This window comes from Drosophila teissieri, chromosome 3L (genome assembly GCF_016746235.2).
Source record: "Drosophila teissieri strain GT53w chromosome 3L, Prin_Dtei_1.1, whole genome shotgun sequence".
NCBI classification, from domain to species: Eukaryota; Metazoa; Arthropoda; class Insecta; order Diptera; family Drosophilidae; genus Drosophila; species Drosophila teissieri.
The window spans coordinates 16,496,934-16,733,261 of record NC_053031.1 but is presented as its reverse complement, the minus strand read 5'-3'; the positions used below and the strand labels follow the sequence as shown (position 1 = coordinate 16,733,261).

The following is a 236,328-nucleotide window of genomic DNA, read 5'->3' as shown; positions in this document are numbered from 1 at the left end:
TTAAATGCAACCGAAAACAGCACCCTCATAAAAAATTGGAAAAAATAAAAAAAGAAAACATAATAAGTGTAACTGTTTCCGGCTTTGGGTCAGGCCTTGACCAACCCCCTGATTAGAATGTTTGCATTAAAAAATACATCTGTATGAATGGCTATATTCCGTTGGAAAAAACCGAACACCGAACACTGAACACCGAAAAGTACGATAACAAAAACCCAGCATGGTCATGTGAGGGTCAAGTTTGAGGGTCGGGTCAGCAGCTGCAGTTGTTTGAGTTTTCAAAAAAAAAGAAAAAGTTCCTAAGCCGGAATCCAAATCGATATTGCCATGGTTATTGATTTAATGCAGCCACCCTGAGGGACGCGAATCTCGCCAGTTTGGGCAGTTAATTATTTGTCACGTGTCCATGCAAATTTCTATCCATTGATTACTGCCAGATATTCGATACTTTTCCGACTGCCGACTGCCGAGTTTCCTGCAGTGCAATTAAAGATTGACTCGGGCAACAACCCCCCGGTTGGCCAGGGGATGGTAGGCAAATTTCATAAATATATAGATTTTTCCGCGATTTTCCCCGAAATGTTTTCTATTGAATTTTTATGGCAATTTGGGAAAATCTGCCGCCCGGAATTTTTGAAGGGCGCAAACAATTGTGCAAATGACCAAAGGCAGCGCCACCCCATGGTGCATTTGCATCGATTTAAGGGTGACCGCCGCTATTTGCATGTTTAAAAGTGAACTGGAAAAATTGCAATTTATATAAAAATAAAATGAAAAGAAAAGAAGAGGAGAGGAGAGAAAAAATGGCAAGTGCCAAGGGTGATTTGGCAGCCACCCCATGAAAATTCTTTGTTTCCGTTGGACTCGGGTTTTTGGCATTGGTTCACCATTATTTTTATTTCCTTACATTTCGGCATGACTGCAACCCCCACTCGGCAGAGCGCACAAACCAAAAACAAAAAATGACAAGGAAATGTTTTCTTAATCTAAAGCTAAATAAATTTTACAACACAAAACCCAAAAACAACTTGCAACGTACCTTGAGCATAAATCAAAATTTTGTATGACCTTCGGTAGGGTCACGCTGCAAAATGCAAAAACCACAAGAAAATCAAAAATACAATTTTAATAGCGCTAAGAAAACAAGAAAAAAAGCAAAAATTAAAAATTACTTTCTTTATAAATATTTTAGTTGTAGGCTTAAGTCAAAGCAACCAAAATGCATTGAAAAATTATTAATTAATTGATGTTGAAGTTGAAGTTGGAACAAGAGAAGAAAATGGAGATACATGCAACACAAAGACGTGAGAGCGCAAATCAAAAGCCACGAGCAAAAAATCAAACAAAATTAAATTTAAAGTTAATATAAAAAGAAAACAAAAGAATATGACATTTATTTAGCAATTGGCAAATGTATGAGATATATACACTTATATATCGATATATATATATATTACTTAAACCTAAACAATTTTACTTTGTTATTATGTAAAACTATGTGTGAGTAAAATTACAGAAGATATGAAGGAAAATTGAACAAAATAATTTATATTATATGTGAAGTATGAAATGTGAAAGAGCAAAGAATCAAAAACGGTGGAGAAGCAAACATTTTTCATTTCATTGTAAGTGAGCATTTATCAAAATTGTATGTGTTTTAAATTGATTATATTGAATATATATACAAATACATATAAATAAATTTAAAACTGTGTTATTCGCTTGGCGAGGGGCTCCACTTTACTCTCCTGTGACTTTCCTCCTTTAGTTCCTTTCCATTTTCCCGAGGCAAAAACGCACTCAGGTACAAGTGTCATCATCTCGAGCTTAAAAAGTGCTTAGGTCGCCCAGTGATTCCCATTCAAAGTCGACGAGGGACTTGCCTAAGCTGATTTTCCGACTCTCGAGACGGAAATCCCGGACAAGTCCACCACGAAACCCCTCAGTGTGCCCGGAAAATACGGGGAAATTCCAACTTTTCCGAGCTCTGACATTTGCTTTCAGCTTTTCAATTTTTCCAATGGACACAGGGATGAGCGGATGGCACTCAGAAGAAAGAGTTTCCTTCTTTAATACTCGAATATTTTTATTTATGCCACAAAAACTCACACTTTATTATTTTCTAATACTTATCTGAGCCACAATTAATATTTGATATAAATATAATACTTGAACTACTCAAGGATAGTTTTTCTCTGTGCAAAACCAAAGCGGGGACCTCAATCCTGCATCCCCAGAGAACCGGAGAAGTTGCTGCCCTTCGCTGGCTGCTACCCTGGCCAGGGCATTGCGAAATCAAAGTATGTCAATATTTGTATTACATGGAGCACTCACTGGCAGGAGCGACTGTAACTGTAGCTGTAATGGGCGCACACAATGCCCGTGGAAATGTCTTATCAATAATTTTAGAAAAGAATGCGACGAAATCAATTCCGATCGGGGAATGAAGATGGGCGTCTGACGCGTGTTCCTGACAGCTCCATGCTTCGCTTGTCCTGTCGTCGTGTCCTTTGTCCTTTGTCCAAACTTCCCGTTGGCAAAAAGGCGAGGAAACAAACTTGTTCATAATTTCCAAGCGGAAGAGGGCAGAACACTTTCCGCATACTTTTCGGCGATTGAATAAGTTCTGGTGGCTATTATAAACGAATAGTGCCACATAAGTTGCTTAACTTTTGGGTACAGTTGTCGCGGATTCTCGGCATTGCTACTTATGCAATAAGCTTTTATTTAACGTTGGTGGTTTATGGATCAAATCGTTGTAAACAAATTACATTCTATCGCTCGGTGCCCATTATTAAAGCAGATCCACATGTGACAACTACCCCTTCTTCCTAATGCATTTTGGATCGAAGCCATCCATCAAAGGATTCTATAGTTCGAAAATGCGACTATTAAATTATAGTTTGTGTTGTTTTTTGAGTGCATTGTGTGTGGAAATTAGTTTTTAATCGATTTGACAGAGCTTCACACGCAGGCCAACAAATTACAGGTCTGAAATACTCATTGAACACCAGTCAGGGCCAAACCGAGGACTTCCTCCACTTACTCCACATGTGAATGTGGGTAGCCGTACATATTTACGAGTAATTTCAACTCTCAATTAAATTGTTTAGGCGGCGCCAGGCGCAAACAACCATTTTTGTTGTCACCATATGCCATATTGAAACGCTTTCTGTTTTTAGTACCCTTGAATTGGTAGAGCGAGAGCATGTCGCTTCTGAGCAAAGCACAGGCTTAAATTATAGAAAGATAAATTATTGGCTACATATTTAAACTAAAACTTAGTTTACTAAGTGTTTAAGTTGCTTGCTAAATAAAAGAAGATTTTTAGAGAGAGGGTACTTTTTACTTGAGACGGATCCCTTCATCCAAGTGCTTTTATGGGACTTCGTTTCATTGACCGCTGGCTGAGTCCTTGGAATGTGTCAAAAGCCCCCAACTTTGGGTCAGCAACAACAGCTACAAACTTTAATAATTTAACTTATGGATTTTTCGGGCCCTTTGGAGTGGCGGTAAGTATTTGTTATTTCGTTTTCTCATTTTCCAAATGTATATTAAGACGCGGGATGGAGGGAGCGAGGGAGCGAGGGAGAGAGGGGATCTGGGGTGGGTTTTTCATTTGTTTTCCCTCTGGCATATGCACATTAGTCCTGGAAATGCGGCAATTTAAATAAATGACGCAAAAGGACACGCACCAGAGCCGAGTGGACAGGAGTGCGAGGGGCTAGGGCAGGCAGTGGGTTTCCCTAATGACTTTTCAGAACGCGACCAAAATGAGAACGGCTTTTCTTTTGCATACGTTATCGAAGGTATTTAGCATTTTTAAAAAGGATTTTTTTTTTAAATTTGAGTTGGAGTGGAAATGGCTTGCATTTCCATGTAGTTAATTTATATTTCGTTGTAAACATACTTCATATGGAAAATACATAATACAAAATAATATATATATTTTCTATAAAAATTATTATTATTATTTATTTATAATATTATGGCTGTTATCAGTTAATCTGATAGATTCAGTCTTTAAAGCTAGATAATTAAAAATATAATAATTAAACATTTCTACCACATTAGTTGGCAAAGTTGACATTAATTGCACAACCACCAATAATACCTGTTAATGATCATAAATTAAATCTTAACGAGTTCATTGCGTAATACCCGAGCCAATCAAAATTCTTGGCACATGCGATACTGCAACCCTCTTTATAGATCCGGATCTCTTATCGAACGTCGCGAAAAGGCTGCATCCCTTTAAGCATTTCTCATTTGCAGCCAAGTGAAGCCAGAGAAAGTAGAAAGTAAAGCATCGACAGCCGAAACACGGATTTATTTCCGTTTCGGCTGCGTTTTGAGACTGCTCGGCTCGTCCTGCTCCTTGGCCTTTCAATTGGATACACACAGCCTCTGAGGCATGTGCGTGAGTTACAGAAAGGACTGCCAGGACTCTGAGTCTCGGAGTCTCGGTTCGAGTTTGAGTTTGAGTTTCAGTTTGGCTGGTGAGGGGGAATAGGTTGAACGGGCGTTGATGAGGAATAAAACTTGCCAGAAGAAGGGACACCAAAACACACACACTTGTGCCTGTGTGTGTGTGTGTGTGTGTGTGCGTATTTGTATGGTTACGAGGGGGAAAGGACATCAGCAAAGGACGAGCGGACGAACGGAAGCAACAAGAGGGCAAACAATTTCTTCCTTTTGGCATGAAAGTTGAGAGAAAAGTAAGACGAAAATTGTAATTTTCATCAAACGAAAGAAAGTTTTTTGTATTTCATTTCAGCTTGACCTTAAAAGAAAATTACATGCTCGTGTGTGGGTGTGTACCACAAATGTATATGTATGTGTATTTATGTACATCCACATATGTATGTACATGTACCTCCGTTTGTGTGCGAGACTATCGAACGCAATTCCAAAATAAAAAGAAAAATTTAACGCAAAAGGCAAAGTTTTTTTTGGGGGAGTGCCGGAGCAAGGATAAGGTTGCGGGAAAAATGGGCGGGCGAGGGGTTCGGAAAATTCTATAAGCATGTGTGGGATGGGATGCTGAGGCTTTTGGCTTCTGGATTCTGGATTCTCGGGCTTCTCCGATTTCCAGCTGGCCAGTCGAAGCGAGGGTGTCCTTTGAATTCCTGCGAGCGTGTGTGAGTGTGTGGCAGTGTGTGCCCTTGGGTGGGTGGAATGTATGCTAAAGTGAAAAGTAGTAAATTGAACTTTCTTCCTTCTGCTCCCCCCTCCTCCCCTCCTGCTTCATCTGGCATCGTTTTTGTATTTCTGTGGGCAATTTGTACTTTGTCTGCGTTCAGCACTTTTTGCAGTTGTTGCTCCGGCTACTTTTCCACTTTTCTTTTCACTTTCATTTTACGGCTGTTCACGGATCCCTGTCCGGAATCCGGATCTGGATTCCGGAATTTGCCAAGGGAGTGGAGTTTGGCTTGGGTCGGGGGCCATTTGATATTTATCGCTTTGCAAATTAAAGTTGAGCCGCATAAAACTTGCGAAATTATTTATGGCAATAAATATTAAGCGACTTGCTATCCCTAATTTCAAATGCAAGCAAAAAGAAGGTACAACGACTGACAAGCTGATAATAAATTGAAAAACCTATCAACGGTAGCAGCCGCCACTTTTGGGGGGCTGGCTGCTGATGGAGTAGAAATCATAATGTCAGGATTGACCTGACAGCTGCAAAAACCATACCAACATCCTGCGACGTCCTTGTGCGAGAGCAAAAAATGCTACAGAAAGTACAGTGATAGTTAAGTATATCAACTAGTTCGACTGCACTTTAAAGAAACTGAATATAATAAATATAATTAATAATTTTTGTATTTGTTTTAAACCAAGTTTGTTACTAAGTTTGTTTACTATCATTAACAAAAAAAAAAACCATAAAAAATATATTAACAGGTAATAAATATGATGCGGGCTTGACAGAAAGAATACTTTATAGCGATGCCCCACTTTATGTATAAATGATGACAATAAAATAGCTCCGCTCGTATGTGTGTATGTGTGTGGATGTGGATGTGTGTCTGTTTCTGTGGCAATCAGCCATGACAGCCAGGAATTCTTATTCCCGAACGAAGTCTACGCCTCGCCAAACCGCCACCCACCACACCCACCGCCACCCACAAGCCGTCCAGCAGCCGCCCCCCCCTTGGCCATCACTTTCCCTGCAGTGATTTTGCAATGAAATTCGATGGCTCCAGCAGGGGAGTTGGGCGTATATAAGCCTCATTATGGAAAATCAATAGAGACGAACGTAACTTTAGACTTTGCCAACTACGGAAAGGCAAAACACAGAAGTGGAAGAGAGTGCACAGAAAACTAGCAGATTTAATTTCCAGTACAAAAATGTTCACCAAATTATATGAGCAATTTACAATAATTAAAAATCAATATATGCAATTGAAAATCTTTAAATAATTAAAAATTGTAATAGAGAAAGTTTCCTAACTTTAGCCTAGAACACGAACTCGATAATGGAAAGCCAGATTTTTAGGACCTTTAAATTATTACCTACCTCTTTCTCAACGCGGCCTCTCTCATTTTAGACCCATGATTTTTGCAAGTGTAGTTCAATGTTATGGACTACGCATTAAACAAAATTTCGATAGACCCACTACCATAGAACCCCCTACCCCCCACCGCCAACATGAGACACAGAAAACAAAAAAAAGAGGCAAAAACAAAATTAATTAATTTATGTGCCAGTCGGAATTTTCCATGGCAATGGGAGTCACCCACACCACGACCGATACACACATACGCAGACAAGCGTCTATTGATACAATTTTTCCAATTTCAACGCCATCCTATAACAACCGCCTTGTTGTTGTTGCTGTTTTCGCTGTTGTTGCTGTTATCCTGTTGACAACAAGAGCGGCAACAACAAGTCGCACTCATTACAAAAACATAATAGCAAAATAAATATTGAAAGAAATGGCATAAAATTATAAAAGCCTTGTCCACAGCGAGGAAAACTGCCATTCGCAGACTGAAGTGAAAGTGGACTTTTCTCTCTCCCCCCTCTTCCCGCGGAAAGCCCAGTTGCCCCGCCTCCCCCCAAAGCGCCAATAAATTTTATGCACTATCACACGCACACACACACACCCACACAACCGCTTGCTGAGTGCGTAAGCTGCTTAAGGGAAATGGAAGTGGAAAGTGGAAAGGCAAAAGAAAAGCGCGGCGAAATTGCGGTCAGTGTGTGTGTGTGAGTGTGTGTATGTTTGGTCGGACTTTGAAAGCGTATCCGTAGTGGAGTTTGCATTATTCACGTAAAAAAGGCTGGCAAAAAAATAAAGAACCATACATACGCACTTCCAAAAGCCATTGACTTTTATACTTTTATCTCGCAAAATGTTTGGCAACAGAAGGGCAAAAGTGGTCAAGCAGAGCAAAAGTACATCAATAACTGCAGAGCCATTGATAAGGTAAGTGCCGGTAATAATTCCTTCAAATCCTCTTGAGCCCTTTTTCAATCGGAGGTCTTTGTAGGAGCTTAAGAGCAACTATACATTATATGTTACTTGCTTTAAATATTTAAATATTTTATATAAAGTAATTGTTTAAAAGCTGATTGGAATAATTGACACCATTTTAAACGACCTTTTTGTTGAACTGCTTCCACATTTCCTATTGCCTATACCCATTTCCTATGACATATTGCAGATTTCATTAATAACCTCTATTTGTAGTTCATGTGCGTTCCCCTTTGTTCTTTAACTATCCCTATAATCATCGCAGTGCAACAGTAGGCCCTCAAGTAGTGGCCAGCATGGGAAGACATTACAAATTTGCCGGGACGCGTGTCTTGATTTAAAACCCCGAACTCGACCCAAAATCACACGCCATTTAGAGTCAGTTTTTACACAAAAAACGCGGCAGTTTCCTTATCTCCAACACCCCGGGAAAACCCTAAGCCGTGGGCAAACACAGACGCGTGCGCCAATAGTATCGATATCGAATAGGTAAACGAGATCCATAAAAAAGCGTAAGATACTGCGGGGTATGATGTGCTTGTATGCGTATTTGCGGCGCGGGTAGTTTGGGTTTTAAACACCATTTGGACCCTATATGTGTAGGGTATACGTACCCCAGAATTGTGGCAGCTGCTTGTCGAATGGAAAACGTGAAATGCAGACGCGTGCGAAGCGAGTGGTGCCCCCAAAAGTTGTCAAAGTAAACGACATAAATTTCATTAGAGTTTACAATGCGCTGCATTGTTGCACATGGAATCCTCGAATATAAAGGGTTGCCCGGCTGGACAGTTTTTCGAAAATGTGTAAAATTTAACCCAAAAGTGGAGGGGTCACCCAAATTACTTTCGAGCGCAAATGAAGCGAACTGAATGCGAAATTGAAATCCTCGCAGCACACTGGAAATGATAAGGGAAATGGAAAGGGGTAAGGGTTAGGGGCTATAGGGTAAGGGGTAAGTGCTCTGCTGATCTGCTGCCTGAACCCTTGCCCGCTGAAAAGTTGCAATTTTCCATGGATAATGCGAATTTTGCAACAAACATTTTCTTGACGTTTTCCGCATAAAAATCTAGCTGGGTCGTGGATTAGGGGCGCCGGGGGTAAAAAGGGTCACCCAGTGCGCCGCTCTTTGTGTAAATAAAGGATCAGTCGAATGCAACCAACTGTCACACGTCCATGCGAAATTAATAAATTACATTTTCTCTATTTTTTTTTCGTGCAAAAATACTTGCCAATTTTTTAACCCAAAACGATAGGGGAGGGGGAATTTAATTTTCGGGTGCACGAAGGGGTTGTGCGACACATTAACTGAGCCCATTAATAAGCGTAGCCAACCCCGGATGACACGTGGGTCAATGTCGCCCGACCTGGAAAAAGGACAAGGACGACAGGCGGTGCGAAAATGGGTGAAAAATAACAAAAGGAGCACCCAAAAAAAAACAGAGGAAACTGGCAAAAAAAAAGGAAGCCCGTTAAATTTCTCACTCGATTTGAAATCGGGATTTTTCAATAAATTGGCACAAACCTTGGCAATTCCTTCTTTGTTCGCCAGGCAATAATCCTCTTAACTGCAGCGAAAACTGTCGCAAAATTGGAACAAAGCCGTGGCGAAAATGAACACGTTGCATAGGGGCATCAGTAGCTGGGTCCTTGCCTCCCTTTGCTCCTTGTTAAGTAAATGGGATTTCAGGGGAAACAAAGGCGGAAGCCTCCTTGGATAAGCCTATCCTATATAAGGCAACTAGGACGAACTAGGATCCTTCCTGATTAGGCGAACAATAACTGCAGTACTCTTCGGAGTTAATCAGCGCACTCCTCACTTAGCTTAATTAATCTCTAACATTTTTAGAGAATAAGTGGATTTGAAAGTGCAGTTTGTGCTCACACTTTGATAAGCTTGATTGATTAACATCAAACAAATACTCACTAAATTTTTTTCATTTTTTAACCAAGGATGGAACATAGTTTGTCTGAGTGAATAAAAAAAAACAGTCCTTTCAATACCACTTCTATTCCACTCCTGAAAAAATTTACGACACTTTTTTTCATTTAAGTACGTTTATGATATTTTTATTTATTATTTAATGGTATAAAATGTATTCCTACCCTCTTGAACATAAGAATTCGCGATTCAGTGAGTCAAGAACGTAATAGGAGTAGCCATTAAGTTGGTTGATCGACGTTTTAATAGGTTTATATGTTATACTAAAATAAAGTAAATTCAGTCAATCGTCTGAATTTTTAGCCTATCTATGTTGAATATATAACAATCATTATTTGTTATGACAAATATAATTGTTTGCGTCCTTCCCATTAAGGGTGGAAAATCATACCCAACATTCTACTAAAATATTTTAAATAATGTTTAGTCTAAATCTATCAAGTCAACCAAAAAGTCAATCAAACCGATAAAGATTTAAATTAAAAAGGAATAAGGCTTAAACTTAGGTGGGTCATGGCTCAAATCAAAAGTGAAATCTAAATGCAAAAGCCCAAGTCATAAGCAAAGGAAATAATGCAAACACCAAGAATACATTAAAAAATGCGTAAACATCAAAGCAATGAAGATCAAAGCAAAAGTGCAATAACTGAAAGGACCAAGCGCAAAAATTCAAACTCATTCACGAATATGACCTGCATATATATGTTAATGCTCCTGTTAAAATAATATATAATTATATAAAATTATAAACAGTAATATAATGTAATAAAATCAGTGAATATTAGTTTTAATGTTATATAAATAATTTACGATGCTCACGAATCTCAACTTTCTAGCTTTTATAGTTCCTGAGATATCGACGTTCATACGGACGACGTTCATGGCCAGTTCGACTCGGCTTTTGACCCTGATATAGGGATATAGGAATATAGGGACACGCTTCCTTCTGCCTGTTACATACTTTTCAACGAATCTAGTATACCCTTTTACTCTACGAATAACGGGTATAATAATATAAGTGCAATGTTTATAATAATGCGCATAACTTACAAAAGATATACCTACTTGATTTTTATTAAATAATTGTTTTACCCTAAAATTGAAACCATATATTAATTATTATTATTAATAATTAATACCCGGTACACAATATTTTCAAGGTAGGTACATTTTCAATTCGTGTTTTAAAGTGGTGTGAAGCTGTGCTAGGTGGGTAGCCATGCTAAATGTAATGGTTTGGGACCTCGCTCAAGTGTGACACTTATAATAAACTGGTCACACTACACCAGCAGATTTCAGCGGCTGGGGAGACACGGTCACTTCGACAATAATATGAAGTAGAAAAACAAGGAATTTTCCAAAAGTTCTGAACGAAAACGACCAGACTGCTATTGTTTGGATACACCTAAAGACCGCAACTGACTATCACTCTCTCTTCCCCAAAACAACCGAATCAACATGGTTCTTGGGTAAGTCCGGATGCGTTTGCTTGCGGCTTACGTAAGCCTGACACTCTTGGAATCCTTTTCAGACTTCTGGTGCGCGGCGGTCTGGTGGCCGGAACCGTCTACTACACACAAAAGGTGGGCATCTGGGGCGACTCTGCCCAGTCGGACAAGCTGTACAACGATATCAAGTCGGAGCTGCGTCCGCATGTCCAGAAGCTGGAGAAGCAGCTGCCCTTCGACGTGCCCCAGCTGCCCAGAACCGGCGAGATGCGCTTCCTGGCCAAGCACTACTACAACGAGGGCGTGAAGAACACCTTCCGCTTCATCCACATGCTGCCCTGCTACGCGGGCAGGGGCCTCAAGAAGGTCAAGGACACGTTCCAGGACTTTGCCCAATCCCCAGCCATCGCCGGCGGTGCGGAGTCCAGTCCGGCGAAGTAACTTAACCCACTGCTCTTCAATGGCAGGCTGTTTTCATGTTAGCTCATAGTTAGCCTATTGAATAATGTCGTTGTAATGTGTCGTTATTCCTCGATCCGCTCGCCAGTGGACAAGCGACTATAGATCTGTTCTCGACGTACTGAAACGCATCGAACTGGAAAGTCCAGTTTAGAAATAAACAACTCTACGTGGTAGGCGGTAAGATCGCCCTTAAAACGATGATGTATTCATTTGGGTGCACGGAGAGAAACTGCAGTCTGCACTACATGAGAGGTGAAATAGAAAATGCAATATTCAATATATAAAAATATTAATAAGATATTGAGAATTACTTCCTAATAAGGTTGACAGGTCATAGTATTTCTTCTTACCGGTTATAAATATTTATCAACCATATTTACTCGTCTAACTAGGTAAAAGTTCTTTGATAGGAGAGGTTTAAAAGGTTTCTATCCTGTAGGAGTCCAATATAAATCAATGTATGGTCGACATCCCACACAAATAATCATAGATATGGAAAAAAAGAGCATGGGACTCCAATCTTCAACGTTATCGAAGGAAAGTATGACAGCTAAATGTTGTTTTCTGATTTTTCGGTGTAGTTAAAAACTTTCAAGAAAATACCCCGGTTACTTTAGTGATATGTGCTTCTATAAATATCCAACTGAGACGCTTTTTGCGCTCTACTAATTAAGATCTTTTCGTGTCCACGTAAGTCATCTGTCAGAGCACACTCCCCAAACAAAGCGGTGCAAAGAAAACTGATTTATTATCCCACTACCGGTCCGGTTTTTGCGCCAGCTCAGCTTACTACGAGTAGATCTTGTATTTGGATCTAATATTTGGTCAGCTAAAGAACCGGGAAACCTGTCACGACGATGAGTCGCTGCCAAGCACGTGAGAAGGGTTCCTTTCTGTATTTATGATATGTCAGATATGCGAAAATTCTCCCACACAACTGTTTTGATATCACTAGTACTTCTTTTCTCCGCGCTGATAACACCAAATTATTTCTCTAAACATTGTGATGGTTAAGATCGTTGATTGTTATAGAAAAGATGGCCGACTCTTGTTCAACAGCACGGCGATAAAAATCTCAGCCAGCGTTGCTTTTGCTCAACTGACTCAGCGCGCCATGGTTGACATTTTACAGCAGCTTCCGCTATGACGGCACGTTACGCATACGCCCCAGTGGCAAGAGCAAATATTAAAGCTCACTTTGGACGGCGCAGCGAATGAGAATCCAAAGACGTCACTGAAGGCGAACGTACGCCGGCAGCTGATAACAGTTTAGTGCCACAATTTGGCTACCAGGAGTCAGATAGCCCAGTCCAACTTATTAACAAGTGAAGTAGCGAAAAAGTGAAAAAGTACCACGAGATAGAGCCTCCTGACCATCTCGGTTCATTTGGCTGTCATCGCTTTAAATTTAGACACCCACTTAAGACCACTTGCCACTGCGCTGTGCTGTGCTGTGATTATCTCCGCGGTAATACTACACGTTTTTAATTTCGATTATTTGATTATTTGCCTTTCTATTTATGATATTTGCCCAGTGCCACTGACGCTGGCTGCTATTTACATAGCCCCACCATGTTTTTAATTAATTAAACTTTTCGCTTGTTTATTGGCCAAGACGACCCAAACACAAGCAACTGTCTACCGCCTGCCAGGGAGCAGATGTTGTTGTCTCCAGATAAAGAACCTTCCACCTCAGTCCACCACCCCCAAGTCAGCCGAGGTGCAGATGACTCATAATCATATGAGATAAGGCCGCAGATCGGAGATCTCAAGGAACCTCAAAGATCGAACCGCATCACGCCATCGCCATCACGTGCGCACCAGGACCACAGTGCCTCGTGGATGTGCCATATTTGGGGCAAACACACAAAACCCATTGCCAGCGACCCACAAACTCGGCGCAAATATCAATATAACCTCTAAATGGCCCGAGCAACACAAGCAACACCTCCAACGGATTCACATACTCGTATTCCATGTTCCGTGGCAATGACTCCGGTAAACAGGCGCAAATGGGTGATAAGCTGGGGCCAAGTTCTGCTCTTTCCGCGCTTTTCCAAATTGGCTAAATAGAGCGCAAGTGCCTGTTTGCCTTGGCAATGCGAACAATAATTAAATATGCCTTCTTGTTAAATATTCGCAGTTCAAATTTGCTCAGCCACGAGCATTTCATTTAATTAAAGTTCCTAAAATAACCGCGATAAGAGGTGAGAAGCGGGAGAAGTCCCGCGAGGAGTCGACGCAAGTAAATGGACCACATGCAATATACAAAAAATATTTATTTTACTTAGCAACTTCAAATTAAATAAATATACGCACAAAGTGTTGTAATATTTACATTTGAGCGTAATATGAAAGTTGGGTACTTTGGACAATATAACATAAGAGCTCGCAAATAAAGCAATTTAAAAAAGTGTATTTGATATTCCATCGAAAGCCGTTGTCTAGCCTTTAGATCTCTGGGACATAACGAATAAATCATTCAAACATAACCAGCGTCAATCACGAACCACTCAAGTTTCAGACTACCAACTAATTGTGTTTGACAAAACGATATTAACTCATTCCGCTATTGGCCATTTGTCATATATTCAATTATTGTCACACTCTCAATTCTGTGTCACGTCGCAGCTTTAGCGTCGCCTTTGCCTTCGTCAGCTCATTATTATTAACGATATTATGGGCTTTCGGGGTGTGGAGCCGTTCAATCCGACCTCTGAGCATAATCCCTTGGCCCGATCGTTCAACCAGGAGGATCGCTTGTTCCGCTTGTTCGCCGATAAGAGCTGAATAGATTTCGTTTTGGGGACAATGGGGGGTTTGTTGAACCTGCACCACCCGAGTTTCGAGTGCCCAGTGGGTGCCAAGTGGGACTCGATCATTCGCCGATCTAGCGATGGATCGCAAACAAGGCCAAAAGCGTGGGCAAACATTACAGGCTTAATTAGAAGCGCGGGTGGCTGCTAGACACTTGATCAAACAGCCGAACCATATGACTTATCATCCATCCATCCATCCATCCATTTAACCACTGGTTACACACATATCCGAGATAGGTATGCTAATGCCTGGAAACAAGACGAGAAATGCGACTGCCTGCGGATTCATAAATGCTGCCATTACTTATTCTGAATCGGTACATTTTCCGAAGTGCGACTTCGATACCGGTTTGCTGACAGACGTAACTGCGATGCTTCCGATTTGTACACCGCGTGAAATTTTCACCTAATCATTGTTATTACCCTCATAAAAACCGACGTTGAAAGCTAAACTTAGAACGGGTTCCCTTCCAGTCCCAAAACCACTTATTTTATCCTTCTTATCATCTAGCACGAATGTATTCCTAGTGTATTTAGAATTAAGATGTGCCTGCAAATGGCATTTAACTTTGTTTTAATATGTGTGCTGCGGGTCTAATAAAAGGATAACTACTAATTAGAACGATTTTGTTAGGTGAACAACCAAACTCTTCTTTAATTGCCTGCATTCATTATATAGTATAGTACGGCTTAAAGATCATACTTTTATTAATTACTAGTAACTTAGTTATATCTACGGAAACTAATACTAAATATTCAGAGAATATTTGTTGTAATATTAGATATTATTACTTAGGAATAGATAAGAACTACAAAAGTTTAGCTTTCCCGAGTAAGTTCGAGTTTTTCAAATGAAGCCAGCCACCAGTGAGAAATATCGCCTTACATCCAGACGAGAAGTGTATCTGTATCTTTAATAGCTTTTTCTCCGAGTGGCAAACGCACGCGGGTGAGTACGTCTAGTATATGGTCTATAGAATGCTTATAAGTGAGGCGATCCCCAATCGACCCTGCGCTATTGCCTTCCAGCTCTTGACCAGCTAACAATATCTACTGCTGCTGCAATCGCTTTTGCCGCTGCTGCTGCTGTTTTTATTGAGTGGTTCGGTTGGGAGTTGCGGTTTGGGAGCAAGACCGTAGTATCGTAGTAGTATCTCCGGTCTTATCAGGCCCGAAAAAAGCAAAAGCCGCGAGCCTCTCCGCCCACAAGTCAGTGTGTTTTGGGGCGTCGGCAGAGGCAGAAGTGGAGGCAGAAGCAGAGCGGTACCTGGTATTTCTCTACTACTAGGGGGCGCAAACGCGGCGCGATCTCAAACCTCCGACGAACGCCGACAGACTCAGACTCAGACTCGTCCTCGAGAGAACTGCGGGAAATTCGTAAATAAAGTCGCCGATCGACGTGGATTTGCATTAATTGCAAAGTGAATGTGTGAAGTGAATGTGCGAGGAGATCGTGTGAAACATGAGCATATAATTTGACAAGCCAACGAAATCGAATCATTTCGCTTGCGGCCAGCAAAGGCAAAAGTTGTAAACCTCCCACCAAATCAAGTAAAACAGTTTCATTTGTGAACCAAAAACCAGAAACCAGCCAGCCACATTATGTATCTGTATCTGAAACCAGCCTTTTGGACAACGCTGATCTTGGTCTCCAGCATATGGACTTCAGTTGGGTAAGTTCTGACCGGGAAACACCCAGCACGGAATTCAAGTTATAAATCATTCAAATGAACTTGTCCGTGTACCTCAAGCAAAGCTCCGATAAAGATACATTTTGGTAGAACCGTCTAAATTTAGACTATAAGTAGAAGTAACTTTCCCAAAAATTATCAAACATTGCACCTTCGATTGATGAGACCTTCGCTCTCCGCAGAACAAGACTATACATATTTCTGATAATTACTGTATCTTGCCAAATTTCCATCTCGTATACTATATGTGTATTAAGCCACAGGCAAAGGCTTAAAACTAAACACGCAATTAAACACAAACATAAGATGTCAACAAGTATAGTCGAATTGAGTAAACAAAGTATCGTCGAAACTTCCCATCTAGATCATTTTGATAGGAGTACTTTAAGGTTGTCTGATAACGTTGCCCAAAAATATTCAAGAGAAAATGTTTACATGGAGGCTGATAAAAAGGGTTACGCATAAAGAATGTGGTAACTTTGCTTGCTAACATTTCCTGTAACCCGTTCCCTTGGGAAATTTCACTGCATGGGTTTTTCCAGGTCTTTCGATTTATGCTCTAGGAATTCCCCCAAAGCCTCTGATAAATCTTTACCTATTTGCGTAAACAAATCTTTAGATTAGAATTTAATTAAGATTTTCTCGAAGGCGCAGAAGGAAACGCACCGAAACTTATTTACAGCCGGCGTTCCCCCTTTGATGTGCGAAAAAGGTCGCGGAACGATGAAGTTTTCTTATCGGATAAGTTCAAGATCTAAGCGCTTTATCAACAGGGCTATAATTAGTTTCCTGCTCAAAAGCAGGGACCAGGTCAACTCGATTAATTGAATTAAACATTTTGTTGTTGCGCAAGCACGCAAATACAAGCCGAAGTAACGAAATAAAATGCAAGTTAAATAACGAGCGCCATATGAGGAGACAAATATTTTGCTATTATTTATTTTTATTCAGCCATTTATTCTGCCGCCTGACATTTTAAGGTAGCTGCAAATGAGCTTGCACAGCTGCTTAAAGGTGCTCACTGCTCACTGCTCACTGCTCAGTCAGGCTAACTCGCCCATGAAAAGGCGAAGCCGAGTGAAATCGCTTTGAGTGCTATCGGAAAACTCATTCATTTTCTAAGAGCTAATCGAAGTTAATCCCTATAAGTCAGCATACTTTAATTGCTGTGTACTGATTAGTGATTGGAAATTGAATTGCTCAGAAGGGCGGAGATTTCACGAGTTTGTCATGTCTTCAGCTTTCTTTTTGTGCTACTGTAAGTTGCAAAAAAAACTCCCTTTTTATAAAATAATAATTGTGCAAGCTGCTTTTACGAGGTAAAAAGTGTATGCTATACCATTTTAAATTGAAATGTTGTGGCGTTTTTTAAGTCCACCAAGTACTGTCGTTTAAGATCGCCTTCAGAGCAAACCTCTTATTAAGAGCACAATTAAATCTTTCTGAAACTAACCGTATTGTTGTCTTTAGAAGTCTACTGTTTTATATTTTCCACAATGGCAATCTTTAAGTGTTGTTCTGCTCAGTACCTTCATGAAGTAGTATTTCTTTGAAAGGGGTTTATCTAAGGAATTACAATGAACTTAATCCTTTCTTTTAGGGTCAACGCTGAGGAAGAGGAGTGTCCTTCTATGGCGGACGCGGGGAGCTTGCAACAGACGCAACTCATCCAGCGGTTAACTCACGTCTGCCGCTACGATCGACTGGAAAGACCATTTGGTACACATTTACTGATGAATAATCGAATGTATTGAAGGTACTTAATACAAGATTCTTCTCACAGAATACGACTCGGACGGAAAACGCCTGCCCATTGTGGTGAAGACGCGGATCTACGTGTACTTCCTGCAGAACCTCAACTCCGACCTGCTGCAGTTCAAGATGCACGCCCTCCTGCAGCTGCGATTCCAGGACAAGCGGCTGGCCTACAAGGCCTTCAATCGCAGCGACAACATTCTGGGGCAGAAGCACCTGAGCGAACGCCTCTGGCTGCCGCACATCTTCTTCGCCAACGAACGCGAGTCCAGTATCCTGGGCACGGACGAGAAGGACGTGCTGACCTCGCTTTCGCCCGAGGGAAACGTGATCATCTCCACGCGCATGCAGGCCAGTCTCTACTGCTGGATGAACTTCCAGAAGTTCCCCTTCGACCAGCAGTTCTGCTCCACGGTCCTGGAGAGCTGTAAGTGCTGCTGGCTTCTTCATAGCATCTTAAAGGATATAACCTACTTCCCCTACTTCTATCAGGGATGTACAACACTTCCGATTTGATTCTGGAGTGGGAGCCCCACACGCCCATCTCCTTCGATCCGGAAATGAGGCTCACTGAGTACAACATGGCCCAGTTCTGGCACAACACTACGATAGTGGAGTCGGATGGCAACAATCTGCGACACGGAGCTTTTGGTTAGCATATGGGGTGTTTCTTTGAGAACTCTTTTTAAATACTTTCCAAATGCAGCTGGTAACTACAGTTCGCTGAGCTTCACGGTCAATCTGAAGCGAGAAATCGGCTTCTATCTGCTCGACTACTACTTGCCCTCCATGATGATCGTGGCCATCTCTTGGGTGTCCTTTTGGCTGCAGGCGGACGCATCTCCTCCGAGGATTATGCTGGGTAATTAGATCAAAATATTAATAGCTTAAGTTACAAGTTGACCAGCAACACACTGCGTATGTGTAATATTTATAGAGAACATTGCCCATACGTCGTCTTCAGTCACAGATAATAAAAGATTAAAGGATTATTCTTCATTTTGATAGAGAGTTGATTTATTTCATAGATATACAATGATTTCACTATTTTACTAATATTCCCTACCTTTAGGAACCAGCACCATGTTGTCGTTCATCACGCTCTCCTCCTCGCAGAGCAAGAACCTGCCCAAGGTGAGCTACATAAAGGTGTCGGAGGTGTGGTTCCTGGGCTGCACCTTCTTCATCTTCGGCAGCCTGGTGGAGTTCGCCTTCGTGAACACCATTTGGCGCCGCAAGGAGAACATCGAGCTGAAGAAGGTCAACAGCAAGTACATCATAAAGTCCACTTTGACTCCACGCCCGGCCCGCCGTCAGATTGGCGGAAGTTTGAGCAACGAATCCAGAGCGAGGTCGTGTTCCAGTTTGGACAACATCGTTTCCAGCACGGAAAGCGTGCGCAATGGCACTGGCAATGGCACCGTGAATCAGGGCTTCAACAACTACCTGACGGTGCATGTAAGTACTCAAGATCGGTATGGATATTACCAGGATATGTATTTCATCACTTCGAATGTCCTTAGCCCAACTTACCCATCATCAGGACGGAGTGCGCCGAGGCCGATACCGTGTCTATCTGCAGTGCGCGCACGAGCAACGATCACATCGTGGACGTGGACAAGGATAAGAAGGACACGCCGCCCACCTTCACCACCATGACTCCGCAGGAAATCGCCATGTGGATAGACCGGCGGTCCCGCTTCCTCTTCCCGGCCATGTTCCTGGCCTTCAACGCCCTGTACTGGACCTTCGTCTATGTTTTGTAGGCGGATGCAAGCAGACGCCGCCGCTTATGTGAAATCTTGTCTATTTGTGTAGTCCTGCTCGCGCAAATAATTGTTAAATTGTAAGATGCATCATCTCATAGCTGTATAAATGTTAACCATTAATAAAGGAATAAAGTAACTTAATCTCAATATCTAAACACATATATTAAGGCTAATTTAGCAGGAATTCTATTCTTGCTTGAAAACTCATTTAAATATATGGCATTTTAAATACTTAAAAAGTATTTATAAAATAGTTTACCTATATTAAGATAAACGTCGCATCTTTAAAGGCAAAAGTTTGAATACTTGTATGCATAATCACACACAAAACAGAAAATGAAATGAGAGAGTTAAGTAGCCATAGATTTTACAATAACATATGCCTTTCGTCTAAAAGTATTGAATAAATACATTCGTTTCGTTCACGAAATTTAAGTTTGAATACCACGGACATATTGTATTACGGCAAAGGTAAGATTTTATGCTTGTCCAAAGTATTGAATAAGCTATTATACAAAGTATATTATTATTATACATTTTTATAAAGCATTGCAATGAGAATTCTCTAATATTTAAAATACCCATAAATTGAGGATAGAAAAACACAACTTAGGTTTATACCCACGCTGAAAGTCTACAAAAGTAACGCTTGCCGGTTGTGGTCTGCACTATGCTTCTGTCCAAGACATTAACCTTAAGTATAGGCACATTTACGACATTTTTTAAAAATATAGCCTAACCTCTTGGTATGTTCAAGCGGTCCGTCCACGGTCACACTGGTTGAGACGAGTCGAGACGAAATTGCAGCGTAAAAGTTAAATTTCAAGGTAAAAATTTGGCATCATATTCGGTGCAATGACAGGTGCTGGCTCTAAAAATATGCACAATTATGGGCTGCCAAAAGTGCAGAGATCGCGCCCAGTGTTAGTCGTACTCGGCCGCCTTCTTCCGCGGAGCAGTGCGAAAATTACATAACCTCCGGGTGCAGCAAATATAGGAACACCACCACATAATGTTTATAATAACGATCTGTGTCTTCATACAAATTCTGGTGCACTTCCTCTGCGGTTGCTAATCTAAGCTTTCCCCACTCGCAGCCCCACAACCATGCGTCTATCCTCGATCCTGAATGGCCAGCACTTTGGCAACCTCGCCAAGGTGCACGGCATCGTCACCTACAAGCTGTCGCCCTTCGAGCAGCGCGCCTTCGCCGGAGCGATCAGCAAAGGATTGCCCAACATGGTGCGTCGCTTCCGCTCCAACGTCTTCATCGTGACTCCCCGTAAGTACAATCCATAAGAATTCCATCCAAGCGTATAATAATATCTATTCTTTTAGCCTTCATCCTGGGATACCTGATCTACGATCTGACCGAACGCAAGCACACCGCCCTGCTGCGCAAGAACCCCGCTGACTACGCGAACGACGAATAAGCGTCCCAACTAGCAGATAGTTATGTTAAACTAATTAATAAAACTAGACCCACAGTTCAAAAGAGTTGTGTGTTTCGTTTGCTGGAAGGCTAAACAAAAACGGCTTTGTACTCGGACATTACAAGTGGTATAAGCATAAGTTTCTGTTCAGTTGTATTAGTTCTGTTGCTCTGTTTGTCAAACAATTGTAAAAAGAATTTATTCTTGCGAAGCAACATCAGCTGTTCTCCAGTATGGGTTCGAGCCCATGACGACGTCTCCAAATAGAATTTGGGCCAGCATATAAATTTGTTGGAACTACCGCCTTTTAAAATAATATGATATGCTTTAACATTATATTCAAAATATTTTATGTTAAATTAATATTTCTTAACGGCTGACATAACCAGCTACATTTATTAGCAAAGACACTCACCCACTAGAGTTGCCGATGCCCGGAGCAGGGAAACATCGAGTTTCAGCCGAAGTAATCGATGACTGAGAAAAATAAATAGTCCCACCTCTAGCCCCGACCAGCTGTTTGCAAACAAAATATTGGCGTTCTAATTAGTTATTACTCGATATTAGTTCATTAATGGACTGCTGCGGCAACGAAGTGCGCAGCGAGAGTATCTACAACATGCTGCAGGCCCTGGTGGACTCGAAGGTGGTCAACGTGCAGCTTCTGTCGATTGCCGTGGGCATTTTCTTCGTGGTCCTGCTGCTGAAAAACAATTTCCGCAGCTTTTCTGGCACGTAGATGGATCTAATTTAGTGTTTAATCTATCTCATAATGTAATGTACGCTAAGGACTAATAATAACTACTTCAAGCCACCTTGCCTTTTGTTTCAGTTCTATGGTTTTTGGAGCACCCCACGAGGCAGTGACGTCACGCACATTATATGTGTAATATTTTGGGTGCTAGTACTGCTCGTGCTTTTTTCAGTCTCAGGGTCGTCGGTTTATTTCGGAGGTGTTTGCACAACAACACGCCCAACCCCAAATATAATTGTTTTCGAAGGCCAGGTGAACTGGTTTGACTGTCCCCGTCTTCCCCATCTTCCACGGAACATGCGAAAAAAAAATCCAGCCCAGAATTGGTTAATTTCATCATTAGGCGACTGTGATTCATGGCAACCCGTCTTCCGATAAGATAGCTTATTCAAATACTCGAAGTAAGTGCTACTTGGAACCGGCTTTCTCATCCAAGAACTGCTGAACTTTTGCCCCAATTGCCGGAGGAGAAGCCATATACAATCACACTCAATTGCTATCCACAAACGATTCCAATTGACCGCCGATTGATTGCCCAATGTCTGCACGCACTTCCTGGTGCAGCATTAGAATTCAATAGACGCCCGACTTCAGCTGGCTCCGTTCTGCAATCCCGTACTGACTCATTGCCCGGCAGTTTCAGAATTTATGCAATACTGCGGTACGTGCTCTTATGCTAAAATATTGCATTAGAACACCCAGCGAACGTGACTTGATTGCAGGGCTACAAATAGCAGCACTACCTTTAAGACCGGGCTATAATACCATCTAAGCCAAGTCTATCTCTTCCACTCATTAGTGTTGTCTATACGAATCCCATAAATATCCTTAAACGTTGACTGATATTCCTGGAACTGCCTCAGTCTTCGCATACTCCGATAATCTGCCTTTCAGGATTCACTACATACTCATTTCAACTTTACCTCTGGAATCGTGTATTTTTTATTTCTAACAATTATTAAAAATAAACTTGTTTAGAAGACGTCCGATTCGAGCAAAAGAGTTACATCTTAGTTCGAAATAATCCATAATAGCTGAAAGTGAACATATGCATTTCGTAGAGATCTTCGTAAATAAATTAATTAACATTATTACAAGCACTACTACGCAATAAACAAGAGTAATAGGATTAATTAAACATATTTTTGTATATTCATTACATCATCGGATCATTTAAGCTTCCCCAATACCGAAGCAGTGAAGCAATTGCTTAGCACACAAAATAAATCAAAATAAACCCATCCATTAAGCCGGATCGTTAACCCGGTTCCATACTGCTGAATGGATAATCCAGCAGCTTGTCAATGAACTTGTAAATCGGGAGTTCTAGGAACTCCGACGCCCGTCGAAATCGAAGTGCTGACAGAAGTTCCGTTTGGTTAGTTCATCCATTTACTTTTTATGGTGGTATATATACTTTTATATTTGTATGTACGTACAAATTTTTTACAACGATATTCAGTTACAGAAGAGATTTTGGTAAAAGCTGTTCTAAAAACAATAAATTTGAATATCCATCAGATTGTAGGCACTACTTAAGATCATTGATCGTCAGTTGGCTGTTCCTGGTTACTTAACTTATTTCTCAGCGCAGAGGACAGACTGACTAAGTTGAGGGAGGCGCTTTTTGAAGACTCGTCATCTGGTGGCTTATCAGGACCTGTCGAGGTGGAATCTTCCTTATCACCCTCGCAATCTTTCAGGTGCTTGCGATGTTTCTGTTGATCCCTCGCTTTCTGTAGACACGGCTTAAGAAGAGGTGGCTGTTCAGAGGGGATCGAACTGGAATCAGCTTTATCGTCATGGGCGATATTGATCTTCTGATGCCGCTTAATTTTGTCTTTCTTCTTCTGGAGACTAGCCATGATACTTATGATTTCATCCTGCTGGGCTTCGTACTTGGAGATGATGGCGTTCCGGCGGTCCAGCTTGGCGATGAGAAAACCCACTTGTTGCTGCAGGCTGTCCACTTTTCCAGCCTGCTCGGTAATGTCCTTAATCTCGCGGCGCACCCGCTTTAGCTCCTTTTCCACCAGTTCGGCGTTCTGGCGGACATCGGTCATCCGTTGCTGGTACTTGTTGCGCGTGTGATTGATCTGATCCTCCAGGAAGGCAATGTACTTCTCCTGCTTGACCACGTGCTCGTCCAGTTTCTCCACCTGTTGGCTCAAACGGGAACACTGTTCGGCTCCACCGCACTCCCGTTCATTGCGAATTACTTGAGCTTCGGCTAGTTCGCTCTGTAGAAGCTGGATCTCCTGCTCCAAACGCGCCTGTAGAACCGCCTGATCCTGGCGATACTTGCGATGCTTGATATGCTTGGAGCGCAGTGAGGCCACCTCGCGTCGAAGGAGAACCACCTCGTTTTCCAGTCGGGCTTTGGCCCGATCGTGGTACGGCATTGGGCTGGATGAGTCAAATTTTGGTAGTCCAAAACACACTGCTTGTCTATTGAAAGATAGCTTCAGGATTTGGGTGTCTATTGGGATTTTGAAGGTATTCAGTAGAGACCTGACTTTTAAAAATGAAATAAAAGGTTGTTACGATTCAAGCTTTGTTTAGAAAATGATGGCTTTTCACCAGGACATGCGTTTATTTTCACATACATATGTACATATGTATATGGTATACGCTATAGCAGGTTATTCCCAAATATTGTAAAAAATCATAAAATATACCCTTAATAATCTGCATTATTATATATATTATATTTTATACATTAAATATCTTTCCTAGATTAAATTACATTTTAAAGATACAAATGGTTCTCTTATTGATAATTTAAACTGACCAGAAAACCCATTGAAAACACAATGTACACACAGCAATACGATTCACAACATATTCCTGCAGTTACTTGTGTTTCCATTAGAGTTCCTGGTCGAATGCGAAATTGCCTTGGAGTGGAGATACTGGATCAGCAGTCGGCTGGCCACAGACTGCGGCTGGGACTGCTTCACTTGGATGTCGCTCTTCTGCAGCTTCTCCACGGCACCCAACATGTCCTGGCAGTGGTGGCCCATCCGCTTGGCCCGATCCCTTTCGACACTCGCCAGCACCTTTTGCAGATGGGATTCCAGCATGATGGCATTGTTCTTGATGGTGGACACCTGGCGCTCGTAGTGCGCCTTTATCCTGTGCATTTCCCGCTGCTGCTTCTCGATGCGACGGGCCTGCATCAGGATGATGTCCGCCAAGTTCTGGCGATCGGTGTGATGCTTCTCCGCCCTGCAATCCTGCTGCACCAGCACACCCAGTTCCTCCTCGGACAGCGGACTTCCTTTGTACTTCGGGCTGTAGGAGCTACTGTTCCGACCGGCAGTTTGCAGCGATTGCAGTGGTTTCCTAGATGCCCTGGAGGTCACTTTCTGAGCCTTCTGACGCGAATCGTTTGTTTCTCGAGAATGTTGCCTTTCATTCGGCAAGCCAGGCCATCCATCGTTGGGAAACCTCACGCCCTTGGTCATTCTAAACAATAATTTAGTAACTCTTGAACGTCTTACTGATTCCTAATTTTACTCGAATTACTTCAAATTTTGTCGATTTAGTGAGGGCAAACGCTGTTTCAAATCTAAAAATAATTTACAGTGGATTGTATTCTTAAGCCCACTCTGTATTATAAATTCAGTTTACGAACTGATCCCCTTTTTATGCTTTAAACATTTCATACAAAGTGCTATGAATCATAAAATACATACATAGAATCTCTTCAAATATCCTCAAATTGGCTGAAAGTGAAAAACTCGATCACTTTTACCCTTTTTTTTTAACAGATACTGACCAAGTAATCTCAGTTATTTGAAAGTTTGTATAAAAACCACGCACATAATCACTGCAATTTGATAAACTCAGGTTCAAGGTGGGCTAATTTTTTAGCAAGAGCTTGTGAGTTCCTGATTGGATGGATGGGTTGCACCAGACATGAAAGTGCCACGCCCACCACGCCTTTGGGGATTGGGGCGACCAACCGCACACATACTGAGGCCATAACCATATAGTATATATGGTACATATGAATATTAAAGTAAGTTCCACAAATTTGCACTTCTTGTACACTTATTAAGAGCAGATTTGATAAAATTACTAAAGCAAAAACATTATAGATTTTTGGAAAAAAGAAATACTTTCTTAAGATGTTTAAAGGAGACCTTTTGAGGTTCATTTGGTGGTAAGCATACCTTGCTGTTTTCCCACTTCAGTGTAAGTTAGAGTATTCCAACGCCATTGATTTATATTTGAGTGCTTATGCTGTGTTCTTTTTGTTAAGCATAATTTGTATTTTTGGCTCGCGATGCCGCACACTTGATAAGGGTTATCGATATGCCCATGGATATATGCATGCATTATGTGCGACTGATCATTATTTGTTTCTTCCCATAGCCTGTGCATCGCATTCGCAAGTTGTAAATTATTTGGCAGCAGGAAGCGGATTTCGGATGGTTTTCGGGGTGTGGAAGATGGATGTGGCCGGCGAAAAAAAAGACAATCTTAATATCCTGAATACTCATAAATTCAAAGTACCCCCTTGAGCCATAATTCAAGCTACTTCCTCGAATAATTTGATTCACAGTCCTTCAACACAATGCCAAGGTCTGGTCGTTTATGTCACCATCACCGCCTTTGCCTTGGGTTTCTATGGCTCTCTTCGTTCCAGTATATGTATTTCTTAATATGACAAAGTTGTTCCCACTTATGCAATTTCCATAAATTCAAGGTCAGCCATACAATAAAAGTCCAGACATCAGATACTATATACTACATGCCCAACACATGTGGACATTCGTCTGGCCACTTTTTCGGCAGTCAAAGATTGCGAGCTAGAGGAAGAGTGATTTCTCGCCAGAGATGCGCGAAAGTATCTACACGTAATGCACGGATGTAATATTTCTGCATAAGAACCAAAGAGTATTATATATAGTATAATAATTAAATACAAAAAACTAATGAAAATACTTCACAGTAATTACGTTTCTGATGACAAGAAAAGAAGTCTGATAGATACAATATAATGGTATGAGTTAATTAACCTAGTTAGCTGCGAATTGTAATTGAAGAGCTGGAATTCTCAGTACAATAACAAGTTTCTTCTTAGGAATGCCAAATACTCAAAATAAATATCAATTTAAACTAAAACTATTTTTAACAGAAAACTGATTTTTACGATGGGTAGTACTTAAAATAAGAGATTAATACAAGTACAAACCATTGTTATCAATGATATGATTAATAACTAGTCTTTCAACTACAATGTAATTGGGGTACTTTAAATGATAGGCCCATTGAAAATGTTGATTAATTATATTCTCATTTAACCATAAAGAAAAATCGATATAAAAAACAACTTAGCAAATAAACATTATATTTAAAACATTACACCTTAAAAATATAAATAAATTATTCCTATGAAACACGACTCTGCCTTAGAAAATCAGAACAGAAAATAAAACTTTCAAAACCAGTTTCATTTTTGCCAACTCAACTTAGCATATAAATTATTAATAATAATAAGTCGATACCTATTACTGCATTTAAATTATTTATTTAATTTGAATTGCGTAAATCAGACCCGCTACTTATTGCCAGCTCTATAAATTCCGCTGATTTTATATGTATACAAAATCCAGCTCGGAGAGCGACATTCCCTCACACTCCGACCCCTTTGCACATGCCGAAAAATGATATCAAATGCGAAATCAAAACAAAGACCCAGAATTTCGGCAGACTAACCCAAACAACATAAAAAAAGGTCCAAACCTGACTAGCATCTAACCCGAGCACCCGAGCACAAAGGAACCACCAAAGCAGACAGGGAGCAGACAGGCGAACCCCAAATCCGAATCCGAAACAGAAGCCCAGGGGCTTTTTTCCGTCTCGGTCTGTTTATAAGCCCCTCAGAGGCGTAGACTTCAGCTAGACGAAATTCGAGAAGTCCAAAGGACGACGAAAGGTAAGGTAATCAGCAGGCGGAGAAGCTGTCAAGTGCCATCAGAAAAACCGAGGAGAGGAGCAGACGGAGCTGGCTGGATTCGCTTGAATTTGTCTATCAATTTCAGTTTGATTGCATTTAATTTGAATTGCAGACATCAAAATCAGGTTATATTTCTTGTTCTGCCGTGCAGCTTGATTTAATTTGCTCGCTAGACGGCCAAAAATCGACGTAGATGTTGCGCAATTTGCTCACCCTGAGAGCAAAAATCAAATGCACTCGCAAAGTCCAATAAAAGTGAATTGATTTATGGGGTTTTTGTTTGTTTGCACTAAATATTCTTAGAAAAAACATGGTTTTGCCGCATAAATCAGAAATAATTATTTGAAACGACTCTCATTTATTTTTATAAATCATTTATCACATTCAGTCTTCTAAATCTAGAATTCTTGCCGTCTTAGATTTTATGGGAGTTTTCAAATGAAAAGTGCTGTTTTTGGCACAGTTGTTGATATACAGATATATATTGTATATCCTAGCCTCGATTAAGCACTTGCGCATAAATCTGCAGGCGAATCGCCAAAAAGCCAAAGCTTTAGACAAGAAGCAAAACATATGAAATATGCAACAGGCCAGACACTTCGGTCGGAAATTTGTGTTGCAAATTCTGCTGCTTTTTGGCGACAAATTTCAATTAACAATCGAGCACAGACATCCGTTCTGCGGCCGGCTAAGTGCAAATCGCAGATATCTATATATCGTAAGATACTGAGAGATACGAACCCGCACCGAGTCGGATGAAGAGAACCCTATGTGGGGTATATGCACCATAACTCAGCAAAGCAAACTCAGATTTCCGACAAGGGTGGGGTTCCCTTCTTCTTCTTCTTCTCCTTCTCCTTGCCGTTTCCAAATTTCTGACTTCGAGTCCAAGTTATTAAAAACTGCTCACTGGCATTGAGTAGGGGAAACAAACACAAAGTTTGTTATGTTGCGCAGGCGCAGCCCAGCAACGCCCTCGAATCCAGGGACTCGGAATCGGGAGGAATCCATGTGAGGACTTTGGGGAAAATCAGAAGGAGGCATCCGCACAATGTTATTGACCCGTTCACGGCAACGATCCGTTAGCCATCCTCCGCCCGAATGCTCCGCCCTGCCGCACAAATTCTTATTAAGATCAATCAGCTAAATGTCGGTTTTATGCTTAATGCTCATGACTCACACGGGCAGAGAAGTCCAGGAATCGAAACTGCAAATGGCAGGAGTACGAACTTTGGCCCATCATAACACACCCACTGCTACTCTAATCTGTGGTTGGAACTTTCAATTACAAATGAACTTTCCTAAAACCAAGTCTTTATTGCCAAGGCCATAAAAAAACACTTATTTACTTTTAATCTTTTTGTTTTTCGCACTCAATTAGGTTTTAGGTATATTATTAAATATTTTTATTTGTAGTTGCTTGAGAAAATGACAAATTCTTATTATTACTTAAAAATTACTATCACTTAAATATAATATATTAAATAATAAAAAAATATTGTATACAAAAGATGTGTCCAAGGTGGTAATTATATATATAAATGCTGTTCGCTTTAGTAGAAAATAACGTTGCATCTCACAAAAAACTAACAAATGAAATTAAATAAAAGTAGTAAAATAAAAAGCTTCACACTAAAGTTAACTGCATAAATTGTATACTACGCTGTCAAGATATTTGTTATTTCCCACTTATCCCCAATGCCACTTGCAAATCTACGTGTAAGCTAAGTTACCCTTCGAATCGATTCCAACTCCAAAGCATGTCCCAACAACTTGTATGGGAATATAAATAAAAATGTGCATTTTTGGCAGCCTTTACAAAGTTGTCGGCACGTTTTAATGCTGAGAATTTGAGCAGCCTTTTGCCTTCTTTTCATACTTTTTGGTTACTTAATTAGTCATGGCAGGCACACTCTGAGGAGTGGGCAACGCGGAGTGGGGGACGCCAGTACCCCTATAACGAATGCAAACTGTATTCAATCGAGCAGAATCGACCGAGTCCGTTGAGATCTTATACTCGTACAATAGTTTTCCCACCCCGCATTCGCTTATCACCATTGACACACATTCTAGGCCAGCTCCGACTTTTGATCCGTTCTGTTCGCTTCGAACTCTTCCAATTCACAAGCGTGCTTCCTGTTTTCAGTCAAGATTAATGGAGGAGTGTCCCCACCCAATTCCCATTCAGCAATAAAAAATCCAGCTCATTAAAAGTTAGAAACCATTAGGGGAAGCGTAAATAAAAAGTAGGAAATAATGATAATAATGTGATGGCAAGGAAATAAGACTCTTTCCATTAAGTTACAAAACTAATAATCATGAAAGCAATAGTCTAGCTAATATTTGTAAGATTATAACGAAAAGTTCATCATAAGCAAGCCCCACTGCACATACATCACCACATTGTGTGCACCACATATAAATGTGAATGTTTATTCGATCTGACAACGGTTAGCGATAAGCCCAGCGATGCAGTCAATACAGCAAACAATAAGGAACATTTTTGGAGTTTCGTCTCCGTCGCCGACTTTGTCATTATTTGCTTGCCGTTTGTTTACAAGCTGCAACACTTACACACACATCAGCTGCGTCAGCTGCTCGTGCCCCCATCCACCCAACCAGCCCACTCAGAATGCGTAACCCCCCGCCAAAGTGTAAGCCCCAACGCCCATGGGTTCATCTGCGGGTTATCACAGCGGCGGAGTGCAACTAGAATTGGTTACAAACAAAAAAAAAGCGAGCCACTAAAAAGGGAAAACAACATTTATCCGGCGGCGAGAAAAGCAACCGCAAAAGTTCAATGCACATTTCGAGGTGAATTTGTTTTTGAGCTCTCGCTCGTCGCAGTCTCAGCCTGCAATTAATTACACAAATCGAACGAGCGTGTTTAACTTGTTTTCGCGTCTAACATGTCACGTAATTAGCCGTCTAGCTGCGAATCGCGCCAATATCGATGGGAGTTTGCCAAAAGAGTATCCAATAGATACGGCTGCGCCAGCGTCTGCGTTGCACTCAATTTGCTTGATTGTTGCGCACAGACTTCGCATGAGTCCGAGTATCTGACAGTTTGCCTATCTGTCTATGTACGAGTATCTATCTATCTGTCCGCTTGGCAGACGACCTTGCGCCGAATATGCAATTGATACGTACTTTGCACATATGAATATTAATAGGCGACCAGAAAGTTACTCGAGGAATTTCGCAAACTGAATTCCATTAGCCTCCAAACCGTAGACTACTTTGCAAGCTGAGCTGCACCAACGGGCCGCAGATGCATAACCTAAGAGATAACCCTTAATCGCAAAGATCGCTTGGTAAACACACAAAGCGACTTATGGAAACTTATATGCACAATGTGCAAAAATTATTCCTATTTAATAATTCGGTTAGACTAACTAAGAACTTGAAGTTTAACAAACATTACACCACCGAATTTGCTCGGAGGAACGTGAGAATTTCCAAATGAGAAATCAATCAATTGTATCGCAGTCTGAAAATATATCTCACTTTTGTTAAATTTTTTATAACACCACCCCCACACTCTAAAAATCTTGATTGCGTCTTGCGCAGGAAATGTCTTTTATTGTATATTGGTATATATGCAACTTGTGGCTCTGAAAAACGTGTAGATTATCACACCATACAGCACAGTTCTGTGATTAAAAACAGCACAACTTGTCATAAGATGGTTTCATTGCTGAGGGAATTTCATTGCTAAACAAATAGAAAGTTGCACTTGTTGTACTTGCCAAAATTTCAGCAAATGAAGTTGACTTTCGATGAGTCCATGTCAAAACCAGCCCCTACATTGGTGTATCTATAAAAACCTTTTGAACTGCACCCTACTTAAGATACATTAGTGCAATATTCCAGTGTCCTGCTAGTCAGATGCAGTTGGATCAGCCCGATCTCCCGAATCCCCTTTCACTCTGATAAAAGAGCGCGCGCCACTGATAACAAACAGAGAGAGCACTCGAGCCACATAACAGAGCCCTAACAGCGTGGGGGCCTAACAGAGCCAGAGCCAGAGCCCCAACAGCTCCAAACAGCTGCGCTGCCGACGGCGACGGCGACGCAGGCGAAAAGTTTTGGCTGTTTTCAGTTCGCCTGGCCGTTTTGCGTATTCGTATTCGAATTGTTACCGTGTGCGGACTGTGCCGACGGGCAGCGGAACTCAGGCGGTGCAACTGTATGTGTGCGGTGCGTGAGAGTGTGTGTGTGTGAGTGCGACTGCGAGTGCGAGTGCGAGTGGGGGGCGAGAGAGATAATATGTACATTCTGTGCATATATACACATATACACATGTGAATACTTATTATTTCTATACGCCGCGATCGGAAGCAACAACAACAACAATGTGGGTCGTGCATATTGAACGTATGCAAATAAAACAAAAACAGATAAATGCCAAAAATCTACTACACTTTTATAACCAAAACACACAGAGCGCGGAGAAACAGAAACAGAAACCGAAACAGAAACAGCGGCGATAACAGTAACAGCGGAGAAAGACCACCCCCACAGCGAAAGCGAAGAGAGCGTAAGAGAGTGGCGGTTAGAAGTATCTTCGAGATACACCAACACTAAGAGCACGCGTATCTGTTTCTGCATCTGTAAATGTATCTTCTTGTCTGCGTTTTTCGACTCCTCGTATAAATTGAGCCGCACTTTGCTTATTCTCGAGTTTTTGCTGCTCAGACGTCGCTGTAAGTGCACGCGTCGCTCGACTTTTCGGTTCCGCTCCGCTCCGAATCGGTTTCGTTTTCGGCTCCCAACACCTTCAATATTCCCTGAAAGATACCTGTGTCCAAGAACCCAGTTGAAACCATATATTTTCGTGCTTTATTTATTTACTAATTTCAAACGCTCAAGACAAATAATTCCGCACACAATACAGAATATGTATGTTAAAAAAAACGAGTTGACATATTGATCCGATCAAATATCTAGAGAAACATATAAAATCCCTTATAGAATACTATATAATACAATTTTTTGAGATTTATAAAACAATAAGATTTTAAGACCATTTTGGTTAAAAATTAAAGTGCCAAATCCCTTTTCAGTGAGTGCTCGAAAAATTTGTTTTATTGGAACCCAGCCGCAAATACAGTTTTCAATTGGCTGTGTGCGTGTCTTCAACGCACAAACGTACAAATATAGCATTTAATTTTGTTCATTATGTGTGCAATTAAATAAAAAAAAATTGTGTGTGAAATAACAGAAAAAAACAGTGCGGCGAACAGAGGCAGCAACAAATTAAACGCGTAAATTGCGTAGCAAATTCTGAATGAAAAAATTCAACAAAACCAGAAAGCGAAACAGGAGCGATAAGCGTAAGTACAGCTTTAATAAATAAATTTTATTCGATCATGAAATTACAATTTGTTCGGAAAACTTAAAAATTTGGGTATTTACTGCATTTTAAGTTTGTCACAAAAAACATTTTTAGAGTTTAAGAGCTCTGCTTAAGTGAATTTTACCTAGAACCTCAATTATCAATTATTTAAGCTGGCATACATATGTGTAGAAATTGTTTATTTGAAAATGTATTTTCCCGAAAACAATCCGAGTAAATTGCAATTAAATTTTGTGGCGAAATAAAATTTCAAAGAGAACGATCGAACGATCAGTGGCAAACAAACATGCAGAAATAAGCCCAAAATTCATGGAATAACCTGATTTGGTTTCGTTTCATTTAATTGGGCTAAAGAAATTTCCCTTTTCAATGCTGCCACAAGAGAAATGGAAAGAACGAAGCATTCATTCTCTGATTGATGTGGGGAAAAACAAAAACAGAAACCCCGAAAAGATATTTCGAAATATAATAGAGAGGGGCAGACGATGTCTAAGCATTTATCTCTCTGTTCTTCAACGCGGTTCTTGTTATTTTTTCCAAGGGGGGACGACTATTCAGGCGCCAGAGAAAGTGAAACATGTAATTTTTTGTTGGACGGCCTACAAAAATCATACGCCGTATTGAGTGAAATCGTAATGGGCTAAGAAATTTCTTAAATGCGAAGGTTAAAAGGGGGCAGAGCAATCAGAAAGCGCACAATACACACTCGGAAATAATGATAAGACGCACAGAGATGAAGAAACCAGCCAAAGAATACGAACACACTCCACTTCTCTGCCTTTTCTGCCTTCTCGGTTCCCGGGTAATTACATACATGCCGTAAAACCAAAATAAATACGCACAGATAAAGATGCACAGATGCAGATACAGATACCGGCGATTTGGGTTGGGTTCGGTTCGGTTGGGCTTTTTCCCTGCATTCTTTTTGTGTCCTCGCAAAACGAAAGCCGAATATCGGCGAAATGCATTAAGGCCGAACAAAAGCAAAAACGAAAACAGTCAATAAACGCTGTTTAATCAAATGTAAATGTTTATACCGCAACTATCGACTCAGAATTACCGACAACAGAATTTCAGAGTGTCAGAGTTTCACTTTTGTACCTCAATCATACGAGTGTTTGTTCTGGCCAGAAACCAGTGAGAAACACTCTTTTCTGTCTGACCCACATCGGGTTCATTATCACCGATTTTTATTATCCATTTATATATATTTGGTTGATCTCATTGAATGCGTACACATTTACAGAGCATTTTATTTTCGGGTTTCAAAATTAAACACTTAAAGTGACGTTAACAAACAGCAGGAAACGCACCTGAAAGTAACTGAGAAATCACTTTATTGTTTTAAAAATTAATGTTTTTATCGCAATATAAATAAAAATTCAAGATGTTACATTATTTTGCACATGTGCTTAGAGAAAGTCAGATAAGTGCTTCAATTTGAGAAAAAAGAAACCCATTTCATAGTTGCCTTTTTTTTATAGTTCACTTAAAACATACAGTCCTAAACAGTCTTATACAGTAATAAGAATTGAATAAAACGTGCAAAATGTGAACTTAAGGCTAATGATTAGGTAAACATAAGATTAACATAAATGTTCAATTAAATGGTATTTAAGCCTCAAAAGTTGTTTCCCATAACCAAAGTTTCCGAGCTAAAATTGTCTACCTCGCCGGTACCATATTTTTCCATTGTTTCCTTTTAACTTCATCGCCTCCGCCGGCCAATAAATGATCAATGGCCTAAAGCATTTCGATTTCAGCCAAACTCTTTTAATTTGTTTTTTGATTCCGCTCTCTTTTCGCCATGCGTCCTAAGTCCAGAAAAATACGGCAAGATACAAAAAAAAACTGGGAAAGAACTACAAAATTCACCTGTAATAACGTCGCAGAAAATGAAGAAATCGGCTGAGAACCGGCAGACAAAAACAAGAATCGAGTAGAAGTGAGAAGACGAGCTACAGATGGAGATGGAAAAAAGTTGGGGAGCTTGAGAGAACAGACCCGAAATCACAAACCAGATTTTCTACTAATTTAAATTCCTGGCATACAAAATATTCTAAAAAAAATATAACAAAAATCAACAAAGGCGGAAAAAAGACAATAACAAAATAAGTTTTCTGTATTGATTAACGAAACGAAGCGAAAATGGTTTTATTGTACAAATATTGGCAGACTGTCTCACATCGTATTTTACAGTATATTAGCCCTTTAGAACTTCCGTTTCCTCTGAACTCTTTTCGTATCTGATGGATTGACATTTGTTTTATCTGCCTGACGTTTAAAATCACATTTCTTGGCCCAGAGAGAGAGAGGGAAGCAGAACATTTACTCATCGTTGACACAAAGGAAAGGAAATTTTCAAGAAGTTTAGTCACTGCGTATCGATTTGTACTGGCTCGATATTCCTTTATTCGTTCGCTAGAGCACGTGTAAAGTTGTACACAAATAAGTCAGCTTACTCACAAGTCGGAGCTGATAATTTGATATGGTGTTGTATGTATTTGGCAGTATGCTAATCAACTGGAGAAACAAATACGTACAGCCAAATCGTCATTAATTATGCATTTATTTTGAGCGTCTCAGGCCGCTGGCTGTGGCCACATTTGATATGAAAACCTCGATTCGCATTTCGAGAAACTGAAAGTTGGCCTAAAAACACAGTTAGGAATTGCCCCTGGCCGTGCATTGTCGTTGGGCTGGGCTGAGCTGAACTGAGCTGAACTGAACTGAGCTGGGGTCGTGTTTACCGCCTTAGTCGTCCGACTTCGGTCGCCACTATCAGCCAGATGTTGGCTTTACTCCATGAATACATATCTCGAACGGATTTAGTCCCCAGAGGTTTGGCTGCAATACAAGTTGTTCTTTCGCATTTGCTCACTTTAAGAACGGAAATAAGGGAAAGTACTCATCGTACGACTACAAGATACATTCTAACAAATAAAACACTTCATCTAGAGCAGGCATATGCAGACATATGTATGTTTTCAAACGCCGAACTTGTCTTTGAAATCATGTGCCTGACACTCCCCAGACCACTCGAACAGCCCCAATTCCCCATGCCAATCACGAATATATGAGATGAATTCCCACATTCTCCAGCGACACGCCCTCTCTTTGGACAGACAAAAGCAGCCCCACTCGAGATGTATTTGTATATCGGGGACTGGATGCTGCTTGATGGTTGCTGCTTGCTGGCTGCTGGCTGCTGGATGGCAACCGTTTGCGAGCGATTAAGGAACCAGAAGTCGCACTTGACTTGCTCGAAGCCTCAAAGTCTCAAAGCCGGGATGACATACAAAAGAGCCATTCAAGAGCAGCCTAGAAGATAGCAGCCCATGGAAGCGGCCGAGAGGAAGACGAATCACGATCATCAGCGGCAATTACCGCACTGTAACTACGCAGCATCCGCAGCAACAACTACAACTACAACAAAAACTACAGAAACAGCAACAATGTAAGCGGGCTGCGTGCAAAGTCAAGCAAAGAGTGAGAGATCCACATAGATACACAAGAAGCGGCTCCCCAGTTGGAGCCCGTGCTCCCCCGCCACCCCGAAACGCGGACCCTGCCCATCTGGAAGCTTGTTGCGACGCGTCTTTAGCAAGTGATTTCAATTTAATTGACAGTCCTTGAACTTGACTTAAACGCAACGCACAACACAACACAACACAGCACAGCAACCATAATAATAAAAACACCACAAGCATCCCCATCTCCGCACTTCACTTCACTCTCGATTCGCCATTCTCCGAAGCATCCAAAGTATCCGAAGTCCCTCCTCTTGGCGGGTCTTTCGATTTTAGATTTCATTAAATGGAAATTAATGGTTTCGTTTTCGGTATTTTGCAGTTTAATCACTTGTACATTTTTTATGATAATGCATTTAGGTATCTGAATGGGTAATCAAACTAGTATTAAATGTTTTGCAGCCCAGACGTATTAATAGTATAACAAATGCTAAGCATATCAAAAGTCTACAAATTCCGTAATACTTTTGCATTTGGTGGGTCTTAAACTGTAAGAAATTAATCCATTTTCAGACATAGTTATACATACTCAACTCATGAATAAAACACTAATTTGTGTGTCAGATAAGCAAGCTATTTTTAAGCAACTTTTTATATTATTTGCGAACTATTTATAAAATCATAAGGCTTTGATGTTTAAATATTTTATTGACTAGCCACGTACTTTGGAAGTATTGAATCACTTGATATTTTTGTTGAATTCCCTGTGGAATTGGGTCGATGGCTTTCTTGGGAAATTTCTTGAATTTAACCAAAGGAGGGACTTTGGAGTTCGCCATAGCCAAGTGATGTTTCCGCCCTTGTCGTTCCTCTTATTCATTGTAATCTGCATTTTCCTCCTTCCTTTGTTGACAAAGCCGAAGAGCAAAACCACACAAAAAGGGGCAGCCGCAAAAAGTTGCCCATTTGCGATTTCAGCACACAGTATTTTACGGCGCTGCTCGTCGTCATATTTTTTGGCAAATAAATCTCTTTAAAAACAACAAGCGAAACACAGTCACATATAGTACGAAAACCGGCGGATATACAATATATATTTACTTATATATATGTAAGCGCATTTGTCTATATAAAATCGTATCATCGCCGCATATATAATTTATTTTGAAAGCGTGCGTACGCCACGCATTTTTTGCCGTCTGTTTTTTTCAGTTTTTTTTTCAGTTTTTTGTGCCTAGACAAATGGCTGTTCAAGGGGCAGACACAGCGATATATTCCGTATAGACTTTCATTCAATGAATTTTTATATTTTTGGGCTTAATTGTTTTTCTAGCTGAGAGCCCTAGCAGCTCAAGATCCCCGAATTCTCGGGGAGATCTATAAAATTTTACAATTATGACTCGGCAACTTCTCGGATCGGATATCGACACGTGTCTGTAAAGTTTTGTATCTTTTCCTCCGTGCTTCTCTGCCCCTTTCTTTGCCCATTTGCCCATTTCAGTTTCTACTCCGCATTGTGTATACGCCCCGTGGGCGACGGCGACGGAGTGAGTTTTGTGAGCTGTGAGATAAATGGCCACAGGTGACAAAAGATGTAAATGCACAACTTGATATTCAATAGATAAGGCCGCAGTCCAGTGAGGCAAACGAAAGAAACACGGTGCCGCAGTATCGCTACGTAGTACGTACCCATGCAAAAACTTTCACCCGCAAGTGATCTACGGGCCAAGAGAAAGACTTTCGCATCGGGAGCGCGAGCCAGCGGTACGCACATCTAATTACCGCACTCGCACTCGAAAATGTGATTAGAAATCAGTTCTGGTCGCCGAAAAGAATTGAGAGAGTGCCGCAGCACTCGGCTGAATTTCGTAGTACTCGTATAATACTTTCACAATCACTCGAATTCAAGTTCACGGCGAGGTTTGCAAGGGTTTCGGCTGCGATTAGAGCTTGATATGTACATATGTACATCTACTCATGTATATATGTGTATATGTATCCCCCGATGTCAGTACTCGGGTTTTGGGGTACTAATCGGTGACGCCGCGCTGATAACTAATACAAAAAGCGTACGATCTATTGAGTCCATAGTGAATCGTGCGTGGATCGCACGCACGGGAAAACTAAATTTTGATTTCTTCGTTTCTGTGTCAATGAACCCATTTGAACTAAATTCTCTTTTATGATTTTTCTGCTTTTTTTCTTGTGTTTTTTGTTTTATTGGGAGCTTTCGGCCACGCCGGTGCGTGCGGCCTTATCTCCAAAAGTCTGTTGCGTAGGCCGATTGAAATGCGTTTAGAAAAGAAAAGTTATGGCCGAACGCGCCCCTCTTTCGGCCTGATTAGAAACCCGTCGAAATCAGACCTAATCAGCTGGGAATTAGCATATAATTAGATATATTTATATTTATATTTGTGTAGATATATTGGATATGGAATCTATCTATATATTCCCAGATGCAATTTTAATAGAATATAATTGATAGTTTAGTTTGCGAGCAAGCGTTTCATCTTAAGTTTAAGGTTAAATCTGATAAATCTGACATGTACATTAGCAGAATGCTAATATTTGTTTGCTTTGATACAGAATTTCCTAGTTTATTTGGTTAGAATTGATTTATATGTATTTCTGTTTTTAAGGGTATAAACTTAGCTTAAGTTGTTATTTATCAACTACTTAGCCGGCTTTTCAAAGTTAGACAACTCTGTGTCATCTGTGACCGTATGTACCCTCCTCTCTTTTTGTTATAAGTCGCTGATAAGGATCCCCGACTGGGATGAACCTGTAAATAAAAGCACCGTTTCGAATTGATAAGAAACAATGGGCTGCCAAGTAGAAATCCCCGCTGAGGTGAATCCCTGTGAAATGCACTTTGCTACTATAAAACCGCAGAGCTCTTCTAGGCTGCTCATCAGTTTCATTTCAACAAGTAGCCAACAAAGATGTTCTCCCATAAGTGCGGATCACTGTTGCTCCTTGTAGCCTGCTGCTTAGTGACCCTGGGCGCCTCCTATCGTCAGCCACATCCCGAGGCATTCCAGGCCAATCCGGAGGATCTGCTCGAAGTGGTGCCCCTGGTTCGCCGGGCTCGATCGCCCGAGGGAGGATCCGTGGTTGTGACCGCCAGCAAGGACAACCAAGTGGGTCGGGAGGCCAGTGTGCAGTACAACTACAATCTGTACAGCAGTGGCGATGGGCGTGGCAGCATCGACGCCTACGCCCAGGCCAGCCGGAATTTCGACTTCAATCGGAACGACTACGGTGGCGGCATTCGGGGCACCTGGCGATTCTGAGCGGGAGCAGCAGTATTAAATTGGTTACAACCTGAGTCACGTGAATAAATAAATGTGTTTACCCAAGCGTGCTTTTGTTGTTTTCCCATTAGTGACGGATCCTCCTCCGCGGAGCCCACTGAAGCCGGCGAAGCCCAAAGATCTTTGCGCCTGACCAAAACAAACAGTAGCCGATGCATCGGCTATTTACTCAAAGTAACTCAACTGAAGAAACAACATTCGGGGGCAGGCAATCCATCAGACTGCAGTGAAACATACTCTTCATATTTATAAGGGCACCCAACATCTTTTGATATGAAAGAAAAAATAATTACTCAATGAGTCAGAAGCTCGAATATCCTTTCCCAATCAGTTAGGTTTGGAAATAGATCCATGGCTTTCGATCTCTACTTTCCTTTGACCCAGAAAACAGTTCGTTTTGATCTTCAAAAGAATATTGCATTTATGGCTATAAATTTCCCTATCTGTTACAAGATGAATGGATGGGCGCGGCATACTCCTTATGAAGAGTGTGCCAAGAAGTACGGAAAGTCATGAGTCGTCGTCGGGGTCAATGGACTTTTCCTTCGCTGCTGGCGTCGTCGTTGTGTAACCAATAAAAATTGATTCTGTTGCGTGTGTGCCCTGTGGCAGAGGGGGCGGGGCAGGAAGGGGCGGCGAATTACGCACACTGCAACAAGCTCACTCACACACCTACACACCTCTACACACACACAGGCACAGAGTGGAGGGTCTGTGAATGCAATTGGGGTTGCTGCATTTATCGCTCGATTTCTTGGGGAACTTTTGTGTATGAGAACCAAGCACCCGTACTATATCTATGTATATCTGCCCGGTATTTGGGTGTGTACAAATACATATTTGTACACTTATATGGCTATCTGTGTGTGGGTATGGGCATGACTAAGGGTAATTACTTTCGCTTTCCGTTTGCTCAGCTGGCAAATCAATAAAAACGCGCAACGCAACGCCAGTCAAGTCAAGAATACGTTAAATGCTTGACCCCCTTGCACAATTTTCGGGAAAGCCTCTGCTGCCTTGGGTGGCTCGGCTGCCTTTGCTGTGGCAACAAAGGCGTCGTTAATGAAAAGCCACGAAAAAGGAAAAGCAATGCCTGGAAATTGACTTTCCATTTTCATTTAACAATAAGCAATCAATTGCAAGTTCATGGCACAGCTAACGATCTATTAGAAGAAAGTAAAAACAAGCAACGAAACCCATGCGAGGCAGAAACAAAAGACGAAAACCGACGAAAAGCGACGCCTACACAGGTAGGCCAGGTGAGTTGAGTCCAGGTGAGTTTCCAGGTGAGTGCAGCTGTCAGCTGTTGCAGTTGCAGTTGCTGTCGCCGCTGCTGCTGCTGCTGCCAATCAGTGCGAGTGGGATGGCGATGAAGAGACAGAGAGGGAGAGGGAGACGCAGCCTCTCGACTCTCGACTGGTTTTCATTTTGGCTTGGAAAAACCACACATTGGCATTGCCCCGTTGCCATTTTTAGTGGCAAAAACTGACTGCATCATAATGAAAGTGAAATGCATTGCGCAGATGGCAATGGCGATGGCGATGTCAGTTACCAGATGCAACACCGCCAGGCAAGTAAGTCAAGTGCAGCAGTGCTGCAGCGGCAACTGCCGTTGTTGCAACATGAAGTGCCAACTGAAAACGCGCAGCGGATTGGATCGGATCGGATTGGATTGGATCGTATCGCTGCGGATTGGAATGTGCGCGCGTCACCGACATCTCCATCTCCATTTCCATCTGAATCGCCAACTGAATTCGGCACCACTCAGTTAATTGGCTAAATGCGAAAAGCGCTAAGCAAAGCACGCACTTTGCATGCACCGCTAGAAATTAATAAAAATGCACCGGGAAGAAACCAAAGCCTTTCGAAATAAGTTACACAAAATGAAGATGATTCGAAATGATCCTTCTTTAATAAATTATTTTTTTAAGTTACTGTTCCACTGTCGTGCTGGTAATTGGTATAGAAGATAGCAACACAAAATGCTTCTCTATATTCAAAAAGTTATATCTCTGAGCTAAAAAGTAGAAAATATATCTAAGAATATTCAACTAAAACTAAAACTGAACGTTGCGGGAAATAGTAATCTGTGGCACATCCAATTGACCCTATTTTTGAAGGTGCACTATTTCTCTCGGTGTATGCTCTGGTTAAATTATGTCAACAGCATGTACAGCAACAAAAGGCGCGAAGGTATGTACAATGTACAGTGTGCAGTGTGCAGTGTGCAACGTACATGAGTATGCCTCCATTTATAGCCAGTGTTCAATGTCAGATCGGCGCCGAAGGTCGTTGGTGGATGCAGCGCGCGGTTTTCATCTGGTTTCTTCGCTTGGATGTTTATCTGCATCCGAAGCATGCATATGCATCAGTAAATGTATCCGTTTGTATCTGTATCTGCATCTGTATTTCCATCTTTAACTCGTTCCCATGTGTGAGTGGAGTTCTGGAGCAGTGTAATTGATTCCAATAGCCTGGCAAACTTGACATTGAGACAAACAATTCGCATTGTGGTAGGACCACGACAACTTGACATTAAGCACGCATGCAGACAGCAGGCGAACTACAGATATTACAAATCAGCGAACAAGAATGCAGATACATTCGTAGTTTCTTATTTCTTGGAAGTTCACATCAATGGTGATTTCTTAGGATTTTCACAACATCAGTTTCCAACAGTGAGAATCGTTTCAAATTAAGAAATGTTGTACTTATATTTAATATTTAATTATATTTAAATATAATCTTATTAGTTAGCTATACAATTGATCAATAAGAAGTTAAAGATGGGGGCTTACTACCTTCATAAGTAATTAGGTAATATAAAGTTTCTAAAAAATATAAAAATATTGCATGTGAAACATGGGCATGCAATATTTTTATTTTTATATGGCATACTCAAGAAATCCCAACAATAATGGTTTAATTGACTGACTCCTCACCTTCCGCAGTTGCAGTTGCAGTTGCAGTTGCAGATGCAGTTTCTCTGGCATAATTTAGGCGCATGCTCGACTCAATCAAGTCACAATAAATTAACCTCTATTTGTAAGCCAAGTGAATAATGCGAATAGCTAACAAACAGACAGCTGAACACAATGCAACATCAATTCACTTTTTTTTGGTCACATTTCACTGATTTTGAAAGTGAACGTTGTGGCAGGCGGCGGTGGCGGTGGCAACTGGCGGAATCACGATTTTGTGGGCAGCGCAAATCTCTCCATCTCCCTCAGCGGTACAGTGGACACGGGGTATGGTGGATGGTGGATGGGTGTTTGTAATTTAATGTTGCCTTTAAATGGATTGAGTAGATAATAGAGCTTAGGTATTCTTAAAAGTGTGAATTGTTGATAGTGCAGCGTTTTATTGCGAATGCGTATCATATGAAGGGACTTTTGATTGTACACAAAATAGAAGTTGGAAGTGTGGTAGCTTGATGTTGGATTTTCCTGCCGTTAATGGTGCTGCTGCTTTTTTATTGGCAACTGCGTGGGTGAAATCCAGCAGACATAAAATTGGCGTCGTGTAGCTGCCGTTTTTACTTTTCCAGTGCGAGCAAATGAAGCGAAACGTGGGTTACACTTTTTACCATTTGCCTCTGCCTTTATTTATTTTATTTGTGCATTTTTTTGCAATTTTTTGGCATGCATCTGCAGCTGCATATCTTTTTTGAGTTACATATTTGTAACGTCTGCGGCCGGATAGACAACGAACTAGATGTGGATGTGGATGTGGATGTGGCTGTAGATGTGGCTGTGGATGTGGCTGTGAATGTGAATGTTGCTGAATGGAGCTGCGTAGGCCGCTCTGCATCAGGTTGACCCAGTTTTCGCTTTCTGTCTCCGTTTTGGCCTGGGTTTTTGTGATTTTTTTGTGGAAATTATACGATATGCAACCCGCTGCAGACTCATTCCATGTTTGTCCGTTAATTTATGGCACTCCAGTTGCAGCTCAATCAATTTAGCACACATTCGTCTCGATCCAAGCCGCTGGTCAAGCTGGAAAAGCTGACCAAGCTGACCAAGCTGACCAAGCTGGCCAGGGCACTTATTCAATTAAGCGCCACGTAACTTTGCCAGCACAATGCAAATGATCCCTCGGATTCCTACTAAACTAGTTTTGCACCCATCCACTTTCTTATTCTTGTCACTTTGCGGATTTCGCACATTTGATACAATGAAACGGATGCGACCAAGTTGGAAAGGGCAGTAAAGTGCACTGCTTTTGATTGTACTTATGTACACATGACGATTGTATGCGCCGTACAAATGGGCGTATGCGCGACGTGATTACACTAATGTACTAAAGTACCATACGCCGTGTGTGACATGGCGTTGTGAGGTGGTAAAACTTGCACTTTTATTTCCCTTGCAATAACAAATAGTTGTGAAGAGCGTACGCTAGATGAAAGTGAAGAAATAATATTTGCCTACGATGTACTACCTAAAAAAACATTGTTAACAAGCCATTTTAAATTTCTTGAACAGGAGTTTTATTTGATTTTAAAGTAGTGCATTCCTCAGCATTCCAGAAATAGACCGTTGACTCACTTTTAGCACACACCCAACTTTGGCAGGATATTAAAGCCACCTAGGTCAACAAATAAACACCCCAACAGCTTGCTAAATACCGCAAGTTATGATATTTTCCTCGTGGCCATAAAAAGGGGAGTACCGAACTGTATCAGACAAATTACAAATTGGAATTGGCCATTGCAATCTTGGCCACATGCCATTCCCCCACACACACACCGACCAGTAAACACACACACACCAGCAAACAGATAAGTCAATGCACTTTCCGCCAGCACACACACATACACACATGCACCGGGAAAACCAGAGAGGAAGAGCGAGAGAGCCACCGTTAGTCGAATGTGTGTGTGCGTGCCTAGATTTTGCAATAATTTCGTTTTCATTTCGAATTTGAATTCGTTTTCGTTTCGCCTACGACGCCCGAGTGCTTCTGAAACTCAATTGTTTTCCAATTTGCATTCACTAATAATTATGTCATCCTGAACCCGAAGGCCGCTCTTATTTCTAAGAGTTGAAGTTTTCCATCTGTTTATCTGAATTTTTCACAATCCTTTAATTGCCCGTCTAGACGAAGGAAAGCCCATTTTTTCGTCTGCTGCGCAATAAGTTGTGTGTTGTCTGTACTCCTGGGGTGCCATGTCCTGCCCCTTTTTCCCTAAGATCTTTTCTTCGATTTGCCAAAAATACAGCTTTTTCAGGGGGTGGTCGTTTGGTTTGGGTGTTCCCCGCTGAGTCTCCCTGCCTCAGACACTCGCATTCTTGTTGTCCTAGGTCCGGAAAATGAGGAAATCGGGGGATGTAACTAAGAGCAATGGATGAGAGAGAGATTGCTCGGTGTGCGCACAGACTTTGAACTACAGAAGCTTTATAGTAAATTACCTCTCCAGTCATTTTATTTCGTCAAACTCTTTGTTCAAATGGAAGGCGTGTTTTAGAAGGTACATTTGAGTCAGAGCACTCTTTGGCACTCTTTTAGTATTTGTGTCTAATATATTTGCCTTTATTTTAAGTCAGCTAGCTCTCTATTTCTTAGTATAAGTAATTTGGCCAAATCGGAACAATTTATGATGTCTGTTCATCTACTACTATTTCCTTTGCAAAAGTGCAGCAGAAAGTGCAAGTAGCCGAAGAGACTGCCAGTGCTCTTTTGCTCCGAGATGCACTTGCTCTCTTCTGCGAAGAGCTTTAGGCACAGCGCTCTCTGCCTCTCGCCAAATTATTGAAATTGCACAAAGAAAAGTGAATCGAGAGAGCGGCACTGCGGTTGTGTAAGTTTTACATGGATGCAAGAAACTTGTTTTCTTTTTATGGCCTGCAATTTGAGTTCTTACTGCCGCTGCCGCGGAGGGGACTGCTATTGTGCCAAGAAATACCACCCCTAGGTGGCGTAATTAGAGCAGTTATCAAACACAAACACAATCACACTTAAACTTACACTCACTTACATTGATTGCAATCGATTGCAGAAGAGAGTGCGCTGCACTTGGCCGATTGCGTGTGTGTGAGTGTGTGACTGACCTATCTCAATGCAATTTTGCTTGCCCGCTGCACCACTCACACACACACACACACACGCACACTCACAGCAGGCCGTTGTGCTCATTTATCTTTTATTTTTATACAATTTTCTGCTGCCGCTGTTGTTGTTGTTGCCGAGGCGTCAGCAACTATTTTTGCCGCAGACAAGATTTGCATTTTACATTTATTGTATACTTTGCCCCCATTTAATAGCTTTTCCTGTCGCTCGCCGTTTCGCTTTCGTTAATAAACAATAATGTCCGCTGCACTTTTTCACACGCACTGCATCGCGCTCGAAATTGTTGTTAATCGGTCTGGCTGTAATTATTATGACCCAACTAAACGCCATGCCCATTTATATACGTACTTTTAATTACGGCTGATTGCATATGGGTACAATTTTATGACACCAATTTTATGGACATTAAATTCTCAGTTGCTTGGCAGCTACATTGTTCAACAAGAAGTTTGCCAAAAGTAATTTTACACAGAGAAAAGACAAACAAGGCATTAATTTGTATAATATTCATGTAAGCTTTTACGACCCTAAAACTAATGGAATACTCTTTAGTTTGCTATGCTCCATATTCAATTTAAACATGTGTATTTTTTTTACTTTCAACCAAGTAAAAAACAGAGGTGAATAACTTATTTACAATATTAAATTAAAAATGTGTCGCCAACTTCAATGGTATATTTAATTTTCCCTGTTCTTCTTTATACTTTCAGTTACCAACTAAAGAAACTCACGCCTAACAAAAATGTAAGTTGACAACAAAAAAACCCATTTCAACGTTCTTTAAAAGTAAACAACTAATTTAAAATGGATCGCCATAAAAAGTCAGGCGCTAAAAGAGTTGAGAAAGAAGTCCCAAAAAAAAGACAAGTGGAATTTTACAAACGCCAAAAAGTTGAATAAATAAAAAATTACAAACACGCACTCGGTGGAAATTATGCAGGGATTTTTTGTTCGTTAAACAATTGAAATCTTTTTTTTATTTGGCGAGCAAAAGAACCTGAGAGGCAAAAAGAACCTGCTAAGTACTTTCATAAACAAATACTCATGGGCACTGAATGGGTTCGGCATCTATGCGAATTGCGTTGGTTCTATATCTATTTGGGCAACTATTTTTTTTATTTCTCGGCAAGCCACTTGACACTTCGAGTCAACTAACTCCGAGACCCAAAACACTTGAGCAGTCCATTGAATGACTCTTCATCTGTCTGACACTGGGCGAAAAACCCAAACTTTGCGCGCATGACGAAGCCTTACCGCATAATTGCTCGCTAATTGGAAATATCCATGCAGAACCTACAATAAATTATGCCAAATTAGCCGGTCTCGAAGGGAGCAGCCTCTCCCAATGACAGTTAACAATTTATAAAAGTTCAATTAGCCGCATAACGGTACTAATCGGACCGAGGAGCGTTTAAGGCAAGTTAACACCTCATCCACCAGTTCACCATGGTCCATGGTCCAGCAGTCGCATCCTGGCCACCGAAAACGGCTTAAATCAGCGGGTCAATCAATCAGACGAAGGGTTCTGTTCCGTTCTGTTCTGTTTTAAATTAAGATTTTTTGCGCTTTTAAACAAGCTTTCTTTTCTGCGACCATCAGAGGCACAGTGGGTCAAAGGCCAAGTAAATCATAACAAGTAACAACCATCTTAAGACATCCATAAGATACATTAATGCTCAGTTATAAAAGGGGTTTAAAAATACAATTTCTTGATCTAATATCTGGTGTTATTTCACTTGAAGTAGTTAGAACTTAATGCAAAAAGTTCCACTGTCCGCGCAAAATGACAAATGTAAGCTGTTCTCCTCCGCCGAAAGCAAAAAGCAATCCAATCCACTCGCATTTATTCAGTACCCACCTATATACATATATGCGAATATGCGTACCTATATAGGCGGCGTATCCAGAAGTGAAATAAATGTATTTGTTCGGTTTTTGCGTCGAGAACGTCACGTCAGCGCCATGTACTGATCTTCACGCGAGATATTCGGGGGAATTTCGAGGAGGATTGGAGCCGAGCGGCTACCAGGTAACACTCCACGTCCAGTCCAAGTCCAAGTCCGGGCTGGACTTAATGCAGTCGCAGGCCTCTGCGAATACCTTTTTGATTGCATTTCATTAGGTTCTTTTTTTTTGCGGATTTTTGCCGATTTTTCGCTGATTTTTTCTGTTTATTTTGAATTGGTTTCGGCGTGGACTTTTGCGGGCATTTCAAAAATTTATGCACACTTGGCTGCCATTTTGAGGTTGTTAATTTTTCTTCTTTTTTTTTTTTTTTTGGTTTGTTTCGTTCTCTGACTGGCTTTCGTGTTTTTACCTTTCTCAGATTTTTAACAAGCGCCGTCAAAAAGGAAGTTTGGTTTTCCGCCAAACAAAAGCGCGAATAAAGAAAAGTAACTGCTGTCCAAATAAGAAGTGATGTATGCACACTCAATTCAATCATGACCAATGCCAAAAAGTATTCGTTCGAAAACTCAACTTAGTTTTGACGTATTAAAATCCCACTTTTATTATTAATTCATTAAATACATAATAAGGTGTTAGCTTCACCAAATACACCTACCTTCAATCACCTTTTCTCGGTTGCTTAAAGTGTTTTAAGTAATTTCCGTCATTGTTTTTGGCAGGAAAACCACACCCTCTGAGTTGCCCTGAATCATGTACCTCATATCGCATATATGCACCAAACTCAGACGCTTTACATGGCTGTTCCAGTTTGAAATGCCTAAAAAGTATATGAGTGGGGGAATGTGGGATTTTATGATACCTCGATCGCATTGAAATACAATTTTTATAAGCCGAGATTTGCCGCTTGAAAAGTTTTATGGCTCTTTTATTTGCTATGCGGCGATTAAAAATTAAATTAACTTTTCATAATAGGATTAAACAAAGTCATAAATAAAAACCAAATTCACTCATGCCTTTTGCCAAGCCAAAAATTAATGGAATAATTTCGCCCGCGAATTGGGCTCAAAAACAAAAATTATAATGACTATAAAGCTTTGTGAATAAGTGGACATATGTACGTACTTATACTATAATCGCTTGTCACAGCCAAGTTGTGCACTTTTTGTTATTGTTTTTGTCTGTCCAACAGTTTGTTTACACAACTCGAGCTTGTGGTTCAAATTTCAGTTCTCAATGTGAAGGTCAAAGCCAAAAGACAATAAGCGCCTCTATCTGATTGGTCAGCGAATTGGAGACCCCAGAGAATTAAGCCCGGAAAATGACTCGATGTCTGGGGGGAAATGGAAATAAGCATAAACAAACAAATGTGTTGAGTCTCGAACTTTGTAGAAACGTAAACAAACAACGAATTCTCGATATTAATGAGCCATTCTCCATTCTCCTGAGCGTCTTGTTGCAACATAGATGATGCCTGCGATTGCACCACGCCACAGGTTCTAAATCGTTTCTATGCTAAAAGTGAAATGTGGAAAAACCACTTTTCCGAGCGCTTTTCCAGCAGGCCCCAACTGCACGCTGGCTCGACTTCAACTTGGACTTCCAACTGGCATCTGTTGCTATTGCTGTTGCAGTGTGCAATTTACTTTCAATGCCGCTTCTAGCCATTGTTGGGGCTTTCTTCGCTGGCTTTGGCTGTGCATCTGCCACTTGTTGCCATGTTGCTGTTGCAGTTGCTGCTGCTGCCAGTCAGCACGTTGCCCGCGTGTCTGGTTTTGTTGCATGTTGGCATGCAGCAGCAGCAGCGGCGGCGGCGGCGCAGCAGCCACTGAGCTGCTTGGTATGCAATTTGCAATACTTGCGCTTGCGCAATTCAAATGCCCACCAATACTCGTGCGCAGCCACACACACACATGCACACACACACGCACACGTGCATACATAACTCAGTTACGTAGTGGGAAAAGCGAAGACCAAAGACGGAAGTGGGAAGACGTGTTGCAAGTGGCCAGGAAAACCTGAAAATCCACACGTTATGAGCAGAGAAAAGGTGCAACTCCCCGTTGTCCCCGCAAACTCAACCATTCTTATTACACTAGACAGCATTAGATTAATTCGCAAGAGTGCAAGCTAAGTTCAGCTAATTATTTGCCCCTTATTAAATTCACAATGAAATTGGTTACAATGACCCAAATTGTGTACAATGACTGCAATTCATCAATTAGTTTCTGACCTGTTCTCTAACATTTTAAAAAGTAGATACTGGTGTAGAAATAAACACAATTAGCATTTTGTGCCGCGGTGTAAAATCAAGCGTTGATTTTCCCACTTTGTATCTGCGATGATGGGCTGCGGGCCCAATTGAAATGGAAACCACGGCTACAATCTACATATCGATCTGCTCCCAACCAGAATGACCCGCTCGAATGGGCCTATCCTGGAGAGATAGTTTCGTAAACTGGTGGCTTAATTGCATTTATTATGATTGACACTGATAAATCGGTAATATCTGACTGTCAGTCGGACACTTGCAGCAAATTGAACAATTAACCATCCATCAGGCCAAATTAAAGGCAATAGATGGCCGGCCGGGCTCTTACATAAACATCTGGCGATAGTTCGCAACCTGGTCAGTTGCTGCCAGCCGGGTTCAATGAGCCCTGCCCGCAGCTCGAACCCAAAACCCAGGCCCGAACCCAGACCGAAACCCAAGCCAAACGCCAAACGCCAAACAGGTAACCGCAGGAGTTCAGGTTCGGGCCAGGGCTCAGCAAGTGCATCGGAGTAGCTCCAAAGTTGAAACTCTATTTCTCTGCCGCCTGGCCAGGGGGGGGTAAAATAAGGAGCGGGGAGGATTACGCAGCGATGGCAGCGATGGAAGTGAAGTACTAAAGTACTGGCTTTGTTGGCCCATCTACGTCACCAGTTAGATTCTCCAGCGTGTGCGGCGCACTGTGGGAAAGTGTGAAGGAGATAAGGCGGGAAATAAAGATACAGCGAAAGACTTATCTTGAGCTGTTATATTTTCTATACAACGTTGAAAACTCATTCCGAGTTGAAATGCCACCAATCACTGCTTCAAAACACACCTTTATTAGTTGACAACCTCCTAATGCAAGCGGAAAGAAAATACAAAATCCACATTACTATATACAGAAAATATAATCATTCTTAAATGATTATTGATCGTATTTACTGAAGTTTTTATATTTTCAAACTCCATTTTACGGAACTATTGTTTCGTAATCTCTTGTGTTTTGTTTTTATGCTGTAACCTCATTCGCGGCATCACATTTCTAAACATAAAAAGTAAATTAAAAATGCTAATTGAGCACGTGCTACTTCCATTCATCTCGAATTATGCATAAATAAATAAGCGCTTGATTCACACGCATTCCGATGGAACCACAGCGAAGTATTTCAAACAGAAATCAAAAGCGCAAAATGCGCAATAAATAAAATCGAAGGAAAAAGAAAGAAACCCACAGCAGAAACAACAACAATTTCAAGGCCAGTCCATGACGCTTGAGGGGAGTGGAAAGAAAACATCAAGCGCCTCCACATTTCCTTCCCCTTTTCCACTGCACACACAAATAGTTAATTACACAATGAAAAATTCCATACTGTTTCTGGTTCGATTACCTTTAAATATCTCATTTCAATTCGGAATGTAGTTTGTTCCCAATTGTGAAAACCTAAACAGAACTCTGTGCCAATTTAAAATCTTCTAGAGCTGCGTCAAAAAGTATGCAACAACATATTTTATCCATATATCTGATACTATCTGAGTATTCCACATAGTGCTTCTAACTTTGTAGGTAACTAAGACAAAGTTTCCGTGTTTTCAAAAATAATTTATAATAAATTTCTCTAAGCTTACTTGATAATATTTTAGTAGTGAGAAATGTTTATTAAAAACATACAATATATATTTTTGTGCATTTGGGAGTGAGGGCTGCCAAGTCCAATTTCTCTTCACCGACGAGCAAGAATTTCACTTTCCTTATCAGCGAGGTCGGGCACATTGATAAGATTTGCGACTGCAGCCAGTCCGTAATGATTGCACTGAAAGTGAAATTAAATTCAGGCATGTTTTTATAAGCCAACGCCAACGCAATTGGTTGACTCTCAACGAAAACAACAAATGCTTAGAGCAAATTTTGCGAGTATTTGACATTGAATTTTTTTGCAAAAAAAATATACACGCCGAAAGTGAGATATGAGTAGAGTAGAATTTGGACAAACTGTTTTAATATTTGCTTGGCATATATACATTTGTGTTGTATGCAAGTGTAGCAATATACATATTTACATTTGGTTCGTTTTTAAAAATAGCCAAATCATCAGTTGGGAAATTTTAAAGTTTCTATATTAGGTTTAGATGGCCGTAAATCAGCCAAGTACGCTCCTCGTGCGATTAAAGTTTCATATCAGCCCAACCTTGAACTTTTTCACTGCCCTTATCAATGTGCCGAAATATGGTGCAATCTAAAATACTTGCAGCTTTGCTAGAATTTTGCCGCATGCTGTTCGCACGACTGCGTTGCAAGTGCATGTGTGTGTGTGCGGCGCTGATAAGGTGTGTGTGTGCAAGTTGTTTCCCGATTCTCTTCAGTCTTCGTTGGGGTTTCAGCGCCTTAGTTCCATTATAATCGGATGGTGAAGAGTGACTTAACAAAAGAAGGGAAATCATAAGTGGAAAATGTGCCAGTAGTGAGTTTTAGATGAAGAGTTCTCCCAAATATTAAAATTTAATATAATTATGACGTAATTATGATTTAAGAATTATATATTATTTAAGTATGTTTCTGATAAGTCGGAATATATACATAGGTACATTGTGCAAATGCGTACTTTGATATGCCAAAAATATCAATGGCTGTTGCAAAAGCATTTCCTTCTCGAAAAAGTACTTACTTAATAATTCAGCTGTGTGATATAAATATAGGTATATGAGTAACACATAATAGATATGAGTAAAAGTTTGTATTTGCACATGAAGCTTATAAATATACATAAACGAAAAGGGGAAGAAGTTGGAATAAAGCGACAGTCAATATGCTCAAAATTGGAGAACATTTATAAAGACTGCAAATAATAATTTAAATATTCGTAAAGACTTTTCCCTGAAACAATTTTTGTTTTCTAATACTAATCTTAGTTTATAATTTTATATATTTTCAGACACAACACTGCCATATTAAAACAGAGAAAACAGAACTGTTTTGAAGACCAGATCAACCCATCTACCTCGACTTCTGGGCCAACAAGCAAATCAAAACTAAACTCAATGCCACAGCCCAATTTCCCCCCAATAGGAAAATGGAACAGGCAATAAGCAAGACCACATAGAGGAGATTCACTAAACCGATCCGTTGAGATTACACAGCTAAGATCAAGAAAACCCTAGAAGATCGATCAAATCACCTAGTTTTTTAGAGTTCCGCCAGAAGCCAAAATGACGAAGAGCAATGGCGACGTGGAGGCGGCAGCCCAGGTGCAATCCCTGGGCGGAAAGCCCAGCAATGGACATGGCCAGCTGAATGGGAATGGCTATCATCAGAATGGCGGACGCAGGGATTCCAGTCAGGCCTTTACACCACTGCTGCCGCAGCACAACAATGGCACCACCAACGGCGAGGTGACCACTCCGCCTCCAAGCACAGTGCTTTACGAGAGCACCCCGAGCAATAACAACGAGTGGAAGGCCCCGGAGGATCTGGGCCACCTGAAGAACGGCCTGGGCAACATTCTGAGCAGCAACAATAATGGCACCGGCAATGGGCACAGTCTCAGCGAAAAGTATGCCCACGAACAGGCTCCGTTGACCGGAGGATACAAGTTGCCACCTCGCTCCAGTGAGTCCGAGGAGTCCGATTTCGATTCGGACCTCAATGGCGGCTCCTCCGCGGAATCCAGCTCCAGTTGCGGCCTTTTCGGCTGCCGGCCCAGGTGGGCCAGGAGATTCGCCTCCACGCACGTCTTCATGGTGGTCTTCCTGCTGGCCTACATCCTGCAGGGCATGTACATGACCTACTTCGTCTCAGTGATCACCACCATCGAGAAGCTATTCCAGATCAAGTCGAAGACCACGGGAATTCTGCTGAGCGCCAGTGAGATGGGTCAGATATGCACGGCCATGTTGTTGACCTACTTCGCCGGCAGAGGTCACCGTCCCAGATGGATTGCCTGCGGCATGGTCCTGTTCTCTATCGCCGCCTTCTCCTGCGCCCTGCCCCATTTCATCTTCGGCGAGCAGCTGATGCACTCCAGTGTGATCCTGCAGCAGACGCAGCTCGCTCCCGCCAATGATTCCTTCCCCTCACACTGGCTGAATGCCAGCAGGGAGCAGCTTAATCCCAATCTGTGCATTCTGGGGGGCAACCAAACGCTTTCGGGCAGCGAGTGCAACGAGGAGCGCCAGCTGGAGCAGGCCTCCCACTCCAAGATCACCGTCATCGTGCTCTGCATCTTCTTTGGCAGCCTGCTGAGCTCGGGCATTGGCCAGACCGCCGTGGCCACGCTGGGCATACCCTACATCGATGACAACGTGGGCAGCAAGCAGTCGCCCATGTACATGGCCGTCACCATAGGCATGAGGATCCTGGGACCGGCGTCCGGTTTCATTTTCGGCAGCTTCTGCACGCGCTGGTACGTTAACTTCTCGAATCCCGGCTTCGACGCCACCGATCCGCGCTGGATCGGCGCCTGGTGGCTGGGACCGGTGGCCATTGGTAGCCTCATGCTGCTGGCCTCCATTGCCATGTTCTCGTTCCCCAAGCAGTTGCGCGGCAAGCAGAAGCCGCCTGGGCAGACGGCCACTCCAGCAGCTCCAGTTGAGCCGGAGGAGAAGCCCAAGCTGAAAGGTGAGAAAGTCAATCAATTCTTGTGCGTGCAACTGAAACATACTTTTTCCAATACAGACTTTCCCAAGACAGTCCGTCGCCAGCTGAGCAACGACATCCTGATGTTCCGCACCGCCTCGTGCGTGTTCCACCTGCTGCCCATCGCCGGCCTCTATACGTTCCTGCCCAAGTATCTGGAGACCCAGTTCCGGCTGGCCACCTATGATGCCAACATGATCGCCGCCTTCTGTGGTATCCTCGTCATGGGCATCGGAATCGTCATTTCCGGGCTCTTCATCCTCAAGCGGAAGCCCACTGCCAGGGGCGTGGCCGCCTGGATCGCCTTCACAGCCCTCGTCTACTCGGCGGGCATGATCATCCTGATGTTCATCGGCTGCAGCATGAACGACTTTGCCGGCTACAAGCCAAGCGATGGCAACAGGTGGGTCTTCAAATTAGGTTCTGGGATAATTACCGTGATTAAATACTAGTTAATTATGAAGTGGTTAAATGTTGATCAGTCAGAGAAAGGCAGTTTTATTAGGCAAGAAGATAATTAGTAACTAGAACTAAACAACCTGATCTTGTATATGGGTGGGTTTTGACACAGTGAACACTGTGAATACTTGTGAATGTTTCGTTTTACGCTTTTTAAACGTGTGTTATATTGTCAAAACTATGGCTAATGCCCTCATAAGTAGGCAAGGTTTTTGCGCGGCAAGAGGATCCTTAAAAGTGTTGCCATAAGCTAGCTATTGCATCTAGCAATTAATTTGTGGAACATTTATTCCAGTCCCGCTTTGATCGAGCCCACGTGCAGTGCCGCTCTCAACTGTACCTGTGATAAGGAGAACTTCGCGCCCATCTGTGCCGATGGCAAGATGTACATCTCGGCCTGCCACGCCGGATGCAGCAGCTCCTCGCTGCGTCCCAGCGACAATCGCACACTCTACTCCGATTGCGCTTGCATTCCAGATGGTGAGACCCTCCCACTTAGCCCGAAATCCCCAGTATCTCAATCCCTGTGCTCCTTTCAGCTCCGGAGGCGGTCAACGGTTACTGTGATAATAACTGCAAGAACTTCATCTACTTTATACTGATCTTTGCCATTTGCGTATTTATGCATTCCACCTCCGAGGTGGGCAGCATGCTGCTCGTCATGCGCTGTACACATCCCAAAGGTAATGACCAGACCTGGAAAACATATGTTACACTAACGATAACCAAACCCAAATCCCCACAGATAAGGCCATGGCCATGGGTGTGATACAGTCGGCCATCGGCCTGTTCGGCAACGTTCCCTGTCCCATCATTTACGGCGCAGTGGTGGACTCCGCCTGCCTCATCTGGAAGTCGGTGTGCGGCAAGCACGGTGCCTGTTCGCTCTACGATGCGGACACTTTCCGGCAATATTTCCTAGGTGAGTTGGGAGTGATGGGGAAATGGAAAAACATTTCCAAATCACTTATCATCACAGAGGGATTATGTACTTATATAGATCCTTCGTTCACTTTCTAACAAAAATACCTTATAACCTACTTTTCTTGCCAGGAATCACGGCTGGCATTATGTTCCTGGCATTCCTGATGGACCTGGTGGTGTGGCGCAAGGCGCACCGCATCGACATCGCGCCGGAGGATCCGCAGGAGGGCGGGCCCGCGTCCAACGGCAGGACCTTGGAGGTGTCCGAGTCCAAGCAGCCCATCTCTCCGGCGCCGGACACGACGGTCTAGGAGGAGCGGGTCGGAGACGAGCCTTGCACTTGCTGCAGGATTTCCAATAAACGTTTACCTTAATTGTTAATTAGTTATCATTTGTCTAGTTTGTTAGCCTAGTGCAAGAGTTATGTATTTAGTTAAGAGGCATCTTCGAGCGTCGGGAGACCTCATTAAAATCCACATTAGAACGCGCTCGTCCAGCTCCCGATCCCGCTCCAAATCCCAGCACCATATTCTACATGAAACCCATGGATTACGATTTAAATCCTTGTAAATCTCAACGCGAAACAATGAAATGAAATTCTAGACATTATCAAACGTCATGCATGAGCGTAGTTAATCGACAAACAAATAATAAACACTGATCGACAATTGTGCAAAATGCAAGAAAATTGATAAATCCTTATGTGTAAACTATATGTAACAGTTATATCGCGATGAATGTAATCTATAATTAATATATTAGACATACACTTACATGTATGTATGTAATTGCAACCTATCTGTGGTAGTTAAATTTTAGTTAAAATTCAAATTAATTGTCTAAGTTTGTCATACAACAAATATATACGAAAAGAAATTAAATGGAAAACTATATACAAGTAATGAAAACCGATTTTTAATTCTGAGGTTGCGCTGAAGTTCTGAACTGGATTATATTCTTAAGCTATAATAACTTGGGATAAAATTAGTTATTGGACCAGTTAAAATCATCGTCCTTTCAAGGAATCCATTAAAACCCGATTAAAACTCAATTCTCTACCAAAAATGTATTTTTTATTAACAATTTCAATAAAAAATTCTTAAATTTACGAAATGCAACATCGCTGCATCTGCCTTTCGCCTAACAAAAACAACAAATTGTGTTATACAAAACGAAAACTTGAAATGTTTGCATGAACTGTCTTGGGCTATTGTCTCTGAAATAACAAAAACAGTTGATGAGTAAGTCGTGCCCAGCGGGCAGATCGCAAGTGGAGATTGTCTGCGTACGTCCACAGGTGAGTACAATAAAGTAATGGTATCAAAATCAGCTATCCGGCGACCACAGCTTAAATGTGCGGTCAAAAGAGGTCGTGGCTATATACTGCGAGTTGGGCGCGATGTCCACCGATATGACCTTGTTGTCGTGGCCCTGCAGCGTCTTTAACGGCTGCCACGTCTTGTTGGACCAGATCTTGGTGGTCGAGTCGTAGGAGCAGGTGACCAGAAAGCTGCCGCACTCCTGCTGGTACTTTACGTCCGAAATTAGGTTGGTGTGCGCAGGAATGGTGTAAACCGGCTGGCGTCGCCTCAGGTCCCAGATTTTACAAGTGTTGTCCTGGGACCCTGTTGCTATGTGGAATCCATTTGGAGAGAAGTCCACTCCGAAAACGGCGCCCAAGTGTCCCTCGAGAAACATGATGCACCGACCAGTGCGCAGATCCCACACCCGTCCAAAGGCATCCAGTCCGCCGGTGACCAGGACACTGCCATCGGAATGATAGCTTAGGCAGTGCACCGGCTTTGCGTGCCCTTCCTGGTGAAGCACCTCGGTTTTTTGCTCCAGATCCCAAAGACGCCAGCTGGAATCGTAGCAGGCGGTGGCCAGGAAGCGGCCGGACGGATGAAAGGCTACTTTGGAGACGCGATGCGGCATGTGACCGGTGATGTCGGCAATCGACTCCTCGTTGTTGAAGCCCCACAGCTTAACGGCGCCATCGTGGCCACCAGAAGCCATGGCAACCACGTTCTCCTCGTCCGCCTTGACTCCTGGCCGCAGAGCAACTCCGCCCACATAGCTGGCATGCCCGCGCAGCGTCTGCTTCAGCTCGCAATCAGGCACGCTCCACAGCTTGCAGAGACCCGACCACGAGGAGGTCAGAAGGAGTGAGGAGTCTTCGCTAAAGGCAGCACTACTCACGGGTCGCGTGTCACCCACCTGGGAGCACAGCGGAGCTAGTGACTGCAGCTTCTTTTGCATCTCCACCATGCGACCGGCACGTGTGGCGCTGGGCACTTCAAGGGCATCACGTGCTCGAACCAAGCGATCCTTGGCGCGCGGTAGGGAATAATCCGCCAGCCAGAGTCGAGCAATTCGCAGGGTATCAGGTCCCTCGTGATACCAGGTGGCCTGATCCTGGTCCCGCTGTTGCTGCTTGCGCTCCTCCTCCTCGTACTGCTTCTTGTTGATCGCGTTCTCGCCCAATCCAGCCAAGAGTTCCTTAAGACGTCTTCTTCGCTCTGCTGGTCCTTCGCCAAAATAGCAAATGGGTTCGTTTAGCTGGCGCAGATTGCTCTTGATCTCCGTGTCGTCGGTGGAGACATTAATCTGTCGTGCCCGCTTTTTCCGCTCAAATTCCTCAAGGAGAGCCACCTTGTCTCGCTCCATTTCCATCTCCAGATCGAAGTAGTCATCGTCTATTTTATTGGCCAGAGTAGCGGCTGTGGGTGGTGGCGCTGCTGCCTGCTTGGAGTTGCTAGTCTTTTTCGTGGACTCCTCGTAATCCTCATCGGAATCGATGTCTTCCAGTTGGCCGCCTGTTCCAGTTGTTGTTGTTCCTGCCCCAGACGATGCCGGCGTTCCCGTTGTTGTTGTTGCTGCCCCAGACGCCGCGGCATTTTGCCGCTTGCGCTCCGATTCCTCGAGGGATCCATAATGCAGCGTACGCTGCCGCTTGATGTACTGTATATCGTCGTCATCGGACATCGTTGCGGCCAGCAAACGAGTGCAAAATAATTAATTTTAAAACAAAATTTCGCCGAAACAACGAAGAAACAACAAAAAATATTGCCGTAAAGAAAACGTTTTGCTGCCTAGTGTTGAACAACGCTGAGAGGGGTGGTTTGGCGATGGGATAATCTAGACAACGATATTTAGAGCAGTATGCAGCGAATAAGCAATAGATTTTAGATCAATGTGTGGTAATAAAAATATATAAACGAGCTTTTCAACTCATAATTCTATTAAAAACACTAACACAAATTCATACAACATAGCTTTTTCATATTTATTTCTTGTGTTTAATAAAACTTTTTATTGATATTATATGTGATAAACACCCAACTTACGGTTATTACCAAAAACTATAATTGTTTAGGCAAATTAAACAATGTGGCTGTTTGCTTTTTTATTATTCCCACAATAAACTGAATAATTACAACTGAACAAAAGCAGTTACTTCAAAAACCGTGACTGTGCACCGATATATCGCACCACTGGTACTTCACAGCACTGTTTTGCAGCACTAGCCCATTTTAGAACATCCGCACGCACACACACACACAGAATTTTCCTAGGTGATAAAAAAGTGAGTGAAAATTGAGGATTTCTACACGCATCGCACGCTATCGGTCACAAAGTCACCGAGATAGCTGTCACTGCCACCGCCGCAGCACTTTTCACGCGCTCCTGGCCAGAAGGAAATGAGCGCGCCGAGTAACAAAATGTCGGCCACCGATCAGATGCGAGCAATGCTGGACCAGCTAATGGGCACCACACGGAATGGGGACGAGCGCCAGCTAAAATTCTCGGACACCAGAGTCTGCAAATCCTTCCTGCTCGACTGCTGCCCGCACGACATCCTGGCGTCCACGCGCATGGATCTCGGTGAGTGTCCCAAAGTGCATGACCTGGCTTTCCGCGCAGATTACGAAAGTGCCGCCAAGTCGCGCGACTACTACTACGACATCGAGGCCATGGAGCACCTGCAGGCCTTTATCGCAGACTGCGATCGACGCACCGACTCCGCTAAGCAACGGTTGAAAGAGACCCAGGAAGAACTTACCGCCGAGGTGGCCGAGAAGGCCAATGCTGTCCATGGCCTTGCCGAGGAGATTGGCAAGAAGTTGGCCAAGGCCGAGGCGCTCGGCGAGGCCGGTGAAGTGGAGGACAGCATGGAGCTGATGAAGGAGATCGAGGAGCTGCGTGCTAAGAAGATCAAGGCCGAGCACGAATACCGAACCTCTATGCCCGCATCCACCTACCAGCAGCAGAAGTTGCGCGTCTGCGAGGTCTGCTCCGCCTATCTCGGTATTCACGACAACGACATCCGGCTGGCGGACCACTTTGGTGGTAAGTTACATCTCGGATTCCTCACCATCAGAGAGAAGCTGATCGAACTGGAGAAGACGGCGGCGCCGCGCAAAGCGGAGCTCAAGCGGACGGGTAAGATGACGGACCGCGACGATGAGGGCCGTGGACGCAATCGCTACTTTGTAGGTGGTCGTGAACTAGACCGCCGCTCTCGCGTACATCGTTCTCGCTCCAGAGAACGACAGCGCAACCGGGATGGGGAGCGCGAACGACCCAACAACGGACGCGCAACTGAGGAGAAGAGCAGTGAGCGACCCAAGGAAGCGGCGGATGTTCCAGAGCGTGCTGAAAGAGCTGCAGATCGTGGAGGCCGGCGTGATGATAGAGACAACCACGGCAGAGATCATCGCGAACGGGAACGCGATGGCAGACGAGATCGGGAGCGCCATGGACGCAACGACAGAGGACGCTTTGGTGACAGAGGCGGCGGGGGAGGAGGCGCTGGCCATCACCGGGACGACAGGCGCCGCTCAAGGTCCAGGGAACGCTCGCCAAGGGAACGCCGCAACTTCAACCACTTTAGGGATGGCGGTAGCGGCGGAAATGGCCAGCGCAGACGCTCCTACTCCCGTGAGCGCTACTCCCGCCGCTAAGCTAGAATCCCGCCCAGCGCACGTACGTAGCATTAATCACATGAACTATAATGCCACCACAAATTGAACTACTGAAAACAACAGGAACCGAATATTCTTAGCGTAACCAATAAAGCAACCTAGAGCCACACTCTCGACGCTCCAATGTGAAGATACAACTACCTTTGTAAATTGTTAATACTTTAATTGATTTCCATTTTGATCTTGCGTTCCAACCTCTAATGACCGAATAAAGCAGACCAATTTCTGTTGCTTCCCCAAAGTTAACCGAGCCCAGCCTGAGACCCCAACCTCAATGAAAAATGTAAGAGATACGATATACTCGATAAAAGGCGATTGAAATTATATAGTCCCCGTCCAGTCCAGTGTACTTGGCACGTAGAGAAACCAAACCGGAAATAGAAATCCCAACGAATCCGAAGTGTTGTCAATTGTAGTTCAGTTCATAGTAATTCGGTTAGGACACGGCGGCTGTTAAGCTAAAGAAAACTAAATTATTCAGATTGAGAGCAGGAGAAACGTTTAATATTTGATATTTTGTGTGTTGTATAGCTAGCTACAGGTTGGTAACACTGACTGAAACCCAACCAAACCAGACCACATTCGACCATGTACTCTTCTCAGCTAACGATCACGTTCACCCAGTCGAAGTCAACGTGTGTTGTGCATCGCTGTCGTCCGGCTTTGGGGTAAGCCTCCACCATATTTAACTCTGACACTGCATCACTGCTCTGATCTGATTTCATTTGATATGATTTGATTTGATTTGTAACCCCAAAGCGTTCTCTACTTGAAGTTCCACACTTTCGCAGCCGCTAAAACTCTCGCACAGCTTCGGTACGTATTGAGTATGGCGAGGTGATTATATCCATTATACCAGACCAATGTTAGTTGTTTTGGCAGATATGCGTATTACATAGATAATCCAGATAATATAGCTTGGGTACGTATCCATTCCGGCCGACGTTTCCTTTCGAATCGTCGAATGAGTGTGTCCTTTATTTATTCGGTTCTGGGTACGTATAATGTTAGAAGATCACGACTGTGGTACGTATGCATATAACGACTATAATGGTGCCCCATAAGCAAACCAGCAAACCAGGCTTTGTAGGGTTCTCGGCGATCCAGATCCCAACGTACGTATTCCTCCTCCTCTCTCTCTCTCTTGAAATATAATGAAAAATAATTAAAAATACAATCACAACAAACCCAAATAAATTTTAATCTCGTAGTTGTTTAGAGGCAATTGAAATACGTTTCTTACTAAATCTCTATTTATCTTGCAAAATGGTACTTAAGCCACAGAATCGATGCCGCTGCGGGGGCTCAGATCAGTACAGTACATGCCTATATGTGAGTATTCGGGCCACTAATCTCTGATTACAATCAAGCAAATACCAAATTAATCACCGATGACGGCTGTTCTTGGTTTGTTTTTTCGGCAGCCAAGGATTTAGAGTGGGAATTATGAGAGCAGTGTAAAGAGTTGTTTGTGTTTGGCCCTGACAGTGGGTAAGAATCGATCGATAATGCCATCTGATTTTTAACTACCATATATCTATTAACAATACCTATTGTTTTATCTACGCCTAAGTCAACACACTGTTCTACACACTTTTAAGTTATACACCACACAAGACACACTCAAATAAGATAAAAACTAAAACTAATCTTTATGGATCTAAGCGGAATGTAATAAAATTGCACTTGAATTATAGCCGACTATATATTTATGACTGGAAATCTCATTATGGTGTTATACGTAATGATAAGGGCAAGTATGCTTTCAAAACTATTTGCTACTAGAGCTACCTGCAATATCTGTTTACCCGATGCTCGATTTCTGTAACAAGATAATGGAAACCATAATATGAAACATAAGTTTCAAATAGATAAACGTCTATGGTAATCAATTCTACAACTAGGTAGGCTACGTGAAGCGTCAATACCGGGTCATCTGTACCTGACTTCTACAGAACATTCCACTGCCCGGGATGCCATATCAGGGAATGAAGCCAATTCGTAATCTTATAGTGTTTTGGGAAGTTAAGGCTACCTTCGTCTTTATCGGTTTGTTATATAAGCCGTCTATACCGTATAAAAACATATTTACCAATAATTTATACAAGCAACATTCTATATAAGCCCCCAAATAAAACACATTTGGAAAGTTTGTTTTCTTCCATGAGAAGGCTTCTCGGTGTTGTTTTGTATTTTTTAATATTGCTGTTACGTTGGAAAGGACTCTCTTTTTTATCCGTTTTTTATGCCTGATTTCTTGTTCCAAAAAAGAATTTCCGTACAATTTTGTCTTTTAAGTATAAATTTAAAATTAGGTTTTCATTCCTTGTTTAACAATTTCAATTGGCCCAAAAATAGATGTTTTTACAATTTTAAAGCGTTACCAAAATCTGGTTGTTTGTGGTTTCTCCTTGTATTGGTGCTAATTCGTTTGGCTGTGAAATCTGTTGTTACTGTGGTATTGGAAAAACCTTCTCATCCGCTCTCACCACCAACATCCCTTTAAGGTCTGGTCATCATTTCTACTCCTAACGCAAAACAGTCACTGCGGGATCCGCCTGGCGGCCGATTGATCCGCATTCAACTCTCTTTTACAATATAATTTGATGGGTTTGGAAATTGAATTTGCAGATGATCATCAACATGATTGGAGTTTACAATTACAATTATAGTTATTATTTATACAACAAGTAGTTTCAATTTGGGTTGTTTGTTTTGAGTTTTTGGTTGCCTTGCTGAGTCGCAACCTTCTAAAATTTTGCACTATTTGATTGGATTTAAACTTATATAAAATTCATCGTTCTACGGTTTATAGTATAAGTATTGTGTTGTGGTTTCTTTTTAGTATTCGATGGGTAAAAAATTATGCTCTCGACTTTGTTTAGTTTTGCTTAAAGACACATCTTAATTACTTCTATACATAATATAAAGTGTTTCTCATTTTATAAGTTTTGTTTTGTTTGTTTGTTATGGTCTGTTAAATGTTTAAACACTGTATGCTTACGAAACTAACTTAACTATCTGATTTGATTTATACTTGGATTTGTATTCCATATTACATCGTACAATAGTTGTTGCTTTTGCTGTTGATTTTATGCTTAAAATTAGACATTGAATTTGGCATTTATTGCGCATACTTGATAATAATTAACATGATCTTATCTTTCCCCATAGAATTGTATAGTTATTTACAAACAATTTATCGCCTGATTTGTTGTTTACGTTTATGAAGACCACTTGCAGGAAGGACAGTGAATGTAAATTAAACTAAAGCCTTAGGAAATTTGGGATTGAATGTTTGAAAAATTCCTTACAGCGTGTGCCTAAACTAAAGCTTTATAAACTTGTAAATGCTGGACTAGCTTTCAAAACAGAGGGCTGTACAAGAAGTGTCGTTGCTAAAAATGAAAATAAAAAAATCTATAGAGTACAATTGGGAACTAATCATAGTTTGGCACTTGGCCGGGGCAGCTTTTTTTTAATTAATTTAGAAAATATAGGTATAATAACTAGGCGTATCTAAAGGGATGATGCGTGAAGTAACCTAAAAACTATATGTGTACGCGCCGTAGAACAAAATGTTTAACTTGAGTAATATATGAGAGAAGACTACTAAGAGCTAGATTCACAGGAAACTGGACTTGATGATCATCACAAGTGTGCGGGTGTGTCATTGTTATTGTTTTTCTTGTGTGTGCTTATTTTTGTTTTAATGGATTGCAGTTGTTGCTGATGCTGCAGTTTGTTTGATTGCTGTTGTAAATGTTGGTGTTTGTGTTGTCGTTGTTTCAGTCCTTTGAGTGAATCGGTATCACATATTTATGTCCATACGGACTTTTGTACTTAATGCCACAATCACGATAGAATTTATCCGGTATACCTAGATTACATAAATACAATTTGCCACAATTGTTCGTTGATGTTGCTGCTGCTGATTTGGTTGCCGCTGCTGCTGCCGAAGTGCTAGCAATGGGCGTTGGTGTGGCGGCAGCCGAAGAGGATGATGATGTTGCGGTTGATATGCCATTTAATGGTAGTATGGGTAGTATTGAGTACTTGATAGCCACCTCATTAATGCCACACGGCGGCGGGTCTACGGCAAGCACCGACGCGCTAAAAAAAATTCATTATTTTAAGTTGCTTTCGAGGTTAAATGGGGTTCACTAACCGATTTACACTGAGCCATTTCTTGATCGCATCGGATAAATTAGCGGTGTTAGTTGATAATATCACAAGATCTGGCGTGGGTAAGGCTAAAGAATGTAGAAAGTTAAGATTTCGATCAATTATATTTTATATATAATCAGTAACTAACCGTCTACTGTGTAAACTATGACATTGTCGGTTGCCTTAAACAGGGAAATCTCAGCGCTGCTGCTGTGCTGCTCCAGTAGTTTGGCCTGCTCCACGTACAGAAGGACAGTAAGCCCATGCGAAGCCAGCTGGCGACCTGTGGCTGCTCCAATGTTAATTGTTCTGAAAGGAATTATGTTAGTCTCCGTCTTGAAGTCATATATACGTTTGATTAATTTACCTCATATTTTTGACGCCATCACAGATGATGACAATCTTTGGCCACTGATGGTTATTGGCCGGCGTCAATCGTCTGGCACCGCCCAGCAGTGTAATGGCCAGATCACTGGCCCCGCGCGCCAAAATGTCGATCTGCCTCTGCAGGGAGAGGCCCGCCTTATCGGCACATATCTCGATTTTATTACGAACGTAAGCCGGAATCGTCGGTATAATGAGACCGTCGTCTGTCACAAAGTCCTGGCTGCCGTCGAACATGCTTTCGATCTGGCGCAATTGCAGTGGTTTGCTGGCCAGAATGTTCTCATCGTGCCGGTACTTCTGTTCTGGCTTATGATGATGACTGTTCACTATGTGACGCACCACATCTGGTTTTTGGGTCGTCGACTCAATGTCGTCCCAAATTGCCTGCTTGTCGAACAGCGCCAGATTGCCCTCGAAATCGAAATCCTCATGGATCAGTGGATCGTCCGCCTCTCCGCCAAAAGTCTGCTGCACCTGTTGCTGCCGCATGCTGCTCTCCCTTCGCACCCTGTTCCGCTTGTTCTTTCCGTTGCCGTTCCCATTTCCATTGGTATAAGAACCATTTCCGTTGCCATTTCCATTGTTATTGGCGTTGCCATTCCTTCTTCCATTTCCATTTGCATTCCCATAGCTGGAGGCTGCGGTCTGCTTGTAAAAGCCATCTCCGTTGCTGACGATATCTATGGGTTTGCTGCTGCCCAACGACAAGCCAGTCGCCTCGCCACTGTCCCCGCTGCTGCTGCAGTAACTTTCCCGGGTGTCGCTCACGTAGGCGCCCAGTTTTACCTCAACTTTCGGCGGTATCATGTTGCCAAAAAAGGCGGCCACGCTGTTTGGAGTCGTTGACATCTGCGGCTGTTGCTGGGCACTGGACGCACGGGATGTTTGCGGTGTTCTGGATGACGAAACAAATATAAAAGTTAGATGGAACGTTTTCAAATAGTACTCTAAGTTAGCACAACACCTATCAGAAACGGCTGTTGCCTTTTATTCTATGTAATAAAGGTTATTTATCTGGGTAGTAAATTTAAACATAAAGATGGCTTAAAAATGGACTGGATAGCTAAACCAGTAGTAGTGCATGGTGATGAAAAGGCACATTTAGCCTATCTTTTAAAGTTTTCTAATGGAGCTAAATATGTTACGATTAAATCGTGTTGATTGAGGATTTTTACATTATATTACGGAAAACAGTAAAAGTATTATTGGCACTGTATACAGCTCCTCTCAAATGAATTATTCTTATTCTATCAATCGTTTAGAGGGCTATCGTTTAGAGGGCTATATTACCTTCGGGTGCCATTTGAGCCGTTGGTCTCGATAAGCTTCAGCTGATGCATCTTATCGCTTAGCGCCGAGTTGAAGTTGCCACGTGAGCCCGAAGAACTCGAAGCTCCCCCAACCGGTGCCCGTCCATTGTCGTTGGCCCGTGACCGCGGCGTCGATGGCAGATCCTGTTCTCGTTCCTGCTCCTGAAACTGCTGTTTCTGTTGCTGCTGCTGCTGAAGCTGGAGTTGCTGCTGCTTGCCCAGGATGTTTGAGAAGTGGGGTAGCTTGACGGGCGTGGGCTTGTTTATCACTGGCGGAGGTGCCGTGTGCCCATCCAGATCTTGCTTTACGGGCTCGATGAGATCAATGCTGCGGATGTCCGTGCACTTGAGGACCACCTCGGCGTTCTGCTTGCGCAGCGGCACGCCATTGCGGAATGCCCGTACAATGGTGATCTCCTCGGCAGAGATCTGCTTGATCAGGCCCTGGAAGACGCCCAGGACGTCGTCGCAGGCTATAGACACCGCACAGCCGATCCAGTCTTGATCCGTCGGACCCATGTAACCAGTTTTCGGTACTCCCGCTGCGAATGCGACAACGCGTTGGATCGGCTCCTTCTCCCCTGGCTAATGTTCGTTCGAAATGTTTGGTGGCCCGCGAAGAGCTGCTTGTTGTTGTTTTCTTTTCTAATACGCAATTTCGCACTAACTACGCACCACGCACCTCTCTTCCTCTTCTTCCTGCTGCTGCACAGCCGTTGATTCAAGTGTTGTGATGGCTTAAAGTCAGGTGTTTTTGGGTTTTTTGGCTTTGCGGTCAAGGGTTATGATATTCTGTCTCTTTAAATCGATAAATGCACCAACAGTTGCAACACTTTGAGGCTAAAACTTATTGGATTCCTCGTTTCATTGGGATTTTCACTGCTTGCGTGTGGCCGTTCGTCGGTGTTCGGATAATACCCAACAATACCCAAACTCGATGCGTGGCAAATTCGTTTATTTACGAGATTTGTAATCAAAAAATTGCTAAAAAGTTCATGGTTTTAGGAAACCTTGCTCCTTTTGATAAACATTTCGTTTAATAAAAGCCTGCGAGATATTTTATGAATTTAACAAGTTTTTCGCTTAACTGTAAAGGCCTCTAGGTGCTTTGGTATGTTCTCAGTTTGCATACACGGTCACTCTGGCAGTTTTGTTCTGGATTTTGTCGCCGTTTTGTGTATTTCTCCTGTCCGGTGTTTAAATTTTATTTTATACTTCGCGTGCAACATATATACAGGCAGCTATAGCCGACCGATATTGGCGATTGAGGCATGTGCGCCGCTGAAGCGGTCAAAGTGTTAATCGCTTGTATAGTGAGCAGTGTATAATTTGCCCTGTGATAGAATACGTGATGATTTTCCGCAAATAGTGTATAAAGGCGAGCCCACACGCATACCAGCGCAAAATATATACATAAATCGGGCGAAAATATAGTGCCCCGTGTTTGTGCGTGTGTAAACGTAAGTGAAAAACTTGGGCGAAACTTTATGCTAACCATAAACGGTCTACAAAGACATGGCTTCGCGCTTGGCTAATTATCAAGAAAATGTTTGGCTTTTGTGCTCTATCACCCACACCTCGCTCACACAACACACACACACAAATTGACACACACGCATGCACGGGGGCAGGGCGGCAGACAGAGATGGCATCTAGCACAAGTACCGTTGTGCACTTTGTTTGCCGTCTTTGTTGTCTGTTCGCTTTTCTTTGCCTTGTTTCTCCACTCCCTTCCGCCTCTTGACACATTGTGGCAGCTTCCTCTTGTTCTTCTTCGTGTCATTTATCGCTTAATTTGCACTTCCGCTTTGCACATACTCACCTTCTCTCCTTCCCTATATCTTTCATTGCAGAAGCTTCTCTAAAAAGAAAATAAACCAACAACAACACAACAATGTCGGCACGTTCCAGCGGCTTGGTGGCCGCGGCGGCCATTCCCGCCCCCTCATCTTCTTCCGCGGCGGCTGGCGGTGACGTGCCACGCCCACCGCCTCGCCGACGGGCGGCCTCTGTTGCAGGACAACAGCAAACGCGGCAGGAATTTGGAAACGGACACACTCCTCGCAGATCGTTGGCAGCAGTGGTAAGTTTGCATAAGTGCAAGTGACGTCGAAAAAAGATAGCTCTACCTTATAGAACATATTAAATGGACAGTTTAGGCACTTCTTACAACAGAGGAGTATAGTGGAACCACCTAAAGGTTGCAACTTTATTTCACAACCCATCGAAATCGTAGAAATGTGGGTGCATGTGGGTCCACTCCGATTGAGAAATTAAGCTTTTTCGATTAATTCAGCTGAGTCAACACATTATGGGTTATACAACCGCATAAGTATTAAAAAAAAGGTACCATAACTCCAAATAGTGACCCTGCACTTAGTATATGTATGTTGATCAATTTTGAATAGATAGTAAGGGATTACTTTCTATGACATCTTATAAGATACTCTTATCAATTGTTTTGGTTTCTTGCAAAGTGACTAATCAATAAATGTATCTCTCTTTAAGGCCATACCTAAATGTTGTCTTATCAGAACTAAGCCAACCAATTCCTATTTCTATTCCTACTACCCATAATGTATCCACCATTTTTTGGTGTGAAAAATTGAAAAAGTATTTATCAACGCGTGCTGCAAGGGGATTTTGTCGTGTTTATCAGTGACTCCGCTGTATTTTTGTTTCCTTTTTTACGATGTTTTCACTATTAATCTAATCTGCAGCTTGCCAAACAGTTGAGTCGTGTAGATGGGCCATGTAGATTCCACTCCACTCATGTTTGATAAAATATGGTATACTATATGGTGTGAAAAGTAGAAGAAGTAGTAGAATCTACAATGTCTTCAGATGGCGCAAAGTATGAAATCTTTACTTACTGTTATCCAATCACTAGCTAAGACGGTGTAAAGACTATTGCAAACCATTAAGTAAAATGTTGTATATAAGAAGTGCATTAGACTTGGCCTTAATAAATGGCGATAATACTGAATATTAATTTTTTTTGGTTTAGTCATTGTTTACTTTAACCAATTACTCTATAATATTAAAGAAAAAGTTGCCTTCTTGCGGATTTTATGAAAGCTAAACGCAACTCTTGTTTTGCACTTTTCGCAGAAGAGTGCCAAGAAAAGTATTATAAAGCCGCCAGAAAATAAACCGGCATCATTGTTGTTTACTTAGTGTCTGGAATGGGCTATTCCATTGTTTTGCTCACTTGTATAAACAAATAATTCGCTCGCCATCTCAGACCGAACGGAAACTAAACTAATTTATTTATCTTAATTCGCCAAAAGATGCTAGCCACTTGAGCAGTCATCGGCATCTTCGAAGCTAATTTAATTTATCAACACAATTCTTGGCCGCCGCCTCTTGAATGTTGTGTGCGTACACTTTATGGCTTTCTGGCTGCACAGAGAAAAACATATTGTAAATAGATGTTTTTACATATGATATCTATCTATGTTCAACTGTTTATCAATTTATATAGTTCTAACAGATTATAATATATTATATTATAATTTATGGTTTTAGTTTTTCTAAATTTTGTATGGCCTCAATTTTTGTTCTGTGGTTCTATACTTTCTTTTTTTAGTATTTCAGTTTTGTTGTCGGATTCTCCGTTTGCTTTCACTCAATGAGCGATAATTTGACGGCACTCGAATTCTGTTTACCCAGCTCATTGACGCGTTGTCAGAAATGTTCGAAATTCCTGGCCACAAAAAAAGGGAAGGTGCATGAATGAATGGCTTATCTTCATTAGGGCGTTAGTGCCGGCAAAGGTTGTATGCCCCCGCTAATTGAGCTCTGTTATTTGGGTTATTTAATCCAATTTGCACGTAAGCGGGCAAGTGGTGACGTCGGCCAATCGACGCACTTGTCAGTCCACTCGACGTCACGATTTCCTTAGCAAATTGCCCTAATGGGCCGCTTATCATTCAACAGTTGGTCACTGGCTACAGCGCTCATTTTCATTTGAATCCCTTGCGTCATACTGGAGCAGTCTATTGTCCATAATGTCAATTATAAGTGATAATGCGCTATTAAGCTGAAAAACATTAATGGAAATGGGGGATTCCGAATCCAAAGTGCGGACTTCACACAGATACGCACTCACACATATGTAGATACTCACCGCGACTCACGGCGCAGCCGATCAGCTGTTTTTGTTTTGTTTTGCTTTAGGACACTTGTTCGACTGTTGCTGGCAGCTGTCAAAAGTGGGAGTGAGAAAACGCGAGAGCGAGTGGAGGAGAAAAAAAGAGTACATGGGCTTAGCTGTCACTTTGAAAAGCTTTCAGCCAACAGCTAGAAGCTGGTGCTTCAGTGTTAAAAAAGGTTTTCAGTTCTGTTTTGGTATTTTTTGCTTATAAAATAAGAACTTTACTTTTTACGACGCACTTAAATAACTTTTGTGAATTCTTATAAATGTCATCTATGTATGTACGTACATTGCAAGTCATCTAGTTACTTTGCAATGCGATATTTACAAAATATTATTTGTACCGGTGGAGCCTACCATCAGGTGAACAATTTCCTCTGATACTACGGTCACACTAGGCTCGATGAAAGCTCTGCATTGGGGCAGTCTTTTAGGCCCCGCGCTGGCCACACTTTTCGAGGGAGCTGCCTTCATTTTAGCTTAGAACGCGAAAGCGCCAAGTTCCGTGTTTTGCGCTGCGGCTGCCGACCAGTGTTGCTGTTGCTGTTCCGCTCGCACCCACGACCGCACACACACTCGCTGCGGGAGCGAGCGAGAGAGGCAGACATTTACTCAGAACATGTTTTCGCAATAGTGTTGGTGTGCCGTTTGTTATTGTTGTTATTGTTTCCATCGCTTAGGGCCGTTAATAAAAGATAAATAAGTGAATAATTGAATTATAAATATTGTAGAGTGTACCACCACACACGCACAAATCGGTAAATCGGTGGATTATATAGATAAATTTATTGCACAGTACCCCTGAAATGTGTTAATTATATAAAAAAAGCAGTAAATAAGCGTACGTATCGTAGAGCAACAGTTCACGCTCGACACAATCGAGAAATCTTAATTCAAATCAAATGCAGAAAAATTTCCCCATTTCTCTCGTCTTTCGCGCGGCCCTATTAGTCATACAGAGCAAAAAAAATTGGAATGTGAGCCTAATGCTGCCCTGCCCCCTTTGGCCCTAGCCAACGTTGCGTATACGCAATAAACATAATAAAAACAAAACGGCAATTGTTGTGGAACCTGTTCCCTTTTTGTCGCCGTATGCAGCTTGCAGCTTAGTAAAAAGCAAAATCGAAAAGCTCGTCGAGATACCAAAATAAATCTTGTGTGCGCCAAAACCGTGAAAACCAAGTAAAAAGAACGCAAAAAAGGCTGCAAGAATATGAAATTCCTTTCTGACCAACTCGTTTTGGGCAGTTGAAACCGCCAAACACGGCCAACATTCGTATGCTCTGTGTGTTTGTTTATTTTATAACTCTCGCAATTTATTGTTCAATTTAGTTTGAGAGGCGTGCACGAAAATTAACACAAACGCGAAACGTAAACAGCGGAAGAAAAATCGGCAGTGAATAAAGTCCAAATCGGAGGCAAAATCCACATCCAAATCGAAATCGAAATCAAAATCCCCATCAAAATAAAGTAAAAATGGCCGAGTCAACAACCACATCGCCATCGGTGACGAGCGAAGATGGCCAAATCCATGGCTACAATAACAGTGATGTAAGTAACTGGCGAGAGCAGCGCCGCTCTTCTCTCTCGTCACTACGTGAAAATGGTACATATGCAAATGTTCGAGGCTCTGTGTAAGTGTGTGAGTGTGCTCATTTTCTTCGACCGCTAATTGAGCCGCCTTTGATGTGCCTCACGTTCAGTCCGTCCCTCCGCCCGCGCCCGCCGTCCCCCACTCAGTAATCTCCTTCGCATTCTCCTCTAAATCTCTAGAGATTTTCCGGCTAATGAGATTTTTCGAACAGATATTGGAATACATCCAATAAGATCGGTTAAACGCCTAGTACAATATATAGGATATGAGGATATATGCCTGATCGGAAATAAATATTTAGGTGGCCTAGAATGCCTGGCACACTTTTCAATTCATACAAAAAAAATTTATTGTAAGGGCTCATTCAACAGCTTTAATATATAATATTTAAATAATTGGTAAATTTTTACTGATAATACACAGAAATATTTATAATTAATTTTCGATGGCCCTGATATGTTAATAATTGACCCTTAGAGATTGCTCAATTTGTATTTTAGCCATTAACATTTTTTTACGAATAATTTATCTGCCCGATAACAGAAGCTTATATTTTGAACTTACAGACGTCATAGACATACATATATTTATGTACATATATATCGCCGTCACATTAGAAAAATATATTTATAGCCCTACATTTATTTGACATATGTGTGTGCTATACCTTATAAAGTGACAATTTGTCTATATTATTGTGGCTAGTTCTTTCTGGTTATTGCCACTAAAAATAGTTCTTTTTTGAGAACTTATCTTGTAAACTGGCATCTAACCCAGATGCACGGCAGAATGTCGATTTTAGTAATGAATTTGCATTGACCTCTGGAAATAGTGGCAAGTGATGGGTGGCAACCAATCAATTAGGTTAATGGCAGCGACTACGCTTAAGGCCACATTCTGTTTTGGCCCGAAGAGTTTTCACTCTGCCCTATGTGCGCATTAAAAAACGTAACAATTGATATTCGAGCTTGTTTAATTTCGCTGTTGACTGGTATTTACTATCTCCCATCAGCCTTGCGCTTAAGCCGTCTGTTTGAACAGCAGAGGAAACGCTAAGAGCAACAGAAATAGGCTTCTGTCGAGCGCCTTGACTTCTTTTGGCCACCAAAACGCTTCCTCTCTTCTTCGGCTTTGCTTATCAGCGCACAGCTGAATGATTATTCACATATATATTTTTATAATTCATTATTCATTCGGTGGGCACGGAAATAAAAGTTGATGCAGACGCAGACTATGGCAAATGCGAAATAGTTTGAGCAGGGCGGAAAACTGGCGATTGGATGGACTGATGTGATGATGGCAAGGAAACGGAGAAAGGGCACCCCGTTGCTTGTACACATGTCACATGGTCGAGCGAATGGTAAAGTCAACGGCTTGCCAACTCCGATAATGGGCGTTTGGCTATGTGCCCATTGATAACCGATTTCGGCCGCGATTTCAGCTTTCCAATAGCCAAGAAAATTGAAAGCGTATCAGTGGGATTCGTGATTAAAAAGTGCACACAAAGCACGGTTAAAAACAATAAGTGGGCGGGTTTGGCTGAGGTCAACTATAGGTTCTTAAAAGGAAATGTTTTGGGAAAATTCATATTAACAAACGCCCACTGCTCCACAGATTTACATACAGTTATTTATTATTATTTAATAACCATTAAGAGGTCAAACGCAATTAGTTTCCAAAAGATTATTTAAAGAAACGTTTAGCTTTTATGACTCATACTTGTTTTTTCACTCTCTAGCAATTGATTAGAACTAAAGATTTATATAGATGATATTGCCAATTTTAGTTCCCCAAAATTTTTTAATAAATCAATTTGTAAACCCGAAAAAAGGCTTTGATTAAGAGTTTTTCCACTGTAGGCCAGACAATTAAAGGAGGATGAAATGACAGTGCAGCGAATGCGGATCATTACGTCGGACTTCCCTTTTAATTAACGCTTTTCCTGCCATGCCCGTCTCTTTGACAAAACCAACTGTCAATCCAGCGCCAAACAGGCTTAAACCGCAAGAACCGTTTTAAGCTAATTTCCCTCGGTCCCAGATTTAATGGCTAAAAATCAATTTAATGCCAGCTACGACGTGGCTCTGTCAGAGTCTTTGAGTCAAGACAGTTCAAGGGAACTGTAGCAGCTGCACGGGTGAAGGCAGTGAAGGCGTGCGAAAGGATCCTGGAAGGACCTTGGGGGATTACTCGACTCCAGGGTCGCCAGCTTAGGCTGATTGATTGGTCCTTTTGCCCAGGCAATAATCGAGTCTGGACAACGGGGCATCTGGCATTTAATAGTGCGCATTAGCTTATTTTGCTCATCAATATACTGTGTGTACTTAATGGCATTACCCCATTATTGTGATATAGTTCGTGGTAGAGCACTTATAATTTATCAAACAATTTTGATGAAATCCGACGAAGAACTGCGGTACTAGAAACTTTCATCATTCTCAAAATACTCATAATAATTTAATAGCTTAAAGATAAAGAGTTGCAATTGTGATCTTTGGACCACATTTATTATTTTCAATGAATATTCCTACGAGTTTTAAGTACTTTACAGTAACGTGCGATTTTGCTCACAGCTTTTTCTCTCTGTACATTTAATTATTGCACAAGTGGGAAAAGCCGCGGCTATTTTAAAGAGCTAGCCCCACGCGGTGAAAATCAATAGCACAAGTTCATGGAAAATGCGGAACTCGCAGCAACTGGCATAAATAAAAATACAACCCGTCACAGAAACGGAACAAAAACAGAACCAGAACGGGAACGGAAGCGGGAGCGGGAGCGGAATAGTTCCCCAGAGCGTGTACGAAATGGCACATGTAATATAGGGTCTAGAAACCAACTCAGTCAGGGTCATCAGGCGCCCGACAAGCCGCAACATGCGAGCCTCTGATATCTGATACAAGGGGGTCGGATATACGTAGATATGGCGCCGTCTGGTCAGCCACCAAAGAGGGCAGCGGGGCACTCGGGTCTGCTCCGCACTTTATAAACAATGTGGGCAAATTGAATATTTAATGGGAAAGCCTTTTAATGGCCCCAAGTGCTAGCTCTCAGCCGAGATGAGTGGATAAAATGGGTTATGTTTGCCTTGGAAGAATGCACAAAGTTGGCTGCTCCCCAATCCAGAATTGTGGGTGGTTACGGGCTAGAGGTGCTGCAAAGTGGTCTGCTTCATGCGTTTGAAGCATTTAAAGAATAATTCACATATGACTTAAGAAGAAAAACCTCTTTATTTATATATTTATTAATAGAGACATATTTACAATAAGCTAGTCACAGCAGTCACCAGTTTTCGACGTACAAAACACGGTTCTGCCATTAAAACCAACTACAATTAGTGCTAAAATTTATTTACAAAGCTTTAATAATCCTACAATTTAATTTATGGCATGAAAAGCCCCTAAGTTTTGAGGTCTGCCATCAAACTCTCGCTCAATTAACCCAATTCTGTGCTCTCAAGCCGCTCTAATATCGCCACAAAGTACGTTTGGATGCGAGGAAATGTATTTTTGAGGGATGCCTAAAATTGTGTTTCGCATTTCAACGAGAAATGCCAACTGCAAACTGGGCCGCAACCGCAATTCTAGACCCGAGAGCCCCCGAGGCCCGTAGTGAATCACAACACGCAATTTAGCTCAAGTTTGGGCCGCATTCTCTGCACTAGACAATTGCCTGATGACTCTCTTGAACTTCTACGCCCCTTTCTGGGGCGGTGCTCGTGTCAAGGTCGTGGGAATTATCTGGCCGCGAATGAAAAAGCAATTATGAACGCGAATGTATAATGCACATCCTTCAGGGAACATTTATGGGGAACTCGAGCGCGGCCGCAATGTCGGCCATAAAAAGCATGCTATTTTACCCAGGCCAGCATACGCGGCGTATGCGTAATCGCGGACATCAAGCATACGCCGCGTGGGCCAGGCTTATGGCCACTGCTGCGGCTTATTTATTCTCCATGTGACATTCACCAGCCAGCTCCTCTGTGCCATTCAATTCCTGTCCGCTGTTTTTGCCCAGCGATGCGTGCACAAGTGTCCCATTTGTGAGGGTACTTTTCTACTAATTTTCATTTTTACTAATTTTCCGCTTTTCTCTTATTTTTCCCCCTTTCAGAACGACTCTGGGGACTCGTGTCACCTGCGCATCGTCGTACTCAGCGGCCAGTCGCTGGCCAAAAAGGATATATTCGGCGCCAGGTGAGTGAATCAGCTGCTAATTAAGCCAACAACCTAATAAACTGAATAACTGAATTGAATGCTTTCATCCACAGCGACCCGTATGTCAGAATCGATTTGAACACAATCAACGGTGATATTAATATTGACTCTGTTTTGACGAAGACCAAAAAGAAGGTAAGCACACAACCCCTTGCAACATTAACCCGTCTTATGTTGGGCGACAAGGGCAGTCGGCGAAGTTTGTCTTATCGATTATGTTACCAAATTAAACGTGCAAGGGAAGACTACTTGGCCCTGATTGTTCGTTTATGAATGTAAATCACACAGTGGTTATCAGTGCTGTTGACTTTATGACTAACGCTTAGATATCTACTTTGCGGATCAAACACAGGTCTTTATAGATTACGAGTTTTTAAAGAGTAGAAAACCTTTTCGGAAGTGAGTTCCAGGTTTAATAGTCTTAGATAACACGAAAAATTGACTGTGAACATCATGATCACTCTTGAGCTGTTTAAATTGTTATTAGGCATACTTATGATTTATTCTTTGATGTACAAAGCCCTTCGTAGCATACTGTCTCTCCATATCCAATGCTAATTCATTTGATCTATTTTCTCCACAGACACTGAATCCAATCTGGAATGAAGAGTTCATATTTAGAGTAAGTTAGCAAGCATGCCACATACATAAGTAATTGTATCACCTACTAACTAACCGTTGTTACTATTTTTCAACAGGTTAAACCGTCTGAGCATAAGCTTGTGTTTCAAGTATTTGACGAGAATCGCCTGACACGCGACGACTTCCTGGGCATGGTGGAGCTGACCCTGGTGAATCTGCCCACGGAGCAGGAGGGTCGCACCATCGGAGACCAAAGCTACACTCTGCGCCCGCGCAGGTCAGTAGGGTAGGTTTATATCATTTGCAGTTTGATTTTGTTTCTTTAATTTCAGTTGATTTACACACAACTACATAGCCATAAAATCTAGTTATGTATAAAAAACAAAAAACCCAAGAACCAAAAAAACAACTAAGGCAGAATTGTTAATAGATTGGTGAAGAAGGCTAAGATCTCGTCTAAGTCCCCAGCCCGTAGAGATTCTGTTGTAGTGCTATAGAGTTTACGTGTTTTGCTTTTCGGCCGTACCTTGTTTGTTGTTTATCACCACGCCCCTACCGCCCAAGTGCAGTCTTTAATTGCAATTATAATTTGCAAATGTATTTGTCGTAATCGTAGTAGAACACTCCACATACCCTTGACTAGAATAGAATCGCTTTTCAATCGAACATTAACTGCTACTCACAACTTTAAGACCACATGACAGAACAGGAAAATGCCACACAAATGGAGCTTATTAATCAAAACACTGCTTACTTGTAGAGGTTAAATGTACGTATGGTTGGAGCCTATTTTCAATATCTGACTTATTGCAGTGTCAATACATTTCATATATGGGTAATAATTAGCTATTGTGTACTTCTATTGTTAACGTACAATATCATAACTTAAATGTAATTTATATACAGCGCTTTTCCCATTTCTTCTGTATTTAACCCTGCTTGTCATAACTATTTTGAAAAGTGAGTCACTCACTTTCAAGAATGTATTCGATTAAATATTTGGTTGATTAAGAGTTGCTTATCGTGTGTGTTGTCTTCCTTATTGGCTTTCATTAAAGTGAAAGCGGCCTTAAAGTTGTGAAACGCGACGTAATCCATAGTAACCCATATGTATCTGCATTTGTGTATTCGCTGTTGAGTTTATTTTTAGTTGACGCTTAGTATAAAACTTATTGTTTTTAACTCGTGCGCGTCTGTGTTTCTCCCGTGTGGGCCTGGCATTGGTGGCGTTGGCGGTGTCTGTGCACCTGTTTGGTTGGCTCATTAAAATTAATCTTCTCCCCTGCCCTTCGCCCAGCAGCGCCAAATCCCGCATCAAGGGCACCCTGCGCATCTACCACGCCTTCATCCGGGAGACGCGGGAGCAGAGCGAGCCATCTAGTGGCAACAGCGATGGCGAGTGGGAGCACGTGGAGGCCACCAACGCCGGTGAGACGTCCGCCCAGCCGGTGAGTGTCCTTATTGCCTTTGAAATGCAAATAATAATCGTGCGGCTTTCCCGCTCCGCAGCACCCCTTTCCTACTGGTGGCCACGATGCCCTACCCGCTGGATGGGAGGAGCGCCAGGATGCCAACGGGCGCACGTACTATGTGAATCACACGGCAAGGACGACGCAATGGGAGAGGCCTACTGTGTAAGTTGGGCGTGCAGATATGTTAAATATGCTTAAATCAGAAAGACTGTTCCCTAAATTTCACTGAATAATACGTATTTGCGTAAGCTGTTTTATGGTTTCTGTAAACATTTACATTCATTTGATTTTGATTCGCTTAACATTTAATTTGATCCCTATATTAAAAAAGAGCATATTGCTTTAAATATAAAAAGAATAAGATAAACGAGTTAAACGATTATTCAGAAAGAATTAGGAACAGCTTTTTACAAAGTATATAATTTTAATCCATAATAATAATCCCTACTCAGTTTAAACAGCAACAGCAGCCAATCCACTGACGACCAGCTGGCCTCGGATTTCCAGAGACGTTTCCACATCAGCGTGGACGATACGGAGTCTGGACGTTCGGCGGTAAGTGGAAAAGCTTGGATCTGTTATCCCTAGGGGCACTTTTAAGTTTAAGTTGGTTAACCACAGGACACTTTGTAAGTTGTGATATACATACATATATGTAAAGTCAAAGACGTATAACTATTTATTATGCATGTGTGACGAGCAATTGATTTGATTGATTTTTGTGCATGATCTCTTAAACTTCCACATCGAACACAAACCCATTACACAATGCACACGCAAAACGCACTCGAACCGACTAACCCAATTTGAAAACCACAAACCTCAGAGGCCGAGGAACGCTGCCCACATGGAGACTTTGGCCTGCGAGGAGAGCAGCGAGGATGAGGATGTGGCTGAGAACGGGGAGGATATGGTGGATCTTCAGAATAACCAGGCCAATTGTCTGCACTGCGGCGAGCTGCATGACGATGCAGAGGCAGAAGCGGAGGCAGAGGAGTACGTTGACGAGGAGGAGGATAATGCAGAGCTGCAGCCTCCAACACCTGACCCAGATCAGCCGTCAGCCACATCCCGAAGCGCGCACACTTGTGATATACTCGATAGGAACTTGTACTTGAAACGCATATTCGTAATGATAACGTTTTTTACTGCAGACTAAGTGTATCGCTAGTTTCTGAACAAGATGTTAGTAGTATGGCAGTATTGGGAGCTAGTTTATAACTTTCTAGTAGTGAGATGCCCACGGCCGTTGATCGTTGTGTCTTTACCTTCACCGGGTTGTTTGATACCCCACTTTAGATATTGTAGAGAATTTTAGCTGTGTAGTCGTCTAGTGCCCATCATTAACAATCCCCTGTATATACGTAGGACTCCATCAGTCACAATAGTATAGAGGACAATAACAATGCTGCTGGCTTAGCAAATACTCCAACAACAGCAGCAGCCTCACCGGCAACGATCTCACCATCCAACACCCCAACAAACAACAATGGGATTCCCGCACACATTGCCATGCAAAATGGCGCCGAGGAAGATCAGACAGATCCAACAGTGGACCATACCAGGTTAATATCATCCGCTATGCGTTAGCAGCACCCATCCTAAAGATCCCTCAGCCTCTTGTCGGTATTTTGTCCGTACCCAAACAATCCTCCCAACCCCCAAGGCTCCTCCACTTCGTAGCCAGCTTCCTAACCGTCAAACGTTGTGCTCTATCTTTCATGACCTCAGTTTTGTTTACAATTCCCTGCGACATCCTGTCGCCCATAGGCAGCCCGAAATCTCAGCGACCAGTCTGCAGAACGACCTGCGGCCGGTGCGCGAGGCTCCCGGAGTGCCGGATTTAGCCATAACCAACCTGTTGACGCGGCGGGCCGCGCACAGCACGGGCGGCGGTGCGGGACGGCAGCAACAACGGCGGCGACAGCAGATGCAAATGCATATCCAGCAGCATCAGCAGCGGCAGCAGCAACAGCAGCAGAGTAGAATATTGGTTAGCAAGTCTTAAGCACACACTCATCTCACAATTAAATATGGAACAACCCACCAAAATCACTCATTTCACTTGTAGCTTGATGTGGATCATCGTCAGCAGGAGCCGCAACATCGGGGTCAGAGACACCAGCAACATCAGCCATCGGTCAGCACATTTCCATCCGCACTCTTATCTCTGCACTCGTATCTTTGCACTTGTAGTCTCAAAACTTGGTTGTCTTCTCTCCTTCGGTCACTTTTGTCGGAGAATTGAAACTATTTGGCGTCTCAAAATCTGTCAGTGTTAGATCAATACACATATTTGTTTGTTTTAGGGCATGGGGGATTTCAGCGGGAGGAGCGGTAAGGAACACAAAGACCAATCCGGTTGCTCCCCGACATCTGTGTGTCTATGTTGCATGTAAACCCAAGTGTATCATGGTACTTACCCTCATATGGCTTTAAACTGCAGCTTTTGAGTAATCCTAGTTTCAGCTAAGTTCTATTCGATTAGTTATAATATTTTGTATGTTTGCATTTGTGGCTTAACTTGTGTTTTTATAGAATTTTCAATTTGAGAATTTGCTCTTAATTTCATCAACACTTCTTTTCTGTTTCTTCCAAAACCAACAAACAAAAATACCTTACGCAATGCAATGCATCTATCTGTATACATTTATGAATAAAATAATCGATCCACCAATGACTAGAATGAAGACACCGATCACACAGACAGCCACAATCCCTCTGACATCTCAGCTCCGTCCACACGACGCAATTCCGAGGAAGACAACGCAGCTGTGCCTCCCATGGAACAAGTAAAGTCGACTCCCCTCTTTATCCCTATCCTAAATGCACACGAAAAACGTAAATTGATCTCCAGATGATTTATCTGCATGTGCCAAGGATAATCTAAAGGTGGAGTTCGAGGTGAAGTGGCTAATGTTCTATGGCGATCTTGTATTGCAGAATGCTGCTGGTGAAGAGGAACCCCTGCCACCGCGCTGGTCCATGCAGGTGGCCCCCAACGGAAGGACATTCTTCATCGATCATGCGTCCCGGCGGACCACTTGGATAGATCCGCGCAACGGTCGGGCCAGTCCCATGCCAAATCAGACTCGTCGCGTCGAGGACGACCTGGGTCCTTTGCCAGAGGGCTGGGAGGAGCGGGTGCACACCGATGGACGCGTATTCTATATAGATCATAGTGAGCCATTCATAGCTAATTACTTTCTACAAATGAATTAACCAAACTCTGTTTGCAGACACGCGAACCACGCAGTGGGAGGATCCTCGCTTGTCCAATCCAAACATCGCCGGCCAGGCTGTGCCCTATTCTCGAGATTACAAGCAGAAATACGAGTATTTCAAGAGTCACATTAGAAAGCCTGTAAGTACATAAATAGTTTATGGTGATAACAGTCTGCTGATTAATAAAATTATTTCGTTTTTATATTTTTTCCAGACAAATGTACCAAATAAATTTGAAATACGTATTCGTCGTACGTCGATACTGGAGGATTCATACAGAATTATTAGCTCGGTGACAAAGACCGATTTACTAAAGACTAAATTATGGGTAGAATTTGAAGGAGAAACTGGCTTGGGTAAGTAAATTACACCATTATTGTTGGATCCTACTGAAAGTCATGTTTGTTGATTGCAGATTATGGAGGCCTCGCCAGGGAATGGTTCTATTTATTATCAAAAGAAATGTTTAATCCGTACTACGGACTCTTCGAGTACTCGGCCATGGACAACTACACGCTCCAGATAAACAATGGCAGCGGTTTGTGCAACGAGGAGCATTTAAGTTACTTTAAGTAAGATCTTAAATTTTGAAAGTAAATAGTTTTGTAATCAGTTTTACACACATCACAGATTTATTGGCCGTATTGCGGGCATGGCTGTGTACCACGGAAAGCTGTTAGATGCCTTCTTCATTCGTCCATTCTACAAGATGATGCTGCAGAAGCCCATTGACCTGAAGGACATGGAGTCTGTGGACACGGAGTACTACAACTCGCTAATGTGGATTAAGGAGAACGATCCCCGCATCCTGGAACTGACTTTCTGCCTGGATGAAGACGTTTTTGGACAGAAGAGTCAGCACGAACTAAAGCCCGGCGGCGCCAACATAGACGTGACTAATGAAAACAAGGATGAATACATAAAGTAGGTGTCATCAATAATGAAATGCGCTTCAATGGCTGAAACATTTGCCATTCCTTCCCTTATAGATTGGTTATCGAGTGGCGCTTTGTGGCACGTGTCAAGGAGCAGATGTCGTCGTTCCTGGATGGCTTTGGATCGATTATTCCGCTAAATCTTATTAAGATTTTCGACGAGCACGAACTGGAGCTACTTATGTGTGGCATACAGAACATCGATGTGAAGGATTGGCGCGAGAATACTTTGTACAAGGGCGACTACCACATGAATCATATAATTATCCAGTGGTTCTGGAGGGCCGTTCTCTCCTTCTCCAACGAGATGCGTTCTCGTTTGCTGCAATTTGTAACGGGCACTTCGCGCGTGCCCATGAACGGTTTCAAGGAGCTGTACGGCTCAAATGGCCCCCAGATGTTCACCATCGAGAAGTGGGGCACTCCTAATAACTTTCCAAGGGCACATACCTGGTGAGCTCAAAGACAACTAAGGGAAAACCCCCCTAAGGCTTTTACAAACTTTTTGCTAACGATATTCTTCTACAGTTTCAATCGCCTGGACCTACCACCCTATGAGGGCTACCTGCAACTGAAGGACAAACTGATTAAGGCCATCGAGGGCAGCCAAGGATTCGCTGGAGTTGATTAATAACACCGGCAACGGGAATGCAAGCGAATGGCTTTGGCTGGAGGTGCAGCAACAGTTTCTGCAGCGCCAGGAGGAAGAACAGCTACAACGATTCCACACATCACAAGAACCACAAGATCAACAACAACGACTTGAACAGCAGCAGCAGCGAAATCAGCGGCACAACCGCAACCTCATTGCATTCACTTGGAATAACACCGCCAGCAGATCGTGTACTTATTTGTTCGTTTGCTTTTGTATTATAATCTTTTTTGCTAGTTTAGTGTTATTTCGTATGTATTTTAACTAGGCGCCAAAACTCACACACACAACACGTACACCTTATACAAGCAGAGAAGAAAGGATCCAAATAAAGCTGCGCATGGTGAACCACACGAACCTAACAAACGAGTCCAAATTATATATAAATATATTTATTACATTGCCGACAATTGTAAAAAGTTGAGAACGTTTTACAAACTAAGAGAGAATCCAAACTAACTATTAAATCTATAGAGTCAAAAGTATATCTTGTATGTATATGCAGAGAAAACTTTTTATAATTGTTATTTTTATGCGCTATTCCTCTATACGTGCCCACAGCAAAAAACTAAAGGCGAAAAAATTAAATTAAAAACAAGTTAATATTTGTAATCTGATAGATGCATATTTTTAAACAAATTAAATTTTCTATTCTGTATAACTGTATGTGTATTCGTAATAATGATAATGTTAGTCCGTAAAAATCGCGCTTTACTATTAAATAAAAAGACAACATAATATATATAAAAAGCCTAAAAACTAAAACTAAAAAATACAATCAATGTATATTGTATAAATGTTAATTATATACAGACACATTCCAAATGTTTTTGCAAAAGAGTAACTCTGCAAAAGGAGGCCTATAAGATAATATGATTATTGACCGATCGGAAGTCTATCAAAATTACATTTTAAAGTCAAATTATGGTACAGAAAGCAAGGACTGGAACTTCCGCTATGAAGCCAGGAGCCCGTCAATGAAAATGAATACCAATAAACAAGGTTAATGCTAAGTAATTCAGATCTACAGTTGTTTTTAAATTTCTGCAGAAGAGCATATATACTTTACACTTGCTAAAAATCCGAAAATGTTTAATTTGGGTTGTTGGATAAATATTATTCTTGTTACTATTATTATTTGACTAAAAACCCACCGAAATATTGATTGAACCCTTTTAATAAGCCAACTACAGGAGGTTTATATGTTCGCTGTCACAAATATTTTAATAATGCAAAAATCAAAAACTTAAATTTAGATGCCGGTGTGCTCCTTGATCCAGTCCAGATAACTGGTCACGCGAGTGAAGACGGCGGGGTACTCCTTCTCGCAGCCAGCAGAGGAACCGAAAGAGGTAAGACCGACTTGGACCTTGTCGGAGGCCAGCACCAGGGGGCCACCGGAGTCGCCGTTGCAGGTGGACACGCCAGCGGGAGTGGACACACAGATGTTGGTGTCGCGGATGGTCGAGTAGTAGGTGCGCTTGCACTCGCTGTTGGAAATGACCTTCATGTGGGCGTACTGGAGGTGGGCGGCCACGGCGCTGGCGGAGTCGGAAGTGCGGCCCCATCCGGAGGCGATAACCTCATCACCATCGTAGGAGGCGTAGTGGGACTCGTGCTTGGGCAGCTCAACGTTGTGAATGGCACTGCTGTAGTCCACGTGGGGAATGCGGATCAAGGAGATGTCGTTCCTGAGGGTGCGGCTGTTCCAGTCGGCGTGAATGATGATGTCGCTCTTGGTCACATGGTGCTTGACCTTGGGGCTGGAGCGGACGGTGCTGCCCAGGTAAACCTCGACGGAGTCAACGCTGAAGGGAATAGTTGACAGTTACGGTTAGTTAGTCATCTAGGATATGTGTACAAGTCATCAGCAGCTTACCCGTCAGTGCAGTGAGCGGCAGTCAGAACCCACTCGTTTCCGATGAGGGAGCCTCCGCACCAGGCCGAGGAGGAGCCGATCTTCAGGGAGAGCCCGACCTGGTAGGGGAACTGGTCGGTGCGGGCATCCTCGCCGTGGGTGATGCGACCACCGGGTCCGTCCAGGGAGCGCAAGGCCGATCCGGAGGCGTAGGCCAAGGCTAAAGCGAAGACAATGAGAACTTTCATGTTGGGGCTACCTATAGAAAGTATGTCCCACTCGGACTCATCCCTCTGCTTTTATACCTGCGCCTACCCAATCAAGTGACGTCTCCATCATTCTATCACTATCTGATCTGAGGGCACCTACTCAAGTGGCATATTCCCCTTGTCTATCAAAGTACGCCGTTCGAGCGATATGGGAGCTGATCTGCGCTTCGCATCGCTCGTGGTTGTTGAAACTTCTCCGATATGGGGCCATGAATCGTCAAAATTGGTTGCAGCCCGAAGATAGTATAACAGGAAAACAATGGGAAAATTTGGGGATTTTTTCAGAGGCTTGTATAATCCATCGTAAAAAAACCAAAGATAAGAATACGTGAGATCGTTTATAGCTAATTGAATATAAAATATAAGGAAATCAGTTACGATAGTAGCGTCTTATGATCACTGTAGTCCACGTAGTGACGAAACGCACCCAGAGACTGCGCAAAGGCAATTCAATATGCTATATACGCGGAGGAATTAAAAGGAATTAAAAGCTGTGGTTGTCTGTTCACACCAAGTGTTACACTATCGAAAGGTAGCGCAAACAGAAAAGAGACTGCACAACATACCCATTTCATTTATGAAGTAAAAACTTTGAAAATTCTGGTGGGTCTGTGCTTGGCATCAACAAAAATAATATAAGTGGATTCTTGTTAAAAGTACGCATCGATGCTTCTGTTCTCCGGTTCAATAATAATCCCAAAACATTACTTTACTCCTGTAAAATACTTTTTGTGTTAAATAGCTTGATATAAAAAACTTTAGTTTAATCTAAAGTCCCTAAATTAAAATTCCCTACCTGAAAATGCACCCTTGAAAATTAATAGGCAACAAAAATATCTCCTTTCTCTACTTTGTAAAAACGATGGAACCAGTTAAATTATGCAGAAGAATATCAGAAACATTATCTATTCGACATTTGAATTATTTAGAAATTATGAATGATTATTTAGAAAGAAGCTAAATAGCTCTCTTTTATAGCTCCTAGAACTCCCGAAGTGAATTGAATTATATTCAATCATTTTCACAGGGTTTTACATAGTTTAGTTACATACATACTTAAACCCATAGTTTAAATTGACAACTCTAGATTCGGCTTTCAAAATGTATAGTTATAATATTTATGCTGATACTAAGATTGTGCGAAGTTCTGTGGGTAAGTAATTGTCTCTATAAAAGAACTAAAACTTGTGACGATCGGGCCTTTAACATATACACGTTTCTGATACCAACTTTTTTCGAAAATGATTCTTTATTTTTATATTATATGTATATTTATATATTTATATTATTGTTATTCCTTTTTTTTTTTATGTTGACCAATTTATTTGGTTTTTGAAAAGCCACCAAAAAGTATGCTGCACCACGTAAAAGCCTTTCTTATCATAGGCAGAAGAAGATAACCCCACCCCATAAAATGAACCGCGTCACTTTCTGAAGTGCTATTCGCGGTTCGCCCACCCCTTCGAAAAGAAATCAATAGTCGCCACTAAAATGCTCAACATTTAATTTAATTGCAGTGCCCAGCACTGTTTGATCAGCCATCGAGGCCCCTCCATTTCTACGGATAGAGAACTCCGCTCACCTCGCCTATCCAGTCCAAATAGGCGGTGACGCGTGTGAAAACCGATGGGTATCCCTTGGTGCAGCCGGACTTTTTGCCATAGGAAGTAACGCCGATCAGAACGTCCGTATTTTGCGTAGGATCGTTGTAGACCAGAGGTCCTCCAGAGTCTCCGGTGCAGGTGGACTTCCCTCCCGTGGTGTCCATGCAGATGTTGGTGGGTTTTATGTTGGCGTAGGAGTATGCACAGTCTTCATTGGACTCCACAAAGCGGGACACATAGCGCAGGGTATCGGATATGGCAGTAGATTCTGTGTGTGGAGATTAGTATAAACATTAGTTGAGTCCAAAGTCCAAGCAATTTAGATGGTCATTTTAAGAGTCAGTTCTTACCGTCATTCATGCGGCCCCAGCCGGAAGCGATGGCCGGAACATAATCGTAGCTGTTTCGGCTCTCTGAGATTCCTGGCAACCGGATGGGTCTTATGGAATCGCAGAGCAGGGCGTCCTCTGGTAACCGTACCAGGGCAATGTCGTTCTCCAAGGTTTCGGAATTCCAATCAGGGTGCAGGTGCACATCGGGATTACTCGCTCGAATAAGCTGGCGAGGAGCAAGTCGCAGCACTCCACCCAAGTAGTAGGTGATAGCAACCGCCCTGAATTGATCAAGCTATCAGCTTAGTATATCAACTAAATTCCCCATTGAGTACTCACTTTTCAACGCAGTGTGCTGCCGTTAGTAGATATCTCTCGGAGATCAGACTAGCGCCACACCAGCAGAACATGTCGTTGGGCTCCTCAATGCTCAGCCCCACTTGATGGGGAAACTGATTGGCCCGGGCCAACTCCCCGCCAGCGATTCGGCCCTCGATGCCATGACCCAGATCCAGGCTAGAGATCGCCCTTCGCTGCACTAAGATTAGCAGACAAACTGAAATCGTACTGAGTTGCATGCTTTGCAGAGTCAACTATTCGCACCACTGACGCAGTCCATCCACCTGAATGAGGATTTATGGCCCTCAATTGGTTAATCTCTAAAGTAATGCCTGATTATGAGCTATCACATCGGACTCATCTGAACGCCACTTGATTACCGAAATACATTTAATACATATGTTTTGCTTTCATTAATCACGGGTCCCAGATAGGAGCACTCATTCAAAGAGCTGGGACCAACTTTTTTAAGGCTGTTCATACTCTTAAATTAAAATAAAAGCTCACTTTAAGGGAACTACAACTCAAAAGTATGTTACACATTATTGGCCAACTAAAAAATGGGTGTTGCACTTACAGGAGATAGCGATATCAGTGAACACCCATCCATCGCATATTCTAAGTGCTGATAGCAAGGCAATCGAGAACAGGGAATTAGTAAGTAATTACGTGACCCCATGTGCTAATCAAGGTGTAATTGACTAGATTTAAAATTTAATGCACTGCTTAGACTGAAAATGAATAACCATCTCACGTGCGTGCGCTTTTAGTTTGCAGTGATTCATTGGGTGGATCCCAATTCGAGTGAATTGTTTTTGTGCAATCATGGTATAGTAATCCCACTGGTCTAGGGTGCTTCATGTTTAAGAGGTCCTTATCACCGATAACCAGCTGACAGCTTAGCCCGTTCCTATATAACCATGAAGCAGACGCGCTGCCTCAGTTATTTTGAACCTAGAAAATGATGAAACTTTTGGTCTGTGTCCTGCTGCTAGGATCCTGTGCGGCTGTTCCGCTCCTAGGCGATGTGGAACCCTATATTACCAATGGAGAACTGGCGGAGGTGGGTCAGTTTCCCTACCAGGCCGGCCTGAACGTCTCCTTCGGGAACTGGAGCACCTGGTGCGGCGGCACCTTGGTTTCGCACTACTGGATAATCACAGCCGCACACTGCATGGATGGGGCGGAGTCCGTAACGGTCTATTTGGGGGCCATAAATATTCACGATGAGTCCGAGGAGGGTCAGCAGAGGATCGAGGTGCAGAAGTCGGGCATTATAGTGCACTCGAACTTTATAGCCAGCACGGTGGTCAACGACATCTCGCTCATTCGATTGCCCACCTTTGTGCGCTTCACTGACCGCATCCGGGCCGCCACTTTGCCGCGTCGCCTGAACGGCCAGTTTCCCACGTACGAGTCCGTCCGGGCCTTCGCCTCCGGCTGGGGACGGGAAAGCGATGCCTCCGAGACGGTCTCCCCCGTGCTGAGATACGTGGAGATGCCCATAATGCCCCACGCTCTGTGCCGCATGTACTGGAGTGGAGCTGTGTCGGAGAAGATGATCTGCATGAGTACCACCAGCGGCAAGTCCACCTGCCACGGTGACTCTGGTGGTCCGCTGGTCTACAAGAAGGGCAACTCCAGCTACCTGATCGGATCCACCTCTTTTGGAACTTCCATGGGTTGCCAAGTGGGCTTTCCGGCCGTGTTCACCCGCATCAGCAGCTACTTGGACTGGATCCTCAACCACATCATCGCCCATCCTAAAGCATAAGCTGTAGACTGAATTGGTATCCGTAAGAAACAGAGATCCACACAGATCGCAATGATTCAAAGAAACTTAAGAGTGGTAAACTGTATTATAACTATATTAAAGTGCTTTCGATTCAAAATGTCTCTCTCAGGAGATTTTGTTAATTAGGATCATAGTTGAGAAACTCATTTAAGTTGAGCAATCCAGAAAATGATCAACAGTTTATGATCCTTGAAAGTATAAATTCTTGATTCTTACGGTCGTATTATACATACGTAGCATTTATAAATAAATAAAATTGAACCTAAGATCAGTCTTAGAATGAATATTGGAACAAGATTCTTAAATCTAAAGTTCGCCTCAGAGGTTGAACGAAAAGTTCCGCCGAAGTCCGCAAATAAAACACGTATCGTTTAATTTTCCTGATTTTTTTGTGGTTTATTTTTTGCGTTTTTATAGTTTTTTGTTTAGAATTTTTGCCTGGTTTTGAAGATTTTTATTCGTGCCCTCGCGGGGCGTGCAAGTGACGAGTGAGTTCATATTCGAACGCACAACCAAACAATCCCAATGAAACCCGACACTTGCCCGCCTCCCGAGCGGCGGGTTTTCCATTTGCTTTCCAAGTATGTACAAAAACTTAAGTTAGGAGGGGCGAGGGGTGGGGTGGGGATGGGCGTGGGGTGGTGGGTGTGGGTTGGTATAAGGGGTCAAGAATAAGTATGTAAAGGGGAATCTGAATCTTAGATGCAAGTTACGCATTCGTTCGATCGATTACAAAAACGAGTTTCTCGGGTTTCTCGGTTTCCCAAGTTAAAGTATACGTTTCTCGACCGTGTGGGATGGTGTGTGTGTATGGATGTGTGGTGTGTGTTTAGAGCTATATATGCTTGCAGCTTAATGCAGTAGTAGAGAATTCGAATACGAATATACGAGTACGAATAGTTTTGAAAAACGCGCAACGTTCGCTTAACCTTTGCCTTAGTCGAAAATTACATAAAATTTCATTTCATTCTCATTTTCGGCCCGAATATATAGAACTTGCTTAGATTTCTATATGCCTAACTTTTGTTTTTCTTCGTTTAGCCTTCTGTTAGTTTTTCGTTCGTTTAGCTTAGTTTGCTTGCAACGTTTTCGCTTGCATTTACATAATTTTAAAACTTTTTTGTTTTCTTGCACAACAATTTTTGTTTTATCCAAAATTTAGTTTTGGGTTTCTTTTTTGTTTGCATATTTCGTTTTTGTTTTGGGAGTTTTTTATTTGTTTTTGTTTTGGTTTTTTTTGTGGTAATTTGTTTCGTAAGTCTATTTAAAAAATAAATTAAAAACAAATGAAAGCTACGTCAACGTTCCAGGCGATCTTGAAACATAATATCCTCCGCTGAAACAATCAGATATCTTTACTTATCTTCATTGAAAATTGTAAATACACTACTGTATATATTGCTAGGTGTCGAAAACTAAATTGAAACACGGTTAAATCGGGCAATCGTTCAGAAAGAAAGGAAAAACTTTGCTAACTAAAAATAAACTTCTTCATTCATTTTCGGATTAGCAACTATGTATTAGATAAATAATTCATTATTTAGTTTGGCGTCTTCAATTTTGAATTAAAGCGCTGGCTTTTCATCTTCGTTCCTTCTTTCATATTCTCTAGCCACAACTATATGCTCCTCCTCTGTGGGGATTACTCTGAAGTTCTTACTCTCTCCCTGGCTTGCATTTAGTTGGGGCCGTATTTAATATATTTGCTAAGCGGAAGTCTGTACTATATATCTCTTGATTTGTGTGAGTGGGTGTGTTTGTGAGTGTGTTTGTATATACAGCTTAGAGTGTTGTGTGTTACGGGTATTTGATTTGCTAACTTAAACACTAGACGGCCATTGCTGCTCTCTGTGAATATTTGCTTGTGTCGCGGATTTCGTTTGCCAACAATTCACTTAAAACTAATCCGTACTTTTATGTATGTGGGCGTATATGTATGCTATTTATTATAGTTATAAATTAATTAATGCTGTACAAAAGTTTTCGCGGTTTGAGTTTTGCTTTCACGTCCTGCCCCTCCACGCGACCTCCTTTCCTCTTTCACTCTCCTTCTATCTGCGCTTCCGATTCCACTCGCAACTCGGAGTTTTAGCAATGTGCTTAACTAAAATCAATAATGCATCTCACTAACAATCCTAACAACTGGCCTACAATCGGACTTACTGAGGTTCTATACATATATCAAAAAGTACGACTTAATGGTAACCCTCTGACCGCTACCACTACTTCTTGTTGTAGACGGGCATGGGAGGCGGTGCCAGCCCGGCGACGGAGGGTGGTAATACGCCGGTGGGCGCCAACAGCATGGATGGTGGTAGAGCAGTGGCCATTGGAGCGCCCATTCCTCCGGACATGTTGGGTGCGGCGCCAGCACCGCCAAGGGGATTAAAGATGCCGCCACCAGCTCCGTTGTACTTCGCATAGTCTTGGCTCTTGCTCTTTTTGCTCTCCTTGTCGCGGTCGCGATCGCTGTGCTTTTTCTTGCTGCTGCCACCGGAACTGCTGCCGCCTGAGGAGCTGTAGCCACCACCGCCGGCACCATAGGGAGGCAGAAGAGGAGCAGGTCCTCCGGTCGAAGCGGACGCGGTGGTAGCCGTAGTTGGAGGCATCCCATATCCGATTGCGCCTGGTAGACCTGCCGCTGCAGAGTAGTTATTGGGCTCAACCTTATTTTTGCTGATCTTAAGCTTAATGGGGGCTGACGCACCGGCCTGCAGGCTGCCGTTGGGATTCTTGATCACCATCTTCAGAGACTCCTGTGCAAGAGAAGTGTCCTTGCTGCCACCGCTGCTGCTGCGATCCTTCTGCTTGTCCTTCTTGTGCTTCTTACGCTCCTCCTTCTCCGTCTTGTCCTTGGACTTGTCCTTCTCCTTATGCTTGTGCTTGTCCTTCTTCTTTTTCTTCTCGGACTTGATGCTGCCTTCTTCCTTAATCTCTCCGGCCAGCTTGGTGGGTACTTCCAGATCCATGGGTGCGGGCCCACCAGCCAAACTGGCCATGGGAGTTAATCCCGGTTCCTTCTTGATTGTCGCTGGTGCGGGCATGGGTTCAAGCAGTTCGGCCGGTGGTTTTAGACCGGGCATAGTCAAGGCATCCGGTTTTAGGAGCGAAGCGTTAGATGGACACAGACTCTCCTTCAGCAAGCTGCGCACCAGATCCGGCGTTGTCTCGATGCCATTGGACATATTCAAGGGTGTGTGTTTCTCCTCATAACTCGGATAAGGTGGTAGACCAGTTGTAGTGTCCAGCTTGCGCAGCTTCTCGCGCGGCATATTACTGTTATCTATCTCATCCAGCTTATTTAGTCCGTACTGACTTCCCGAGATCTCGTTAGGCCGTTTTAGGCTGACGTTCTCTCCAGGATTGGTCAACAGGTCCCCGCCATGGGGCATCTGTTTCTTGTGAGGCGGCAGCATCGGCTTCGAAGATCCCGAGCCGGAGGAACTGTTCCCACTGCCCATGGGGGGCATGACAGGACGGTGCTTGTCCTTTTTGGTGGGCGTAAGTCGCTCTTTCTTGGGACTCTCTTTGTCGCGCGGATGGCTATTCAGCTTGTAATCATGGCCTGGTGGCGCAGGAGGGGGTAGAAAGCCGTTGAAGGGCTGTGGCTGCAACTGCGACATAGGCTCCTTTTTAATGTCCGACCACTCGGGACTGAAGAGCGAGTTCTTGGACTGCAACGAGTGCTGAGATGCCTCCGGAGGCATCTGTTGCTGCTGCGGCTGAGGCACTGGCTGCTGCATGTGGCCGTAGCTCTGGCTCTGGGAATAAGGCATTTGCTGCTCGAAGGGCGGCATGCCATGGACGGTGGAGCCGGATTTGCTGCGATGCCCGCCATATCCGGCCGGAGGCGGTGGCTGGGATCCATTGCTGGCGCCAGGATATCCACCACGCGACATCAGCGGGTTTGGAGGGGCACTATTATTGTATGGCGGCGGAGCGTTCGGATACATTTTGCTGCTCTGGGATTTATCCTTGGAGGACATGCCCGATGCAGAGGAATTAGAGGCGGATGGATGAGGAACCGGTGGCTGCTGCTGCGGCTGCTGAGGCTTGGAGCCCGAAGTCATCTTGTGGCTGCCGTGAGGTGGCATGTTAACGCCTACTGGCGGCATGCCGCGTGAGGATTTGTGGTAGTCCACGGGCATAGACGGTCGGCCAGGCTGCTGGCTCGAAGAGGACGAGGATGAGCTGCTGCGCTGGCTGCCGCTTCCCGAGGAACCGAGTCCACTGCTACTGCTACGCTGGTGACTTGAGGGCATTCGATTACTATAGCCCGGCTGCTTTGACTTGTGATCTGCAATACGAAGATGTTAAGAAAGGGTTTTTCTTCAAAGTCGTTTGGGAACTTACCAGCATGCGCGTCGGGCGGCATGCCACCAGGATAATTTGGCATCTTGTGACTGGAGGAAGACGACGAGGAGCTGCTGCCTGGCACTCCGCCCACTGAGGACGAGCGCTGATGGCCGCCATCCTGGCGTCTTTGCTGCGGCACCATGGCCGGTGGCGGCAGTAGCGACGACTGCTCCCGCTCCCGCTCTCTGTCCCGTTCACGATCTCGCTCCCGATCCCTGCTGTCGTTGCCGTTTAGCAGCTCTGGTGCCGCCGTGATGTTTGAGTGGTAGCCCTTCATCATCTCGGTGATCTTCCAGTCCTCCTTGGGCTTGTCCTTGCTGTTAGCTGTTCGATTGCTGGCTCCCTGGGCGATGGCCTTGATCGAGTTCAGCTTAGACTTCAGACGGGCGGGGCTCTTCTCATAGATAGCGATGAACTCGTCTGTCAGCTGCTTTAGCAAATCTAGCGAGACCGTCTTGTCCACGTAGTAAAACCAGTGCTTGCCCTCAGTCGACTGGGGGATCTCCCATCGGGACCACTTGCAGGCTAGGTAAATGCAGAAGCACGCTACCACCGTGGGGCGGTATTGCAGGCACATCGAGGTCAGATGCAGGCTGTGCCAGGATGGGTAAGTCAATTTAGTGGGGAGTCTTTCGGTAAAGTCTTACACATAAAATGTAGTTGGGTGAGTGTGTGCAGGGGGATTTCATCACTTATAGTACAGATTACGTCTTTAGTTCTTAGCATGTTCCCAGCATTTATCTTTTTTCTTTTTTTTCTTGGCGATCTTAAACTCAAAAGGATGATTCTAAAATCTTCTCCCATTTCGCTTGTAATCAGAAACTGGACTATGTTTTAGCAGGTATACCAAAGTGAATTTATCTTTTGTCCAGATGTTTTGGTGTGCAAAGGATTACAATGGTTTTCACTACAACTCTTCGCGTATACCAAAAAGACAACTTTCATTTTCTAGGAATTAACGTCTTTTTCCTGACATTTGGCGGATTTCCCCCGACACAAATTACAATGTTATTGCAGGCAATTGAGGATAATTACCGCGAGGGACACGGAAAATACTGCCTTTTTGTAAAGATGCGGGATTTGTACAGACTGACGGCCTGCTGCGATTAGGGAACGCGTGTTTTTGTTCGGTTTGTGACTTCGGGTCCTCACCTTTTTTTTTTGTTTCGACCCAGATACCTGGGCTTCTTAGCTATAAGCGAGGAGTTAAGCAGGTAAAAAATGGCCCAAAGATTTTAGCCTCAACATCTCAACATGCCAGGGATCGAATGCTCTACAACCTGACCACATTCTGGGGAGGATTGGGACAACTCCAACTCCACACCCGCACACACACACACACTGCGTATACCACAGCCTTTTTTGCGTTGGGAGGCGATCTCTGGGAGGAATTATACCATAGAGTAGCGCATTGCTAGCCATACCTGTTCGAGGCCAAGAAGTACGATGTCTGCGCCAGATCCTTGCATGCTAAAATATACCACAGTAATCAGTACCATCTGACATGTGAGGGGGACATGGCTTGGGTCGGATGGTGGGTGCCTACCTTTGACCAGCTGGCAGGTGCGCACCACATGCGTGTGCGGATGATCGATGGCCACATCGAAGCCGAGCGTCTGCAGGAGCACGTTCTCGTTAAACACAAGCTCCTGGGCGAGTTCGGCGTAATTCTGCTCGGTGGTCGGCGGCAGGCACTTGTTGGCGGCCCGAATAACATGCTCCAGCTTCCGCGGCTGCTCCTCCACCTTGGCGGCGAGAAAGAGGCTCGCCGACGCCATGGAGTTGCGATGAAAGTGGGTGAAAGAGTGGAAGGCGTAGAAGCGATGCATGTACACAATGGCCGTGTTGATGCACAGCTGGGAGACCTGCAGACGCTGACCCATCTCCTGGATCAGATAGGCGGTCATCTGGCGGTACTGCAGCTCATCGTCGCCCTTGATGCCGCATCGTCTGCTGGGCGAGTTGGCCAGCTGATCGTTGCTGAAGTACCAGATCTTGTCCTTCTCGAACGGCAGGTTGTTGTTGGCGCTGGGCGGAATCCCGCTGGCCGAGGCGGCCGCGGAGGCGGATGAAGAGGTTGAGGATGAGGCGGTGGCCGCCTGGGGCATTGGCGTGGCCAGGAGACTCATGGTTGTATGTATGCTTTATCCGTGCCTTGGCCTTGGGAATGGGGTGGGGATCTGGGGCTTGGGTTCCGTGTGGTTGTGCGGGCTCCTCCGTTTCACATGCAAACTGCGCCTCGGAATGGACCTAGTAATTCCCTTTTGGCTGATTCAGCTGTAGGAACTAACTGTACAAAGAGGAAGAGAGAGCGCTCTTTCTTTGTCGGCCGTGCTTGAGTGCGCTGGTATTGGTGTCCGTGTCCGTATCCGTGTGCGTTGCTGCTGTGGCGGGGGTGGCGGCGGTACGGAGGGGGCAGCGGGGATCGCACAGCACATTGGCTACGCCACACTCGATATTTCGCTGTTTTTGGGCGACTCCAATTTGGGTTCGGAACGAGGGGCTATATCCGCGGTCCGCACACTTTTTTCCGCCGCCGCGTCTCTGCGTGTTTGTGTGTGTGTGTGTGCGTGGTGATGGTGGTATGGTGTGGTGAGGTTTTCTGGAAATTGCGACTGCGGCGGAAACGAAACGAGACGAAAAACACACTAACCGCGACACCAGGCGACGTGTTATGCAACTTTCGTATCAATTCATAGTTATTCGCACTGCATTCGCCGACGCGTCGGGCACTTTAACCATTACGGGTCGTTTACTGCACGTTTTTAATTCCACAACGCATCACAGATTCTATTCACACAGTGACAATGACAAACTTTGCAGAAAAAAATGTATTTTCAAGTATGGCCGTCGGCAGGGCTGCCAGATGGAAACGGCTTTCCCCATCGATGTCAATTCGATGTTATCGATATTATTTCTAACATGTGGCAACATTGTGACCTCATGTTGATGTTATCGATTATTAAATTGTAACGTAAATATAAAAATGACCTTAAATAATTAAATACTAAGTATTAACGTTTAACTTAAATAGTCGTAATGGTGTGATATAACTTAGAAATAGGCAGAAATATAAGCATTATTTATTTTACGCTTAGATAAATAATATTTTACCAACTAGCTTAAATCTTCCCTAACTTCTTTTCGCTTTCAGTACTTACATGTAGAAGTATTTTCGTTCCACAGTGTCTACATTTGTTTCTTTCATACTATATTGAAAAATATCGTATATTTTGATTTATCGCCGTTTTTTTTTATACAAAACGAGAGCTGCCATTCTGATTTCTACACATTGTTAAATAATAAATACCAAAATACGAGAAGCACTAAGCAAATAGTACTGGTTAATAAGCTGACTCCACTGCGACATTTCAGTCACTTATTGTTATTCAAGTACATACATATGTATGTAAATACTTCATACGCCAGGAAATGTTTTAGGGAATCATAAAAAATAATGATAGAACAAAGAAAGGCATTACAAGTCCTATACAGCTTAAAAATGAAAATACATTTTGGGAGTGATGCTTGCCCCATTTGAAATCTGACATGAAAACACAGTTAATTTTTATTGTTATTTATAAAACAGATAATATATATTTATAGTTTGTAGATTAAAATATACAAAATTTAGCTAAAAACCTTAAAACTCTTATGTTGTCATAACAGTAAATAATTATGCTAGCTTGTGACTGTTAATCTTGCTTCGTTTTTCTTAATGCATTCTTATAAAAATTAATCTAATCCGTTCGCTTGCGCTTTCCTCTAACCATAAAATTCACCTACATACCATGACTGCGATCCAACGTTCGTTTCCTTAGTACATAAGTATTAAAGTATATATATTATATATATTGTGGCTGGCTTTAGCTGATTTCTCATCGCAGACAGTTTAAAATGTGTCTGTCAAATGTACAAAGATCGAACAAAAAGTGAAATAAACAGGCTAAATACTTAACTTAGGTCAGTAAGCCCAAAACTAATCGTAGCTAACGTTAATGCATTCAACATATTCATCTAGATCTAGGCCAATCCGCGCTTCTAGATGGTCGTATCTCTACTATCTCCTATCTCAAGTGCCATAGAATACCTTTCAATAATCGCACGCTCGATTTAAAATCTATATAGTTTGTTTCGTTTTTTGAGTTACCAATAGAAAGATATCTTGTCTTAGTCTTAGCCTAGTATAGAAATCTCGCCCAACGGCATCGATATACTATTACATTTAATTTAGTTGGTCTTATCCAGCATTCGGGGTTATCCAATCTAACAAATAATTGGTGTATATATATAAAATACGTTTATAATCGAGTGGAATCTTGAGGTCCAGAAGTTGTATATATACAATTATCGTGCTCAGCATGTATAAATGCTTTGGAGTTGGAGTTTCCAACCTTTTTTTAGGCTATCGAAGTGAATGGAGAGCTCTCGGGGAAATAGGAGATTCAAATTTAAGTGTACTATCTCGATTTAAAGCTGCTTTATCCGGGTTGTGGCTCAGATTCTTGTTTACCGATTTCGTTGTACTCGACTCGTGATTTTTGCATATCTGGTTCGATTCTGCTCTTGTTGTGGGTGCGCTTATAGCTACGGTCTTATAACATTTGAATATTCATTCCCTAACAACTAACAACTAATAACTGATTTATGCTAGGTAATAATGGCAGATGCAGTGATCTACGCTAATTAATAGACATACATATATATAAATCCATGATCTGGGGGGAAACCTCATAAACTGAGACCTACCTCGTGAAATGGTGTCAAATGCCATACTGTGTCTTAGAACTACAAAATACACCGACTGAACTTTATCTAAAATATTTGATCTCGACTTTATATATCGGCAATCCGCTCGACTATATCCTATATAGACTTTGAATATACTGTAACTTATGCAACTTTATGTACTTTTCATGGGAGGTATATCTAGATTCCAAATTTGTAGCGGGTTCCATATATTTGTATCATATCTTTGCTTACGTTCTATATTTCATTTGGTTTTTGTTTTGTTTTGTCTGTGTTGTTGTTCTGTTTTGTTGTTGTTCTGTTTTGGTGTGTACGGTGGTGTAAATAAAACGCATGCACAAATTGAAATAATAATTTTATTTAAAAAATAAAAAATAATCATAAAAAATTGTTTACAATGAACAGAGTTGAACTCAAGACTCACTTTGTTTATTTGCATCATCAATCACCAATCATCATAAACAAAATGATATATTGTAGATTTCATCTTCACGTACACATAATAATAATAATAGATAAAGGTACTTAGAGAACGCAACTATTAAAGAAATAGATTAAAGAACTAGGAGTTGGTTTTCTTCTCTTTTCCTATTCAAGGTTCAAGGTTCAGGGTTTCCTTTCAAGAGATTGCACGTTTTGGGCAGTGTTTGGAAATTGTTGTAGAAGTTGTCGGTATATTGCATTGAGGATTGCGGTTGCAGTGTTGTTGAAACTATGGATATGGGTCTGTATCTCGTTTCTGTTCGATTAAATGTTCAGATCTGTTCCATTTTGTAAGGCTTGTTTCGCTTTGTGGCAGTGTGACGTTAACAAGAATACAATAGTTAAACTTTATGCTTTACGCTGTATAAATAAACTTTAGATCGAGAGAGTTGAGTTTGGTTTGGCGTTCTAAGACTGCTTAAACGATGGCTCAAGGAGTGCCTTCTTCGCGCTAATCCTGTGAGCTTTTCTGCTGTTGATGTTTTAGGGTTGTAAATATACAAAACTTATCAAATAATAATTACAAGAAAGTTTAGACCACCATTTTGCTGGGTTCTTAGCTCCAGTTAGGATGTGTGTGTGTTTTTGTGGTTTTTGGGGGTAGTTCAGGGGTGTAGCTGGAGAAACACTTAAATAAATATCCTAAATGTAGTCGTACAAATAGCTAAAACTATGAAATAATAAATTTCCATCTCTCTTCGTTTATAAAATAAGCAACAAAAACAATTAGCCCAAGCACAGAGACCCACGCAGATCGTTCGGATCCATATCCTATATCCTCTGCACTGGGTTCGTCCTTGGGCAGCGGGTTGGGCTAGGGGACAGTTGAAAGGGCATTAGGCTAGGCATATACATACTCATATACATTTAGATTTAGTATTAGATCAATGGAGATAGAGAAATTCTTGCAGCTATCGGGGTTCGTACTTCTTTTTTTACATATTACACACTTCTATCGAATATCAATATGAATCAATTCGGTCGTCCTTCGTCCTTCCGCCATAGCAGTAGCGATAATAATAATAATAATATTTATAATAGTAATAATCGTAATAGTAATAATAATAATAACCAATAATAACAATATTCATTACAGTTACAGTTTACAGTTTACAGTTAAACCTACAGTTACAAGTACAACACTAACGCCCATGAATAGATCATTAATTACCGCCGATTTAGCTGGGTGTATGTATAGGGTACAGGACACAGGGTGTGAATATATACGAGTATATAAGTATATGTACGCGTATTGGGACTATCAGCTATGTGTAACCTATGCTTATCGCTGGCTAACCAAGAAACTCAACGCATGTACAAAGAAATCCCTACCTCGCGTGGCCTTCAGCCACTATTGCCGCTAGCCGGTTGATTTATACCCCCCCACCCAGAACCTATTGCCATTCCAGCTCGATCTTCCCAATCTTGGATCTGGGATCGAACTATATTTACAGGCCTCGTCGTCCTCCTCATGCTCCTCATCACTTCACACACCATTGCAGTCGATCTCCACGATGTCCTTGGGCACATCCACGAACTGGTAGACCAGCCGCTGGCCATCCACCTTGGCCAGGATGCCGCGCTGGTAGTAGTACCTCAGCGCCCTGCCCATCGTCTCGTAGTTCATGTCCGGCTTGTTCTTGTGCATGCCCCACAGGCGGGACACCGCCTTCGAGTCGACCAGCTTGAAGACGCCCTTCTCCCGGTTCGTCCACTTGATGAAGCGCGGACAGTACTCGCGATCCTGCAGCAGCTTGAGGAGGAACTCCCACAGGTAGGTGGTGGATCCCTCCCGGCTGCGCCGCTTCACGCCCATCTCCAGCTTCGGTTTGCGCGGCTTCTTCGCCTTGCGCTGCTGGAATCCGCCCAGCTCCAGCATGTAGGAGAGATCGTAGCTGACGCTGGACGTCGCCGGCTGGATAACGCTCTGGGAGCCGCCCGCTGCAGCTGCCGCCGTTGCCGCTGCCGCTGCACTGGCGCTCAGCATTGCTGCCGCTGCAACGGCGCTGCTGCTGCTGCTGACGACGGATGCCGCTGCTGCTGCCGCCGCTGCAGCGATTGTGGAATGCGTGTGCTGGCCCGCGTGCGGATGCGAATGCGGATGGGAGTGCGGATGTGAGTGCGGATGCGGACCGTTCAGCTGGGAGTGCGGGTGTTGCTGCTGTTGCTGTTGCTGCTGCTGCTGGTGCGACAGTTGCTGGTGCAACGCCTGCTGCTGCTGGTGCGACAGTTGCTGGTGGGCCAGTTGCTGTTGCTGCTGCGATTGCTGCGACTGCTGTTGCTGCTGCTGCTGCTGCTGGTGCAGGGAATGATAGCCGTTGATGGTGGTTCCTCGCTGGGACGCCGCTGCCGTCGCCGCCGTCGGAGCGTTGAAGTAGGACGTTGTCAGGTAGCCCGGCGCTTGGGGGTTTCCTGGACCACCTGGCTGTGCGCCCCCACTGCCGGCGCCACTGCTTCCGTAGTAGTTGTCGGGCACTGCAAGAACAAAGTCAGATATAGAAATGAGTTCAAGGGAATAAGACGACTTGCTTAACCAAAGGATATATGTACAAGCGAACTTCCCTAACTCAAACTACCAATTTTCATTAAGAACTTTGAGGTCTAAGACATTGACTATATTATTTCTGACCCGAAATTTCACCTCGTGCCTTGCACTTTCTCTCCAAAGAATATTATTGTTTAAAGCTGTACATCAAGCCCCACAGTAAATCATATTGAAAAAGTAATATCATTCCTACATAATTCTAACATATTAAAAAAAATATAACTCATATTTGAATCTCAATTTATGTTCTTGAAAATACAACTTTTCCTTTAAATATTATAGTAACTTCTTTCTAACTGTGTGCTTTGCTACGAAATGTTTAAATTTCTTTAAATTCATGTTGCTTATCTAAAAAGTTACAGTCATGTAATTTTGCTGATCTCCAAAGAACATAAATTGTTGCATACTTTCAGACTTGTAACTTGTAAGTTATTTCCTATTGCTCAGAGATTGAGCCAAATTCTCATTAGTTTACCCGATATAAAAAGTGTCATATTGCAAATATGCAACATCTAAGAACATGCAATCTCAGCTTGGTCAATCAAATTTAGGAAGTAATTTGAAATAATTTAGGGAATCTGCACGGTTGCAACCCGATCTGTCCCATCGTACCCAGATCGCAGATCGCTCGCGACTATTTCACACCGTCTCTGTTTTTGTTTCTGTGTGGTGGCACAGGTATAATTTTGTATGCTATTTAGTAAGTTTTTTTTTACATCCGGCGTTGCCGTTGCCCAATTCCGCGGCTCAGCCAGTTGGCAGTCGGTGGATTTGGATTCGGATTCGTTTTTGGATTCGATGGACCATTTTAGAGGGGAGGAGTGGCTAGTGGGGACAGGGGGGTATGGGACAGGAAGAGAGTGGGGAAAGACTGGGCTGAATCGGAATAAAAACAAAAGTAAGCAGTGCCACTCTCTCACCAACACACACAGACTTCGTGCAGAGAGCAACGCACGCTGCGTTGTTCGTGTGTTGCTCGTGTGTCTCGTTCGTGTTGCTGTTGCATTTGCGTTGGTGTTTGGCACTCTCTCTAGCTCTCTCTCCGCTTCTCCGGGAGGGGGAGGAAGAGGAAAAGAGAGTGGAGCACTCTCGCGAGCAGCGTTATTGCCACACTGCCGCTGCTGCTGTTGCTGTCGTTGTCGTTGTCGTTGTGACCTTCACAATTTGCGCAAAGGCAATGTGTCGATGACCACAGATTTTATACAGCAACGCGCACTCACTCACACACACACACACGCACTCAGTTGGCAGAGAGCATAAAAACAGCGAGTGCAACACAATCGCATTGCAATTGATTGTGCTGTACGTACATGTATAGGTGTGTATGTGTGTGTGTGCCTGACATTTTCGTAGAAAAGAGTACGCTGGATTAGGAGTGCATTATGTATGCAACAGATTATACCAACTTTAAATTGATTGCAGTATGCAAAGTTCCCCATTAGGTCATATGATTAATTGGTTGCGATAAAACCGTTCTCGGCTTAGATCGAATCCCCAAAATTGTGTGATTTACTTTAATTTTAGCTCATGGCCAATTAGGGCGAATTCCTTAGTATCTGTCAAAAGAGTAAAAACTGAATAAATTTCTATAGAGCAGTGGGCCAAACCAACTCTGATCTAAAGCCTTGAAAAGGAACATTTAAATGAAAATGCAATGAAAATAATTACTATAAGCTGCAGGCTAAGAGTCCTTTTGATACTTTCCCATTACTTTCTAATTAGGAAGCCTTATCCTTGTAGTCAGTCACATTAAGATGGTAACCCTCGAACTTAGCCCTAAACTGAAGCGCACAGTTGGAATTGACCGCGTTTATCCCAGATAAATACTCGATACTCACCCCCAACACTGCGATTCCATATGTTCCGCAGCGAGTTCGCCGCATTGTTCTGGTATAAATTCGGATGCAGAAAGGTGCCCGTGTGCAGGTGTGCCGCTGCCGCCGCCGCCGCTGCCGACGCCGAGGTGGCTGGGGGCATCCCGAGCCGCGCCTTCAGCTCGTCGGCGCAGGGCTGGCCGCCGGAACTGGAGCTGTCCACGTCGGAGACGCCGCTGTCCGCGGGACTGGGCGGAAATGAACCTGCGAACGGGAAAGAGCCGCGCGGAGCGAGGACGAGCCAAGAAAAGGGGCAATTAGCAATCGATATGGCTCGAAGCGAGTCGAGGGCGTGTGCAGTGGTTCACCTTGCTGCTGGACACGCTCGCCTCTGACTACTGACTACTGACTGCACTCGAAAAAACAAGATCTCTTTCAACTCCCAACTGGCATTGTTTTAAATGCATTCGAAGCTATTCGCATATTTAGTTAGCTATTAGTTTTCATTTTTAACAAAGTGTATTTTAATTAGCGCATTTAAGTTGAATTGAATTTTAATTAGAGCATTTAAGTTGAATTTTAAGTAGCAAAATAATTAGGCCAAAAATTGGTTCATACTTAGGGGTTACAACTTTTAAAGCGTCTTCATTGCACAATATTACTTAGTTTAACATAGTACTGTGATCATATTATCTTTGCAACAAATGTGTTTTGCCAAAATTCTTTGTGGTTTAAAATGCATTCTTTTTGGAATAAGTTATAACAATTTGTAGTAAATGAGAATATCCTTTAAGATCCATTTGCTTTTCAGAATTGACAATCGTGTGCTTTGCGTATAATCACCTGTTGTGGCCGTCGTGTAGTTCCTGTGGTGCGGATTGTGGATGGCACCGCCACTGAGCAGGTTGTGGAGCAGCGGGCGGTGCGGGATGGCCAGCGGCTGTTGCTGCTGGTGGGCATTGTTGCCGTTGCTGCCGCCTCCGTTGCCTGCTGCACCGTGTAGACCCTGCTGCTGTTGCTGCTGCTGCTGCAGCTGGAGCGGAGTGAGCAGCGCATTCTGCTCCGTCTTTATGTGGAGCAGCGCGGTGGCGCCGTTGAAGGTGGAGCCGTTGAGCGGCTGCTGCTGCTGGTGCTGCTGCAGGTGTTGCTGCTGCTGCAGTTGCTGCTGCGGGGCCGGACTCGTCGATTGTTTGACAATAGGAATTTCAGTGTCTGCAATGGAGGAACAAGGCAGAGGTGGTTGAGAATGCATCCTCTTGTTAAGGGGTTGTAAATCCAGCTAGGCATTCATTGCCAAGTTTATAGCATGCCATTCAACTGAATAGACACTTGATGGTGCATTTTATATATAGAGGTATAAATTTGAGCTTTATGTTTATAAGAGTTAAATTTTCTTTAAAAGATAGAAATGGTTGAATTTTTCCACATATGTATAAACGGTACTATGGAAATACCATTGCCACCACATAAACTGAACTATGCAAGTACACTGGTTTCATAAATCGATTTAAAAGCGTAAAATAAACGAGCTACAATTAAATGTAGTCATTGCTTTAATGAGCATAATAAGGCATATGTAAAAAATATCCACAGAGGTAATAGCTAAATAATTAAGCATCCTTCAGCAACATCAGTTCAAATTTGCGATTGCTTCAATCACCAGAATAATGTACACTTTCGAATCCCCAGTCGCCGTCGCTGTTCCAATTAAACGAATACTTGGCCTCATCACGGAATGCTTTGCAGGCCCTCAACCCCCCACCGACCCCCTTTAATCCGCCCACCAACCACTTGACCACGCCCCTGTCCTCTTCACAGCTGCCAAAAATGCCGATCCAACGAGCTAATAATACAAAAATTCGCATCATAATTTCATAGAAATGTCATGTTGAGCGAAATATGCAAAAAGGAAAACGAATACAACAAAACCAAACGAAACGAAACGAAACGAAACAATTGAAATGCCCCAATTTGGTGAGCCATGAACTCGCAACCGTTAAAAACAACGCCAGAGGAAAGGCGAAAAAAAATAAAAAATTAGCTTCTCACTTTCCTTTGGCCGTTGTTGTTGCAGCTGAAAAGTAAAAGTGCATTTTCACTTATTTCATGCAGCAGCAACAGCAGCAGCAGCCGCAGCGGCATGAAAATAAGCAGAGGGAAAAATTGCATTGAATGTCAAGCGGTACGCACACACACACACACTCACACACAAAAACACACACACTCTCACACGAATCAAATCCGCGGCAACTGCAGTGTGCAGGAAAACGTCAAAGCCAGCGGAGCAATGAAGCTTGCAAGCACACTCACTCTCACAGATACTCACACACACACGGCCACGCAAAGCACTCACACACACACAAGCCAGACGAGTGGCAGCAGAGAGGAAGAGAAATCAGGTCAAGGCTTGTCGGCAACGGCGACGAGTTTACAATTTATGCTTTGCTGGCTGCATTATTGCATGTTGCCGCTGTGTGCGAGTGCTTTTTACAGCTTTTTAAATACACGGCAGCCCGGCCGATATCGCACACTGGGCTACAACGCCTGTAAAGCGCTGTAAAACTGAACGTTTTCCATATATCTGAAGATATGTCATTTCCCCCAGGAAAAAGAGGAGGAACCTCTGTACCACCTGTACAGGTGAAAGTGGCAAACGTAAGTGTTGGCAGTCCCTTTAAATATATATAGAAGTATATTTTTAGCTAAGCCATAAGCCATTTGGCCCACTGTGCGACGCGGTTGTCTCGTTTTGATTGCCGCCCGCCGCTCCACTCGTCGTGGGTGAATGAGAAGCATGTAAAAATATACCCGTATATATGTAATATATATACCCATATTTTTTCTTGATATGTAAAAAATTCAAAAGCCGCAGCAGCTAAAGCGTATTTACACACAAAAATAAAAAGCCAGAGTCGTGACGGAAATCGCGCGGCAACAAAACAGCTGTGCGGTTGCATTGGTTAACCAACCACCACCCACCGCCCGTCCACCAACCGCCAGCTCCCCGCCCCCCTCCTCAGCCACCAACAATTGGCCTGCTGCTGCAACAGCTTTTTAACGGAAATTATAAATATTATTTTCGCCAAGTTTTCGTTGCGAGAATTTCCCTCTATTTACTTGCTGCTTTAATCGCTTGTCGAAGCGAAGTGAAAATGTCGGAAATGCCCGTCACTTGCCTCGATTTTTTTCGCTTGTCTGCGTTTTTCTCTTGGTTTTTCCGTGGGGAAGTGCTCACGTGTTGTTTTTTACTGCGGCCAACGCGGCGTATGCGTAATTTGTTGCAGGTGGCCGCCGACAAGTTGAAGTTCTAAATGGCAAGCGACTGACATGGAAATGTCTAAATCAATTTACAGCACAAGGAAAATGTTCGTTTTCATGGAGTTAGCTTTAAAGTTTTTGAAATTTAGATACAAGTTTAATTGATAATGTTTAAAGGAAATAACAATTGGGTAACTTTAAAGGCATTAATTAAACCGTGCTTTACGCCATTTTTCTTATGTCAATTGCAAGTATTTTTATAGTATACTGCAACATGTAAGCTGTATATTGGCTCTGTAAAATTCCTCAGAATTCAAATGTAGATTATTGTATTTTTTCCCGGTGAAATAGTTTATTGCGCAAACGAAACGTGTGCGATTACTTCCTGTGCGGCATACTAGGCGTATGAGTAATATACGAGCGTTCGTATTAAGTATACGCCTAGGTGAGCGGCCGCAACGGAAGGAAGGCGAAGAATTTAGATTTAGATTTCCTGGAAGAAGTTCAGCTGTCCTCCCCCGTTTCTTCCGCCGAGCTTTCACTGTGGTGGCGCTCTTGTGGCGCCTCCATGGAAGAAATGAAAGGAAAATAAAAGAAAACAACGAAATAGAAGCCGACAATCAGACCGCCAGAGGTTCAGCGTTAATGGTGCATAAACAAACACATACACAAACATAAATACAAATACAAACACAAACACGGCAGCAAGAAAGACAAATAGCCAGTGGTAATAGAGTCTACAAAACATTGCAATGCTGCGCCAAATGTGCGCTGACCTCTAAAAATGCGGTCTAATAAAACCAGCAGAAACAGAAACTAACCAACCGACAAAACACACCGCGATACAAGAGGAAAAAATTAAATATATTACGAGAAAAAGCAAAATTGGCAAACAACAAAGGCAAAATAATAATAAAAAAACAACAACAACATACTGGCAAACACACACACACACACACATGCACAGACACTGGGACATGTCAAAGAAATTAACGGTAAAGTCATGTGCATGTGAGCTGGTGGGTTTTGCTATTTTTCTTTCGTTGAATTCGAATACGAATACGAATACGAATACGAATTTGGACTTGAACTGAACTCGCTGGCTCGTTGATATGTGCGCGGCATTTTGGGACAGTTACATCACAATTCCGGCGGATAGCGCAGCATTTGCCGCAATAGTAGGTCAATGTAGGTACGAGCCATCGCTGCCTGCTTGTTACCTCTAAATGATTAGTTCGCCTTATACAGCCGATATGCTTTTATATTTTTTGTTTCTTTCGTTTTTTTGGTTTTTTGTTTTTACATTCAGTTGGCTCGGCTTGTTGTTGCGGCTGTGCGGTGGATAAGGCGTCATCCGAGGTGCTTGGGTTTTGTTTACAATTTTTCGAAGCATTTCCGAAAGCCGTAGAAGCTGCCCGCCTGTCTGTCCAACCCCCAACCCCAACCCACAACAGCAATAACAGCAATACCAGCAATAACAATTGCACACCAGCAGCAACGATTTGTAATTGTTTATGGCATTTTGGTTATTGGCCTATTTTTGATGTGCCCAACAACCGACATTTGTGAGCTTGTGAGTTGTGGGCGGTTTGGCAAGAGACGGAAAGTGAATTATTGTGTGGGCCGAGCTGAAGGGGATTTACCTATTGAGCTCAGCCTTTATCAGCTATCCAGTATTTTCATCTGACATTAATCAGTGGAAAGTAGGCAAATGAAACTGTATACTTCGGAGCTGTTGGCTGAAATATTGCTTTGCTTGGGCAGATCGAATTACGGGGAAAGAGCTGAGGGTAATAACTACTGCCAACTGAAAGGTAACTATTTTTGATAAATATATACATCCATTTTTATCTTTAACTTTCTGTTTTCCTAAAGATCCATCCAAATCAGTTTGCAAATCTTCTCAACACATTTAATTATGCATTTTTGTGTTGTTTACATTGAATGTGCGCCCTTCCTTTAATAATCAATCATAACACCAGCCTTGCCCTAATTGTTAGCCCGCAAAAAACATATTCAAATTCTATTTGGCAAACCAGACGTATAAAAGCATGAAAAAATACCAGTGACGGATGCCAGGCGAATTCCCCGAATAGCTAAAGCCAAATACGACAACCACTAGAAATGGCTTTGTATCGATAATTTCACTTGTGCGGCGCAATAATGTGCCGAACCGGAATCGAAATGTTCCCCAACTGGGATATCTTTATTCCATTATTTATTTTCAATAATAATAATAATACAATTTATGGCAGTGCAAAAAAAAGAGAAGAGAATTTTGGGTGTGGAAGAAAGCGAAATTCAAGTTAACTCGAATGCAGCGGCGACAGACGAAAGTAAAATGCACAAAGAGCCGAAAACAAAATCAACAGGAACGGGCGACAACAACGCAAAAGTTCTATATTTAAATATTATAATTTATGTGTTTGTTTGGCAATTGTAGTATTTGTTGTTGGTGTGAATGTCTCTTCCCCAATTTTTTATGTGTACGAGTATGTATGTATGCATGTATATTTTTTCGGGTTCCGTCTGCCTCGCTTTTGCACGATCCCCATTATTCCCAGTCTCCATCCCATTCCCATTCCCATTTCCATTCCCGTTCCCATTCCCCTTTTTTCTCTTCCTCTCTCTTCCGCGGCGGCGGCGGCTCTCTGCTGCTCTCTGAATTCCTGTTCTGCCGCCTTATTTTGGCTTTTATGCCGCTGCCAACTTCGCTGCTTTCACGGCTGCCTGTGTATTGGTGGCCAGAATAAAAGCCAGTTGTTGTTCTCTCGCTTCTTCAGCGCGCGCGTGTGTGTGTGCGTGTGTGTGTGTGTACGCTTTTTGGAAATTCAGTCTCAAGTTCAAGGTCTCGCGGATAACGCACACCAGCAAAGACACACTGCTTACACTGCTCACACGGACAGCGGATTCTCATTGTTTACGCACACAGGCGCAGGCCAGGCAGCGAGACATATGCATATCAGGCAATTTCTCATTGTCGTACGAAATGTATGTTTATTAGGGCTACATATGCATTTGATACAAGTCCGCGCACACAAACGCACATTATTCGCATTTAACATATATGTATGTGTGTATAGACAACAGAAATTCTTCTTCAATATTTCCGCATTAAGAAATGATACGAAACTCGGCTGCGATCTGTGTGATTTTCTGTTTTTTCTGTTTTTGCTGTCTTTCTGTTTTTGTGTTCGTTTGTTTTTTGCATTTTTTTATGACCGCTATTTCTCTATACTCGAAAATTTCTCGTATCGCACAAAAGGAAATATAATGTAATTAAGAAAGTATATATTCCGTTGATTTGTTTTTATTTCGGCTGAATCTTTCGTTTTAATTTGTCATTAAGTACTTTTACTTGTTTTATGGTGTGGTATAATATGCATATAGATTGACGCATTTGCCCCCCGAGAAGATGATTTTATATGCCTTTCCAATTTGTTGCGATTGCCTAAATGGGATTTTGTAATGCGTTTTATCTTATGCACTGGGGTATGATTTAATAGATCCATTAATGACATATATTAGTTGACAATCATTTATTTTAAATTATAAACGCATTGCCTTCCTTTAAGTTGTCTAATTATGTATTAACGATCTTGACCAATATTTGTATTTTGTAAAGAGTGTTTTAATAAGAAAAATGGCTGCTGCATGACTGCAATAGTTAAATATTGTCTCAGTTCTCGTAGCTTCTGTTTATATTAACACTTTCCATGCGTGAAAAAATAAACATTTTTTGGTCACGCGCCAACTTTTATGGAGTTACAAGTGCTAATTGGCAGTGAATACTGCTGAATACTTCTGCTGAGATAATCACGATAATTAATTTATGTTTAACAAGCTAATCATGAACTACTTTACTACTTTATTTGAAACTAGTAGCTGTGATTACAGGGGACCTTTAAATTATAGTACAAGATCATGAGAAGTTTCCTCATTGCAAAAGCTAAATATATTTAAATGTGTGGGCTTTCGTTGCATTTTGCAGCTGGTTTAGCGAGAATCCGAATCCGAAACCGCAGCCCCAAAAACGGAAGTTTCGGCCAGCGCAGCAAGTTCTAGGTAGCCGCATTACGTATACGACTCGTTGTCGCGAATTTCCCAGCAACAAGTCTTGGGCCTTGACCCGACCCAGTGGACTCGGCTGTGGCTATCGGGTGACCATATGGCCACACCACATCATCAGCTGCACTGCGAGCGGGAGATATTTGCTCAATTCGATTTTCTGCATTTGCTAATCCGATTTTGTAATTGTAATTGAGTTACGTCGCCCGACTAGTGACCAGTGACATAATCCCTGCGTCTAGGAATCGGGGAATCGGGGACTCGTTGACTCGGGGACCCGTTGACTCGCCTTGGCTACCGATAAGGAGATAAGCTCCGAGTGAGCAGAACCTCCATTGGCCAGTTACGAGGAGAGCAGGAGTGATTACCACATCTGAACCGGAGAAAGATACTTGTGTAAGTGGCGCATAGGCCTACTGCGAGTATATGGGCCATTGGCTTACATAATTCTAATGCGAAAAAATCGCCACCGCCGTATTTGGGTTAAAAGACAAAAAAAAACAGAGGCAGAAAAAAGAGAAAAAAATGGAAAATCATTTGCTAATTTCTTGCCACGAAACGAGAAATTTAAGTTTTTCCGCGCACGCTCTGTGTGTGTGTGTGCGTGTGTGTGTGCGATGGTATATGTGTGCGTGTAAGTGTGTGCGTGCGCGCAGTTGTTGCCAATCTATTCCCAACCTACCTCAAAATGTTTTGCGTTAGGCCTGAAAAAAAGCAACAGAGCGCTGAGTTGGGTGGCGGGCGGAGGGTGGAGGGCGACGTTTGGAGGGGGCGCTCTTTTTCACTATTTCCCACAGCGCACTTACACAAGCACACGCACACACAGGCACTCCGACACACAGACACGCCGAGTGAGCAAACACAGACGCTCCAAGCTGGTTTGGTTTGTCATGTAAAGAAACGCCGCGGAAAAGGGGGCAGTGGCAGCGAGAGAGGCGGCCGCTCTCCGCCGCATGTCGCAATTGAAAGTTGCCTCCGCTGCCGCAGTGTGTGGGTGGTTCAATATTGCTGCCGTCGAAAGGTTGAAGGTAAGACCAGAAACCAAAACAAAGCCCCACAAAATGAAGTCATGAGGAACGCACACAAACAGCAACAAAAATGCAAAAAAAAAACACAAAAAAAGCAGAAAAAAACGAAAACAAGAGCGCAGAAGAAAAAGGTTAAAACCCATATAAATAAAAGATGAAAATGCTCGTCGTGTCGCAAGCGGAAAATATATATCATCTAGGAATTTGTGTGCGAAAAATAAATAATAAAACTCTGAAACGAAGTCTGTGGCAAAAAGGAAGCCGAGAGATTTACTGACTGACTGACGGGAACATTTCGACAGAAGTTGCAGCTTTTTGGAGCGAGGCGGTCAAGTCGGGTTCCAGTTGAAGATTTTGCGTACTACCAATCACTTTAAGCCATGCGATTTATTGGGAAACGGGCCAAAGCAATTTGTACCCATTTTAAAAGGTTCACTGCAAAGTGATCTAAAAACAACTAAACATTATAACATCATTATAATAACTGACTATATATTCCATTATTAAAACTTTCCATTTCTGTATATATATTTTCAAATATCACTTAGCGTTACTACTGAGGTTAGAAGTAGATACTTGCCAGTCAACAATTCTATGAACAACTTTATCCTGCTTATTTCTCCGCTTGTTGGAAAAATAAGTTGTCACTTTCAATTTCATCAAATATTTATTTAGATAATATTTGTATTTTGTGTATGGCTAATAAAATATGTTTAACCACCTTATTTTATTAGCATAAACTTGCAAGTTTTCCCTGGATCAGGATTTAACTCCAATACTTATACCTAAACGAATACTTACAACCTTTACTACTGCATTTAATTTGTCTATTAAACATTCTCCTCTGGCTTAAGAGTGGGAATTCTACTTTCGTTTTTTGCCATTTTCAAGAAGAACATTAGTTTGACTTGCACATTTTCGCCCAATCCCCATTCCCACACTGCATAAATCTGTTGGCGACGACCACTTTGGCCAGATGTGAACGAGAGGAGCATTTCCGCCAGCCACTTGGCCAAGAACTGCAATTGGCAGGCAGCGTTTTGTGGCGGTTTAGTGTGTATCCGAAGCCCAGGGCTCCAGTCGAGCCAAAGCCAGAGCCAGAGCCAGAGCCAGAGCCAAAATCAAAGCGAAACCCAAACTAAAGTGGGGTAAACTTTGGCAAAAGTGAAGGCAGCAACAGCAACAGCAACAGCAGCGGCAGCAGCCCGGGAGTCGTTTTGCTGACGACGACGCCCCGTGTAAAAGTCAAATAGAGGAAACAAGTTGTTGGCTAGGGTTACCAGATATATGTATGTATATGCGCACATATATAGCTGGGTATGTAACAAGTGCAAGACACACGCATACACACACACGGATACAGATACTGCCAGAGATAGAGATACAGAAGACCAAGTCGGAGTCTCCGGCTCATTTAGCAGTTGCCAGTTGCCAGTCGCGAGTTGGCGAGTTGCTGTGGCAGTTTTAGAGCAAGTGACTGGGAAACTATTCCACACCAAGACACAGCCATCGAAAAGCAAAAGCAGACACACAGATACGCGTTACAAGCCAGCGAATGCAGCGAGCGGAGAGCCAGATACGGATACCCACACCCATACACAGACAGGTCGAATCAGAAACAGAAACCCAGCCAGCTGAGCGCAATAGTTTATAGACGGGCGTCCGCTCTCTGGTTGGCTCTCCGTGTGGCGTTTGCCGCCTCAAGTAATCAATAAAATTGTTGAGGTGGGTTAGGAAACTGTTACGAAGCCGTTGACGTAGACTCGCTGCTTCTACCGCCGCCGTTTCTGCCGTTTCTGCCGCTTCCACTGCTTCTACCGCTTACCGCTTCTGAACGCAGCGCCGGCGGCGGAAATTGCGCTATTTTAAATAATGTTTATTTCGCCTCTGGCTGCCTGCGCTGCCCGACTCTTTTTCTGTGCATTGTTTTGCGTTATAAACATTTCTGGCTCTTGCCAAATTGACATTTCACAATTTTGGCCAGTGAAAGATGGGGGAGTTTTTTTCGAGGCTGATTCATTGCCACTTAAGCCCCCGTTTGTACAAAAACCAAATTAATAGTCACCAGAAATCGAGACGGAATTCAATGGAAATTCCTCCAAATGGGATTTCTTCCATTTAAATTAGAAGTATACAAATAATTGAATCTGCATTGAAATTTTAAGTAGAACGGTTACCGGGAATATGTTTTTCTGTTCTAAAAATATATGTTTATAACGTATTTAGAGCCATTAAGTTACGTATGTACATCTCATAACATATGTATATTCCACTTAGTTTATCGAATGAATATTTAATTTAGTTAGAATGCACATTTCAATATTTCAATAAAGTAAGGAAAATTCATCAAAGATGATACTAATTATTTCAATCAGGTAATTATCCTTTTCAAGAATTCAATTCAAGAATTCAATCTAAAGGGTTTTAAGTGCACTAACAGAACTGATAGATTGTACATATTCCTTATCGAAACATTTTAGGTTAAAAGTGCGCCACTTACAATATCGCTTCATCAAGCTCTTCTTGTAGGCCGCCGACCTCTCCGCCTTGCGTTCCGGCTTGAGGCGCATCCTCGCCCGCTCGCACTGCGCGGAGTCGTCGGATTCCGTGCCGGAGTAAGTGCGTCCCCGTCGGCGGCTGGCCGCCGAGGCGGCAGCGGCGGCTGAGGCGGCTGCACTGGTGGCTCCGCCCAGCGACAGATCCAGCGGCGAGTCGTAGCCGTTCTGGTACTGCTCCAGCAGCTCCTCGTCCTCGGCATCCGCTTCCACGTCCGCATCCGCGTCATCCACATCCTCCAGCGTCTCCTCGTCCTCGATGTCGCTCATGGGCTGCTGGTGCTGGTGCTCGTGTTGGTGCTGATGCTGGTGCTGCTGCTGCAGAGTGGGTGCTGCGGTGATCACCGAGCTGCGCTGCAGCTGCTGCTTTCGCTCCCAGAGGATCTTGGACACGTCGTCCAGGGTGCTGCGCGTCTTGTCTGGCGAGGAGGAGGGAGAGTGGTGGTGTTGCTGCTGCTGCCTTAGGTGATTATAGAGCACTTTGAACTCGCGACAGTCCGAGGCTACGGACTCAGACTCCTCTTCCTCCTCGGGAGCGAGAGGCGATTTGTTGGACATCTCTTCTAGTGACTCGGGGACTTTGGTGGACGCAACTGGACTTGGACTTTGCCGCGCCAACACTGACTCGGTATCAACTATGGCACCTGGTTCCTCTCCATTAACCTGTTCCGGCTCCTTCTTCTCCTGCCGCGACTTCTCCTGCTTATCTTGGTCTTTCAAAGTGGGATCCTCTCGAGTCTTGGGCTGCTGCTCATCCTCCTGCAACTCAGCCCCTGCTGGCGGCGAGGCTTCTGCGGGCGCGGCGGCTGCCGGCGGTGGAGATGTGGGCGTCACGGGCGAGGCCACTGGCGTGGGCGTGGCCGAGGACAGCGAGGAGCTGGAGGAGGATGATGACAGCGACAGCGAGGAGGAGGAACTCGAACTGGAACTAGAGCTGGAGCTGGAGCTGGAGCTGGACACATTGACAAGCGATGCCGCCGCCTGGCTGGCGAAGTTGTGCGCCGAGGCGGCCACCAAATGTTGCACCATAATCATTTTGCACGACGCGGCGTATGCGTGATGTCTGCGTTAATGGGTTTGGCGATATTGCGTATACGCAACGTTCTACACTCTAGACATGATTCTTATGTCTGTTTTTTTGGGGCTTCTAATTTTCTTGGTATAAGAATTGCACTAAGTTTTTGCACTCGGTTCGTTGCTTGTTTGTTTGTTTGTTTGTTTGTTTGTTTGCTTGTTTGCTTGTTGGTTTATTGTTACTTCTTTACGCTTGAGGTATTTGTTTGATTTCGAAAATTGATCAGGTTTTGAACTTTTTTGCACTAATTGTGGACGTTTTATATGCTAACATTCTCGCTTAAACTTAAACACATTTTGCTATATTAGCTATTACATTTTGTTTTCCCGCGGGTCAAACATTTGCTTGTTGCTTGCTTCTGTTTCTCTGGTATTCTGTGTGTGTTTTGGCTGTTGAGTTTTACTCTGTTTTGGGCCGCTAATTCGTCGCTCGCCGCGGCACGTCATTTATCTCTTACGGTATCAGCAAAACTAAAATCTAAAGTCAGCACAAAAACCGCTGCGAGTGTTTGTTAGGCGCAAACACCGAACAACAAACGTCGGCTTCGACGTCAGCGCCGGCAGCGACGCCGACTGCGATGCTGCGGCTGCAAAAGCGCGCGCGCGCCCCACTCACCGATGCCCCAATACCAGTGCACCAGTTCCCCGCTCACGCTCACGCACACACACAGTCACACGGACGCACGCACCGCGGGAGAAACACACACTTGCACAGGTGCAAAAGAGCCAAATCGGCGGACTGAATGGGGCTCGCTCGCTCGACTCGCTTACGCCGACTGAACGACTGAATCGACGGCACGACGTTGCTGTCGCTGCTGCGCTGCCGCTGGTATTGCGAAAAACGTTGCGAGAGAGCGCAAAAATGGCAAACAAACGTAATCGCGGGGGAAATGCAGGGGAAGAGGGGGAGAGAGAGCACGAATGTTTGGAGCTCTCTCTGCCGCGTCTTCCTCTTCCCCGCACCGCCCCGCTGTTGCATCGGTGTGTGTGTGTGCACGTTTGGGGGATTTGTGTGCCACATGCGCATTTGCATGCAATTCTCGGGGGGATTTTGGTGGTGCCCCCGGGGTGGGGATGGCGGCGGGAACGGGGGGCATCCACAGTAGCAAGTCCCTCAAGAATGTTGTCAAGTTAGGATTACTTTTAACTGCACAGGGAAAAATGCATTGCCGCTTTGGGACTTAATCAAATGCGTCATTAATTTGAAACATTTTAGATTTTACTTAAATGTACATATGTATGTACAGTGTGTATATATGAGGGTTGGCAAATATTTGCAATCTCAATGAATTCAAAGCAAAAGTTTTAAAACACCATACAAAGAAAACTATCCGAAGTCTCTTGAAACTCCTTCAAACCAAGGCCCTAAAATGGGGAGTTATCAGTAGCCCAAGATGAACATTCTAGATATTTTTGTAACACTATACATTAATAAAAAAAACTCCCAATAAAGTTATTAAATAATTAAGATTAAAATAATACAATCGGCATGTCAGAAATGTGATAAATAGGAAAACCTCTTTAATATCAAAACCTATGTTAAGAAATATAATGAACTCAATTTCCATTAAGGGAATTACGGCATTTTTCCCGATGCCCCAACAAAGGCTGATTATTTCCCCTTTAAGATCATTGCACATTGCGAGCGATTAAAACTAAAAGTAACACAACAATCCACAATCCACCAGCCAGCGACCCAGACCCAGTGCTCTCCACTCTCAGGGCTCCACTGCCCCCCTCCCTTTCTTCCGCTCCTTCATCGCGTCCTCTCTTCTCCTCCGCGATTCTCTGGAGAAGGCTATCGGTGGCTCGCCAAATGGGTCAGGCCCCGTCAAAAGGGCTAAGCGATCATCTGGTCTATGTTTTTGCAAGGCGGAGAGGAACTGAAAATGGGACGAGCGAAAGGGGCGAAGGACGAGGGGGAGCAGATTGGGTGGCTGCACAGGAAGGGGGCGCAGGAGAGCGGACGTCGCTGCTGCAATCGACACGATTATGACTCAATGCAAGTGTATGTAAGCGCTGCTCTCCGTCTTTGTGAGAGCGCCAGCAGCACTCTCTCTCGCTCGCTCGCTCGCTCTCACTCTCTTTTTGCTGTCTGTCAGTGGAGCAAATTTTCACTTTCCGTTTGCTTAGTGTTGTTGGGGGCCTTTCCATTTACTTTGCCGATTGCAATTCAAGTGTGCGAGCGGGAAGGAAGCTCTCTCTCTCCCGCTCCTTCCCTCCGTTGGCATATAATGTATGTTGCAAATAAAGGAAGCAGAGCAAGTAGACGGCGATGTAGAAGAAGAAGCAGAAGAAGACGGAGGAGCGGCAGAAGGAAGAGTTTTGTTTTTAGAAATAGCGAGGGCGTAGACGCAAGGGGGTGGGTCGGCACATTTGGGGGGCATGGTGCAGGGGGCGGAAAAGGAGGCGGCAGGCAGAAGAAGGAGAAGCTAAATGAGGCGACGTCGACACAGACATACTTTTGCAATAGCTCTTTGTCTGTGTGCCCGTCCAAGTGCAATAGTGTGTGTGCGAAATGAGTCCAATGTACCCACAACTAAGGGTGCACTCACAGAAACCAGCTATAAGATTAGAATTTTAATGGGAACTCGTGAAATATTGCAATTTTATTCATTTAATATTATTTCCTTGCATAAGTCAAAGTGAAACGAATCTGATAATAATGTTCCTAGAATATGTATATATAATATTTTCAAGGACAAAAACATAACAATTTAATTAAGAAGACTTTGTGCGGATTATAACAAATTAATAGATATTATTATTATAAAATTATTATTAGAGGTTAGATATTTTATAGGCTTAAGTGTTTTCTAAAAAAAAGTATAAGACTTAGCAAATGCAAGGTGCAAGTTATTTTTAAACAATTTAATGTATATTCCTTGCATAACTGTGCAATTTCTCTGCGTGTAAGATTTAGCAACAAAGGCGAGGGTTTGGGACTAGTAGAAGAATGGATCTGGGGAAATGTTTGGGGTTAGACTGCCGCCGACGGCTCCTTTTGCCAGAAGAAACAGCCAAGCGAGGGGACTGAGACAGACAGACAGAGAGACAGACAGACAGCCAGTCGTAAAAGAATTTGTTGAAGAGGAAGCGCATTAGGTGGCTCTGCTCCCCCCGCCTGCTGGAAGCTTCCACCTCTGCTGCTGCGTGGCCACGGCTCCTTGACTCCTTCGGACTCGGAATGGGCGGCTTGGTTTGGGTGCTGACTGTGTAGTCGATTCATGTTTCAACAGAAGTCATTGAACAGCTAACGACAAATGCGGCACACTGGTTGATTCGCATGGAAACTAATCAGCGCGTTGGAGATAAGCAATAGCTTGCATCAAAGATAAGCATCGGCATGCGTTCTAATCTGCTAAGGCAGCTAATGCAGTTAAGTATGCTGAAGTAATACGCCAGAGATAAATGTATCTTGTGAGGTAATAAACGTTGCGTGATAAAGGAGTTAGGGCTTTAAAGAATGTCAGCTTTACCAAAGATTAATCCGCTTCACAACTGTGAATTTTAATGCAAATTTGTATTAGATAAGAAGGACAATATCAATTACCAAAATGTTAACTAAGATTTCGACGACGGAAGCAAATGATCCTGGCGCCACTGTGCTAAGCTGGACGACAGCACAAGCGCCACCTACCGCCAGACAGGCGGACAATGGGCAAGGAGGATGTCGGAAATGTATAAGCAGGGCAACAGTTTGGGGTTTCGGTTCGGGTATAGCTTTCAGCACAGCCCCACCAACGCACACCAGCACACACAACACACACCAGCACACCAGACAAACCAACTGTATATTGTATATTGTATATGCTATATTGAGCGCAGCGTCATCCAGAAATTTCGTCAACAGAGCAGAGCAGAGAAAAGCAGTGGAGCAGCGTCGGCGAGACGAGTGTTTCGGTGTTCGTTGTAAACAGCAGTGAATGACCTCATATCATCTAATACACGCGCCGAGCACTCAAACCCACCGAATCACCGAATTTTGTCGCACTGGTCGCACTGGTGTTGTGTGGTGTGGAGCTTGTCACTCCTCGAACCGAACGACCCAGCGACTAACTGACAAAGCGACTTGACTGACTAACCTGCAGACTGGAGCTAAAAGCTGGAACAGAAACGGAATCAGAATCAGAATGAGAAACAGCATCACAATCACAATCGCCATCTCCGCGCCTCCCCATCCTGCGCCCCATCGCCAGATTACGATGGCAACGTCAGGGCGACAGAACCTGCTGCTCCTCCTCGCTTTCGCACCAAAGCAGTCTAAGTACACCAGGCGAAATGTCATCCCACAGTTGCAGTCAACTGGATGTTGATCCTAAGTTATCAAACAGCTATCTTTGAAGGCATAATGAATGACTTATTCGATGAGTGGTTTAAAAAGTTCACCTTAAAAGATACTACGATATTTAATATATAAGTATCTCAGATACTAAAGATACTTTAGTTTACTAAGTTTAGTTTTTTAACGTTGTGGTTAGGATCCATCCCTTTACTTGCTTTCCAATTCTCCGTTTACTTGTTTATATTTTTGGCTCAGTGGAGAAGCAGAAGCAGAGCAGACTTTGTAATTGTTACAGCTTCACTTGGGGGGAGGGGAAGTGGGGGCAGGTCTTTGTTCATAGCTCGTAATCTTGCCGAAAATTGTCCGTATAGTTTCTTTGTCTCTCCAGAAAAATGGATGTGATTCCACAGAGGGAGCCTCGTGGGTTAAACGAGCGACGTTTATAATGTCGTCGAATTGATGATTGCGACTTTGATGCTCGACGAGATTAGGAAGATGCTGCAGTCTGATGGATACCCGATATCAAGTGCAAACTCGTGACCTGTTGTCGCATGGAACTTTAATGCTCGACTTGATGGCAAACTTACATTGTCAAAGAGCGTTTTCTGATGAATTGGCGAGCAATCTATGGATGGCTTAAACTGATGAGTCAGATACAAGCGTGTATTCTGTTTTATATGTCTGAGCTCTATTGGGTCTTGAGTGCACTTTGAAATCGAAACGAATTGCATATTCGGCTTGCGTTCAAAGCTTTCTACAAATCTTCAGGAAGTTTCCACAGTCGCCCAGAGAAAGAGTGAAAACAGTGAACACATGTTTAAATGGCATTCACCTTTGGTGCAGAAAATTAAAGCAACAACCAGAAACATCTCAATTCAGCGCTTTTTCATTATCACTACGCCGAAGCCTTCAGCCAATTGTTTCCCCATCATTGTTTCAGCCGTGAGCCATCAAATTGGCGAAAATAAAACCACAGTAGGTGCAGCATGCTCTTGACCATCAGCAGCGGCAAAAAAGAACTCTGCACTCAGACCGCAGAAGCCAAAAGCCCAAAGCAGCCGCAACTGCACACCGCTTCATCTTTAATGGCGGCGGCCACGGGGCGTATGAGTAATGCGCTTGCTAGATTTGCATGTAAAGCGGCCATTACAAGTGTCAACTTCTTCGGGCCGCCAGCAGTACTACTTAGCGGTAGACCAGCACCTTGACCGCGACTTAGGCGTGCGAGTTCTTAACTTGTTATTGAAATGACGTACAAGCAGCAGCCACATGCTAAACACATGGCGAAGAACTCAGCAAAAAGATCAGAGTGCAGCGGAGACTTCTCATCATGATTAAGAATTGTGATGATGGCGACAAGTTTTTGGCGCTGATGCTGGCAGTTTCTACCAGCCAATGTCAATGGTATGAAAACCACTGTTTTTCGCTGCCTGTCTGTCACTGCCAATAACGAGAGACCAGCCAAGAGATTGTTGTTCGGCGGGGGCCATCTAAAATCCCATCCCATCCAATCTCATCCAATCCCATTCCATCCTAGGCAATGACATCTACATCCAAGCTGGAGTCAACTTTTATGCGTTTTAATTAAACGAAATCGAAAGCGCCAGACAGACCAGACACACCAGACGGAACCGACGGACACGACGGACGCGACCGAAAGGAAATTGCTGATTGTGCTGCATGCAACAGTATTCCGCTGCTCGCCATCGCAGTAACTGCTTTAACTGCTTTACTGCTCATTTGACCAGCAAACCCAGCTAGCTGCACTTGCACTTGACAACGAAAATGGCACAACAACATCGACAGCGGCAGCATGGAAAACTCCAAGTGGTAGCTGGAAAAACTCGTCGCTGTCGTCAGCCGCAAAACAATGGCATTCATCCTACATTTTGGCCCGAAAACAAGTTGCTCATACGCCCCATTGGCATTGTTTTGCTTTTCCTTTCTGCGAGCCAGCCAGCCACCCCCCAAGTGCCGCCATTTCGGCTTCAGCTGCTGCACTTGCACTTTCTTTTTGCATTATGGTCTGGGGAAAAACTTTCGATTTTCTCGCTTATAAAAACAGAGAAAAACTACAGCAACAACAAAAGAAAAACACGAAAATATTTCGCTTGGCAAGAAAAAGAAAATGAAAGCGAAAATGCGAAATGGAAACGCGCAGCAAAAAGCAGGCCAATCGATGGGGCACGGAGGGAAGCTGAAACTGAAACTGTGGCTGAAGCCGAAGCTGATGTTGCAGCTAAAGACCTGAAATGTGTTAGTTGGCGACTTCCAATTGCAGTCTGTCTTGGCCTGGGACCTGCCGTCAATTGCGCTAAATGGCAGCGGCAACAGCAACAGCAACAACATCAGCCAACCAACACCAGCAACATGCAACATTTATGCTCAGCGCAGTTGGCCATTTGATTTGATGTGGCAAGCATAATGGGCTCCAGCTGAGTGCCACATGCAGGTCCATGTAGACAGGCCCTCGGGGCAGCGTCATGAAAACTAATGGAACAGCCGAAGCTCGGACGTAATGGGGATGCGGATGCGGATAGTATCTGCAGATCGGGTTCTTTGGGAGCAGCTCGAGGGGAACTATAGAAATGCATTGCGCATAAAGCTTAACTAGCATTGTCTTTGACTTTATCAGTGTAATGAAGAACAGGACATTTTCTTTGATGAAGAAAATAAATTAGAATTTAAATAAAAAGAACAATATATCACATCTAAAATAGTGCAGAACTATTCTCAGTTAACAATCACTAATTTAAGTCAGAACAATAAAGTGTTAAAAAGAGTTAATTATTTGTATACAATGTTTTATAAATGTTTATTAATTCAGAATTTAAGTAAAAAGTAAAAGATAAACATTTAGTATAATATAATGCCTAACTCTTCTTTGTTCCCAATCACTAATTTAAGTCAAAAGAAAAATGTGTTAAAAAGATGAAATCAGGATTAGGAATCAGGATATAAGTGAAAAGAAAAATATACAACATTTAAAGAAGCGCTTAACTATTCATAGTTATTAGTTCACTAATTTAGTTCAAAACAAGAAATATTTGCAAAGATTAAATTACAAATAAAAGCAACAATTTTATACAAATGTTACAAATCAGTATTTAAGTAAAAAGAAAGAAAATATGTAAAATTTAGATCAATGCTATTCAACTATTCTTAGTTCTAAATTAAATTATTTAAGTCAATACAAGAAAGTGTTGCAAAGATTAAATTATTTGTATGCAATTTGATATGAAAAGGATAGTCCAATAATTGACTGCTAAATAAATGTGGCTTATCTGTATCTGCAATCATGTTCCCCCGACTCCCCAACTCGATTAGCTGATCAGATCATAAGCGCTGTCAACTTGGCCACAGCGAACTTGGCCCACTGAATGTGGCCGTTGTCGTTGAGCCCGTCAATTAGCGGCAGCAAGAGGCAGTGGTAAAAAGCGGAGACAACCGCAGATGTGAGAGAAAGGAAAAGCCACCAGGTTGGATGACCAAGCCACAAGCCACAAGCCACTGCAATGGCCAGCGATGGCGAATCTCGCGATTCGCATTTGTATGCAGCGCCATTCGAGCATTTGAGCATTCGGCCATTTGGCCATTTGGCCATTCATAATGAAAGTGAATTTCGTATGGTTTTCCTCGCTGGCTCTGCTTGGCCGTGTGAAGCCAAGCATCGATCTGCTGGCCAATTTCTAATGCTGCACAGTGCACACGGCATGGCTCGGAGTTTTGCTTTTGGCCAAGAGCAAGGCAAAACCAGAAAACCAGTTGCCAGTTGGCAGTGGTGGCCGGGTAAAAGTGTCTTAGTAGGACGCTTTTGGCATCGTCATCGCTCGGATCCGATGCATCCGATGGATCGCTTGGTTCGCCTTGGATCGGATCAGGTAACACTGACTGACTAACTGAGTAACTGACTTCTTGGTCATGCAACGAGCGTATGCAGAAAACCAAAGGAAAAGCGAAAAGAAAACGCAGCTGAATGGCCACATGTGGAATGGCCAACAGTTTCACATTCGCCGATTTTCTTCTCTTCTCTATTATTTTCCTTTCTTTTTTTGGCTTATTTTGTTTACATTATATTTGATTTTTTTTGGCACAATCATGCACAAACTGCAACGTCCACGTCCGTGGCGGAAAGTATTTATTTTAATTAACAAATCGCGTTGGAGTGCCGAGAGTTGGTTGCTCGATTTTCAATTGATTTCCGAAAGCCATCAATTTGAATTTTACTTTCGCCGACCAGACAGTTGATCTGAAGTGTCAACTCGCTGCAGTGGTTGACCAAAAAGGGGGTTGCCAATCAATTTGTTAATGAACCTACTAGATAACTTTATCGAATACACGTGTGAAGTTTATCTTAGTAGCATATTCTGCTTAGAACCAAACACTTTTAGATATATTCTGCTTAGAGCCAAATACTTTTAGAAGAACATAAATGCCAATAATACCAAACATTTTACACTTCAAAAACAAAACGAATTCGAATAGTCTAAGTAAAGCCCCTGTAAATGTATATTAGATCTTCAAATGCGCATTTTTATTCATGATTATAACCCTTATATGAAAACTTCTTCATTTGAGTCACTTAAAAGGGTCACAGTACCTTCCAAAAGTATTCTCCAAGTGCATTTTCGATTCCCCCCGCTGCATATCCGCAACCTTGTCCACAAGTCCACCAATTGACCCCGCCTCACCCCGACGCACTGCATCCAAATCCTTCCCAGTGCGGACCCCCCGTAGATGGTCGGCTTCTAATGAATATTGAAATTCAATGGAAGCACTTTTCTCGAAGTCTCCCGTCTGCCGTCCGTTGTCCGCCGTCCGCCGTCCGCCGTCTGCCGTCTCCGTCGCTCCGGATTCGTTGTCTCGCTCAGTGTCAGTCGCCAAACACACAAAAGTTGATTAAACTGCACAATAACAAACGGCAACAACAACTACAACGGCCGTTTTCAAGTTCAACCTATTGTGAGTCCGCCAGATACGAACGTGAATTCAAAAGAGCATTTCGACTGGAAAATTCCCAAAAAAAAAACAAACACACACACAAAATAAAACAAGAAGAAAAACCAAATAATTCATACTTATAATCGAAAGCAGCCAACCAAGCGGGAATTGCAGCAAAAAGCGGCAAAAAAGTTACATTTTCACAAGCCAACAAGTGCAACATAAGTCGCAAGCGAAATTCTCACACATTATCAAGCGTTGATTACCATCGAAAAGTGGAAAATACAACGAGCTCGCCTATAAAAACTATTAACTAAAAGTGCAAGCTCAAAGCCTCCTCTGCTTTGTATCTTATAGATACAAAAATGTTTTTGTTGCGTTTGCCTTTGCATTGCATTTGCATTTGCTGTGTTTTCGTGCGTTTTATTTTCATTTTCATTTGGCTTTTCGGTATTTGTTGTTTGTTTACGTGTTTTATTGAAAACGATTTTCAATGCCATTATAATGCACTTTGTTTGCGTGTGTGTGTGTGTGAGTGTATCCGAGTGTGTGTCCGTGTGTTGTAAACGCAAGCAAAGCAAACGTCCGTCTAACTGTACGGCCGTCAACCGCAGCCATTGGGGCAGCGGCGTTAGAGGCAAGGCGGTACGGGGCTTTGGTTAGCGCAGCGGTCAGGGGAGGGGGAGGGGTAGGGGGAGGGGCAGCGGTTGGGGTTGGGGCGTACATGACGACGGCGACGGAAGCAGCGCAGTCAGCGACAGCGTCGACTGCAACCGCTCATCCGCCAGACGATTCGCTAGTAGTGACTACTGCTAGAAATTGCACGAGGGTCGCAGGGAAATGGAAATGTATCTTATCAGTAGTGTCTACTACGAAATATTACGTTCCAGAGATTCGCAAGTTTTAGGTTCCTTAATAACAATGGGTTTGAAATATTTGTCTAAATTCCCAAATAGAACTGCTAAATAGAACTTCCTAATGATTCAAGGACCTTTCGCCACATATTCATTTGTTCATATGTGGTATTTTCAAGCAAATTACTTCTGTTTTCAATTAATTAAACTATTTTCAACTATTTATCTTATTTCTTACTGACTCAAAGTTAGGGATATATGTATGTACGTGAATGTATAAGGTTAAATTTAACCACACCTATATAATAGATATAAGTTGAACTACGTTAGAACTAAGTTACAGTATGTGCAAAAAAGTTAACAACAAATAAGGTTTTCAGAGCAAACAAATGTTGGGCTAGGCAATGGCAAATGAAATGATTTAAAAGGAATTGAGGTAGGTTAGTTTAGAAAAAAACACGAAATAGTGCAACTGCAATCAAGAATTGAGGTAGGTTGTAATCAAAACAAATTAAGTCGCTTGCGACAGCCTGTGATATGCTTAGTATAAAGTGTTGTAGTTGCCAAAAAGGTCAACGAATCATTTACCATGATCCAAAAAAAGATTATTGAGGAATTTTTAAATGTTTTATATATTTTTCATGTTATATTCTTAGTTTTTATTAAGAGCATAGCTAATTAAAACCTGTTCAATTGGCGTAGGATGTTTCTGGTTGTGCCACCACCATCCACTTGGCTGCCCCACCCAGCCGGCGATAATCGGGTCTTATTAGTATGTTGCCAAAGGAAAGTTTCCACCGACATGGATGGCCGGCAAATTGATCGTGCAATAATTACTGCATAGCAGCCAGTTCACTTGCAAGCTGCAAGTTCCAAGTTGCAAGTTGCAGTGGCAGCAAGCTGATTTGGATGTGGATGCTGCTGCTGCTGCTGTGATTTTCTTACAGATGCTGGTGATGATGAAGTTGTTGCTGCAAATGGAAAGCAACGAGAGGGAAAGTGTTGCCGCTGCGGCTGCCGCTGCCAGTTGGCAGTTTTCATTTTCCATGGCATGCCGCTAATAATACCAATCATAATGGCGCATAATAGACACACTGACATTGAAACGGGGCGCACTGTGGCGCACTGTGGTGAGTGTGGGAGTGCCAAGGGGCAGGCGGACTGGCAGGGGAGTGGAGTGGCGGACAGGCGGACAGAGTCTGCTGCCAACACGGTAGCCCCAGTGAGATCGATTGGCATCGTCGATCATAGCCAGCAGCAAATAGCAAATAGCAAAAGCAGCCAAAGCAGCAAAAGCAGCGCTGCAGCAGCGTCAAATTTTGCAATTGCAATAGCAACGGCAACGCCGACGACTGCAACGACATTCAACCGATAGAAGTCAAAGTTCTGAGAGAAGGCGACAGATAACACGTCACTTGACTCGAATGGGGACATGGACAACATGCGTGCCCCCCCCCGCCCCTTCCATTCCGTTCCGTTCGCCAGCAGCAGCAACAACAACAACAGCAATTGCATCTAAAAGTGCAACTAGAACAGCAACTACGACAACGGCGACTGCGAACACGACGACGAGTCCGGCACTCGCCGCTGCCACTCGAGAATCGCAATGAGTTGTCGTTAGCTTCGCCATTACCCCACGGGCAGTTCACTGGGTTCTCCTGGCCCCCAATGCCCCCCTGCCCCCCCTGACCACCCCGCCATCGCCCCCAATCAGGGCCATTCGCATAGATCTCAGGCACACTAAAAAAAAATAGCCTAGCAATTGAATCTCTTTCTTAAAGTGCAGATATTTTCAGAGATTTTAACTAGTTAAGAATTTTGATTATGAAAATATAGTTAAAAGCTAAACAAAATGTACATATATAAAAATCTTAAGAATTCCTGTACTTTCAATATTTTTAGTTTAATCTAATTAAAGTGTAAAGATGTGTTTTCATTTAACGCTGCCTGCTTTTGAACAGGAGTCCTTGATAGTAGTTTTATGCCAGATATTTACACATTTGTAAAAACTATCATATTTATATGCCTTCTATACCTTTTAAAGGTGTAGAATATAATATTATTCTAAACACACAATCAACTAGCAACCCCTTTCTGCCAGTGCACTCTTTGTTTGCAATTTCGCATTTTAGTTGATAGAATGTTGCGCGTATCGAACGCTGCCACCGCAAAATGTTGCAACGGGCTGAAGCTGCGACGCGGCGATCGATCGAGTGGCAAAGGGGGCGGTGCAGCCGGGGGCGGGGGCGTGGCTCGGTTAGCTGCGTTTATGGCCGTTTGTCGGACGGTAGCGCAACAACCGCAAAAAACTCATTTTTACAATTGAAATTGCTTGTTGTTGCTGTTCTGGGTTGAGTTTCGATCGTTATTCGTTTGGTTTGCTTTTCTATCAGCTTGGTTTTACTTTGTTTAAATTCCCACTGCGTTGCAATTGCAGTTAAAGCCAATTGCTGCTGTTCCTACTGTGTTTCTTGCCGTGTATTTGGAAGCCAATGTCTCTGCCAGTTGGCGATTGGCAAGGATAAGGGGTGCCATAAGCACTTTGAATGATCAAGAGTTACGGTTATGGGGTTTTTTAGTAAGTTATCTTTCTAAGGAAAAAATTCAAGGATCACTCGTAGACTAAGTAAACGAAAGGGTGAGTAGCTTCCGGTAATTTAGACAGACTGCAATAAAGTGTCATAAAATAATAACATTTATATGACTTAAAATTTGATAAGGTAACAAGTTTCCTATTATTCTGCTTTCCTGTTAAGTAGTTAAAAAGTGTGGAAATCTAAGACTAGATTCGATTGCGCATATTTCAGCACATTTGAGTTTCCTTGATAATAAGAGACCATTTTAAACCAATTAAATATTTCCCAACCAAGTCACTCAAAATAAAGCAAGATACAAAACCTAAAAGCATGCATTAGTATTTGAAAATGATCAGTCAATTTCTGCACAGACCTATAAACCATACAGATAAAGAAAAAGTGGCAAAAAAGTTGGCCCAAAGCACCCTGTACAGTGCAACTAACGCACAATTACCCACAGACACAAAATGCCTGCCAAGAGGCGGACAAACAGCAGTGCTCCCATATAGACAACGATGTGTATATATATGTATAAACACATTGAATGCATTTTATTTGCTTAGGCATATTTTTAATTTGCGAGGAAGGAGAACAAATAATGAGTGCCGCACAAATGGCACACGGAGCGAAAGAGACGGAAGAGTATCTGGTTGGCGAGCGAACTGCGAATTGCGAACTGCAAACTACGAACTGCAAACTGCAAAATGCGAACTGCAAACTGCAAACTGCAAAATGCGAACTGAGAATTGAGAACTGAGAACTGCAAGCGAAACGAACGCGAATGCACGAGTGCGGGCAAAATAATAATAGCAACAAAATTTCCTTTTCTAGGTCTAGGCCAGATGCACAATTACATTCTAAAATATGCACACAGCTGAGTGTCTATATGTATGTATCTCTATTTAAACATATATATACATCATTGGTGGGGAGCGGGCCAAGTTGCTGACGCTTGGAGCTTTCAGCGGCAACAACAGGTAACTTGGGACTTAGGGCCCCACTCGACTTCCCCATTGTATCGGCCTGCTGGCGATAAATGCCCATATTTAAATGGGGAACCTACAATTCCATATCCGCGATTATTCACCAACTTGCACTGGTCTCGTTCGCGGTTCCTGCCACCTATAAATATTAATATATGGGGGCACACGTACATATCTGTGTATCTGTATCTGTATCTGTATATAGAGTGTATCTGTGGCCGGATTATAGATGCACACAATGTAGTCAGACATCCGCCTAATATTTTCTGCAATCGAAGTGCCTGGTGGCATTGCTGTTTCACTTGGCTCTGCAGTTTTGCAGTCTCGCAGTTTCGCAGTTGCGATGTTGTTCTTGTGCACCTCTTACCTCTTACGCATAAAATGCTCGCTTTCGCTTTTCACAGACTGCGCATATCTGTTTATTCGCTTTGAAGGACAAGCCCCATGTGTCGAAGTGTCTGGGTGTCGATCTGCATACCGAGCTGCAACAAGGCAACCAGCGCAGCAAAACAATCTATTTACGCATAGACAATGTTGTAGCTTAACGATGAAAATTCGCTTTCCTGCGTGCTGCGCATACTCTTTCCTGCGGGAAAACTACTCAACTACATCTAGACTACATCCAAACTTATAAACCAACAAATATTCTCTTGAATTTGGCAGATTTCACTTCTAATAAGTACATTTCATTCTTTTCTCATCCGCATGGAACTTATTTCTTTTCCCGGATTATTTCGCAGGATAACATGAAAACATATTCGGTTTTCCTGCTGAAAAGTGCTTTCCATTCGCCATGGCACTGCCAATTAGTCGTTTGCATTTATGACACACATACGCTGCGAGACGGTTTTCCGCTTATTTTCCCCCATTTCCCGACACTCGCTAATTCGCAGTCGCCGCAGCGAAAAGGAGAGTGGAAAGAGACATGCATATCCGCTGCCGCAATTACACATAGATATGTGCTAGCATACATATATACTATATATAGTGCACATAGTATACAGTGCTTCGATTCCGATGTGTGTCGGCGCGATCAGAAGGCTAGACGCACCAGATGACGGATTGTGTGGGACTGACAGGAGGAAATAATTAGGGGCAGCCCTGCGATCAATCGGAAAATGCAAAAATCTGACGTGCTGTTTAGTTGGGCAGGATACGAAATAGCATTCCGTAAAATACCACGACATGACATGAACAGGCGGCTCTAAGTGTTGAGCCCATTTAATATAGAAACATTTTGTCATGATTTTATTAAATAGGAAGCTCAATATGTAAATAGATTTGTATTATCTAAAGTATTAGCCACAAATTTAAAATTGTTTAAAGAAATAGAGTAAGTTACCGAAAAGTTATTGAAGAAGGAGATATTAAATTTATAACATATTGTATCATTTTAGTGATTACCTGAGAGAACACAACTTCTTAGCTAAAGCATAACTATCTCAATCGATTAGAAACAAGTAAGTAAATATTATAAATATATATGTATATGTTAGAAGAAAAATGCATTTGAATGTCGATAAGTGGAAAACGCAACTCAACTCTAATGTATTTTAAATTGATTACACAAAAGGATAGTATATTTATCTTGATTGATCAACATACTGGCGCCCTTGCCATGTTAAGCAAATCAATCTTAGAGAAACTCATTTCCCATTGATCATCCACATAATTTTAACTACTCATTAAGATATTCTTTGAAATACCTATCTGCACAAAGTCAAAAGGTTTCGTTTTCTTCTAAAACACCTTTCTAATCCTAGGAAGCTCAGCTTGTGACCAAGAAAATAGGAAAATTTGGAAATCGATCATTAAATTGTTGTGCTGTGCAGCAAACAATCCGTTTGAAAAGTCGGAAAATGGGATATGCAAACAAGAAGCGACAACTCGGATGCCCCATGTTCGTGTGCTCACAGAATGTGTGTATGTTTGTATGTGTGCTTTATAGCGCCGCAGTAGATTCTTTCCTTCTACGATTTCGATTTCGATTGGGATGGGATGAGATGGCATGGGGTGTTGGGTGGATTGCAGGGGGAGGGGGAGGTGCTTTGGGTGGCGGGGGGATCGACGAGCATTGCAAAAGGGGAGCAAAGCAGCAGCGACCAGAGCAGAGCAGCGCAACTCAGAGCTTTCGCACACTGCGAACTGCTTATATGGCACTGCTCCCCATGTGTGTGTGTGTGTGTGTGTCGGGTTCGCGTGTATTGATATGCGCCGTGTGTGCGTTGGTTTGTTGTTTGTGTGTATGTACGGGCGGGTGCAGCGAACTAATTCAAGGCTGCATACCACACACGCTACGGCAAAAATAAAGCTATCGCTGTGTTTGTCGCGCTCTCTCTCGTTGCCTCCCTCTCTCACTCCGTCTCCCTCTCCGCCTCTCTCTCGCTGTTTGTTTTTGCTTGGCCCCCCACTCTATCTATCTCGCCGTCTATCTCTCTGCGCCTCCTGCTCTCGCTCTCGCTCGCGCTCTCTCGCTCTCGCGCGAACTGCATCTGTGGTCGTGTGCAAGACAAGTTCAGCGCTAAACATTCAAAGTCGTTGCGATGGGCAAAAGCGGGTGGTGCGGATGGCAGGGGGGCGGTGGAGGGTTGGGGGGTTTGGATCGCACCGCAGTCTGCGACTGAGAATTTTGTAAGGTTGTATCATCATCAGTTGCCGATGTTGCTGCCGCGATGTTGCTGCTTCTGCTGCTGTTGCTGTTGCTGCTGCTTTTGTTTTCGTTTCTGCCTGCTAACGAGATGCGACGGGCGGCACACGCTCTAATGCAATCAAAGGCCCAGCGCAAACTGGATCCGCAGCCCGGTTTAGTTCAGGGACGGTCTTGAAGACCCTAAGGGCCTAAAGCTAGGGCAATGAGTCTATAAAAGATGTATGCATCTATCTAAAATTTATCTAAATTTATAGGGAATTCCTCGCTTAAAAAACATTTATATCTTTTACTGCTTAAAAGTATTCTAATTTTCACCTTCCCATTGGGAACATAAACCGTTTTATGGCTTTAAACACATTCTGATAATAAATCTTATCTTCATTATATGTCCATATAAATAGAAAAGTTGTAAGAACTACGAAAGTTCTTGAAAATTGCACTTCTACTTTTATATGCTTAACTACATATTGCAGCAGTAAAGAAAAGAAGTCATAAATATTTTTACAAGCTTATCATTTGTTAGTAAATTATGTTCTCTATGCTATTTGCCATTATTATGGTATCATATATCATATAATATAATTTATCATATCATATAAATTGAAATTGTTCGGTTTAACACGGGAACACTTCAAGTGTTTTCCCTGTCGCCATTCGCTGAGCATAAATCGCAGAGAAAATGCAGAAATGCAGAAGATACATCTGCTTGCCCCATCTTTGTGCCACTGCTTCATTGTTTTCCCCGCTCTTCACTCGCTCCTCACTTTTCCGACGCGGCTGCCGTTGTTTTTGTGCCTGATGAGGTGAAGGTGAAAATCCGCAGCCGGCCCCCTTTCTATGGCTCCCAGAAACACAAAAACAGACAATAGGGATGCTGATGCCGAACTGGTTGCCGCTGTGGCCGCTGTGTTAATGGGTTACAGTGCAATTAGGACAGTGAGGGGGGAAATGGGGCGGCACTACTATTAAGTAGTGTGTGTGCTTTATATTGAATCTGATTAATATGTAATGGGGGCGCTTATGTATGCAACGCCTGGGGGGAAGTCCTGCGACTGAAGATTTCACAATGCCATTCCGATGGGGGAACTGCTTTGGAATAATCAAACGGATGAACTGAGATGCTTGCAAAAAAATAATAGTATAATAATAATACGACTATGCTAGCAGCCAAAGAAAACCTCGTAAAAGGAATCATATAATTGAAACAATTAATATTTACATTTTAGATGGACAGACAGTATATTTAAAACTAAGCCAAAAGTATCTGTAAAGACTTCTTAAATTTGAGTTTTCAGGCCCACTTCTAGCGCATTTATCTTGAGGCATTTGAGGCCGTCCCGAAAACTAATTAAGCGCTTCCATCTGTGAGCTGAAAAAGTGCCACTGGACCATTAATCAATCTGCAGCTCGAGAAAATGGCGCTCGACTGAAATGACTTCATTGGCAGCACAAAAGAGCGCGGAGCCATAATGCCGCTTATATAACGAGGCTAAGGCGAGGCTCCTGCCAAAAAACGAGAACACACCAGCAACAGCAACAACAACGTCAACAACAACGACATCGACAACAACAGCAACAACGACATTAGCAGCGGCTAACAGCAACAACTAAGCGATATCCGTTAAAACTTGAACTCGGCGGTCAACCTGCAATGCGTACCGCAGCAGAAACAGCAGCAACAACAGCATTAACAGCAGCGCATTTAGATAAGTCGCAAAACAAATATACATATTTAAGAAATAAAACAAAAAATGGGAAAACACAACAGTAACAAGCAAGGAAGTTAGCTTCGTCAAGCCGAAAGTCACATACTCTTGCCTGAAATGTGCCGAACTTGCTTCCGATGGTTCGCATTTCGTTGAGCTTTCCAACATCATAATAATAGATTGCGATTTATAAATAACGCAAGACAAAACAATCACAAGTTTGCTAATATCAAAACGTTCTAAGAATATCATCTAATGGAAGGCTATTTATAAGCAGTGCTAGTGAATCCATAATCTATCATTTACTTGTGCTATTATCAAAGAGTATAATGATCTACTGAAAGTTAAATCTTTATCTGCGCAAGATAATGAATATTAAAATATGCATTGCATTTCTCTAAATAGAATAATAATAGTTTATAGCTTAGATAAGCTTCCATCTTCTTAAATAAATTTCCAGAATCAGGATGACAAACTTAAGATCATAACTAGAGTACCCTTCAGATGAGGAAACGCAACAGCAGCAGCAACAACAAATGGCAAAGCAATCAACAAAATTGCAAAGTGCATTTTGCAGTGGCAACTGCAACGTTTGGCACTCAAATTTGGGGGCAAAGGGGGGCCTTTCAGAGGCTTTTGGGGGTGGGCAGTGGCAAGTGGGGTGGAAGTGGGGTGCAAGTGGGGGGTTGTCGCTGGTGACAGTGACGTGCTCGGCCCGTTCGGTTCGGTTCAGTTCGTTTGCTGGCTGGCAATGGACAAATGAACGCCCCTGACATCGTTAGTTGTTTCTGTTGCTGCTGTTGTTGCTGTTGTTGCAGTTGTCGTTGTTGTTACTGTGTTGTGTTGCTGCTGCAATTGTTGTTGCTGCCTGCGTCGCTGTAATTGTTGTAATTGTTGTTAGACGCTTTGCTTGCTGGCCGGGGCACGCAGAAATCCTGATTTGGTTATAACAACGCACATTTGAAAAAAGCGACAAAATAGAAGTAAAAAAACAGAAACGCAGCAGCAGCAGCATGATTTGAAATTCAAATTCAAATTGGCAATCCAAATCCAAATGCAAAGCCGAAAGGCAGCCAAGAAATGCGTGCACTGAGCTTTAGCCATGAGCCATGGGCCATGAGCCATGAGCAGTGGCTAAAACGATACGCTGGCAGTCGTAGAACAGAAAATGTCAGCCGGAGCAATCAAATAAATAATCTGGCTAAGTGCTGCCAGGGATGGCGAGTTTGGCCGAAAGTGAAACTGAATCTGCAACTGCAACTGCAACTCAAAGTGCCACTGAAACTGCAACTGAAATTTCAATTGCAATGCAAAGAAAGTGCAGCGTGTGATTTCGATGGGCTGAGAAACTGGAAAACAAGTGAAATGCAAAATTAGGTTGAATATGATGATAATTAACTAATTCAAGAGGCTTGCAATTTATTCAGTTTGTACAACATAAATAAAAGCAAAACTAATCATTTTAAGGAACCTTAAAATTCTCTACTAAATAAGGTAATATACTGGAAATTCCTAAAGATACAAGTTGTATAAACAATTACTGTATACTCAAACAAGAAATGCATTTCTACCTTCATTAATAAGGAGACGATCCTAAAGATAAACGATTAATCAGCTCCCAAGAAGCATAATTTGCAACTGCAAAGCACCAAATTATGGAAATTGAATAACCAGCGTTTATTCTTTAATGCCGACATCAAAACTAACAATTAGTCTCTAATTGTGGCCAGCAATCAAAACGCAAATAGACATGCAAGCCGAGCACTTGTAAATGAATTGCTAAAATTATCACCCATCAAATAGAGTTCTTGGCCGTCAATTGAATAGATCGCAGCCAGCGATTTTCCCACAACACCCATCCCTCGAGTGAGCGGATTGTAACGCAGAAACACTGAAACGCTGAAACGCAGAAACTAACGCACTTTTCAAATCTAATGCCAGCCAAAAGAACAGAAACGGCGGCTTGGTCGTGTGGAACCCCTTGACATTAATAGCGAGTCGCAAAGTCTGACTCGCAGAGAGGCCCACGAGATGGCTGCAGGGGCACTTTGGATGGGGTTTTTTTGGGGGGGTTGGGGGCTGACTGTGGCCGCCGCAAAAGAACCTTGGACCGGCGCTGAACTCGCTGCAAAGTGAACAATCTTAGCCCGTCTACGACGCGTCGGTAGCGTTGACGACCGCTCGCAATGTCAACGGCTCTAGCAGCATTTCAATGACTGCCACTGCCTGGCTTGCGGATCCGACTTCCAATCCGCCTCAGCATCTGTATCTGTAGCTGTATATGTATCTGTATCTGTATCTGAATCTGAATCCGAGTCGGGGCGTTGGTGTATCCTTGAAATCGAGAGTTCAATGCTTGGGCCGTGCGGCGCTTGAACCCAGTCGGGACATCCACCAAACGAAAAAAGGGCAGCGACAGGACCTTCTCGTCCTTCGGATACTCAAGCGAAAAATTCAAACTCAGTCGAAGAAAATATATGGCACCAATCGCTCATATTTCTCGTATATAACTGAGCCACTGTCAAGTTGCCAAAAAGGAGATTTATTTCAGTCTCAAAATAGAAATAACAGTCCAAGAAATCACAATTTTCCAGAAGCTATAAGTTCTGTTACTTTAAAATCTTTTTTAAATATTTCAAAATCTCAAAACAGCTACAAATATCTGGGCGCCTAAAAGTATGCAATCAAATATTTTCCAGATAAAATCCTGTTGAACTGTACATACATTTCTTATATAAATTTTGTAAATATATCATTGAATTGCACTGGCATTACTTTATTATAATTATCTGATAAATTTATTATTTCGTTTTTCCGATTTTATGAAAATAAAATATAAAAATATACCAGCAAGAGGATGTTGCACGACTTTCTACCATACTAAATACTTTATATGAGTACTTCAAAGCCTGAACCAAGTTTTTCGCTCTGTGCATCGCAAAAGTGGGTGGCTGATGGGCGTAGGGCGCAGGACCCAAAATGTAGCGCCTCGCCTACAGCCTGAACTTCAGCCAAATTGTTCAAGTTCAAGGTTGCCGGAAAGCCCAATGCGAACCAAAAACCCAAAGCCCATACCCACGCAGTCGGCTCTTTGTCTGCCGCACGCACACACACCTACTGCCACACACACACTCACACACTCGCACACTTTATCACGCACAGCAAAATGGCCGACAAGCGGAAAGGAGTGTGGGCAGTCATTTTGTCTGCGGCCCGAAACACCAACACAGGCGCACGGTTAGGCAGACGGAGCCTAAATACATGCACACATATACGGTCAACATTTCCTACAAGCCACCCAGTCGCCACCCACACACACACATACACAGACGCACACAGACGCAGCAAGGCGAATATCCTTTTGACCTTGAGCGCACCATTTCCACACGCAAAATTTATTGACCCGCCTGTCTGACTTGGCTTCGCCGCATTCGGAAACTTTTGAAAACAAAAACGAGCAGCGAAAAAGCGAAAAAGGAGCAGGCCGCCTCGACTCCTCGCTGGGTCCTGTCTGGGTTTTATATTTTCTCTTTTTCGTTCGTTTTCCATTCTGTTTTCCCTTTTTGCCGAGAAAGGAAGTAGGTGCCCGCAGAAGAGGGCGGCGGCGCCCAAGGACTGTGGGTGGTGTGTGTGGAGGTGGTTCGTGGAGCAAGGACTACTAGGACTGTGGTGTAGATGGGGGTGTGTGGTGTGGTGTGGCATTCAGACGCTTCCCAGTACCGGGGGCTCCGTCTGCCGTTCGTGTCAATAGACGGTTATTTGTCTGCCTCCTGGAAAACCCACTCCCCCGTGAAATCCCTACCACTCAGCGGGAGGCACACTCCCTACACCTACACCCACCACACACTTGCTTTTTTAGGCGGTGCGACGACGGCGACAACGACGAGACAACAACCCGAGCGTCGACATTTGTATTTTAGTCTGCGACTTTGAGTGGTTGAGTGGCTCGGTGGCTCAGTCGTTAGGTGGTTGACTGTTTTGGGGGGCGGTCGTTTGGCGCTGGGTGGCGCCTTGCGAGGAGGACATCCTGTCGGGATTTAATAAACAAGTTACTGGCCTCTTTATTTATTTCGGGCAGTTGTTTCGCTGACAGTTTCGCTCCTTGGAGGGACGAGTTTAATACCAATTACACCCCTCGGCCAGATGGGAAATTCAATTAGTTGAATTATGTACATATTTTCATAATTAAAATTTTCAAGGATTAATTCCAAATTTAAGTCTAATCATGGAATTCTCTGCTTTATTTAAATATGCTTCCAACTCCTAGTATAAGTTTAATTTTTCTTTTATCTCAAGTGAAAACTCGTCCATTGTTATATACATTAATAATAAATCAATAAATTCGTTTTCCTTTTATATACAGAACAGTCAAATTTCTTTAAAAACTGATTTTGAATACCTTGCAGACAAGAGCTTTTAAAGCTTTTAAGCGAGCACACAATACGCTTGAGCTCTAAAACTGTAAGCACGTATTCAATTCCTCGAAAACTGTTGTGCTATCGCTTAGCTTCTTTATGTAGATTGTTGTAAAATTCATGTAAGTTACATGTATAAATACACAGCTAATAAGTATCTACAGCGTACTAACTATAGAGGGCGCCACCAGTTTCAGTTAGAGGTGTAAGTTACTCATGTAAAAACACGTAGACTTACGTAGTGGCTTCACTACGAAAGTTTGAAAAGAGTGGCAGCGCTTGCGATAGCGCCAAATTTGAATGATTGATCTGGCTTACATTTTATCCAAGTAATCTAAGTATCTGAGGCAGTTTACAATATTAAATGAACTATTTGAATTTCAATAGGGGCCTCTTGGAACAGTTTTAATATTATATTAATATATTAATATTAATATGAATCCCATAACTTCCCGAAAATAATTAAGATTCAGTTTTTCGAAGTGCAAAAAGGTAGTAAAGTTCTCGACTTACCGCTGAGTTTGTCCATCCGCTTCTCGATGTTCATGCACTTGGACATGAGCTTCTCGACGAGCAGCGGATTGGCGGCGGCGCTGGTCACGAAGCGCGGCTCCTCCGCCAGCGGCTGTCCGCCCATGAGGGCGTACTCCAGCTTGGTGGCGCAGTCGCCGGCTACTCCGCCGCCGGAACCAGCTCCTCCTCCGCCGCCGCCACCGCCGCCATGGTTGCCACTGCTGCTGCTGTTGTTGTTGTTGATCAGATCGCCACAGAGAGCAGCGGCTGCGGCTGCGATGGCCGAGGCCGCCGAGCTGGAGGAGCCGAAGGCCAGGAGCGCCTGCTGGGCGGCGGCATCGCCGGAGTCGGCCAGACTGGCGGCCACCGAATCGACCAGGCCCTGGGCACTCAGCTGGGCGTTCTCTTTGGCTAGCAGGTCATCGTTGGCCACCACGGCGGCGGCGACGCTGGCGAAGTCATCATCGGTGATGACATTGTTGTTGTTCTCCTCCTGGGAAGCAGTTGATTGCGGCGGGGGGAACGGGAGTTGTGGAGAGAGATGAGCGGAGAACGGGGAGGAAAAACAAAACAATGATGAAAAATCCATATGGAATCTGTGGGTCTAAATATGCAGCAATATGGATATATGGATATGTATGTATATATGGTATTATGACTTAATAGGCGTAAACTTCTCTGTTCTTGGCGGATGTACATTTTCGACTTTCACCTCGACGGTGGCCAAATCGGACAGCAGGCTCTCGATCTCGAAGTTGCTCTCGGAGAAGCTGCGGAACAGCTCGTCGGAGGAGTCGCCTCCACAGAGCGGTTCCACCACCACGTTCACGTTGCGGGCCGCCGCTCCATTCAGTTCGCTTCCGGCGGACTCCACGGAAGCCAGGACCTCGCCGACTCCGACGCTCTGCTGCGGGTTGTTCGGGTTGCCAGCTGACTGGATCGAGGGGTTCAGGTTCTCCGTTCCGTTCGCCGTAGAATCGTCCTGGGAAATAGGAATTGGCAAAAGATTATAACTATGCTGGTAAAAAAGCTTAACTAAATCTAACAGCTTATAAACTCAGATTTGTTCTAATGGCGCCAAGCTAATAAAAGTAATGTAAGTGCTCAAGATAACTAGTTACAGAAGGTAAAGCAGCTGGAAAAATCGTGGTATTAGGGAAATTTCCAACAAGAATAGCTTCATTTCAGTTAAATAAATTCCATCTTAGAAGCGAAAGTGTAGAGTAAAATCGTTTACTTCCAAAGTATGCAAAAATGTTTTCAATTAACCACAGTCATTCCAATCCTGGATACTATTATTGTAATAAATCCTAATGCTGTTTTTATAGCTAAGCATTTCTCAAGTTTATTTCGTATTCTAATTGCAGATCGTGGAGAGTATTTAAGTTTTAATTCAGGTGTAGAAAAATCACCAATTAAATGCATAAGAAATCTTTCTATCGTCTATCTCAGTTAGAAAATCTCGATTTAATTCAAAAGAAATCTTTCTAACTCTATCCTCTATCTTTGTTAAAATATCTCCAACTAAATTCATAAGCAATCTTTCTATCTATAGAGTTACGAGTTACTATCAGCCCTTTAAGTTTCCGAGGACTCTGCAGACAGAAGATGTACTTACGGCTATGCATGTGCCCAAGTCTAGACCTCCAACAAGACGACCGTCGTTATCTGGACACCAGAGCAGTGCGTCGTCGATAAAGGGCATCGCTGATAGGGCAAAGCCTGCACTGCAAATACTGTTCACTGCCAGCGTGTAGCCGTTTCCTGAGTACCCCTGCCAGTCGCGAAAGTTCTGCTCAATCTTGATGCCACCCAGGTCCAGGGTACTCCTCGCGTCTCAAACCAGGAAAGGGTATCTAGTGTCCACTACTCGTGGCTCTTGCTGCTCTCTTCGAACACTGTCTGTCCGTCTCGAACTCTCAATCGATTTGTATACCTATCACACTTGGTATCAAATTTGGATGTCCGTTCGCTTTGCAATTTTCTCACAAGAAAAAGTTTTTCTTTTAGGCACTTTATTTCAGACGGTTTTGGTTTGGTTCTCTCAAAATGTCGCTTTAGTCTTTTTGCTTCTGATTATTGGATCGCTCGAAAGGTGAAGACAAAAGGTTCCTTGTGGATGTGTAAAATTGTTAGTTCTTCGACGCACCTAACAGTGCAAAGATTTCAAAATCTCTTGTATATATATAGATATATTTTAGTTTTAATTTTATTTTGGCTTGGTTTTGGAGTCTGAAATGGAAGAAGGTAGTTCAATGGGTTAAGACATAAATTTATTTCGTCTATGAATTTAAAGCAATTATGTATACCATTTCAGAGTTCTAAAAGTATACTTGCATTAATCAATATGCTAAGTATTAAGGCTGATGCATATAATTAAGCTTATAATTTGTAAATAACAATATAATATAAAGAGCTAAAATCTAAGAGCCTTTCATTCTCATTTCCCCTTTCTTTTATTAATTTAATAATAAATATAATATGTTATTGTAAAGAGCTCAGTGAGTGGTATCTAACATAACATCTAATATATTTGCCAAGTGCACAACACCCTTCCTTTCAGTTTCGCAGCAGCTTATCTGAAATCAAGGCGCCTTAATTGCACAGCAACGTGCTTTCTTGGGGAAATTCCGGCCCATCTAAATTTGCATCTGCATTGCAACAATGCCGCATCATTGGGCGTCCATTAAAATATTTACATTTATGTATACAAAGCCCATTCGATGCGATGCGGTGCGATCGGCAGGCGAGAAGAGGATGAAAATATAGAAAGTAGTCTCGTTGCATTGTTTCAATTTTTGCCTTGAGGCTTCCGGTTATAACTAATTTTCCCCTGAATCAAAGTTTTTCGCCGCGCGCCTCGTGTTTTTTTTCGGTTTCGGTTTTGGCTTTGCGATTGTGTGTTGTCTTTAAAGTTCAATAACATTAGAAATTGCGAATTACAACATAAAAGCAAGAGCGGAAAGAAAACTCGGCGATCGGGGCAAGTTGCATCGCCGCGGCGGGAAGAGACGTGCAGCAGCACAAATTTTGTGGCAAGCTAAAACTGAAAACTGCATACAAATAAAAGTGCATACAAATAATCGCACAACAAAAAAGTGTGGAAATAAGCGAGAAAATAAGGAGAAAAACGAAAATAGAAGCAGAGCTGGAAAAACGCTTTTTACATAACATGTTACTGAACTGCAACGCCAACAATAACAACAACAACATGGAGCGGCAACAACAAGTTTTGCACTCGCCAAATTCATTACAAGTGAAAGTCCAAAAACAACACCAACAGCAATAGCAACAGCAACAACAACAACAGCCACTGCAACTGCAACTGCAACAACAATCTGCATTCACGGCGCAAAAAGTTCGTTAACATTGAACTACGAAGCAAACGAGGCGGAATACGAAGAGAAAAATGCGCATAGGAAAAACAAAACTGCAGCAAACTTGAAAGCACTCGCCAGCAACAACAACCACTACAACAACAACAAGAACTACAACATTTGCAGCTTTAGGTGCCAGCGTTAGATGAAAAAAAAACATATTATAAAATAGGAGACTGGAGAAAAACAACATCTGCTATACTTAAACTAAACTTAATAACTTCAGACAAGCATAAGCTTTTAAATTTAAAGCCTTTCAATAAAGCCACTTGATTTTATAAAAATAAATATAATGAAACTTAAATAAAAACGGAAATCGAAATTTTAGGCTACAACAGATACCACTATAAAGTATATCAACATTTTAATCATTCAAAATTACATTCAAAATATATAAATACATGATGTAACTTAAGAGTTGTTATTACATAAATTTCATGGAAGTTACTAATTAAATGAAGACTAGGAAAAACGAAAAAATGGGAACAGTTACGGTGTCCACTATTATCAATAACAAAAACAGATTTTTGGTGTTATCTCAGCTGCTAATCTGTAATCTATAAGTCAGCGAAAGAATAATAATAATAATATAAACAAAGAAATCTTTACACTCCTCAACCGAAATTTAATTTAAATAATAAGCTAACTGCAACTATATAACCAAACTTAAAGCAGCAGTAGGGATAGAAATTACTAAATATTTAGAGCAGCAAATACCGAACAGAAGTTTAAACAAAAAAATCGAATTAATTCGTCTACATGACATATTATAAAAGAAAAGCAAACAAGCAATAGATAATGGTCAGAAAAGAAAGCATTAAACACCTTCGAAGAATCAACACATCATGTAGATATTAGCATTAGAAGTCGAAAGAACAACAGCAATAGCAACCTTGTGTGGGGCACACTCGCAGCACACACATGCAACATGCAGCTGCGGCACTAAAAGCAATAGAAACGGCTGCAACATCAATTGCCGCAGTGCAGCACAAGCAACTTGCAGCACAGACATTACAACATTGCGCCGCCTGGCACCCGCGTCATCATCATTTCTCTTTCGCTCTTTTGCTCCTTCTCTCTTTTCCTCCTTCTCTCTTTTCCTCTGCCTATCGCCGCTTTTCTTTCGGCCTCTTCGGGTTTTCCACAACTTAGCTGTTGTTGTTGCGTTGCCATTATGATGCGCATGCGCGGCGGAAAACTCGTTTTTCATTATTCAATACGAGCGACTCGCAGGCGGCAGCAACTACAAGTATTTCACTTTCCAGCCAAACTGCAAGTTCGGGCGCAAAGAAAAAGCGAAAGAAAACTCGAAAGAGCTGGGCAACAACAACAGCAACAACATCAACAAGCGAGAAGCGCGAAAGGAAAAGCCAATGGAAAACCTCCAGCCCCAGCCTCCGTTTCAGCTGCAACTTCAACTTCAGCTGGCGCCAAGTTTACCATTTACCATTTTACCATTGGCCGTTTACTGTTCGCCGTTCGCCGCGGGCTCCATCATAATTAGACATTCGGCCGAGCTGCTCAACATTTATGCAAAATATCGGTTGGGCTGCCCCACCCCCTGCTGTTCCCCATGCCACTGTGCCTCCTTGCCCCTTGCCTCTTTAGCCTGGCGAGTAATCACAGTGCCACAGTGCGTATACGCAATCTCTGATTAGCAGGCGAGATTGCATAGGAAAGTGGCTGGCATGTGTACTTAGCCGAGAATCTACACTGTGCAGCCCGCATTCACTTCCTGGTCTCCCCGGCGACCAGCTGGCAATGAGAATTCCCCATTTGGGTGCGCCACTTGCGATCGCCGACTGATCAGCGCCTAGTAAGCTGTGAGCAGTGAGCAGTGAGCAGTGAACAGTAAGCGGTAGCCACTGCTCCCCAGTAATCCACAGTGCTCCCCTTTACTGCCCATTCCCAGTCGCCGGCTGATCGAGTGCTCTCCACAACGGGGTTCTTTCGCGAAAGTTGAAAGCTTTCCAGTTTTCCCTGGGAGTGCTGACCTTAAGGCGGCCGCGAAGGCAATGCATCGACAATCCATACTGGAATTTGGGTTCCGAAGCTGACGTTTTTACTACAAATACATCCTAGTAATTAATATCTAAATATCCTAGGGTGGTGCCCGATTAAAAATGTAATTAGAAAGTTATTTATACTGCCTTTATATACATGCTGATTTTTAAATATGTGAAAATATGAATCTTTTTAGATGTAACGCTTGTTGCAGCCACAGATTTTGGTAGTAAAACCTCATGTGTGGGCCAAAGCGATTCTGTGCTGGGACTGTGGCTCAAAAGGGATGTAATGGGTCGAATTTGGTGGCAAGAAGCAATAGAATAGAATAATCAAGTGATAATTAAAAAAAAAAGAAGACCAAGACTGATACACACTACTGATACTACAGACTCATGCCGATAATCCACAGTGCCGGGAAAAGGAATTTTCCTTTACTTTACAAGGCGCTGAGTTTAAATTTGGGTAAGCGAAGAAGTTTATGTTAGCTTGCCGCTGCGTTTATTAATTCATAATTTAATTGGACTTGAAGCTTTATAAAATACATTACATTACATTACAGCAATAGTAGTCATTATGACTAGTTTAGTAATACTCCGATTTGGAAAAGGCAAGTTCATTACCCGCAATTGTCAAGTAGCGAATCAATAGATTATAAATATATTCTAAATATGAATGGGTTATAAATTGAGTGAATGCCATTAAAGTGGAATATTACAAAAATCAAAAAACAAAAAGGGTGGAAATGGTTAATTTAACAAAATAACCGCTTTCGCTGGAAGATTTACTAGATATGTTGTGGTATGGAACCCTTTAGAAATATGAGAAACATATTTAGAGCATTTCATTCTCACCTTTCGCTTTTCCTTGTCGCTGCTCGCTGAGGATCCTCGACTTTGCTGAATGTGGTTTGCTTTTCACTTTGTAAAGGTTTGTTGTAAAAGGTTTCGTTGGTGTAAATATATAAATTTTGATTGTTTTTGCTTGTCGTATAGCTTGTATATTGAACTACGCGCAATTTGTAAGCTAGTATTATTAAAGATTAATGATTAATGTTAACCGTAAGGCAGTGTAAAGTTATCAAAAAGTGGTTCTTTGCAGTTTTGCGTTGCTTCACTTGTTGCACGTTGACCGACGTGCCACTCGATGTTGTTGTTGTTGTTGTATTTTGTTGGCCGCGCACTCGGGCGCATTTTACATTCAGTTTAATCAATTATTAATTGGCCGCCGCACTTGTCACAGGTAAATGGAGGAGTTCGGGGAAGCAGTCTCACAGTTGGCCGACTTTATCTGGGCGATTTTATCTTACAGCGAATGCGATAGATGTATAGGGTTTTATTGCCATTAGCATCGATATCGATGGCATTGACCAAATTTGCATTAGTTCCCAGTTTGCTGCTTTTGGCACGCATTTATGGTGTTTGAAGGTGCGCTGGGGCATTTGTGGGCGGTGGGCGTCGATGGGCGTCGGTGGGCGTTGGTGGGCGGTGCCCCGAAGACAAGTGGATCCCAATTTCCCGATTTCCCGATGTCGCCCTATGTCGGCTTGCTGTGCGGCCTCTGCAAGTAGAACCGAAGAAGAAACCACACGGTGTGTGGAAGAAGAAGGCAATCAATAAATATGAAATAAACACAAATTCGCTGCATAAGTTGGAATTGTTTAAAAAACGCGCGAGACATTGACAAACCGGTTGACGACTGTCGCGAAGGCAGAGGCCAAGATAATCTGCTGCGGGTGTTCCCAATAACTATTTTTGCCAGAGATCATAAATTTAACTATTTACAGCCCGCTTTATTTGCATTTTTCCATTGTATTTTCATAATTTTTAAAAGATATAAAGATAGTAGTCTAGAAGTACGCTTTCTGGAACACCCCACCTGCGAACGCCCATTTCTGCATAGAATTCGAATGGCACTTGAAAAAACATGAAAGCTCTGGGCCTGCAAATTATGGAGGAGCTTTCGCGATATATAGCATATATAGACTTTAGCTATAGCTATAGTAGAGCTATGCAAAATGCGTTAGTTGCAGAGAGTGCGCGACAGAGACAGCTGCGCGGAGCGACAGAGACAGGTGGCATTTCTATTTACTGCGTGAGTATGTGTGTGCTGTTTGCATTGCTATTGCTGTAGTGTGCGCTCAGTTCCTAGGCGTGTGTGTGTGTGTGTGTGTGTGTGTGAGTGGTGACCTTCTCACACTGTCATGGCTACGAATAAAATAATATGAAAACAAAAGCTTCTGGCCGTATAATTTGTATGCAGCTCTCAATGCGTGTCGACTGGCGTGCTTGTGTGTGTGCGTGAAGAACATGAGCGAGTCGTGCTTAAAAAGCCACAACAAAACTATCAGCAACAGCAACAACCACACGGCTTTTCATTGAACAAAATATTATTAACACTCCGCTCAAGATCGCTGTTTTTGCCAGCGCCTTTTATTTGTTGTTGTTCTCGCTTGCGGATAGCTGACAAAAAAAAAAAAAACAGTATCGCAAAACTTAGACACTTTTGTCGTATTTCTTTTTTGCGTTTTTAACTAGCTGGAGACACTTCCGATTTGGCAGAAAGAAAAAAGCTAACGTTTTTCTATGCTTTGGTGACGAGCTGGAAATTGTAAAAACATTAACTGCGTCAGCTTCGTGCTTAATTAGTTTATTTAGTAACAGTCTCAAGGTCGCATTATACGAGTACAGCTCGTAGTTACATTTGCAAAGCCATAACTTTTTAGGACCTGTGCATAATTTGACATAAAATTTTCCACAATTGCTAGCTAAATATGTTTTATTATTCCTTTTAGTTTCAGCTTGAGCTATATCTTTTATGAGCTTTTATTAATTTAATATTTATTTATTTATTTTTTGTGATTTTTCAGCTTGTTCCCTGATCAATGGACTAATTTAAGTCATTACATTAGTCATAGCCTCAGAAACAATTTAGCAAGTGGGCAAATTTTAACCTTAGTTTTGTGCTTTTCTGTTGTTTTCTGTTGTAACCACAAAAAGCTATTGTTTTTGTTTTTTGTAGTTTTCTGGTGACCTTCTTGCTGCTGCTTCTTCACTTGCTGCCGCTTCTGCTGTTTTTGTTGCTATTCCGATTCAAGTTTAAGGTCGTCGCTTTGGGGGTCTCGACTGTAGACGGTAGACGGTAGACTTCAGTCTGTAGACAGTCGCTAATGCCGCACGAATGGCCGACTGGCTGGCTGTGAGGTGTAGGGTGCTGCTTGTTGTTGCGCTTACAGGTAGCACCCCCTTTGCCCAAGGGCGTAACGAATGTTGTAGTAATCGAGTCGCCTTCCCCTCGCAGCGATGTATTTATGTACGTTTAGGTTTGAATTTGAATTCGGCATAGCCGAGCGGTCCACGTAGGTGGAAAGAGGAGAAACTCCATTGGTTAATGCACCTCATTATGTGAGACTAATTGGCATTGGACGAAGCACTGCTCCTGCTAAAAGAGGGGAACTAAATCCGCCAAATCGGTCAGGGCAACTTAGAAATAAGACCAACCAAAGCGGCTGAGAAATATGTTTTAGCAACTGATTACTCGGAAAAGCAATTAAACCTGCAGCTCGACCTTCGATTCATTTAGTTATTGAGCCAAAGGAAATTTCCACGCGGCAAAGTCACGCGAAAGCCCTTAGAATCACACCTCAAAACCACATTACGCATACGCCCTGTTGGCCCACTGAGACAGTTAATTCGTAAAGCTGTGTTAACTGATTGCACATTGGCTCTTGGACCGCATTGCCCTCAAGAGCAATTACCAAATTATTATCATCATTATCGTTACGAACGAAAACCCATTCGCATCTGGCGCACGCTGCGTATGCGTTATATTCCAGTTAACTGCCGCTGCTGATGGCTCCATTGTTACACCAGAACACGAAGCATAAGGCTAGCCATGGGAAACTAAAGACCTTGGGTCACTACTATATAAACTATACAAACTATACCCGAATTCTTGACGGCGAGCAAACGAGAAAAGAAGAAACAAAAATTTAACCAGCCAAGAGCCAACAACAGAAAACGAATTCTAATTAAATTAACAAAATAAGCGCAGACAACAGCAGCAGCAGAAAAATGTTAAATGGAAAAATTATTCTGCCAGCGCCATAAAAAGTGCGATCAAGAAATAGCAGACACACGAGACACCGCCATTATGCATAATGGATAATGTATAATGGATAATGGGGATAGAGATGGAGATGGGGCGACTGGGCGACTGCGCCAGCGAAGAAAAGTTGAGTCAGGTCCCCGAGAGCTGTCGTCTAACACATTTGTCCCACTCACTGATCCCATTGTTCTACGCTGACCTCTACAGAACTCAAGAACTCAAGAACTACAGAACTGCATAGCTGCAAGTGCAGTGGAAAATGCACACTGTTTTCGTTTCGAAACCTATTGCGTTCCTGTGGCACAGGTATAACACAACCAAGACAAAGGAAAAGTGCATTAAATGCAATATATTATACAAATAGTATATATTAAATTCAAAGATTGCTATTTTTATATAAAGAAACTCTCCTTTATTAGAAATAGTATAAATATAAGATGTAGTAAACTGATAATTCTACTATAACATTATATTATAATATTAATTTTTTTAGTTAAGTTTTCATTACCAAATCCAACTAGCACCTTAGTTGAGTTAGGCAATAAATGTAATAAATTAACAATTTTAAGTAATGACAAGTATCCCAATTGCCCGATATTCATGACATATTCCAATGACTTAATTGAAGCAATTAGGCTGTTAATATTAGTCAATAGCTTTCAGTGCCTCTGCCAAATATTTATTCTGCGCCCCAGAAAGTGCATTGAAATAATAAAGTGAAAGAACGGAAAGCAATGCAACGCAAGAGCCACAGCCAAAGCCAAAATAAGAAACAAAAGCAAGGGGGCATATCTTACTACGAAAATTAATGTGTGTCGTTATGTCTATGTGTCTATGTCTATTTCAACGTGCCCCACCGAAGTGCATGTGTGAGTGCGCGCGTGTGTTTGTGAATAAAATACGCAACCTTCAAAAAAATCTAACAAAGCAAACTTGTTCAATAGTCATATGCGTATCAGGAAGTCAACATTTCAAGGATTGACTCATTGAAAAAGTCGAATGCGATGGCAACAAAAACAAGTTAGTCGCTGTTGCACGCACACAACTGCAAGCTCAAATACACTCTCTCTCTCTCTCTCTCGCTCTCCCTCTCGCACACACACTCGGACACTGACGAGCATTAGGCGAAAAAATAAAGCGCGCCCGGCAAAATGCAATGCAAAAAGCGGCAACAACAACTTATTTACAGTAAAGCACTCACACACACAGACACACACACATGCAAAACGCTGCAAATCTGTGAGATCAGTTGCAGTTGCATTTTCTCTGCGAGCGAGCTTTCGCTCTTAAGTGTGAACACTCTTTTTCGCGTGGCTCGCTCTTAATTCATTCAAATTGTTTAACGCAAAAGTGCAAATACCGCAAAAGAGTTTGCTTGTTTATGTTATTGCTGCTGCTGCTGTTGTTGTTTCTGTGTTTGTTGTTGCTTTTGCCTCTACTCCAGCCGCAAATTTTACTTTTCATTGTGCGAAATTACTCACAAGAAACATATTGCAATTTGTGAGGTAATTTCTGGCTGCAAAGGGCAGGGAACTGCAAACTGGCGGGCAAACACGAAAATCGAGATACTCATAAAAAGTGAAAATTAACTTCATTTGATTGATAGGGGTTGTATTTTTTTGAAAGGGTTTTAAAGAGTGTTTTTTTGCAAACAATTTCGAGATTTTTGAAAATATTTAATGCTGTATGTAAAATAATTTTATGATAGTAGTATTTAAAATTGCGACAATAACTTTACAAATATTTTCTTGTTCTAGGTAAAAGAGTGCAAAAATATATCAAATATGAATGATACACAGTATGAACATTTCTTTTACTTCGAGTAATAATACAAGTCATTTGATAAATTTAAACTGATACCTTAAAAGCAAAGGTGTAGAAATAAATAAGAACTTTAGAATTTCCCAGTAACATTCGTGCTTGGCATTCACAATTGGCTCAAAACATTTGTAGATAACCTAATTAACATTCCCAAAAGACAACAATTCATATCAGCAAGGCACATACAAAAATCTTGAAAATTCCTCAAAACTCGGCCAGTGGCCACAAATTTTCCAGTGCACTTACACGGGCACAGTAAGTCCTTCGGGCTTTAAGCCCATCCCTGACCTCAGTAAAGCGTTCAAAAGCCCCAAAACGACGAGGAACCTTCACTCTCGGCCGGCAGGTTCATTGCTCAGATTCAAGGCACTAACCTGGCCAAAAGCGCCACTACTACTACACTTCTGTCAATAACAATAAACTCCTTCACGCAAAGGCAACAAGCTGGGGAAAAGACAAAAATAAAAAAGAAACAGAAATAAATAAAACAAGAAATTAAGCGAAAATGTGGAGGAGCAAAACAAAAACCCAAAAAGCTTTTCAGGCTTCAGACTTCAATTGAAATTCGCCTCGTTGCCGATTCGATCGCTCTCGCACTGGAAGGTCGTTGCATTAAAGAGTTTAATGACCAAGGAAACTTTTGCCGAAATATGAAACAAAAGCGGGGCCGCAGCAACAACAACAACAACTAGGCGCTGCTGCGTAAACTGCAGCGGGCAGAGGGCAGCGACGCCGACCGAGGCAGCGGCGGCGGCAGCAGCGCCCACAACTCACTTACACTCCTTTCATGGCAACAACACTTGGGAAAGGTCAACGAACAACATTGCCTCGTCGGTCAAAAGCAGAGTTCACACGACCAGAGCGGGATGGAGCGTGTGTGCGAGCGAGATGGGGCGTGGGAGCGAGCGAGAGGGCGGCAGATGCAGAGAAACAAATTTAAGAAAGTGCCCGTCGTAATCATATGTATGTTAAGTGATCGAAGTTCCAAGGTAATGCCAACTACATCAAACTAATGATAAGCTTAAGATAAGTTGTAAGTAAATTGCTAGTGCTGAAAGTGCTTAAGAATTCGCGTTTACGAACTGCATAGCTAGTAAATTAAATGATAGAAAACTAAAAGATAGAAATGAAATTTCTTATATGAAATGATAGAAAACAAAACAAAAGATCTGATTCATTATCTATCTAGAATTGTGTGAGTAATGCCGACAAATTCGCGCTAACTTGTTTTTTTTTTTGTAGAATTAGTGGATATTGGGGCGATGTATTCAGCTTTTAATGATTTGTTTTGGAGTTCAATGAATTGGGGGAATGGGTGGGAATGATACCCATCAAAGTTTCCAGTGCATGGGGGGAGCGAGAGGGCAATACGCGAACGCAGGCCGATGAATTTTGTTTTGCTTTTGCTTTCGCGTCGAGTGGAGTGAAATGAGTGAGTGAGAGAGCGAGTGAGTGAGTGAAAGAGTTCGAGAGCGAGTGAGATGGCGATCGGGAGTTGCTCCAAAAAGCAAAAAGTATGGCAGGCCCCTACCCCCGCCCCTTACCCCCTGCAACAACTCATGATTCAAAGCAATTAATAATTTATTAATTGTTAGTCACATTCGAGCTATTTTCACGCCGCCAAACGTAACCAGGCAGCGACGCCCACGCGAGCAGCGCAGTAGCGTCGCGGCGCGACGTCACCGTTTGCATTCATTCACTTTTTCAGCCGAGAGATCAACGCACTTTGTGTTGATCCCACGAAACAATTTGCCGTTTAATGCACCCAAAAAACAAAAAAACAAAAAATAACGCAAAAATCAAGAGCAGCAGTGAAACTGCCACAAGAAATGCAGCGCATCGCGAATTATTTCGTTTTATTGAGTAACTTTTATGGGGAAATTCACTTTTGATTTGAAAACACCCAGCCAAATTCCACGTTGGAATGGCTTCTGACTCAGCTACTACTTATTTCCTAATTCAAATCAATTTGCGCTTAATTTGCTCTGACATTTTGAGGCACAATCATTTTATGAAAACTAAAAGGTGACAGTTTAAGTACTAATTATCCGAACCAATTTTGTATGGAATATTTATTTATTAAAACAAGAAAAAACGCATAAGCAAAAAGAATGATCCATATTCGATTTTGATCGATTCGTTGAGCGAGTGAAATAAAATTAAGAAATGCAGCTCCACTTGCATTTCGCCGCTGCACAAACCGCCGGCGCAAGCAGCGACGCCGACTGCGCTGCGGCAGAGGTGCAGCGAATGCAGTCGAAGCAAGTTTTGTCACTGATAGCGAAAAACGAAACAAATAAAAATAAGATACGCGCACAAAGCCATCGAAAGTTGGCCGCTGAGACATTGAAAATATTTCGTCGCCGTTGCCGAAAAAAGACCAACATACAAAAAACATGAAAAATTATTTTAAGAAAACGGCGAAAAAATGCACAACATGGAAAAATGCATTGCGCTGCCCGCGGAGAAGATAAGCCCGAATAAACCAAATCGCAGCCACCAAGCCGAAAAAGAAGCGAAACCATCAGCGTAAATGTGTCGGTCAAATTCCTTGGCCCGAGCGAGGATGCCCAGCCTGGCCAAGATGCCGTGCCTTTGGACCCGGCCAAAAGGCATCGCAATGGCCATCGCCGTTGCTGGGTGCAAGTACTAAACTCGTTTGAAAGTTGCAACTGCCGATGGGAGGAGGAGGCTGGGCAGGATGAGGAGGAGGCGGAGGCGGAGGCGGAGGAGGCTGGGGTGGCCACAGATCGAATGCAGTAATGTCTTTCTTTTGGGAATTATGGATTACCTCGAGAGGTGAAGGCGGCGAGTTTGCTTGCCAATTTGAAATGTCCAAAAAGGTTCGGCCATCGAGGGCCAAAGTTCAATGGAAAGACATATCGAAATTTTTGGGAAGCATATTCATTTTTAAACGGAGATGAAAGTATGAATTTGAATGGGTTAAACAAGCGATTGAAAGTGGTGAGTGGGTTAAATTGAAGAGGCTAATATCTACATTTAAATATTGTAATATATATATCAATCCAAAATGAATACAGTTATTTGAGATCGTTCTAATATTCTAATGCAGAAAATGCATAACAATATCAAATCATAAACGTTTAAGAATTAAATTTAGTAAACTCTTAGAGCCTTGAAAACGGATTAGTTAGATTTGTAATATATAACAATATTTAACATTTCCATTGAGAGAGTTAGTTATTATTGTGTTTAAATAATACCATCTGAAAAACCTTTCCAAAGGGAAAGTGCATCCGATTCTGATCTGCATTTCGCAAAAAAGAGAGAAAAAAGAGGGGAAAACGTTTTTGTATATATCTTTGCATGACCAAAAAAACAAAAGCGAATCCGAATGCAGAAGAATAAAAAAAGACAAGAAAAAAATAACAGAAACGAAAACGAGAAGAAAACATTTCTCATTGAAATTGAATGCAGCGACGCAAATAAACGCGAAAGGGACGGCTATAGGAGCGAGCGAGACGGGGCGATAGTGCAAGCCAAACATTTGAAGATGCACCATAAAACCAGCCAACAACACACAACAGCTTCCTCCCCGCTTCCGCTTCCTCCTCACGCTGGAGAGCTGAAAAGCCAACCATGCCCATTCCCAACATGCCAGGCAACATTAGAAAACTGCAACCCAGCGACGCCGACTGCGACAGAGGCGGCGGCGGCAGAGGCGCTGCAGCGGCTGCAGCAACGAAACTGCAGCGAAAGAAGCGAATGAACCAAGCGACTGCACAGTGGGCTTTATCCGTGAAAATTAGACAAGTTAACTGAGATAGTGCGTTATAACTTTATGTTAGGTTAGAAAATAATTTAAACTTAAATAAATATATTAAGACATAGAAAAACAATCACAATACAAAATGATTAATTAGATGTCTTATTTTGACTTTATTTAAACATTTTCATAATGTGTTTTAAAGGCGATTCCCTAGTTAAAGAAATGTTTTTAGCAGTTTTTAAACATTTCTTTGCAATCAATAACTAATTTTTATTTACCGAAAATACAAAGTGCTTAGATTCCCTTTTAGTTTGTGAATTGATGTACGAGTTTAAAAATAAGCTGCCTAACAAATTGCTTAAAAGGGCCCCAAAAAGGGAGCACAACATTCGGCACTGCAACCACTGTGCGGCCAGCGAGTATATGCATCAAAAAAAACAGACAGTAAATCTGATTGTTTGGGGTAATTGAACTTTCTTAAGAAATTGCGACATGTACACTTTGAAAAGCTCTGGATTTGCGAGCGGCGGCAGTAAGACAGAGCTGCAGTTGCAGCGGCGGCGGCGGCGGCACAAGCAGAAGCAGAAGCCCAGCAGCAGATACAACAGCAACATCATCGGTGGCAGCGACGTCGCAGCCGCAGCAGCAGAGGCAGCAAAGGCAGCAGCAGCTGAAGCAGCAGCAGCACACAAATGTACGCCAATGACCGAGTTCGGGTGAAAGACCTTCGATAACCATCGTCATCATCATCATCATCGTGTCGTTGTTGCAGTTGCAGAAACTCAGCCGCTGGCAACGTCATTATCATCATCACCGAGTGCGGGGTGGCCACAGGGGGTGGTGGGTGGTGCCGAGTGGAGTAACGTGCCTTGCTCTCTGCGGTAGTCAATGCACTGTGCCCCAACAATAACAACAAAACAAAAACAAAGCGCGAGAGAGCGAGAGCAGGGAAACATTCGAATTCATTGAACTAAATTTAGCATCTCTCTTTCACTCTCTCTCTCTCACTCTCTTTTGCGGGCGCGAAAAAGCGCGGGAGTTGTTTCCAACGCCAGTGTGCTCACACACACACAGCAACACACACACACGCACACATGTGTGCGTGCGTTTCGAGGTGCATTGCATTGCATGGCGAGACCTCAACTAAGGCTAAATGCGCGTGTGTAATGGTGTGAGCATTTGGGGGCTATTGAGATAGGCGCGTTAGAATCTCAAATGTGGCTCTCAAACCGCGGAGCCTTGGCTGCTCGGAGCGGCACGTGTTTACAGTTCTGACGGCACTGGGCTTTCAAACTGCCAATGCAACTGTAAATCGCACGCGCTGTTGTTGTCGTTGTTGTTGCCGGCTCAGGGCAGCGGCGAAGGACAATCAACTTTATATAGTCGCGGGATCCTTGACTCTTCAAGAATATCTTGATATGGTCGAGGAACGCCGGCACAATTAAAATGCATAATGTGGGCCCCTTTTCAATTAATAGCTCACCAGTAGTTCTGGTGGCATTCAATGGTGTTTTTTATTAGATAAACATTAAAAATTAAGATACTTGTGTTTAAGATACTTGTGTTCATATGTGAAATTAATCAAAATTCGGAAATATAGGGCCATTTAAATGAAATACTTGTGCTAATTAAGCAGATTGGATATTAATTGCAGTTTTTGATGGTTTTTGTACCACGCTGCGGATAAGTAATGTTATTACATTACATTTAATACAGTAAGAATCTGGACTTTTGACTTTTAGGAAAGGTACATAGACATATGATATGCAATGGCCAAGCTTTTAGATAAAATACATACTTAATGGTAAAAAATAAACATTTAAAATAAAATGTATATATCTAAAATTAATTATTCAGGCATTTTGGATAAGAAATAATAATGAATTCCAATGGAAAAGGTTAGGAATAAAATATTTACATATAAATAAAAACCCAGTAAATATTTTTTAATTGCTGCAACACTACGAATGACTTTACTACTACAACACTATTACTTTTTACGATCGTCAGAATATTTTTGGGGATTCTAGATATTTATAGGCTATTACTGCCACCATTTGGAGCTGCAGCTGTTCCCAGTTCTTGACAACGGACTAGGCTGAGCGGACCAGACCAAGAGTGAATTTTTGTTTTAATTTTGTTGTTTTTTTTTTTGGCTTTTTCGGCGCTGAAGTGAATGTACGCGGCGTCAATGCACGCTCTGCGTCGGCTGAGAATGACGCGGTGGCAATGTCACTGATCCTGGCGTTGACCTCTGGCGGAGTCTCTCTGCCTCTCGCTTGCTCTCGCGCTGTCTCTCTCTGTTTCTCGATTTTTGGGGGCCCCAATATTTTTATACACAAAGAAAAATATACATTTTTCTTAATTTTCATACAGTAATATATATGAATATTGTCGATATTGACATAATTTACCAAACAAATTATACAAATATAAATTAAGAGTTTATCGACTATGTATATTGTCTGTAAAATCATTCATTTTTCTCTGTGTACCTTTGTATCTTATTTTTGGCAATGACTTGGGCATTTTCAATTTCGTTTTCGAGCCTGATTTTCGGTTCTACGCGGCAGTGGCTTGGCCCAAGTTATTTAATTATTATGCTCGGAGCTTTTTTTTGGGCAAGGTCATTGAAAACCGTGTTGGTTTCGCCGTGGTTGTTGCCGTTGCTCTTTCGGTTGTTGTTGTTGTACCGGCAGGCGGCACTTCTCTTGCTGCTTCTACTCATTCGGATTGGGTCTTAATCAAGGTGAGTCACCTTGGCCTTATTTGCCTGTCCGTCTGCAAGTGTATCTGTGTGTGCGTACCTGTGTGTGTTTGTGTGTGTCTCACTCACGCATTGCCAAAAATACAGAAGTGAAAAAGCTAGCTCGCTCACGAAGCAAAAGCAGAAGCAGAAGCAACGACAACAAGTAAGGCAGCGCAGCGCAGGGAGAACGAACCACCGAAATCAACTCAACTCAATCCAACTCAAATCAACTCAACTCAACTCAACTCAACTCAACTTAACTCAACTGAACTGAACCCAACTGTTGCTGTGGTCTGTGTGCTTTCTGCTGGCATTGTGGAAGGTCATGATTTTCGGCACTTGTATGGGTGTATGGGTGAGCGACTTGACTCGCTGGCATTTGCCTTGCCTTTCTGCCTTTCTGTCTTTCTGCCTGTTTGCCTTTCTGACGTTGTTTGCCCCCTCTGCCTCTTTACCTGCCATTCTGCTGCCGAAAAGTTAAAGTGAATCTGATACACGAAAGCGAACTGAAGCCGAATTCGATTTCCTTACTGCAGAGCTTTTTATGCGGCGAATGCCAGCTAAGAATGATTTAAAGTGCCTTTATCTGCCAAAGCCAAGGCACTCAAATGTTAAATGGTACTACTTGCTCCTATAAATAATACTTCTTTAGATAATCAACAATACAAGCGATATATTTTTGAATGCCCTTTGAAAATATACATTTCTTAAAGCGGCTCAAAATTAAAATTTCGGCTGTTAAGTAATATATCAAGATGTATAATATTTACTTTGCCGTTTAAACAGCTTAAATTGCAAATGCCAATTTAAGCAAAATATTAAAGACACAATTTCAAAGCGTTAATTGATTTTGTAAGCTGCTCGTTAAAATAAATAAATACAAATAAGCAACCTTTTCTGGTACTCAATGAAAAAAATATTTATATTTTCTGGAGGATATATACTGCAGAAAATATTAACAATATTATTTATTGACGACATTCCTAAGAAATAAAATATAATTCTCCTAAAGATTTTGTTTTAAATGCCAAAAATATTTTCTGAATTCAATTTTGTAGTAAAGTAAATGCAAAGCTTCGAATTTGTATTTGAATTTAGTTATCTGTTTCATTATTATTTAAAAACTACTAATATGTTATTTATACACTATGCATGATGTAAAATAGCGCATAAAATATTCATTGCATAAAACCGTTGTTAAAGGGCATTCAAACTGCTTTAAGCACTTGCCATATGTCATTGTGAGCTGGCTTTTTGATTAATCTCTGCTGCTCACTGCTCACTGCCGTTTGGGGCACGTGCCCGCGATCCACCAAGCCCCACTTGCCATTTCAGGCCTATTGGGGTAAATGTTTGTCATGGCTACTCTTTATCTTGCGTGCCTCTCGAGCCGCGCAAATGCATAATTAAAACTGAAAACTTAAAACTGAAAACGCAAAAGCCGAAAACCGAAAACCGAAAACTGAAAGCCAAAAACTGAAAACTAAAAACTGAAAATCATACGCCGCATATGGCTAGATGGTTAATCGAAAAGCCACGACTGAGTCGGACTTGGACTTGCACTTGGCCTTGCGGAGTCGAATGCTCCGCTCTGCTCCACTCCGTTTTGTGGGGCCGGGGGCCTTGAACCTCAATGTGCCGAATTGTGTGTTGTGGGGGCAGAAGTTTAGCGTTGAGCCAGCAGTATGTGCTTTTGGCTGGGTTTTTTCGGCTCATGTTTTGTTGAACTTGCCGCAAGCGGCAAACAATAACAAAAACATTGAGACTTGTACAGCCGTACTGCCATACTGCCATACATCCATACAGAATGCCAAGAAAACAACGTATGTAGTTACCAACAAAATGACGCGGTCGCAGACCCACAAGATCCAAACGTGACTTAAGGTTGAAAAGCATGTGTGTTTGTGGGTATCAACTTCATTGGCACGAAGCATCTGCTGTCCGCTTGCTCATAGTCACTTTAATATCATTCACATAACTCTTAGAACTAGTTTTTTATTTTGTGTTGGTAAGCAGAAGGCCTACCCCACCACCCCCCTATATTTTAGACAAGGCTGCGATTGCCCAAGAGCACCCAACAAATATTTCAACAATTGGCCGGGGCATCTAGTGGATTTCTTTTGATTTGTCTAAGGTTGCTTCTGTGTTTGTTCTGCTCGATTTTTATCAAGTATACGCCTCGTAGGCCGCTTATCAGCTGGCCGCAGTAAACAAGATCACGGAATGCCATTCGCAGCTTAGCCGATTGGCCAGATTACCGCGGCTTTAGCTTTGGCCAAATGTTATGACTCTAGAAGCCATTCGAGTTTTGAGCTTACCGTAAATCATGCTGATGTATGGCTTGTATGGTTAGTATGGCTTGGGAATGAGGAAGTTCGAGCAGGGGTGCTGAGCCCCTGGACTTCAAAATGCACAAAACAGAAATTAATGTTAGGTGCTTTTTGGCTTTAAGTGTACATATGCATGACAAGGATGGCGGTTAGTGCATTTGGATAATTGGAAGCATTTGCAGGCATGTTTTTAAAATGCTTGCTTTCCAATTTTTAAGGCCCTTATGAAACTTAAAACTTCCGCCACGACTATGTTACTTTTGGCAAACGAAATAAAGTTAACAACAAAATAAGGCAGAGTTTCTTAAAGAATATTTCATGAATATTAAATAGGTAATATAATCAGGGAACATTTAAATTGGATTTTGAGTTGTTAATCTAGGAATATCTATAAATGCAATCTGGACAGATTAAAAGCTTGTTTAACTATATATCTTCTGTTAGTTTTTTCCCCATTTATATTCCATAGTTATTCATTTTATTTATTTGAGATAGGAACCGCAAGCACTGTGGCCTTGCTAAGTAATAAAATATACAGTTTTCCCCTACTAATTGCACTTTTGACTTTGTCACCAGAGAGTTTAGCACTTCCCGCTCCTCCTGCACCTGTGCACAGAATCTCCGCCATCACTCCCACATAATTCCTACGTATCTGTATATTTCAGATATCAGAAACGAAATCCAACGGATACCCGCAGCAGTGGCCGTAGTGGAAAAGGCAAGAAAAGCGAGTACTTTGGGTACGAGTACGCCGGCAACTAGTATCATTTGAGCATGTGTGCATGTGTGCGTGTGTGCGCGGACATAGACATAGACAACACCTAGTATATATTTTGAATGGTGCGCTTTGTATCGGCCTCCGAATGTGTCTAGAGCTTCAATAGCAGGCCAGGGTCATGCGACATGGGAGGAAAACTGAACTGAACTAGCGCGAAACTGAGCGAACTCGGCCGATTGTATCTGTGTGTGTGCGCGAGTGTGAGTGAGTGTGTGCGTGTGTTTGTGCGGGGGTCTATTGATATTCGAGGGTTCGCTGGTGTGCGTGTGCTGTGTACGTAGTGCCCGTTATCGGAAGAAAACGCCAAAAGCTCGCGTTCATTGCCTTTGCAAACGTTTTCAGCCCGTCCCTCCCTCTCTCCTCGTTCTCTGTCTCGTTCTCCCGATCTGCCCTCTCCCTCGCTCCGTATCACATTTAGATAGTTTTTGAAGAACTTTATAGTTTGCTGCCCCACCAAGTTAGAGATATCTTTTACTTAGGCAGGAATCAATTCAATCCAATCAATTTTAGGTGAGAGCTCTACCTTAAAGTTTCTTATCGGCGGGTAGCGCAAATCCCACTTAGATTTTTTAGAAATACGTTTTTCCTTGTTTTGGTTTATTTTTGGCAAATGGGAATGGGGGAATGGCGATGTTTGGTGAGGTTGGTCAGGGATTCTGTTGCTCAGCGGCAAACGGAATAAATTTTAGGAAGTACCTACGTATTTTCAGGGCCCTCGGGTCAGGCGGTATTATTTATTGCCCCCTTCGAAGGCCGATCGCCTAACTTTGACTTGCAAATCTGGGTAGGTTTTTTATCTCGTTTTGTGGCTTACAAATGGAGGCGAAAAACGAAACGGATTGACATGTAGCATTTACAAAATCTTAATAAAGTAGCAAAATATAATTTATGTGCTGTGGCTGGCGCTTTTAACGATCGCTTCTTCACTTTGTATCGAATTCGAATTCTGTTAATTGGTTAAAACCCCAACTGAACTCTTAACTGGGCCAGCGCTTTGGGCTGTGAAATTCTAGAAGGGTGAGCATTATCCAAAATCAAACATGCAAACAGTTTTCTTGCCAAATTGAAATTCAGCGAATTCGTTTTTTTTTTTTGTATTTCCTCTATTCTGGGATTAGTCATGCCCGCATTAAAAATAAATAAAAGGGAAGAAGGAAAATGTGAATGAACAAATATTTAATTCAGTTATTGCATTGCAGTGCAGTAAAGCAGTTTTTAGACTCAAACGCTAAATGCTTTAAAATTTAAAAAAAAAATCAAATTGAAAATGTATTCTTGTTAAAAATGTTTGCAAGGCATTTCAAAGTACTACAAAGTTCATAAAAGCACATAATACTTGTTACATAACGAGTTTTCCTACAAGTTGGTTGCATTTTTGCTATGTTGTTAGGATGTAATGAGCTACAACTGATAGCTCATTAATTATTAAATAATTAGTGCTGAAGAATAATTAAAAACATTTGAAAACCATCTAAACCATATTGAATATATTATATTTTATAGAAAGCAATTTTGTAAACAAAGCGAGCGCTTCGCACATTTTCTTTGAAAACATGTCAAATACTCGATATGTTAACAAAGAAAAGCTTTTATTAGTACTGTGCTGCATTATATTTTAGGTAGTCCACCAAATGCAACTTTTAGTAAAAGGATATTCTGGCAGGATCTCCAGGCCCTTTTCCCACCCATTTTCCAACCCCATCGGAAGTTCCTCCCCCGCTAACTGCCAACACTTTCACGAACTTGCAAGTATGCAGCTAGACATACATATGTACATACATGCGTCTATGCGCAATGTGCAATGTATGTGCGCCGATGACGAAATGCATAGAGAGCTTTTTGTGCGCCATTCGCTTCCTGCATTCGAGGCAACTCCGCGAATGCAACGCTGCGTATGAGCGATGTGCTGGTCGATCGAAAGGAAAACAAGGTTCTGGAATTAGCCACTCACCATCTCAAGCAAAAGTAATCCAATTGGCGATATATCCATTATGTTGCGGCAGCAGCAGAAAAAAATCAAATACTTTATTGCTTCAAGTTTTCGATCAGTTATTTTGCGATATTTGTATCACTTAGTATCTAAAATTCTTGTGTAAATATGTATAAACTTTCAGGCACTTTTCTTTATGGGGGGGTGGGGCGTGGTCAGGGGAGGGCGGGAAGAGCCGACCAAAGGCTGTCAGATGCCACCAGATATTTGGATTAATTAATTGACATTTTAATGAATAATCATAATGTAAGGCCACTTGAACAGCGAGATTTTTTCGCGCGATTTTCGTTGCTTTTAGAAGAACTCTTTGTAACGCATTTTATTTGTTTGATATTTTGGGATTGTGGGATTGCACTTTTGATCGCTAGCAAAGCGTTTAATTAGCGACGCGACGACGGCGCGGACGGTGGGCGGAAAAGTGGGCGGGCGAGCGGGCGGGCAGGCGGGCGGTCGGTTGGCGCGAACGCTGCAGTTACAGTTACGTTTGAACAATTGATTTTTGTTGCTGGCTATTTTGTTTTGTTGTTTGGTTTGGTTTGCTTTTTTGTTATGTGTGTTTGAAAAGCGAAGGTTTTCCTCTTCGCATTCGAAGCGCTCGAATCTGAGTTGCGGGAAAATTTGCGACTGTCCGTTACAGCAGTCAAAAGACAACTAAACGGCGAACCAGCGTATTTTCGCGCACAGCCACTGCGCTGCACTGAGACCCGCTCACGCACACCAGCGCACCTCGCACCTCGCAGCGGCAGCGGCAACGGCAGAGAAACGCTCAAGTTCACGCTCTGAACTTCAAAGCTCGTGGCCGAGCGAAGTGAGCGTAAGCGAGGCTAAGAGAGCGGAATGCAATTGCGATTGCGATTGCAGCGAGAGCCAAAGAGAAAGGGCAGCTACAGTGCATCCTCTGTACGTCGGATTTGTGGTACTCTTGTACTCTTTTCTTTGCCTACCTTAATTCAAACGATACCTTATTTAATTTCAAGGCCAAAAAATATATCAACATTTGCGTTCGATTAACGTAAGATACATTTCAATAATATGCATCGAAACTCACGTAGTTGGCTTTCTGCTGTCACCAAAAAGTAAATAGTAGTATATACTCACTTTCAAATATAAAACCTGTTGCTTAAATTGCCTGATATGTGTTTTTGCCACTTGTAACGATTTTGTTGGTCTGCAAAATATGTGCGAGAAACATCATCGTCCCACCAAATTTGTAATAACCGTGATCACCTGGTTACCAGTAACAACACTGTGTACTTCTTGTTTTGATGACCTTTATTTATCTCGTGTTACACTTTGAGTGATTTGTCCGTTGCGGGATCCTCCCCCGCTTGGGTGATGCTTGCTTCTCCAGATACTAACGCTTCCACGAGGAATTAATAGCGATAAGATGGGCTGTTAGGCCTCCTTTAGACCTCCTTTAATCAGTCTCCAGGTCCAAAGTCCACGGTCTTACCGTTCTTGGCATCCTTGGTGAAAAGTCCTGGGATTCCCTCGACGATCACTGCTACATATATGTATGTATCATGAATTCCACAGCTCTAATTTCAACTCAGAGCACCTGTTCACTTGGTAAAAATAAGTACAACTCTTCAGTTGGCTGAAACTACAAACACTTATTTTACCGCCGCAAACCTAAAAGGATAAAATTCCACGCTTTCGTTTGAATTTCAATCTGAAACAACTATGTGTTTTGCATAGCCAAATTACTATTCATTAAAATCCAATTTTAATATAAACATAATTTAACGCCCCCAACAACTACTTTTCACGTTAAAGTTTATTATATTAAGATATATTAATTTTCCGAAATTAACCATTATAATGCGTCATTTGTGTGGCGTGATTTCTAACCGGCTATTTATTGAAAAAACAAATGGGTACAAAAGTGAGACTTGAGAGGGAATTTTTGATGGCTCCATTACACATAAAATATACAAAGCGTGCCCAAAGTTCAACAAGGATAAAGGATGGAAACATGAGAGCTGGCAGCTGCGCGCTTATGTGGTCTTTAGCGATGTCGGAATCTTGGGCAAGCCGAACTCATCCGTTTCAATGGTGCTCTGTAAATAATGTAGCTATTAGTAAACAATTCAGCTATTTTCCATATAAGCAGTTTTATACCTTTCCAGGAACGATGCTGTCAGCTCCTGGCTCTCGACTCGGCGCCTCCGGAGCCTTGATCACGTCATCCAAATAGCTGGTGTCATCGTCCAAGGCAATCTCATCGCCCAGGGCATCCAACTCGGCCTGCAGGTCGTCGTCATCCACCTCGGGCATGCCGTAGGTGCGGCCCAGCGCCTCCTGCACCTCGTCCGCTTGCTCAAACATATCAGCCATGTCGTCTTGGATGTCCTACGAGAAATATTATACGAATTAATTTATATACCGATACCATTAAACAGCTAAATATGCTTACCTCAATCTGGTCGATGTTGATCTTCTTGTACTCGGTCTTCATCTGCTTGACTCCATCCTTCATGGCGGCCACGGTGGCCTGAGTATCCTTTAAGGATTGCGCCGCGTAGTTGGCCTGTTCCATGTTGAACGACTGGTTGCGCAGAGATTCCGCCTGCTGTTCGTAGCTGTGTAGTAAACAAATAAAGTTCGACGTGGTTTAATCAAATTTGAGAAAAGGGGACAATAAGAATTAGGTCGTGCATGTGAATTCCAAGAGGTAAAGGAATCAAAGGTGGGGAAATGAAAACTTCCAGAACATGAAACTCTGGAGCAAAGCAGCAAGCAAGTTATAAAAACGAATCAATACTAAAGCAGTGGGTGGGGCATTGAACGTACGCCTTCTTTTGTTTGAGCACCCGGAGGGCCTTCTGTTTCACTGAGTTCTTGGCAGGACCTTCTCGCATCTTGGACATTTGCTCGCGGTATTTACGCAGCTCCGCTTCCAGTTTGCTGATCTTCTCTTCGATGTTTGTGGCTCGGGCATCTACCTGTTGTTAATAATAGTACTTTATTTGCTTTGTTTTTCCCATGATTTCGACACTTACCCCGGCGATGCAATCGTTTAGACTTGGACCCGGCTCCTTGGGCTTGCCACGACCAAACAGGCGATTCATATTGATAGTTTTTCTATTTTTTGTACAAAAGGCAAAGTTTATGAGGAATTTTAGGGTTTTCCACCTTATTTCGTTTTAAAAATTTTGTTTGATGACTAATTTTCTTCTTCTTTTTATACACCAATCAGCTGTTTTGACCAGTGATGCCCATCTCTAAAGCGTTGGGCAACACTGTTTTAGTAAACAGTAAACTGGTAAGCAAGCCGAATTATTTTGTTTTTAAATTTTACATATTAGCAATGTTTTGGTTACTGGCTGAGTAGTTGAAGACATTTATGTATGTGCAATAAGTGAATTATTTAAGCATATGATTTTCGATTATTTTTCGCTTGGTATTTTCATAACGCGTAGTTGGTGAGTTTTAGTGCATTTCCGTTGCTCCGCTGGTATTACTTAACGGCCGCGCTGCGGTCCTACCATTCGCATTGCAAATTAAAAACAAAACGGATCGGCGGGCGCTTTTGAGCTCTTAACTACGTTAATTTCCGCTAATTAAACAATTCGTTGAATTGCCAAAAGCAAGTGCTGCGAACTCAAAAAATCAGCAATGCGTCGTTCGAACAGATGAAAGTGAAATCAGCCTTCCGGGCATTGCGATTTTCGACCATTTTCGATAGAAGGAAAATAGAGTGCTAAAAATATACAACAACAACAATAAAATTGGCAAGACTTGAGCAAACAAAACTGCGTAAATAAGGCAGTTAAATAAGAGAGCAGCACACTTGCCAGCAATAAGTCGGTGAAAATCCAATAAATCTGCAGCTGGCCCTTTGACGTCACGGCCCATCAGCTGTCTTGGCCAGAGGAGCACCCCACTTTTTCCGCTATGACGCGCAGAGTCGCCCACTGACTGAAGTTAACTCCCACGCTCAGCAGCCACTCCACAGTAGTCCCCAATGGACAGCTCCATGTACTACGCACGGCAGCGAATTGCGGCCACCACAGAGGCTAATGTCAGGGTCATCACTGCGACCATGGCCTCATCTTTGGCCAATGGAACAGCGGCTCCACGCGCCGACGACGGGGGCGTCTCCATGAACAACTTTTACCCGGCGTTGGTTCAGTGCTTCGGCATCATCATTTGCGGGTTAGTAGATATATGGGGGAACTACTTCGCACCTAGATAGCTGCCCCACGCATCCTCCCCGATAAGATTACCCATTTATTTTACGCCACATTTGCAAGCCTTTGTTTGATTGAGGTACAGGCAAACCGCCCTATTCGGTTTATTACCTTTATTTTTACAAGAACATTTAAATGTTATTCAATTACATTTAAACTATTCTCCCAGGCAACTTTCTTTAACAAAACATAACTATCATTTAAGCAATCTTAATTAAAAAAATGTACAAATAACTTGAAATAAGATAGTTTACCTTAAGAAAAGAGGGAGAGACACTTAGATTCACTAAAATTGATTTCCTATATTTATTAAACTATCAAAACAGCGTTGCAGTTTGCATACGTATATCTAAGAATCTATTACTTACAGTTTAAATGTACAGATAGCTTGCATAGCAGTAGTTGCAATATAAGTTGCCCCATCCCAAATCCCTGATCCTAACTCCAAAGTATTGCACCTTATCGCAACGAATATTGGGTACGTGCGGTCGAGAAAAGTGGTGTTTGCACTTATGTATATACTTGTACAGTGACCAGCATTTATGACGGACCATTTGACCGTCTCGATTCAGTTTCAATTTCTCTGATTTGTTTTCCCCCACTTATCAATTGACACTCGAATTTTATAATCTATGGCAAACTGCTGGCTCACTGTCTGTGCGTACTCCGATTCCATCGCTTGCTTCTTCAAACAAATTCAGCAATTAACCGAAATCAGCTAAATTAACTTTTGTTATTTTTAGAAACGAAATTAACAAAAAGTGACTGATTTGTGTTAAATTAAGCGTGTCCGCCAGATCAACTAAAATGTGCAGTATAATTTAATTCAATCTATTAAAAGAAAGATCTGAAACACTAAGTTTGAACAGATTTTGTCTCTATTTCTGTAATTTATGCTGCAGTTCTTTTAATTGCGGATGCATTGCGAAAGAATGTTATGCTAGATTTGTTGTAGCTTGAAAAGGGTTATTCAAATTACAACATTTCCGATTAGTCATTGCAAGTCGCCAACTGATATTGTTTGATCATTCACCTGAAAAATGCAAACCTTTATGAACTTTTGTTTCGGCCATTTGGTAGTGAATATCTTTGCTTTGCGGCCACTAGCTGCATTGTTTCCCAATGTTTACTCACCCATTAATAGCAGTTATAATTAAAAAAGCGCTTTCATAAATCTGAACTAATTCCCGCCGTTCGTGGCACTTTTCCTGGGAAATTGCCGTGAAGCATTCATTAAATTTGACATACAAAAAATTGCTCAATAACAATGGGGAGCGGCATAGGTAAATACTCGTATGTAAATTTCCTAGGTCCTATATCAATCATTATACATGCATCTAAGCCGAAACTTAATTGCCAGTGGGCAATAATCGAAAGTAAAACGTTTAGAGAGTGCGAGAAAAACGTAAAACCGTAAAAACCTTAAGACTCAGTGGAAACAATTACAAAAATGACCTTGCAAAACAGCGTTTAGCATTAAGCCTGTAAACAGCATCGAGCCACTGCACCTGAGGCAATATTTGCACCGTTTTTGTGTGGATTATGTAACCGCAATTACCGATTTGTCTACCGGCCACCGCCAATTACTGGCGATATGCATGCCCAGACAAAGAGCCACCGCCTGGCAGATGCACCTCCTCCAACTGTTCAATCAAACAACTACAGATATCGCCCCTACAAACTCGACTACCAAGTCGGGTGCGATTATACATACTTCTACTCGCATGTTACTTAACTGTTCTCCCGCCGCGTTCGTTGGCATCTGACTTTAGAATCTTCTACCGCACTTGTGCAGTCGACTAAGCGATACCCTGCCAGTCATTATCTTTATTTAACCATTTAATGGTACGTATTAGGGAACCACACATTTGTTTAGCTCTTACACCTAGTTATAACTCAAAACCGAGCTTAAATAATATTCTAATATTTATGTAACGTATATGTATGTAAAAGTTTAAGTTCAAATAGTAATTATCGTTCCATAGTACTTAAACTCTTAGTACTTAATACTCTGTTAAGTGAAAATACGAAGTATTAGTAAACGTAAATCATATCCATATCAATCACATGACTCCCCAAAAGTAAATAAACCTTTCTGACACGCTATAATCAAAGGGTAGCCAGAGATGCATATAATTCCAGTTTTAAGTGCTGCTCGTAATGCAATTAGGGTTTGTTTACGATTGTTATCACATTGAAATTATATTTAATCTTTTATTTGACGAATCTTCGTTGTGTGTGTTTGCCCTGTGAGAATTTGATTGACTTGCTGTAGGCATTTTCATTTGTGATTTAGGGTGGGAATAACCTGATAAGCGCTACCTCTAATTAAGGCAGCCAATCTCGGTTTGGTTTAAACTGTAGCAATACTGCGAGTATAATAAATGCACCGATCGCATCTATACTATGTGTAAGCTGCTCTAATCTAGACATTCGCAGGTGTTTCTCCATCGGATTCTGGGCAAAAGTTGCCCAACAGGTCGGTCCGCAGTAATACAAAATTAATGAACTTGCACTTTGTGTGCGCACGTAAGATGAATATTTGCGTGCCGATCCTCACAGTTTGCCAATTAAGCTTCACCTCTCTTTTTGGGAGTACATAAACATTTTTTACGCGGTTGACTAATTTTGGTTTCGTTTCTCTCGACTGAGTTTCTAGAACACTTGTTTTGCTCCACAGATAAATGAGGCAGATAAATAAGGAAAAGGTGTTGACGTTTTCTTTTCAGTCTAGCTTTTGTTTATGTATAAAGTCTGTGGACAGACCTTACTCAATGACAACACTTGTTAAAACTTGTATTTAAGACCCAAGGGAATGTTCAAATAAAGACCCATAAATAGCTTTCAACTGTTATTATTTCTACTAAGTATTCTTCTGATTACCTATAAATATAAACGGAATTTCTTAAGAGAAGCGCATAAAGAATTTCTCTATGTTTGCTCAATAAAGAAACTATAGTTTCATCTTCCTCCTTTGCAGCTTTCGTATAGGCACACTTTGTTATCAGTCATGTCTTGCAACCTCTTTCACGCTAAATAAAACATAGATAATGTCTACAAGTGTTTCACATTCCAGGGAAAGAGCATTCTCATGAGAACCTTCGTAAACCCAGAAGCAGAATTCTGCCAATATTAACAAATCTCGCGGAGATAAGAGATTTCCAGGTTCTTCCCAGAACATGCAGTAAATGCAATAAATCGAGTTGAGTCATAAGGAGAGGTCACTAAACTAGTTCGTTTAGCACAGGGGGAAGTACTCCCTACTCCAGATTACCAGACAAATTAATTTGTCTCGTCGAATGTGACAGAAATACAGATACTCGCGCGAAAATAAACACAATCTTTGTTAGCCAAGAGACAGACCGAAATAAAACTGGTTTACGAGGGGATCACGTGTGGCTGTGGTGAATGTGTTTTACATGCATGTAGAGTACGCTGTACATATTGATTAAGAGTTTCCGTATTTCCGACTGGCTGGGTTATTAGCATTATAAAAAAAACGCCTTTCGATCAAGGGGGCGTGGTCCGACACGCCTTTACAACCTGACTAATGGTGTAATGTTCTCCTTTTACTCGCTCCTTGTTGCAGTTACATTGCCGGACGCTTCAAGATCATCAGCAATGCGGAAACCAAGGGTCTGGGCACGTTCGTGGGTACCTTCGCCCTGCCCTCGCTGATCTTCCTGTCCCTGGTGGAGCTCAACTGGAGCGCTGTGAACTGGAGTTTCCTTCTGGCCATGCTCGTCTCCAAGGCGGTGGTCTTCTTCGCCGTGCTGATCATCTCGCTGCTGGTTGCCAGGCCCCTGAACTACGCCCGCGGTGGCTTGATGGCTATTTTCTGCACCCAGAGCAATGACTTCGCTATCGGCTATCCCATTGGTAAGTGTAACCTGTATACTTTATCCCAGATTCAATTGAATTCCATCTAACAACACTTTGTTTTCCCTTCAGTTATGGCTCTCTATAAGGATGTGCATCCGGAATATGCCTCGTATCTATATCTGATGGCTCCCATCTCACTGGCTATTCTGAATCCAGTTGGTCTGGTCCTCATGGAGATCTCAAAGATCATTAAGAACAAGGAGGATGTGGTTGGTGTTTGAACAAATCCCTCTCCCTCCAAATATACTATAACTTCTTATCCTTTGTAGACCCGCAATCCACCACTCTGTCCAGAAACTTGTCCCGCGGAGCAGATGTCCAAGCGGAATCGCTGCCTGGGTGAACGGACTATTCTGGTTTTTAACACCCTTGTTGCACTGTTCTTCAACCCGTTACTACTGATGACATTGCTGGGTGTTGCAGGAGGCTTCCTGTTTCCCCATGGTCTGCCCGAAATGGTGTCCAGTACGTTGCGTGTGCTTGGCCAGAGCTTCTCGGCAACAGCCTTGTTCCTACTTGGTCTGAAGATCGTAGGGGGGGCAGGATCCGAACGAAAGAGCACCGGGTTCCTGTTGCCTGGTGTTCTTATACTGGTAAAAATGTAAGTTTCCCTCTAACTATGTATGCATTCAATAGATCAAAACGTGTATTCTCATTTTGCAGATTGGTGCTACCGCTCGTTATCCGACAGACGGTGAACATTATGCAGTCTGGCCAGAACTTCAACGACACCACCGAGCTGAGCACCTTCGGCTTTCTCTACGGCACCTTTCCAGCTGCCCCCGGGGCTTTCGTCATTGCGACACAATACAACATGGAGGTTGAATTGGTAATTGGATTGAAAGTGAATTCAAATCCACTCCCCATTACTTATGTATTCTCTTCGTTCAGGTTGCTCGAAGTATGGTTTTCTGTACATTCATCTCAGCACCGCTGATGTTTATATCAGCCAAAATGATATCGCTGACGAACCTGAAGCCTCTGGACTATCTCCATGAGCTCGATGCCTTTTCGTTTGACATCAGCGTAGCCGGCGCGGCTGCCTGTTGTATCATGCTGGCATTGTTGATCGTGACGAAGCGCTTTAAGCGAATGCCCCAGAGAATAACTTTCTGTCTGGTGCTTTCTCAGGTTAGATATTGTTATTAAATACTTCAAGGAATTGACTTATAAAGCATATCAATTACAGCTCATGTGCTGCATAGGAGTAATCCTCTGGTCCAAGATGGAGCACGTCCACCGTTGGCCCCTGTACCTTCAGTTTCTCCTATTTAATATTGGCACCTACAGCACTCGTCTGTGGACTGGTCTCTTAGCCATTTCACTGCTCTTCCTGCAGTGTCGAAGCTTGTGCTTCGTGCTAAAACTATGGCCCTATATGGTAACTATCTGTGATTATTATTAAACTACCTACTTTAACTTTAATTTCCCGCTTTAGCTGGTGTTCGCCTGGGGTGTGCCTGCCGTACTATCAGCCCTTTTAATTGCCTTCGACTCGAATGTTATGTCGGGAGAGAAACACAATCCGAGCTTTCAGTACGGCAATGCTCAGGCAGCCATCTCCGTTTTCATGCTCGTTATGTGCTTTATAGGTAATGGAAAAAATTAATTTTTAAAGCAGACCTTTTTTATTAAATAATGATGATAGATATATATGTATTGATGTGTTAATTCAAACCTGTCGGGTCTTTGGCTTAGGTTGGTAAAGGTTATTATACCATCCTGAGCCATTTTTACGGGTCTGGCAGGTCCTAAAATGATGCTCCAAAAGTTTTCAATCTGATATAATCAATGTTTGCCATCTCTATATTATTATATACAATGTGATAAACTAATATCTATCTACATTTAATTTTCCAGTAACCGTTGGCTGTTTGGTGCTGCACCAGCGGTATAAGAAACGCTACGAAAAGTACATGACCTATTCACGTGAGTTGTCCAATCCGGAGTCGGGTAGGTCCCTGAACCCTAAACGTATAAAAAATCTTTAATGTTCTGATTGCCACAGAAACATCCGATCTGCACTCGACAATATCAACGACTAATCTGTTGAGCAACACGGATCAATCCTCCATCAGGCAAAGCGTTCGCACAGCATCATATTCGTCTTCATCCGACGATGAGGATATGATACCAACAGCTGCAGGATTGCCAAGCAGTAGGTCGAATGGCAATGTCAGTGGAGGAGCAGGATCAGGCGGAGGAGGTTGTGGATCTGGCAATGGAACTTGCTGTTCGGGAGGAGCGCAGGTGACCAATTCCTCAACAACCAGCACCGTGGTTGTCGACATTGAGGATCTGCTGAATCGCACACGACAACGAGCCAGTGGTGCCAACAATAAAGATCTGAACAAGATAGAAAGTGCACCTGCCACTGAAGAGTAAGTTATGACCACATATTTGCAGTGTTCTTAGTGCTAAGATGACTTACTCTTGCAGAATTCGCAACCAAATGTGCAGCAGCTCCTTCAACTGCGGTCCTAGTACCTCGCGTCAAAGTTGTCAGACTATTATCGAGCGATATGAGGACCAGAACAGACGGGGGCTTGAGCCCCTAGAACACCCGAGCGACTCTGATGAACACCAAACTTTGAAGCATACAGTCCTCTTGATCTGTTTGCTGTGCTCCATGTTTGTCGGTCTCGCAGTGTCCATTTGGACTTTGGTCATGGAGGGAATGTCGGGCATATATCTGGAACTGAGCTTCCTCGATGCTTTCCTAAACTTTGGACAAGGTCTGATTGTGTTGGCCGTTTTCATTACCGACATGGGCGAACTTCTAATGCCAGTTGTGAAACTATGGCGCAAGTTATGGTAACATCAAATATTGAAAACGTAGGAACTCTTTTTAAAGTATTTTTCCTTAAAGGTATGGAGCCAATGTGGTCAGTCTACCGCACTGGTCGAACGTACGGCCCGAAACAAAGCATATTTGTGAACAATTCCGCAATCATCACTTGGAGAACTGCAAAAAGGACATTGCAAAGGACCGAAGGTGGGCATCGTCTAGACTTATAGTATTCCTAAGTTAAATAGATATAGGGAACCTTTAGACAGATATTTAGTTAGGTTTCCTTTGTTAATTTTATTTTAACCCTTCTAATTACTGCAACCCTTAGAATTGTAAGCCGCGATAGGAATAGTCATTTGGATGACAATAATTTTTAGTTTCAGTTCAACTAAGTAAGTATGTCTGTATAAGTATTTTCATTGAACTTCAGTAGTTAAACAGCCGCTTAGCACTTATTTAGCTTAATCCTATCACTTTTAATGAGCTGCTTGAACTTGACTAGAAAATGCTGGTTTTGTAATCCCGTACTAAATAAATTCTGTTCTTTTTTAGGTGGCGCATTCGAGTGTATCGCAGGGTGTTCTACGGCACCGAGTTCGTCAGCTGGCTCATTGAGGTGGGGCTGTCCAAGGATCGAATGGAGGCTGTGCACTATGCCCGACATCTGGTCGATGGCCGGGTCTTACGACACATCAACAACGTTTATCACTTCGAGGATAAGCTGCTGCTGTATAATTTCTGCAGTCGCATATAGATGCAGCTGCTGTAAAAATGAAGAAACTACGCCAAATTTAGTTTGATTTCCTGTTTAGTTTATCTTGAATGTAATTTTGACTGCTGTGATTGTACGCCAAACAAGCACGCACACACAATGCAGTCAGTTGTGTGTGGGTAACAGTGATGGCGAGTGGGAGGACGAGCTAGTGAATTTGTTTATATTGCCCAAGTAAATTGCTTGGCAAACGAAAGTTTATTTTTTAAATGTTTATTACTAAGTAGTTGACTCAGCTGTCAGTGGCATGGGGCTATCAGCTAGAGCTTTATATAGTGCAATATAGAGTACTGAATGTAACAAAATATGCAAGTTTCCTAAATATTCAGCATAACTTTGTACTTTAAGCGCAACTCTGTGTCACAACTAAATCGAAAACTGTGCATAAAACGCTATAAACGAATATGTCTATATATACACACATAGTATAGTAAACACCCATGAATAAATATATATATATATTGCATATATACCTCAAGCCGCGAGGCCCAAAGAACAAAACATTTACCATGCATTTGTGTCGCATTCAATTTCAATCTTAATTTGCATTGTTTTCTTTCAAGCACCCCTTTTGATTTCTGTTGTTTTGTTGCCTCCATCCGAATCTTCAGACATTTAGACATTTTCGATCGGCTTTTGGTCTTGCACGCGTCGCTCAATCTGCGTTTTGCGTGTCCGAAATACCAATCTCCCTTAATTCCGGACACCGGCAACTCTACTAATTGTTCGCCGGCCATCTTCGATTTATTATTCTGTTAACGATGCCTAGAGCTATTTTTTGGTATGCGCCTGTCTTCCATAAACATTCCCGGAGAGAAGTGTCGCCTCTTCTCGGACCAAGTATCGCCAATCCATTGAAGTTCTGGTTTGTTTGTCATGCTAAATGCAAGTGATTGTACTATGCGGTGGCACACTGACTACCAAAAGCATTCACTGGTATCAGTTGTACACGCATTAATGTATTAACGACTCACCGGGGGTTTGGCTCAATTGCGTTCCACTTATTAGTTTGATGCACTTTATTCCATAGCCAGCAGTTATGCTTACAAATGCTTTGGCCTTCGACGGAAGTAGGTCTCTATCTTAACAAATAGGAAGCTATATATTTATATTTGAGTGCAGTGCAGTCATGAGCAACCATTATATAAACGCCACTGCAGAAAATGTGTCATTCAGGGACATTCAGTTTTCCAACCTGGGTGGCACTTTCTAAATTGTTTACCATTTTTATCCAAAATATTCTGCTTAGTCAAATAATAATGGTACTTTGATTTAATATTTTTATACATTTAAATTTCTGCTAACTTTTTTATTATTAAAAAGAAACCGTTATTGTAGGGCAGCCAAAGTGCCTTAACCCATTTCCTGTGGTTTTATCTTGATTTTATTTTTATAGGTGCTTCAACAAATATTTAAGTTTAGTAAGCTTTTCAGTGGATGTTTGACAACCTTATCGCTATTGACAGATTAAACAGACTGTCCGGGACTTACCAGTACCTCGAGGTCGACCATTTGAAACTAATTTGACAGATTGCAGAAGACTGCAATGTGCCATTACTTGGAGTCGAGCACGCTGTCATGAGCCCATACCTCAGTGTCCAAAATCCTGGCCCATTAATCAGCCGCTTTATGACTGGGCTGAGTAGTGCTCACTGAATAAGTGCAAATAGTGCGTTATTATTTATTCATTTCATTTTGCAAGAACGCGCCAAAGAGGGTCAGAGGTCAGTCAACCCTTGGGCCACCAAAAAGCATTTTTTATTTGTCCCAGCCATCCATGCCATTGAAGCCATTGAAGCCACCCCACGCAGAGCAGGCCCAAATATATGAGCTGCCGTCCACGTTGCTTTGGGCATCCAATTTCGAGGCGTGCAATTAATAGACACCGAAACAATTCTGGTGACGCCTAACGATGATGCCAAAGGACACCCAATTCTGGGCCACCAATCGCATTTTGTGTTTTGTTGCCTCTCGGGGAATTAACTAAAAATAGTCCAACCGCATGACGTCTGCAGGAGCAGGAGCAGGAGCAGGAGGCAGTGGGATGATAATCAAACCGCAATTTTACACCACAAGGACACGACATCATACACCCCACAGCCGCAGGCTCGTTAATTTCATCCAGCTGTAGATGTAGCATTTCATTTCCAGTTCCTCATACGCCCCGTTGTCGCCACCACAACCGCGAAGTTCGAACAACCATTCCATCCAGCCATCCCAATTCCAATCCCAATATGGATCTCCACATCGCCGATTGGCGGCTTCCGTCTTTGCTCGCAAGTCGGCTAATTCGCCATTTAAATTGCAAGTATGCGAGATTTTCCATTTCAACATTTTTTCAATACTGTTGAATGGAATCATTATTTTAATTTGTTATTACAATTTCTTTGAAGAATTCGCTTCCGAAATTTCTAATGCAGCTACTAATCAAATAAATTCCAACTGCAAGCTCCGAATTGTAATTTCTTAAATCATATTTAAGGTACACTTTCATACATACTCTTTCTTTTATGCGAGTTTAATTTTAGGTAGGCCATAAACATTTCTGCCAAACAAAAGAGTTCGTATATACTAAGACGATAAGAATAGGAAAAGGTGCAACTGCATTAGTCACTTTTATCTTTTGAAATGCATTGTTTTGAAAACCAATTAATTTGTTGAGGATATTTTTAGCAGGAAGTGAAATTTAGACTATTAAATAGAAAACGCCTTTACTTTTAAGAAACTAATATCAAAATGGGAAAATAGAAAATGTCAAAAAAAGCTATATAATATATTTTTTTTAGTATTTACAGATTTCTATCCATATATACCCGAAATTTTTTCAAATGACAACCCTTATACTTCCTTATATGTCGATTGAAATTAAGCAAAAACACATAGATGACTAAACTCAAGCCGCTTTATGATTATTTATCTATAAGAAAAACAGTTTTTTCGTTAATTTTTTAAATGATAAATAAAGAAGCAGAAGTAAATATTTCATTTCATATTTATGTATTTATGGTTTTTTTTTTTAAATTTAATAGATAATAGTATATTCCAGTTGACAATGAGTTGATGAGCCAAGTGACCCGCTGTAGTACAGGGTATAAAACAATAAAATTCGTCGTGCTATTTTGACCGTTCGCACACGTCCAAAGGCGCTGGCACGAGCTGTGAATTTCCGATGGGGTGGCCGCCAGTGGGCGTGGGTGATTCGCTTGGGGGTGTCTATATGGTGTGCTGTATGCTATAAGCTACATCCGATCCGATCCGACCCTCTCCGACCGCCGGCGGCGCCAGCCGAGGTGGAGCCGATCCAGAGCCGAGTCCAAGTGCGTCCCAACTGTTGAGCAAGGAACCTTGCCACCCGCACCCCCAACCCTAGCTACCCACCTCGCTCCGATCCGGCCACCCACCGCCCACCGACCACCCCCACCATGAGTATATAGCGTGGATAGCTTGGAGCTGTGGGCAGCAGCCGACGAGTGCGCCGCTCGGCAAACCAGTCATTCTAAATCGACGCCTGGCTGACTGCGGACGCGCTCCTCGGATCGAAACGCCTTCGAATTGGTCGTTGGATCAAGTGTCGCGCGCGCTAATCATTAATTAAGTGTCTTAGGAAAATAGTCCCGATTTGGCCAACGAAACGGGTTTCCAGCTACCAGTGCATTTGCGAGCGACTATGCTTTTGCGGCAGGCTCATTTGTGAAAAACATATATCGTTTGCGGCCAGTTAGATTTTCACCTGAATTACCTGCAATCGAGCGTAATTATCATACCGGCAACATGGAGACCACAACACCTGTGCTGGACCTGTTGATGCTGCATGACAACACAACTACTGTGGCGCCTCCGAGGGCGCTCTATGCGAATCGGAATCGCCTGATTATTGGGGCTATCATCATGGTTCTGGGCGTTTTCGGCAACTCGCTGGCCCTTTTTATTTTGGCGCGCAAGAAGCTCAACAAAAACAGCAAGTACACGCTCATGTTGCGGTAAGTGCAGCTATGCAGTGTGAAAAAGCGATTAGATGAATCATTTATTCATGCATTTAAAAACATAACACAGGTCGTTTAAACTAAATCAAGGAAAAATGTACCCATTCTAGTTTTTAACCAAACAATGAGGCATGCCAATAATACTTTTTAAAACACCTTTATTCGTGCTGCACCGTATTCATGTTAATAATATTATTAAGCTGGCACTTTGCACATTTTCTCCGCCTGTAGCTACTCATTTTGTGCAGCTAATGTTTGCGACTGTTTGTGTCCAGTAGTTCATGGCTATGCTAGTTTATTCAACCTGCTCTCAACTGCGGCCACTTTGGGGTTCTATAAAATGCCTATGCGGGTCTGATTTGCATAGTTTGAATTGTTTTACTTGGCAGAGGCTTTGTAGTTGCTGTTTTTTTGCATATCTTATCAAATGTCGGAATTAGTTCATTGGCCATGTGTTTTGGCAGTGAGATTTTGCCCATATTCCAGTCTGTTTTCCGTCAATCTTATCGACGACGTGGGAATGCAGCGAATTGCGAATGCATTAAAAGCTTTATGGTGTAACTGAAGACGGAGATCGGTGGTTGACCAGATTGGCAATTTGTGTACACTGAAACACCTTTCAGAAAATATAGGGGAAAGACTTATGTAAATACGTATTTGAATTATGTACCTATGCTCATATGATTATCTGTAAATATATGTTTATAAATTCAACTTGTGTATTTCACTAAATTCGTTGTAATATTGTCTCCTATTAGACAAACTCTGAAATATTCATGATATTCCCCAATTCTAATACTGATAATGTAGTGACACATATTACTTAATGGATTGTTATTCACAAAAAGATATTCGAAAGGAAGTGTACTTTAAGTGATTTACTGTGATAAAATGTCATCTATGACACCCATGGAAATTTATCTAGCTCATGAGCAATTTATATTTCATTTATCAGCATTGCGCCGGGCAAATTCAGTGAGATTGTTTCCAGTTTGCTCCTTTTCGAAAATTTTGTGCTGAGACGACAGTGCGTATGCGTAATATGTGTAATATGCGTAAATTGCTGTCGCCAGCAATTTGAGCCGCCGAGGAATCATAAATTAATGCGAATTCCACACCAGGCATCAGGCCTCCTTTACGCAGAGCCTTTGATCTGTAATTTGATTGATTGAATGAACCCGGTGATTGGCACTTGAACGGGGTCTATAAATCAGGGTATCCCAATGGATTGGCAGCGCCCTTATTGCTTTTTCTTTATGAACGAGAAGCGGAATAGCTGTGTGTATTTTGCCATTGCTAGAGTAAACAATGATTTTGCTTTTACAAGTTAGCAGAACGATTTCGTATTTCTCACTGCACACTGCAATTTAAGATTTAGACATTTTGGGCCTGTAATGAAAAGTTCCGGCGTTTTGGCTTTTAGCGAAACTTTTACAATGCACCATAAAATGCATTTAATTCGCTTGTTCGCCGGAATCGGGTATAAAGGTGCACAAGCTAATAATAAAAATAAAAATGAATAAAGTCATTGCAATGCCTAACGATGCGCGGTCTGTTGGCCAATCCCCGCGAACTGTCAATCCCATTTTTGTATTCTATTCTCGGCGTGCGTTTTTATTTATTTCCATTGAAAAAAGCCCTACATTTATTCAGTTTCATTTCACACGGAGACAAATGAGTTTCCTGTGTCAACGGCGCCCCAAAAACAATCAAATCGAAACACACAAACTCGTCCCACAAATGCAATATTTTGTGGTCCCAATAAAAGGAAACACTTAATCTAAGTCTCCATTGACAGTCACATATTTCATTTGGTAGAAACACTTAGAATCCGTAATTTAGTTTTTATCAAACAATAATTTGGCTCTTAGTATATGTTTACTTGACAAAAAAGTCTACAAAATCTGGTTAAAGTTATAACAAATTATTTAATATATACAAATATTCTATATTCTATCTAGAAATGAATTTAAATATATAGCATAGCTAATTGGTAAATTTAAATAAATAAATTAAATGTTTAGATATCCATATAATAGATACCCATTAAATAATTATGCATTTAGTATATACTTGTCAGCGTTCGATTCGAAGTGTTTGAGGACCGAGTCACGTCTTAGATAGCCAAAATCGAGAGTTGTACAACCATGTGCGGCAGCTTTGAGGTATCTTGATTGAAAGTTTCGTTTTATAAAAGAGGCAATTAATTAAACGCAATTCGTTATTACATTTTATCGATCCCCCAAGTTATGTACCCAACGGACTGTAGCTAATGGCATGAAAAAGTATTTACTTTCGCATTTACGAGCTTGAACATGCCATAAAACTAAGCCATCCCAAATTTACGAAAGCCTTTAACTCTTTCAGATGCCTGGCCACCAACAACCTGGTGGCGCTGCTGGGAATGCTGACCACAACGCTGCTGAAAATGTATCTCTCGAAGGAGGTCCTGCAGTCCTTCATCCGCCTGGACTGCGTGGGACTCGTGGTGTGGCGCTTCTTTGGCCTGAGCTCCGGGTGCATTGCAGCAGTTATGGCGGCGGAGAGATGGATGGCCCTGGCCAGACCCTTCATCTACCACAAGGTATGCACTCGACTGGAATATATAACAAATTACTTTGGTTTGTAGAATAACTACTTAACAAATTACTTTGGTTTGTAGAATAACTACTTAATTTTAAAAGTGATATAAGTGCACACAGGAAATCACAAACATGGCCAGCTCATTCATTCAAAATTCTCGCATTCTCAATTCTCCACACAGCACATTACCTACGAGCTCATTCGCAAGAGCATCAACAGCATTCTGATGATCGCCGTGGTGATCACGTTCCTGCCATTCGTTGGTTTCGGTGCATACATCGATGAGTCCAATCCGGAACAGCTGAAGTGCATTCGATACCGCGATGCGCCGGGAGTGTGGAACAAGTCGTATGCGGTGCTCTTTATGGTCTTCGGTAATTTCCCACCAATTGGTTAGACTTCAAATATTGATTTGACAATCCATGTAATCCAGGCACCCTGCTGTGCATTGTGATCGTGGCCTGCAACCTGTTCGTGGCCCACACCCTGCTCTGTGTGATCGGCAGGAGTCGCACGGCCAAGCGGCACATGCACTACGACCTGGTTTCCAGGGACAAGAGCAGCGCCATCAGCATCGATCCCGAGAGCAGCAGCGGCACCACCCTCTACCAGACGCAGCTGAGCACCGGAAGCGGAAACAGCCATCGCAGTGTGCAGCCGACGAGGCAGTACAGGCACAGCGTTAGTGTCACGATGGCGGCCACCGACTCCTCGCCGGTGGAGATCAAGTTCGCCAAGCTAATGGCGTTCCTCAGTATCTCGTTCGTCATCTGCTGGATGCCCCAGATGGTGAGTGCTTCCGAAATACCATCCCTTATCAACTTGGCTTATATCTGCAATCTCCGTTTAAGATCGCCATCCCGTTGGCCATAGCTCCAAATCGGGTGCCCGCATCGAATAAGTTCTTCATCATCGCCGACGTGCTTACGGCCTTGCACTTCACCTCGGATCCGTATGTCTATGTGCTGAGTAGCTCCAAGTCCATCAACTGGTCCTTGCTGGGCTGCATCAAGCGCTGGCGGAGCGGATGGCGTCCAGGTGGTCTTCGTCGATCCCAGAGCGACCAGAGCCGCATGCGCACGACGATGACGGAGGCGAATACCCTGGAGTTCAACTGATTCCACTCGATCCTCAAACCGCGCGCCCAAGTACTTAATCCCATTTCCCGACCCACTGGGATCTCACTCAAATAGCGTTTCCGCCTCCCCTTTAGCTCTCCTGGGAGTAGCGCCTAGTCTCGTAAGCTGTAAATAATAAATGTATCCCACTTCGTATCATACCATATCAGGGCTTTCCTTATATGTGTGCTCACCTCACTTAATCTCTGTACCGATTTCTAGCATTAAATATAACGCTTGTGTGCAAGAAATCAAGTGCTAAATGAATTAATTGTGCCCTAAAACGAAAAGGTACAGCCTCCAAGGATATGCACATCTACTGAATCTTATGCTGCAACAGATAGAAAGGCCATTTCCATTACCCTGGACCATGACAAAACAGGAATCGCGTTTGTTTTACAACTAGTTTTGTTTCTTTGTTTATTATAGAATTTATATGATTACATAAGTTGAATGGTGGTTGGCTGGTATGGTATGCGTGCTGGGAGGGGGGAATCGGGTAATATGAAATTCGATTCAATCAAGTTGTTTGTGTTCTCCCTCGTCAGTTCCAAGAAGCTTCGTCGTACAATGTATTCAACTGTTTCAACTAAAAGTTGGCTGTCTTCTTCTCAGTTTCCGTTCATTCAGTTTATATGCAAATTGGTATGCAAATGTCAAATTGCGGGAAGAGATCGACTTGATCTGTTCTTCATCCTCCTCCTGGGCGTGAATGTATATTTTTCTTGTATATTAAGGTTTATGTTATGTTAAATTACGAATTCCTCCGACGTCTACTTAGTAGCGATTGTAGCGACCGCGGGCGCGTTGGCGCTGCGGCGTGGCTTTGGGTCCGGCGGCAGCACGAGCCGGCGTTGCCTTCTTGGCCGGCGATGGCGAGGCGTCTGGCGTCGCCGCCGCAGCTGCGGGACTAGCAGCAGCGGCTGGAGCAGCTGCCTTGGCCGGAGTCTTGGCTGGGGTCTTGGCTGCGGGTGCTGGGTCAGCGGGAGCAGGAGTTTTGGCTGGAGCTGGCTCGGGTTCGGCCTCTTGCTCGCCGCCCTCCGGATCCTCTTCCTGGGCCTCCATCTCCTCTTCGCCGTTGTCCTGGCCGGCGCCATCTTCTTCGCCCTCACCCTCGATTTCCTCGTCGCCTTCACCTTCGCCCTCTCCCTCGGCGTTATCCTCCGCCATCTCCACATCCTCGTCGTCGCCGGTGGCCTCCGATGGATCGTACAGTTCACCCTCAGCGCCCTCGGCTGTTTCCTCGGTGGCGCCCTCGGCAACCGGAGCCTCTGCCTCCTCAATCTTGCGCTTCTTACGCTCATTCTCCTCCAAGGCGGCAGCGGCGCGCTTCTGGGCGATCTTGGTATCGCTTGATTTCTCGTTGATGAACTTCAAGAAGTTGCGGTGATGGGTTGCCGTACGGGAGTGAATCTCGGCCGTCACCTCGGTGTCGAAGAACTTGCTGCACACCGAGCACTCATAGCACTCCAGCTTGGAGATCAGACCGGGGCCGACAGCACGCTGCCAGTTGTACTTCGGCAGGCGGGTATCAACCTCGCTGGGGATCTCATCGCCGTCGTTGAAGTCAAGGATGCAGTCCTCGGGATCCACAGGCAGGGCCACCTCCTCTTCCTCCTGGCTCTCGTTGAGCTCCTCGCCCTCCTTGGTCTCGTCCGCACCTTCTTCACCTTCCTTGGCCTCATCGCCCTCGGCATCATCACCCTCGGCACCCTCGCCATCGCCAGCACCCTCCTTCTTAGCCTCGCCATCGGCGGCCTCGCCCTCCTTCTTGACCGGCTTCTTCTTGCGCTTCTGGGGCAGGCGGAGATCGCGGGTCTCCTCTTCCTCGGTGCTGATGGGCAAGGTCTGGCGCTTGCGCTCACCCACCTTGGTGTTGCTCTCGGCAGCCTTCTTGAGATGCTCGGCGGACAGCAGATGGGTGTCGTAGTCAATGCGAGTGGCGAACTCCTTGTTGCACTCAATGCACTTGGGGTGCAAGAACTTCTTCAGCTGCAAATGTCCCTCCGACTTGCGATGGGTCGAGATGTGGCCGTGGAAGTTCAGGTCGCACATGGTACAGTAGTCCAGCTGGCGCTGCTTGCTCTTGCCCATGCGCTTCAAGCGGTCAAACTCGATCGACTTGAGCTGCTCTGCGATCTTGGCCTCCTGACGGATCATATTGGCCTTGAGGCGATAGCTCTCCTCAATGCCCTCGCGCATCATCAGATGGGTGCGACCCTTGATGTGGTTCTCGAAAGAGTTAGCGTCCCACATGTGCTTCTTGCACAGATGACAGTAGAACATGTCGTTCGGCACACTAGCGTATGGAGACTCCTTGGTAGGGCTATAAAAATTGATCATGGATCATTCGTTTTGTTTGGGAAGGAATAAAGAAAGAAAAATTGATTAGTTTTCAAAATTGAAATTCATAGACAAGGATGCGTCTGGTCTGGCTATTGGGAAGAGATTATAAAATTAGAGGAGTTGAGTGGTTCTCGCTGCAATTTATACTTATGATACGTACAGTACAGGTGGCGATAGGTGATACAATAGTAAATGATTTTAGCTATGATTAGGATGCGTTACTATAGTGAGAATGACGGCTTTGCAAGGGAGAGAAATGTGCCATAAACTATAATTATAGAATATATCATTTTCAAGCTTAATAATTAGTAATAATTTAGAGCACATTTCTTTCCCTATGAACACTTACATCAATGATATTTTCATTCAAAATGTATATTCTTTAAAATCAATCAAAAATGAGAGAAAATTTAAAATTATTACAAACTTATACTCTTTGCACCATTTAAATTAAAATATTCATGTTTAAATGGGAAGTTTAATTATGACACTTGATTTCTCTCCTTCTTAACTTTAATATATACTTAAAAAGTTGTAAATAAATACAAAAAGCAAAAGAAAGAAAAGATTATATTTTAACAATTTGTTCAAGTTAAATGATATTAAAAAAAATAGTATGAGCTTGTATATTATGAAGTTTTAACACATAGATTTATACATTTACAATTCCCTACCCAAATGAGTCCCCGACCAAAGTGCCCACATACACATAGATTTATAAACAGCATCAAAAAATATACTATCCCTAATGAAGAACTAATTCTAATTAAAAATACTTTTTTTAGAGATGCATGAGGGAACGCAATTAGAGAATTGGAATGCCCAAGTACTTAGGTAAAAAGTTTAGATTGATTATTTGCCCTGCTAAGTTCGTTTTTTGTTTTGGTATTAGTAAAAGAAATCAATCCTTTGTATTTTTGGCAGCAAAATATGTATACTTTTTGTTGTGGTTTTGGTTTGTTTGGAAAAGTTGTTGTAAGTCTTACCTCTCGATTTTCTTTTCGCCAGGAGTGGGTTCCTTCTTTTTATTTTGGTTGGCATTTTTAGCCAAAAGTTTCTTGGCACGATCAAAAGCATTTTGCTTGCGAATACCACCGCCGCCCTGCTTTTGCGGGGGCTTGGGTCCACTACCAGTGGCGCCACGATTTTGAAAGCCACCTCCCTGGCCACGACGGTTATTGAGACGATTGCCGGCACCGCCGCCGCGACTGACCATCTACATTGTTTAGTTCATCATTTGGGATTGACATTTACATTTTCGCACAATTCGGAATGCACACATGGCGCATATGTGAATTGATTTCGTTTTGTTTTACAAACAGAGGCATTAATGATACAAAAGCATTTTCGAAAGATCGGAGACAATATGGCGCGGTTGGCCATTTACAATATTATGTGAGGGGCGGAGCGATCAGATTGAACACATTATAGATAATTGCGGGGATAAATCGTTGATATATAGTAAAGTAGACATAAGTACATGGAGCACATGGTATATATTGATTTTGGTCAGATCGACGGGGCAGTTGCGGCGGCCAATCAGTCGACGGGGATAGTTGGATATATATATTGCATAAATATTTAAATGTATATATATATATTTGTTGGCGTGTGGCGGCGAGTGGCATTTGAAAATGGAAATCGGATTTTTGAGTTTCAGAGGCAGGAACGTTGAAGAAGAATTGGCATTAGACATAAGATATTAATAGGTATTTCATATTTTGGTTTTGGATGTAATAATGTTGCACCATCAAGCAGTACCAGTACCAGATCGGATCAGTTTCGGTTTCAGAGCAGAGCAGATTAGAAGATTGCATGGCGATCAATGTCAATCGATCGAGCAATCGGTCAATCAATCAATCAATCAGTGGCGTCGCACGGAAGGCATCATACAGTTTACAGTATCGCATCGTTGGTGAAGATTCGCATATTGGCCACAATGTGTGTGTGTGTGTGCATCGCGTGTGCGTGTGTGTTGAGTGTGTGTGCGTTGCGTTTTGTATTCAATTTTATTTGGATTTTCGAAAATATTGTTGGCCGTCAATGGAATGTATTTTGGGGCGGGGATTCGATTTTCGTTGATTGCAATGGATTATTGCAAATGGGAAGAGTCGTCATCAACGGCAACAACAACACGCAACAGCGACAACGACATCAACAACAACAACAGCGGCAGCAGCAACAACAACAACAACAGCAAGTATATATGCCGGAGCAGCAGCAACAACAATATGGAATGCATTATTCGAAATATGCACAAGACGATGCGGTTTCGATATTCGATATTTGGAGGTGTATTGAAAAGCATCGAATTTTTGAGTTTGGCATTGTTCGGTTTTGGAAGAGAGAATAAAAATAGATAATGGATAAATTAGAAAAGCGTTGTGGCAAATTGAGTAGTTCGACCAAGAAAGTTTCTTTTGCTTGGCAATGGAACTTTGGAAATTAATCGAATTATAAATATGGTAAAAATGTAATTAATTGCTTAAGTACAGCTAGTAAGAAAATATTGCATATAAATTACTTATGATTCAATCTTGACATGGAGATCATCATCATACTCTTTTCATCGTTAAGTGGAACAAGTGTTGGCGGTACATGTTTTAATTGGTACATTTCGTTATCAATACGTGTGTATCATAAAAATTTGTCATTTCTTATTTTCGGTGTAATAATCAGGTTCTTATTTGTTTGTGCAGTTTCTATGGAACAAAAAAGCATTGCATTTTAAATGGAATAAATGCGTTTTTATTGAAAACCTCCTCCTACCACATCCATCCTCCTGTTTAACAACCTTACATCCTGATAACTACACTGCACAAAGTTCTCATTACTTTTTTCAACATTCTTTTTGCTGGTTTATGTTTTTTCAGTTGTCGGTTTAGTAAACTACAAGCTAGGATTAGATTTAAGATCTTTTTGGTTTATCTCTTAAAGGAAAAGCATTAGCTACATTTGGCAATATTACAATCTAACTAAGGGTAAAACACAAAAATAAAAAGTTCTGCTGTGGAGGGCAAGTAGTCATTTAAAAAGGAAATTTGTAGTCATGTTTTAAAGTTAAATTATGCATAGTATATATATTTTTGGAATTCCAAATTGGGTTATTTGGATAAAAATGGATACAGACCAAATATTTCAATATGAATCGGCCTATGTTTTGTTCTATTTCTACAGATGACATTTATTCCACTGCACTCCACCACAGAAATACGATTCGCAGTTGACGAATCCGGAAATAATAACAACATGGGTAAATATAACAATTCATTCGGTTGGCATTGTCAACAAATTTGGGAGAATTTGAACTTTTGTACATACCGGTCCACCACGTTGATTGCGGTTTCCCATGCCACCGCCGCCGCGGGGCAAGTCGAGGAGCGATGGTGGATTCTGGTTCCTGAACAGGTTGTTCAGCAGATTGTTGGCCAAGTTGATGGCCTGGGCGTTCATCTGACCGCCACCCTGGCGCATGTTGTTACCAAACTGTCCGCCGCCGGGATTCTGCGACTCCCAGGGCGACATGTTCATACCGCCCATGCGGTTGGCGCCCATGGGTCCACCATAGTTGTTGTTGCCACCTCCGAAGTTTCGGTTGCGGTTCTGGTTGCCACGGAATGCCATGTTGCCGTTGACCTTAGCGTTATTTACCAAACGATTCTGCGGATTTCCGTTGACCTTTACGCTGCATAAAGATGTGAAACACTTATTAGTATTACTATAACTTTCTTTCGAGGTGTTTATAGGGGGACAACTTTATTCAATAAAATTTTACTTTTCCGAGTCACTTAGAAACTTCATATTATTTAGCTTGACAACTATGTCATATACAACATTTTCAATAAAATATTTATAATTGGAAAAATAAAATTTCATAAACAGGAATCGGGTTGTAGTTGGGAACATGGGATACATAAATATTTTCGAATTTTCGGGGTTGATGTGCAGCATACCTGACCATAATTTTGATGGGTTTTTTGGTTTTGTGGGAGAGTTTATGGGATGTGTAATGTAGGGTTTGGTTTGTGTTTAAGCGAGCAAATTATTTAAACAAGCTGAAAGGAGAACGGCACAAAGAACGAAACAAATGTTGAGATGCAAGCGGGAATACATTAATTTGGGTTAGTAATCCTCCTCATCTTTTCATCTACATTTACGGGTAGTTATTATTGAACCCCATAAAAACGCGTATTACAACCCAGCGTGCGTATACACACACCATTTCACTACATACACACATATACAATATACATACACACAAAGCGATAAATGAAATGGGGAAGGGAAGAGAAATGGGAACAATTTTGGCGCTACAGTCAGCAGTTTACATTAACAACCTTTCAAACAGGTTTGTGCGACACTAACACATCCACGCCTTTTGGCCAATTTAACGTAAAGTAACAAAAACCCCTTAAATTCATCACTCGAATGGAAAAAAGATGGCGGCCCAGACGGTGAGTGTGTATAAGTAATTGATTCAGCCAGAAAGCCGGCCGGCCATGTGAGTGCGAAAGGGAGGGCACAGTGAGCAATACAGAATACAAAAAAAAAAGCCAAAGCCCATTTAATCGCGATAAAAACATGTTTTGCCCCCAATAACTTATACTAAACGCATTAGTTTAACCTCTGGAATGCAAATGAGTAACACTCATAACGATAAACAACAATCAAGGACTCGTAAACAAGCAGTTAGCCTATTATCGCATTACTTCATACACATATACATGCAAGGAGCCCCCAGGAAAATCAATAGTTACTATTTTCAGATGCCCAGGGAGCAAGCGAATAAATACATTTTGCCCCAACATATACACACGCACACGCAAAAGACAAATGCGTAGCGCAAGTTGTGAAATTAGTTAAAAACTTACGTGTTGCAACGGCGATTTGTCAAAATTACTGGATTATTGCACTACAGTTTTCCTTTCTTCAGCAAGATGGCCGCCTTCGTCGAAATACTCTGCTACCTGAATACTTCACTCCGATCCGAACGAAGAAAAAAAATCGAATGACGTATGCGGCTGGGCTAGGGATGGCCTAGTATCTAACGATATTATCGAACTATCGGAACGGACCACATCGATGTTTTTTCCAGCTCTAGCGATGGTAGTGCGATAATCAAATAAACACAAATTATCGATATTTTTAATAGACAGACCGTTATATACTCCCATTTTAAAAATTTCTTTTAAAGAGTATCAGATTGTAATGCGTATTAAAGCTTATATAAAATGCTATTATAAATGAAATATTTTAAACCACAAACACGGGGCACAAAAGGTAGTGTTATTGGCGCATTAAAATGGTTTAACTCACCTTTACTCCAACGCGATAAATAAAATAATAACACACAAACTGTCGTGATAATAATATTTTGTATTACGAATTTGTAAAGCATATATATATTTTTTTAATTGGATTTAAAGAAAAATCGTCCGTTACAGTTTGGGTTCTCGTTTGAGTCTTAAACCCTGGATTTGATAATCATCCTAAGTGACTATTTATTTTGTCATGGATGGCCAAGTCCCCATTCCTCCCATCAAACTTGCAGGTCCATTTATCCGTCTTTCTCTCGCAATTATACTTAAATGTATTGGCCAGCGCATTGGGCTTAAGTTGACACTTGTTTTTCAGACCCGGACTCGGCAAGAAATCATTTTTACCCGATCTGTTATCAAATATCAAGTACACTGTGCCAAGATATGGATCGATCGGCTGATTGGGATTGCTTTGCCTGAAACGTCTGACCTGAGCACAAACGCCCATGGCAATCATTTCCCTTTCCCTCTGTGCCGCTGGTGTATCCGGCTTAGGGGCAATACTCCTATCGTTAAAGTATGCCACGTGTTTCTGAACAAAAGAGTCCTGCGGGCAGCCGTTTGTCGGTGTATAGTCTGTTATCCTTCTTGTGTTTCCTTGGAAGTTATCTCGCTTACAGTCGTATTTAATAGTTAGTTGTGCACCTGTCGGCGGCTTCGAATTCATATAACTATATGTTTGTGGTGTAAGTTTGAAGTCGCAAGTGCGCTCCAAATCACACGCCATCTTCGGCGGATACCGTGCATTCTCGTCCAGCTTCCTGCCGTTATGGTATAAAGTACCCTTTTTAACCACGATATGAAACCCTGAATCACACTCAAGTCGGCACTGTCTTGGAGGAGCTGTTAAGTCAACCTCTGCTGTTTTTTCCTTTGCAGATGACTGTACAAAGAATAAGAAAATATATGTTATAGCTATACCTTTCTTTTTTCAAAAAAAAAAAACAGTGACCCGATTCCAACTTACAGAATTGATCAGTAATATCACTAGGATCGAGCCCAACACTGTTGAAGTAACTGCCTTCATCGTAGCGACGAACAATGAACACTGATCTATTTTTGCTCAGAACAAGGCCTTTTATATTCATCCTCGAGGTATGGAACTCAGCGGCGAATTTGTTATCAAGCTATATAATTGGCACTTAAAGTCGGGTTTCTTTGAGTTCTTTTATTTTCACCTTTTGTGATCATCATAGACTTTGGCGTGATTGAATGAGCATTAAAACGTCTGGTGAAATTTGGCCTGAGTAAGTATTTTGCTGTTAATTACTTCCTTTTATTACACAAAATGCCTTTGTCAGCATATTAAAGCTTAAAATAATACAGATCTGACAATATATGAGTCCCTTATCAATATTCCGACGAAATATATGTATGCATATATAAGCATGCTTAAATAATTGTTTTTCTTTTTCAATTTGAAGAATGGGAAAACCCAAGAAACTTGGCGTGGTAAAACGGTATTGATAATAAATGTCAAGTGCCAAAAGCCAAGCTGAAGAAAATTATGACATTTATGAAACAACGTTTGTTATTCAAACAAAATTACTAATTACTGATTCTCAACTCTATAAACGAAACATATAGATATTTGTAATAGATTTATAAATTCCTTTTTAAAATTTGTGCCCAAGCTAAGTTTTCTTTACGTATTTTTCTAAAGAATGTCTCTCTTTAATACGTATATATTTTTAAAATGTAGCATTTAAAAGTGCTATCATAAAGCCGATTTTAAAATTACTAAGCTTCTTGATTCTTTAAAAGGAATATTTGAAACTACAGCACTAAGATTAGCTAGGGTGTTATTGGTGTATTAAAATGGATTAACACAGTTTTATTCCAACGCGGTAAATGAAATAATAACACAAAAAGTGCCGTGATAATAATTTTTATTACAAATTTGAAAAAGTATATATACATTAAAAATTGGGTTTGGAAGAAAAATAGGCCGTTACAGCTCCTAGAATCTAGCCTAGGATTCTAAGTGGCCACTTTTTTTGTCATGGATGGCAAAGTCATGAAAATTGCGTTGAAATGTGCAAGTCCATTTATTCATGTTCCTCTTGCAATTATACTTGAATGTTCTGGCCACAGCATTGTGATTAAGTTGACACTTGCTATTTTCTAGCAAGAAATCTTGTTTACCTGTTCCGTTATCCCATATCAAGTACACTGTGTAAGTATTTGGATCGCTCGACGGATCGGGATTGGTTAGCCTGAAACGTCTGGCCTGAGCAGAGACGCCCATGGCAATCATTTCCCTTTCCCTTTGTGCTGTTGGTGTATCCCATCTAGGGGCAATACTTTCTATATCGGTAAAGTATGCAACGTGTTTCTGAACAAAAGAGTCTTGTGGGCAGCCGTGTGTCTGTGTGTAGTCTGTTATCCTTCTTGTATTTCCTTGGACACTATCTTTCTTAAGCGTATATAGTTCGTTATTTACATCGTTTAATACTTGTTTGAATTGTTTGTCATATAACTATAAGCGTTAGCTGTAAATTCGAATACGCAAGTGGGCTCCAAATCACACGCCATCTTCACCGGATACCGTGCATTATATTCAATTATTTTACCGTCATTGTACAATATACCCTTTTTAACCACGATATGTTTCCCTTGATCACAATTCAGTGTGACCTTTATTGGAGGAGATCGTAACTCAACATGTTTATCATGTGCAAATGTCTGAACAAAGAAAAAATAATGTTATAATTATAAGTTTCTTTTTACAAGTCAATGACGTAATTCCAACTTACAAAATTGATCAATAATATCACTAGGATCGAGCCCAACACTGTTGAAGTAATTACCTTCATCTTAGCGACGAACAAAGAACACTGATCTATGTTTGCTCAGAACAAGCCTATTATATTCTTCTTTGAGGTTTAAAACGCGACGAATTTGTTATCAAGCTATAGAATTGCCTTTGGGTGATTATGACCTTTGTGATCATGACAGACTTTGGCGTGATTAAATGACCATAAAAACTTCTGCTGTTAATTACTCTCTTGTATTAAGAAATTGTTTTGTCAGTGTATATTAATACAAAAAATTTCGGTACTGACAATATATCCCTTATCAATATTCCGACTAAGTATAAGCATGCTGAAATAATTGTTATACCCATTACTCCTAGAGTAAAGGGTATTCATGATCAGGATCAATAGCCGAGTCGATCTGGCCATGTCCGTCTGTCTGTCCGTCCGTATAAACGTCGACATCTCAGAATGTTGTGATTATGCATGCAGATTCCAGAGTCAAAGATATATTGAAATAATTTCTTTTTTTGTTGGTCTTGTAAATTTCTATTAGTTTTCCCAAAAACACTTTTCTACGCCCACTTTAATGCCCAAAACCAGAAAAAATATCACTCGCACACTTTTGAAGCAATTTTAAGTTTTTTTATTCATTTTATTTTTTTATGTTTACCAATATTCTGAATATCAGGTATCTGATAGTCGGGGATGCCGACTTGAAATTTTTTTTTTAATTTGTAGCATTTTCCCACCATTTTTATTTCTGTTGGTATTGATAATAAGTGTCAAAAGCCAATTCAACTTAATTCAACAACTCAATTTTTGTTATTCAAAACTAAATTACTAATCTTTTTAATGCATATTATACGAAACAATTTTAGCTCGCGCTCACCGTTTACAATAAATCGAATGATTTTAAATGATTGAAAGAATTTTTACCTGAAATACGTTTTGATCTGAGCTTGTGGTAGTGCGAACAATTCCGCTTTCCTAGTCCATTGGTTTTGATCAGAACCAAAAAAAAGTCCATATTTGAATGTCATCATTCGATTTTATTGAATTTGCATAAAACTGGCGCAGATCTTGCGACTCTGCACCCTTTGCAATGCGTAAGCATCGTTCGATTTACATACAAAGGGAGTAAACATATGAATTAAACGTTATAATAGGCAATAATCATAAGTTCTAGCAATAATTGTTTGTGTGTGTTTAGCATTCGTATTACTGCTGGCTCTTGTGTAGTTAATTAATTAAGTACCACAGCGTAAAATGGGCTCAACAAAAGATATGGGTGGCATACTTTTCTATCTCAACCCTTCATATTTTTATCCCATTTTTTGTTTTTTGGTTTAATTTGTGTCTTTGTTTCAAGTGCATGGGCGCCACTAAAAGGCCTAGGGGGATTTTGTAGGGGTGTAGAGGGACCAATTAGGGTGAGATAATTATATATCCATACACATTTCACATACATTTACAATTATAATCGATTGGGGAGAGCAGGCGAAGATGCATTCGCCTTTCACTTTTCAACACACATTTTTAACATCATTATGCTACAGTTGCCGGTTTTGTGGACTAAGTTGCGCTAGTTAACATAGAAACTACAGAAAACACTAACCCACAACTAGGATTGCTCGCGAAATCGCTAGGAGTCTTAAAAAAAGTAGGGTTTGTAAACGGTGCTGCATATACTTTACAATATCTAAGCTCTTCTAATACATTAAAGCACCCAGCACCGTTTACAATTTACAATTGGCTTAAGGTAAAATTGTGCAATACATATTGATTTTAAAAGAAAATTTGAACTTTTTAAAAAGCTAATACAGTTTCGGACTGGCCAGACATCCAAAAAAGATTTATGACTTGAAATGTGGTAAACGGTTATACAAATTTAAAGTTTGTACGTTATTACTTATATTTTGAAGAAATTGATTGACTAATACATTTAAGGGAATACTTTCAAGCCCATAGTGATTTCGAGAACTCTCCAAAGTAAGTTCGCGTTGATTTTTCGTGTGCTGGGTCTGGGGAATAGAGGGTGTTGGGAACGGGTAGGATTCGAGCCTCCTAGCCACCCACAACGTATTTACAAGACGGCCACTGGAAAGCCTCCAGGTACACCTAGTAAAAGAATAGCAGCCGTTCCTGGGCAGAGGCGGAAAGCAGGCGCCACGATCGCTTGATGCTGACATACTGTATTAAAGCACGTATGCTGATCAGGAAGCCAAAGGCGCAGATCAGCCACCAGAGCCAGGAGTTTTCGTGCGAGGCCAAGTCCGTCGAGTGCTTCACGATCAGCGTCCATTTGGCCAGCGACAATCCGAATCCCGACAATGCTCCATATCGGGCGGCAATTGTGTGACAGAAACAGGTGAGCATCAGGAATCCGATCCAGTTGAACAAAAACGCCACAATGAAGGCCGTGATGAACATGATGTCCGTGCCGAGCAAGTTGTCGGTGGTGGACAGGCTATTTTCCGGATCGCTGGCATCGATGGCGATGAACGTGAGTGCCGGCTGGGCGGATCGCACAGCAGCGGCTCCATCGCGCAGCGGATTTGGCGGCAGTAGCGGATTCGGCGGCGGTGGAAGCTGCTGCGAGGAGGGCAAAGTCAAAAAGGCGGGCGGCAGCTCTCCGTTCAGCGACTTCTCCATTTGAACCTCCTCGTACGTGGGCAACTTCCCGTGTATCTCTGGCGGCAGTTGTGCATTCATAAGGTCCGCCTGGCCCGGCAGCTGCACCTGCATCTGCATCGGGATCTGACTGGGATCGGGTGTGGCCAGGGCCAGCGGTGGCATCTGAGCCGGCAGTGCCACCTGCTGGCCATGGCCCACGTTCGCCTCGTACGGTGGCGGAGCACTGAAGTCCGCCTTGGGCGGACCCAACTGATCGTCCCCGGGAGACGGCTGGTTGTTGTGCGGCATGACTGGAAATTACAAACGAAAAAAGGGGAAATTAATTCAGTGTTAAAGGGGATACAAAATATATGATTGATGACAGTTCAAGGCGAAGTCCTAAAAAAGAAGAGTCTTAAGAAATTCTGTGCCTTATTAAATTAAAAATTTCCTTATATTCTTATAGCTTTTCATATATACTTTTCACACAGAAGTCCAGATCAACTGTATAATATTTTCATGCAGCTTTAAGTAAACAAATTGAACAAAACAAGCAGAAAACCAAGGCCATGGTGAATTTTGTGTGGAAAATTCGAAATTTGTCTTATATAAATTGAAAGTAAAGCAGGTGATTTAGTTTAGTTCTCGCTTTTATTAACGATTTTAGTCCACGCGTTTTTTAATAAAATTAGGTGTATAATAAATAAATGGGCGGCTAGCTGCCAAAATTGCATTGAATTATATCTAGATTTATTTTTATCTCTCTCTGAGCAATCAGTTTTCGTTCGTTAATACTTGATCTAAATGTTTTATAGGCACGTCAGTAGGCACTTAGAACTACAGCATTCGCCATCCGAATCAGATGGTAAAAAGAATAGTTTCGTTTAGCAGTTAAAATAAACAGTTGGACATGTTAGACATTTAAAAACAAATGAGCAGCCAGGCTAATTAGTTAGCGCAAAAGTTCGTTGCAATGCCTGGGGCGATTGGAGGCTGTCGCTTGAAGGTGAGCCTCCTCCAGCGATAGGATGCGGCAGGGGCCAAAGGGACGTCTCACTGGGCGCAAGGGTCGCAATCCATCCACCTCGTCCATGCCCTCGTTCTGACAACCACCGTCGGTCGTTGTGGTTGTGGTGCTGTCGTGCAGCTTTTGTTTTTGCAGCTTCTCGTGTCGCAGGTACAAAACCACACAGCACATGGCCATAAACAGAAGGGCCAGCGTTGCTCCGCTAACAATGCTGGCCTTCTCTAGCATCACGCGGTTCCTGGTTGGCAGGTACGAGCCATCAATCTCCTTGTACTCGCACCTCGGTCCCATGAATCCCAAGGCACATTCGCAGTTGTATAGCATTTCATTGTGGATCTTCACCGTAAAGCAGGTGGCATCGTTCAGGCAATACCAGGCGGCATAGGTGGGTGGACAGGCGAAGATCGGGAAGGTGACATTTGGCCTCGGCGTTGTGGATATCTCCACATTATCCGGCGGCAGGATCGGTGCAGCTGTGGGCCGCGGCTTGGCGATGGCCCGCGAGGAACAGGCGGCGGTGAGCGGTAGATAAGCGCCGATTAAAGCGGTGGCAAGCAGCAACAGATCCTGGACTCGCATCTTGATCTTAACTCATGGCAGCTTACTTGGGAATGTGGGCAATGCAGTGTGAGGTGTTTTGTAATGTGGAATTCTTGGCTTTGGCTGGCAGGCGGCTGCAAAACAAAAACGAAGTGCGATTAAAAACAAATCAAAAATGTAAGCTCGTGTTCGGGTCTGTGTGGGTTAATTGCCTGCCTAGCACCGCCAGCCGCCTCCTTCTCACAATTACAACCTATGCTCCTCGACCTAAGTGAGAACGAGAAACAGAAAATCGAATTTCATAAATTTGTAACAACAAAATGACATCGTTTATTTACCTGGCCGGAATCGCGAGCGGAACCCAAGCGGCTGTGGCACTTGCACAGCCTGCATTCATTATCAAGTAGTTTTTCTGTTTACACTCTCACTTAACACTATCGTACACTTCGGGCACTTCAATATATAAAAACTGTATAATATGTACTTGAACGTACAAAAAATTGGCTTAGGATTTCGCCACGCCTTTATAACAGAATTTTTAAATGTATTTGTATGTAGGTAATCTTAATATGATCTTTTCCGGAGAAAGAATGATCTTGCTTTCTTGTTACTGGACTACATCGTTTCATCAGAATGAAACTGATGCCGTTGCGTTTATACACAAAATAATAGGAATGATATTCAGCTCTGTTTATATCAACAGAAATGATGTTGAGTAATTCTGCTGAAACAAATACATAATTTTTAGGCATCAAGCGACCATTTGAGTGGGCGTATAACAACATAAACAAATTAGCATTCGCCTTAGCTGTGATTTAGCTATTCACTTTGAGAAGTCCATAATAACAGTATCGTTTTTAGAAACATTTTATTTTACGTAAATTAGGGCACCAACTGAACTAACAAATCAAATTAATTTGATTAAAATGTTAGTCATGATAACTAAATTATATCAATTTCATTTTTCAAACATGCAATAAATTACATTATTAATCAAAACTAGAGTTATATTTGTCTAAAGTTAACATCTAAGTAAAGAAAAAAGGCATTTTCTACGATGATCGATATAAAGTTGCAAATATAATAAAGATGCAATACGTTTAAAAAAGTTTGGCTTTTGTCACCTTTTTGTACTTTGCACAGTAAAATTAAAGGTATGAATTGGTATGCTTAGTGTTGATCTTATAATTTTACTTTGTGGTTCACGTATTAGATACAATTATTAACCTTAAGCTTTTATTTTCTAGGACTCTCGTCACTAGCCGGGATCCTAAAACACAGTGGAGAGTCCGTGGACTGAACCGTGTCCACTTGGGCTGTAAAGCTTTTCTGAAGCCACAGACCCATAAATCTTTCTCTTTTCCACCCATCGCATGTGTAGCACGCACCTACGTCTAAAAATAACAACAACAATGCTTACGAGTGAAAGTTGACAGCTGAAATGGCAGAAGAAGAGCGCGAGTGCGAGTGAGGCAGTGCGAAAGTCGCAACATACGAATGCAAATAATATGACCTTTCGGTCAATTAAATAAAAACTGAGCCATACAAGCAACACAAAAATAGTTCAAGCCTATAAAGAAACTGCGTGAGTGGGCTTAGGTTGGCCCTAATTTCTGCGAGTGCATGTCTGGGTTTTTATAGTTTTTTTTATATCTATTAGTGTGTGGGTGAGCCGGACGTAAGCTTGAATAATGAGCTAATAGACGCCAACGAGCTAAATGAGCACCTGGGGGCTTATCAAAAATTGACCTCAAACAGAATACACAGAAATAAATATTGATATGATACGTTAATCAATTGGATTGTTGTGAATAAAACATACAAGATAGTTATGTTTCGTATGTACATAATAATTCATTAAAATATATAAATTTTAAAATGCTCCATTAAAAATAGTCAGTTGCATCTGTAAATTTCAATATGATATTGCCAATTTTCTTCCGTGCCCAAAAATATATCTAAAAATTCAACACAGAAACCTAACAGTATTGATAAGGTGACGAATACCATCCACAGGTGCGGAAAGCAAGTGGATGCTAGGCAGTAATTACAGTTACCTGCGGATGAGTCAGATGTGCGGGCATTTGAAAAATTGCAAAATTGCACGAAACCGAGAGATTGTATGGTTGTACAGTCGAACTTCTCTGGGTTTTGCCAATTCATTTGGTAATGCCATTTTAAATTAGACTGTAGTACATTATAAAGATTTGGGGCAATTCACAATACCCAATGTAAAGTGTATGAGTTCGCAGTCTTATTTCTTAACAATTCACTAACATTCGTGCTCAAGGACACTTATCGTTTACATGCTTTAATACTTTTAATTAATTTCAATGAAATAAAAATACATACAAAATGTTAATTTAAGTAGTCTGGAAAATACGTCTGTTATTGAACTTCAAAGAATAATTATAAAAGTTTAAACGCAAGTAATTCGATAAAGGATACTATAGGATAGGACTTATCTAACAGATATGAGCATTTTTGTAAATTTTTCTGCATTTTTCAGTAATAATTTAATTAGCAAAATAATTTTTGTATCTAAGATTAAACACCAAAATTATCAAACTACTTTCATTGGGTATCTATGGAATACCCTTTAATAAAAGTTTGTTGGTCTTAACCAAGTTTTACTGTAAATACGTGCATGTAAAAATAAGACTGGAGAAGAAGTTATAGCAGTTGAGAGAGAGAAAGCAACAGGGCCGTGGCAAAAGGCGTTCAAAATTAGCGAATTGCCGTGGAAAAGTAACAACGCAGTTTGGGCCAGGTTTTGGATTTCAGCCGGAGTTTGTTCGGTGATAAGAAATTTGAGCGCGTGGACAGCTGCCAAGCAGCAGGTGTGCGCGAGGGAGAGGGCGATAGAGGCATCACTGGAATAAAGCATGAAGTAAACCAGTTAAACGGGACCGGGAGCACAAAAGAGAGCATGAAGATGTAAGCGGAAGAAGCTGAAGAAGATGCAGATGGAGCTGTCTGAATGGAAGGTCTCTCAAGGGGCAATTTCCTGGATTGAATGAAAAACACACAGACACCGACAGCTGCATTGGTATTGCAGTGGAATAGAGAAAGAATACGAGTAGTGGCGAAGAGGGGCGGTGGGCGACTGCGAGAACGAGTTTCCAAGCAAACGGCGCTTGTTGTTATTGTACAAGGGCAAATGAATTAATTTACTCGTGTAAATATGAATTAAATAAACAAGTACACCGACACACAGGCAGACTTATCAGAGTGTGCACTGTTTGTAGCATTTAGCACCTGAGTGGCGAAATCTAGCAGAATTAAGATTATTACTGTGCTAAACAAAACATAAACACATGTACACACACACAAACACACAACTGGGGCCAAAGAAAAAGGAGGGTAGAGAGAGCCTTAAATTTCCAGGAGCGCTCCTGGAACGGTTATTTATATTTCTTTCTTCGCCCTTACATTTCACATCTATTTGTGTACCCGATTTTAATTCGATTTGCTTCTAGTCCGCCTTTTCTGTGCCATGTTCTATTTATTCACCTTGTTTTCTTCTATGCGTTGGTCGATTGCGATTGCGTTCGCTTTTCTCTTTTGCGCAGCGCTCTCTCACGTTTCCGTTTTATTGATTTTGTTCGAAATTCTGTTGATTTGTTGTTGCCAAACACGCACGCAGTTAATACTGTTGGTTTTTTGGCTGCACTGCGACAGTAGGCGATTCGCTTTCGATTGGCTTCACTGTACGCAATTTAACTTATTTAAAACTGGGCTCACTTCGCGAGCGAAGCGAAAAAAACAAATGCACCACCAGGAATAATCTTCGATTTGTGAGCTAGTGGTGGCCAGCTGCTAGGCAGTCCGCATCGATTGTAGGGATGAAAGCGTGATAAACTATCGAAGCACAGGAAATTAGATAGAATACAAGTGTAACAGTACAATTTATGTATTTTAAAGTCAAAATGGCGGTTTTTACTTTTTTGTAGAAACAAATATTTAGGAATAATAATATCGTGTTTATCACAGCTGCTTGCAAATTTTAATTATTGCCTAATTCAATAAACTGTCTTCCGAGTACCCTAAACGATAAAAAGACAATCCAATTCCAAGGCGATAATAATCGATAAGATCGTCTGAATAATATTATATTCCCTTCTCCTCATCACTAAGCTAAGAAAATTTTGTAAACAACGACGTGGACGTAGTAAATTTAATTAGAATTTCGCCAGTAAAATGCATAAAACTGCGATATTTCTTCTACTGGCATTAAGCGTAAGTTTTGTCTGTGGCTGAGACATGATTAACAACTGTATTTAATCCTCTACAGTGCCAGCAAATGCAAGCCGAACTGACGGCCGCAGACTGCCGGTCGCTGGGCTTCATTAAGGCCCAGTTAATGTGCTCCAGTTGCGACAAACTGGATGATTTTGGACTGGATACCATCAAGTAGGTTCAAAACTTTAACAATAAACTAGTTTGGAGTGGGAAAGATAGCCATGAAGAATGCTATAAGCATTCCATATGTACATTCTTCAATAATATCTAATTCTTATAAGATTAGGTTAAATTACTTACTGCCTTTTACTACCTATTTTTATTGACTCAAAACATTGTTACTATTTCAGACCTCAGTGCAAGCAATGCTGCACTTTGGATCAACAGCCGGCGGCACAGCGTACATATGCCAAGGCCATTCTGGAGGTGTGCACCTGCAAGTTCCGGGCGTATCCGCAGATTCAAGCCTTCATTCAAAGCGGCCGGCCCGCCAAGTTCCCCAACCTCCAGATCAAATACGTAAGGGGACTGGATCCCGTGGTCAAGCTCCTAGATGCCAGTGGTAAGGTGCAGGAGACGCTGTCCATAACCAAATGGAACACAGACACTGTCGAGGAGTTCTTCGAAACGCATCTGGCCAAAGATGGTGTCGGCAAGAGTTCGTACAGCGTGGTAGAGGAGGCCGACGGAGACGATGATGAAGATTATCTGCGTACCAACAGGATCTAAAATAAGCATGCCCAAAACTGTAGATTAATAAAATCAATAGAAATTTTATATCGTGTACAATTATCTTTCAAAATCTATGATCATATATAATTTTGTAACATTCTGCTTGATTTTTGAAGAGTTCTAACTTATTAAATGAACTTGCACATTTGCGGTGCGTTTATATAAAATGTAGACAGACGATTTCGACATTATTAAAATTTATGGGATCTAAAACCATTAATATAAAAAGAAAACCTAAAACCCTGGAATATACTTCAAATTGATATACATTTTGAGGGATTTCTCTTTAAGAAAATATACCTCACAAAATTGATTTAGTTTTTGAAACGTCTAAAACGTTAAAAAGCATTTGGGAACTATGATAAATCGAGGTTTTACAGCCACTGCAAGGTGGAGCATACGCCTGAGCTTTTCTACGCGCCACAGCAAAAAGCTGTGAGAACAGTTTGAGCGCCATTGGAAAGCCAGTTACTGCAATGCGACGCCGTGGGAGTTTTTGATCCATGGGTATAAATGAAATCATTTTATTTGTTATCTTGTTATCGATGGCAGAGGAAAGTTCCCCGTTGAGGCAACAAAGTCGCGGCATTGTGGCCAAAATTCTTATCGCAAAGACTTCAGATCACCCGACCAACCCCTTTTGTGACCGTCAGCAGTGACGTAGTGGGCTCACATGGCGGGGGTCCTCAAGTCGATCAATATTTGATCAGCCTGCTGGAGTAATTGTGGTAACTGAAACGGCAAACAGCATATGTACATACATATTTCTTTCTGCCCGCCAAAATCGTAGCTGATGTCTATTTCCGATCTGTGACGCAGCCTTGACATCGCCGTCTTTCCGCTCTCTAAATCTTGTTTTTATCCGGATACCGCGCATGAGCAAACAGTTCCTAAGTCGACCATGTTATAATGGGATCGGTGCTCTAGCACCTTTCCTATCATTTTTAACATTAATAACTTCTTCGTACTCTCATATATGTATGTACTTTGATCAAATGTTTTTAAAATTATGTAAATGGGGATTCGGAAGATCTAGCCTATGAAAATTTTTTAACACTGTATGTGGGGATTGTTAATGTCGATTCCTTTGTAACTGACCTGCATACAAACATCTTAAATATGAATAGTAAATAAATAGTGCGATGAATATAAGCAAATACAAGAGTATTTATGCAAGTAAACGTCTAGCTATACAATCACCTAGAAGAATGCATTAAAAAGTTTATGAAGCGCCTACAACTGATTACAGCATCAACAAATTCAGCAATGCGAGCGGCAGAGCGAAAAGAGCAAATAATATTGTTTATAAGCCCACTGCACTATCGCCTGTTTACGTTTCAATACAAATATGCACGAATATATGTACCTATGAACATTGGTGTTTATTATTTGCTGTCCTTGTTGTTTATTGTTGTAATAGAAGTCGGCTTTTTACGGTGCCACAAAGGGCTGTACCAAAGACATTCGAATATATTATTCTTATGTCTTTGGCTGAATCTGCTCATCGAGAGTGTGGAGCATATTTCATTGTCCTTGCTCCACTGTGATGGAGCCTTTATCACCGCTGCCCTTGAAGGGACTGCAGCCAGCACGTGTGCCAATGCCAATACAACCCAATCCAATCCGAATCCGAATCCAAATCCAATCTCCAACGTCAATGCTGGGCCCCTCTGATGCGTATGGATTATTTTTAGCCGCTGCTATCACACGCAGACCCATCGTACGGATAAATGTATACACAGGGACAATGTACCTCTAAATGTAAATATACGCACTTTGGGCACGTGCCCCGCCTAAATGGACAGAACAGCAAATGTACTATTTTATTTTAGAGGATCGAAAGGACGAAATCTGCTGCTGGCAGCATAGTTGAAAATGTATGTACATACATATGTCAATCTTAAAGTAAATGTAAGCTGTTTAAGAAGTTAAATCTAATTTGAAAATCTTTAAATATTCTATTACATTTTCGAAACACTTGCATGCACTTCGAGTTTAACCAGAAAGGTAAGCCATTCACCTTTGTGTATTCAATTTGGATGTCGTCTCCCAATTAAGTACTATTAAAAGAGTAATTACTAAACCATTGACGTTCTGGCAGATATAGCCTTTTCTGCTGTGCATACTCTTATCAATCAATGGGGAGGCGCTGTAATCAATACTAATTATTTGCTATTATGATTACTCTTGCGCACGCACACACACACACGCACACACACCGAGACCGAGGTATGCATTACAATTGGAATCCGAGAATCTCTTGCGTTCTTATCAATTGTGTGCCATACAAGCGACTAGGGTGCATTCAACTGGTCCGTGTTGCAAAAACTACGATATATACATATGTACTGTCTGTATATACGATGCCCTTGCAGTAGGCATCAACAAAATAGCAAAAACTTCTCTAGAAAGCTTAAAAAACAAGCTAATACACGGTAAAGGTATTACATATAACATCGCCTTAGACAATAAAGAAATAATGAAACCAATAAAATAAATATTGGATTTCCAGAAGAAATGCTTTTAAGCATAATAAAATAATAAGAAATTTGTATACAGAATACCGATCCCGAAGATTATAGAAGAAGCTTACCAAGCTAACTATTTGTTATGGGAAGAAGTTAGTCAATTTAGGTACTAATCGCTTAACCGCTGCTGTCTATGTGGCATATAGCCAGCTGGCCGGAGTAAAGGAAATAGCAATAGCAGAGTAGCATTGTAGCATTGTAGGAGCAGCAATGGCAATGTCCCCAAGACCCCCCGGAAAGTGGAGAGTGGAGAGATTGGAGCATGGGCGGGTGCCGAGTACTGCAGCTGAAGTGCCAATGCTGGAGAAGCTGAATAAAGTCGGCTGATTCTGAATGTGGATTGCGAACTGGAATCGAATCTGTTGTTGTTTCTGCTGTGCGAATGGGAATGCGAGTGCGAATGCTGATAACATTTGCGCATTTGGAGTGGCTTGGGGGTGATAACGATAATGACGTTATCGTCACAACGTCATCACTTCCAGCCAACCCACACTCACAGATTTAATTTCATGCCAATTTAACACTTAATTAAGATCTAACATGAACACGAAATAATAATAAACATCCAGCTATCGCGCCCTAACGTTTTCCGTTCGGTTCTGGCGCTTTCAGTGGGTAAAGTCGTACCCCCCGAAAGATGATGATGCTTGGGCGCTCAACCTTTGTTGACATTATAATTAAAGATGCGAGTGCGAAATGTAAACATAAGCAGCAATAAACGCCAGAGAAAACATTTCAATTAATTTCAATTTCAGGTCTAGTGTGGAGGCTTGACTGTATTGGCGTTATGCTGCTTACTACATGTGGGGCTTGCCCTTTACCGTTATACCACCGATATCTGCTCTCCCACGCAAACTGCCGTTTTTCTCTCTCGCTCTCTCTCTCTATCAACAGAGAAAACAAATCGGATTTCGTTCAAATAAGATATGGAGATATTTGTGTTTCAAAACCAAATACCAAATAAACTATAGCAATACAGCGCACAAAATGCTCAATTTGATACGTGTCTTTCCAGTTTTTCAACACAAATCTGCTACTTTTATGGTGAGCCAATAGCTTTCTGAAGGTTTTATCAATATTTTCAATCACAAAAGCCTGATTAAATAGGGTAAATCAAATACAATTAATGCTACAAGTTCATATCAGTATAATTTTGAAAGAGCTATAAAATGTATATTATTTCCACATTGAAGTAGAACTTTTCTTGCCGTGTGGTGCGGCTCATTAGTTCCAGGCTTGGGCTCTCTAGCTTTGTTCATTGGTTTCTGGCTGTAAAGATCGAAAACTTGATTTCGGAATTACTAGCAACTTGTTTAATTTATTAAACCAAGCTGACGTCTTGCGCATTTCTGTGAATAATTTTTTATTTGCTCTCCGGATCCGGCGATCCAATCCAATCCGTCGCTCTCCGCCATCCGTGGCACATGTGCAAATATGTACCGAGCGGTCTGGAAAAGTAGTAGATTCCGAAAGAGGAGTATTTCGCCGTAGTAGTGCCCCTCCAGTTATTCAATATGCCGCATTGAACTTTGACTACTTAATTTAGCGCACACAAAGCGCAAACTGCGTCGCGCTTATTAACGAAGACTCAAACTACTTGCTAACACTAACACATGTCATTTGGGAGAGCGGGCGAGCAATTAATGAATGTGCTCGATTGCTATTTTCAATCAATTTACATAATTTTACGTGCCATTATTCGAACGCCAAGAAATGCAGTCGCCCACGTAGACGGAATTTTGGATCAACAGGTGCTGCTCGGCTTGTGCAGAGAAAACACTGAAAAAATAAATAAGATAATATTTAATTCCATAATGAAAGCCGCGTTAAGATTTAAAACAAAAGTCGTGCTTCTTTTCTGGACTTTAAAATCAAATTCAAGATTTATTTGAAACAAATAACTGTGTTATTACATTGAATATAATCTTATGGCTTATTCTCCTCGGTTTTGCGGTATTTGTTGCTGTTGTTGGTGTACCTTTATTTTTATAAATGTAATTATATATTACATACACAATTACTTAGTACATATCGTATAATAATAATAGTATAATTTATAATTAGCATTTCTCTCTCACTTATCTAGTATTATTATAATTCTTCAAGATTTTCAATTTATTTACGTGTATATTTTAACACAAAGCAGCAGAGACAAATGTTATCGATCTATATATCTATGTATATATATATTTTGCGCGTTTCCCACATAAATTACATTTTTAAATTACATTTATATATGTATTTTTCTTTTTCGTCGCTAGTGTGTGGCGCTTGTAAAGTTTTTCTCGTCTCATTTAAGTATAAGTTATAACTAGAGTTTTACATCGATAATTAGAAAAAGGAAATTTTCATGTTGGGGCTTTATTAGCAAAAACATCTTTGTTACTAATATTTACCATTATTATGAATAGTTAAGTATGTATATATGTATAAGAAGTTCTGGTACTCGAATTAAATAAAACATTTTTTCTTTGCACTTTTGAAGCTTATTGGTTTTGTATTTTTTCCCACTTTTATGATTTTATAACAATTGTTAAGTAGATTTATACTCAATGATTTGTGTGTTTGTTTTACAGAGTTCGTATTATTTATAAACAGTTCATATTATGCAGGGTTTACGATCGCCTTATCCTAACTATTTCATTCTCCTTATTGTTGGTTGCAGGCCATAAAGCTTTCTTTGATTTGATTCTTAAATTTTTGTTTACGTTCGTAATAAAATGATTTGAAAAAACAACAGATTTTAGTTGGTTTGGGTATTATGGTAGTAGTCGAAGTTTCATGCTTAAGTGTTCGGAAAAGTTTTGCTTTTGAATGTCCTATCTACTATTGGTTAAAGACTTGTAAAAAATTTCTTTAGTTTTTGAGTTCGCTTTTGATTCTTGTTGTTTTCGTAAAATTTGTCGGAGCAGACAACTGGAACTGGATTCCGATTGTGATCTGCACTTGTGCCTGGACTATTAACTCTATATGCGTAGACATAATTATCGTTACATATGCGTTTGTCTGTATGGTTATATACTCGATTAGTTTGTGATACTGCGTTTATGAAGAAAGGTCTCGAATATGCATACATACATACATCTATCTATCGTTTTTGTATTCGAAATTATTTCGCGGGGCTCTGAAGACTTTACAGCACTGAGGGGATCGGTTTCGTTATCGGCATCTTAAACTCTAGTAATTGCTTCCACGGCACATTGGGATTATAATATGGGTTGGGTTTAACGGAGGCACATACTTATGAGTATGTGTAATTAGCTAACTATTTTCTGGATTAAACAAACGAACGAACGGAAACGGGTTGGATGGCGTATCCGAGTGGATAGTTCATGGATCAGGACTTTTAATGCTCAGAGGGGCTGTTCCAAATCCGTCCTCTTCCCAGCATTCATCATTTTCTTTAGAGAATATAATTTTGGTCGTTGGTCTAAGACACTTTTTGGTTTCAATCCTTTTAGCTTTCTTCCCCATAGTTATTGTATTATATACAGAAATTAGAGCTTAAGTGTGTAAATTGTATAGTGACTTATGTGCGTAGTTAAGTAAAATCTGAGACTCGCTGTAAAATATGTTTCGCTTTTTCAGGGTGCTAGGGATTTTTGAGGAAAGAGGGTGTAAAAGACACTCAAGTACACTTAGGGGTTAACAATTTGTTAATTTTTTTGATATTTTTTTTTTTTGTAGGAGCTAGCTACGAAAGCACGGACGATAACGAGATAACAATATTGAGGACTGTTAGAAAACTTTCAGTTTCAGCATGAATTCGCGGAAGTGAATTGATATAAATTTATAAACTTTACAATCACTCTCGTCGGCATTTCCGAAATTAACTTAATTCACATTAAGCTTGTAAATCATGAGCTTAAGTAATATGGCATTTAATCGAGAAATGGCAAGTGAATGCGTTTAAAAAACTTAATTCACTTCCTCATCTGTGTTAAAAACGAAAATTCCATCACTTGTGTTAACGACAATAATTACATGCTGCCTGCCTAAAAAAAGAAATTGCGCACTTCCTCGTCCAGGTCACTGGAGTCCACCAAGTCATCCATTACCCCGGACACCAGAAGTTCCACAACTTCCAAATCTTGTTTGTCCTTGTCGCTAACTGTGGCTGCCTCTTCAACTATTACTACTGCTGCTGCGGCTCCGGCGGGCTCGACTTTGACCACCTGTTCATCCGCCAGCGCCTCTGATCCGAGTAGCGCCTGGTAGTCCTCCTCCAGCAGCACTCCGCTCTCAATGGCCGCAACAGCCTCCTCATAGTATCAGTTGAGGTCGCGTCGAAAACTATCCTCGATGTTGGGATCGGCGATCATGATGGGGTTCTGGTCGGATAGCATCTGCAAGCCGGCTACGTCCATTTGGCCCAGATCCAGGTCGAGGGAGTCGAAGATCTCCCTCGTAAAATCCGCGTTGGAGGAGTAATCACTGAAGATAATCGAGGGTATATTCGCTGTGGTCGGAGTGTGACTTTGCGAGGATCCCTGATGATGGTGTTGCTGGTGGTGATGTTGTTGCTGCTGCTGCTGCTGGTGGTTCATCACCACATTGGAGTTGGAGCAGGCATTGTGACTCACTGGCGAGCTGCTTGAAAGCGGTGAATTCCCATGGTGCGGCGAATGCATCGGCGAATGATGCGGCGAATGGTGCAGAGATAATGATAATTGCTGCTGCTGATGGTGTTGCTGGTGATGATGCTGTTGTTGCTGCTGCTGATGGTGGTGGTGTTGCTGCTGTGGCGAGCTCTGTGCCGACATCGGAATCGGTAGCGGTGAACTGGGGCAGCCCAAGGGTGAGGGCACTGGTGAAGTGGAAATTCCTAAGGGATCCTGTGCCGTTCCACCTCCACTACTACTATTGTTGTTCCCCGCTCCATTTAGATTTGTGCTGCCATTGTGCGTGGATCCCACACCATTGCTCAACCCGTTGTTGTTCAGGTTGCTCACTCCTCGCCGCATGTGGTTGTTGTTCCCACTCGCCTCCGGGCTGCCGCTCAGCTCACTGAAGTCCAACATCTCCGACTTATTGTAGCCGTTGGTCAGACCTCCTCCATTGCTTCCGACGCCACCGCCTGGGCCACCACCTCCACCGCCACTCAGGTCATCAAAGTCAAGGGCCACGAAATTATTTGCAAAGCCCTGCTGTTCCGGCGAAGAATTGCTGTCGCCCAGCGAGAAAATCTCAAACTGATTGTGAAACGAGGTATTCAGACTGTTGTAGGAGTTATCAAACTGTTGCTGTTGCTGCTGCGCCTGTTGCTGCTGTTGTTGCTGCTGCTGGACCTGTTGCTGCTGGCGTATGGGACTGGCCGGTGCGCTGGAGTGCAGATCCGTGGCCGACACGCTGCTGAGCAAGCCGGGTGAAGAACGTGGACTAGGAGGATTCGGTGGCTGGCGGTAGTCGGTGGCATTGTGCGGTCCCAGCGTGGGCAGCGGGTTAAATGTGGAGACAGCTGCCTGCGTGGTGGCCAGATTGGTAAAGGACAGGTGCGGCGAGTTGCTGGGCTGTTGGTGCTGCTGCTGTTGCGTGTTTCCGGTGGGCGAGTGCTGCTGCTGATAGGGCGATCCGGGACCTGCGCCGCCCCCTCCACCCGCCGGACTAAACGGACTGGGCGACTGATCCCGTTCGCGACGGTGATTGTGCGGAGACATGACAGGCGACAGGGTTTGCTGCAACTGCTGCTGTTGTTGCGACGGCTGTTGCTGGGATTGCTGCTGCTGCTGTTGCTGCTGTTGCTGGGGTCCATAGTTCTGCAGGGCCGTGAGATCGGGCAGGGAGCCGGTGTTGGCAAAGTTTACCTGATCCTGCAGCGGCCGGAACACAGGGTTCGTGAATTTGGCGTTGTTGTATGGCGTGTTCTGTTGTTGCTGCTGCTGCTGGTGTTGCTGCTGGTGCTGTTGCAGCTGTTGCATTTGGAGCTGCTGGTGCAGCTGATGCTGATGTTGCATCTGTTGCTGCTGTTGTTGCAGTTGCTGCAGCTGCAGCTGATGGGGCTGCAGTAGCGGCGACTTCCTGCGTTGCGCCTGCGGACTCATGGTCCTGTTTATTCCATGGTGCGGCGAGTGAGATCTTGGCTGGCCTTGTTGCGGTTGCTGATGTTGCTGCTGCTGATAGTTGGCGCCCATCGCGTTCACGTCGTTATTGAAGCCCGCCACCAGCGCGCTTTGGTGCAGCGCCGAATCGGAGCTGGAGCGCCGCCACAAACTCTCCGCCGTGGGTGGACCAAGAAGATGCGGATTTAGTTGGCCGTTGTCTAGGGTTTGTTGCGTGCTGCTGCTGCCGTAAGGCGAACGATCCTGCTTGCGCTCCGAGGGTCTTCGCATGGGACCCACACCCACGCTGCGTCCTCGGGATTCTCGATAAGCCGTTGGAGAGCCACCTCCGCCTCCCAGGCCATCTGGCGAGGCTCCTCCGCCGCTGGCTCCACTGCCAGAGCCACTGCCACCGCCGCCCGTCCCATTGCCAGCTCCTGGCGAGGATTGGCTTACCTCCTGTCCGCCGACCAGGCCATCTATGATCTTTTGATTCGCCGGCGGCTCATCCCTCTTCGTGGCATACACCTCCTTCATGATCCGCTCGAATTCTGCTGTGCCCTCCGCCTGCTTTTGCTTCTGCAGCGCGATCTTCTCGCTGAACTTGCGCGGATTGGCCATTGTGGAGATTGTGTCTGCGGAAGGAAGCTGTTTAGAAACAGATCATAATTAAATTAATAAATCGGTAAAGGGGCAAGATGGTTTAGGGCTTTTACGATCGTTTTGCTTTTGCCTTCGGAGGATAGGGAAATGATTTAATATTGAAAACTTCATGTTTTTATTAGCAGCAATTGTTTGCATTGCTCATTTCTAGTTGGCCAAGTTGGAATGCATTTGCTGGATACAGAAATTTATCATGTGTCTTTGAGATATCTGGAAGAATTTCTTATGTTTAAAAACGCGTTTATGATTGACATAATATTCCATAATTTACTAATTAATACATTTAATTATTACTTTCCATCTTGACTATTTGGCAATCAACTATTATGAAGTTAGAACACAAACCTTAATTGATGGTTTACTCTTGCTACTTTAACTATAAGTAATAATCAGCTCTGTTCTGGAACAGCGAAAAGGTGTAGTCGGCAATCTGTTGCCATAAACTAGTTCATCCATCTCAAGGCATTTCCGCTCCTCGAGCGCACACCTTTATCCCCCTTTTTTATCTGCCGGCGAAGGGCATGGAAATGTTTTGACAGGGGGGCGGCATCCACCCGCCAGTAACCATCCCACACCCCCACCCAATCCCCGCCAGCCGACTTGTTTTATCAATTTGTCAGTCGAGCGGCTTGCTGATAAGCCAGATACAGATACAAAACATTCGCCCGCTTGTTGTCCGATTCCCAGTCGGAATTCGCATTCGCATTCGCATTCGTATTCCCATTCTCATTCCCATTCGCTTTCGGATTTGGGTTCGGATTGTCATTCCGATGGCGATGGCGATGCCGATTCGGGTTCGGATTCAGGTCCACGCCATGCGTAGTAATGTTTGCCCGGTTGTCCCGGTCTCGGAGCCCTCTCTCTCTTCACTCGATTTCAATGCCATTGCATAACGAGTGTCATATGTACGAACATGTGTATATATGCGATATATATCTGCCGAGCGTTCAAAAAGGGCGGGAAAAAGCGGCGAGCAGGGCGCAAACAACAAGTTTTTATAGTTCTTTGAAAGCGACTGTTTGGGTTTGGGTATGGGTATAGTCTTTGGCTCCATGAATGGAGGGGGCATTTATCGGGGGACGGGGCGACTTTCGTCGCCACCTGCAGCTGCATTATGCAAATGTCGCAAATTGCGTAGCAAACGAAATAATCTTTCTTTTCCCCCCCCTTTTTTTTTTTTTTTTTTTCAATAATTTATTCCGGTTCCGCGGCAGTGCAAAGTTGAAGCTCGCAAGAGCGTTGTTGTTTTGGTTTGTATTTCGAGCTCACAACTGAAGGGCATTTTTAAAAACAACTTTTAGGCACGTTTTTCCAATCTCCGATACATGATGCTCAGATTATGCTTCACATATCTGCAGCTTCCCCTAGAGTTTAGTCTAAACTGAAACCATAAACCAGTTTCACAGCTTTTGACAACTTTTCGATGAAATTCAATCAATTATGATGATGATACTACTCGTCTGATGCGTTGACAAAAGCGAACAGAACAGCCCGAACTGGTGACCAATAACCGCTCAAAAAACAATCTCAGAGAGCTACAAACAAAAGTTACTCTTTTTATCATTCGCAAAGACACAAAATGTACCTGCAGATATTTCAGCAAAAAGTTTTCGTTGCTGACCAGATAGTAAATATACTTTGTTGAGAAACAGCCCAATAATGAAAAGGAAACACAATCAAATTTGTATTTGTATAACTGAATTAATATTAAAGCAAATAAGAAATACAGAAAAACACACAGTTTAACTTTACAAAATTGAAAGTATTGCTCATAATTGCCGGAAATATTTTAGAATGTCACTGGCATTACTCACTAACACATTGTTATTTATAAAGCTGCGGAATTCACTCACATCAAACACTTTGTTCCCAAGACTTTTCCAACTGTTAGAGTAGGTCACTCCAGTTGTAACATTTCTACAACTTACTTATCAAGCACACCCCCTTGTTCAAAGCCTCATTAATTTCCACCATTAGCTAATTTAGTCTTATCGATTTCTTATTCAGGCGGAGAGAAGAATGGCTCAATTAAATCGATTAAGGTAATTCCTTTTGAGAACCTTTCCTCTGCTGTCTCCTATGCATAACTACGCAGATACCGTAGATTTCTCTTTAATTCTAATCTATCATTTTGATTTGTTTGTCCGCGGGTTCTTGGAACTCACGTTTGACTTTAAATATTTTGCATAGAGGTTAAGACTTAAGTGTTGGTAGGTTGTTGTGAACGTGTTAATTCTAGCTAAATGCTGATTCATTTTAGATATCGTTACTTATTATTTATTTTTAAGTGCGAAAACTTCGCTTAGTGATAAACTCAGAAAGTTTAGTTTATTAGTTATAAGTAACCCGAAAAGAGCAAGTCGTTAAATTATTTTGCAAAGTAAACATATTACATTATACATATCTTTTTTCAAAACTGCTGAGTTGACAGACGTTCAGAAAAATTGAGAATCAGTCATTCAATTTGAATCCTTGTACGGGTAAAAATGTACCTATAGTTTGCTTATCAATATCCAAATGGGGTATCTCATTCTCATTCAAATGAGTCCCACTTCGTGACCATCTCTATATCTATGTGCATATATCTTTGTTCTAGGAATCTATGCGATGACTAATCCAAGCAGATATCGGAAGTGTAAGGCCCATTATGGCTTAAACGCGATGCAGGAGCAAAGAGATTTGAATGCGGCTCACACTTTTGGCCGAGTCGGCAATTGCGGCCATAAACAGGCCGAGCACGCCTCAAACTAAACAAAGGTAGATATTACTTTACTTTTTGGGAGGGAGTGGGGACTTTTTTTAGGGGGTAGGCAATCAAAGGGAGGAGTGCTGTTGGGCAAAGCGGAAATATTCCCACGAATCGATAATGACATTTAATAATTATTTAATATATAGCGGCCGATAAAAATGGTGGTCATTTACCACAGAAAAAAAAAACAGCTGTATAATAAATCGATAAGAGCAAGCAAACAAATACTACTCTTTGCAAAGCTTTTTTTTTATACATGTTAAATACGAATAAAATATCATTTTATTTAGGTTAATTTACTAACATAAAACTTCGAAAAAAGTGTATTTTGAAATAAAATACAAATTTCTAAACACATTTTTGAGTGTAAATGGCCCATTTTTCCGGGCGCTCTCTCTCGTTATTCCCGCTCCTTCTTATTTATCCTTCCACATCTCTCTCTCATTCTCTTTCTCCCCCTGTCGGGAATCTATCCCCTGGGAATCTCTTATCAGCATTTTTTTTATAGCTACGCGCGTTCCATGGAATTTTTGAATAATTTCTGATGTTTGTTTATTTATCGCGCAGCGCAACCGCAACAGTTGAAAGGAAAACTGAGGAGGAGGGGGAAAACCATTTGCAGAAAACGTGTGCGAAGCGAAGAGGCGGCAAAAACAAAACGAACTGCAAAGAGGGGGCGGACGGGGGCGTAACTTACATTCTCTCTCGTTTGCCGCTAACTCCGATTGGATCTTTGGCTCTCTCAGTCGCTTTTGTGCTATGCAAATTGGATTCTTGCTTGATTAAAATCTCATATAGAAGAATTAAGTTTTTGGCGCTTTTTATTTGTTGTTATTGTTATGACCTTTTGCGTTTTGTTTTGCTTTTTGCGTCGCCTAATAAAACCAGATTTGATTTTGAGTTGTTTGCGAGCCGAGAGTTGTTAAATCCAAAAATCGGTTTGCTGGGGATTATTTTAACAACTGATTGTTTTTTGTGTGTGTGTTATTTCTCCTCGCTCTTACACACACACACAGCCGCACGCGCACGCACACTTCGAGAGGTTTATTGTTTTAACGCAAAACTGCGACGTTGTTTTTTTTTTATTTTGCGCTCTCAGCTGGTTGGCACTTTTTGCGCTATTTTTTTTTGGTTACCGCATGAAAAGTGAAAAACTTTCGTTGCGCCTTTGACCTCTTTTTACACAGGCACACGCACACACACACACTGCTAGGCGGACGAATGTGCCTCTAATTGGGTGTCCAATTGGGATTACAGCACGCAGCAAAAGCGGCGGCGTCGGCCGATTCTATATTGCATTTCCTTGATTTCTATATATTCTTTGCCCCGATTTTTTGGCTTTTGTTTTTCGCACACCAATGGAAAAGCTCACTAATACACGAACACATGCGCGCACACACACTGGCACGCGGGACTGTGGATTTTTGCGGGCAACGGGACTTTTACCGTTGTGCACACTCACTCCGCAACAATCTCGTATTCTTATTTTCGTTTATTTCGCGTTTTTTATGCCCCTATTTTGCTCTGCTGCACTCTCTCACTCGCACAGAGAACAACTTATTATTGCTGCTGCTGCTGCCTCGCTTCTTCTTCTTCACTCATCTTCGTCGCTGTGATGGCTCTTCACTTTTTCGCTCTGTTCTGTGGTTTTTCCGCTTTTCCGCGCACGCCGTTTTAATCGCGTGTTTGTCGTGTACTCGTTCAGCAATTGCGCGTCGCCTTTTTCAACGTTTTTCCCACGTTTGTTTTGTTATTTTTCCACTTTTTCTCATATTTTCCTCTGCTTCTTCGATATCAGGAGGTGTATTGGAATGAACCTATCGGGGCCATCGTTCTCCGATACTAGGGAACTATCGGGTATCGAGTTTAAAATTGGCCACCTTTGCAGTGTGACCGGACTTTGATTAAGACAAATTACATTGCTACTGTGCGAACAGGTGATGTGTGGGAACTTCCACCATAAATTTACAACCAGGGTTGTCGTTTCCACCTTAACTAAGTTAACGTAAATTATATTCGAAAAGCACAATAAATTTTGAAAAGTGTATCATATTGAATAAAATAAATACAGCTCAATGGGTATTTTGACAGATCAATGAAAGTGCGTTGTTCAATTATTAACATAACATAAACAAATTATAAATTCTTAGAAATTATGAGCTCACTAGCACTTTATTTGCACTTTAAACGGTGATCGTTTGTAATTTTTATGGATTATAAACAGAAACATGCTTTTAAAAATAATATATCTCGGGTTTCAATGTTTTCGATAAAATCGTTGTGCAATCGGCGCGAGTCTCTACTTTTAGCAGATAAACGGGGAAGATGTCTTAGCTTTTAGTCCACAGCATGGTATGGTGTCTGCGCTAAGTAATGTTAGTTTTGCAACGGATTTTTAAAAACAAAGAGAATGGTTAAATATAAATAAAAACTATTTAGATATGTTATATATGATATAGATATATATATTTATAATATATATTTACTAATCCATGAAATTATTCATTACATAAATAATTGTTTAAAAATTAAAGCTGTAGGTCGCTTTCTCTATTAGTTGCTGTTGAAGTATTTGATTTTTTTTTATATATTTAAAATCGTTTTTTGCCTTAAACTGCAACATTAATGACTTTAACTTGTTTAATTAAAACTATTTATAAAGGCAATTACCATTTATTATTATTATATACTGTTAAAATACCATTGTTTTATTATTTTGCTGTCTTAATCTCTCCGCTTTGTTGAATTTGACAAAGCAAATTTGTAGTGTGGGTACATTAGTTATTCTGCAAGCGTAATTAATGTTTATTAAATTTAAATTTTTGTATATACATATTCAATGAAGCAAATGGGCGGAGCCATCATATAATATGAAATGCAATTTAATATGCCCATTAGAAGCTAAAATAAATCATCAAAAATGATTTGGGCGTTTAAATTGCATCAACCAACACATTCAAATGGGCTGCGTTTGTTTGTGTGCGTGCGGCTGTCTGTTGTATGCGTATGTGTGTAAACGTCTGTTTCCCTTTCCGGTAACATTTTGTGTCTGGTTTCCGGCATTTTGTGTGCGCCATTTAAAATTGTTTTCCACGATACGAATCTGCCCAACGCTCTCCCTTTCTCGTTCGTTCCCGCGAATGGCGAAAATTTTGCTTTTCGCAGACACTTGGAGCAGGAATTGGTAGCAAATTGGCGGCCTCAGGGTTACGAAGACATTTAAGGGCCGACAAGGAAATGGAGAAATAAAAAAGAGGGCCAAGAATAAGGCCAAGAAGTTGGAAAAGTAGGAGGTACTAGGTAAATTGTGTGCAAGCGATAGAAATCTCTCAGAATATTTCCCTATTTGCTTCCTTTTTTTCTTCCATTCCTATTCAGAATATTTTCCCCTTTCTGTGCATGTTTCCTTGTTCCTTAAACTTCTCTGTTACCACTCTGTTCGTGCATTCATTCCCATTTCTTTCATAAATATTTGCGCCCTTTGTGCGCTTAATTCATTCATCAAACTGTCAAATGAATGTCAAAACTAATAGCGCCCCTACCAGCCCACTTCCACCCATAAAAAAACAGCCACGAAAAGGTGCTCTATTATTGAAATGAATTAGCGGGCGCCAGTGGGTGGGCTTAAGCCGATTTTTCCTCCTCCTCCGCTTGGGCTTTTTGTCCAAACATTTTCCTACAGCGCGTCTTATGGCGTAAAGTGTGGGTAAGCTCTTCCAATGTTCTTGGACACTTAATTGGAGTTAATTTCGATTTAACGGCAGTATTATTGAATTCAAGAAAATAATTATTTAATTAAATTTTATACAGATATAAATGGAAATAAAACAGGAAAAATCCATAAGAAACGAATGCAAGATATAAAATCTTAATGAGTAGTTTAAGTTCAAATTGAAGCAGCTAGCTGAAGATAAAATTCAAAGTAAATTTATAGCAACTTTCAAAAGCAATATTCTGTGGCATTTTGCTCAAACAAACTATCAATTTAATCAATGGTATGAAGTCCTGTAATTACGCATGATTCCATTACGTGATTCCAATTGGTTAATGGCTACTTCTACTAAACAATCTCTATTGCCCATTATGGGCCCACGCTCTTCACCATTATCAGTGTTATTTTCGCTTTCCGAACAATCGCAGTCTCAAGGACTGGTAGTGTTTAATTAGACAAACAGCTCTTCGCATTTAACGCAAATTAACTTTCAACTACTCCAGGCTGGGCGTTTCACTTTGGTGAACTTTGAACCCAGCGGCGTAGTCGGAATTATCATGGTTTCGCTGACTTGTTATCATCTGATATCACTTCATCGCCCCCGCAGCGAGGTGCTTGACTTTATATGGCAATATTCTGGGCATTGATTGCTCAGATTTCAATCAATGTGTTTTTTGTCTTCGGCTCTGCCTTTTGAATTCTGCGTGGTTCAGTCGCGTGTTTTCATTTCTCGGCAGCGGTAACCATTAAAATCAACGACCAATTGGCTCAGCAATATACATATATATACTATATCCTGAGCGGAACTTGTAATAAAAAGATAGCCAGCTGTGAAATTAAATGGTATTTCAAAGATAGAAACAAACAAATAGTAATGGCCGAAATTGGAAACGGGGAATCTGCAACTGACAAGGGAGCCAAGCTCAATTGTTTCTGGCAAATGGCAATTTAATTGCTAAAAATATTTAGCATTCAATTTATATGGACAAGAATTTATTGGACTTATTTACCTGTGTTATTTATTCAAGTGCTTTAAATATTCCAAAGTTGAGTGTGTTGATTCTTTTTTTTTTTATTGTGTGCTTATTGGCGAGCTTTTCGGGTTTTTCACTGAATTAGATTTGACAACAACTTAAGGTGGTGTAGTCAAGTGGTTGCTTAGAAAGCAAATCTAAATACAGATAAGTTGCTTAAATAAATCTGGCATTTGTTGAGCAATTTAATTTTGTATAAGTCCACGTTTATTTGCTTTATGCTGTGTTTAGTTACTTGGGATTTATTATTTATTTATTTCAAAAGATCATGACTAAAAACGTGTGACGCATTCAATGTGATTAACTGCAGATAATACTCTTGATTATTAACTTCGCCGTATCTATTTAATAGGGGTTTTAAACATAAATAGTGCAAATAACAAAAATGCCAATACGAATGGGTTAGTTTTTAATTATTAGATAGCCTGTCTATTACAAATATATATTTTTGTGTAATAAAGTACGGAAAATATATTTATAATAGTTGCGCATTTAATAAACATGAATATATGTATCATATAGCTACATTTTATTATTTTTCATTGACGTTTGAATATTTGTACCTACACAGACTATACATTTTACTCATATATATGGACTGGTAAATTGCTAGTTTTAAAATTAAGCCAGGTCCTTTCTGAGCAATGTGCACGTATTGAAGCTCATTATCTTTTGTTGTTTTTTTCCCTGTCTGTTTGCTTTTCCGAGGCCACAAAGACAAAATTGCAGTTGCAGATAGACAATCGAGGTGGGCTTTAAGCAGGGGAAGTGGAGGAGTGGAACGAGGAGGTTTTCCTCCCGGAATGTTTTCCTTGTTTTGTCTGTGCATTTACGCTCATTTTCCCTGCCACACACACATCCCATTGACAGTGGCTCCTTTCATTCACTTTTCCACCCACTCATTAAATGGCGCGTTAAGCGGGAAGAGAGCAAAAGTGAATGGAGGCAATGCTTTTTAAGCTGCTTAATTGTTACCAAATACTTGTAGAATACACGGAAGTACACGGAAAGAAAGAGTATAGTATCAATAAAATTGTTCAATAATTTGTAGATAAGTATACAACTTTAAAAGTTCTTCTACGTGCAAACACTTCTTAAGCCAAATACTTGGCGTAACTAGGAGCCTGTGCAGCTCATAAATCTTTGGCCGCCGCCATTCAAATCGCTCAATTGATGGCGCCCAACAATGGCTGTCGATGAGGCGAAAGGATTTTCCCCATTTTCCATTGTGCCTGTCTGTCTGTCTGCTTGGCGGCGGAAATGGAGCAGGATACATAGACGGAGAGGTTCGCTTTCTGGAGCGGCAATGACAACTATGGCACCCAATCTATGCGGGTTGTCAGTCTCGTCTCAGAGAAAGTCGAGAGTGGGTCAGATATACATACCAGATTGGAGCTACTTAACACATTTTCTGTTTAAACTTATGTTCGGTGCTTAAGTTTTATTTAGTGTTTAAAGAACTTCTAAGAATTTAAAACCGATTATAGTTCCGGGTAATCCCATAAGTTATTAAACTGCTTTAATTTTGTTACTGATTTCTAATCCCTTTAATTTTTGGTTAGATTGCTCTCAAAACAAATACCTTGAGTAAAATTAATTAGTGTAGCCAGACAATGTTGCAAGCATACTGAGAATACTCCTCATCCGCTTGTCTTTCGTATAAATTGACGGAATAAAGAACATTCAAAGGGCAATTCAGGGAAATAGTGTGCCCACTCTATGCCTTTGTTTTGTAGTTTATGCGCCAGACAATTGCTGTGCACTCCACTCGGGATCGTGCTCCTTCACACAATGGTCTTTCCAAGGAGCCCCTTCATTGTATTAATAACTTGATGCCGCCTGAATTGAAAGCAAATTTTCTAATCCTTCGTTGCAGCCGAGGATGGCTGGAGTCAGCAGAAGTTCCCAGCCGCGTCTGCAGCTATATATATTCTGGGGCCTGATGGCGTCGGTGTTTGCTTCATTACCGGAGGAGCCGAGAGGAGCAGCCGGCGGGGAATCGAGGATGGATGTTCTAGGACTCTCGCCGGGACAAAGAGTCCTGGCTGCAGTGCCTGCGTCAGGTGAGCTTCGTTAGTCATCAGTGCTGCAAGGCTGGCTGTCTCCGTAGGTAGTTTGGTGTAACATTTAAGCAGTTTCAATTCAATTTGAACATAACATTATCCATTTAAAACTGAAAGGAATATCACATATAATAATAATCCTAATATGATTATTATTACATCATTTGATGCCACTTTGTGAAAGATGTTAATTCGGTAATTGCAGAACACAATGTTGTATTTCCAATCTTGCCAGCACTGTCCGCTGTTTGAGACTCCATTTCTCTCTTGGTTTTCCAATTAGCGTTGTTTATCACGCATACGCACTGTGGTCTCCGCTGGAGTGGCAGGTGGAGTGGGAATTCTAGGGTGGCGATGTTCCCTGCCCAAGTGGGAATGTCAACGCATTCTTAATTGGTATTTCGCTTACCACCTTCACTCAGTTGTGCCTGCTCGCAATCTGCGCTTTTCCCATTCGGATTCCTATTCCGCTGAGAGCCCGAAAATAACTCAAGTGTCACTGCCTCTAAGCTCACCACGACTCTTCAAGAAGCTGAGCACTAGGCGACGGGGAGCTTAAATGGGGCAACAAGGGTCTGAGGGGGAGAGGGGCGGCGGGGCTGAGGGGGCGTTTTGGGGGCAGCGAGATAGTCAAGAGCAGCTGCAGCGCAACGTAGGCACTCAACGGAGCATGAATGCCACCGAAATGTGGACTCTGGCTAAGTAGCAAATGGAATATTTATAAAAATGCATTTCTCAGCGAGGCAATACTCCAATTCACCGGGCTTTCAACTCTAAACAGAAAGTAAGATAAAGTCCTTTTGCGAACTATCTTCATTACCATCCCTTTTGTATATAACCAAAAAAGTATGCTATAATACATTTCTCATAGCACGCTTTTAGACAGTTTCTCAGTTCTTTTCAGATTTCATTAAGTTTAAAGCAGGAGCATTTTACCAATAAATAGGATATATTTATCACAATATGTAACTCGTCAGCTTCTGTCAACTAACTGCTACAAATCACTTTGAACACTTAATCTCTCAGCTATATTTATATACTGTTTCTGCCACTTGTAGCTAGTCAGCACTGTAGTTTTATCACTTGCTGAGCGTTTTGTGTGACACTATTATCCCTCTGCTTTCTTCCCACTTCCCACTTCCCACTTTCCAGTCATTCTTCTCCTTTCTTCTTGCTTTTTTTTGCCGCTGCCAGTCGACAATCGCTATATCCGCTTGTTGCCTGTTCCAGTTCCCTGGGGTTCCCCCAGCTCTCCCACAGCCCCATTACTGCTCCCCATTCTGTGCTCCTTGCCGCCCCCAGCAAATAGTTGCCGCCTGCAGCGTTTCCGTTGCAGCAAGCGTTGCAAGCGGAATTTGATGTCGCTGGTGTCATTTGTCACGCGTTGTCGCTGCCGTCGTTTGTTTGTTTACCGATGCGTTGCTCCTGGTTGCCGCTGCTGTTGTTGCTCGTCTAGTGTTGTCAACACAGATGAACACGGATACACTCAAGGAAATTCTGCTATAATTACTTACCAATTTAAAAGTCATAGGGACACAAATTACTCCTTTAAGTAATCATAGCTATATTCAACTTTTGAGAGAGAAGAAGACATTTTAATTTATGTTTTCCTATGTTTGGACTTACATTTTACTGCATTTCCACATTGCGATTCGAACCCCTATTAAAAAATATGGAAATTGATCTTATCTAATAGCGAATGTAATAAAATCATAGAAAGATGTTATCGTTTGTTATGCTTAAATGTTCTGATGTGTCAAAGACTAAGGATATAGATAATTTCCTGAGCATTCCTTGATAAGTTATAAGCAGATTTCCAATAGTAATGTTGCTCTAAGTTTTTAGAGCATGATCATGCTGGCTTTGAGTTCCTTAACCGAGAGTGTATATTAAGTTTCAATACTAAAAGATTTTAAAGTGACGATAAATCCATTGAGTTTTATGACTGTGTACTTTTTCGGTTTATCACTGCCTGGGTGCGCGCGTGTGTGGGTGTGTGGGTGCGCGGGTGTGGGCCAAGTTTATTCTTGGCATCATTAAGCGCCGACATCAACACTTAACACATATTGTTCCGCTGGCCGTGCTCCTCCTTGACACCGCCTGCTCGACCTCTTCCTTTTTCAGCTGCCACTCCACACAATTGAGGATAAGTAGTGCCAAATGCCGGGGAAGCCATTAAAATGCAAATTTCTAGTGGTCACGTGATGATGCTGCAATTCAACTTGGCCCACATAAACAGCCAACACAGTGAACACAAACAGGCCGCGAACAACCAAGAACGAGCGACTGACACTAACTCAACAGCAGGCACTGCATCATCGGCGACTTTCGCTTTTACAAAAAGAGGAAAGTAGAAAGTGGAAAGCTGAAATGTTGTCCTTAGTTGGTTTTGGCCTTTCCTCTTTCGTTTGGTTTTCCCATTTCGCGGCTTACATTTGCTCATCTGACATTTTGGGTCAGTTGTCGCATTTGTTTTCAGCTTGCTGTTGTGCTTTTTCATCCGCTTTTCGGCCAACTTTCAACTTTAAAATGTGTGATTTATTGCCGAGATGCCGCCGCGAACTTTTTTTCGGTGCGTTAAACATGGCGTATGATTAACGTCAACGCGGCGTATGCGTAATGCGCAAAGGCAGCAGCACTTAGCGACAGCTCAAAGCGGTAGAAAAAACGAAAAGTTCTTGACCAAAGAGATTCCGAACTGCAGTTCAAAATTAGTTTCCAGTGACAAGTGCTTAATTCGTGTACGAGTTAATTAAATAAGTTTGCAATCGCAAAGCGAATCGAGGTGGAACACGACTTCGAATTAAATCCCAGGAATCTAAAAGAAATTATAAGTTTATGAGGAAAATCTCTTCAGAAATAGTAAATAGTTTTTAAGAACATACAATGATTGAACAGAAGCTTTTAAAAGTTTAAGAAACTAACTTGGACAATTAGTGGAAAAGAAAAACAAGTTTTTCCCATTGAAAACTGATTTTTTTTTTTAACTAAACAATAAAATATTGCAAGCCTTTCACAAAACGGAACAGAAAATCTCATGTACCTAATTCCAAGCCGAAGTATTTGTAGCAAGCCATTGAAACGGAAATTCGAGAGTCATTTAAAGCTGAATGGCATTTGCTCAATAAAAAATAACCCCTTTTCTGACACTTTCGTCAATCATCGGCATTTTCCTTCAGTTTCCCAGGTGATTGCTAAACAATTTGATTCTGTTCGTTTGGCCTGATGATTGGGCAGAAGAATTGTTCTCGTAAATGTTCAATTGATTGCCAGCTGCCATCGACATCGACATCGACCTAATGCCATTCGAGCCCAAAAATTGTCTAATGACTGCACTTCGAGGCGCTTATCAAAGATTCATGTGCGCATTTGCCAATCACCTGCAGAGCGGATCGCATTTCCCCCGGCCGCTTTTCCATTTCCATTACCATTTCCTTTGCCATTTTCCCGTTTTCTGTGGCGATTGCACTTAACTGACAGTAAGTAGCTAGTTGAACTCAAACAAAATGCTTAGCGCACAATCTGAGAACAAAACAGCACTCGAGGAGGCTTCAGATACTCGAGTACTTTGGGGTTTTCGGCTTTTCGGGTGGAGGCTGTGTGCCTCCGAGTGTTTTAAAATTAAATTTCTTTCTCCGTCAGACACTTGAAAAAAGAACTGCAGATGAACTGTAAAAATGAAAATGAAATTCTGCTTAAAATGGCATGACTTATTTGATGAATAATAATGTTGCTAAAAAAATGGTATAAAACTAGTCTTAAAATTTATTTAAGTAATAGTTCTGCCCTCTGCCATATTATTTAGACCTTTCAATGAATTAAGAAAATAAATAAACATTTTTGGGTTAACATTTTTGAAATACAGTTTTAAATCTTTGTGTTTTTTTTTCTTGTGATTGCAGGACGCACGAATTTTTTGCTGTACCAATTAGCTGCGGCCATAAATTCAGCCGCCGGCCTGGAATCGCCGACGATGCAGGAAGTGGAGGTGGTCGATGTGGTGGAGGAGCAGGAGCAGTTCCTGCTGGCGGGCCCGGATCCCAACTGGCTGGCCGCCATGGCGAATGAGTTTCAGGTGAGCCGCCTCCTAGCCTTGGTCCCGAAATCGGCAAGCCAGATAACTCCTGCCAACATAAATCACGCTGTTGTTGCTGCTTAACTTTTTGGTCGGTGTTTTTAACTTGGCTCCGGATATCTGTCAGAGCCTGTCTGCATTCTGGTCGACGGGGGGGTGGTGGCTTCTGGTGGAGTTGTGTAGAATTCGGAGGAGCTTCTTCGGGCACGTGACCGCATGGTGGTCACGCTCCACCGCCGCCGGATTTCATTTACAGCCAGCAGGCACGGCACGTCGCTGTCCAGGATTGAAAACAATCAGGGAGCAGCTAAGGATTTATCAGTCCCGTCAACTGCCATCGAGCCGGAGGGCAATGACCGATTAAGCTCCGGGGCAAGTGCATCATTCGGTTTGGGATTCGGGATCACACCCACTCCACATAATTGCTGCGGATTATACATCTTGACGGGCATTAAAATTTTAATTTTAAATGGTTGGGAATGACTTTGAGCTTACAACCTTTATAAAAGGTGGTATGCAATGTGTGATATCTCGAGTGTGGGGTTTTAAGCGGATTTAAAAATCTAAAGCCGATTATATCAATAAGGTGATACAGTGTTAAAAAAATCCGTGCTACTCTATTAATATATATAATATAATATAATTTGAGTAAGCTTACGCATTGCAAAGTTAAAGTTAAATGATAAAGTTAAAGTTGTGAAAGAAAATTATTCAATGGGCCATGTTTTGTCTTAAATTATTTTTATTTATTATCGAAGAACCCCAACATTTTTTTCAATTCTTACATATTCATATTCATTCTGGGATATCATTTTATATACATGACAGCATAGCTTTTTAAATCCATTTGGAGTGGTCAGAAAGGATGTTTTAAAGTTCTCAAAATAGCTTCCTATTGAGATCCTGTGGAACGACTTTTCAATTTTTAGGAGGATATCCGTCGGACACCCAGTAGGCAGTTTGATTGCAAATTCATATTCTCCGTAATAATCACCTCATCAACTTGTCAGGAATTGCCCCCAAGCAAAACCAATTTTGCTGCCCGAGATTGCGGCTAAGTCTGAAAAAGCCTTTATTAAAGCATGCATCGAAAGTTTCCCATTGGCACTTGCACAAAATGATGACATCTCGTGCATAGCCAGCTTCGGTGTATTCTCGTACCGAGCATATTTTTTAAGGGTTTTGGCCAAAAATTTAAATATCTGCTGTGCAGCCCCCAGGCAACTTGGACTTTGGAGTCGATTTTGGTCCCCCCAACTCCGATTTCTTTGGTATTGCATTTTGCGTTGTTGCCGCTGGTGTGGCTTCTGTTTTGGCTGGTTAGCTCGCTTTGAGACAGCTGCTTTCAATTTCGCAGATTGTCCCGCACAAATAAATGCAAATTTTATGCAAAACAAGCGACACTGATAGTGCTAGATGTATGGTTGGAGCCAGAGAGCAGGGAACTTTGTTCGCCTTCTTAGTTGGTACTGATAAGCGTTTGGTTGCTGGGAATTACAGTATTTCATATTGGTAAGGCAGCAGCATATGGCCATTGCATGAGCTCGTTTCGTGGTCTCTCTGAATTTGAAAAAATATGTTGCTTATTTTCTAAAAAATGCAATTGCCTAGCAAGTGCTTCTTTAATTTATTTAAGGATTAAAGAGTGTTTACATAAGCTTTTAAGGCGAGTCAAGTGTTTTTTGAAATAACCTTAAAGTGTAGGTAAATAGAGGATGATTTCTTAATTTATTAATTGGGTAACAATGGTGCTATAGAATTGTTTTGTTGATTATATCCAGACAGCTTGAGATTAAATATCCCTAATAAATACTGTTGGTAGACTTTAGAAAATATATAAATGAATTAAATACTATATAAAAGTAAAAAAGCTCTTCTTTATGAATATAATATGTTTACACATCTTTCCAAGATACGCAAAGCCCTATGGATTTCTGTGGCCATTGTTTTTAGTCAAAGTAAATCAGTTTCTTTGTGAAAATCTAAGCCGTGTTAAAGCATTTTTTGTATTTGCACATCCATTCACAGTCTTGAGCTTTAGACTCATTGAATTTAGGAATTCTTTCTGGACTCACTTGGATACTTTTGAGAAGCCAAAAAACCACTGTTCATTAGGCTGTTGGAAGGCCATCCAATCCGACTGCAACCACCGTGGCAAGTTGGCTTCTGAGGACGAGAGAAGTAAAAAACATGGAGAATGTCCACTGGGGATTACTTTGCTTAATTCAACTGCAAATGAAAATTGTTTGTTCTGTAAATTCAATCTCTTGGCGTCTTGTTGACGTTGTCATTACGCCGATGTCTGGCTCAGCCGTTTGTCGGAGGCCCAGGGCCTTCACTTGGCACCTCGCCAACCTCCCCGAGCTCCTCGACTTCCCCGACCTCGGAAACTGGCTCCCACACCTATCCTCACCATTTCCAGTGAGTTCATCAAAGCGTAATCTGCACAAAATGGCGTCACTTCCTCAGCCGAGCGTTCTAAGGCGTTCTAAGGGGAAAAAAACAACAAGCAAATGGCCGGGAACTTTAAGGCTAACTATGCTGGGGATGCTAACTCTCTAAGCATCCGAGGCACCCTCAAAAGCCCCCACCCCCCTCGCTCACCTAATGGAGTCATAATTCTTCAGCTCGTTAGCAATACATGCAACGTAAATATGCTTGCGCCGAAAAGTATGCCAGGCATTTCTTTTCGTCCTTTCCACGTTTCTAAGGACCATACCCTGCAGGCATTCTAATCGGTTGTGCCAGGACTCGCCGATGGCCTTGCAACAGCCAGAGGACCTCAGTGCGGGAGATTAATTGATTTTAAAGGGGTGTTGGGCGAAGGAATGGGAGTTTCAATTTTGCGGATTTTTTAATAAGTCATAAGTCATTTAAATTTGGTCATATGTTTCACATTAACACTTTCTATATTTCAATATTCCTAATTTTCTTCCTAAAAGCATGCATTTAAAAGCACTTCATTTATAATGAATTGATATATGGTTTATATGGTTTTAAAATATATTATAATTGCATATGAATACCCTTTTTTGTATAGTAAGGCATTTAAGCAGCATACGATAATGGAATCCATATTTATAGAGTATCAAATTTGATTTATTTTTATAGAGTCAAAATGCTTTGGAATCAAGTTCTGTGCCAGCTCATCCCCATAACCCATATCCATTTAGCGCTACAGGGTATCCCTTAGCTTTAAATTCTCAAAAGCTACCTCCATCAATTTGTTTTCCATACTCCCTTAGGCGACTTCCCTTTCGCATCTGTGTTTGCAGCGGTGTGTGTGTGTGAGGCTGTGTGCTTTCCGTGGTATGTGTGTGTCCGTCGGTGTTAAACCTTTCCGCCTTTCGGGAAGCCGTGGGCGGTGTTCGGTGGGCGTGGCAGCAGCGGAGCAGCCGCCTTGGCAGTGGCCGCTGGCCTGACAAGTTGCTTAATTGAAAAGTGTTTTGTTTGGCATGCCTAAGGCAAGGCCATACACTTGTACACTTACATAAATGGGAGACTATTTACTTTTATATAAAGAATTTGACAAGACAATTGATAAAGTAATACGTTAGAAATACCTTATGTTACAGAAATTATGTTGGTTCTGGTACCACAAAGTTGTATAATATATTTTACTATAAGTGCTAGATTCAAAAAAATATATTTTTATATCCCATCATTTCGTGTATCACTTGAAGGAAAGCGGAGTGTGCAAGTGCTTTTTAGCTTTTAGGACCTTTGCCCCAACTGCTGATTTGGCAACTTTTACGTTCAATAATTTGCTGCTTATTTATGCGCCGGCTTTAAGCCCGGCCAAAAAAGCAACAAAGGACTTCCGCTCTTTTTCTTTCTGCCCCAAAGATCCTTCAACGATTCTGTGATTACGGATGGGGAGGAGAAAAACTGCCGCATATTTATCACTTTTCCTACATTTTATTGCTTCCTCTTTCGCATGTCGCCTCCCTCGCAGTCATAAATAATTATGTTATTTTAGATTCTGTATCTTTTTTTTTTGGCCTCCTCGCGTTGAGTCGAGATAAATTGTGGCAATAATTATCGCACATTTTTCACAGCGACATTTTTCAACGACTCTCAGCATGAATTCGGCGACAGTTTTCGTAATTAAGTCGACATGGTGACTTAATGACGCTGCCACGCCCACTCGCATGATAGCCCTGATAACTCGGCACTTGTGTTTATGGCTTTTATGTATTTTTAATTAACTTTAATGCTGATTTGGCAGTTGCTTACCGAGCCTGCGCTAGGCCAGTCAAATGAACTCAATCAAAAGCAACACTCAACTTTGTCTGAAGGATCCCTGAAGGACCTTCGTTTGCTGTCCGTGTTTTTGGCCAGCACGCTGCTTTGTCTCAAGTGTTTGTCTGTCTAATTGGTAAATTTAATTAGCCGGCCACCGGTAACCAGTCACCTGTTTGTGCTCAGTTCTCCTCGCTGCAGTGTGAAATTGCACTTTATGCTCAAATTTAATAAGCTCGCTTCCTGCAGATTTCGGCTAGCTGGATAACATTTATAGACCGCTCCTCGGCTCCTCGGGCAAACTGTGCCGTCCTTCGTCCTTGCCTCGCAAACGGAACTTTAGTTTACCTTTTGCTTTAACTCTGACGTTAACGGAAATGCAACACTCTCTCGGCCGACGTGCCACGCCCCCTGTTTTGCGCCCAGCTAGTCAACTGCGGCCATTGCAAGGGGTTTGGCAGTAAAGTTTATGCGGAATAAGGTTTGAAATACAGTACATTTTAATATTGTTTCAAATTTGCTTCATTTAATACCCATCTATAGACACATATTTGGTTCAGTTCCTATAACAAACATGCTTGGATAAATGGCAATAGGGGAATGCAAACTTTGACATCGCCCCTCTGTGTCCATAAAATATATAACATGGCTAAACTGCTTCGGAGCTGTTTACTGCAGTTTTCAATTAAGTTGCCAATGTCCCTCTGCCGGCAATTTCCCTGTTCCTCCAGCTGAAACTCATCCAGTTTGCTGCTTCCCTTTTTAATTAGTTGACAAACTTGCACATTTTTATCGCCGCTCGCTAGTTGTACCTGTGCTAGTACTAGTGCCAACTCCTCCCTGTTTGCACATCTCCCTCCTTTGGGACGTCGCTCTCTTATTAATTTCATTTTGCACTTGTAATTGCCAGTATATATCGCATTGCATCGCATCGCATCGCATCGCTCATACGCAGCGTTGCACCGGAAATTAATTTCCGTGCGCTTTGGCAAAGAAAAAGAGGAAGAGCTAGAAAACGGACTGTCGGCTTGATTGCTTAACAATGTCGAGAGCATCGGGGAAATCAGCAGGAGATAGATTAATAAACAGGGAACAATTTGTATTGGTGCTTTTACTATTATAAAGAACGGTATTTTATGGTACTTAAAATCCAACAACATTTATGTTATTAGCTTATATAGATCTAACTTATTATTTTTTGTAATAATTTGTATTATACATACATATTAGATATTTTGGTTTTTCAAATGGTGAATCGTTATACTAACTAGTTTTATTTTATATTTGAATTTTAAATATATTTTTGTATTATTATTTCGGTGTACTTGTTGATGGCCTGATCATCTAGTTTACAATCCAGCTTAGTTTCCCTACTCGCACTCGTAACCGGAACTCTGTAATTATAACCTCGTCTCATCTTTGATTTCAGAGTGTGCCAGTGTACGAGACTTTTCCGGCTGACTTGCAGAACTGGCTGATGGATGGCTATGGGATCAGTGCCTCGGACTTCTACCACAGCTGGAGCGGAGCAGGATTTGGCAGGCGGAGCAGCTCCCGCACCCAGCTGATCTGCACGGCAGATGGGCAGTGCTACGAGGTCAACAAAATCGTCACTGCCTGCTGTCCATTTTGAGCATCCAATAAAGGCATTGAAAAACAATCGAGAGGAAATCATAAATTTGCGGATAACACACACACACACACACACAGCACAGAGACACAGCATCGATTGACAGGCAGTTCCGGCATTGTCCGCAATGAGACCATTAAATACCGATGCTCCTGTGGCCGACCACGTGGTCAATGGACGATAGTGGTTGGCCGGTGCATCTGGCCAACAGATTGGGTGAATGGAAAGGGGAATGGGAAGCGGAAGGGGAAGGGGAAGGGGAATGGAGTCCGTAATCGAAAACGGAAGCTGCCAACTGCACTGGTCACTCTGTCCGTTAAGCATTTTTTGCGGCACGAGTAGTTCAGTTAACTAACCGAGATTTTCCGTCATGCGAGCAGGTTTATTATTCAAGTTTTTTGTTCAGATTTCCGATTTTACAGTAGCAGCCATGAGTCGTCGAAAGAAAAATATTTCTATCATATAGATAACATTAAACTTGTGTATTTTGGATTCAGAGCAAGTTCAAAGGGTTTAAAAAATAAAAGGATTTTTAGGCCAATATTTAAAGTTTCGAACGAGTAGGGCCACAGTTGAGGATTGGTAATTGAATTCCACATATGGAAAAGGGTTCGTCAAATATGTAAAAGTAATTCTGCATAGATAAACATTTTCATTTGAAGAAAATAGTCATTTTTTGGGAGAGGTACTTAAATTCAATATATTGAACCAATGTTAAATAATATTTAGGTTCAAATGAATTCTAAATTATATCAACAATTTTCAAACGTAATGGCCACATTTTACATCTTACCAAACAATGGAAACTGATTTCGAGTTCATGTTCTTTTACAATCCGTTCCTTTCCTAAAGTTTGGTGTTCCTCCCCACGGCAATTGTACCCATTTTAGCATAGATCAAGGGTATTTCCTCGTCGACTCCATCCGTAAGTGAGGCACTCCCTTGGGGCTTTGAGCTCTTTATGCGTGCCTGCAATCAGCGACAACGAATGTTTCCATGTACCAAACGCGTGCCAAAAACAAAAGGGAAAAGGAAAGGAAAATGCAACAGCAGAAGCCGGAAAAGCGACGACAACAACAGCAACTGCTGCATCGGGAGGGAAAATCAACATGCAACAGCGAGAAGGAAAACGAGAAGGAAAACGAGGAGCAGCAGCAACAAATGTCAGTTATTTTCATGTTGTTTTTGCCCTCGCCGCCCATTTTGCAACATTATTTTTTTCGCATTTCGAGCTCGAGACTTTTATTTCGCATCCCATAGTCGCGCAATTGTTTCGCTAGTAAACAATGTGATTTTCAGCGTGAAATTTCATTCAATCGGCTGGGTTATATGGCTATCTGGCAATGGCCCCCTGTTAGCCACCCCACACCACAGTTACCAACTCATTGGACGGCCTTTGGTGGGCAATTTGTGTGTGCGAAAAAGTGTATGGCCCCAAAAAATATGTCGAGGTGCTTTTTTGTTGTGATATGCTCTTTTTTATTGCATTTTTTCGCCAGCGAAATGCTTTTTATGCATTTATTGTTCGAGGATTTGCTGCCTTTTTCAGGGCAAAATTGCTTTTAATTGATCAAATTGTTTAAATATACGGCTTGCATATATGCATGTACATATGTATATGTGTTCAGTGGATTCCTGGTTTCTTTTTATTGTTTTGTTATTTCAATTAATGCTTTAAAATTCTTGTTTAGTTAGTTATTCGGCAGAAGTGAAAGGAAACGTATGAAAAACTGCGTTTGATGGAGGATGCACATTTGACAATATTATTATTATTTTTTGTTGGTAAAATTATTAAAATTGTCTTATGGGGCTATCATATTGAAACTAAAGGGTTATCATATTTAAACTACTTAATGGGGTGAGTTCTATAAAAAGGAAAGGTAATAATACTTTCGTATTTATATTTATTTCAATAATAACTTATTTTTTGCGTGTTTGGTAAATCCTTACATTTTAGGTATTTAAGATTTTAATTCAATTTATCTACTTTTTCATATTCTATGGTTCATCCATAGTTTTCCCAAATAAAGCAGAAATAAAACAACGTAAATAAACTTTGAATTGGTTGCGAGTGTAAAAAATAGATCAGCTTTTAAGTATCAGCAGTGATTTAGAACAAGTGCTGGAAAACAGAAAAACACTAATAAATGTAGCAATACATATAAAATGCCAGGATTAATAATAAAGTGAATTGCTTGACTTACCTAAAAATTTTGAAATGAAATATTTAAGGAATTTAACGAAATTCAATTCAATAGAATTATTGAAAATAAACCATGTCATATTCCATTAGCACATATTCATATATTTGCCTTTGCCTAACTTGAGAGACATTATAAATATTTGAGATAATTAAATATAAATAAAGAGATTTACAAACTTGATGTGGAGTACATATAGCTGTCTAGCTTATAGGTCATGAAGTGGCAAATGCCACTTTCAATGTTATTTAAACTGCGTTGCAATTTAATTAAAGACACATACCGATTCAAATGAAACACATATACATAAGTGAGCAGACAGGCACAGCCGAAAATATTCGCGAGCATAAATGCCAGCGATTTTCCGGCATTCACTAGCCATCTGCCGTTTCTCCCCGTTTTCCACAGGCTTAAAACTTAGCAAGGGGGCCAGTGGGAAAATGCTGGCTCAAAAGCGCCCGAATCTCGCCATTATGGCAATCTGTCTGAGTGCCCCCACCACCTATAGAGCCCCATATCTCTTCATATCCCCATATCTCCGCAGATAGCGGCTTGCATATAGGTAATGCATGTAAACGATATTGCTTCACTCAACTGTCAGAGGGCATTAAATAATATTTTACGCCGGGGAGACGACGGTGGGCGGCGGTGGGCGGCCTCATCATGGCCTGTGACATTTCTGACTGCAGGCTGCCCGGGAAGCCAAAAAAGCCGCACCATGGCAACTTTGCCCAATGGTAAATGCCAAATGGCAGACAGACAGACAGACTGGCAGACAGACAGACATAGATGTCATATGCAGAATTATGTAACACGAGCGGCATTTAATTTTTTAAGCAAACTAACATTTCCTGCCAGCTTTTGGCCACATCTGCATGCAACATTCAGCATGCAGCATGCAGCATTCAGCATTTAGCATGTGCATAAATAGTTGCATCCTTGGCGGTTGCAGCTTTTCTATGGGTTTGATTACATCTCGTGGCCTAGACCCCGTTTTTGACTTTGTAAGCTTGGCTTTCAAGTGAGTTTGGCTTATTGTTTTTACAGTTTTAAAAGGCAACCTATTGGGGTCATTAGTACAGAGCCTTTGAGCCTTTGAGGTATAGGATTATTATGATGTGCCGGCACTTGAGTACTTTTATTATTTCTATTTTACCAAACTAAATATTTTCATTCTGTTGTAGTTTTAGTTGGGATTTATCGCCTTTTTACCTTTCCATTAGCCCTAATATACATCAGCAATTTGATAGCCGAGTAAATTTGTAAGGAATGCATTGGGAAGCACTTAGATATGAAATTTGAGAAGTTTGCTAGACCCAGGCCTTCGCTTTTATGTGGGACAACAAAAGGCCAAAAGGCGTTGTCCCTTTGGGGAGTTTTTGTCTGCTGATGACACGAACGACGTGTCCAAAATGCGGGCTTCAATAATTTGAGGTAAGTTTATTATGCAGATAAACAAAATGGGCTCCTGATTTTGGCTGACTCAGCATTGAGCATTTTCCATACCACACATACTGGGTTACTGCGAAACTGGGATAGCCCGGAGCCTTAGGGGCGATGGTCAACAATTGCCGGCAATCATCTAGGCAGTTACCTTATTACAACAACAATGGGCGGGGGGAGGTAAATGGAGTGGAGTGAAGTGGAGTGGCTGGGAAAACGTTGGCCATAACGGGAGTTATCTGACTGTAAATACATAATCTGCTGGCTGGCTGGCTGGGTGGCTGGGTGGCTGGCCCAAAGAGAACCCGTCGACGCTGCAGCTTCCTAGTTCCCAAAAGATTTCCGACGGCTTTTGCACCTTGAATACGGATTTGCTTTTATTGCCGCATCTTCCCGTTGCCTACTTTAGTGCACTGCCAAAAACTTTGCACTTAACAAGTAAATAAATGAAATAAAAGAATTATTTAAGTGTGGATCAACAATTCCAATAAATATTGGAACTTTAAGGGGTACTTAATATTAAAAATATATTTAATATATAGCAATGCCAATTAAATATAAAATAAATGTATTAATCACAAATCTAGAAGATACATACATAAGTTCATACATAAGTTTTATACCTATGTATATGTTTTTTAACGGATTTTTTAAAAGGTATGTAAGATATGTATTTTAGTGTACATTTTGTTGCCAGTGTGGTTTTCTTCCTGCGTTTTTTTGTTGGGCTTTCCGCTTTTAGGGTTAAGCAGGTGCTTTATAAACCAAGCATCCAGGTGGGCGGCCTCTAACGGTAAATAAGGACAAATACCACGTAATGGGCAACCTGTGCGTGGCTGAAGCCCCATCGAGAAAAACTAGAGGGACACAGGACCAGGATCCCTTTACTTCAGCAGCAGGACGCTGGCAGGCTGTAAAATTTTCACCTTTAAATCGGTCCCCCAAGCGCAATCAAAGGACTCTTGACTCTTGCCAGTCACATTTGTTTTGTTCTCGAGGTGAAGACGGCAACGTGTCGCCAGAAATATTGCTACCATATTCATAATTACTTAGGCGGCGTGGCGATGTCAAGTCTGCCGACATCTTTACTGGGTCGTCAAATATTTATTAAGTGCCCGGATTCCAGTGGAGTGGAGTAAAGTGGAGGTGAGTGGAGTTGAAAATACTTTTGCCATAAATTTGACGCTATTGCGTTGCCTGGGATTTCGCATTCAAAGCAAAGTTCTTATGGCTTATTAAGGTCCAAAGTTAGCGATAGTTTCGGCTATGCGAAAGCTTGTTTCAAGAGGCGATTAGCTTGTGCGTTCAACTTTATAAATTAAATGAAAGCTTCAAGTTTTTAATTGCACAAATGTAATTTGATTACGCCTAGGATTTTAATCTTATCGTATTTAGTTACTTTTAAATATATATGATTATGTGAAACAAATGCTCTTCCAGTTTTACTCAAAATTAGCATATACTTGTATTTAGTTGATTTTTAGTCTAGTGCTTTTGTTATAGGATACTCGTATATACGAAGATTGTAAATTGTTAATAACATATTTTGGATTTTTCTCAATACCTATTTATGTGTAAATAATAAGATGGCAATATTATTTTGGATTTTAATAAATAAATTAAATATTTAAGAATATTTTTGAATAATATTATTTTTGAATAACATGCAGATATCCCCATAAACTGAAGTGACACCCCGTCGAATGGTCAAATATCAACTATAACTCACCACATAGCAAATATAAATTGCCCGGCGTAATCCTCACCAGCACAGCCACTGCGAACAGCTAAGGCCACCGAAATCACATAATTCAAACATGTATATAAATGCTTTAGAGAACACACATGGGCACACACACACGTGAAAGACAAACAGAAAACAGGGGAAACTAGAGGGTAAGCCCGGCCGACATATTGAAATGCATAACTACATACAGAAACCAATTACAATATCAATTTAAAAGGGATTAAAATGGGCCGGCCGAAGGCTTAAGCGGCTCCCAACGCCACTCGCCATCTAAACTGGCGCCCCTGTTGGTCCTCCGTGGTCAGGAGACGGCATACTTTGTGGTGTATTCAAGATTTGTTGCCTTGTAAAATTTGTGAAATTGCAAATTGTATTTGCCTGAGCCCGTGACGGCAGCCCCAAACTTTTAAATTAAATTCTGAGCTAGCAGATTTTCATAATAAATAACGAGTCCTACACGCGCATAATCAGCCATAATGCCATTGTGCAGTGTCAAGACATATTGTAGTCAGCCAATACAGGGCCGAAACTCTCAACAAGTGGCAAATTCTTGGCGATTCGGTGTGTATTTTTGCATAATTTATCTACCCAGCTCGTTAAATCAAAACTGCTGTACACAAAGAAGCGCAATTTATGCGAAAGGACCGGGCCCAGATGCAATTTGGCTAAGTAAAGATGCCGATAGAGTGCAGTCTGTTGGTGTGCAAATAGACTAAAAACATAAACTGCAGACGAGGCTAAGCAGCTCTAATGCATTAAATTTAAACGCTCGACTAAGCGGTTTAATTTGGAAAGTAGCAAAAAGCTTTGCCAATCTCTCAATCTTTCATCGTCCAAGAATTCGCATCCTGCTCCTCCTCCTCGTCCCTGTCCACTCATCGATTCGTCCATCCATCATGTCTATCAATGCCCGGGTCTTAGCCATGAGACAGATAAATCAGTTAAGCATCGTCATGTCAAGTTAACAGGCGATTACAGGGGTTTTACCTGACCAGATACGCAGCTTAAGACCATTGCAAAAGGTCAGCAGGGTTTACGAGGACCATTCGCTTCGCATTCACTTCTCTTTCACCAACGTGAAATATTTAATAGTTGCTTAAAACAAAATGTTTAACCAATGCAATCCATAAAAAGAAATCGCTTTCGATTACCACTTTAAGAGCATGTTGGCGGTTGTGGAAGAAGTGTTTAGTCCCAATTAACTGAAGCAGATTCTTGTAACCAGAAACGAGGGCAAAGTATCACATTAGCTGTCGATTACAAAAGGCCGTCTTCATGCATACGTATATACACCGATATTTGATAACCAATAGAGCGTAGGCGCAGCAACAAGAGGATGTCACGAAGGGCATGAAGGATGTAAGCCTGCAGACCTCCGCCTGTTGATAAAGGAAAAGAAATTAAACAGACAGCGCTGGAATAAAAGGGAAAACACAGAAGCAAAGGAGAATTAAGCCCACAAGACAATTGACAATGGGTGGGCCTGAAAATGGTTCAAGGATTCCAAGGGGGGTGTCCTTTTGGCAGGGGATCTGTGGCATTTGTCTCGACTGTCTCGTTGACATGACGTTGCGCGAATTGTGCGCCACGATTGCTGTTCTGCGTTCTGTAGGCTGTGTTTTTGGTTTGCGAGTCGTCTGCCAACGCCAACAAAGTGAGCAACACGCGCCGATGATTATGTTGCCGCTGACAACGACAACAACCACAGGAGCAGCAGCAAAAGCAGCAACACCAGCAGCAGCAACAGCAGCAACACCAGCAGCAAAAACAGCAATAGCAAAAG

The 236,328-nt window shown here is 42.1% G+C and overlaps 27 protein-coding genes, 1 long non-coding RNA gene and 1 pseudogene across 53 annotated transcripts; 14 read left to right on the top strand and 15 right to left on the bottom strand.

The window, feature by feature from the left end:
* The first annotated feature begins 10,709 nt into the window (after positions 1-10,709).
* On the top strand, positions 10,710-11,528 carry LOC122617454 (MICOS complex subunit MIC13 homolog QIL1). Its single transcript, XM_043793317.1, has 2 exons — positions 10,710-10,892; positions 10,955-11,528. Exons 1-2 carry the CDS (start codon positions 10,882-10,884, stop codon positions 11,310-11,312), a joined length of 369 nt encoding a protein of 122 aa, XP_043649252.1. The 5' UTR covers positions 10,710-10,881; the 3' UTR covers positions 11,313-11,528.
* A 3,648-nt stretch (positions 11,529-15,176) lies between these two features.
* On the top strand, positions 15,177-19,508 carry LOC122615984 (pH-sensitive chloride channel 2). The gene is made up of 7 exons (XM_043791192.1): positions 15,177-15,825; positions 17,444-17,562; positions 17,627-18,025; positions 18,091-18,249; positions 18,305-18,460; positions 18,671-19,056; positions 19,122-19,508. The coding sequence occupies exons 1-7, from the start codon at positions 15,755-15,757 to the stop codon at positions 19,362-19,364; spliced, it is 1,533 nt and encodes a 510-aa protein (XP_043647127.1). The 5' UTR covers positions 15,177-15,754; the 3' UTR covers positions 19,365-19,508.
* Positions 19,509-19,710: 202 nt separating this feature from the next.
* LOC122615985 (cytochrome b-c1 complex subunit 8) lies at positions 19,711-20,862 on the top strand. Of its 2 annotated transcripts, none has more exons than XM_043791194.1 (3): positions 19,711-19,838; positions 20,465-20,649; positions 20,706-20,862. In XM_043791194.1, exons 2-3 carry the CDS (start codon positions 20,475-20,477, stop codon positions 20,798-20,800), a joined length of 270 nt encoding a protein of 89 aa, XP_043647129.1. In that variant the 5' UTR covers positions 19,711-19,838; positions 20,465-20,474; the 3' UTR covers positions 20,801-20,862. The 2 variants fall into 2 exon arrangements, with proteins under 2 accessions (XP_043647129.1, XP_043647128.1); XM_043791193.1 differs by lacking the exon at positions 19,711-19,838 and adding an exon at positions 20,088-20,194.
* A 439-nt stretch (positions 20,863-21,301) lies between these two features.
* On the top strand, positions 21,302-21,690 carry LOC122617006. The gene is made up of 2 exons (XM_043792637.1): positions 21,302-21,535; positions 21,633-21,690. Exons 1-2 carry the CDS (start codon positions 21,375-21,377, stop codon positions 21,688-21,690), a joined length of 219 nt encoding a protein of 72 aa, XP_043648572.1. The 5' UTR covers positions 21,302-21,374.
* Positions 21,691-22,950: 1,260 nt separating this feature from the next.
* Positions 22,951-24,110, bottom strand: LOC122617005. Its single transcript, XM_043792636.1, has one exon. It carries the CDS (start codon positions 23,954-23,956, stop codon positions 23,096-23,098), a length of 861 nt encoding a protein of 286 aa, XP_043648571.1. The 5' UTR covers positions 23,957-24,110; the 3' UTR covers positions 22,951-23,095.
* A 155-nt stretch (positions 24,111-24,265) lies between these two features.
* LOC122617520 lies at positions 24,266-25,127 on the bottom strand. The gene has a single exon (XM_043793414.1). The coding sequence runs from the start codon at positions 25,019-25,021 to the stop codon at positions 24,389-24,391; it is 633 nt and encodes a 210-aa protein (XP_043649349.1). The 5' UTR covers positions 25,022-25,127; the 3' UTR covers positions 24,266-24,388.
* Positions 25,128-31,657: 6,530 nt separating this feature from the next.
* Positions 31,658-56,764, top strand: LOC122617364 (solute carrier organic anion transporter family member 74D). 2 transcript variants are annotated; one of them, XM_043793207.1, is made up of 9 exons: positions 31,658-31,711; positions 32,589-32,858; positions 46,445-46,478; positions 52,824-54,505; positions 54,563-54,926; positions 55,278-55,462; positions 55,522-55,665; positions 55,728-55,904; positions 56,036-56,764. In XM_043793207.1, exons 4-9 carry the CDS (start codon positions 53,098-53,100, stop codon positions 56,215-56,217), a joined length of 2,460 nt encoding a protein of 819 aa, XP_043649142.1. In that variant the 5' UTR covers positions 31,658-31,711; positions 32,589-32,858; positions 46,445-46,478; positions 52,824-53,097; the 3' UTR covers positions 56,218-56,764. The 2 variants fall into 2 exon arrangements, with proteins under 2 accessions (XP_043649142.1, XP_043649141.1); XM_043793206.1 differs by lacking the exon at positions 31,658-31,711 and having other exon boundaries at positions 31,712-32,858.
* On the top strand, positions 39,263-39,918 carry LOC122617365. Its single transcript, XM_043793208.1, has 2 exons — positions 39,263-39,667; positions 39,737-39,918. The coding sequence occupies exon 1, from the start codon at positions 39,294-39,296 to the stop codon at positions 39,642-39,644; it is 351 nt and encodes a 116-aa protein (XP_043649143.1). The 5' UTR covers positions 39,263-39,293; the 3' UTR covers positions 39,645-39,667; positions 39,737-39,918.
* Positions 56,765-56,962: 198 nt separating the features above from the next.
* On the bottom strand, positions 56,963-59,025 carry LOC122616780 (U4/U6 small nuclear ribonucleoprotein Prp4). Its single transcript, XM_043792339.1, has one exon. It carries the CDS (start codon positions 58,889-58,891, stop codon positions 57,233-57,235), a length of 1,659 nt encoding a protein of 552 aa, XP_043648274.1. The 5' UTR covers positions 58,892-59,025; the 3' UTR covers positions 56,963-57,232.
* Positions 59,026-59,436: 411 nt separating this feature from the next.
* On the top strand, positions 59,437-61,134 carry LOC122615905 (putative RNA-binding protein Luc7-like 1). Its single transcript, XM_043791081.1, has 2 exons — positions 59,437-60,892; positions 60,955-61,134. Exon 1 carries the CDS (start codon positions 59,608-59,610, stop codon positions 60,868-60,870), a length of 1,263 nt encoding a protein of 420 aa, XP_043647016.1. The 5' UTR covers positions 59,437-59,607; the 3' UTR covers positions 60,871-60,892; positions 60,955-61,134.
* A 1,907-nt stretch (positions 61,135-63,041) lies between these two features.
* LOC122617669 (enhancer of mRNA-decapping protein 3) lies at positions 63,042-67,685 on the bottom strand. Its single transcript, XM_043793614.1, has 5 exons — positions 66,736-67,685; positions 65,426-66,340; positions 65,207-65,367; positions 65,060-65,144; positions 63,042-65,004 (listed from the first exon to the last, which is right to left on the bottom strand). The coding sequence occupies exons 1-5, from the start codon at positions 67,272-67,274 to the stop codon at positions 64,680-64,682; spliced, it is 2,025 nt and encodes a 674-aa protein (XP_043649549.1). The 5' UTR covers positions 67,275-67,685; the 3' UTR covers positions 63,042-64,679.
* Positions 67,686-67,898: 213 nt separating this feature from the next.
* Positions 67,899-84,602, top strand: LOC122617667 (E3 ubiquitin-protein ligase Nedd-4). Of its 19 annotated transcripts, XR_006325964.1 has the most exons (21): positions 67,899-68,215; positions 68,609-68,838; positions 76,616-76,698; positions 76,773-76,854; positions 77,303-77,341; positions 77,418-77,587; positions 78,599-78,749; positions 78,811-78,935; positions 79,226-79,328; positions 80,142-80,338; positions 80,505-80,766; positions 80,845-80,913; positions 81,458-81,565; positions 81,717-81,954; positions 82,013-82,137; positions 82,213-82,354; positions 82,414-82,570; positions 82,629-82,922; positions 82,988-83,386; positions 83,462-83,786; positions 83,854-84,602. XR_006325964.1 is itself a non-coding variant. In XM_043793598.1 (20 exons), the coding sequence occupies exons 2-20, from the start codon at positions 68,650-68,652 to the stop codon at positions 83,562-83,564; spliced, it is 3,024 nt and encodes a 1,007-aa protein (XP_043649533.1). In that variant the 5' UTR covers positions 67,899-68,215; positions 68,609-68,649; the 3' UTR covers positions 83,565-84,602. The 19 variants fall into 19 exon arrangements, 18 of the variants coding, with proteins under 18 accessions (XP_043649533.1, XP_043649534.1, XP_043649529.1 ...); XM_043793598.1 differs by having other exon boundaries at positions 77,418-77,578; positions 78,602-78,749; positions 83,462-84,602; XM_043793599.1 differs by having other exon boundaries at positions 80,544-80,766; positions 83,462-84,602.
* Positions 84,603-84,782: 180 nt separating this feature from the next.
* Positions 84,783-85,718, bottom strand: LOC122617671 (serine protease 1-like). The gene is made up of 2 exons (XM_043793616.1): positions 85,465-85,718; positions 84,783-85,393 (listed from the first exon to the last, which is right to left on the bottom strand). Exons 1-2 carry the CDS (start codon positions 85,689-85,691, stop codon positions 84,838-84,840), a joined length of 783 nt encoding a protein of 260 aa, XP_043649551.1. The 5' UTR covers positions 85,692-85,718; the 3' UTR covers positions 84,783-84,837.
* Positions 85,719-87,205: 1,487 nt separating this feature from the next.
* Positions 87,206-88,347, bottom strand: LOC122617670 (brachyurin). Its single transcript, XM_043793615.1, has 3 exons — positions 87,988-88,347; positions 87,667-87,929; positions 87,206-87,584 (listed from the first exon to the last, which is right to left on the bottom strand). The coding sequence occupies exons 1-3, from the start codon at positions 88,224-88,226 to the stop codon at positions 87,271-87,273; spliced, it is 816 nt and encodes a 271-aa protein (XP_043649550.1). The 5' UTR covers positions 88,227-88,347; the 3' UTR covers positions 87,206-87,270.
* Positions 88,348-88,923: 576 nt separating this feature from the next.
* LOC122615557 (brachyurin) lies at positions 88,924-90,166 on the top strand. The gene has a single exon (XM_043790528.1). The coding sequence runs from the start codon at positions 88,949-88,951 to the stop codon at positions 89,759-89,761; it is 813 nt and encodes a 270-aa protein (XP_043646463.1). The 5' UTR covers positions 88,924-88,948; the 3' UTR covers positions 89,762-90,166.
* A 1,528-nt stretch (positions 90,167-91,694) lies between these two features.
* LOC122615556 (cyclin-T) lies at positions 91,695-96,987 on the bottom strand. 2 transcript variants are annotated; one of them, XR_006325857.1, is made up of 5 exons: positions 95,685-96,987; positions 95,563-95,608; positions 94,136-94,731; positions 91,946-94,079; positions 91,695-91,886 (listed from the first exon to the last, which is right to left on the bottom strand). XR_006325857.1 is itself a non-coding variant. In XM_043790527.1 (4 exons), exons 1-4 carry the CDS (start codon positions 96,265-96,267, stop codon positions 92,005-92,007), a joined length of 3,300 nt encoding a protein of 1,099 aa, XP_043646462.1. In that variant the 5' UTR covers positions 96,268-96,987; the 3' UTR covers positions 91,695-92,004. The 2 variants fall into 2 exon arrangements, 1 of the variants encoding a protein (XP_043646462.1); XM_043790527.1 differs by having other exon boundaries at positions 91,695-94,079.
* Positions 96,988-99,300: 2,313 nt separating this feature from the next.
* Positions 99,301-161,639, bottom strand: LOC122616501 (ecdysone-induced protein 74EF). Of its 2 annotated transcripts, XM_043791976.1 has the most exons (8): positions 161,483-161,639; positions 144,871-145,576; positions 140,254-140,867; positions 139,333-139,617; positions 138,636-139,128; positions 104,573-104,941; positions 103,754-103,993; positions 99,301-101,845 (listed from the first exon to the last, which is right to left on the bottom strand). In XM_043791976.1, the coding sequence occupies exons 3-8, from the start codon at positions 140,338-140,340 to the stop codon at positions 100,857-100,859; spliced, it is 2,463 nt and encodes an 820-aa protein (XP_043647911.1). In that variant the 5' UTR covers positions 140,341-140,867; positions 144,871-145,576; positions 161,483-161,639; the 3' UTR covers positions 99,301-100,856. The 2 variants fall into 2 exon arrangements, with proteins under 2 accessions (XP_043647911.1, XP_043647910.1); XM_043791975.1 differs by lacking the exons at positions 138,636-139,128; positions 139,333-139,617; positions 140,254-140,867; positions 144,871-145,576; positions 161,483-161,639 and adding an exon at positions 114,584-116,474.
* A 1,711-nt stretch (positions 161,640-163,350) lies between these two features.
* LOC122617376 (charged multivesicular body protein 5) lies at positions 163,351-164,714 on the bottom strand. Its single transcript, XM_043793220.1, has 5 exons — positions 164,524-164,714; positions 164,315-164,466; positions 163,938-164,103; positions 163,643-163,873; positions 163,351-163,581 (listed from the first exon to the last, which is right to left on the bottom strand). Exons 1-5 carry the CDS (start codon positions 164,590-164,592, stop codon positions 163,519-163,521), a joined length of 681 nt encoding a protein of 226 aa, XP_043649155.1. The 5' UTR covers positions 164,593-164,714; the 3' UTR covers positions 163,351-163,518.
* A 295-nt stretch (positions 164,715-165,009) lies between these two features.
* On the top strand, positions 165,010-173,662 carry LOC122617351 (integral membrane protein GPR155). Of its 2 annotated transcripts, none has more exons than XM_043793189.1 (13): positions 165,010-165,679; positions 169,304-169,593; positions 169,666-169,805; positions 169,866-170,197; positions 170,260-170,425; positions 170,488-170,727; positions 170,786-170,977; positions 171,035-171,188; positions 171,457-171,525; positions 171,605-171,977; positions 172,036-172,410; positions 172,466-172,591; positions 172,940-173,662. In XM_043793189.1, exons 1-13 carry the CDS (start codon positions 165,489-165,491, stop codon positions 173,139-173,141), a joined length of 2,850 nt encoding a protein of 949 aa, XP_043649124.1. In that variant the 5' UTR covers positions 165,010-165,488; the 3' UTR covers positions 173,142-173,662. The 2 variants fall into 2 exon arrangements, with proteins under 2 accessions (XP_043649124.1, XP_043649123.1); XM_043793188.1 differs by having other exon boundaries at positions 171,457-171,549.
* Positions 173,663-176,654: 2,992 nt separating this feature from the next.
* LOC122615725 (prostaglandin D2 receptor) lies at positions 176,655-181,069 on the top strand. Its single transcript, XM_043790804.1, has 5 exons — positions 176,655-177,139; positions 179,510-179,726; positions 179,907-180,099; positions 180,159-180,514; positions 180,577-181,069. Exons 1-5 carry the CDS (start codon positions 176,931-176,933, stop codon positions 180,841-180,843), a joined length of 1,242 nt encoding a protein of 413 aa, XP_043646739.1. The 5' UTR covers positions 176,655-176,930; the 3' UTR covers positions 180,844-181,069.
* Positions 181,070-181,233: 164 nt separating this feature from the next.
* On the bottom strand, positions 181,234-188,211 carry LOC122615724 (zinc finger protein on ecdysone puffs). Of its 3 annotated transcripts, XM_043790800.1 has the most exons (4): positions 188,061-188,210; positions 186,511-186,874; positions 184,176-184,405; positions 181,234-183,169 (listed from the first exon to the last, which is right to left on the bottom strand). In XM_043790800.1, exons 2-4 carry the CDS (start codon positions 186,811-186,813, stop codon positions 181,621-181,623), a joined length of 2,082 nt encoding a protein of 693 aa, XP_043646735.1. In that variant the 5' UTR covers positions 186,814-186,874; positions 188,061-188,210; the 3' UTR covers positions 181,234-181,620. The 3 variants fall into 3 exon arrangements, with proteins under 3 accessions (XP_043646735.1, XP_043646736.1, XP_043646737.1); XM_043790802.1 differs by lacking the exon at positions 184,176-184,405 and having other exon boundaries at positions 183,001-183,169; positions 188,061-188,211; XM_043790801.1 differs by lacking the exons at positions 184,176-184,405; positions 188,061-188,210 and having other exon boundaries at positions 186,511-186,633.
* Positions 188,212-188,640: 429 nt separating this feature from the next.
* Positions 188,641-189,536, bottom strand: LOC122617778. The gene is made up of 2 exons (XM_043793765.1): positions 189,475-189,536; positions 188,641-189,390 (listed from the first exon to the last, which is right to left on the bottom strand). The coding sequence occupies exons 1-2, from the start codon at positions 189,532-189,534 to the stop codon at positions 188,674-188,676; spliced, it is 777 nt and encodes a 258-aa protein (XP_043649700.1). The 5' UTR covers positions 189,535-189,536; the 3' UTR covers positions 188,641-188,673.
* A 943-nt stretch (positions 189,537-190,479) lies between these two features.
* On the bottom strand, positions 190,480-191,323 carry LOC122616745 (annotated as a pseudogene).
* A 971-nt stretch (positions 191,324-192,294) lies between these two features.
* Positions 192,295-199,098, bottom strand: LOC122616764 (NEDD4 family-interacting protein 1-like). The gene is made up of 2 exons (XM_043792319.1): positions 198,960-199,098; positions 192,295-194,190 (listed from the first exon to the last, which is right to left on the bottom strand). Exon 2 carries the CDS (start codon positions 194,186-194,188, stop codon positions 193,385-193,387), a length of 804 nt encoding a protein of 267 aa, XP_043648254.1. The 5' UTR covers positions 194,189-194,190; positions 198,960-199,098; the 3' UTR covers positions 192,295-193,384.
* Positions 194,512-199,098, bottom strand: LOC122616765 (protein spitz). The gene is made up of 2 exons (XM_043792321.1): positions 198,960-199,098; positions 194,512-195,580 (listed from the first exon to the last, which is right to left on the bottom strand). Exon 2 carries the CDS (start codon positions 195,483-195,485, stop codon positions 194,832-194,834), a length of 654 nt encoding a protein of 217 aa, XP_043648256.1. The 5' UTR covers positions 195,486-195,580; positions 198,960-199,098; the 3' UTR covers positions 194,512-194,831.
* A 438-nt stretch (positions 199,099-199,536) lies between these two features.
* On the top strand, positions 199,537-200,653 carry LOC122616766 (selenoprotein F). Its single transcript, XM_043792322.1, has 3 exons — positions 199,537-199,685; positions 199,741-199,859; positions 200,039-200,653. The coding sequence occupies exons 1-3, from the start codon at positions 199,647-199,649 to the stop codon at positions 200,415-200,417; spliced, it is 537 nt and encodes a 178-aa protein (XP_043648257.1). The 5' UTR covers positions 199,537-199,646; the 3' UTR covers positions 200,418-200,653.
* Positions 200,654-204,314: 3,661 nt separating this feature from the next.
* Positions 204,315-214,452, bottom strand: LOC122616305 (myb-like protein AA). Its single transcript, XM_043791714.1, has 2 exons — positions 213,096-214,452; positions 204,315-209,634 (listed from the first exon to the last, which is right to left on the bottom strand). The coding sequence occupies exon 2, from the start codon at positions 209,605-209,607 to the stop codon at positions 207,220-207,222; it is 2,388 nt and encodes a 795-aa protein (XP_043647649.1). The 5' UTR covers positions 209,608-209,634; positions 213,096-214,452; the 3' UTR covers positions 204,315-207,219.
* On the top strand, positions 212,038-213,066 carry LOC122616306. Its single transcript, XR_006325907.1, has 3 exons — positions 212,038-212,129; positions 212,246-212,406; positions 212,966-213,066. It is a non-coding gene; the product is annotated as an uncharacterized LOC122616306 (long non-coding RNA).
* Positions 214,453-219,026: 4,574 nt separating the features above from the next.
* LOC122615490 lies at positions 219,027-229,157 on the top strand. Its single transcript, XM_043790412.1, has 3 exons — positions 219,027-219,207; positions 223,110-223,282; positions 228,954-229,157. The coding sequence occupies exons 1-3, from the start codon at positions 219,027-219,029 to the stop codon at positions 229,155-229,157; spliced, it is 558 nt and encodes a 185-aa protein (XP_043646347.1).
* The last annotated feature ends 7,171 nt before the right edge of the window (positions 229,158-236,328 follow it).

Bases quoted from the DNA above. Each gene is read 5' to 3' on its own strand.
- LOC122615984 (XM_043791192.1), top strand. From the start codon at position 15,755: ATGTATCTGTATCTGAAACCAGCCTTTTGGACAACGCTGATCTTGGTC. The intron at 18,026-18,090 runs GTAAGTGCTGCT...TACTTCTATCAG, and splicing joins CTCCACGGTCCTGGAGAGCT to GGATGTACAACACTTCCGAT. The intron at 18,461-18,670 runs GTAATTAGATCA...CCCTACCTTTAG, and splicing joins TCCTCCGAGGATTATGCTGG to GAACCAGCACCATGTTGTCG.
- LOC122615985 (XM_043791194.1), top strand. From the start codon at position 20,475: ATGCGTCTATCCTCGATCCTGAATGGCCAGCACTTTGGCAACCTCGCC. The intron at 20,650-20,705 runs GTAAGTACAATC...CTATTCTTTTAG, and splicing joins CGTCTTCATCGTGACTCCCC to CCTTCATCCTGGGATACCTG.
- LOC122617006 (XM_043792637.1), top strand. From the start codon at position 21,375: ATGGACTGCTGCGGCAACGAAGTGCGCAGCGAGAGTATCTACAACATG. The intron at 21,536-21,632 runs GTAGATGGATCT...CTTTTGTTTCAG, and splicing joins TTCCGCAGCTTTTCTGGCAC to TTCTATGGTTTTTGGAGCAC.
- LOC122617005 (XM_043792636.1), bottom strand. From the start codon at position 23,956: ATGCCGTACCACGATCGGGCCAAAGCCCGACTGGAAAACGAGGTGGTT.
- LOC122617520 (XM_043793414.1), bottom strand. From the start codon at position 25,021: ATGACCAAGGGCGTGAGGTTTCCCAACGATGGATGGCCTGGCTTGCCG.
- LOC122617365 (XM_043793208.1), top strand. From the start codon at position 39,294: ATGTTCTCCCATAAGTGCGGATCACTGTTGCTCCTTGTAGCCTGCTGC.
- LOC122617364 (XM_043793207.1), top strand. From the start codon at position 53,098: ATGACGAAGAGCAATGGCGACGTGGAGGCGGCAGCCCAGGTGCAATCC. The intron at 54,927-55,277 runs GTGGGTCTTCAA...CATTTATTCCAG, and splicing joins AAGCCAAGCGATGGCAACAG to TCCCGCTTTGATCGAGCCCA. The intron at 55,666-55,727 runs GTAATGACCAGA...AAATCCCCACAG, and splicing joins GCGCTGTACACATCCCAAAG to ATAAGGCCATGGCCATGGGT.
- LOC122616780 (XM_043792339.1), bottom strand. From the start codon at position 58,891: ATGTCCGATGACGACGATATACAGTACATCAAGCGGCAGCGTACGCTG.
- LOC122615905 (XM_043791081.1), top strand. From the start codon at position 59,608: ATGAGCGCGCCGAGTAACAAAATGTCGGCCACCGATCAGATGCGAGCA.
- LOC122617669 (XM_043793614.1), bottom strand. From the start codon at position 67,274: ATGGGTCCGACGGATCAAGACTGGATCGGCTGTGCGGTGTCTATAGCC. The intron at 66,341-66,735 runs GTAATATAGCCC...TTCGTCATCCAG, and splicing joins GGCTCAAATGGCACCCGAAG to AACACCGCAAACATCCCGTG. The intron at 65,145-65,206 runs GTTAGTTACTGA...TACATTCTTTAG, and splicing joins CATAGTTTACACAGTAGACG to CCTTACCCACGCCAGATCTT.
- LOC122617667 (XM_043793594.1), top strand. From the start codon at position 68,650: ATGTCGGCACGTTCCAGCGGCTTGGTGGCCGCGGCGGCCATTCCCGCC. The intron at 77,342-77,417 runs GTAAGTTAGCAA...ATTTTTCAACAG, and splicing joins ATGAAGAGTTCATATTTAGA to GTTAAACCGTCTGAGCATAA. The intron at 81,955-82,012 runs GTGAGCCATTCA...CTCTGTTTGCAG, and splicing joins CGTATTCTATATAGATCATA to ACACGCGAACCACGCAGTGG.
- LOC122617671 (XM_043793616.1), bottom strand. From the start codon at position 85,691: ATGAAAGTTCTCATTGTCTTCGCTTTAGCCTTGGCCTACGCCTCCGGA. The intron at 85,394-85,464 runs GTAAGCTGCTGA...TATTCCCTTCAG, and splicing joins GCCGCTCACTGCACTGACGG to CGTTGACTCCGTCGAGGTTT.
- LOC122617670 (XM_043793615.1), bottom strand. From the start codon at position 88,226: ATGCAACTCAGTACGATTTCAGTTTGTCTGCTAATCTTAGTGCAGCGA. The intron at 87,930-87,987 runs GTGAGTACTCAA...TGATCAATTCAG, and splicing joins GCAGCACACTGCGTTGAAAA to GGCGGTTGCTATCACCTACT. The intron at 87,585-87,666 runs GTAAGAACTGAC...CTCCACACACAG, and splicing joins CTGGGGCCGCATGAATGACG to AATCTACTGCCATATCCGAT.
- LOC122615557 (XM_043790528.1), top strand. From the start codon at position 88,949: ATGATGAAACTTTTGGTCTGTGTCCTGCTGCTAGGATCCTGTGCGGCT.
- LOC122615556 (XM_043790527.1), bottom strand. From the start codon at position 96,267: ATGAGTCTCCTGGCCACGCCAATGCCCCAGGCGGCCACCGCCTCATCC. The intron at 95,609-95,684 runs GTAGGCACCCAC...GGTATATTTTAG, and splicing joins CACCTGCCAGCTGGTCAAAG to CATGCAAGGATCTGGCGCAG. The intron at 94,732-95,562 runs GTATGGCTAGCA...ATCCTGGCACAG, and splicing joins TACTTCTTGGCCTCGAACAG to CCTGCATCTGACCTCGATGT.
- LOC122616501 (XM_043791975.1), bottom strand. From the start codon at position 115,673: ATGATTATGGTGCAACATTTGGTGGCCGCCTCGGCGCACAACTTCGCC. The intron at 103,994-104,572 runs GTGATTATACGC...TCCCGTTCGCAG, and splicing joins CTACACGACGGCCACAACAG to GTTCATTTCCGCCCAGTCCC. The intron at 101,846-103,753 runs GTGAGTATCGAG...TTGTTCTTGCAG, and splicing joins ATGGAATCGCAGTGTTGGGG to TGCCCGACAACTACTACGGA.
- LOC122617376 (XM_043793220.1), bottom strand. From the start codon at position 164,592: ATGAATCGCCTGTTTGGTCGTGGCAAGCCCAAGGAGCCGGGTCCAAGT. The intron at 164,104-164,314 runs GTACGTTCAATG...TTTACTACACAG, and splicing joins GTGCTCAAACAAAAGAAGGC to CTACGAACAGCAGGCGGAAT. The intron at 163,874-163,937 runs GTAAGCATATTT...TATTTCTCGTAG, and splicing joins TCAACATCGACCAGATTGAG to GACATCCAAGACGACATGGC.
- LOC122617351 (XM_043793188.1), top strand. From the start codon at position 165,489: ATGGACAGCTCCATGTACTACGCACGGCAGCGAATTGCGGCCACCACA. The intron at 169,806-169,865 runs GTTGGTGTTTGA...TATCCTTTGTAG, and splicing joins TTAAGAACAAGGAGGATGTG to ACCCGCAATCCACCACTCTG. The intron at 170,426-170,487 runs GTAATTGGATTG...CTCTTCGTTCAG, and splicing joins ACAACATGGAGGTTGAATTG to GTTGCTCGAAGTATGGTTTT.
- LOC122615725 (XM_043790804.1), top strand. From the start codon at position 176,931: ATGGAGACCACAACACCTGTGCTGGACCTGTTGATGCTGCATGACAAC. The intron at 177,140-179,509 runs GTAAGTGCAGCT...TAACTCTTTCAG, and splicing joins AAGTACACGCTCATGTTGCG to ATGCCTGGCCACCAACAACC. The intron at 180,515-180,576 runs GTGAGTGCTTCC...TCTCCGTTTAAG, and splicing joins TCTGCTGGATGCCCCAGATG to ATCGCCATCCCGTTGGCCAT.
- LOC122615724 (XM_043790800.1), bottom strand. From the start codon at position 186,813: ATGGCATTCCGTGGCAACCAGAACCGCAACCGAAACTTCGGAGGTGGC. The intron at 184,406-186,510 runs GTATGTACAAAA...TAAACAATGTAG, and splicing joins GCAATCAACGTGGTGGACCG to ATGGTCAGTCGCGGCGGCGG. The intron at 183,170-184,175 runs GTAAGACTTACA...CAATTTTTATAG, and splicing joins GGCGAAAAGAAAATCGAGAG to CCCTACCAAGGAGTCTCCAT.
- LOC122617778 (XM_043793765.1), bottom strand. From the start codon at position 189,534: ATGAAGGCAGTTACTTCAACAGTGTTGGGCTCGATCCTAGTGATATTA. The intron at 189,391-189,474 runs GTAAGTTGGAAT...TTCTTTGTACAG, and splicing joins TGATATTACTGATCAATTCT to TCATCTGCAAAGGAAAAAAC.
- LOC122616764 (XM_043792319.1), bottom strand. From the start codon at position 194,188: ATGCCGCACAACAACCAGCCGTCTCCCGGGGACGATCAGTTGGGTCCG.
- LOC122616765 (XM_043792321.1), bottom strand. From the start codon at position 195,485: ATGCGAGTCCAGGATCTGTTGCTGCTTGCCACCGCTTTAATCGGCGCT.
- LOC122616766 (XM_043792322.1), top strand. From the start codon at position 199,647: ATGCATAAAACTGCGATATTTCTTCTACTGGCATTAAGC. The intron at 199,686-199,740 runs GTAAGTTTTGTC...AATCCTCTACAG, and splicing joins TTCTTCTACTGGCATTAAGC to TGCCAGCAAATGCAAGCCGA. The intron at 199,860-200,038 runs GTAGGTTCAAAA...TTACTATTTCAG, and splicing joins TTTGGACTGGATACCATCAA to ACCTCAGTGCAAGCAATGCT.
- LOC122616305 (XM_043791714.1), bottom strand. From the start codon at position 209,607: ATGGCCAATCCGCGCAAGTTCAGCGAGAAGATCGCGCTGCAGAAGCAA.
- LOC122615490 (XM_043790412.1), top strand. From the start codon at position 219,027: ATGGCTGGAGTCAGCAGAAGTTCCCAGCCGCGTCTGCAGCTATATATA. The intron at 219,208-223,109 runs GTGAGCTTCGTT...TTGTGATTGCAG, and splicing joins GGCTGCAGTGCCTGCGTCAG to GACGCACGAATTTTTTGCTG. The intron at 223,283-228,953 runs GTGAGCCGCCTC...CTTTGATTTCAG, and splicing joins CCATGGCGAATGAGTTTCAG to AGTGTGCCAGTGTACGAGAC.